At 43.7% G+C, this 275,259-nt stretch overlaps 1 protein-coding gene across 1 annotated transcript; it reads left to right on the forward strand.

Moving 5' to 3' along the window:
* The first annotated feature begins 81,259 nt into the window (after positions 1-81,259).
* On the forward strand, positions 81,260-243,454 carry OTUD7A (OTU deubiquitinase 7A). The gene is made up of 12 exons (XM_052659938.1): positions 81,260-81,354; positions 83,253-83,407; positions 164,312-164,494; positions 172,633-172,851; positions 193,632-193,733; positions 197,310-197,437; positions 198,154-198,266; positions 219,961-220,088; positions 222,108-222,257; positions 240,523-240,637; positions 240,828-240,912; positions 242,009-243,454. The coding sequence occupies exons 2-12, from the start codon at positions 83,257-83,259 to the stop codon at positions 243,452-243,454; spliced, it is 2,820 nt and encodes a 939-aa protein (XP_052515898.1). The 5' UTR covers positions 81,260-81,354; positions 83,253-83,256.
* Positions 243,455-275,259: the final 31,805 nt, after the last annotated feature.

Raw genomic sequence — 275,259 nt, forward strand, 5'->3', positions numbered from 1 at the left:
TTTTCCGCCCCCAGGCTGTCCGAGCACAAAGGCTAAAGGATGCAGGCCTGACACCCACACATCACGCCTGTGCCTCTCAGGGCCTCGGTCCAGCTGTGGGGATCACATGCCATAGGCAGGCAGCAGTCAGCCTCTGCGTCCTGTCTCAGGAAGCACCATCTTGCTGGGGTTATGCTTTCTGTTGGGCTGGGTTTCAAAACTCACAGTGAGCAGCACATGCCAAAGATATGCCACTGACAGTGCTCGTGCACGCCACCGTCAAGGACCTCAGCAGTGGCCGGACTCTGGCCCTCTCCTCTAGGGAAGCGGCTGCTGTCCTCCTGGAGAGCAGATAATCCGCCCGAGTTGCCCAGGAAATAGGGCTCCCTGTGTTGCTCTATCAGGATGACTCTAGGACCCTCTGAAGTTGTGGTGGACTGTTGGGGTGGTCCAGGGACCTAGAGCAACCCTGGCAAACCTTCCCCTCCTCTCTGGTTAGGTCTGTATTCAACCACATTCCTCACTTCTCCACTTTACAGTAAGGATGCTGGTTATGGAGCTGGAAGAGAATGGCTGGAGCAGTGGCCTCTCATACCATGCAATCCTCATCATTTGCCCCAAAGCTGCCCCTCCCCCTCCTGCACCTGTTCTGTAGTACAGGGGCTTGCCCACCTTCTCCCGAGGCTCAGCCTTTATTGGCTCTTCCTTAACCAATTATCAGCTCCTTGAAATTCTCCTTTCTTGTAGCTTCTTGGGCAAATCATCACTTTCTGCAGAGATGCTCTCATTTATTTTTTATCACAAAAATAATAGGAATTTTCTAGCCAGTGAAGCAATGAAAAGAATTTTTAAAATGTTATTGATGCCCCCCAATTTATACTTCCCTTCACTAATAAATATTGTGTATAAATTACTAGCTACACCTGTGCACCTATTTATAGATATAGAAGAGCCTTTTGCACTTGTTTCTACAACCAGATGTCAATGGTTCCATGCAATCCATATTACTGTGACGCTTCCTTTCTTCAGCAAACTGTGTGTTATGGGTGTCCTTCCAGATCAACAAATCAAGTCTGATTTATCTTTTCTAAATACATGAATCCATCCAGCTTATCCAGCTATTCTCTGTTGAGAAGCTTTCTGATTTTCTCATTTTCTGCCACTTCAGAAGTCTTTATTAAGTGTCATTGAACACTTTCTAATATACTACTAGTTTTTATTTCTTTAAGATACATTTCCCAAAATGGGATCACTGAGTCAACAAGCTCTTTATTTTGAACTTGAATTGCTATTTTCAAATGACTTTCCCAAAAGGGCTTAGAAATTTACATTCCTACGAAAAATGCAAAAGCATAGAGAGTTCCCTCAATCCCTTTGTGTCTGGATGTCATCACCAGCTTCTTCGCCAGTCTGTCTGAAAATGATATGGTTTTGGAAATTTGCATTGTTTGTTCATGATTACTGCTCAGAGTGAGCATCTTTTTTATGCATTCTTGGCTTTCTGGATTTTTTTTCCTATAAATTGCCTCTTCATGTCTTTTGCCTGAGTTTCTGTTGAGTCATTTGCCTTTATCTTAAGACTTTATTTAAAGGGAGGTTAGCACTTTACTGAAATATGTGTTACAGCTCTTTTTGTGTTGTTTGTTTTGTCATATTTTGAAATATTATCCTGTTAAGTATTTTTTATTATTTTCTTTATAATTACTGAGTATCTTGCATTGTTTAAAAAGGTCTTCCTCATGTCAGAGTCATACAGCTGTTTAATATTTGAATACATTTTCTTGTGGTATGTTTACAGTTACATGTCTTACATTTATATCTTTAATTTACCAGGAATTTACTTCTGTGTATGGGTGGGGTAGGGTGAAAGTTTGTTTTCTGTCCGATTCATTTACTAAGTAAACTGTTCTTTTCCCTGAGAGCTAAGGGCCAGTTGGGTGTACATTGGTATCATAATGTATTGATTAGCACACCTTTATGGTAAAGCAAACCCTCCCTATTATTCTGTTCTTTGGTTTTCTTGTCTGCTTTTAAAAATGGATGTAAAGCGCTTAGGAAAGTGCCTCATTTTTTTGTGGAAAATATTAAACCTCTATAAGTGTATACAGAACAGTAGTGTAATGAATGCCCATAGATTCAGCACCTGGTGTCTGTAATTATCAAGTTGTGTCCAGTTCTTGGTATTCTTCTATACCCTCACCCACTGCCACTTCAGCCATAAGTATAAAAAACGTTCACTGTGTTTATTCATGTTACTACTATTCTTATCTGTTCATACTTTATATTTCAAAATAATTGCATTCAGTTCCCCAAAATACGACATTGGAATTCTGGTTGACATTGTATTTCAGTTTTGCATTTGTTTTGAAGCAGCATTTTTATGATGTCATCGTCCCCTGGGAGGCATGGTCAGTGTTTGTGTGCTGTCCTGTCCCCGTATCCCTGGCTTCCTATCCTCCTCTGGATGGCTGGGTCTGGAGGGGCCGTGCGTGTCTCTTCTTGAGTCCTCCTTCTTTTAGATGCTGAGCTTTGAGTTCTGAGTTCTTTTTCTGAGAGAACCCAGACAGCATCCATCTACAGTTGACTCCCAAGGTGACAGTTCCAGTTATGACTCTTAAATCATTCAGCAGACAGTGGTTGACCATTCAGCATGCCCTGGACAGACAGCAGTGAATCAAACAGATGTGACCTCTGGTCCCTGATGAGCCAAGGTCACACTCAGAACAGTGAGCAAGAGGCTGCCCTGATGTGGTCAGTGCAGCCCAGGAAGGCTTCCTGGAAGAAGCAGTATTTAAGATGAATTCTGAAGGACCAATAGGAATGAGCCAGGTAGTGGAGCAGAACATGAAAGCTGTGCAAGAGGAGGCAGAAGTTGGGAGGAACTTCGAGAAAAAGCAGATCCTGTTTTTTGGGACTCAGAGAATGAGTAGCCCATGTTGATTGAGTCTGGGGATGTGGGTGGGGGTCACAAAGAGCTGGAATGTGCTGGGTTCAGGGGAGGGAGTACCAGCAGATGTTGTCATCACCATCATCAAGACCCATCCACTCTGCCCTGGACTCTGTGCTGAACCCTTTGGATGTATCCTATTTCATCCTCAGCAGTCAAATGAGATGAGATATAAAGAAGGCGTGAATGCTCTGTCACTTCAGTCGTGTCCGACTGTTTGCCACCCTATGGACTGTGGCTTGCCGGGCTTCTCAGTCCATGGGATTCTCCAGGCAAGTATATTGGAGTGGGTTGCCATGTCTTCCTCCAGAGGATCTTCCCGACCCAAGGACTGAACCCTCAAGAAGAAGGCAGGGCTCCGATAAATCACCCACTTGGCCACGTTTACTCAGCCATCAGGATCCTGAGTCAGGATTGAAACTCGGATGCCAGAGCCCACCAAGGCGTGCTGAGACACCAAGCAAGTGACACTTCTTGGTTTTGGCTGCTGAATGCAGAGGAGTTAGTGATCCTGCTCATGGTCAAGGGGAGGATTCTGGGCTGCCATTTGGGTGGGATTTTTACAAGCACAGCAGAACACAAAAACTGATACCCAAAGGAAAATACAGCCAAGAAAATGGGATGCGACCCCAGAAACAAGTATTCTATGGGAAAAGGCACTGGAAGAAATGCTTAGAAGTGGTGGAAGGGAAGGCAGAAAAAGGCAGAAAACAGCCATTGGACCACACCTAGCTTTATTAGTACAGCATTTCCCCATAATGTGTTATGTGGTTACATGAGGCAGTAAGGAGGTCATCTTTATAAAGTCAGCATGTCAACAGCATGCCTGTTGGATGTGCCACAGAACTTCCCAGAGTGAGTTTCCAGGTAGTGGGTGCACACTGCAAGACTCACTTTTTGGCTCTTTTAGCCATATGTCATGAACAGCTTTCTACCCTGAACTGTGTGTTTTGGTTAGTTTACTAAGCTGAAGTTTCACCACTGAATTGATCCTCCCTTTGATGTAAGGGTGAAACCCAGCATAAGGCAAAGCAAGTTAAACTCGGACACAGGACAAGTTATCTTGCAACCCCTTGGGCCAGACTGGACCTCTCTCTCTCAGCCTCATTTCCTCACAGTTATCTCTGCTGCTACTGCTTCTGCTAAGTCACTTCAGTCATGTCCGACTCTGTGCGACCCCATAGATGGCAGCCCACCAGCCTCCCCCATCCCTGGGATTCTCCAGGCAAGAACACTGGAGTGGGTTGCGATTTCCTTCTCCAATGCATGAAAGTGAAAAGTGAAAGTCAAGTCGCTCAGTCCTGTCCGACTCTTAGCAACCCCATGGACTACAGCCTACCAGGCTCCTCCATCGATGGGATTTTCCAGGCAAGAGTACTGGAGTGGGGTGCCATTGCCTTCTCCCACAGTTATCTCTAGCCCAGAGTAAATATCAAGTCCACAGGCCCAGAGCCATCAGGAGCTTTTTGTGGCATTTCTGCTGTTTAAAATATTCCATTGAATCCAGGTATTCAGTGTGTCTGAGTGGTTGAGAAAAGAAAGAAGAAAAAGAAAGATAGCACTAAGTCGTGTCCGACTCTTATGATCCCATGAAATGTAGCCTGCCAGGCTCCTCTGTCCATAGGATTCTCCAGGCAAGGGTACTGGAGTGGGTTGCCATTCCCTTCTCCAGGGGAACTTCCCGACCCAGGAATTGAACCCAGGTCTCCCACATTGCAGGCAGATTCTTTACCAACTGAGCTATGTGGGAAACAAATGAATGTAAAAACATAGGGGCATGGAGTGAGGAAGGGGCTGAGGTGATGCTAAGTCTGTTTTGTTTTTTTTGTCTTTTGGGTTTTTTTTTTAATGTAATTTTTAATGTCGGAGAAGAAATTCCAGAAAGTTAGGAGAAGAGAACTTGGCCTGCCCTGGGCTCTCCTCCTTCTGCTCCCAAAAGGACTAGAGCATGTTTGAGAAGGGTTACTCTATGTGATGATGTAGTGATAGGTACTTTTTTATTGGGAATAATTTCCTATCTTTATCTTTTTAAATAGACTTTATTTTTAGGGCAGTCACAGCAAATTGAAGATATTTTCTATATACCCCCATGCCCCACACATGCATAGGGGCCCTGTTACCAACATCCCCCCCTAGAGCAGTGTATTTGTTACAATTAATGAACCTACACTGACACCTGATCACCCCCAGTACATACGTAGTTCGCATGAGGGTTCATTCTTTGTGGCGTCCATCTGGTGGTTTTGGAGAAATGTAAGATGACATGTATAGCCCCTGACCTATACATGTACATGTATAGAGTATCATACAGAATCATTTCATTGCCCTAAAATCCTCTGTGCTCCACCTCTCTGTCCCTCCTTGCCTCCTAACCCCTGGAAACCACTGATCTTTTCATTGTCTGGGTAGTTTGTCTCTTCTAGAAATTCACACAGTTGAAATTATACAAGATGTAGACTTTCCCGATTGGCTTCTTTCACATAGTAAGATACATTTAAGGTTCCTTCCTGTGTTTTTGTACCTTTATACCTCATTTCTTTTTTGCACTTAATAATTTTCCCTTGTCTGGATGCACCATTGTTTATCCAGTCACCTCTGTAGAACATAGACATCTTGGTTGCTTCTAAGTTTTGGCAGTTATGAATAAGCTGCTATAAATATCTGTGTGCTTATCTTCTTTAAAATACAAAATCAAAATACATCTCCCAACTTCTGATTATGGAAAGCCTCTAGGAATGTAAAGGGGGAAATTTTCCTTAGGGAAGAATAAAAACAGACATGAGCCAACTGCATTTGGCTACCACATCAAATAGTAACAGTATTTAAATTGATAAATCAATTTCTGGAGCTTGAATTCCACAGCTCAGTCAAATTATGCCACAGACGTTTGATCCCAGTAGTCCTGAGCCACCCCGTCACTGAAACCCTTAAAGAGATAACCTTGCCAGTTAGGAAGAAAAGGGGATCTTGGAGCCAGTCCTCATTATGTTTTATATTTATATATTTAAAAATTTTTACCTTTGACATCACCATGACTTGACCTAGGAACTGCTGTATTCTGCTCCAGTGCAGAAGGCATCAACTTGCACTGAGCTTGAACTGTCCATGGACCTTTCTGCCCTTTCTTTCATCATTATCCTCCACACAGACCCTTCGAATCTCACTCTGTGTGATGACAGCAAGCCCTTGAGTGCAATCCCATGTGGGAGATGAGGATACCAAGTTTTAGAAAGCCTATGTGTGCTGCCCAGAGTCATGTAGAGCAATCCCACGTGGGAGATGAGGATACCAAGTTTTAGAAAGCCTACATGTCCTGCCCAGAGTCATGTAGAGCAATCCCACGTGGGAGATGAGGATACCAAGCTTTAGAAAGCCTATGTGTCCTGCCCAGAGTCATGTAGAGCAATCCCATGTGGGAGATGAGGATACCAAGTTTTAGAAAGCCTATGTGTGCTGCCCAGAGTCATGTAGAGCAATCCCACGTGGGAGATGAGGATACCAAGTTTTAGAAAGCCTATGTGTCCTGCCCAGAGTCATGTAGATCAGAAATGACAGTGTTGGGATTTAACTCAGGTCACCTCCTCCAAGCCCACTGTGCTGCCCCTTTGCAGGAAACACACTTGACCCCATGTCATCTCATGTGATTACTGCATTGTGAGCTTCAGGAAATAAAATCCCCCAGCACACACTGAAGAATGGACTGAGTTAGCATTGGTAGGCTTGCTGGAATGTAGACATTTCATAATCAGATACATAGAGGCTATTTGGAGCCTGGGAAGTGGACAGATGGACTCTCACAAGCAAAGCATTGACAGAAGTCCACAGCAGGATAATGAGAGAAGACAGAGAACCAGCACGAAAAGTGGAAGATGGGGACCTGGAGGAGAAAAGAATACAATACCGCGACAGAGACAAGGATTTGAAGTACAAGATAATCTGTCAGTTAGGCTGCTACAACAAAACACCACAAACAGGGGGACTTAAACAGTAGAAATGTGTTTCATACAGTCTGGAGACTGGAAGTCCGAGATTAGGGACCAGCATGGCTGGGTTCCAGTGAGGGCTGTCTTCCTGACTTGCTGACGGTCACCTTCTTGCTGTGTCCTCATGAGGCAGAAAGAGATCATCTCCCTCATGTCTCTTCTTATAAGGGCATTCACAGGTCATGAAGGTCATAATTGCCTTCTAAAGGCCCCACCTCCTACTGTCATCACGATGCACTTTAGGACATCAACATGTGAACTTAGGGAGATACAAACATTCACTCCCTGATAGGGATCATCAGTATCATGGGAGAGTGAAGGGAAAATATGAGACTCAATGGGAGGAATGAGGGTAGAAAGCAAAGGGTGGAGGGCCTCGTGCGCACGAAGAGGAAAGTGGTGGGGCAGGTGTAGGCAACAAGGTCGAGAGATCAGGTGATGGATGGAAGGCTGGAACGGGACAGAGCTTTAGAGGAGGCCTTGTGGTCCAGGGAGGCAGTGAACTGTGCTGACAGCAGGGTGCTGTGATCCTAGGGGAGGCATGGGAGCTGGTTCCTGACAGGAATGCGAATGAGACGGGATTAAGGGTCCAGGAAGCAGGGGATTAAAGTCTGAAAGTAAAGAATGAAAATAAGACCCCATTTTAGCTATATTATTTTTTTCTCCAGGCACCATATGGAATGCCCTTGAAGGTATACCAGGTGTCAGATCTGCTATGTTGTTTTAACTTTAAAAGAAAAAGCATGGAAAGGCCACACTCTGCAAGCCTTGTCTTCAGCTCTTTGCTCTGAGCACTTGACGCCTTCCCTGCTAGTCTAAATTCAAGCTTCTACAGTAACGAGACCAATGGTGACTGTAGCCAGTTGCCAGCATGTCCTGGGCATTGAACTTCCTTGCTGTTACCTCTTCCTTCTCACGACACTCAGTGTCTATGTTAGGACACAAGCCAGGCCCGAGAGTCCATGCTGTTTTGCTAACCTATGGGCATCACAGTTATGAATTTCAATTACCTATTTACCCAATAAACTAAATATTCGTCCTTATTCGACACTCTCTAGGTGTCTGTGTGCCAGACTCTGGTTTCCAGTGAAGGTTAACAAACAGACATGGCCCAGCCTGCCCTGGAGCCTCCAGTACAATGAAGGATAAAGATACTAACATGTGCACATGTATCCACTGCAATTAATGTGAAGCACAGTAAAGGAGAAAAGTGAGTTCTAAGAGAAAATGCAGATGGGACTTAATAGGTACATTAACCAGCAGAAGCATCTAGGCAAGCAACATAGGACTTGAGAATGTGTGTGAATCAGTGCAGGAAAAGTTGCAAAGGAGGAAGAATGTGTAGAGGATCTGAGGGGAGACACTAAGGGGGACAGGAGTGAAATGATGGAAGGAAAAAGTGTAAGGGAAAACTTGGAGGGGTAAGGTGGGGGCCAGAAGTCTTCTGCCCCTGGGACATGGAAAGGAGCTTCTATTTTGATTCCGTAGGTAGGAAGAGGCCACCTTAGAATTTGAGGTGAGGGCAAAACATGCTCTGGTTTCAAACATCAGTAAAGTTCCTCTGTGGGGAATGGAATGGGGCTGGGAATAGAAGGGAGAAGTGGGGATCATCTCAGCTGCTCTGTGCCAGACACTGGGACATGGGGGTGAGGCAGAGGGATGAACCACCCTCTGCCAGGTGGGCTTCCAAGTGGGAAGTCTAGGAGGGCCAGGGTATTGTTCTGGTGATGAGAGGGTGATGGATTTGGGACCTGATGGGGAAGAGAATCTCTTCCAGGTGAGTGAGCCCTGGCACCCACCCAGTACCCTTGCAGGCTGTTCTGGGTGGCCTGTCCTACACGCTCCTCTCTCTACCTCCATTGGCCTCACCATTCTGATCACAGGCTTGATGCATGACTGTAAAGTGATGACTTTTGTTTCTTGATACAACACGATGAGGTAGGCTGAATGTATTTTTCTATTATTGTTGCCATTTTCCACCTTAGATTCAGGTAGCTCTTCCCAGAACCTGGTTCCCATCATGCAATGAGAACCATCCTCCTTTTGCAAACTGTTGACCCAGGGAGTCCTGCCAGTGCTGCCCCACCTCCAGCGTTCAAATTGACTCTGCAATGTGCTCATGGCTGGCGGGGGCAGTAACTTAATGCAGCGATTGGGACCGCCATTGCAGTGTCCTGCTGACTGTGGTCCTGCAAGAGCTGTGTCCTTGAGGGTACGTTCATGGGGAATGTGTGTTTTAGAAAGAGAGCTGGGTTCAGTTCTTGCCTCTTTTTTTGGAAGCAGAAATCATGGTTTAAGAGTTAAAGAACATGTAAGTAAGGGAATTATATGTAATAGTTTGGGGTAGAAAGGGAGTCTCAAAACCACTACAATTTTAAACCAAGTTTTCATGATTATAAATCTATGCAGTTAAAAAAAATCATATCCAAATGAAAAAGTTTCAAGTCTGCACATAGAAGAGCTGTTATCAGCTAATTAAAATCTGTATTTATTTGCTTTAGATTTCTAAAGCCTTTAACTGCTTTTATTTTTTAATGTTTTATCTTTAAATTTTTGTTAGAGTACAATTGATTTACAGTGTTGTGTAAGTTTCAGGTGCATAGCACAGTGATTCATAAATATATAATATGATATATAACTATATATCATTGTATATACATATTATAAAATATAATAATACATATTATTTTCCCTTATAGGTTATTACAAAATACTGATTATAGTTCTTTGTCCCATGTTTTGGTTTTTTTCTGGTGCTTCTCAAATATGATTGTTGATGAAGGTTCCTGTTGACATGGGGCAACATTCTATTTTCAGTTTTTGCGTTTTCCATTTAATGTAACAAAGCTGCATCTACCTTTCCCTTCCTTTTTCCTTACTTTTTTCCCGAGTTAAACTGTTAAAGATTTTTTAAAATATAAATGTATTTATTTTAATGAGAGGTTAATTACTTTACAGTGTTGTATTGGTTTTGCCATACATCAACATGAATCCGCCAAACTGTTAAAGATTAAAAAAAATATATATTACATTTTCTCCTACCTCTTTATCAAATTGTGTGTTGACTTTTTCAAGGATCTCTTTTATATTAGGCACTATTGTTCAATTCAAGAGTGTAATTCAGGAGGCAGGGACAATATTTCTATTGAGTTTTGAGAGTCCAGAGTAATGCAGGCATCATCCAGGAATAAAGTGGACAGGTGTTAGCCAGGCTTTGGAAAACACCATTGCAGAAACAGTATTTCCCAAGCCTGATGGAGGATCGATTACTGAGGGGGAGGGTGTAGACAGAGAACAGCAAGGAGCCCATGACAGAGCCCTGGGCAATGAAGAGTTTATAAGCTGAGAGAGGTAGAGCCAAAAAAAAACAAAACCAGCCCGGTTCCTAGCTCGGGTTAGGTGTGTGCCAGGATGGCAAGGCATAGTCGCCAGTAGAGAGAGGATGTTTGAAGCCACGGGGTGAATGGAAAGACTTAGCACAACAATTAGTTAGACAGTGACCAGTAGCCCCCAGGTCTCAGGAGTCATCTGCAAGGTTTGTTTCCTGGGTCTGCCTGGAGCCTGCTCCGTGTTTATTCTCACTGAGGCTAATAGAGCTACAGCTATCTGGAAGGTCACCAGCGGTGATGGTGGGAGGAAAAGAAGGACCGACAGTGAGATGCATCCACTGAGAATGACACCCGTCACTTCTCACATGTCACTGACCAAAGCAGCTTGTAAGTTCACACGTTGCTTCCGGGGACCAGGGATATGCCTCTGCTCAGGGTCTGGGAGCAAGGGAAGTGCAGAGATTAGTGAGAGGGTCACTGCCCACTGCAGGGCAGTTCGGCTCACCAAAGATCTGGCTCAGTTTTCTTCCCATGCAAAAATAATGCTCCCCATGAGAAACAAAGTCACCTAAGCCTAAAGGTCAAGGATTTTGTGTGATTCCAGTCATTGCCTTGTAAGAACCAGAGGCAGCTTCTCTGTGTCTGCAGACCCGTGAACTAAAGAGACAAGTTAGCTGACACCATACAGCTACATATGCACTGCACACACATACGCACACGATCAACCACACAGACACACACAGTCACATGACCACACACACAACACACTGCCTGCACTTATAGAACCACACACACTCGTAAGTACTAACACAATCATACACCCTCTCTCACACACACACAACATATCCACATACACTTGACCACAGAAAACATAAGAAACTACACACACAACTACTAACACAGTCAAACACCCCGCACACACACAACATATCCACACATACAACCATACAGCTACACCCACAACTGTGCATACATTCAACCACATAATATGTATACAAAATCACACACACAGCCCCCCCACACAAGCATGCACACACGTAGAACCAGACATACACAACTACTAACACAAGCATACACTTGTCTTATATACACACAACATATCCACACATACTCAACCACACACAATCACACAGTGACACGCACCACACACACACCACATACATAGCCCCCCACTGTCCCACACATACATAACCCCGCACACAAACATGCACATCTATAGAACCACACACACAAGCACATACGCACAGACAAAACCACACACACACAGCTGTTAACATAGTATTATACCTCATGCACACAACATATACACATGTGCAACCACACAGCTGCACACACAACTACATGTACACGCTAAACCATGTACCCACACACAGTCACACAACCATGCACTCCTCCACACACAGCCCCCTGACAGTCCCACACATTCACAACCCCCATACACACAAACATGTACACACATAGATCCACAAACACAACCACATATACAGACACACATACATAACCACACAATTGCACACAGAACACACACATTCAACTTACTCTCAGTTCTTTGAAGCCCTCTCCTGCCCCCCACGGCTCCCACCACCCACTCCTTGTGTCCTTAGGGCTGCATCAAAGGCATCTTTAGTGTGTGATATTGAGGGAAGCATAATCTGAGTAAGTCACAAAGCTCACAAGCCATATAAGAGAAATAGATTTTATTTCATTGATTTTTCAACTTCTTTGGGTGAAAGTCATCATTAAAAATAAAAAGACAAGCAACCAATCTTGGGAAATTTATTAAAAATTGAATATCCTTGATACACAGAGTGCCTCAAATCAGTAAGAAAAATAAACAAGTTAATCAGAGAATATATAGAAGAGATTCACAGAAGAAATCCGGATAGTCCATATACAAACGAAAAGCTCATCAATCCCATGAGTAATCAGGGAAATGCAAATTAAGGGAGTAAAAGACAAAACAAAGTCTGAGGTACCACATTTTGTTCACCAGGTTGGCAGATATTTAAAAGACTATATATATATATATATATATATATATATATATATCAAGACACTCAGTCTTGGCATGGGTACAGGGGCCAGACCCTCACATGGTTAGTGAATGATGATACATAACTGAGTTGTGATTTGTAATGGGTGCTTTATCTATCTAAATGTGACATCTAGTTGCATTTTGACCCAGCAATCCCACTTCAAGGAACATTTCCATCAGCCGTTTCTGCCTTTGCAGGCAAATATAGCCAGAGGAAGGCCCACATTTCATGACAAAGCCCGTGACAGGTTCAGTGACTCCCAGTACATTCTCACAATAGAAATCTGCTCAGACAGTGGGGGGTGAATTATGTGTGGGCATGGGACATGGAATATGCCATGGCATATGAGAAACAAGCCACCCAAGAACACGTAATAGGATATTAATTGCACCACTGAAAAGACTGAGGGAGTGTATGTATGCAAAGGAAAGGTCTAGAAGGATATAAGACTGGCATTTCTTTCTGCAAAGCTGATCACTTAGCCAGTCCCTACCCCACGATGTCATACCAGTGAGGGATGGAGTGTGGATCAGGTGATGGTCAGTGTGTCCTGAGTTACACCAGTGCCACCATCATAGATAGGTTGTGCTGTGTGGGCCAAGCTGAGCGGGTAGACAGCCGGCCTGGCCTCCTGGCCCTCCCCAGGTAGCCCCTTCACTTCTGGCCCTGCTGCCTGGCCGCACCCAGCTGCTGTGTCAGGCTCCTTTGGCAGCGGCTCCCTCCTGCCTATCTGGGCCCCTTATCTTGCCTCTTTTCCCACCCATTCTTGCTCTCCTGCATCCTTTGTCTTCCATTTCCCCATCACCCTCCCAACCTCTCCCCACAGACCTGCCTCCCTTGTGGGCTTCACTGTCCCGGTAAATGCCGAGGTACTTCTAGGGGGACCACTGACCAGCAACATCTTCCCTGCCCCTTCCCAACTGTGTCCCAAGGGGCCCTGGGATTGGAGTCACAGTTGCCAGGACAGTCAGATGAGGTATCCCAAACTTTCCTTTTTGACAACCAGTTGAGAGCCTTAGGTTCTGTAAGATAAGGGGTGGACAGGGTCATGCTGGGGTCCTTTTACCCGAGCATCCTGCAGCCGCAGCACGGCCCCCAGCAGCCCAGCATCAGCAGTGCTGTCAGCTCCTGACACCCTCTTAACTGATTCCCTCTGCAGTCAGGACTGGACCTCAGCACAGAAGGAGTTTTGCTTTTTGCCCCACATAATTGGTGATTTTATTTTTATATAATCACATGGCAATTTAACTGATTAAAAGATAATAATAACCACAAGGAATGACACAGAACAAGTTCTGAGAAGACGGTAATTCTCTGTAACAAAGTTTAGCTCTGGTGTCCTTGTGCTCCCTGGCTGGTGGCAGCTGGACCAGCTCTGGTCACTCTTCCCAGGCCACAGCTTCCTCCTTGCAGGCCGCCTTCAAGCCACACCTTGTCCTTTTGTTGCCTTCGGGGCCTCCACTCTATGCAGACTGTCACCCCATGCCATGTGGCTAGCATTTTCTAAGTTGAAAGTGCATGCAGAAGCAGGTGTGCACACCTGTAGTGTCCAGCCAGGGAGCGCTTTGGGGGACAGCTTGGGGACACCTAGGAGGAGCTACCCACTTTCCGAGAAAATCCTCCAAGAAGCCTTGGGGTAACAGCCACAGAGTACATACTTTTATGGAGTCCAAGACTGTCCAGTTTTCTCAAGGTGGGGGTTATGTCGGCCTCAGAAACATCAAAGCTGTTTCAGGATCACTGAAATAGAAGGAACTCGGGCTGTTTTTGGTGCCACCTTCTCCCTGCCCATCAGACTGTACCTCCACACCCTACTCCAGTTCCTTTTGGGGGTTCTGGGTGAACCACTTTCTCCCCTTACTGTTGATCTCAGAACCTTTTGCAGCTCATATCATGTCTGGGCTTAATGCCCAGATCCATACAAGGGACCAGGAGGTTTTGCAACAGGTGAAGACCAGTCTCTGTGTTGGTGGAACTTTCCTTCCTCTACCATTTACACACCAGATCCCACTCTTCTTAGTTATCTATATTCACTCAGTCAGCTGGGCAACAGATATTTTTCTAAGCAGACTAGAAGTGAGGAATCAGATGACAAAGATGCAGGTCCTGACCTCAGGGAAGCTCAGGGTCAACAAGGAGGCTGATGGCCAGAATATTTGCCTTCAACTCCACACATCACAACATGGGCAAGCTGTGTACAGCAGCTGTCACTGGGCTTTGTGGGTGGCTCTCTCATGATTTCTCAATGGCCTCCATTAATTTAAGAGACAATTTTAATTATATGGGCAGAAAACGGAAACCGAGTAATGGTCACATGGATAGAAAAATCATTAGATTGTTTTGTGTTGGATGGAGTAATTAATGTCTTTCACAAATGAAGCTGGAGGAAATGAGTAAGGTTCTTTTAATCGATTTTCAACTTTTGTTCTTGAAAAAAGCTGTGAAAAGCTAATTAATGGTGGCAGAAGATTGTGAGGGAGGAGAGTATGAAAGGAATGCTGATGGAGCCCAGCCGGGAACCCCAGCATGGAAGAAGCAGTAGCCTGAGGCTGCTTACTTTACATAGGACGGAGTCAAAGCCCAAAGCCTCCAGGTTCTTACAAAACATGCATGTGAAGCAATATCGCTTTTGGCTTTGCCAGAACTCAATGACATTGTTCTAGCACTTTGTCCCCCTGTTGTAAGGCCATCATTTTGTACTGTCATATTGTTCCCTGATTATCTCAAGAGAATACACAGGCACACATACATACATGTGAGCACACATACAGCACACACACTGGGTATATAAAAACAAACAGCAACTATATTGGATATAATGTTGATGGAACTAACTTACACAGCCTGATCTTCCTATCTGTAAGTGTCTTGTCCATAACTTTAAACACTTCCAAAATTCCTTGTCTGTTTTAGAATGTTTAATTAATTTTCCATTAATATTATTACCATTTACATTTTCATTAAGCCTTTACAAGGAGGAGATACATTTCTTAGTCTCTGGGTACAAAATGTTTTGGCTTTTAAGCTTAAAAGCAAAAGGAACAAATGAGTCTGATTATTTCTCATCTAACACTGTTGGATTTCCTTTGCTTAGAGATGAACAATCCGTTGATAGTTTTTCAAACTGATTTAAGAGTAAATAACGGCCCAAGGCCACCAGTTTTTCTTTCTATATAGAAAATATGCCATAGATTTTCCATGATAGGGTACACTAGACATCCTGAAAGCTGTTCTTCTAGATTGAAAAGCTGAATTAGATGTAAGAAACTGCCTTTGAAATAGAGAACTCATTTCATTTCAATTTGATTTTTAAACTATTCAGTCACTGTGTTTTAATGAATAGGCAAACAAACTTCATGTCCCCATGGAAATTACATTTCAGGGAGACCAGTAGACAGTAAATATAATATATATGTGTGCAGTCAAGGCTACAGAGAACAAATAAAGCAGAGAAAGAGAATTTGAAGTAGTTAGGACCCCACAGAAGAAGTTGAACATTTAGGCAGGTGGGTCTCGGAAGGCTTCACCAAGAGCTGATCGTGGAGATCTGGAGGAGAAGAAGGAAGAGCTGGGAGGCCTGGGCTCAGGATGTCTAGGAAGAGGGGTGATGGACAAGGCCTGTAGCTGGTGAGTGCTGGCATTTTCAGGCCAAAGGGGATGGGGTGGGGGTGAGAGATGGGGAGAAGTAGAGGGGATCAGAGGAGAGTGCCATGCCATCCAAAACATTGTGAGGTATGGTAGGACTTTGGCTTTCCCTTTGAGTAAGATGGGGCGTGGTTGGAAGGTCCTGAGCAGGGGGACATGATCCAGCTTAGGTTTAACAGGATCCCCGTGGCTTCTGTGTTAAAACTACATATGTGTAGTTTGGGGCCTGGAGATTGGGAAGGTATTTGGGTCCCATCAGAACAAGTGTTCCTTCTCTACAGCACTTTCTCTTGGTTCTAACACTGTATATCGCAAGCTTATTGACCCTCGCTCCTTCCACACATGTTCATTTCCGTGGAAGTCCTGCCTACTCTTACATCCTGTATCACTGCTGATGCATCTCAACAACATGATCCCTTTTTAGATCACAGAATAAAGGTGCTAATACAGACTGCATTATTGAAATAAGTAAGCAGTTTTTAAAATTGATAAGTCAGAGTAGTTATCAGTAAACCTTTCTAAGCCTTTCTCTCTGGTTGTTTCTTTGAGTTTCTGGGGCAAAAATGATTGATTCCATTTTCACATTTTTTTTTTTTTACAATTATATAATTTCCTTATAAGCCAGCATGAACCACAACAATGTGTTTGAGTGTCACTCCACCACTTAAACATGGGCAGTGTCTGTGTCTTAATCTACCCTCTGTGTACAGTGTGCTGCTAAGTTAGGAGGGAATAAATACAATTTTATTCAGTGAAAACAGTTATGTATTCTTCACGAAAAAGTAAGTTTGGATTTTAGCAGAAGGGGGAAAGGCTCAGATATAAAGCAGAGCAATGTGTTGACTGGTTAGTTTCCTTTTTAATTTCCATTTATTTCTTCAGCATGCTTTTACTGAGTAGCTATTACATACCCTAAACTTTCCCAGGTCCTGGATATTCAAATCAAGCAAGTTCCCAGGATTTAAACTCTGCAGAGAGAGCATGCACAGGAGGGATGGACAGGAGGATGGATGGATGGATGTGTAGCGTTATTACAGATTCTGATAGTGCTTCAGAAGAAGTAATTGGTCTAGCAGTAAAATGAGAGGCAGGGTAGTTTAGACAGGTGAGCCATAGTGGGCTTCTTAGCAGGGGTGAAATTGAAGCAGACACTTGCAATAAAAGGAGGAGAGGAAACACTGAAAGCTCTTCTGACAAAATCAATCACAAGTGCAGAAAGGAGTGAAGAAATCAGCTTGCTTGTACGGGGATGGGTGAAAGGTTCAGCCTGAAGTGCTGACCTAGGACAGTCTGCTGCCAGGCGCACCCGGAGAGGTGGCTGTGGCGTCAAGGCGCAGGACCAAAAGAGACGATGAAGGCTGAGAATTTCGGGTTATATTTCAGTGCAGTGGGAAGCTATTGATGGGTTTCAAGCAGAAAAGGCCATGATATAATTTACATCTTTTCACATTCTTTTTGGCTCTGTGGAGAAAGGATTGGAGGAAGGGGCCAATTGATTTGCTGATGTGAGTAAAGCATTCAGACTGAGCGAAACAATCAATAGCCTACTAGCAAATGTCTAGCTACATGCCCTGCCCGTAAAGCTGTTTTTCAAAATATGTGCAGACAGAAGTTGGATTGGAGAAGTCCTTCATGAGCCTATTTATTAACTTTATGTAGGTTTTTTTTATGGTCCATAGATCCTTATTGCTTATCCTTTTATTGAAGTGTAATACACCTCCAGAAAAATACACATCAAAATGAGTTATAAAAATGCAAACATCCCTTTGTAATCACCTCTCAGACCAAAAAATAGAGCATTAACTGCAGCCATTCTGCCCCCTTGTGTTTTCTGCTCACCCTGCTTCCTTTTCCCTCTACTGGCTCTCTCTGTTGTCATGACCTCTATCTTGTAGATTATTTTTACTTATTTTAAGATTTCATGTGATGAGGCAAATAGTACATCTGTTGTATGTACCACTGGGCCATTGGTTCATACTGTGCTACTAATAAGCTATTTGGCCATGTGTGAATATACACCAATATAGACACTCTATCTTTGGTTATCATTGGAGTGCCGCCTTGTTCTGAGCTCTGTGAGCAATGCTGCTGTGGAATACTTACCCTATATTTTGGTATTCATGTATGCATTTTAGTTGGATATATGCCAAGTTCTGAAATTACAGATCATGTTGTATATGTATGATCAGCTTTGGTAGATCCTGATGTTGCAAGAGGGGCCTCCCTGGTGGCTCAGATGGCAAAGCGTCTGCCTGCAATGCGGGAGACCCAGGTTCGCTCCCTGGGTCGGGAAGATCCCCTGAAGAAGGAAATGGCAACCCACTCCAGTACTCTTGCCTGGAAAATTCCATGGACAGAGGAACCTTGTAAAAGGGAGATGCCATGGTCATGTCCTGGGGCCAGCAGGGGTCCTTATGGCAGACCACCAAGAGAGTGTTCTTGGCTTCTTGCATGAAAGAATCTAAGAGTAAAGGGAAAGCAAGTTTATTTAGAGAAATAAACTCTGCACAGGCAGAAAGTAGGCTGTCTCAGAAGGTGAGAGCAGCCCCAAGGCATGGGGGCTGTAGTATTTTTTATGGGTTAAGTAGTTTCATAAGCTAACAAGTAGGAGGAATATTCTTGCTATTTTGGGGTAGAGTGAGGATTTTCCAGAAATTGAGCCACTGCCCACTTTTTGTCCTTTCATAGTCCTCCTCAGAGCTATTATGGTGTAAGGGGGAGTGATTTTTAGTATTATAATGAAGGTATAATGAGCTAAAGATCAATGTCTGGACTCTTTTCAAAGCCACCTTGGTTTCAACTGGTTCCAGCCAGTCTTTGTCACATCCCAACAGCTATGCCTATCTTAATTATTTAGCATTTTTATCCTGCCTCTTTTCTTCCTATCTCACTGCCAAATAATTTTCCAAGGTTGTTGAACCAATTACACTCTCATCAGCCCCGTAGGAGACCAGTTGCTTCATGTCTTCATCAACACTTGGTATTTTCTGTTTTACTCATTTTAGCCATCCACTGGATATCTAATTGCGATTTTCTAGAGATTTGTATTTTTTAATTTAATTTTATGTATTTATTTTTGGCTATTCCGGGTCTTCATTGCTACACAGGCTTCTCTGTAGTTGCAGTGAGCAGTGGATACTGTCTGGTTGCAGTGTGTGAGCTTCTCATTCTGGTGGCTTCTTTGTTTTGGAACACAGGCTCTAGGGCATGTGGGCTTAGTAACTGTGGCACACAGGCTCAGTAGTTGCAGTTCCCAGTCTCTAAGGCCCAGGATTAATAGTTGTGACATACGGGCTTAGTTGCTCTGTGGCATGTGAGATCTTCGCAGACCAGGGGTCAAACCCGTGTCTCCTGCACTGGCAGGTGGATTCTTTACCACTAAGCCACCAGGGAAGCTCTCTAATTGTGATTTTAATTTATCTGATAACTAATGAGGTCGAGCAACTTTTTATTGATTCTTGGCCATTTGTGTATTCTATTGTAAAGCATTTGTCCAGATATCTTTCTATTTTTCTATTACATTTAACTATTTCTTTTTCTGTACACTTTCTGAGTATCATCCTTTTTTATTTTATGGATTTCAATGATCTCTTCCCTCTGTGTAGTTTGCCTTTTTACCCTCTAAATAGTGTTTTCTAGTGAAAAGAAATTCTTAATGTATCTGCTTAAAATAGTTAGTAGTTTGGCATCCTGTTTCAGAAACCTTAGCCTATCCCAGGTTTAAGAAGGTGTTCCATCGTACCATTTTCTGGAAGACTTATTGTTTTACCCTTCACATACAGAAATACCACCAACGTGAACTGGGTTTTTGTGTATGCTGTGAGGTAAGGATCAAGATACATGTGCTCAAATGGCCATCCCATTGACTTAGCACTTTTCCTGTAGAAATAGACTTCTCAAATACTATATTATGTAATTTCAGTCAAGGATGACCTCCTTTGTAAAGCTGCCTATAACAGGATGTCAGTATTTAAATTTAGACACAAGTGTGGAAATGTAGCTGATACTGCATCCCAAAGTGAGGTGGTGGGCCAAAGTCCACAAGTCAGGAAGGAAATGAGCTGGAATCACTCCCCTGGTTTTTGGACTTCTCAGGCTGATTAGGGATCTAAAGGAACAAATCAGATATGGAAGAAGGGACTCTGTGATGAGAAATGTTTGCAAAGGCCATTAGAAGTCAGCTCCTCTGATGAATAAGGGAGAGGGGTGATTCCCTCCCGCTTACCTGGGGCCATTAGGCTGAGGATTGGTGGGAACATTGGAAAACAAGGTGCCATCTTTTGGTTTGGAGCAGAGTAAACCAGGGTCTGGGCCTCACCTGGGCATCTGTGGGGTGATAAAAGAGTTCAGCCCACCTTCCTAGAGGCTGTGTTAGTCCTATTGGGCCCTTACATTGGGGTTACTTGTGGGAGCAGAAAGACACCAACAACAAGAAGCCAGAGATGTACATCAGTTCCTAAGAATGCTGAAGTTGCCATAGGCCACCATTATTAAGAGCAGGCATGTGGCCACTTAGGTCAAGGAACCTACAAGTAAGTGACCCCATCTGCCTGCCAATGCAGGAGATGCAGGAGACACAGGCTTGATCTCTGGGTTAGGAAGATGCCTTGGAGTAGGAAATGGCAATCCACTTCAGTATTCTTGCTTGGAAAATTCCATGAACAGAGGACCCTGGTGGGTTACAGTCCATGGGTTGCAGAGTCAGAAATGACTCTGAGAAGCACATGAACAAGGAACCAATAAAAATGCCTGAAGGGCAAGGGAGCCTTCAACATCTGCTGGGTCTGGAGTGTAGGATAACATGTGGAGTATCCTCCTGCTTCCAATCAGCAAAAGATGCCAGGCCTGGTCCCTTCATAGCAGGTAGGAGACACCACCACACCAGGAGGACAGAGGATGGTTTATTTGTGATGCAGGTTATATTTGTAAATCAGGGGGCAGGCCAGATTCTCACCCAGTGGAAGGAACACCCCTTCTGAGTTCCCCCAAATATATACATTTAAAGAGGTTACATGGAGGCAAGATTGAAGTTGTATTTTTATTATATCCCCCAAGTCATGTTCATTCAGTTCCTGGAGCATTTACCTGGGCAGGTAGCTGTCTCGCAGCTCAGGACTGCCTGAGGCTGAGGTGCCTTACTGCAGGGACTGTCACAGTTCTGTGGGAGAGTCACCTGCAAACCCACAGGGGCCTTCAGTGCAGGAACCTATCCTGTGCCCTGGGGTAGAGGTGTGTTTCTTTGCTGCACAGTTCAGTTCATTTCAGTTGCTAAATCATGTCCAACCCTTTGCAACCCCATGGACTGTAACACGCAAGGATTCCCTGTGCATCACCAATTCCCAGAGCTTGCTCAAACTCATGTCCATCAAGTCAAAGATGCCATCAAACCATCTCATCCTCTGTCATTCCCTTCTCCTCCTGTGTTCAATCTTTCCCAGCATCAGAATCTTTTCCAGTGAGTCATTTCTTCACATCAGGTGGCCAAAGAATTGGAGTTTCAGCTTCAGCATCAGTCCTTCCAATTAATATTCAGGACTGATTTTCTTTAGCATTGATTGGTTTGATTTCCTTGCAGTCCAAGGGACTCTGAAGGGTCTTCTCCAATACCACAGTTCAAAAGCATCAATTCTTTGGGGCTCAGGTTTCCTCATAGTCCAACTCTCACATCCATACATGACTCCTGGAAAAACCATAGCTTTGACTAGATGGACCTTTGTCAGCGAAGAAATGTCTCTGCTTTTTAATATACTGTCTAGGTTGGTCATAGCTTTTCTTCCTAGGAGCAAGCATATTTTAATTTCATGGCTGCAGTCACAATCTGCAGTGATTTTGGAGCCCAAGAAAACAAAGTTTGTCACTGTTTCCATTGTTTCTTCATCTATTTACTGTGAAGTGATGGGACTGGATGCCATGATCTTAGTTTTTTTGAATGTTGAGTTTTAAGCCAGCTTTTTCACTCTCCTCTTTGACTTTCATCAAGAGACTCTTAGTTCTTCTTTGCTTTCTGCCATAAGGGTGGTGTCATCAGCATACTGAGGTTATCCTCCCAGCAATCTTGATTCCAGCTTGTGCTTCATCCAGCCCAGTATTTTGTATGATGTACTCTGCATATAAATTAAATAAGCAGGGTGACAATATAGCCTTGACATACTCCTTCCCAATTTGGAACCAGTCCATTGTTCCATGTCTGGTTAAAACTGTTGCTTCTTTACCTGCATACAGATATCTCAGGAGGCAGGTCAGGTAGTCTGGTATTCCCATCTCTTTAAGAATTTTCCACCATTTGTTGTGATCCACACAGTCAATGGCTTCAGCATAATCAATAAAGCAGTAGATTTTTTCTGGAACTTCTTGCTTTTTCTATGATCCAATGGATGTTGGCAATTTGACCTCTGGTTCCTCTGCCTTTTCTAAATTCAGCTTGAACATCTGGAATTTCTCAGTTCATGTACTGTTAAAGCCTGGCTTGGAGAATTTTGAGCATTACCTTGCTAGCGTATGAGATGAGCGCAATTGTGCAGTAGTTTGAACATTCTTTGGCTTTGCCATTCTTTGGGATTGGAATGAAAACTGACCTTTTCTAGTCCTGTGGCCACTGCTGAGTTTTCCAAATTTGCTAGCATATTGAGTGCAGCACTTTAACAGCATCACCCTTTAGGATTTGAAATAGCTCAACTGAAATTCCATCACCTCTGGTAGCTTTGTTCTCAGTGATTTTTCCTAAGACCCACTTGACTTCTCATTCTAGCATGTCTGGCTCTTTGCTGCACAGTTGCTTGCATTTGTAGGTGCTCAAGCAATCTTTGCCAAAGTGGAGAGAAAAACACAGTAACCAGGTGCTGAAGGGGAGAGGAAACAAATCTACTTTCCGGCCACTGTCCTGATATGCAGCTTCCCAGCCACTCACAGGAGAAGGAAATGGCAACTCACTCCAGTATTCTTGCCTGGAGAATTCCGTGGACAGAGGAGCCTGGTGGGCTGCTGTCCATGGGGTCTCACAGAGTCGGACACAACTGAAGCAACTTAGCATGCATGCATGCATTGGACAAGGAAATGGCAACCCACTCCAGTATTCTTGCCCGGAGAATCCCAGGGACAGAGGAGCCTGGTGGGCTACCGTCTATGGGGTCGCACAGAGTCGGACATGACTGAAGTGACAGCAGCGGCAGCCACTCACAACTTAACCATAGGGAAAGCGTTAAAGAAGGCAAGTGGTGCATCTTAATTGGAGATGGCACGAACAAAATGCATTATGTATCCTTTATTTATACTTATCTCAGTTTTGCATTATGTTCTTGAAACCTCAGTGCAAACCATGGGATAGGCTCTTAAAGCTAGGGGCATTCTGCATGGTTGCTAGAAAGCAAAATATCTTACTCTAGGAGGCATTAAGGGGTAAAGCCTTTCTCATTCTTGAGTTTATTTTTTCCCATTTTTCAAAACTCTTTAGGTTTTACAGATACCATTGTGCAATTTAGAATTTATTCCCCCTGGAGAGTAAGGTGACTTTAAGATGGTTTATAGCAAATAAGGTTTACAGAATTATGGAGAATGGTGATAAGAATTCAGGTGAGAGGAACAGTATGGAAATTCCTTAAAAAACTAAAAGTAGAGCTACCATGTAATCCCACAGTCCCAATTCTGGGCATGTATCCAGAAAAAACTCTAATTCAAAAAGAATACATGCACCCTAGTGTTCATTACAGCACTGTTTACAGTAACCAAGACGTGGAAGCAACCTAAATGTCCATTGACAGATGAATGGATAAAAAAGACGTGGGGTGTGTGTGTGTGTGTGTGTGTGTGTGTGTGTGTGTGTGTATATATATATATATATAGAGAGAGAGAGAGAGAGAGAGAGTGAATAATGGAATATTACTCAGCCATAAAAAAGAATGGGACTTCTCTGGTGGTCCAGTGGTTGAGAACCTACCTGCCAGTGCAGGGGACACAGGTTTGATCCCTGTCTGGGAAGATCCCACATGCCAGGGAGCAGCTAAGCCCGTGTACCACAACTACTGAGCCCATGTACCTAGAGACCACACTCCACAGCAAGAAAAACCACCACAATGAGAAGCTCATGCACCGCAGATAGACAGTAGCCCCTGCTTACCACAACTAGAAAAAGCCTGTGTGTAGCAATGAAGACCCAGTGCAGCCAAAAATAAATAAATAAATAAATAAAAATAATAAGCTGGTTTGGAAAATCAAGCTTTCATCAGCTCACAAACCAGCCAGTTAGCAAAAGATTGGTTCTGTCTCTTTATCAATATTCTAAAGGGTTCCCTTTAACTCAAAATTTTATGAAGCAACCCAGAAGTCTTGTTGTGAAGAATGGAGCCACATTATGTAGAAAAGGAGATTAAGTCTGTGGGGTTTAACAGTTATAATCTCAAGAATAAATTACTTTAAAATATAGTGAATTAATAAATAATTTGAAATCATATGATCATATCAATAGATGCAGAAAAAGCCTTTGACAAAATTCAGCACCTATTTATGATTAAAACTCTTCAAAAAATGGGCATAGAAGGAATCGACCTCAACATTGTAAAGGCCATATATGATAAGCCTACAGCAAACATTATTCTCAATGGTGGAAAACTGAAAGCATTCCCCCTAAGATCCGGAACAAGACAAGGATGTCCATTTTCACCACTATTATGCAACACAGTTCTGGAAGTCCTAGCTACAGCAATCAGAGAAGAAAAGGAAATAAAAGGAATCCAGATCAGAAAAGAAGAAGTAAAGCTGTCACTGTTTGCAGATGACATGATACTGTATATATAAAACCCTAAAGATAGTATCAGAAAATTACTAGAGCTAATCAGTGAATTTAGCAAAGTTGCAGGATACAAAATCAATACACAGAAGTCACTTGCATTTCTATATACTAACAATGAAAAATCAGAAAGAGCAATTAAGGAAACAATCCCATTCACCATTGCAACAAAAAGAATTAAATATCTAGGAATCAACTTACCTAAGGAGACAAAAGAACCATACACAGAAAATTATAAGACACTAACAAAAGAAATCAAAGATGACATAAACAGATGGAGAGATGTTCCATGTTCCTGGGTAGGAAGAATCAATATTGTGAAATGACTGTACTACCAAATGCAATCTACAGATTTAATGCAATCCCTATAAAATTACCAGTGGCATTTTTCACAGAACTAGAACAAAAAATTTCACAATTCATATGGAAACACAAAAGGCCCCGAATAGCCAAAGTAGTCTTGAGAAAGAAGAATGGAGCTGGAGGAATCAACCTTCCTGACTTTAGGTTATGCTAAAAAGCTACAGTCATCAATACAGTATGTTACTAGCACAAAAACAGAAATATAGACCAATGGAACAAGATAGAAAGCCCAGAAATAAACCCATGCACCTATGGGTACCTTATTTTTGACAAAGGAGAGAAGAATCTACAATGGGGCAAAGACAGCCTCTTCAATAAATGTGCTGGGAAAACTGGACAGCTATCTGTAAAAGAATGAAATTAGAACACTTCCTAACATCATATGCAAAGATAAACTCAAAATGGATTAAGGACCTAAATGTAAGACCAGAAACTATATAAGTCTTAGAGGAAAACACAGGTAGAACACTTGACGTAAAGCAAGATCCTCTATGACCCACTTCCTAGAGTAACGGAAATAAAAACAAAAGTAAACAAGTGGAACGTGATTAAGCTTAAAAGCTTTTGCACAGCAAAGGAAACTATAAGCAACATGAAAAGACAACTCTCAGAGTGGGAAAGAATAATAGCAAAGGAAACAACTGACAGGATTAATTTCCAAAATATACAAGCAGCTCATGCAACTCAATACCAGGAAAACAAACAACCCAACCAAAAAGTGGGAAAAAGACCTAAACAGACATTTCTCTAAAGAAGACATACAGATGGCTAACAAACACATGAAAAGATGCTCAACATTGCTCATTATTAGAGAAATGCAAATCAAAACTACTGTGATTCACATTGGTCAGAATGGCCCTCATCAAAAAGTCTACAAACAATAAATGCTGGAGAGGGTGTGGAGAAAAGGGAACACTCTTGCACTGTTGCTGCTGCTGCTGCTAAGTCACTTCAGTCATGTCCGACTCTGTGCGACCCCATAGACAGCAGCCCACCAGGCTCCTCTGTCCCTGGGATTCTCCAGGCAAGAACACTGGAGTGAGTTGCCATTTCCTTCTCCATTGCACTGTTGGTGGAATGTAAATTGATACAGCCACTATGGAAGACAGTATAGAGATTCCTTAAAAAATGAGGAATAAAACCACTATATGACCCAGCAATCCCACTCCTAGCCATATACCCTGAGGAAACAAAAATTGAAAGAGATACATGTACCCCATTGTTCATTGCAGCACTATTTACAATAGCTAGAACATGGAAGCAACCTAGATGTCCATCAACAGATAAAGAAATTGTGGTAGATATACTCAATGGAATATTAACTCAGCCATAAATAGGAATGCATTTGAGTCAGTTCTAATGAGGTGGATGAACCTAGAACCCATTATACAGGGCGAAGTGAGTCAGAAAGAGAAAGATAAATACTGTATTCTAACACATATATACGGAATCTGGAGAAATGGTACTAAAGAATTTATTTACAGGGTAACAGTGGGAAAACAGACATAGAGAATAGATTTATGGACATGAAGAGAGGAGAGGAGAGGGTGAGATATATGGAAAGAGTAACATGGAAACTTATATTACCATATGTGAAATAGATAGCCAAGGGGAATCTGCTGTATGGCTGAAGAAACTCAAACAGGCGATCTGTGTCAACCTAGGGCGGTGGGATGGGGAGAGAGATGGGAGGAAATTTCAGAAGGGAGGGATTATATGTATACCTATGGCTGACTCATGTTGAGGTTTGACAGAAAACAGGAAAATTCTGTAAAGCAATTATCCTTCAATAAAAAATACATTAAAAAAATAAAAATAAACAATTTGAGGCATAGTAAAGCAACGTATCAGGAGATGACTGCCGTTGGAAAGATAGTTTGTGACTCAGAGTTCCCTGGAGGAAGAGGCACACCACACCACAGGGGGCCACCAGGGGAGGCACCAGGACAGAGGGAGTGACAGGAAAATATGACTAAGAGCTTTTACTGTGGTTTCTATGGGCAGGACCTGGCCAAGTAGGGTCTTAGGATTGGCTGGTTTGAATAGTTTCAGCAGGTTTAGGGTCCTAAGTGGTGTCCCTTCCTTGTTGTTAGGTTCCTGGCCTTGGGGTGATTAGGGCAGCAGGGACAGTGGCCTGGAGTCTGAGACCCCAGCAGAGGCTGTGGTTGGGCATGCAGGCTCTGGATTGATTGGTTTCTATATGTATGTACACTTGAGAACAGGTTCTTTACTGTCTCTGGGAATTGCGCCTCTGTTGTTTAGTCACCAAATCATGTCCTACTCTTTTGCAACCCCATACACTGTAGCTCCACCAGGCTTCTCTGTCCATGAGATTTCCCAGGCAAGAATACTGGAGTGGGTTGCCATTTCCTTCTCCAGGGGATCTTCCTGACCCAGAAATCAAACCTGCATCTCCTGCATTGGCAGGCAGATTCTTTACCAATGAGCCACCTGGGAAGCCCGAGGAATTGGCCTTGGGACAAGTCATTTCTCCAAGGTAAGCAGGCCTCAAGTTGTGAGAGCATCATATGTAGAAATTAAGAGATTATTAGTTCACAAGTGCAACTCCTGTGCAGTGCCAGCTCATTTGGGAATGGCGAGTGTGAAGCTGAATCCAGCCCCTGTAACTAACACTGAGTTAAATCTTGGAGACGAGAGTTTCGGGTGAAGTAGAAAAGAATAGCTTTATTGTTTTGCCAGGCAAAGTGGGCCATGGTGGGATAATGTCCTAAAAACTGAGTGTCCCGTCCTAGAGAGGGTAATGAGTAATGGTTCAAAGAGGATGTGATCAGTTCATGGGTAGTCTTCTGATTGATTGGTGAGGAGATCAGTCTTCTAGTTCCAACCAGTCTGGAGTCTGCATTCTTTTTTTTTTTTTTTACCAATCTCAACACTTTATTTGCATTTATTTTATTTTTAATATAAATTTATTTATTTTAATTGGAGGCTAATTACTTTACAATATTGTATTGGTTTTGTATTCTTGTGGGCAGCATTCGGTTAACTTCTCTCAACTGATAGGAGTTTTCAGTTCAGTTCAGTTCAATCACTCAGTCATGTCCGACTCTTTGTGACCCCATGAATCGCAGCACGCCATGCCTCCTTGTCCATCACCAGCTCCCGGAGTCTACTCAAACTCATGTCCATAGAGTTGGTGATGCCATCCAGCCATCTCATCCTCTGCCGTCCCCTTCTCCTCCTGCCCCCAATCCCTCCCAGCACCAGGGTCTTTTCCAATGAGTCAACTCTTTGCATGAGGTCGCCAAAGTATTGGAGTTTCAGCTTTAGCATCAGTCTTTCCAATGAACACCCAGGACTGATCTCCTTGCAGTCCAAGGGACTCTCAAGAGTCTTCTCCAACACCACAGTTCAAAAGCATCAATTCTGCGCTCAGCTTTCTTCACAGTCCAACTCTCACATCCATACATGACCACTGGAAAAACCATAGCCTCGACTAGACAGACCTTTGTTGCCAAAATAATGTCTCTGCTCTTGAATATGCTATCTAGGTTGGTCATAACTTTCCTTCTAAGGAGTAAGCCTCTTTTAATTTCATGGCTGCAATCACCATCTGCTGTGATTTTGGAGCCCAGAAAAATAAAGTCAGCCACTGTTACCCCATCTATATGCTATGAAGTGATGGGACCAGATGCCGTGATCTTAGTTTTCTGGATGTTGAGCTTTAAGAACTCAATATTATCCATTCTAAGGTTGTTCAGCATTTGAAGTAAATTGGAAAGATGAAGAAGCTCGATAAATGGGTACCTTGTGAGCTTTAAGCCAACTTTTTCACTCTCCTCTTTCAGTTTCATCAAGAGGCTCTTTAGTTCCTCTTCACTTTCTGCCATAAGGGTGGTGTCATCTGCATATCTGTTACTGATATTTCTCCAGTTTTATGTTAATGCTGTTAGTTGTATCTTATAAATCTTGGAATGTTGTTAATTCCAGGCATGGTTGACCAGACCTCCTCCAGGGGCTCAACTATCTCAAGATCCATCCCCTATCTTATCTATGGTGTCAAGTGGCTTGAAGTCACAGCAGGTACATAGTCAGGGCAGTGTCCAGGCAGGTCAGAAGCAAGGTCAGAAGCTTGCTCTGCTTTTTGTCTCTGAAGCCTGAACAAGACCACTTCCATTTCATTTCCCTAACATGTGACCATGGAATTTTCCAAGCAGGAATACTGGAATGGGTTGTCATTTCCTGCTCCAGGGAACTCTTCCTGACCCAGGGATTGACCCTGTGTCTCTTGCGTCTCCTGCATTGGCAGGCGCATCCTTTACTACTGCACATGTTAGATGTTCCAGACTTCTCATGGTTATACCCACAAACCTCTCCAGACACAGGGCCTGGGTGTTACAGTTTAATCATTTTGAGTCTCATACTGGTGGCAGTAGCAGTGATAGTTCTAAACAGAAAAGCGTTTTTCTGTTTTGTTTTGTTAATTAGCTTTAATTGTTGACTTTTTTAAATTTAATTTTTAGTTGGTATTAGAGTGTAGTTGATTTACAATGTTGTCTTAGTTTCAGGTATATAGCAAAGTGATTCAGTTATACATATGCATCTATCCATTCTTTTGCAGATGCTTTTCCCATAAGAGTTATTACTTAATATTGAGTCAAAATTCCTTGTGCTATATGGTAGGTCCTTGTTGGTTATTTTTTATATGGTAGTATGTGTATGTTAATCCCAAACTCATAATTCATCCCTCCCCTGCCTTTTCCCCTTCAGTAACCATGTTAGTTTTCTGTGAGTCCATTTCTGTTTTGTAAATAAGTTTATTTGTATCATATTTTAGATTCCACACATAAGTGATATCGTATGATATCTGTGTTTGTCTGACTTACTTCAACTAGTATGATAATCTCTAGGTCCACCTGTGTGGCTGAAGATGGCATTCGTTCATTCTTTTTAATGTCTGGGTAATATTTCATTGTATTTGCCTACCACCTTCTCTTTATCCATTCATGTGTCAGTGGACATATAGGTTGTTTCCACATTTTGGCTGTTTTAAATAGTGCTTCAGTGAACTTTGTGGTGCTTATAGCTTTTCAAATTAATGATTTTCTTTGGATATGTGCCAGGAGCGGAATTGCTGGGTCATATGGTAGCTTTATTTTTAGGGTTTTAAAGAACTTCTATACTATTCTCCCTAGTGGCTATATACATTCCCACCAACAATGTAGGATGGTTCTCTTTTCTCCACACCCTCTCCAGTATTGTTTATAGACTTTTTGATGATGGCCATTCAGACCAGTGTTAGGTGATGCTTCATTGTATTATGTTGGTGTAAACATAAGTGTGGTTTCAGACTATGAATTTTAAATCATTGTAACTAGACCCAAAATCATCTTTATTAATCAGAATAGGAACCATTACAATCAACACGTTTTTGCCAGTGAGAAATAAGTTTGTTTATTCCTGTAGCATTAAAATCCATGCCTCGGGATTCAGTGAACTCTTAGAAGGCATTTTCTGCCTCCTGCTGGTTGTAGAAGCATTGTCACAGCAAAAAGTTATTGAGATGCTTGAAGAAGGGGTAGTTGGTTGGTGAGAGGTCAGGTGAATATGGCAAATGAGGCAAAACTTCACAGCCCAATTCATTTAGCTTTTTAAGTGTTCGTTGTGCAATATGTGGGCAAGCATTGGTTGTGGAGGAGAGTTGGGCCGTTTCTGTTGACCAACACTGGCTGCAGGCATTGCGGTTTTCAGTGCATCTCATTGATTTGCTGAGCATACTTCTCAGATGTAATGGTTCCACAGGATTCAGAAAGCTATAGTGGATCAGACTGGCAGCAGACCACTAAACTGTGACCATGACCTTTTTTGGTGCGGGTGGTAAGCATCTGCCTGCAGTGCAGGAGACCCGGGTTTGATCCCTGGGTCAGGAAGATCCCCTGGAGAAGGAAATGGCAACCTACTCCAGTACTCTTGCCTGGAAAATTCCATGGATGGAGGAGCCTAGTGGGCTACAGTCCATGGGGTCACAAAGAGTCGGACACGACTGAGTGACTTCACTTTTTTTTTTCACTTTTTTTGGCTTTGGGAAGTGCTCTGGAGCTTCTTCTCAGTCCACCTATTGAGCTGGTCATTGCTGGTTGTCATATAAAGTTGACTTTACATTGCATGTCGTAATCTGATCAAGAAGTGGATCACTGTTGTTGTGTAGAATAAAAGAAGACAGCACTTCAAAACAATTTTTTTTTTATTTGGGGGCAGCTCACAAGGTACCCATTTATCGAGCTTTTCCATCTTTCCAATTTACTTCAAATGCTGAACAACCTTAGAATGGATAATATTGAGTTCTTTGGAAACTTCTCATGTAGTTATAAGAGGATCAGCTTCAGTGATGCTCTCAGTTGGTCTCTGTCAACTTCCAATGGCCATCCACTGCACTCCTTATCTTCAAGGCTCTTGTTTCCTTTGCAAAAACTTGAACCACCACTGCATGGTATGTTCATCAGTAGTCCTGGGCCAAATGTGTTGTTGATGTTGTGGGTTGTCTCTGCTGCTTTATTACCCATTTTGAACTCGAATAAGAAAATTGGTGGAATTTGCTTTTTGTCTAACATAATTTCCATAGTCTAAAATAAATACATGGACTGCCCTGGTAGCTCAGCTGGTAAAGAATCTGCCTGTAGTTCAGGAGACCCCAGTTTGACTCCTGAGTCGGGAAGATCCGCTGTAGAAGGGATAGGCTACCCACTCCAGTATTCTTGAGCTTCCCTGGTGGCTCAGCCGGTGAAGAATTTGCCGGTAGTGCAGGAGACCTGGGTTCAGTCCCTGGATTGGGAAGATACCGTGAAGAAGGAAATGGCTACCCACTCCAGTATCTGGCCTAGAGAACTCCATGGACTGTATAGTCCATGGGGTCGCAAACAGTCAGACATAACTGAGTGACTTTCACTTCAGTTCTTCAAAATAAATATATACAGCAAGTAATGTCATTAGCAAAAAATAAAAAAATAAAAATAAAGCAAGAAATGCTCACTAAAATGATGTATAACATAACCACATTTGTTTAAGAATGTACTCAAATATCAAACAGTAAAGTTCAACAAGACAAAACCACAGTTGCTATTACACTAACCTAATAGATTTGATTTGCTTTTCTCTAATAGTGAGCAATATTGAGCATCTTTTCCTATGCTTTTTGGCCATCTGTGTGTCTTTGGAGCCTTTATATATAGCTTTTCTGGTCTTTTGCTGTTGCTCCAATTGGAATGTTTTTCTCAATACTGCTGAATTATGCATGCATACATGCTCGCAGTTGCTTGGTTGTGTCCTACTCTTTGCAACTCTATGGACTGTAGCTCATCAGGCTCCTCTGTCCATGAAATTTTCCAGTCAAGAATACTGGAATGGGTTGCCATTTCCTTCTCCAGGGCATCTTCCAGACCCAGAAATCGAACCTGCATCTCTTGCGTTTGGAGATGATTCTTTACCACTAGCACCGACACTGGTGGGATGGACTGAGAGTTTGGGATTGGTAGATGCAAGCTGTTACATTTAGAATGGATAAACAACAAAATCCTAATGTATAGCAATGGAAACTATGTGCAATATCCTTTGATAAACCATAATGGAAAAGAATATTAGAAAAAAAATAATGTAAAAAAGTTCGGTTGGCCAGCACTCACTTTGGCAGCACATTTACAAAAATCAGAGTGATTCAGAGAAAATTATCATGGGCCCTATGCAAAGATGAGTCCTGGGTGTTCATTGGAAGGACTGATGCTAAAGCTGAAACTCCAATACTTTGGCCACCTCATGCAAAGAGTTGACTCATTGGAAAAGACCCTGATGCTGGGAGGGATTGTGGGCAGGAGGAAAAGGGGATGACAGAGGATGAGGTGGTTGGATGACATCACCTATGGACATGAGTTTGAGTGAACTCCAGGAGTTGGTGATGGACAGGGAGGTCTGGCATGCTGCGATTCATGGGGTTGCAAAGAGTGAGACACAACTGATGGACTGAACTGAACTGAACTGAAGCAAAGATGATGTACAAATTTGTCAAGCATTTTCTATTTTTTGTTGTTACTGAATTGTAAACTTAAAAAATGGTTAATGGCAAATTTGATTATCATTATTATTATTATTTATTTAATTTTTTAGTTATTTTACTTTATTTTTTATTTGACTTATGGGATAAATTAGGAGTTTCAGATTACTATATATACACTACTATATATAAAATAGATAGCTACCAAAGTATAGCACAGGGAACCACACTCAATATTTTGTAATAACCCATAAGGGAAAAGAATCTGAAAAAGAATATAGATATATAGATAGATCTGAATGTTTTTGTTTTTATTGTTCAGTTGTTGTGTTCGACTCTTTGTATCCCCAAGGACTACAGCATACCAGGCTTCCCTGTCTTTCACTGTCTCCCAGAGTTTGCTCAAATTAATGTCCACTTAAGTCAGTGATGCTATCTAACCATCTCATCCTCTGCTACCCTCTTCTCCTTCTGCCTTCAATCTTTCCCAGCATCAGGGTCTTTTCCAATGAGTTCTGCCTTTGCATCACATGGCCAAAGTACCAGAGCTTCCGCTTTAGCATCAGTCCTTCCAGTGAATATTCAGGGTTGATTTCCTTTAGGATTGATTCATTTGATCTCCTTGCAGTCCAAAGGACTCTCAAGAGCCTTCTCCAGAGTAACATGGAAACATACACTACCGTTTGTAAAATAGATAGCCAATGAGAATTTGCTGTATGAACCGGGGAACTCAAACCAGGGCTCTATAACAACCTAGAGGGGTGGAATGGGGAGGGAGGTGGGAGGGATGTTCAAGTGGGAGGAGACATGGGTAAACCTATGGCTGATTCATGTTGATGTTTGGTAGAAACCAACACAACACTCTAAAGCAATTATCCTTCAATTAAAAATAAATAAATTTTAAAAAAATCTTCTCCAGTACCACAATTTGAAAGCATCATTTCTCTGGTGCTTAGCCTTCTTTATGGTCCAACTCTCACGTCTGTACGTGACTACTGGAAAAACCATAGCTTTGAGTATATCTATTTTTGTTGTTGTTCTACTCTATTTTGTTCTGGAACTGGAGATTCACCTTGTTAAACTGTTTTACCCCATTCTTAGAGGCTGAGTGTGCCTGAGGGGAGTTATATTGTTTCAGCCTGTACTTCCTGTTGCTCTGAGACAGGACTTCACTCACTGACGAATGCGTCGCAGCAAATACGGGGGTCACATGTCTTCATCTGAAGTCCTGTTTCATTTTCAGGCTTTCTCATGTTAAGTCCTATTTCCCCATGTTAATTAGATCAAAGAAGTAAACAAAGGATTTTAGAGGGATAACTATATAGCCTTCATTTTTGATATTCATACTTTTGCTATCACAAATATTGCTGAGGTTAGGCTGTTGTATATGGTTTTTCTGTACTAGAAATCTACGTATGTAAGATAAAATCTTAAAGTTGCCGTTCAAGGGATGTGTACATTTTAACGTTTCACCTATGCTGGCACATCTTTTTATAATTCACACCCCTACCAGGAATGTATGAGATGCACATCTTCCCCATCAGTGGATGTTAGAGTTTGTTGTTGTTGTTTTGCAAATCTCATCAAATTAATTTAAAAAGTTGTGTGTTTTACTTTGTATTTTCTTAATTGCTTATGAGGTGTGGTAGGTGGTGAATTCTTTCATACTCTCATTCAGTCAGTTCAGTTCAGTTCAGTCGCTCAGTCATGTCCGACTCTTTGCGACCCCATGAATCGCAGCATGCCAGGCCTCCCTGGCCATCACCAACTCCCGGAGTTCACCCAGACTCACATCCATCGAGTTGGTGATGCCATCCAGCCATCTCATCCTCGGTCATCCCCTTCTCCTCCTGCCCCCAATCCCTCCCAGCATCAGAGTCTTTAACAATGAGTCAACTCTTCGCATGAGGTCGCCAAAGTACTGGAGTATCAGCTTCAGCATCATTCCTTCCAAAGAAATCCCAGGGCTGATCTCCTTCAGAATGGACTGGTTGGATCTCCTTGCAGTCCAAGGGACTTTCAAGAGTCTTCTCCAACACCACAGCTCAAAAGCATCAATTCTTCGGCGCTCAGCTTTCTTCACAGTCCAACTCTCACATCCACACATGACCACAGGAAAAACCATAGCCTTCACTAGACGGACCTTTGTTGGCCAAGTAATGCATACTCTCATTAGCTGTCCACAATCCCTCTTTTACAAGAATAGCTTTTGCCCGTTGTCCTCAATGACTGTTGTTCTTTTTTCCCTTCAGTTTTATTGAGATGTAATTGACATACAGCACTGTGTAAGTTTAAGGTGTGCAGCATAATGATTTGAGTTACATATACTGTGAAATGATTACCACAGTAAACTGAGTTAACATTCATCACCTCATACAGATAAAAAATCATCTTCATGATGGGAACTCTTAGGATCTACTCTCAACAATGTTGAAATGTATCATACATTATATCCTTAGTAATTATTTATCCTATAACCAGAAGTTTGTACCTTCTATCTACCTTTCTGCAGTTTCCCCACCCATCACCCCCAACTCTAGTAACCACAAATCTGATCTCTTTTTCTATGAATTTGGTTGCATTTTTTGTTTGTTTGTTTCTTAGACTCTACATATAAGTGAGATCATACAGTATTTGTCTTTCTCGGTCTGGGTTACTTCACTTAGCATAATTCTCTCAAGGTCCTAAGGTCTTTCTGTGTTGTCTCAATTGGCAGAATTTCCTTATGTTTTTATGGCTTAATAAAATCCCATGTATACATTGTGGTGATGTATGTATGCACACACTTGTGCATGTATACACAACTCACAGCTTCTTTGGGCACTGAGTTATTTCCATGTCTCACATTTTCTTTGAACACCAGTTGCTATGAATATGGTGGTGCATTTATCTCTTCAGCATAGTGTTTTCATTTCTTTGGGATATATTCCCAGAAATGGGCTTTCTGGGTCATATAATAGTTCTGGGTTTTTTTTTTTTTTTTTTTTTTTTTTAGAAACATCTATATTGCTTGCCATAGTGACTGCACCAATTTACAATCATGATCATTTTTATTTATCAACTTATAAGCTGTTTGTACATTAGGAAGTCTAACTTTGGACTGAGTGCTGGAAATAATCTCTCCCACTCTTTTTACTTTGTGTGTATTGTGTTTGTATTTTGCTGTAGGAATGCATACCAAAGGCAAGAAGTATGAGAAGTATAAATTTTTAATAAAGAACTTAAAATCTAACTGATGAGATATATACTATGTGCATAGATGGGGAAACTATATTGGAAAACATCAGTCCTTTTGATGTTAACATATAAGTGTAATATACAGTTTTAATCAGTACCTGAAGTTTTTTGTTTTAGCTGAGCCCAAACCCATAAATATTGGCAAGAGATGATGCTTGGAAAAGAATATTATAAGGAGACTAGTTTCATATACTAAAAGTACTATATAACTATACTAGGTAAACAGTATAGCTTTGGCACAGAGTGGAAAAAAATCACTGAAAAAGGCAATTTTATAAACAGATTGAAGCATAGATGTATTTTCACTCAGTGGGAAAAGATGACATATTTAATTAATATTTTGCCCTAATCAGTTATGTTGGAGAAAAATAGAACTGGATGGCAACAATATGCTTTATGAAAGATTAAATTTCAGATGAGTTTTACATTGGAGTGCTGAGTAAAAAGTCAGATCACACAAGTTTAAGTAGACCATCCAGGGAGGTCTTCTTAAGTCAGACAGAAATCTCAGAATGATAAAGAAAGGGATTGGCAGATTTGACTACATGATAAGACTTTAGCATATTTTCTTTTGGTCTTTTATGTCTACACTGTTACATTCTTGGTCCTGCTAAGTTGCTTCAGTCATGTCCAACTCTTTGCGACCCCATGGACTGTAACCCGCCAGGCTCCTGTGTCCATGGGATTCTTTAGGCAACAATACTGGAATGGGTTGCCATTTCCTCCTCCAGGGGATCTTCCTGACCCAGAGATTGAACCCGTGTCTCCTGCATTGCAGGCGGATTCTTTACCACTGAGCCATCAGGGAGGTGATGCAATATATGAATTTCTCATATTATTTTTTACTTCTTTAGTGTTTTCCCATGGCATATAAAACTTCGAAAATGCAATTTTAGTGTCTCTATATTCTACTTTATGCATGTGCTCTCATTTAATTTAGAACGTTAACCGTTTTTGAACAAAAGTCACAATTCCTTGAAGGTATGTTTCTTTTTTTTAATTTAAATTTATTTATTTTAATTGGAGGCTAATTACTTTACAATATTGTATTGGTTTTGCCATACATCAACATGAATCCGCCACGGGTGTACACATGTTCCCCATCCTGAACCCCCCTCCCACCTCCCTCCCCGTACCATCCCTCTGGGTCATCCCAGTGCACCAGCCCCAAGCATCCTGTATCCTGCATCGTTTCAAGAGTAGAAAACACATTCCATAATCTCTTGAATAGAAATTTGACACACAAGACACATGCTGGCCGGTGGCGCCAACTCTCAGGATGAGGCACTTAGGTGCCCTATGCCAGACTAAACCTTGTGCTCTCACACTCCAGTGGGGAAACAATGCTTAATGAGTTTTTAGTATCATTTGGTATAAATTAGGAAGGAAATTAGTAATCCTTCTACCTACACCATACCTATGGATAAATAGAAACTGAAGTACACTCTCACAAGGACCTCTGATTACAGATATGCAGAAATTAATGTGTGAAATCAGCAATGTATCCAGGAGATTTTCCTCTTATAGTACCCAAAGGATTTTTAGGAGTTTTAAGAGAAAGAATAAAAATTTGATTCTGTAAAATTATGACAGTGATGTCCAAGTAACGTCATGTTCTGGGACAGATGACCAGAGGAAGGAGGGCAACTTGAATTGATGTTGCTGAAAGCAAGTGGAAGTTCTTACTTCATTTTCTCTCTGCGTAGAGTTTTGTGGAAATGGTAAAATATCAGTTAAATAAAAACACACAAAAACAACAAACAGTAAACTGCACTTGAATCAGGAGATTTGGGTTCAGATCCCTAAACTGTCAAGCACTTCTTGTTAATCAGGAATGAGCCAGTTTACCTCTGGGGTCAAGCTTTTCATCTGTAAAATGAAGGTGTTGGGTTTTAGGTTATTTCTAAAGTCACTTCAAGCTATAATTCTCTGCTTTTGTAAATGTTTCATGGCCGTCCTGTGATAATGATGGAAAAATGTAACCTTGATTCATCGTTGTCAACTACCATGACCAGTGAAGTGAAGTTGAACTGAAGTCGCTCAGTCGTGTCCGACTCTTTGTGACCCCGTGGACTGTAGCCTACCGGGCTCCTCTGTCCATGGAATTTTCCAGGCAAGAGTACTGGAGTGGGTTACCATTTCCTTCTCCAGGGAATCTTCCCAACCCAGGGATTGAACCCGGGTCTTCCACATTGCAGGCCAGACACTTTACCAACTGAGCCACCTGTCTGTTAGTCATTTATCTAATCCTAGAAATGGTCCTTTAATAGTTTGCTGTGAGGCCATGTTTTCCTTCTCGTCTAGTTGTTTCACAAATACTGTGGGACGGGTAGGCAAACATGCTAGTTAGGCTGGCAAGTAAAACCAAAAGTAGTCCAGATGACTTCTGATGGGCAGGAGTTGTGGTGTGCTAAATATAGTCCAGTGAAATTCAGTACTGATGACAATGAAATAGTAAATTTAGGTTGAAAGATAAAATCAAAGAAGCAAAGAACAGCTGTTTAACCAAGTAGCAAAAGGAGAACCCTTTCACTGTTGGTAGGAATATGAATTAGTGTAGCCACTATGGAAAACAGTATGGAGGTTCCTCAAAAAGCTGAAAATAGAATTACCATATGATGCAGTATTGTGCTCCTGGGTATATATCCAAAGAAAAAGAAAGCTGTAATTTGAGAACATATGTGCACCCCAGCTTTCTTAGCAGCATTTACAATAGCCAAAATATGGAAGCAACCTAAATGTCCGTCAACAGATGAATGGATAAAGATGTGGAGGGTGTACACACACACACACACAATGAAATATTACTCAACCATAAAAAAGAATGAAATTTTGTCATTTGCAACAATGTGGATGGACCTAAAGGGTGTCATAGTGAAGTGAGTCAGACAGAGAAAGACAAATATTCTTGTTCTCACTGAAATACGAAATATAAAAATGAAGCAAAAAGTGAACATAACAAAACAGAAACAAATGTAGAGAACAAACTAGTGTTTAGCAGTAGCGAGCGGGGAAGAGAGGAGCAAGATAAGGGTAGGGGATTGAAATATACAAACTAATATGTATAAAATAAATAAGCAACAAGGATATATTGTATTGCAAAGGGAAATACAGCCATTACCTTATAAAACTTTAAATGGGATATAATCTATAAAAATATTGAATCACTATGTTGTACCCCTAAAACTAATATAATATTGTAAATCAACTGTTCAATAAAAATAAGATAAGTTTTTAAAATTTTAATTAAAAATTTTAAATAAATAATTTTAAAATTTAAATTTATTTATTTTAATTGGAGGCTAATTACTTTACAATATTGTATTGGTTTTGCCACTGAGCCATCTCTTAACCAATAACTTTATGCCTATTTCTGAAGCTATAGTAAATAGAATGGGAGAAATGGGTCCCAACTAATCATAGCAGTGAGCTTTTCTACCCTGTGGGCCAGATCATGCCTGAAGAGTTCTTGGCTTGTCATCTTGAATAAGAGATATAATTGTCATGGAATAATTTCTACCATTTTGAAATAAAAAACATACCTGGTGGAGAATGAAAAGGTTAAGAAAGAAAAGGCTTGGCTGCTGTTGTTGAGAGACAAGCAAAGACCTCTCTGGAGGAGCAGTAATAGGCCTGTGGGCTTGGTTATCACAGAAGGACTTTCAGGCAGGCAAAATGCCTCTGGGGCTCCAGTAAACATGGGGATGACCAGTAAACATGGGGATGAGCTTACTGTGGCCTTCAAAAAGCAGAGTAAAGTATCATCAGCATCTGAGAGCAACTGAAGAGGTGGCACAGTGTCAAAGCTTTGACCTTGCATTCTGATTCTAAGTGACTTACTGCTGGGTGACCCTGGGCAGGTTACTTAACTCTTCTGGGTTCAGAAGAAGTGGTCATGAAGGGGGCCATATTATCTCTAGAAGCACATGATTATTGTGAAATCTAAGGATGGAGCATGTGGTCTGTGGTAGCACAGCCTGGTCCAGCAGGCCCTTCCCCAAGAGGGCTGGCCTGGCCAGGAAGGCTCCAAGCCCCAGAACCACTTTGAGTTGGAGCAGCAAGAAGTCAAGGCTGCGGTCAGGCTCTGTCCCTGAGTCGGGATCCCTGCTTGGCCCCCCAGTCACCTGTTCCTGCTCCCTAGGGCTGCCTGCCTCACTGCCATGGCTGACGTGGATGGCAGGCAATGCTTTGATGTTGCCCTGCCCAGCTTGAGTTGGCATCCTGCCCGTGAGTGGACCTTCTCTTCCAGGGGCAGGGATCAACCCTGTCCACTCAGACCTGGGCCATCTGCCTCCCCCAGCTCCCAGGTTCACCTGACCCCGTCCCGACCTGACCTAGTCCACTGCCCAGTTAGTGCCACTTGGACCGCAGTCAAACTTCACACCCCTGGTCAGCGATACTCCCATAGCCTGAGCTCAGCACAGCCGGTGGGGTTGTGCTGTGTTACGAACATTGCCTGTGTTTTCACAAGTACATTTATCACTGACCCACAGTCTGATGAGGGGTGTCAGACCCAGCGGCTTCTATGGATGCAGGAGGTGATTTTGAACTCTCTGAAGAGAAGGGGCTTGCATGCTGAGAATCTCCTACAACCAGGGTCCTCAACTCTTGATTTGCATAGAGCCTAGTTAGTACACTGCTCATATACCCTCCATCTGAGCAGAGGTTGGAGTGGAGAGAAGATGGGAAAGGGACCCCTCCTCCTGGCCCAGATGCCTGGTCCTGCTCCCGGACCCAGGAAGAGGAAACGTTCAGGGGCTGGAGGGCATAGAGGGTAGGGAGGGCTGGGAAACCTCATTACAATCTTAGAAATCACAGCTGTCCAGAAGAGGAGTGAACAGTCCCCCCAGATCCCCATGCCCTGTGATGGAATCCCAGCCCCTCCCCTGCCCCTCTCACCAGCACCTAGACAGACTGCCTCTTCCCCGCTCATTTCCCTCCTCCTCTCTCTGCTGCCTTCACTGTCAGGATTGCAGCCTGGCCCCAGGCTTTCTGAGTTGGCCCAGTCACCAGGACATCCAGCCTTCCAGGCCGCAGAGGCTGCTGCCCCCAACTCTCCATCATCCTCTCGTATCCTGTGTAATCCAGGTGGTGGACACTCCTTGGGCCAGCAGCTCTGTTGGAACCATCCTGCTGAGCCGCTTGGCTATCTCCTTCTTGAGTTCTCTGCCTCTTATGGAGCTGCCTGGCCAGCTCTCCCAGCAGGCATGTGGCTCCCACACCCAGATGGTACCAAGGACATGTGACCTGTGAGTGGGTGAGCCAGCAGCCGTGGTGCAGGCACACAGCCTCACTTACTGAGGTTTGGATTCTGCCTTAGAGAAGGGCATGGAGATTTCAGACCCTGGGAAGCAGACCAGGGCTCCCTTCCCTCCCTGGTGATGCCACCAGTGGCAAACTGTGCATGTGACTTGCCAGGATTGTGCCACTACTCATGGGCTGCCTGCATTCTCAACATCCTGTGTGGTCTCAGAGCACCCAGCACTGTCCCCATTACAGAGAAGCCCCCATCCTACCTCCCCACCCCCGACACACTGCACACTAAAGATGCACCATATCCTTCTGCAGTCTCCACGTGCAGGGCATCATCTTTGCAGCTGCAGTCTGCAAAGAATTCCTTGCCCTGCTGAGAATTCACTGGAATTCTGGCACTGGAAGGACAGGTCTGTGTCCTCCCACTACCCCAGCACGCTCCTCAGCTGCAGTCATGAGAATTCCCTGAGGAAGCCACAAACACCTGGTCCAGGTACACAGAGCAGTCACTCAACAAATGCCACTTCCCTGCCTGGGAATTGCTCAGGGTGAATTTCCAAGCCCAGCATTTCCTCGCTCTTCTCCGGCCTCTGAGGCTCAGCAGGGAGCAAACTGCCCTGCTGGCCCTGCACTCCTAGCCCTTCTCCTGTTTCAAGACTGCAGGTCTTCAGGGCAAACACCAATTGCTTTACTTGTACCCCACCTCCTGCAACTCCTGACAAAGGAGGTGCTCAGTGATAGTTTGCTGGTTGAGAGATCTGCGAAGATTTCTTTCAGGATAAGGAACTTGAAGGACATTGGGATAAGCAGAAGGGAAGCCAATGGAAAAAAACAGCGAAACCTAAGTAGGGTGGGAGGCAGCAGGATCTGGGTGGTCTGAGGGAAGAAGCCATGCCAGGGAAGGCCAGAGAGAGCCCCTATGAGTGGTGACCTGCCTGTGACCACCTGGAGTCTGTCAGGCAGCCTCTGGGCACCTGCCAGGCTGGCTGCCCTACTGGGTGACCACAACTCATTTTTACCTGCTTTTTGCCAGCAGTCAGGCCTGGGAGCATGCCTGGTCTTCTTTCATCTTTAGCCCCTCTCTATGCATATATATTTTACTTTAGAATAATGTCACTTTACAGCCATGCATTCCCTTCTGTCCCCAGAGTATTTTCAGAGGCCCCTCCCCATCAGTCTCTACCAGGGACCCTTGGACCAGCCAACCATGGTAATAGATGAAATGGAGTGGAAATGGCTTTCCAGGGTGTCACCATCACCATGTCCAAGCCAGCCACATCCTGCCTTTCAAGACAGCGGTATGGCTCTAAAATGGCTATTTGATTTCAGAAACATGTCTTCCAGAACTAAAGTGCACGCAAAGCTTCAGCATCCTTCCTTTTGGTTGATAACCTTTCTCTCCCCTCACTGTACTGTTGATCTAAACTTGTTTTTAAATCACTGCAATTTTCTTGCACTTCTCTCTAGAGGAACTTGGATTTTGAAAGCACTTCAGCCTCCCAAAACTTTACATAATTTATTGCAAACATATTCTGTGCTTGCAATATCTTCCGGTACAAAAAGAGAATCTCACTTTTATTTCCAGAAGTTGTTACAGACTTATCCTGAATTTAAATGTCTTGAAAGTTCAGCCAGGACATGCTGCAAGTGTTGATTCCCTTTGATAACTGGAAATCAAACTGCATCCCAGGAGGATCAAGGTCTCCACACTTTGCCTTCCTGAGTGACAAAAGATCTGAGTGGTTGGTGTGTGAATTAAAGCCCATTTCATAGAAATTCACTTTCCTTTTAAAACTCTTAAAAGACTAAGAAATAAAGCCAGTGGGTGAAGGTTATGTGTGGAGGGGAACCCTGTATTTTTACAACTGAGCTAGGCATCCCAGGAGCACAGGCTGGGAGCCCTGCACAGGAGATGTTGGGAGGCTCAGAGAAGTTTGAGAACAGACATTTGAGCCAGGACGGGAGACCTCCCTTTCAGTGTTCTTGTGGGATTAAAGGAAATCCTGTAACACATTCAGCCTGTTACATTGTGTGTAGTACGTGCTCAGTAAATAGGAGTTGCAGTGAAAAATCATGATCATTATCAGCTTTGCTAGAGTTTCTGTGGCATCCACTAGCATGAAGTGGGCGATGAATCTGGGAGAGAAAGATCCCCTGATTCTGAAAGTATTTAATTTCTTTTATTGAAGTGGAGTTGATTTACAAGGTTGTATTACATTGCAGTGGAGTGATTCAGTTATACATATATATATATATATTATATATATATATGTATATTTCTTTTCCATTACAGTTTATCACAGGATATTGAATATAGTTCCCTGTGCTATAAGTAGGACCTTGTTGTTTATCCATTCCATATATAATAGTTTGAATCCCTGATTCTGCAATATTACTGTGGGAGACTTTTTACCTCCCCTAACACCACAGGCAAAGCCTCCTCTCTATGGTTTCCCTGACTTGAGAGCAGAATTCATCAGCCCCATGTAGTCCCACCTCTGTGGGTCCCTGCCCTCCTGCCTCCACGCCTGGCTCGGGCTCCTGTGGGCCCAGGACCCAGTGCTGGGTCTCCCAGAGCTGTGCCCAGACTGTCCACTAGCGGCTCTACGTCTGTAACTCAGTTTAGTACCTGGTTATTCCCCTTCGGTCTTGGGGCCAAATGTCTTGAGAAACAAATTGGTTGTTTGTCCAGACCAGTGGTGTTTTACACTAAAAGGTTCACATCCCAAAGCAAGTCAGTAAAATTTAAATTTGGTACAACTAGCCTTCTTTCACCTGGCCTTGACATTCCTTCTGTAGAAATCTTAGAAATGGCTTTTTAAGATTGCTGGAAATTTGTTGAGATTTTACTGGTTTCAATAGATTAATTACAGGTGAATTAATATTACAATATTGTCTGCTTGTCCAGGAAATATTCTCCCTTTATTCAGTGTTCAAGTCCTGTTTTATAGTGGAGTTTTATAGGTTTCCTGGATGATTTCTGTACCTTTGTAATTAGACTTTTTCATAAGGACTTTTTAGGATATTTTACTCTGCATATTTCTCTTTTTTTTCTTTTTTTTTAAAGCAATAACATGTGGACAAAAAAAAAAATGCTTTGAAAACTGTGTGAATGGTTTAAAGGATAAACTACACAGCCACGCACCTGTCACACAGGAGGGACATGATTGTACCCAGAATTCATGGATGTGCCCACTCCCCCACCCACAGAGGTCACCACTGTCCTAAATCATCCATGTTTACGCAGGTCTCCCTCAGCATCCTGATAAAGCCATTGTAAATGGAAAATATCCCAAGTCAAAATGCACTTAATACATAAAACCTACCAAACATCATAGTTTAGCCCAGCTTCCTTCAAACCCACTCAAAACACCTGTATTAGCCTATAGTGAAGTCACTCAGTCGTGCCCGACTCTTTGCAACCCCATGGACTGCAGCCTACCAGGCGTCTCCGTCCATGGGATTTTCCAGGCAAGAATACTGGAGTGGGTTACCATTTCCTTCTCCAGGGGATCTTCCCGACCCAGGGATCAAACCCAGGTCTCCCGCATTGGAGGCAGGCACTTTAACCTCTGAGCCACCAGGGAAGTAGTTGGGCGAAATCATCTAGCACAAAGACTGTTTTATAATGAAATGTTGAATATCTCATGTAATCTGTTGAATACCGTACTTAAAGGGTCCAGGCTGGTTGTAAGTGTGTTGATTGTTTACCCTCATGGTGGGGTGGCTCACTGCCACTGCCCAGCATCTCCAGAACAGGTTATATGGTTTATCACTCGCCCAGGAAAAGATCCAAATTCAAGAGCTACTATATCATCCTTCAGTCCTACTTCTGTGCATGTATCTGGATAAAAACATGGTTCGAAAGGATCCGTATTCCCCAGTGTTCATTGCAGTGTGGTTTACAATAGCCGAAACATGGAAACTACGTAAGTGTCTGTGGACAGAAGACTGGATAAAGAAGGTGTGACACATATATACAATTGAATATTACTTAGTCATAAAAAAGAACAAAATAATGCCATTTGCAGCAACATGGATAGACCTGGAGATTTATACTACTAGGTGGAGTAAGTCAGACAGAGAAATACAGATAAGATATTGCTTATATGAGGAATCTTGAAAAAGATAAAAATTTATTTACAAAGCAGAAACAGACTCGCAGACTTAGAGAACAAACTTACTAAATTTACGATTACTGGGGGCTGGGGTGGGGGGATAACAGGGGGTGGGGAGAGACCGATTGGGAGTTTGAGATTGATATGTGCACCCTGGTATATTTAAAATAGATTACCAATAAGGACCTCCTGTATAGCACAGGGAACTCTGCTCAACACTCTATATAATAAGCTAAATGGGAAAGCAATTTAGAAAAGAATAGATACATATATATGCATGACTGAATCATTCTGCTGTACACCTGAAACTAACATAGCATTGTTAATCAACTATACTTCAATATAAATTAAAAATTTTAAAGATTTTTAAAGTACAGTTTCTACTTTAATGCACATAAATGTCACACCACCCTAAAGTTGAAAAATATGTGTATTGTAGAACCATCCTAAGTGCAGGACCGTTTAGATTCCCAAGCTAAACTGCCTGGATCAGCCTGCTATTTGCACTTTATATAAGTGGATTTTGTGCATTCTTCTGTGGCTTGATTCTTTCCCTTAGTATAGTTTATCTATCCAGCCGTGTTGATGTCTGTAGCCATCATGCACTCATTTTGCCTGAAATTTGGATTCCATTCTGCAGTTGATGAGCAGCTGGTGGTTTCTGTGCTCCTAGGAGCTTGAGTGTGCTCTCAGGTGCACACGTGTGTGAGGCCCAAAGGATGTGGGAGAGTTCCCGGGAGGCCGGTGCCTTTCATCTAGGTCAGGACATGCAGTGTTCCCAAACAGCTGCGCTGCTTTTGCCATTGACCAGCATCCAAAGAAGGGTCCATAGGATTTTCTCTGTATCCTTGTCCATATATGGCTTTGTTTCTTTAAATTGTTTTGCCAGTCTGGCAGGTATAAAATATTATCTCTTTGAGATCTTATTTTCCATTTATTTTCATAAAAATTAGATGGTCAGAATTTCTTTCTGACATGAATTTTTTCTATGTCTCTTACTTTTTTGTTCTTGCATTTCTTCACAATTTCTACAAAATTTCTGCTTATTTCAATGGCCCATTTGTTTGTTTGGGTTTTCTTCTTCCTTTTTTTTTTAAGTAAATCTTAGGAGTACTTTAAATTGTCTGAGTAGCATTTCTTAATCAGTGATATGTTTGGTAAGTATCTCCTCACATCATGTGGTCTGTCCACTCACTTTCTTAACAGTTTTAATACTTTTATGCAAAGCAGTTTATAATTTATTTTAGCCATATTTATGCTCTTATTTTGTCTTACTTAAATTCTTCCTTACTTCAGAGTCATAAGAAATTTCCCATATTCTCTTCTAGAATTTGTATAGTTTAGCCTTAATTTAGAAATTTATTCTTGGTATGGTGGGGTCCAATTTCATTATTTCAATTTGCATGATCACTTGTGTTAGCATTGTATGGAGCAAAGTCTGTTCTTTTCCAACTGCTCTCGAAAATCATCTGTCATGTATCAAATGTCCATATATATATATATATATGTGATCCTTTTTTAGGTTTTCTATTCTGGGCCACTTCCCTACGTGTCTATCCCTATACTGTAATGACAGAATGTCTTCATTTCTGTCATTTTGTGATGAGTCTGGTTACCTCACAGGGCCTTTCTCCATCTCATCCTTTATCTTCAATGTGCATTGAACTTTGGGCTTCTAAATATACTTTGGAATTAATTTGCCAGTTGTACTCATGTACACATCACACCCATCCACCCGACACACACATGTCCTTTAAGATATTAATGCAGTTATCTTAAAGGACATGTGTGTGAACCTTTAGGAGTGTAATGTCTCCTCATCTATATCTCCACTTATTCAGACCTATTTTATCTCCATGAGGTTTCTGTACACTTTTTGTTAGATTCATTCCTGTATATTTCATATTGATGCTATTGTATATGGCATTTTTTACTTGGTTTTCTAAATCTTTCTGGTTCATACACACAGAATTGATTTTATATATTCATTTTGTATCTGAAAGCTTTTATTCTAATAATTTATCAGCAAGATTATGTTCTATGTATTAAGCCATATTTTCCACAAATAAGGCAGGTTTCGCCTTTCTTTTAAACGTGTCATACTTTTCACTTTAATTAACTTATTTATGCATCCTTAGTGCTCTGGCTAAGACTTCCAGGAGATTGGTGACCTACAGTGGTGACAGTGTGCTTCCCTGTTAGCTCAGCTGGTAAAGAATCCACCTGTAATGCAGGAGATCCCAATTGGATTCCTGGGTCAGAAAGATACCCTAGAGAAGGGACAGGCTACCCACTCTAGTATTGGGCTTCGCTAGTGACTCAGATGGTGAAGAATCCGCCTGCAGTGTGGGAGACCTGGGCTCAATCCCTGGGTTGGGAAGATTCCCTGGAAGACAGCACGGCAACCCACTCCAGTATCCCTGCCTGGAGAATCCCCATGGACAGAGGAGCCTGGCGGGCTGCAGTCCATGGGGTCGCAAGGGATCGGACACGACTGAGCAACTAAGCACAGCAGAGCACAGTGGTGATTGTGTGACCATATCTTACTCATGATCTTCAAGGAGGGGCATTCAACATCATACAGCATCTCACCGTGAAGTGTAGTATTTCCTGTCATCTTTGAGAAGATATCCTATATCAGGTTAAAGAGTGTCTATTTCTGCGTTGCTACAGATTCTTTTATTGTGAATGGATGTTGAATTATATCAGTGTATGTCTTTTGAATTGGTCATCTGATTTTCCTCTTTAAGTTAGAATGTGGTGAATTTATAAGGTTTACACGTTGAACTTATTTTGTTGTCAGTTAATATTAATTTAGAATTTCCTTTTTTAATTTTGGACTAAGATAACTCATTTGTCCCTTTTATTTTTAACCTTTAGTTTTAGTAGCAATCAGTTGATTAATAATCCAAAAAATACTATATTATCATTTCTTTTAACTAATAATTATTTCTTGTGTCTTACCTTTTCCCATTGGATTTATTTTTCTTCTATTTGAGTATTTTCTCTGTAAATATTTTCAAGAGTCTGTGGGCAGTGAACCTTCTGAGCCTCTGTATGTCTCTAAACATACATCATCTTTTTCTTGAAAGATAATTTGTCTATCCATATAGTCCTAGGTTCCAAATTCTACTCCCTTCACCTCCTGTCTTAACATATATTTCTCTTTGAATGCTGTGTGCCCAATGGAAAAATCTTTAATTTGATTCTCATTCTTTTGGGTGTTTGTTTATTTTGAAAATATTTTATTGTGGGAAAATATACATAACATGGGGCTTTCCCTGGTAGCTCAGGTGGTAAAGAATCTGTCTGCCATATGGGAGACCCAGGTTTGATTGCTGAGTCAGGAAGATTCTCTGGAGAAGGGAATGGTTACCCACTCCAGTGTTCTTACCTGGACAATTCCACAAACGGAGGTTACAGTCTGTGGGGTCACAAAGAGTCAGAAACGACTGAGTGACTAACACTTTCGTGCATAAGATAAATGTACCGTAAGTGTCCATTCAGTACTATTAGGTACATTTACATGGTTACTCAACCATCACCACCATCCCTTCCTAAAGGACTTTTTCCCTCATTGTAATAACTCTTTATTCATTAAATCCTAACTCACAATTCGTCATCTCCCAGCCCCTAACAACTTCCATTCTACTTTCTGCCCCTAAGAATTTAGCTATTCTGGATACTTCATAGAAGTGGAATCATATAGTGCCTGTCCTTTAATTACTAGCTTATTTCATTTATAATGTCCTCAAGGTTCCTACATGTCATAGTGAGTGTAAGAATTTCCTTCCTTTAAAGAAGCTTGATTGGAACGTAGCTGATGCACAGTGCTGTGTCGGTGTAAGAATTTCCTTCCTTTAAAGAAGCCTGATTGGAACGTAGCTGATGCACAGTGCTGTGTCGGTGTAAGAATTTCCTTCCTTTAAAGAAGCCTGATTGGAACGTAGCTGATGCACAGTGCTGTGTCGGTGTAAGAATTTCCTTCCTTTAAAGAAGCCTGATTGGAACGTAGCTGATGCACAGTGCTGTGTCGGTGTAAGAATTTCCTCCCTTTAAAGAAGCCTGATTGGAACGTAGCTGATGCACAGTGCTGTGTCGGTGTAAGAATTTCCTTCCTTTAAAGAAGCCTGATTGGAACGTAGCTGATGCACAGTGCTGTGTCGGTGTAAGAATTTCCTCCCTTTAAAGAAGCCTGATTGGAACGTAGCTGATGCACAGTGCTGTGTCGGTGTAAGAATTTCCTCCCTTTAAAGAAGCCTGATTGGAACGTAGCTGATGCACAGTGCTGTGTCGGTGTAAGAATTTCCTTCCTTTAAAGAAGCCTGATTGGAACGTAGCTGATGCACAGTGCTGTGTCGGTGTAAGAATTTCCTCCCTTTAAAGAAGCCTGATTGGAACGTAGCTGATGCACAGTGCTGTGTCGGTTTCAGGTGCACAGCAAAGTGAATCAGTGACGCGCACACATAGATCCACTCCTCTAGGCCCTTTTCGCGTATAGGCCAGTTCAGAGCACTGCGTGGAGTTCCCTGTGCTGTGCAGTAGGTCCTTATTAGTTTCTACTTTATTTATAGTACCGTGTATACGTGCATTCTGAAGGAGATCAGCCCTGGGTGTTCTTTGGAAGGAATGATGCTGAAGCTGAAACTCCAGTCCTTTGGCCACCTCCTGCGAAGAGTTGACTCAGTGGAAAAGACTCTGGTGCTAGGAGGGATTGGGGGCAGGAGGAGAAGGGGACGACCGAGGATGAGATGGCTGGATGGCATCACGGACTCGATGGACGTGGGTTTGCGTGAACTCCGGGAGTTGGTGATGGACAGGGAGGCCTGGGATGCTGCAATTCATGGGGTCGCAAAGAGTCAGACACGGCCGAGTGACTGAACTGAACTGAACTGAACTGTATACATTCAATTCCAACCTTCCAATTTATCCCTCCTTCCTTCCCCCCTAGTTTGTTTTCTGCATCTTGGATGATGTAGACATTTCTCCAGAGAAGACATACAAATGACTAACAAGCACATGAAAAGACCCTCAATTTATTAGAGAAATTCAAATCAAAACTACAATGAGGTATTATCTCACACCGATCAGAATGGCCATCAACAAATCTATAAACAATATAAATGCTGGAGAGGGTGTGGAGGAAAGGGAACCCTCTTGCACTGTTGATGGTAATGTAAATTGGTACAGCCATTATGGAGAATAGTATAAAGGTTCCTTAAAAAACTACAAATAAAACTCCCATGCATGAGTGCATGCTAAGATGTTTCAGTCATGTCCGACTCCTTGTGACGCTATGGACTGTAGCCCACCAGGCTCCTCAGTCCATAGGATTCTCCAGGCAAGAATACTGGAGTGGGTTGCCATGCCCTCCTCCAGGGCATCTTCCAACCCAGAGATCAAACTCACATCTCTTATGTCTCCTGCATTGGCAGGCAGGTTGTTTACCACTAGTGCTACCTGGAAAGCCCCACAAAACTACCACATGATCCAGAAATCCCACTACTGGGCATATATCCAGAGGAAACCATAATTTAAAAAGACACATGTACCCCAGTGTTCATTGCAGCACTGTTTACAAAAGCCAGGACATAAAAGGAACGTAGATGTCTATTGACAGATGAATGGATAAAGAAGTTTTGGTACATATGCATGATAGAATATTACTCAGCTATAAAAAGGAAACATATTTGAGTCAATTCTATGGGGTGGATGAGGTGAATGAACCTAGAGCCTATTATACAGAGTGATATAAGTCAGAAAGAGAAAGACAAATATTGTATTAATATATTAACGTATATATATGAAATCTAGAAAGATGGCACTGATAATCCTATTTGCAGGACAGCAAAAGAGATGGAGACATAAAGGACAGACTTTTGGACACAGTGTGGGAAGGAGAGAGTGGGATGATTTGAGAGAGTAGCATTGAAACATATATATTACTATATGTAAAATAGATGGCCAGTGGGAATTTGCTGTATGATTCAGGGAACCCAAAGCCTCTGTGACAACCTACAGGGGTGGGATGGGGAAGGAGGTTTGAGAGGAAGGGGACATATGTGTATCTATGGCTGATTCATGGTGACGTAGGCAGAAACCATCACAATATTATAAGCAATTATCATCCAATTAAAAATAAAATTAAAAAAAACTAAAAATAGAGCTACCATATGATCCAGCAAACCCCAGTCGTGGGCATATATTCAGAGAAAAACACGATTCAAAAAGATACACACACCCCAGTGTTCACTGCAGCACTGTTTACAATAGCCAGGACGTGGAAGCAAACTAAATGCCTATCAGCAGAGGAATGGATAAAGGAAATGTGGTTCATGTATACAGTGGAGGATTACTCACCCATACAAGAAATGAAATAATGCCATTTGCAGCAACATGAATGGACCTAGGGATTGTCCAACAGAGAAATGTAAATATCATATGATATCGCTTAAATTAACTTCCTTCCTTTTTTAAGACTGAATCATACTTCATTGTATGGCTAGACCTTATTTTTTTAATCTGTTCATTCATTGATGGGGACTTGAGTTACTTCCACCTTTTGGCTATTGTGAATAATTCTGATCAACAAGACTGTACAAATGTCTGGTCAAATCTCAGCTCTACCCAGAAGTAGAATTGCTGTATCATATGGTAATTCTTTGTTAAATTTTTTGTGGTTCCTCATCTTGATTACAGAGTTTTCTATAGAAGTTTTCTATAGAAGCTGTACCATTTTACGTTCCCACCAGCAATGCAAAGGGTTCCAATTTTCTTGTTTGTTTGTTTGTTTTTCCCTCCTAATGGCTATAAAATGGTATCTCACTGTGGTTTTGGTTTGCATTTTTCTACTGATTACTGATGTCAAGTACCTTTTCATGTGATTATTGGCCGTTTGTATATCTTATTTGAACAAATGGGTATTAAAGTTCTTTATTTTTAAACTGAGTTGTTTAGGTTTTCTCTTGAGTTGTAGGCGTTCTTTATATATTCTGGATATTAATCGATCACTTATCAGCTATATGGTTAGCAAATATTTTCTCCCATCCCATAGGTTGCCTTTTCATTCTGTGTTATTTGATGTGCAGAAGTTTTCAATGAAGTTTAAATTTTTTGTTGCTTGTGCTTATTTGTAACATATCCAAGTTATCATTGCCAAATCCAAGATCATGAAGATTTTCCTCTAAAAGTATACTTTTAGCCCTTAAATACAGGTTTTTGATCCATTTTGAAGTAACTTTGAAGTATTTGGAGAAGGGCATGGCAACCCACTCCAGTATTCTTGCCGGGAGAATTCCATGGACAGGGGAGCCTGGTGGGCTACAGTCTGTGGGGTTGCCAAGAGTCAGACACGACTGAGCGACTAATGCTTTAAGGTATGGTGTAAGGTAAGGGCCCAGCTTCATGTTTTTGTATGTGGATATCCAAGTTTTCCCAATAGCGTGAGAACTTTGTTCTTATCAAAATTGGTTTTGGCTATGGATTCTCATTCTTTTGAATTTAGTGTCTTCCAATGTCTATTTAAAAATTCAGTTAGGTTTATGAGGATATGTGATTTACCCATGTGGGTGTAGAGGTCAAAGGGGAAACCAGCCTGGGTTCTGGAGCCTCAGGGTACTCAGGATCTACAGAGACTGGACTGGCCATACCCAGGCTGTGGGTGCACCCCCTGAGAGGCAGTCTCTGGATGCAGGAGAGATCCTCAGACTTCACCCAGAACCTGTGTGTTAACATGGAAGAGAGCAGGGTCCTGGTACTGCGTGTAAGGTGTGACCCAGCTCCTTCCCCTCACCTGTGCAGTCATGGCCCTCCTAGCTTATGAGCGTCCTGGGGGTCTGATGCCTGCAAGAAAAGCCCATATCACAGATAAGCAAGTAGATCTCAGGAGTCAACCTGCCACTCATGTTATTTGCCCCCAACACTGCTGGGGAGCACCCTGCACTCACCTGGACTGAGGTGTGGTCCACAGGAACCCTCCTGACTCAAGATGCTGTTGGTGACACTCTGACCCCCTGCCCTGGTGCACTCCACCAGGAACAAGGAGTGGTCATCAGCCTGACCTCTTGAATTTCCTGAGGACCACCCCATACCCTGGCAAGGATGATGATGAACAGCTTTCCAACTTTGTGATTCCCTGTGGTCTGTGCCACCTGAGGTTCTCATGGGATGTCAGAAGTCGAGCTTCTGTCTGTGAGCCTCTCTGTGCACCTATCCTGGAGCATCAGCATAGCCCGTGGACTTCTCATGACTCTGACCTCACAGTCACTTCCTTGAGTTGACACTCACTTAGGAGACTTTTCCTTTTATCCCGAACTAACTCTGAATGCCTTCATTTATTTAAAAATTAAAGGGTGGGATGGTGTGTGAGGGAGGGAGATGCAGGTTCATGGGGTTCACTGTCAAGACCATTTCAAGGTCAAACTCTGTATCTTGATTACAGTGGTGGTTACACAGGTGTATACATTTTGTCAAAATCTATGTACTTAAGGGGCTTCCCTGATAGCTCAGTTGGTCCACCTGTAATGCAGGAGACCCTCTTGTGGCTCAGCTGGTAAAGAATCCACCTGCAATGCAGGAGACCTAGGTTCGATCCCTGGGTTGGAAAGATCCCCTGGAGAAGGGAACGGCTACCCACTCCAGTATTCTGGCCTGGAGAATTCCATGGACTTACAGTCACAAAGAGTCAGACATGACTGAGTGACTTTCATGTTCATACTTTCATATACTTAAAATACATGTATTTTATTATATGTAACCTATTTGTCAATAAAGCTTATTTAAACAATTTTTAAAGACCATTTCAAGTTCATATCATACCAAATAGTTTAAATCATTTTAAAATTTGAAATATAAAAAAGTTTTAAGTTCTTACTTCTGATGAAATGTAAATGTTTTCTTTCATTATTATCTTTTTCAGAGTTCTCAGGGGCTGTGGTCTTACGCCATCCACTGGGGCAACAATGGGCCATTTCCAGCAGAGACAGTGCCACGTTGCCCCAGGTGCCTGACTGCCACCCACCTCCAGTGAATTGCAGTGTCTGAAAAGTGAGTTCCATGTTCATGGGGTCTGTCGTGACTATGCTGGGGTGGGGCAAGTGCAATCAACATCTCCAACAAGAGAGCTTGTTGTGGTCCTGGGAACAGAGGACCTGAAAATCAGGTTTAAAGCCAGGGAGCAAGAGTGCATTAATTTACCTGCTGAAGTCCATTGAGAGGAAATTATGAAATGGATTTCATGTTGCATTAAGATTTGTGTTTAGAATAGTAAACATCACCCTTCTAAAGAACATGGCTGTAGTGAATAACCAGGAGGTAATTTGATTTATACTAGTGCAGAATTTATTAAGCAACTCTGTTGCCATCTGTAGGTATCATGATTGATTTTTAAAATATTAGAAGGGTAACTTAGGCAAAAGACTAAAGTCTCATATTACCATATTAATTGCTTTTATTTTTAATGTTCTTCTTAGTGCTTGTCCAGAAATAGAATTTTTATCTAGTTGATATCAGAGAGTAGCAATTCTTTTACCTTATGACTCTTCAAACAAATTTCTTCATTTACTCTTTTGCCTACTTTTCCTTTTGATAAACTCCAGACTCTTAGGAAAATGGAAAAAGAGGGCAGTGAACACCTGTGTTCTTCACTCAGATTTACTAGATGTTTACCCAAGTACACACTCAGATACATACACACACGGAGGGATTGTAAATATGGATGTGTGTGTGTTATGGATGCATGTTCAGTTTTTTCTCTGAATCATTTGTACATAAGCTGCAGACATCATGACATACTTTGCATATATCTCTTAAATTCATAGACTATCTTCTTCAAAACTGTCCTATAATACCATTATCACTGTGGAAGTCAACACTGATAAAGCAGTGTTTTCCAATATATAGTTCCAATTCAAATACCCCTGCTGCTGCTGCTACTGCTAAGTCACTTCAGTCGTGTCCGACTCTGTGCAACCCCATAGATGGCAGCCCACCAGACTCCCAGGTCCCTGGGATTCTCCAAGCAAGAACACTGGAGTGGGCTGCCATTTCCTTCTCAAATGCCCCAGGTTGCCCCCAGATATCCGTTATAACTGTCTTCCCTTATTTAGTATTCGATTCAATGTCATTCACTGAGTCCAGTTATATCTCTTTGTTGTTAGTAAGCTGTGCCCAACTCTTTGCGACCCCATGGACTGCAACACGCCAGGCTTCCCTGTCCTTCACCATCTCTTGATGTTTGCTCAAACTCATACCTATTGTCGGTGATGCCATCCAACCGTCTCATCCTCTGTCGCCCCCTTCTCCTGCCTTCAATCTTTCCAAACATCTTGAGTCTTTTCCATTGAGTCGGCTCTTCACATCAGGTAGCCAAAGTATTGGAACTTTAGCTTCAGCATCAGTCCCCGCAGTGAATATTCATGGTTGATTTCCTTTAGGATTGACTGGTTTAATCTTGCTGTCCTAGGGACAACCCTGTTTTTGTTTTTGGCTTTTGCAGTGTTCACATATTTGTAAAGAATCTAAGCCTTTTGTTTTGTAGAGTATCTCACGGGAGTTGTCTGACTGTTTCTTTCGTCCTTAGCTGCAGGTAGACATCTCGTGTATTTGCCTCGCATTTACATCATCATGACCTAGTATTGGCAGTGACGAGTTCAGCTGGCCAAGGTGGTTTCTGCCAGAACTCTCCTTTATGATGTTACCTTATTTGTTTCTTCTATTTAATAAGTAATCTGTGGGGTGAGGTTTGAGATCATAGGAATATTCTCTTTCCCAGATAATTTTCACCAATGATTTTAGCACCCATTGCTGGTCATATTATGATTTTTCACTAATCATTCAATCTGCGCGTCAGACTTCCTTCCCTGTAACGTAGTCCTCCCTTTTTTACTTCTTCCACATCTGTGAGATCACACAAGAGAGTATCTGGGTAGTCAAGAGAAACTCTGAAATGAGACTGTATAGGTGTGCCCCTTGTCTCTGTCACATGCTGACCAGACGACCTGGGCAAATGCTTCACTTCACAACCCTCAGTGCCCTCGTGTTTAACGCTGGCGACAGGAGTAAGTCCTGCGAGCAGTGTCCAGTGGGGCTGGAGCCACGGTTGGCGCTCACTGGGAATGATTATAGAGGCAGGAAGGATGGTTGATGCCCAGTGAGTGCTGCTCCAACCCTGAGTTCATCTGTGACCCGTGAAAGCTGATTCGGACCTTTGGCCAACAGGCTGATGAACATTAATGACAGGGCAGAGCCCTAGTCTGAGTGCTCATAATCTAGGTCCCTACACTTAGAAGGTTGTGCAGAGAAGCAAACTCATGGCAGGAAGCATCCACCAGCGAACAGTGTTCCCACGAGGTGACTTCACCCCCTGTTCTGGTTACTCCTCACACTCTCAGTCACACTCCCTTCCTCCCTGCTGCAGGCCTGGACCTCCCTGGCCTGCTGTCTGTTTGCCTTTCAGTTACAGATAACTAATTGGACTTCTTGTCTGAAGGTTATTAGATTTCTTTCTGTTTCGATTTAGTCACTCTGGTTTTATTCAGTCCCTATGGTTTTATTTTCTGGCCATGGAATCTTCCTTAAGAATGTTTTAGAAATTTTACCAGGGAAATAGCTTGTGAATATACATGTGATTTCCAAGCTACATGTGGACATGGATTAGATTGCTTCTGGAGAGTACTTCTAGCTACTAGATTATCTTCAAAACACTTGCTCTGTACGTTTTACTTGTCTCATTTTCTTCCCCACAGTGCTTTCTTTTTTTCTATTGTAGTTGATTTACAATGTTGTGTTAATTACTGCTGTACAGCAAAGTGATTCAGTTATACATGTATATGCATTCTTTTTTATACTCTATTCCATTACAGTGTATCACAAGATATTGAATATATTTTTCCGTGCTATAAAGTAGGACCTTGTTGTTTATAAAACCTTGCGTGTGCTAACCCCAGCCTCCCCCTTGGCAAACTTCCCTGCGATTCTTAAAAGCAGATGAGGGCTGGTGTGCTTGTGGCTGCAGCCAGTGTGCTTCCTGCTTGTCAGACAGAGCTTGCAGGATGGCTCTGTGGTGTCCCCTGTTCTCCTGCTTTCCGGAGTGATAGCCAGCCCAGCTGGCATCCCCAACCCAAAGCTCCCCTGAAGTTTCCCACCTCCTTCTTCCGGTTTCCTCCTCCTTAGCAGTTTATGAGCTGGGGCCCCTCTGCCTGTCTCTGTGTCTCTTTGGGATGAATTCCTTGGGGAAAGAACTAGGTTGTAGGTCTGACATCAACTTGATGGGATGGGTGGAGCAAAGTTGAAAATCAGATCTCTGCTTCTGCAGAGACACAGAAGAGAGCACTTGGGTTTGTTGTTGTTTTTTTGATTGAAATATAGTTGATTTATTTACAATATTGTGTTAGTTTCAGGTATACAACACAATGATATATTTATACACATATGTATATTTTTTTACCTTCCCTTTCATTATAGGTTATTACAAGATATTGAATATAGTTCCCTGCGCAGTCATGGAAATCTTTGTTGATTACTTGAGTTTCATTTGAACACGTGGGTAGAAATATCAGGGTGGCCCTTTTTTTTTTTTTTCATTTCCTAGTATGCACCATGAGGAATTTCTGCCCCCTGGAAAACCTGAGTTACTTAGTTTTGAGAGGCGTGCTCCAAACCAGCATGCTTAAGCATGGCCTTGAGGCAACTTGAAGGCTCAGAGAAGCCCCTCTTGGAGAAGCCCCCTCCCTGAGGTTGGCAGGCCCTGGGCCTCGTGGGGGTCCTCCCCGGCAACCCTGGGCCAGGACCCTGAGTCCCTCTCTTCCGCTCCCTTTTCCTGCTTCCTTGTGCCTGACAGGAAGGGCCTCAGTCTTCTCCTGTAGCTGCTTCCCTGGATCCCAGGAGCTCATGTTCTTCTGGGGCAGGTGTGATCAGGGCGCTGTGTTTGTCTGTGTCACACACACCCACACTTCCCCAGGAAGGATGGGCCCATGCTGCCCCAGGTCGTGAGGAAGGTAGCAGAGCCAGGGGCCTGAGGTCCCCCCAGGGGACCTGGCTCTGCCCGTTGGTGCCAAACTCTGGGGCAGTGGGGTGGGGATGCTGGGCAGACAGGCTGTGCTTCCATCCATGGGAAACAGCAGCTCTTGGGCTCTGAGGTTCTGGGGCCTTGGGGTCAAGTGCTCATTCCCACTTTCTAGCTGGGTGGCTCTGACTCCCCAGCTGCCCAGGGAGTCAGTGGTTCCCCAGGGGGTTGGCCTCTGAGCAAAAAAAAATGTTGAAATCAACTACCTCAAACTTGCTGCTCTCCAAAGCTGCAAAGCTTCTTATTTGATCTTGAGCCAGCACTTAAGTGTTTGAGTGATATTGGCTTCATCGTTCTTTCCTCAGGGGAGTTGTACATGTATATTCTGCTTAAAAGTGTCATTTCTTTCTTAACTCAGACAGCTGATCCCATAAACTTTAACTTTGTGTGCATCACCTTTTGTGAACCAGCCTTTTAAAATTTATTAATATTTTTTATTTACAAAACAGGAATAGAACCACAGACATAGAAACAAACGTACGTTACCAAAGGGGAAAGGGGGTGGGGGATAAGTTAGGAGTTTGGAATTAACATATACACACAGTTATCAACATATATATAAAATAGAGGGCTTCCCAGATGTTTCAGCAGTAAAGAATCTGCCTGCAACGCAGGAGACCTGGGTTCGGTCCCTGGGTGGGGAAAATCCCCTGGAGGAGGAAACAGCAACCCACTCCAGTATTCTTGCCTGGAGAATTCCATGGACAGAGGAGCTTGGCAGGCTACAGTCCATGGAGTTGCAAAGAGTCAGACACGACTGAGTGACTCACACACACACACACACACACACACACACACACACAACACATATAAAATAGATAAACAACAAGGACTGCTATACAGCACAGGGAGCAATACTCAGTATCTTATAACAACCTATAAGGGAGAAGAATCTGAAAAATATATGTATTGTTGTTGTTGTTTAGTTAATAAGTCTTCACTGACTCTTTTGCGACCCAGTGGACTGTAGCCCGCTAGGCTCCTTCTGTCCATGGGATCTCTCAGGGAAGAATACTAGAGTGGGTTGCCACTTTTCATTCTCTGTGGGCTCTTCCCAGCCCAGGGTTTGAACCCATGTCTCCTACATTGGCAGGCGGGTTCTCTACTGCCAGCAGAGAAGGCCTGTATAAGATAAGTTCTTTTGATATGACATAAAAGCAAATCTTCTGAAAGAATGGTACTCCAGAGGGTTTTATTAGGTGTCTAAAGTTATTAGTTTAAGAATATATTTGCAACTAAATGAATAGATAATTACAACAGTAATAATCGTATATAACCTATTTTTGGTACCCACTGTGGGCGAGGCACTGTGTTGTGTAATCACCCCTAGAACCATGTAAAACAGGAGCTACTATCCTCATTTCAAAGGGAGGCAGTGAGAGCCAGGGACGAAACTGATTGTCCCAGTTTATTTGCAGGCCTGTGTGCGTTTGTATTTCAATATAAGTGTTCCTAGTGATTAAAGCTTGAAACTCAGATATCCAAAGAATACAATTAGTAGATTAACACATTCAGGTCATAAAGTTGTCAGGTAAGTATAGGAAACTGATTGGGTTCTTAATAATCTACCTATCTCAATGTCAGCTATTATAAAATATTACAGAGCCATCCAGGGCGATGCAGTCTGTAGATGTCTTTTTCCTTTTTATTTGTTTGTTCCTTCATTTAGGTAAACTGGCTTCTTCTGTTTGGAGAGATAGATACTTAGATAAAACTGAATTTTATAATAGCCTGTTCTAGTGTAAAAGCTGAAATTCTCCTTTGCTTGTGAAATTTAATTATTTTTTAATGGAAAAGAGCTATCACATCTACTCCCTTTGTTTCACTTCTTGTAAGTATGCTGGAAACTTCAAGTGTAAATATCTAGCTCACTGGAACTTCTGTCTAAATATCCCCTAGATAGCTTTCCCGACCTCTTTAACATGCACACACACACACACAAACACACAGACACACAGTTATGCAAGGATGCATACATGCTTATGCATACACGCATATATATGCATCCGCATCCAACAGAAACACAGGTACACGTACTCATGCACTGAACACAGAAGCTCACACACATATACTCCTACACTTCACAAAGTCACACGTGAACACCTCAGTACACATGCACACATGGTCTGTAATCCAAGTGGAGTTCATTTTTATATGTGGTGTGAGGTCTAGATTGAGGTGTTTTTGTGTCTTTGCTTCTGCGTATGACTGTCAGTTGGTTCTAGGATCACTGTCTGAAAAGTCTATCCTTTTCCCATCAATTGCCTGGTACCTTTGCCAAAATCTCAGCTGTCTGTTTCCTCTTCCATTGATCTGTGTATCTATCCTCTCCCAAATACCACACTGTCTTGCCCACAGTAGGTTTATAATGCATTTTTAAGCAGCATGAACCCTCCAACTTTTTTTCTTTTTTCAAAATTGTTTCAAAAATCTGGTTCCTTCATCTTTCCATGTAAGTTTTAGAATCCGCTTGTCCATGTCTACAAAGAATCCTGCTTAGATGTTGAATGGGATTGTATTTAATTTGTAGATGATTTGAGGGTAACTGACTTCTTAACTGCACTGTATGTTGCAATCCATGCTAGTAGTACGTCTCTTCGTTTATTTAGGTCATGGTTGGTCTCTTTTGTCTGATTTTTGTGAGCTCCCTACGGTTTTGTTTCAGGAATATGTCCTTGCTTTGTTGATCTTCAGGTCTATACACATCCTGCTCCACCTGTTTGGCTCTGTCCTTACTTCCCACCCACCCCCCATATTCACGTGAAGATCAGCTCTCTGCCTCTTCACTTGCAAAATTCTTAGTTCTTCTGCAGGTGAGAGATCACTTCCTCAGCCCTGTTAATTCTCTTCTCCATGCCTATGTAGGACAGGCTTATCTCTCTGTAGCACTAAGCACCACATAATGTCACTGCTTCTTTAGTTTGTTCTTTTTGCCCACCAGCCTGAATACTCTTTGAAGGAAGAGCCTGAGCCTGATTTTGGATTGCACATAACACAGAGAAAGGGCTTAGTGAACAATAGTTGTTTATGGAAATGGAGAAATAAAGAAGTGCAGGGAAATGAAAAGAGGAAGATAAACTAACAGTTAATGAGGCTCTAGTCTGTGTCAATCACTGTGTCAGGGCGGAGACAGATAAATTGATTGATTGATAGAGAAAAATTAAATTGACAGAAAGATAGTCACTAGGCAGTAAAACAGATAGATATAAAGATGTAGAGGGAGGGAGGAAGATAAAAGTAGGTGGATAGACAGATAAAGGCAGACAATCAGATGAATACACTAACAGACTATATATAGATAGAGAAATGGATTGAAACACAGACAGACATAGAGACTAGAAGATGGACAGACAATTACTAGATTAGATAAATAGTGGTAAGATAGACAAAAAATCAGGGAAAAGGGAGGTAGGCTGACAGTAAGATAGATACTTATATGAATATATAGTGAGATAGCTAAGCATATAATCAGATAGACACAAAGCCAAACAGAAAAGGAAAGAGACTGAAAAGTAGAGAGATCGGTAAGTAGTCAGGTTGGCAGGTAGGCAGAAATAGAGAAGGGAGCGAGGGATATAGTTTAACTTAAGTTTAGTTAATCTTAACAAAATTCTAAGAAAGATATGGTATATTCCCCCCTTGTATAGATGAGGAAAAGATTGAAGGGACTTTAGTGACCATCCAGAGGTCATTCTTACAGAGGATGGCATTGCCCAGGTCTCATCAATCTGGCCTTTCTCCTTTGCTTCTCTGACTTCCATCACTGCCTTACCAACTGAGCCTTTCCTTTCTCTTGTTCCCTGCAGTTTACAGGCTTGAGCCCACCTGTCATTTCTTATCTAATTGAATAGCTTCTGCAGAAAATAATACTTCAAATAGATTGTATCATGTGAGCACAAAGCAGAGCTCCGAAAGCCAGAAGTAAAATTAAAAGGAGGGCTGTGACTTTTTACACATTGTCCTACACATGAGATTCTTTTCCCTTTCAATAGTTTTAATTATTCTATAATACATGGATATTCTCATGTGCCTTAGAGAAACGTTCATATTGACACCTCAGGGACAGGTCATGTCCTGGTGCTATAGGTAATGCAAACATTCCTCTTTGACAAACAGTCCTTTTGAATATTTCCAACTGTGCTGCAAAGAACATCCTTATACGCACATCCTTGTGCACTTGAGCATGCCTGACTCTATGAAAGATACCAAGAGGCAGAATTACATTTAAACAACTTAGATACTGAACAAAAGGCTCTCCACTGACCTCACCACAAACCCTATATACTCCCCCCAGTGGTGGAAAAAATAACCCATTTCAACTCATCAGGGCTGATTTTCCCAAACTTAATTTTTAAATTTAATTTATTTATTTTTAATTGGAGGATAATTGATTTACAATGTTGTTTTAGTTTCTGCCATACATCAACATGAATCACCTGTGGAGGTAATGGTTTAGTTGCTAAGTTGTGTCTGACTTTTTTAAAAAAATTATCTATTTTTTAACTGAAGGATAATTGCTTTACAGAATTTTGTTGTTTTCTGTCAAACATCAACAATAATCAGCCATAGGTTCACCCATAGGTGTCCCCTCCCTCCTGAACCTCCCTCCCATCTTCCTCCCCATCCCACCCCTCTAGATTGTTACAGAGCCCCTGTTTGAGTTCCCTGAGTCATACAGTAAATTTCCGTTGACTATCTATTTTACATATGGTATTGTAAGTTTCCATGTTACTCTCTCCATACATCTCACTCTCTCCCTCCTCCCCTCGCCCTGTGTCCATAAGTCTGTTCTCTATGTCTGTTTCTCCATTGCTGCCCTGAAAATTTATTTATCAGTGCCATCTTCCTAGATTCCATATATATATACGTTCAGTTCAGTTCAGTCACTCAGTCGTGTCCGACTCTTTGTAACCCCATGAATCGCAGCACGCCAGGCCTCCCTGTCCATCACCAACTCCTGGAGTTCACTCAGACTCATGTGCATCGAGTCAGTGATGCCATCCAGCCATCTCATCCTCTGTTGTCCCCTTCTCCTCCTGCCTCCAATCCCTCCCAGCATCAGTATATGATATTTATATTTCTCTTTCTGACTAACTTCACTCTGTATAATAGGCTCTAGGTGTGTCCACCTCATTAGAACTGACTCAAATGTGTTCCTTTTTGTGGCTGAGTAATATTCCATTGTATATATGTACCACAGATTCTTTATCCATTCATCTGTCAATGGACGTCTAGGTTGCTTCCATGTCCTAGCTATTATAAATAGTGCTGCCTTGAAAATTGAGGTACATATGTCTTTTTCAATTCTGGTTTCGTTAGAGTATATACCCAGTAGTAGAATTGCTGGGCCATGTGGTAGTTTTATTCCTAGTTTTTTAAGGAATCTCCTTACTCTTCTCCATAGTGGCTGTATCAGTTTGCATTCCCACTAACAGTGTAAGAGAGATTCCTTTTCCAAAATTTATTGTTTCTAGACTTTTTGATGATGGCCATTCTGACCTGTGTGAGATGACACCTCATTGTTATTTTGATGTTATTTCTCTACAGAAGACATACAGAATGCTAATAAACACATGAAAAGATGCTCTGCCCATCTTTTGATTGGGTTCTTTGTTTTTCTGATATTGAGCTTCATGAGCTACTTGTATATTTTAAAGATTAATCTTTTGGCAGTTGCTTCATTTAAAGTTATTCTCTCCCATTCTGAGGGTTGTCTTTTCATCTTGTTTATGGCTTCCTTTGCTGTGCAAAAGCTTTTAAGTTTAATTAGTTCCCACCTTTATTTTTGTTTTTATTCCATTACTGTAGAAGATGGGTCATGGAGAATCTTGCTATGATTTATGTCCAGGAGTGTTCTGTGTATGTTTTCCTCTAAGAGTTTTATAGTTTCTGGTCTTACATTTAGGTCTTTAATTCATTTTGAGTTTCTCTTTATGTATGGTGTTAAGAAATGTTCAGACTTCATTATTTTACGCATGCTGCTACTGCAAAGTCACTAGCTGTCCAGTTTTCCCAGCACCACTTACTAAAGAGACAGTTTTCCTCCATTGAATATTCCGCCCTCTTCTGTCAAAGATGAGGTGCTCATAGGTGCGTGGGCCTATCTCTGAGCTTGCTGTCTTGTTCCATTGGTCCATGCCTCTGTTTTTGCGCCAGCCGTACTATCTTGATGACTGCAGCTTTGTCGTATAGTCTGAAGTCAAGAAGGTTGATTCCTTTGGCTCTCCATTTCTCTTTCTCAAGTTTGCTTTGGCTGTCTGAGGTCTTTTGTATTTTCATACAAATTGTTAAATTTTTTGCTCTAGTTCTCTGAAAAATGCCACTGATAGGGATTGCATTGAATCTGTTGAAGAAGGCATTGGTGACCCACTCCAGCACTCTTGCCTGGAAAATCCCATGGATGGAGGAGCCTGGTAGGCTGCAGTCCATGGAGTTGCCGAGTCAGACACGACTGAGCGACTTTGCTTTCACTTTTCACTTTCATGCATTGGAGAAGGAAATGGCAACCCATTCCAGTGTTCTTGCCTGGAGAATCCCAGGGTCGGAGGAGCCTGGTGGGCTGCCATCTATGGGGTTGCACAGAGTTGAACACAACTGATGTGACTTAGCAGCAGCAGCAGCATTGAATCTGTAGATTGTTTTGGGTAGTATAGTCATTTTCACAATATTGATTCTTTAAATCCAAGAACCCGGTATTATCTCTTCATCTCTTTATGTTGTCTTTGATTTCTTTCATCAGTATGTTGTAAGTTTCTGTGTACAGTTCTTTTGTCTCCTTAAGTAGGTTCATTCCTAGGTGTTTTATTCTTTTTGTTGCAGTGGTGAATGGGATTGATTGCTTAATTTCTCTTTCTGATTTTTCATCATTAGTGTATAGGAATGCAAGGGATTTTTGTGTTTTGAGTTTGTATCCTACAACTTTACTAAATTCACTTATTAGTTCTAGTAATTTTCTGATAGGATCTTTAGGGTTTTCTGTGTATAGTCATGCTATCTGCAAACAGTAAGAGTTTCTTTTCCAATATGGATTCCTTTCTTTTTTTTTCCAATCTGGATTCCTTTTATTTCTATTGTCTGATTGCCATGGCTAGGACTTTCAGAACTGTTGAATAATAGTGGTGAGAGTGGGCTCTCTTGTCTTGTTCCTGATGTTACAGGATATGCTTTCAGTTTTTCACCATTGAGAATAATGTTTAATATATATGGCCTTCATTTTGTTGAGATAGGTTCCTTTTGTGCCTATTTTCTGAAGAGTTTTATCATAAATGGGTACTGAATTTTATGAAAAGCTTTTTCTACATCTATTGAGATTATCATATGATTTTTATCTTTTGATTTGTTAACACATGTATCATATTGATTGATTTGCATATACTGAAGAATCCTTAAATCTCTTGAATAAACCTGACTTGATCATGGCATATGCTCCTTTCAATAAGTTGTTGGATTCTGTTTGCTAAAATTTTGTTGAGGATTATTGTATCTATGTTCATAAGTGATATTGGCTTATAATTTTCTTTTTTGTGATGTCTTTGTCTGGTTTTGGTATCACGGTGATGGTGGCCTCATAAAATGAGTTTGGAAATGTTCCTTCCTCTGAAATTGTTTGGATGAGTTTGAGAAGGACAGGCATTAGCTCTTCTCTAAACGTTTGATAGAATTCGCCTGTGAAACCATCTGTCCGTAGGCTTTTGTTTCTTGGGAGATTTTTGGTCACAGTTTTTATTTCAGTGCCTGTGATTGACTTGTTCATAATTTCTGTTTCTTCTTGTTTCAGTCTTGAAGGTTGAACTTTTCTAAGAATTTGTCCATTTCTTCCAGGTTGTCCATTTCATTGGCTTATAGTTGCTCATAATAGTCACGTATGGTCTTTGTATTTCTGCATTGTCTGTTGTAACCCCCTCCTTTTTTCTCATTCCAATTTTGTTGATTTGAGTCTTTTCCTTTTTTCTCTTGATGAGTCTGGCCAGTGTTTTGTCAATTTTGTTTATCTTCTCAAAGAACCACTTTTAATTTTATGATCTTTACTATTGTTTCCTTCGCTTTTTTATTTATTTGTGCTTGGATCTTTGCACACAGATTCTTTTACCATCTGAGGCACCAGGGGAGCCCCAAGTTTAGGTTGTCTATTTGATGTTTTTCTTATTTCTTGGGGTAGAATTGCATTGCTATAAATGGCACCCCACTCCAGTACTCTTGCCTGGAAAATCCATGGACGGAGGAACCTGGTAGGCTACAGTCCATGGGGTCGCTAAGAGTTGGACACGACTGAGCAACTTCACTTTCACTCTTCACTTTCATGCATTGGAGAAGGAAATGGCAACCCACTCCAGTGTTCTTTCCTGGAGAATCCCAGGGACAGGGGAGCCTGATGGGCTGCCGTCTATGGGGTCGCACAGTCGGACACAACTGAAGCGACGCAGCAGCAGCAGCAGCAAACTTCCCTCTTAGAACTGCTTTTGCTGCATCCCATAGGTTTTGAGTTGTATTTTCATTGTCATTTGTTTCTAGGTATTTTTTAATTTCCCCTTTGATGTCCTCAGTAACCTGTTGGTTATCTAGAATCATAATGTTTAATCTCCATGTGTTTGTGTTTTTTACAGTTTTTTTTGTCACTTATATTTAGTCTCATAGTGTTGTGGTCAGAAAAGATACTTGATAGGATTTCAGTTTTTTTTAAATTTACCAACGTTTGATTTGTGACCCAAGATGTGATCTATCCTGGAGAATGTTCTGTGTATACTTGAGAAGTATATTCTTTGGTATTTGGATGAAATGTCTTAAAGACATCATTTGGGTTCATCTGGTCTAATGTGTCATTTAAGGCTGTGTTTGCTTATAAATTTTCTGTTTTGATGATCTGTGCATTGGTGTAAGTAGAATGTTAAAGTCCCCTACTATTATTGTGTTACTGTCTATTTCCCCTTTTATGTCTGTTAGTGTTTGCCTTATGTATTGAGGTACTCCTATGTTGGGTGCATAAATATTTACAATTTTCATGTCTTCTTGAATTTGATCCCTTGATCATTATATAGTGTCCTTCTTTTATCTCATGTAATATTCTTTAAGGTATATTTTGTCTAATATGAGAATTGCTGCTCTGGCTTCCTTTTGATTTCCATTTGCATGGAGTATCTTTTCCCATCCTCTTACTTTCAGTCTGTATGTGTCCCTAGATCTGAAGTGGGGCTCTTGTAGACAGCATATGTATAGGCTTGTTTTTGTATCCATTCAGCAACTCTGTGTCTTTCCGTTGAAGTGTTTAATCCATTTACATTTAAAGTAATTATTATATGTGCATTCCTATTGACATTTTATTAATTGTTCTGCATTTGCTTTTGTAGGTCTTTTCCTTCTCTTGTGTTTCCTGCCTACATAAATCTCTTTAGCATTTGTTGTAAAGCTGCTTTGGTGGTGCTAAATACTCTTAACTTTTGCTTGTCTGTAAAACTTTTGATTTCTCTATCAATTTTGAATGAGCTCCTTGCTAGGTAATCTTGGTTGTAGATTTTCCCTTTTCATTACTTCAAATATATCCTGCCATTCCTTTCTGGCCTGCAGAGTTTCTGCTGAAAGATCAACTGTTAACTGTATGGGGTTTCCTTTGTATGTTACATGTTGCTTTTCCCTTGCCTCTTTTAATATTTTTTCTTTGTGTTTAATTTTTGTTGGTTGATTAATGTGTCTTGGGGTGTTTCTCCTTGGATGTTTCTCCTATTTCTTTTCCCATGTTACGGAAAATTTCAACTATAACTTCTTCAAAAATTTTCTCAGACCCTTTCTTTTTCTCTTCTTCTTCTGGGACCCATATCATTTGAATGTTGGTACATTTAATATTGTCCCAGAGGTCTCTGAGACTATCATCAATTCTTTTCATTCTTTTTTTCTTTATTCTGCTCTTCAACAGTAATTTCTACCATATGATCTTCCAGCTCACTTATCTGTTTTGCCTCAGGTATCCTGCCATTGATTTCTTCTAGAGTATTTTTAATTTTAGCAATTGTATTTTTGTCACTGTTTATTTATTCTTTATCTCTTCTAGATCTTTTTTAATGTGTTAAATGATTCTTGCATTTTCTCCATTCTATTTTTGAGATTTTGGATCATCTTTACTATCATTATTCTGAATTTTTTCAGGTAGTTTGCCTATTACCTCTTCATTTGTTTAGTCTTAGGGGTTTTTACCTTGCTTCTTCATTTGTACAATAGTTCTCTGTCTTTTCACTTTATCTAATTTACTGTGTTTGAGGTTTCCTTTCCCCAGGCTATAGGATCACAGTTCCTTTTGCTTTTGGTCTCTGACCTCTTCAGGTAAGGTTTCTTCAGTGTCCTGTGTAGGCTTTGTGTTGGGAGGGATTTGTGCCTGTGTTCTGGTGGGAGGAGGTGAGTTTTTCCCTCTGATGGGCAGAGCTGTGTGAGGTGGTATGATTTGAGGTGTCTGTGGGATGCCTATCTGCTGATGATTAGGTTTGTGATCTTACCTCGCTTGTTGTTGGCTGAGGCTTCCAGTGCTGGGTGGTGTCAGCAGTTAGGTGCTGCCAAGTCTTGGATACAGGTGGAGGCCTTCATGCGAGTTCTCACTAATTAATACTCCCTGGAGTCAGGAGTTCTCTGGCAGTCTAGTGTCCTGTACTCAGCATTCCCACCCCAGAGACTCAGGCCCAATATCTGGTCAAGAAACCCCTAAAAAGCTGATTGTTATGGCAATAAAGGGGATTTAAACAAACAAAACAAAACAGAAAAAAAGAAGAAAAAAAACAAAAAATGGACCCCAGATAAATAGTAAATGCAAAATCAGAAATATAGAATAATAGAAACAGGAAGATACACACACAAACAACCAAAACCAAAACAGTCTGAAGTGAATGACATACCAAGAGAGTGACCCAGTGAGCAAAGGAAACCAAAATTGTTATCAATCAATTAAAAACAAAACTAAAACACAAAACAGAAACCAAGACCAAAGCAGAGTGTCAATGCAAAGAAAACAAATCAAACTAACAAACATAGTGAAAGAAAGAAAAGAATAGAAAAGTTAAATAATGTATATCAATATATATATATATATAAAATAATAACTACAACAAGAAAAGAGCAAAACAAAAACAAACAAACAAAATCACAGAACTGCAGAAAGCTGAAGTAGAAGTAAAGGAAATTAAAAGTGTGATTTTTTAAAAAAGTTCTCAAAAGCCTAAATAGAGATAATAATGATAAAAATAACAAACCACAGCTACAGAGAAAAAAAGAAAAAGTCCTGAACCAACTACAGAAAAATCAAAATATAAGAATATAAGTGTTTTCCTTGAGTCTCAGCTGTCAGTATCTTTTCCCCCTCTGTGAGCCATAGCCCACCTCTGCTTCCCTAGGAGACCCTCCAGTACTGGGTGGGGGTGGGGGGCTGGTCTCTCTGGACCTACTGTGATGAAGCTGAGCCTGTTCTGGCCCTACTTCCATGTGTTCTGGCCTCCAGTGTCCACAGCTGCCAGAGCTAGGGCATTTTCTTTTGTGGGAACACTCATTGTCCTTTTATATATTCCTTAGAGTCAGAGTCTACCTGGTTGATCATGTGGATTTAATCTACAGCTTTTACAGCTGGTGGAAAGGTTTTGGTCCTCTTCCTTAGCAGCTCCACCCCTGGGGCCCAGTTGTGTTTTTATCCCCACTTCTGCATGTGGGTCATCCCTGGGAGTCTGCTCTTGAGGCTGTCTTTGAGGATTTGAGACTGCCCCAATGAGCAACGGGCATGGAGGTGGTGTGGCTGCTTGAATCACAGAGCCCCTGTTAGTGCCAGATTTGCAGGGAAGCTGATAACCATGGGTGTGGGAGATATCGCACTATTAGGGCTTTTCCCCAGCCTCTGAAACTCTGCCCCAGTGAGGGCCGAGCATAGAGGTGACATGGCTGCTTTGATCACAGAGACCCCAGGGCACCAGGTGCACCATGAAGCCAGCAGCCGCAGGTGTAGAAGATATGGCACTTTTAGAAAACTAGTCTCTGGTAGCTGGCATTCAAAGGGCCTCCCTGGCTGGTCCTTCTCTGTAGCTTGGTACAGCAGGCACTCAAAGGGCCACCCTCTCTGTTGGTCTTTCTCTGTTGGTCAGCTGTTGGCGCCAGTAAGTGGGAAGAGAAAGCCTGCAGTGATGGCTCTATGCCCTGCACGTGACTCAGCAGTCACACCCTCCCTGTATAGCTGCCAGGCTTCCCTCCAAAGACATTCCCCGCCACAATTCCCTCTCTCCCATCACCTCAGCCCACCTCCCCATAGTCAACAGCAGTCCTCGCCCTGGAATTGCGCTCCATTCCCTACACTCCTGCTGCCAGCAGTGAGTTGTGTCACTGTCCAAGGTACGTAGGGCCACGGCATGGACTGTCTGTGTGGTTCTCACTCCATTCAGAGTATCACAGATCAGCTGTTTCACTCTCCGACAGCCTCAAGTGCTTCCCCTCTGTCCCAACTGATTGCCCTGACGTGGAGATTTCAGCGCCCTCAGTCCCCAGGTGCAGATCCAGCCCCGCTCACTCTCCTCCTCTTTTTCTCTTCCTTCCTTCATCCTACTGAGTTTTGCATGGCTTTATATATTCTTTTCCAGTGGTCAGGGACGCCTGCCAACTCTTAGCTGGTGCTCTGTGAGATCTTCTACATCTGAAGACATATTCCTGATGCATCCATGGAGAGAGATGCACTCCACTTCCCATGCCATCTTCAGGACCCTCCAAACTTAATTTTTTGAGGAGCCTATCTGTGGAGTAGGGGTTGGGTGGGCATGGTTAATGGTTATCTTACGGTTAAATTTGTATCCCCTTCATTGTTACTAAGGTTGATTATCTTTCCATATACTGATTTGTCATGTGGGCTTCCTATAAACTTCACATTCATATGATTTGCCAATTTTTTTTCTTGTTCTGTGAATCTTTAATTATTTGGATATGTTCATTTTCTATTCTGAATGTCAGTTCCTTGTTCATTATATATTTTCCAAAATTTTCTCCTGTTCTGTCTAACTTTGAAGTTTTTGCAGGATTTGTTTTTTCATTCAAAAGTTTAGTTATTGATTTGGCACTTTTGCTGTTATTCATTTCATCAGATTTTTCTATGATGGCTTTTGCTTTTTGTATTTTAAGAAGGCTTTCTGTATGAGTCAGGACAGGCTAAATGCTACAGCAATCGTCCCCCAAACTCTGGTGCTTTAACACAGTACAGTTTTACTTTTTGCCATCTGTCAGTCAGTGCAGTGTGGGTAGCATGGAGAGCTCTCTCTCCCTTCCTCCCCCCCATCTCACCTCTCCCCCTCCTCCTTCCCTCTCCTCCTCCTTTCCCCTCTCTCTCCCTTCTTCCTCTGCTTCCTGTTCTTCTTCCTCTCTTCCTCCCCCTCCCCATCTCTCCCCTCCCACCCCTTCCTCTTTCTTATTCACCTCTCTCTTTCCCTCTCAATCTCTTTTATACACACATAAACACACACATTTTCCATCCTCTCACTGGTCTCTCTGTCTGCCCCTTTCCACACTACTTTAATCACAGTTCTTTTATGTTTGATGTGTGGTAGAACAGACTTCTGAATCCACTTTGATCTTTATCAAAAGTGCTTTGGAATTTCTTGCTTCTTTATTCTTCTGTGTTTTAGAAACTGTCATATTCCGTAACAGGTCTGTTCTGGTGGTATGGAAGTTATGGTATGAATTAGAATCGTAAAAATAGTCTTCCCATCCTTTTAGTTTTCTTTCTCGCCTTAAATATTGTTTTCTGTCCAAACATAAAATTTATTTCATGTTTGATGTGTGAACCCTAGTTAATTATAGAAACTTTTAATGAAGCAGATCTTTTGTTTTTTATAAAAATGATTAATTGGCTAATGTTGGTATGTAAAAAAAGTATTGATTTTTTTTAATGTTGGTCTTGTTCCAGCCATTTAAAATGTTCTTCTTTGTTCTAAGACTTGGTCGTGGGCTTGTTCTAAATTTGGATGGCACTGCTTCTAAAGTTTGTATTATTAGATAGGATAATTGTTATAAGTTTGGAATACCCTTTAATAAGTAAAGGAAGTTTTCTTCTATTCCTGGTTTATTTTGAGTTGTATAATGAATGATGTGAGCTTTTTGGCATCTTTTGAGATGATCATATGTTTTTTTCTTCTGGAGAGTGTTAATATAGCATACTCGCATTAGGATCATGTTTGGTTGTTAGTAACAGAGAGAAGAAATAATAGGGAATTTAGTAGGAGGGAAATTTTGCTCCTCTCTCATGAGTCTGGGGTAAGCATTTCAGTGATGGCAACTCCGTGAATCCCCAGGACTGCCTTCCTGCCTCCTGAACCTCCCTGTACCCTTATCTCCATTATCCTACTGGGGCTAGGGCTCCAGAGTCGTTTGTCTTTCTCTGTCTTTTTCTACAGTTGGATTCACTGTTTAAGGTTTTCATCCATGTTTATAAATTACATTAGCCCATGACTTTTTCTCTTTTCTTTTCTTTCTTTTCTAATTTTGACATCTGAATTATTCTCCCTTCATGTAGCAACTAGGAATCTAAGTTCAGCTATAAATCACCAAGCATTTGACTTACTTGGCTAGAACTGAGAGGTATTTATATGAGACGAACGATGGGAAGTCCAGAGAGGTGACGTCTAGGGCCTGGGCAAAGTTCAGTGATACCATCAGGATTGGACTTGTTACTCCACCAACCTGCATGTTGGGTCATCCTCTGGCTTTCTCAAAGACCGAAGATGGCAGATATACTTGGAGATGGTATTTCCTTGCCTAAGGCAGAAAGGAGGAAGAAAGGCAGTGGGAAAGGACTGTGTCAGTTAAGCCTGACCGCTTCTGCCAGGGAAGCAACGGCTTTCCCATAAACTCAACACGGTCGACTCCTGTCTCGTATCACATAGACCCGGATCATTCAGTGCAGCTGCATCCAGATTGGTGAGTCTGAGTTCAAGGAGGGGAGATTTCAGTGACCAACTCTGAACCACTTGGATTCATTACCCAGTACTAGGAATATTGTCGGTCTCCAAATATCAAGGGTTCTGCACTGCAACCTGATAAACCAAGAGTTTACCAGTGGTAGGTGAGTAGGTATGGAGTAGGCAACAAGAAAATGAATGAGCACTTTCCTATTTCTTTCTACATTCTTGATCCATCTTTCACTGTTACCAAATCTTTGTGTCTTTATTTTCCTAGCACAGTACATGTCCATTCTCTACTAAGAAATTCCCAGTGGTTTCCCGCTGGCCTCATATTAGAACCTAGCTTCTTACCTTGACAGCCCACAGGTCTGACTCTGACCTTTACGTGTAGTCACCATGCCCACAGCTCTCCTGCTTCTGGTATCCCTGGACCCAGAAACATAAAAATGTGTTTTGCCTTTTGACCTGTGCTTATAGTGTCCATCCAGCTTGGAATGTCTTCTATTCAGCCTTCCTAAATCCTCAAAAACTCATCCTACATTTGGCCTTTTTCATTCTGCCAGGCAGAAGGAACTTACCCTTTCTAGTATCCTAATTTTTTTTTAATAAATCATATTATAGCATTTATACCAGTCTAAGTTGAATAATGGTTATTTTCATGTATACCCATCAGATGGAGTAGGAACTTGGATTTAGTATTTCTATTTTATTTGTTCACTCAACAGATTTATTTGACATCTGGTATATTCCAACTTTGGTGATGTTAGTGCAAAAAAATAGGAACCCTGACCTTCAGGACAGCCCTCACAGAGAGAGACGAGGAGGCACGTAGGTCAGCAGTGGCAGCCCAGGACCTACACACATACTTGAAGTGTTCCTTTCATGTCAGTGAGACCATGGAAAGAGCCTGACCCTTTAGGCTTTTATTTTTAAGACTCTCTTAACTTGTTAGCAGGTACACCTTTTCCCAGAAGACCTGGATAAAATGATTGAAATCAACAGGGGAAGTATAAACCTGATTAATGAGTTGTTTAGATCTTTTGAAAACCTTGTTGATGGCACATTGGTTTGGTTCAGACATACGTTTTATGCCTGTGTAACAGCTAGATTGGTGAGCCTGGACAGTAAAAGCATAAATCCTTTAAAGCAAGAGAATCTTGCAAGCATTCCAGTGCTGAAGGCTTGAATTGTGCAGGGAAGCTCTGCTGGAGATTTTCAAGGATAATGCTCTGACATCCGCGTGCCCTTAGAAGGTGATCATTCTTTCCACAGTTCCACGGATATTACTGTCCTCTACAAGTGAGAATAAATAATGCCACGTCTTGTGGCCTTAAAACTTTACTTCCACGTTTAAGTATTATCTTCAAAATGAGTGATTATTATTCCTTGTGTATTCTCTAATTGTCTTCTCTTAATGTGAGTTCAAGGTAGGAAGCAGCATGGAAAGAACAGTCTGTAACTCTTTGGGGTTCATGAGCCTTGAGTGTGATGATAGCTATACATATGTTCCCATACTAAGAACTGTTGAAGATTTTTAGAGATTTAACCTATTAATGTATCATTTTCATGCGCACAATAGAAAACATCAATAGATCCTACACTCAGTACTATTAGCAGAAATATAAGTTTTAGGAGAGACTTTTTTCCATCTTTCCATCCTAGGAGAAAAATCATTAAAATGTATGACTGAGTGTCTACTAAGGAAATATTTCACTTCTGATCCTACATTGATGCATGTGCTGTGTTTTAAAGGTGCTGGATATTTGGACCTCGGAATGTCTGAAGACCCCATAGCATTATAAAGGGTTGGTGAATAGCGATCTTAGGTCTAAGTGGGTCTTTGTGGGAGTCATTACTCTGCTACTGAGCTCTCTGATCTTCAGTAAAATGGAACAGAGCCACTTGCCTCGTGGAGTTGTTGTCTGAATGAGAGTTAACCCACCTGTAAAGTCCTTAGTATACTCACTGTCATCCTGGGCCCTTGACAAATCGTAGTTATTTTCCTCGTTTAGCTATAGAGAGAATATACACCCATGGGAAGAATGTTTTTCATTGTCCAGCTCCTTTCAAATAAATTGGAAAGCCAAGACGAAAGGGGTAAATCTGTAGTAAAATACAGTCTAACACAGTTGAATCCTACAGAAAGTCTAAACAGTAATTTCCGCAGGAAAAAATAAAGAGGGGAAGTTGTAAAGGGTTTCCTTGAAAAGAAGCATCAGGAATCGGTTGATTCACAGGGAATATCTATCTAACATTTAAATGTCAGGTGACTCCACCGCTACTTAGGCTACTGCAAGAGAATCGAGAAAGAAGACAAGCTTATGGTTTTGCTCTGTGTGTAGGATGTTAACCATAAAACTGTCAAATTTACACAAAAGATTGCACATAAAAATAAAAGCTGTATATCAAGTTAATGCATTCATATGAAAATAGTTTTAAATAAAAACTAGCAAACTGAAGAAAAAAGCACATAGGAAGAGAAATACCAACAAATGATTAAAGATTTATTTATTCTAGAAGTATGAGTAAAGTTTAATATTAGAAGTTAATTAATAGAATTCATTATATTAATAGATATTAAGAAAAAATTATGTGAAAGTCAACATCCATCCATAATAAAGCTACTTAATAAGGCATATGGGTACTTTCTAAACGCATGTACAAATATGTGTTTAGCCCAAAAGTCAATAGCCAGCATCTTACTCAGTGTGGCAATTCTACTAAAGTTAGGAGAAAAGCAAAAATGCCCATTACCTCTATGAATAGTTAATAGTACATTGAATTAGTTCAGTCAGGCAAGAGAAGAAAGAGGCTTAAAACCTGAAAATTCGGAGTAAGACAATCTCTGTTTGCATAGGATGTGATTGTATATCTAGCAAAATGAAAAATAAGGGGCAAAAGACCCAATGGATAAATTTCTATAAACACTAATTAAGAACTTAGTAAAAGAGCAGGATATAAATTTAACAGCCAGAAGTCAATAGTTTTGTTTAGAAATATGATAACCAGTTTACACACATATTGGAAAAAAAGATACCCTTTATGGATACCTAGGCATAAATATGGGGTTCCCTGGTGGCTGAGTGGTAAAGAACCCACCTACCTATGCAGGAGATACGGGTTAGATCCCTGGGTTGACAGTATCCCCGGAGAAGGTAATAGCAACCCACTCCAGTAACTTGCCTGGGAAATCCAGAAACAGAGGTGACTGGTGGGCTATAGTCATTGGGATCACAGAAGAGTTGGACATGACATGATGACTAAACAATAGCCAAGGCATAATTTAAACAGAAAAATACAGAAATAGACCCAATTGCATATGCAAACATACCATATAGCAGTGAAAGCATCTGAGATTAGAAGGGCTTCCCCACTGATGGGTTTTGCTCTTAAGTTGTGTTGAAACAGTTGGATAGACAGGAAAAATGCTAAAATTGAATCTATTCCTCACTTGATACGCCAAGATCAAATCCATCTGCGTCAGTGCTTTCAATGTGAAAAATAAAACCCTTTAATAGATAGTTTTTAGAGCAGTTTTAAGTATACAGCAAAGCTGAGCAGAAGGTGTGGACTGTTACCATGTAACTCCTGTCCCCACACACATGGCCTCCACCACTGTCAGCATCCCACACCAAGGCAATACATGTGTTACAATCGATGAACTGACACTAGCCCATCCTTATCACCCAAAGTCCATAATGTCCATTAGGGTTCACTCTTGGTGTTGTGCATTTGTTGGTTCGAAACCTTGGGTGTTCTCAGGGTGAAATCCAAAACTGGCCCACATTCTCGTATGTAATGAAGCTAACTTACCCAAGCAAAGAGACAAATGCTTGGAGTGCTTTCTAGGAAGCTGGGCCGTCCTTTGTTTTAATTGGTTGTATAAACCTTAGGAGCTTATCATTTAAACTTGACATCAACTTGCTGATTTAATAAGAAACAAAAGCCTAATATGTAAAAAAATGGGAGTAGAGTGCAGTTTTAGCCATATTTCCCAAAGCGTGAAATGAGCCAGGCCCCCAGCCTCCACATGTGACACCCACAGTCCTGTGTGTGTGTGTGTGTGTGTGTGTGTGTGTGTGTGCGCGCGCACACAAGGGGGAGCCTGAGAAATCAGTGTGTCAAGAGGACCTCTTCTGTGGCAGTTGCTTCTGTCTTCTCTGGTTGGGGTCCCGGCGAAGGTAGCATGACAGTTTACGCTGTCACAGGGGTTCAGGCAGCACTGCTGGGACCGAGCATGGCTAGGGTTGATCAGGGGTCAGCAGGACACTGAGCCACACAGGAGACACCCCATATGTGACAGGCAGTCCAGAGTGCCTGTGAGCGCGCAGAACACCCTCTCGGGACTGTGACCTTGCGGAGTCAGGGGCCTGGGAGGGAGGGAAGGAGGGAGCCAGGGGTGTGAGGGGCTAGGCCAGGCTGCAGGGGCCCAGAGAGAAGGGCATGGGAAGCACCTCTGGGCTCTGGGCTTCCAAGTGAGCCTTGAGAGGCTCCCAGCAGGAGAACTGTCGGTCCAGTCTGTCTGCCTGTGGAGGAGAAGGTCAAGGGCGGGGGACAGCTCTCAGCCCAAGGGAAAGACCAGGGTACATCTCAACAGCACTGCCTGGCTCTCCCTTCTCAAACCTCCATCACCTCACGCACAGAGAGGAATCATGCAAATACCTACTCAGTAGATAACAAGGGCCTACTGTGTAGCACAGGGAACTGTACTCAATATCTTGTAATAACCTATAAAGGAAAAAGAATCTGAAAGAGTATATGTATATATATCTGAATCACTTCACTGTACACCTGAAACTAACACAATATTGTAAATCAAATATATATGTCATTAAAAATAAATAAATCCTATGTTAAAATGTATAACATTTTTAAAATTAGCATACAAATTATTTTTTTTAATACCTATCAAGGATAAAGAGCATGTCCCCCAACATGGTTTTAGGAAAACGCCTAGCTAGGGGCCTGGTCCTTGGAACATGGGCAGTGATTGGCCAGAATATTCTGTTTCTGGCCAGAAACAGAATATTCTGGCCAAAGCCCTATATTTTGCAGGGAGTGGACAGAGCCCAGGAATGGGCTTGGATGGTCACCTTGAACCCCCTCCCGGGTTCTCCCCAGGGTCCTACTGTGCATTTTCAGGCCTTTGTATCCGTCTGGACTCAGGGACTGAGGTCCAGCTAGGAAAGAGGGTGTTGGTCATCCTGCCTGTGTCTGAGAGTGATAGGGGGCGGGATGGGGGGCACTTGGTGCCTCTGTTGCTCCTGGGAGCAGGCACCTACCTGTCTGGGTGCATGCCTACAGGTAATCAGTTAGCAAGCTTTCTGGTTTGTCCAGGAGGACTGGCTGAGGGCAGCACGCACCCCTTCTGCCATCTAGGCTAGCTCTTCAGTGCTTCCAGAGGCAGCAGTTCTGCTCCTTGGTGGAGGCCTGGGCAGGCGAGGGTGGTCCTCATCATCACAGGTTGGATAATAGCTCACACTTACTGAGCATGCCCTGTGGGCCAGTGTGTTTCATGCACTAACTCCTTCAGACTTTAGACCAGCTAAGAGGTACTGTTATGATTCTGATCCACCAATGAGGAAACTGAAATGGTATACCTGAGGCCTCACAGGAGTGGTGATGGAGCTATTTTGGCACCAAGAGAGGCTGATTCCAGGGTCAAGCCCCGTCCCTGGACTGCACTGCCTCTCCCAAGACAAAGCCACAGTGGAAAGAGCTTGACATGCCCCTGTCCCCAGGACAGTAGGCAAGACCCTCAGAGAAGTTGTATCCAGGGGCCAAGATGCAGAGCCTGGACATGGCCTCCCTGGTCCTCACAGGGTTAGGACAGGCCAGGGGTGCCTTGGCCATGAAGGGTGGGTCGTGGGGCCCAACAGTGCTCTCTGGAGGATTGGCATTAGGGGGCAGGGGTGTTGATGGCCAAGATGGCTGGGAGCCCATGTCCCCATTGGCCTGGCTCCTCCTGTGTCATCACAGTGCTTGAATGTGGGGCCTCAGTGTGGTGGGGGCATTAGATTTAAGAAATAAGTCTTGGATTTCCCTAGTGGTCCAGTGGTTAAGAATCTACCTGCCAGTGCAGGGGACGTGGGTTCAGTCCTGGCCCAGGAAGATTCTAAGGCCATGCTGCAACTACTGGAGCCTACTTGCCCTAGAGCCCACGCTCTGCAACAAGAGAAGACACCACCAGGAGAAACCTGTGCACCGCGCCTAGGGAGTAGCCCCCACTCGCCGCAACTAGAGAAAGCCCACATCTGATAGCAAAGACCCAGCACAGCCGAAAATAAATAAATGATAGTTTTTTAATGAAAGAAAGAAGTTTTCCAGGGGACATGCACATTAACCTCTTGCTGCACCCATGTTTATACTTGAATATGGTGAAAAGTTCTTTTGAAGTCCACCCTTTAATTTCTGTCTGTGCAGAGGACAAGGCACAGAGGAGGAGGTGTGGCATGAGTCTTCATCACAGCACTGGTCTCAGCACAGGGGCTTGGTGTCAGTGTAGAAATGGTGCAAGCTGAGTTACACGCAGTGGCCCAAAGATGGAAACAACCAAGTGTGCAGCTACGGATGAATGGCTACACAAGGTCTGGTCTATCCATACAGTGGAATGTTACTCAGCCTTTTTGTGGCCGCATGGTATATCCTCCCAAAATTCATGTGCTGAAACCCTAACCCCCCAATGTGATGGTATTAGGAGGTCTAACCAGCGGGAGGTAATTGGGTTTAGATGAGATTGTGAGGATGGAGCCCCCATGCTGCTATTTGTGTCCTTGCCACATGAGGACCCAGGGAGAAGGTGGCATCTGCAGCCAGAATATGGGCTCTCACCAGATGCCAAATCTCACAAGATACTAGCACTTTGATCTCAGACTTGCCAGCCTCCAGAACTCTGAGAAATCCATGTCCCTTGTTTGAGCCATCCAATCTGTGGCATTTTCTGACAGCATCCCCAGCTAAGATGAGCCTTAAAATGGAAAGAAATCCCAACACTTGCTACAGCACACATGCGCCTTGGAAGACCCCATGCTGAGCAAAATAGACCAGTCAACAGGGGACAAATATGTGATTTGTTAAGAGGATCCTGGTACTGTCAAATTTAGAAACAAAGTAGAGCGATGGTTTCCAGGGGCTGGGGGAGGGAGTTCATGTTTAATGGGGCAGAGTTTCCACTGGACAACATGAAAAAGTTCCAGAGATGATGGTGGTGATGATGGGTGCATAATAATGTAGAACATATTTAATGTCACTTAAATGCACTCTTAAATAGTTAAAATGGTGATTTCATGTTATATATGTTATAATAATTAAAAATATGCAAGATTCAATGTATTGATGAGGTGCTTACTATTAAGATTGAAAACAGGTCTGTGATGGGAAAAGGATACTCTCTGAAATATAAGTACTGGTTACAAAGAGGAAATTTGAGATACTACCCCCCTTGCAGAAGCCCCCATGTTTGGGAGGTGATGGCCACCTGATAGGCAGGTGCCCAAGGAGAAAACGGGCCTGATTCAGACAGTCGGCTGAGCCCCGGGTGTGCCTCCTATGACACGAAGCAAAGCCTCAGCCTCTGTCCGTCAGGAGAGTAACACACTCTTATCTTCTGCTTTGTCCTCCAGGTGGAAGTGACCAAAGAAGTGGCTCTCCTGGCCGAGGCCCCGGTACATGGATAGAAGGAAGACAGCAATCTCCTAACTGGAACCATATACGTTAGGTCAAATCATTTTCTTATTGTCAAGCCACACCAACCCAAAAATCACACCCCAGTTAGAGCCACGTGCAAGCTGGTGTAGGGACACTGAGTGTCTGACGTCACAGACACCACTGTCTTATTCCTCCATCCTCATGGCCTGGCACCTTCGATGAGCTTACTTCCCCAAGTCTTACAGATGCTCAGGTGGACTCAGAGAGGTAACACAGCATGTTACCTCTTACCACAGGGGCCGAGCTGGGGTGGGGATTAGGCCAGCAGTTCTGGCTCTAAAGCAGCAGCAGTCGGCACAGACCTCATGCTCGAGCAGAGCCCATCCAAGTGAAAAAGGAACAGGGGATTCTCATCAGTGGCATGGGATTTAAACTCACCCCCATGGCTTGCAAAATTAATTAGATGCTCACCAGGATAATATTTTCCATCATTTATACCTAGCAAACTTTCTGTGAAGGTCCAAATAGTAAATATGTTTGGTTCCATGGATCTTAACAGTTTCTGTTTTAATTGCTTGACTCAGCCACATGCAAAAATGACCACGGATAGTATGACAGGGAGTGGGCAGGGCTGGTTCCAATAAAACGTTATTCACAAAGTAGTGGACTGTAACTTGCCGACCCCTTCTTGATGGAGACAGAGGGTGCATTTGTGCTTTATCAGGCATGACCATGTTACCAGTTTACTGGTGGAAGTCACCCTCATATGCCATGTACTGTCTGTTTCTCCCGAGCAGCTGCCTGGTGCAGTTAGCCTGTGATCAAGCTACAGGGTGACATTTTATTCCTCTAATGGATTATTCTGCTAGGAAATTTGAGATCTTTATGAATTTTATTGATTGTTCTTGTGAGTATGACAACTCTTGGAAAAATGGCAAATGATTTATCCTCTTCAGCAAGCATAGTATTTCTGCCGACTCTGGGTTGATGTGGAATATTTCCTAAGAGCCAAGTAAGGACTGAAGTGGGCATGGGGATGGGTCACTGTTTAAGATGTAGGTAGAATATAGCAGCAACACAATTACATTTGTGGAAGTGTTCAGTTCAGTTCAGTCGCTCAGTCGTGTCCGACTCTTTGCGACCCCATGAATCGCAGCACGCCAGGCCTCCCTGTCTATCACCAACTCCCAGAGTTCACTCAGACTCACGTCCATCAAGTCAGTGATGCCACCCAGCCATCTCATCCTCTGTCGTCCCCTTCTCCTCCGGCCCCCAATCCCTCCCAGCATCAGAGTCTTTTCCAATGAGTCAACTCTTCACATGAGCTGGCCAAAGTACTGGAGTTTCAGCTTTAGCATCATTCCTTCCAAAGAAATCCCAGGGCTGATCTCCTTCAGAATGGACTGGTTGGATCTGCTTGCAGTCCAAGTGGAAGTGTTAGCAGCTCTCAATTAATCTCTCTAAGATTCATTAAGTGTTTGATTATTTTAGAACAACCAAGTCTATCTTCTTTTCAGTTGGTTATCACTGGAATTGACATAATCTGAGATGGGAAGTGGGCTTCCCCAATAGCTCAGAGGTAAAGAATCTGCCTGCCAGTGCAGGAGATGTGGGTTTGACCCCTGAGTTGAGAAGATTCCCCTGGAGTAGGAAATGGCAACCCAATCTAGTATTCTTGCCTGGAAAATCCCATGGACAGAGGAGCCTGGTGGGCCACAGTCCGTGGGGTCTCAAAGAGTTGGACATGACTGAGCAGCTAAACATGCGCTCAGGGTAGGAAGACTGAACTGGGAATGCCTTCTCTCTCCTGTGGCACCTACAAAGGGAATGGCATTTGAGTCTGACTTTTATTATTTACTGTTGCACGCAAATAATCAGGCATTGTCCCACCCTGGCTCAGATATGTGTCACGCCAAGCGGAACTGGTTTCTTCTTTCCATCACGTTTGCCTCTCTGTTCTCTCCGCAGATGGATGGTTTCTAGCCTGCTTCCAAACCCCACCTCGGCTGAGTGTTGGGCGGCCCTCCTACACGATCCTATGACTCTTGATATGGACGCAGTCCTGTCAGACTTTGTTCGGTCTACGGGGGCAGAACCTGGTCTGGCCAGAGACCTGCTGGAAGGTAGGTCTCTTCCAGGTCCCCCAAACCACCCCTCTTGGTCATAACTGCCCCCAACTCAGTGACAAAAGATGAGTTTTCTCTTACCTGACAAAGGTGGTACTTGGACTCCTTAAAAAGTCAAAGAGGGTGTGAATGATGGAATTCCTTTTGTTACTCTTGACTTTTTTTTGGGAATTGAATAGATCACCCAACTCTCTATAGTGAAAGAACAGAAGGCATTCACTTGGTTTTGCTTTGCATTAAAGCTTCTAGATATTGAGTCAAAATCTATCAATGGCTGTTTTTTAAAGAAAATATATTCAGTAAAACAGAAATTAGAAACCATTTAAGAGAAACACTTTTATTGAAGACCTGAGCTTCTTATCTGTGTCTTAGCTGAGACAAAAATATTTCAGGCCAAGGTTTTTGTTGAAAAAAACACCTAATAGCCAACAAAATAGTTGACAATAATTCACAAGCAAGAAGGCAAATTCATCCTCAAGCTTTTAGAGTGGATATCATTCACTACATGAAAAATGTGCTTGGTCTATATTTAGAATGTTTTGAGATAGGTATTCAGCTATAATGAAATAAAAGTAATGTTTAGTTTCAGTCTCTAAAATTGACTTATTTTGCATATTTTTACAATTTCTTTTCTCTTTTTTTGTGGTGGAGTAAGAAGAAGTGGGAAGAACCGATTACAGCTTCTCAGGGGAGTCATGTGTGTGAAAGAGGCGTTATAAACAATTACTCTTTGCTCCAAATATATAAATTCCTCCTTGTGAAATTAGCAAATACTTGGTCAAATAGTGTAAGTCACAATGATTCCTTCATTCCCTTAAGGAAAAATATGGCTCACTGTACATTTGCATGGTTGGAGGTAATATTCTGTCCTGTTGAAAATTAAGACCTCCCCATTGGAGGATTCTTTTTTTTTTTTTAAGGTCTTTTACTTTATGTTTATTGTTCCTATGTCAAGAATACCTATTGTGACAGTTTTATTCCAATAGGAGGTTTACTTCCCTTCTCTGAGCTCCATGTGAAAGGAGTTCCCATGGCTAGGAAGAAACAATACACAATGCCAGTACTTCCGTGAAGGATAGACCCATGGAAACTTAAGTACATTTTGTATATAGTGTGTTTATTTAACTTACCCTGATTACCATATCAAATCTAGCACCCCTAATCCTTGTCTATTCTCTTGCCCTGCTTTATATTCTTCGTAACATGAGTCATGTTGTTACTGTTATGTTATCCATGTTATATTACCTTACTTATGGTAGTATCAGTCTCCCACACTAGCGCAGAAGTCCCACGGTCTTATACTCCGCTGAATCCTCAGAGCTATTGGAGGATTCTGATAGAATGGGAGTCATTTCTAAATTTCCCTGAACCTCCCAGAATTTCAAACATTCTTGGAGTTTAGAATGAAATATGTTTAGAGAATATATGTGATGTATGTGAATCAAAGGGCTATTCTAATGTTTCCCTGATAGCTTTTCACTGCTTTTCTTAGTTTTAGTGAGCAGTCATGTAGGGAAGTAGGTTTACAATGAGGTTGGCAACAAGGACTGGGATAAGTCCAGACTGGACAATTTACTGGCTAAAAGATGTAGGGAAGATTGTTTTATTTCCCTTAAGCCTTAGTGTTTGTCTATACATTGAACCTAACCCACCTTCTAGGGTGATCGTGAACATTAGAAGTTGTGATGTAAATGCTTGGTGGGTGGCGTGACCAGCTTTTAGAGATGCTCAAACAGTAGCAGATGAAGGTCTTGTCTGCTGTTGCCTTCTTTGCAGGTAGTGCTGACCTTGCCATTGATATGTGGTTAGTCTTCAACTGGAAGCAACAGCTTTCAGCTTTTTTTCTTTAATTTTATTTTTTAAGGGAAAAGGCAAGAAAATAACTTTTTGTGTAGCGTTCTAAGAATTTGAACACGTGTGTAGATTGTGCCATTACTACCTCTCTCCGAGCACAGAACCGTCTTATCAGCCCCAAGAACTCCTCCTGCTCTCTTACAGCCGTGCCTTCCCCAGCCCTGGCCACTGGCAACCCCCATTCCATTTTTTATCACTTTGGTTTTGTCTCTTTTGAGAACATCATATGCATGGAGTCACAAAGAACCTAACCTTTTCAAATGGGCTTCTTTTCACTCAGCATAGTTGCTTTGAGATTCATCTGAGCTGATGTGCTTGTCTATAGTTTGTTCCTTTGTTCTGCTGAGTGATATACCTATTGTAGAGACAGACCATGGACTGTTTAGCCACTCAACAGTGGGAGGCATTCAGTCGTCTCCAGTTTTTTGCAGTTATAACTAGAACTACGATACATCTGAGGACAGGGCTTTTGTGAACACAATTTTAATTTTTCTAGGGTAAACACAGCAGAGGGATTGCTATTTCAAATGGTCTAAAAGAAATTGCCAAACTGTTTTCCAGAGTGCAGTACCATTTAGTATTTCTACCAGAAACATGTGGGAGTTCTAGCTACTCCACATCCTCACCACAATTGGCTTTTTTTAAAAAATTTAGCCATTGTAGGTTTAGAATGTCATTTCCTCATCATTTTAGTTACAGTTTCCCCAGTGACTAATGATGCTCAATTGTTTTCAGGTTATTTTCCATTGGTGTATTCTCCCTGGTGAAATGTCTGTTCAAGCCTTTTCCCAATTTCTCAGCAAAATTAGGTTGCTGTTTTTTACAGTTGAGTTTTGAAAGTTCATTATATATTCTGAGTATAAATCCTTTGTCAGATACGTGATTTGTAAATATTTTCTCCCGGTCTGTACTTGACTTTTCACTCTCTTAGCAGTGCTCTTGGCAGAGCAGAAGTTTTTAATTTTGCTGGAATCCAGTTTATCATTTTTTCCTTTTATGGATTATGCATTGGGTGATGCATCTAAGAACCTTTGCATAACCAGGTCATGAAGATTTTCTCCTGTGTGAACTCAAAAGTTGTGATGTCTGACTCATTTGGGGCTGATTTTAATATAACATGTGAGATTTAGAGCAAGCTTCATTTTTATGCATATAGATGACCAGTTGTTAAAACCATTTTTTGAAGATTATCCTTCCTCTTTTGAATTGTATTTACATAGTTATCACAAACTAAGTGTGTATATAGGAAACGATTGATGTCAATTCAGTTTTATTGATTGGTATATCCATTCTTTTGCCAATGCTGTACTGTCTTGATTACTATAGCTTTGTAGCAAATCTTAAAATCACCATGATTCTTTCAGCTTTCTTTTTCAAAAGTGTTTCAAGTAGCCTGTACTTTTGCCTTTCCCTATAAACTTGAGGATTAGGGTACCTCTACCTATAAAATTTCCTGCTGAAATTTTTATTGGAATTATGGTAAATCTATAAATTATTGCCAACTATGTTATGTCTTTGAATCCATGATGACATTGTAGCCATATTTTCCATTTATTTAGGGCTTGTTTGAGTTATTCATTAACAGTTTATAGTTTTTAGCATATTAGATCCTATACATATTTTGTAAGATACATCTTTGTGGAGAAATTGAACTTCTATATATGGTTTAAGTTCATTTTCTAATTGTTCATTGCTGGTATGTAAGAATATAATTGATTTTTGCATGCTGTTCTTACATCCTACAATTATACTACACTCAGTTATTTGTTCAAGTGTGTGTGTATGTCTGTTCCTTAAAAATTTCTATTTCTGCAATTATGTTGTTTCCTTCCTAATATATGCCTTTTATTTATTTTTCTTGACTTATTCTTCACTTATTCCTATTTATTGCACTAGCTAAAACCTCCAGTAAAATGTTGAATAAGAGTGATGAAAGGGAACATCCTTGCCTTGTTCTTGGTCTTTGGGCGAAAGCTTTCCATCTTTTACCATTATGCAGAGTGGGTTTGGTTGATGTTCTTTGTCAGGTGAAGAAAATACCTTTCTGTTCCTAGTTTGCTGAGAGTTTTATTATGAACAGTTTTTTTTTTTTCCAAATGCATCTTCTACATCAATTGATATGATTGAGTTGTTTCTCTTCTTTAAACTGCTAATATAATGTATTGCATTGATTGCCTTCTAATAGTAAACGAGCCTTTCAGCTATTATTTCTTCTAAGATTTTCTACTGGACATTTTTTTCATCTCCTAACGGGACTTCGATGATATAAATGTTAAAACTTTTGTTACTGTCCTACATATCCCTACAGTTATAATCATTTCCTTTTTTGATATTTTCTGTCAATTATTCACTTCTGTTGATCTACTTATAAAATTACTGAATCCTCTGTCATCTCCATTCTGTTACCGAGCCCATCCAATGATTTCTTATTTTAGTTGTTGAAGTTTTTCATTTCTAACATTTCCACTTGATTCTTCTTTATGCCTCTGTTTGTTTGCTGAGGCTTTCTGTATTTTTCAAGAGTGTTTCTTCTGTCTTAGTTGTTGGAAAATATAATAACTGCTTTAAAGTCTTGGTCAAATAATTCCAATATCTGTGGGATCCCAGCATTGCTGTTGATATTTCCTTGGTTTTTTGTTATGGTGAGCAAATTTGGATTGTATCCTAGACATTTGAATATTATGTTTTAAGACTTAGGTTGTTTATTGAATCTTATAACAGATATTGTGTGAATCTTACAGCAGATTTTGTTTTAGGAGGTAATTAACCCCTTCGGGTTCAAATCACAAGTCCTCACTTCCCCAAGACTTCTGTGGATTGCGGTTTCAATACTGAGTCTTTGAGAAGTGCTGTTGGGTCTGTCTGGTGTACACCTACTGGCAAATCTGGGACTTAGGCAATCGTTTGCCCCATATTTTACTGCTCCAGGTCCCTGGAATCTACTTAGGGTCAGATCCATACACATGCAGCTCAAGAATTCATAAACAACTTTAAGGGGTTGCTTTCCTAAGCCCCTGCCATATCCTAATTGCCTTGATAGTTCTGGGTCCCTGGGACTCAGCTCTCCAGCCCAACAGCTGGCACCCTGAAGCTCTGTTTGCCCAACACTCTTGCACATTTGATTTGACTGTACCCATCTCAGAGCTGAGCAGAAGCCAGAGGGAGAGCAATAGCAGCGGGGCTCACCACGCCCACTGGGATTCACAGCTCTTCTGATTGGAGAGGAAGATTCTCTGCCTTCCTATTCTGATTTCTTGCCATCTCTCATTCCTCCACAGGATTGCTTGAGGTCTAAGACACAAGAGAAATGAGAAAAAAAAATTGTTAAGGAAAAAAAAAAGATAAATAAGAGATTTCTACACTCTTTCTGAACATTGGATACCCCTTCTTACTTCTTGAGCCAGAGCAGAGGTCTTCCCTTGTAACTAATGCCCACTTCTGGGTTCTGGGCTACATGAGTTCACATCAGGGAGACTAGAAATAAAAAGTGATAAACTCGCCACCAGTTCTGTGGTTTTCTTCCTCAATCTGCCTGCTTACATTTACTTCTTTGGATCCTCACTAGCTGCTCCAGGCATGCTGTCCAGGCAAAAAGGTGATTTCAGTAGGAGAGACACATGGAGTGTCCTTTCATCATATACCCTGCAAACTGTCTTCTGTTTCCACAAGTGGAAGGCTCCCTGCGCATGGAGGGTTCTTTAAGTTCTCAGTTATTTGGGTCAAGAATTTTCCAAAAGTAAGTGTTTCAAAAGACAAACTATTTTCATTGTGAGGTCTCAGACCTTTCTAAGGGTAAAAAATTTTCAGTGATGGCAGAAGCTAGGTAAAAGGTACATGGGCCCTCTCTGTAGTACTTTTTAAACTATTTGTATGTTTTTATGGAAGCGACTTTAAGCAACTTGGGCTTCCCTGATAGCTCAGCTGGTAAAGAATCTGCCTGCAATGCAGGAGACCCTGGTTTGATTCCTGGGTTGGGAAGACCCCCTGGAGAAGGGAAAGGGTACCCACTCCAGTATTCCTGGGCTTCCCTGATGGCTCAGACAGTAAAGAATCTGCCTGCAATGCAAGAGACCTGGTTCAATCCGTGGGTTGGAAAGATCCCCTAGAGGAGGGCATGTCAACACACTCCAGTATTCTTGCCTAGAGAATCCCCATGGACAGAGGAACCTGGTGGGCTACAGTCCATGGGAACACAAAGAGTTGGACACGACTGAGTGACTAAGTACACACAGCACATGGAAACGACTTAAATGCCCATCAACAGATGAATGAATAAAGAAGGCATGGTATATGTATACAATAGACTATTACTCAAATTTTCATGTAAGAAAAATGAAATAATGTCATTTGCAACAACATAAATGGACCTAAAGATTATCATACTGAGTGAAATAAGCCAGACAGAGAAAGACAAATATCATATGATATCACTTTTATGTGGAATTTTAAAAAGTGCTACAAATTAACTTATTTAGAAAACAGAAACAGACCCACAGACAGAAAACAAACCTATGATTACCAAAGGGGAAAGTCAGAGAAGGATCATTAAGAAGTTTTGCATTAACAGATACATACTACTATGTATTAATATAAAATAGATAACCAATAAGGACCTACTGTGTTGCAGAGGGAACTATACTCAGTATTTTATAATAACCTATAAGGGGAAAGAATTTGAAAAAGAATGTATATATAGATACATATTATGTATGTATGTATAGCTCAATCACTTTGCTGTACACCTGAAACTCAAACAACATTGTAAATCAACTATAGTTCAATTTTTAAAAAAGAGTAAGTGAAAGAAAACCAACTATTTGTGTGTTTTTAATTAATTAATTTCAAAATAAAAAGTTCATGGAATATTACTCGGATATAAAAGAGAACATGTTTGTACACAGTTCTAATGAGATGGGTAAACCAAGAGCCTGTTATACAGAGTGAAGTAAGTCAGAAAGAAAAGACAAATATTGTGTATTAATGCATATAATCACAATGGTGTGATCACTCATCTAGAGCCAGACATCCTGGAATCTGAAGTCAAGTGGGCCTTAGAAAGCATCACTACAAACAAAGCTAGTGGAGGTGATGGCATTCCAGTTGAGCTATTTCAAATCCTGAAAGATGATGCTGTCAAAGTGCTGCACTCAATATGCCAGCACATTTGGAAAACTCAGCAGTGGCCACAGGACTGGAAAAGGTCAGTTTTCATTCCAATCCCAAAGAAAGGCAATGCCAAAGAATGCTCAAACTACTGCATAATTGCACTCATCTCACACACTAGTAAAGTAATGCTCAAAATTCTCCAAGCCAGGCTTCAGCAATACGTGAACCGTGAACTCCCTGATGTTCAAGCTGGTTTTAGAAAAGGCAGAGGAACCAGAGATCAAATTGCCAACATCCGCTGGATCGTGGAAAAAGCAAGAGAGTTCCAGAAAAACATCTATTTCTGCTTTATTGACAATGCCAAAGCCTTTGACTGTGTGGATCACAATAAACTAGAAAATTCTGAAAGAGATGGGAATACCAGACCACCTGACCTGCCTCCTGAGAAATTTGTATGCAGGTCAGGAAGCAACAGTTAGAACTGGACATGGAACAACAGACTGGTTCCAAATAGGAAAAGGAGTACATCAAGGCTGTATATTGTCACCCTGCTTATTTAACTTATATGCAGAGTATATCATGCGAAATGCTGGGCTGGAAGAAGCACAAGCTGGAATCAAGATTGCTGGGAGAAATATCAATAACCTCAGATATGCAGATGACACCACCCTTATGGAGAAAGTGAAGAGGAACTAAAAAGCCTTTTGATGAAAGTGAAAGAGGAGAGTGAAAAAGTTGGCTTAAAGCTCAATATTCAGAAAATGAAGATCATGGCATCTGGTCCCATCACTTCATGGGAAATAGATGGGGAAACAGTGGAAACAATGTCAGATTTTATTTTTTGGGCTCCAAAATCACTGCAGATGGTGATTGCAGCCATGAAATTAAAAGACGCTTAACTACTTGGAAGAAAAGTTATGATCAGCCTAGATAGCATATTCAAAAGCAGAGACATTACTTTGCCGACTAAGGTCCATCTAGTCAAGGTTATGGTTTTTCCAGTAGTCATGTATGGATGTGAGAGTTGGACTGTGAAGAAGGCTGAGTACCGAAGAATTGATGCTTTTGAACTGTGGTGTTGGAGAAGACTCTTGAGAGTCCCTTGGACTGCAGGGAGGTCCAACCAGTCCATTCTGAAGGAGATCAGCCCTGGGATTTCTTTGGAAGGAATGATGCTAAAGCTGAAACTCCAGTACTTTGGCCACCTCATGCAAAGAGTTGACTCATTGGAAAAGACTCTGATGCTGGGAGGGATGGGGGGCAGGAGGAGAAGGGGACGACCGAGGATGAGATGGCTGGATGGCATCACTGACTCGATGGACGTGAATCTGAGTGAACTCTGGGAGTTGGTGCTAGACAGGGAGGCCTGGTGTGCTGCGATTCATGGGGTCGCAAAGAGTTGGACATGACTGAGCAACTAAACTGAACTGAACTGATGGAATCTAGAAAGATGGTACTGATGATCCTATTTGCAGGGCAACAAAGAAGACACAGACATAAAGAACAGACTTTTGGTCACCATGGGGGAGGGAGAGGGTAGGAAGATGGGAGAGGGTAGGAAGAGTCGAGAGAGTAGCATCGAGACATATACATTACCATATGTAAAATAGATAGCTATGGATATTTGCTGTTTGATGTAGGGAATCCAAAGCTGATGTTCTGTGACAACCTAAATGGGTGGGATGGGGAGGGAGGTAAGAGGGAGGTTTAAGAGGAGAGGACATGTGTATGTTTGTGGCTGATTCATGTTGCTATATGACAGAAATCATCACGATATTGTAATTATCCTCCAATTAAAAATAAAATACGATTTTTAAAGAAAAGTTAAAAACATACAAGAATGGGAATCACAGAATAACAGAGGGAAACAGTAGCAGTTCAGTTCATTTCACTCAGTCGCGTTCAACTCTTTGCAACCCCACAGACTGTAGCACGCCAGGCTTCCCGGTCCATTTTCAACTCCCTGAGTTTGCTCAAACTCATGTCCATCAAGTCAGTGATGCCATCCCACCATCTCATCCTCTGTTGTTCCCTTCTGCTCCTGCCTTTGATCTTTCTAGGCATCAGGATCTTTTCCATTGAGTCAGTTCTTTGCATCAGGTGGCCAAAGTATTGGAGCTTCAGCTTCAGCATCAGTCCTTCCAATGAATATTCAGGGCTGATTTCCTTTAGGATGGATTGGTTTGATCTCTGTGCAGTTCAAGGGACTCTCAAAAGTCTTCTCCAATGTCACAGCTCTAAAGCATCAATTCTTCCATGCTCAGCTTTCTTTATGGTCCATCTCTTACATCCATAAATGACTACTGGGAAAACCATAGCTATGACTATATGGAACTTTGTCAGCAAAGTAATGTCTCTGCTTTTTAATGCTGTCTAGGTTGGTCATAGCTTTTCTTCCAAGGAGCAAGCATCTTTTAATTACATGGCTTCAGTCACCATCTGTAGTGATTTTGAAGCCCAAAAATATAGTCTGTCACTGTCTGTATGTTTTTCCCATCTATTTGCCATGAAGTGATGGAACTGGATGCCATTATCTTTATTTTTTCGAATGTTGAGTTTTAAGACAGTTTTTTCATGCTCCTCTCACTTTTATTAAGAGGCTCCTTAGTTCCTCTTCACTTTCTGCCGTAAGGGTGGTGTCATGTACATATCTGAGATTATTGATATTTCTCCTGGCAATTTTGATTTCAGCTTGTGCTTCATCCAGCCCAGCATTTCACATGATGTATTCTGTGTATAAATTAAATAAGCAGAGTGACAATATACAGCCTTGATATACTCCTTTCCCAATTTGGAACCAGTCTGTTGTTCCATGTCCAGTTAAAACTGTTGCTTCTTGACTCGCATACATATTTCTCTGGATTTTTTACAGGAAGCAGGTAAGGTGATCTGGTATTCCCATCTCTTTAAGAATTTTCCACAATTTGTTGTGATCCACATAGTCAAAGGTTTTAGTGTAGTCAATGAAGCAGAAGTAGATATTTTTCTGGAATTCTCTTGCTTTTTCTGTGACCCAGAGGATGTTGGCAATTTGATCTCTGGTTCCTCTGCCTTTTCTAAATCCAGCTTGAACATGTGGAAGTTCTTGGTTCATGTATTGTTGAAGCCTGGCTTGGAGAATTTTGAGCATTACTTTGCTAGCATGTGAGACGAGTGCAGTTGTGCAGTAGTTTGAGCATTCTTTGGCATTGCCTTTCTTTGAGATTGGAATGAAAACTGACCTTTTCCAGTCCTGTGGCCACTGCTGAGTTTTACAGATTTGCTGGCATATTGAGCACAGCACTTTCACAGCATCATCTTTTAAGATTTGAAAAAGCTCAGCTGGGATTCTATCACCTCCACTAGCTTTATTCGTAGTGATGCTTCCTCAGGCCCACTTGACCTCGCACTCCAGGATGTCTGGCTCTAGGTGAGTGATCACACCATCATGGTTATCTGGGTCATGAATATCTTTTTTGTGTAGTTCTTCTGTGTATTCTTCGGAGAAGGCAATGGCACCCCACTCCACCTCTCCTTAATATCTTGTGTTTCTGTTAGGTCCGTACTGTTTCTGTCTTTTTTTGTGCCCATCTTCGCATGAAATGTTCCCTTGGTATCTCTGATTTTCTTGAAGGGCTCTCTAGTCTTTCCCATATTGTTTTCCTCTATCTCTTTGCATTGATCACTTAGGAAGGCTTTCTTACCTCTCCTTGCTCTTCTTGGGACTCTGCATTCAGATGGGAATCACAGCACAACAGAAGGAAAGAGCAGCAGAGGCTGATAGAAATCTGGCAGAGACAAAGGAGAGGAAGTTGACACCAGTCAGCCTCCAGGTCCAAGGGTGTGTCCTTACCTGGCTGCTAGCTTCCCTCAGGTCTGCCCTTTGTTGGTCAGGCGATCCCTCTGAAACAAAGGTCAGGGAGGATGACTTTGTTCACCAGATTCCTCTGATATCTCTTCTGCCTGCACAATAAGCTTCTCCACAGGGCACTGAAGTCTCTTCAGCATCCGGTCCCACTCCGTCCCTTCTACCTCATCTCCCACTACAGCCCTTCACCATCCTTCTCCCCAGACACCGTCCACATCTGTGCTTCTGTCTAAACTCATGTCTCATGCTGCGCACTACCCGCCACATGCTCATCTCATTCTTGATTCTACTTCTCTTCCAAGTTAGACCACAAGCTCTATGATAGGAGGGACCACTCCAAGTTTTGCCCACTGTGTTCCCCCACCACCAGGCACATGCTGGTCCCTTGATAGTGTCATCTGGCTGCTGCGGATCCAGGAACCAACAACCAGATGGAAATCCTCAGGCACATGGAAACAGACAATGAACAGCATAAATGAGTTAGATGGCATTTTAGACATTAGTGCTACTGAGAAACCTGTATTAAAGGGAGTAGTAGGGGATGCAGGTATGGGTACGATTTTAAGTTAGTGTTGTCAGAGAAGGCCCAACTTTAAAAAAAATGAAATTTGAGCAAAGATTTGAGGTATGAGAGAGTGGATACCTGGGAAAGAAGTTTCTAGGAAGTTGGGATGAATTGGCTATTCCTTGCCATTCCTCAGAACTTTGTAGACTTCTATTATAACAAATATTTGATTGTGTCTTCTTTGACAATTGATTACATACTTTTTTTCCTCATTAAATTAGAAGTTCTCTGGAAAAGAATCTGAAAAAGAAAATTATATACAATACATATATGTGTGTGTATGTGTGTATAACTGAATCACTTTGCTATACACTTAAAATTAACACAACATTTTAAGTTACATTTCAATTTTTTTAAGGTAATAAATAATAGAATCATTCTAAAGGGAGTTTTCCTGATTAAATTAAAACAGATATATAATTTTTTTTTTAAAAAAAAGAGTTCTTAAAACAGGGGCAGTAGCATAGACAGCAATGGTTAACTTTTTTTGGTGCATTGTTTTATGTCAGACACTAGGTGCTTTAACTGTGATGTCTCATTAATCTATTCAACACGTTAACAAAGTCTTAGCTTTCCCATTGTATATGGAAGAAAACTGAGGTAAGGAAAGTTCCTTGAAGTTGCATAGACAGGACATAGCAGAACCACATGTGAATCCACTGTGACACTAGGTACCAGATTTTTTTCTGCAAAACTGGATCATCCACCATTTATTCCTGTGTCCTTGTAGAGAGTAGTAGCATTTTTTATGCTGTGTCTACTCAGTAGAGTTTAAACTAGTCACTGGAGGAATGTTTGAGAAACCTATTTTATGATGTAACTAATTAGCATTTCAAATAAAATACCACTTAAAGAGACCACAAAAACTATTCAAAAAATAGAACTAATAGCTAACATTCATGTGCCAGACACTGTCTGGTCACTTGACATATATTAAAAGTTGGTTTAAAAATTTTTCGAGTGGGAGGCCAAACACATGAGTTGTTTTTAAAGTGTCAATTTCCTGCTTAAAGAGAAAGCAACTCACATTCTCACAATAGCTGTGAGTTTCAGGCCTTGCAGCTTTACCAAGATGTTCCTTCAGTGTTCCCATCCCTCACTTACGTTGCTGTCCATGGTGAAAGTATCCTTGAATAAAGAAGCCAGATTACATTTAGAACAAACATTAACTGGAAATTAACATCTCACATGTCCCTAGTCTGGAATTTGCAAAATTAAGGAAAATGGTAACAAGTGATTTGAATCGTATTCTCAAAATTACATATACACATAGGGAAGCTGTGCACATATTTTTAAGATGCATGTATGTTTACCAGTTGACTTGGTAATTTGATTAGCAAAGTTTCTGGAGTCGTTTATGAGAAAATATACCCTCTTCTAATCCTGAGTCCCTTGGGTTTGAAGTATATTTTGTTTGGAAATTTGCAGATGGTGGTCCAGCTACTATGAAGAGGCTTCTCCCAATCACTTGCCAGTCATATTGACAGATAATTTCATTAACCTGTACATTTGGCCTTTGAAAATATTCCTGCTATTTGGGGACAGCAGCTGCTTACTTGGATAAATGCAGTAATGCTCAAAAAATATACACCCAAGAAATGGAGGAGGACATGAAAGCAAGTCAGGGGAGCATGTGTTTAGTAGAAGTCTCTCCTTAGCCTAACAGCTGGTCATGGGATCTACCCACAGCGAACCCATTGCAGGTGGAGTATTTCAAAGTGGGAGGAGCCCAAAAGCCCTCTGCCTGGAGCCCCATCAGTTGCTGTAGCCAGCCCAGGATACTGTGGCTCCAAGAACCACCCTAACTTAGCAAACACCCAGGAAACTGAAGTAGGCTCCAGAATGGTCACTCTCTTAATTACAGTGAGAAATAAAAGAAATAAAAGCCTGGACTCACCACACATATGTACCCAGAACATCTTTTCAGTCAAGTTAGATCTGAAGCCCAATCTTAAATACACATCACCTAATTTACCAGAAAAATTAACTGCTCTAATTTTTTTCAAATTTGTGTGATTAGAGAGCTAATGTGAGCAAGTCTCACATCCCTGAGAGGGGAGCAAAAAAACAGCCTGGTGACTGTGAATCTGAGTGGGAATTAGAAGAGAAGGCCTGATGGCCTCTGACCAGAGCCAGGATTACCTGTGAGTGTAAAAATACTGAAATGAAACCACAGTTTCCTCCGACTACTGTCCTGTCCCCAGAAGGGTGCAGCTCTGCCATTAGATTAGACATATTTGAAATAAAATAACCAAAGAATTCTGTCCAGGATCAGACTTGCAAGACACATCCTCTGGCCTGGTCCCATTTGAGAGGAAACATTTTCTCTTTAGATGGGTGAGTATATTTAAATACATGTGAAAATAAACAAGCCAGTAGGACCGTCTATAGTGAGTTCTCTTTTGGCACGCTAATCAGTTAAGTAGATTTGTCATTTCCTTTCCCTTAAGGAAGATTGTAACCCCAGGTACCATCACTGGCTGCTTGAAATTAAATGCTTCCTCTCTGGAAAGCCAGCCATATCCATTACAGTCTTTCTGGAGGATATCTCCACCTGGGCTACCCCACCTTTTTGTGTTCTACCTTGCTCCCCTGATAGGCACATTACTCCAGGGCTTCCAGCCCCATGTATTCATTAACACGGACTAAATAGAATTGCTTTGAAGAGGCATCCCCCACAGCTTGTGGGTGGACTTCTTAAGGGAGTATGTGATGTAGTTAGTAATGCAATGGTAAGATTAGATATGAAGCAAGATTAGCTCAGTTGATTATTTATTAAAACTGGGTGATGCAGTGTTCATTGCAGCACTGTTTACAATAGCTTGGACATGGAGATAACTTAGATGTCCATTGGCCAATGAATGGATGAAGAAGTTGTGGTACATAGACACAATGGAATATTACTCCACTATAAAAAGGAACACATTTGACTCAGTTCTAATGAGGTGGATGAATCTGGAGCCTATTATACAGAGTGAAGTAAGTCAGAAAGAGAAAGACAAATATTGTATATTAATGCATATATATGGAATCTAGAAAGATGGTACTGACAGTCCTACAGGCAGGGCAACAAAGGAGACCCAGACATAAAGAACAGACTTTTGGACTCAGTAGAAGGAAAGGGTGGGATGATTTGAGAAAAAAGCACTGACACATATATTACCATATGTAAAATAGATAGCCAGTGGAAGTTTGATGTATGATGCAGGGAACCCAAAGCCAGTGCTCTGTGATGACCTGGAGGGGCAGGTAGGGGAGGGAGGTGGGGGCAGTTTGGGAGAAAGAGGATACAGGTATGTCTATGGCTGATTCGTGTTGATGTATGGCTAAAACCCTCACAATATTGTAAAGTAATTATCTTCCAATTAAAATAATTTTTTTAAAAAACTGGGTGATAGATGCAAATAGATTCATTATAATCTTCTGTGTATTTCTAGATGCTTATACAGCTTTCCATAACAATCATTTAAAAGCAGCATTGATAAACTTCTGCTTCCAGCCAAGATGGGTTAGGAAATGGGTTTACCCTCATGCTTGAGAAAAAGGGAGAGATCAGTGTGTAAGAAATAAGGCCCTAAACTGTAGACATGAAGGTCAGTGATCCCTGAAAGATGGGAAACATACAAGGTACTACTACCTGTGATAGCTCATCTATCAACCTTGAGAGTTTACAGGATGTGGTGTGAAGAGAAGGATCCAAGATGGAGGCCAGCCAACTCCCTATCATGAGGAGTCAGAGCTGGGAGTCGGGGAATTGAGTTCAGTTCGGTTCAGTTGCTCAGTCATGTCCGACTCTTTGCGATCCCATGAATCGCAGCATGCCAGGCCTCCCTGTCCATCATCAACTCCCAGAGTTCACTCAGAGTCATGTCCATTGAGTCAGTGATGCCATCCAGCCATCTCATCCTCTGTCGTCCCCTTCCCCTCCTGCCCCCAGTCCCTCCCAGCATCAAAGTCTTCTCCAATGAGTCAACTCTTCACATGAGCTGGCCAAAGTACTGGAGCTTCAGCTTTAGTATCATTCCTTCCAAAGAAATCCCAGGGCTGATCTCCTTTAGAATGGACTGGTTGGACCTCCTTGCAGTCCAAGGGACTCTCAAGAGTCTTCTCCAACACCACAGTTCAAAAGCATCAATTCTTCGGCACTCAGCCTTCTTCACAGTCCAACTCTCACATCCATACATGACTACTGGAAAAACCATAGCCTTAACTAGACGGACCTTAGTCAGCAAAGTAATGTCTCTGCTTTTGAATATGCTATCCAGGTTGCTCATAACTTTTCTTCCAAGTAGTAAGCATCTTTTAATTTCATAGCTGAAATCACCATCTGCAGTGATTTTGGAGCCCCCAAAAATAAAGTCTGACACTGTTTCCACTGTTTCCCCATCTATTTCCCATGGAGTGATGGGACCGGATGCCATGATCTTCATTTTCTGAATGTTGAGCTTTAAGCCAACTGTTTCACTCTCTTCTTTTACTTTTATCAAGAGGCTTTTTAGTTCCTCTTCACTTTCTGCCATAAGGGTGGTGTCATCTGCATATCTGAGGTTATTGATATTTCTCCCGGCAATCTTGATTCCAGCTTGTGCTTCTTCCAGCCCAGCATTTCGCATGATATACTCTGCATATAAGTTAAATAAGCAGGGTGACAATATACAGCCTTGATGTACTCCTTTTCCTATTTGGAACCAGTCTGTTGTTCCATGTCCACTTATAACTGTTGCTTCCTGGCCTGCATACAAATTTCTCAGGAGGCAGGTCAGGTGGTCTGGTATTCCCATCTCTTTCAGAATTTTCCACAGTTTATTGTGATCCACACAGTCAAAGGCTTTTGCATAGTCAATAAAGCAGAAATAGATGTTTTTCTGGAACTCTCTTGCTTTTTCCATGATCCAGTGGATGTTGGCAATTTGATCTCTGGTTCCTCTGCCTTTTCTAAAACCAGCTTGAACATCTGGAAGTTCACGGTTCACGTATTGCTGAAGCCTGGCTTGGAGAATTTTGAGCATTACTTTACTAGCATGTGAGATGAGTGCAATTGTGCAGTAGTTTGAGCATTCTTTGGCATTGCCTTTCTTTGGGATTGGAATGAAAACTGACCTTTTCCAGTCCTGTGGCCACTGCTGAGTTTTCCAAATGTGCTGGTATATTGAGTGCAGCACTTTGACAGCATCATCTTTCAGGATTTGAAATAGCTCAACTGGAATGCCATCACCTCCACTAGCTTTGTTTGTAGTGATGCTTTCTAAGGCCCACTTGACTTCAGATTCCAGGATGTCTGCCTCTAGATGAGTGATCACACCATCATGATTAGGAGATCAGAATACAGAGAGGAGATGAACAAGAAGAAGACAGCAATGAACCAAGGGTTTGCCTCTGCTACTCAGCATGTGTGTGAGGAAGTTACATGCAGCTGGGGAAAGAGCCAACTAAGGTTAGAGGGAAGAGTGCCCACCACCAACACAGAGCCACAAACAGTGTCTGTACCAACAGATCAAACAGGAAAAGTACTGAGTGTGATTTCTAGAAGGATCTTCCCTCAGTAATGGTAAATAATTAACTGTGGAGTAAAAACTTCCCTGGTCACACCTAACCAGAGAAAAAAGTGAAAATTTTAGTCACTCAGTCATGTCTGAATCTTTGTGACACCATGGACTGTAGCTGTCCATGGAATTCTCCAGGCAAGAATACTGGAGTGGGTAGCCATTCTCTTCTCTAGGGGATCTTCCTGAACCAGGAATTCTCCTGCATTGCAGGCATTTTTTTTTTTTTTTTTACCATCTGAGCCACCAGGGAAGCCCCAACAGACCATGTAAGTGAGACCCAAAAGGATCAAATTATTTCCAAGAAATGTAACTACATTCCAGAACAAAGCTGAGTTATAGTTATTGGAATATAAACTCATTCAGCACCAAACTAAAATTCACATTGTCTATCATCCAGTCAAAAGTTAACAGAGGGGACTTCCTGGTGTCCCAGCAGTTGAGAATTTGCCTTCTCAATGCAGGGGTTACCATTGGATGTGGGCTTGATCCCTGTTCAGGAAACTAGATCCCACATGCCACAGAGCAACTAAGCTTATGCGCCACAACTCAAGAGCCTACAAACCACAATGAAGAGCCAGCATAGCCAAAAAAAGAAAAGAGCAGAAATGCAAAGATGTGGGAAAGCACAACCCATAATGAGAAATTATTCAATCAAAACCAACCCAGAGCTAACATAGAAGTTAGGACAATCAGACAGGATGTTAAGAGTTATTAAAAGTTGTAAAAACAGCAGAGGTGGATAAATTATATTCTGTAAGTTCAAAAATTTAAGTAAAGGTGTAGAAATATTTTTAAAGACCTAAGTCAAACTTTCAATATGAAAACTACATGAGATTAGAAATTAACTCAATGGGATTAACAGCAGATTGAATATTATGGAAAAACAAAGATTAATAAGCATAGAGACACAACAGTAGAAACTATACGAAATGAAGCAGAAAAAAGTAGAATCAAAGAGATTTAAAATGTGTCAGTGAGCTGTGGAAGAAATGTAGTCAGCCTAAATAAAATGTGTGTAATTGGAAGAGGAGCGTGAGGGATGAAAAGATAAATGAAGAAACTAGCAGTACTTAGGGGAACTTCATCACGAATCTTGTTAGAAAAGAAGCACAGTCTCAAATCAGTGACCTCAGTTTCCACCTTAAAAACTAGCAAAAGAAGAGCAAATTAAACCCAAAGCAAGCCGAAGAAATGAAACAATAAAGATCAGAGCAGAAATAATGAATAAAAACAATAGAGAACTCAATGAACTCAAGAGTAAATTCATTGAGATCAATAAAACTGGTAAACCTCCAGCCAGATATCAGGGAAAGTGAAGATAAATTCACAACATAAAGAATGAGATTGCCTCAGAACAGATTGTATAGACACTAACACTTTTCTAAGGGAATATTATGGACAAGTTTAAACCAATAATTACAGCTTATGTGAAATTGACAAATTCCATAAAAGGTACAAACTACCAGAGCTGATGCAAGAAAAAGTAAGTAATTTGGATATATCTGTATCTCTTAAAGTGATTTAATTTGGAGTTAAAAGCCTTCACACAAAGAGAACAGCAGGCACAGATACTTTCCTGATAAATTCTACCACACATAGAAGAAATGATAGCAGTTTTATACAAACTCTTCCAGAAAATCAAAGAAGAGCTATACTTAGCATTTCATTCTGTGAGGCCAACATTACCCTGATACAAAACCAAACAGCTCAGAGCAGATCATCTTCATAAAGATCAATGTGAAAACCCTAAACAAAATTTTGGCATATTGAATTCAGTAATATATAAAAAGTATAATACATCATGACCAAGTGGATTTTATTCCAAGAATGCAAAACTAATTTAACATTCAAAATAAATTTGATTTACCATATTGTCAAACCAAAACATAGAAAACTATATGATCATCTCAATAGGTATGTAGAGTCTTTGACAGAATCCAACATTCATTCCTGACTTAAAAAAAAAAAAATTCTCAGAAAACTAGGTATAGAGGATACTTTCTCAATGTAATGTAGAGTATGTACAAAACAAACAAGGAAACAAAAAGCCCTACAGCTACCAAGATATTTGTGAAAGAAAGAATGCTTTCCACCTAAGACCAGGAACAAGACAAGAACGCCAACTCTCACCACTATATTCAGTATTTCCCTGGAGATTCTAGCCAGTGTAGTCCAGCAAAATATAATTTAAAAACCCATCCAGATTGAAAAGGAAGAGTAAGCTACCTCTAGTCACAGAATGCATTGTGACCTATGTATAAGATCCAGTGGAATTACAAAAATTATTGCAACTATTAAGTGAGTTCAGCAGTGTTGCAGGATATAAGATTAATATACAGATATAAATTCCATTTCTGTATATTTGCAATGAATAATTGGAAACTGATATTTTGAAAAATAACTTTTTCAATAGCATCAAAAGATATAAAATACTAAGGATAAACCTGACAACAGTGTGTAATACTTACACACTGAAACTATAACACATTGCTTAGAGAAATTAAAGACCTAAATGGAGAGACGTTGTACATCCATGGCATCTCAATATTGTTAATTCTCCCCTAATTGATCTTAAACTCAGTACAATCACACAAAATCTCAGCAGAAAACTTAACACAGCTATGGGCACTTTATCTTTGACAAAAGATAAGGAATCTACAATGGACAAAAGACAGCCGCTTCAGTAAGTGGTGCTGGGAAAACTGGACAGCTACATGCAAACGAATGAAACTAGAACACTTGCTAACACCATACACAAAAATAAACTCAAAATGGATTAAAGATTTAAATGTAAGGTCAGAAGCTACAAAGCTCTTAGAGGAAAATATAGGCAGTATACTCCTTGACATAAATCACAGCAAGATCCTCTGTGATCTACCTCCTAAAGTAATGGAAATAAAAACAAATGGGACCTAATTAAACTGAAAAGCTTTTGCATAGAAAAGAAACCAATAAGCAAGATTAAAAGACATCCCTCAGAATGGGAGAAAATAGTTGCGAATGAAACAACTGACAAAAGATTAATATATAGAAAAATATAAGTAGCTTATACAGCTCAATATTAGGAAAACAAACAGCCCAATCAAAAAATATTGAAGGCCTAAATGGGCATTTCTCCAAAGAAGACATACAGATGGCCAATAGACACATGAAAAGGTGGTCAACATCACTGATTGCAAATCAAAACTACAATGAGGTGTCACCTTACACCAATCAGAATGGCCATCATCAAAAAATCTACAAAACAGTAAGTGCTGAAGAGGATGTGGAGAAAAGAGAACCCTCCTACGCTGTTGGTTTCAAAGTAAACTGATACAGCCATTACAGAAAACAGTATGGAAACTCCTTAAAAACTAGAAATAAATCTATCATGTGACCCAGCAACCCCACTACCTAAGAAAACCATAATTGAAAAAGACACTTGTATTCCAGTGTTCATAGCAGCACTGTTTACAATAGCCAGGACATGGATGCAACCTAGTCATCCATCCACAGATGAATGGATAAAGAAGCTGTGGTACATATGTACAATGGAATATTATTCAGCCATAGGAAAGAATGAGTTTAAGTCAGTTCTAGTGAGGTGCATGAACCTAGAGCCTGTTATACAGAGTGAAGTAAGTCAGAAAGAGAAAAACAAATATAGTATATTAACACATGTATATGGACTCTAGAAAAATGATATTGATGAACCTATTTGCAGGGAAGGAATGGAGATGCAAATGTGCAGAATGGACTTGTAGATGCAGTGGGGGAGGGAGAGAGTGGGACAAATGGAGAAAGTAGCATCAGCATATGTGTGCACTATCAGGTGTAAGATGGATAGCTGGTGAGAAGGTGCTGTGTGGCACAGGGAGCCCAGTCTGGTGCTCTGTGATGACCTGGAGGGATGGGATGGGGGAGGAGAGGGAGGCTAGGGAGGAAGGGGGTATATGTATAATTATGGTTGATTTGTGGTGGTGTATGGCAGAAACCAATGCAGCTTTATAAAATTTTTTCTTTTAATATTTAAATTAAAAAACAGTAGAATGGAAAAAAATCTCAGCAGGAATTTTCTTGAAAAACTTGGCAGGCTACTTTAATATTCAAAGAGAAATGCAGGAACCTAGAATTTTTAAAAAAGAACTTTGAAAATTTAGAACAAAGTTCTAGGCTAACCATATTTGTTGTTAAAACTCATTATGACAGTTTGTAATCAAATGAAGGTGGAACTGGCATAAATATAGAGAAATACATCAATGAAACATTGGTGAGTCAAGAAATATCAATAGCTCACATATACTGACTCCTGAAATCCAATAAAGAAACAGACAATTTAGTGCAGAAAAATTAATCTTTTCAACAAATGATGGTGAAATAATTGCATACTCATGTAAAAAAAAAAACCACTTTGACGTATACCGCACACGTATATAAAAATTACTTCAAAATGGGTGATAGATCTAAAGGTAACACCTAAACCTGAAAAAAAAAATTAGGAAAAATGAATAGGAGAAAATTTTAATGGCCTTAGGTTAGACAAAGTTCTTTTTCCAGTTTTGTTGAGATCTAACTGACAAAATCGGAGAAGGCAATAGCACCCCACTCCAGTACTCTTGCCTGGAAAATCCCAAGGACGGAGGAGCCTGGTGGGCTGCGGTCCATGGGGTCGCTAAGAGTCGGACACGACTGAGCGACTTCACTTTCACTTTCACTTTCATGCACTGGAGAAGGAAATGGCAACCCACTCCAGTGTTCTTGCCTGGAGAATCCCAGGGTCACAGGAGCCTGGTGGGCTGCCGTCTATGGGGTCGCACAGAGTCGAACACGACTGAAGCGACGACTGAAGCGACTTAGCAGCAGCAGCAGCAGCAACTGACAAAATAACAAGATATTTAAAGTGCATACTTGGTAAATTGATACATGTATATACTGTGAAAATATTTCCTTACCAAGTTAATTAACACATCCTTCAACTGCCTTTTTCCTTTTTTCATGAGAACATCTATGTTCTACCTTCTTAGCAAATTTCAATTATACAATACAGTGTTATCAGCTGTAGCAACCACATTATACTTTAGCTCCTAGACCTTTTTCATCTTATAGTGGAAAGTTTGTACCCTTTTACCAACCTCTCCCTATTTCCCCCACCCACCAGCCCCAGGAACCACTTCTCTGCTTTCCATTCCTATAAGTTCAACATTTTTTTTAAAGATTCCGTATATAAGTGAGATCATACATTATTTGCCTTTGTCTGGCTTAGATCACTTAGCATAATGCCCTCTCAGTCAGTTCAGTTCAGTCGCTCAGTCATGTCCGACTCTTTGTGACCCCATGAATCGCTGCATGCCAGGCCTCCCTGTCCATCACCAACTCCCAGAGTTCACCCAAACTCATGTGCATCGAGTCGGTAATGCCATCCAGCCATCTCATAACACCTAATTTTATCTGTATTGTTGCAAATGACATGATTTCCTCCATTTTTAGCTCTGGATAATATTATATTATATATATATATATATATATATATATATATATATATATATATATATCTCCTTTATCCATTCATTCATCAGTGGACATTTGTGTTATTTCCATCCCTTGGCTATTATGAATAAATGCTGCAGTGAACACAGGAGTACAGATATCTCTTGGAGATAATGATTTTGTCTCCATAGGATAAATACTCAGAAGTGGGATTGCTGGATCATATGGTAGTTCAATTTTTAATTTTTTGAGAAACCTCCATACTGTTTTCCATAGTGACGGTAGCAATTTACATTCCCACCACCAACGGATAAGTGTTATCTTTTTTCATATCCTTGCCAGCATTTGTTGGTATGAAGTTATATCTCATGATTTTGATCCACATTTCTGATGGTTAGTAAAGTCAAGCACATTTTGATATATTTATTGGCCATTTTTATGTCTTCTTTGGAAAAAATGTCTATTCGGCCCTTTGCACATCTTAAAAATTGGATTATTTGGAGTTTTTTGCTCCTGACTTGAATATTAACTCCTATGGTTTACAAACATTTTCTCCCATTCCATAGGTTGCTTTTTTATTTTGCTGATGGTTCCTTTGCTGTGTAGTTTTGTAGTTCAATGTAATCCCACTTGTTTATTTTTACTTTTCATGTCAAACCTAAAAATTATTGCTATCACAGATGTCAAGGAGATAACTCTCTACTTTTCTTCTGAGAGTTTTACAGCTTCAGGTCTTTGCATTTCCATCTTTAATTCAAATTCATTCTAGCTGATTTTTGTGTTTGGTGTAAGGTGATGGTCCAGTTTCATCCTTTTGCATGTCCAGTTTTCCCAGTACCTTTTATTGAAGAAGCTGTCCTTTCCCCAATGTGTATACTTGGTACCCCTGTTGTAATTAGTTGACCTGTATCTGTAGGTTTAGTTCTGGGACTCTCTATTCTATTCCACTGACCTATATGTATGTATTTATGCCAGTATCATGCTGTTCTTAATACTATAGTTTTGTAATATAGATTGAAATTAGAAAGTAGGATGCCTCTAGCTTTGTTCTTACTCAGGATTACTGTGTCTATTCAGGGTCTTTTGTGATTTCATACAAACTTTAGGGTTTTTTTCCCTATTTCTGGGTAAAATACCTTTGTAAATTTGATAGGCATTGCAGTGAATCTATAAATGGCTTTGGGAAGTATAGACATTTTAACAGTATTAATTCTCCCAACTTAATGGAATATCTTTCCATTTATTTGTGTCTTCTTCGGTTTCTTTCATCAAAGTCTTATAGTTTTACATGTACAGACCTTTCACCTGTGTGGTTAAATTTATTCCTAAATATTTTTTTGTTTTTTTGATGCTATTATAGCTTTCCTTTCTGATAATTTGTTGTTGGTGTATATAAATACAACTGATTTTTTGTATTATTAATTTTGCATCCTGGAAATTTATTGACTTTGTTTATTAGGTCCAACAGCATTTTGGTGCAGTCTTTATAAAATAATATTTTTTATAAAGATCACATCATCCACAAATAGAGATAATTTTGCTTCTTCTTTCTGATTTGTATGCCTTTTATTTCTCTTTCTTGTCTAATTACCCCTGCTAGGACATCCAGTACTATGCAGAATAAAAGTGGTGGAAGTGGGCTTCCTTGTCTTGTTCCTGATCTTAGAGGAAAATCTTTCAGCTTTTCACCATTGAGTATGATGTTAGCTGTGGGCTTGCCCCTATATGGCCTTTATTATGTTGAGGTATGTTTCGTTTATACTCATTTTGTTGAGAGTCTTTATCACAAAAGGAAGCTGATTTTTGTCAAATGCTTTTTCTACATCTATTGAGATGATCCATTGGTGATATAGATATCCATGATATGTTATTTATTCTCTGTTTCATCAATGTGATATATCACATTGATTGACTTGTGGACATTGAAACATCTTGCATCCCTAGAATAAATCCCATGTGATCATGGTGTATAATCCTTTTAATGTATTATTAAATTCAGTTTTGTAATATTTTGTTGAGGAATTTTACATTTATGTTTATCAGGGATGTTGGTCAAAAACATTCTTTTCTTGTAGTGTCTTTGTCTAGTTTGGGTATCAGGGTAATGATAGTCTGATCAAATGATTTTGAAAGTATTCCTTCTTCCTCTGTGTTTTTGGAAGAGATGGAGAAGGATTAATTCTACATTAAATGTTTGCTAGGATTTGTGAGTGAGACCATCTAGTCTTGGACTTTTCTGTGTTGGGAGGCTTTTGATTAATTCAGTCTCTCCTTGCTAGCAGTTAGTCTATTCAGATTTTCTATTTCTTCATGATTGAGTCTCAATAAGTTTTATGTTTCTAGGAATTTTTCCATTTCCTTTAGGTTGTCCAATTTGTTGGCATATATTGCTCATAGCAGCCTCTTATGATCCTTTGTATTTCTGAGGTCTCGATTGTAATGTGTCCTCTTTAACTTATAATTTTATTTATTTAAGTTTTCTGTTTTTTTCAGTTCAGCTCATTTCAGTCACTCAGTCATGTTTGACTCTTTGCGACCCCATGGACAGGCTTTCCACTTCCCTGTCCATCACCAACTCCCAGAGTTTACTCAAACTCATGTTCATTGAGCCGGTGATGCCATCCAACCATGTCATCCACTACCATCCCCTTCTCCTCCTGCCTTCAATCTTTCCCAACATTAGGGTCTTTTCAAATGAGTCAGTTGTTCGTATCAGGTGGCCAAAGTATTGGAGTTTTCAGCTTCAGCTTCAGCATCAGCCCTTCCAATGAATATTCAGGACTGATTTCCTTTAGGATGGACTGTTTGGATCTCCTTGCTGTCCAAGGGACTCTCAAAAGTCTTCTCCAGCATCACAGTTCAAAAGCATCAATTCTTCGGCACTAAGCTTTTCTTTATAGTCGATGTCTCACATCCATACATGACTCCTGGAAAAACCATAGCTTTGACTACAGATGGACCTTTGTTGGCAAAGTAATGTCTCTGCTTTTTAATATGCTGTCTAGGTTGATCATAACTTTTCTTCCAAGGAGCAAGTGTGTTTTAATTTCATGGCTACAGTCACATCCACAGTGATTTTGGAGCCCCCCCAAAATAATGTCTGTCACTGTTTCCACTGTTTCCCCCATCTATTTGCCATGAAGTGATGGGACCAGATGCCATGATCTTCGTTTTCTGAATGTTGAGCTTTAAGCCAACTTTTTCGCTCTCCTCTTTCACTTTCATCAAGAGTCTCTTCAGTTCCTCTTCACTTTCTGCCACAAGGGTGGTGTTATCTGCATATCTGAGGTTACTGATATTTCTCCTGGCAATCTTGATTCCAGCTTGTGCTTCATCCAGCCCAGCATTTCTCATGATGTACTCTGCATATAAGTTAAATAGTCTAACTAAAGACTCATCTGTTTTGTTTATCTTTTCAAAAAAAAATCTCTAAGTTACATTTATTTTTCTGTTGTTTTTCTGCTTTATATTTTATTTATTTCTACTATGATATTTGCTTTCTTTCCTTTTACTATGGATTTAGTTTTATTCCTTTTCTAGTTCCTTGAGGTATAAAATTAGATAATTTCATTGAGATCTTTCTTTTTTCTTAATTTAAGCACTTATCATTAAAAAGATCCCTCATAGAACTGCTTTTATAGCAAATCATAAGTTTTGTTCTGTGTTGTGTTTCCATTTTCATTTGTTTCAAGATTTTTTTTTCTCTTTTGGTTTCTTCTTTTACTCATTGATTGTTCAGGAATATGTATTTTAATCTCCACATATTTGTGAATTTTCCAGTTTTCTTCTTGTATTTGATTTCTGTTTTTATACCAATGTGGTCAGAAAAGATACATGGCATGATTTCAGTATTTTTAATTTTTTAAGACTTATTTTGTGGCCTAATATATCTCTGTCCTGGAAAATCTTCCATGTACTCTTGAGAAGAATATATAATCTGTTGCTGTTGAATGGGATATTCTGTGTATGTCTATGAGGACTCCATGTTCTGAAGTATGTTTAAGTCCAAATGTTCCTTTATTGATTTTATCTAGATGATTTATCAATTGTTGAAAGTGTGATACTGAGGTGCCCTGCCATTAATGTATTGCTGTGTATTTCCCTCCCTTCAGGTTTGTTAATATTTGCTTTATATATTCAGGTCCTCCTACGTTGGGTACATAGTTATTTGAAAATTTTATGTAATCTTGATGAATTTACCTCTTTATCATCATATAATAACCTTCTTTATCTTTTGTTACCATTTTTGGCCTAAAGTGTTTATATATATATAACATTGCTATTGCAGCTTTCTTTTGGTTTCCACTGGAATGGAATATCTTTGTCCCTTCATTTTCAATCTCTGTGTGTTCTTAAAGCCAAAGTGAACCTCTTATAGGCAACATATAGTTGGGTATTATTTCATTCAGCCACTCTTTGGATTCAAAAATTTAGTCCTTTTACACTCAAAGTAATTATTGACAGATAGAGACTCACTACTGCTGTTTTGTTTGTTGTTCTCTGATGTCTTTTTAAAAATTCCTTTGTTCCTTTCCCCTCTTCTGCTGTCTTCCATTGTGATTTGGTGATTTTCTATAATGGTATTCTTTTATTTTTACTTTATCTTTCACATATCTACATATAGGCTTTTGCTTTGTGGTTATCATGAGGCTTACATAAAACATCATATTTGTGATAGTCTATTTTAAGCTCATACAACTCAACTTTGAACACATGCAAAAGCTCTACATTTTTACACTCCTCGATATGTCATATTTTTATGTCAGGTTTTCTTTGTACATTCTATTTTTGTTAACAAATTTATTGTGATTATTTTTAATATTTTTGTCTGAATCTTGATGATAGGATTATATGTGATTCACCTACCACCATGACAACATTAGAGTATTCAAAATTTAGCTATATATTTACCTTTATTAGTGAGTTTAATACTTCATATGTTTTATGTTACCAATTAACATTCGTTTGTTTCAGCTTGAAGAACTCCCTTTAACATTCCTTTTAAAGCTGGTCTAATGGTAACAAAAGCATTCAGCTTTTGTCTGGAAAACTCTTTATCTCTCCATTAATTCCAAAGGACAACTTTGCTGGGTAGAGTATTTTTGGTCGGCAGTTTTTGCCTCTCAGCACTTTGAATACCATCCCACCATTTTCTAGCTTGCAAAGTTTTGCTGAAAAATTTGCTGATAGTCTTACAGAAGTTCCCTGGTATATAACACGTTACTTTTCTCTTGCTGCTTTAAAGATTCTCTTGTGTCTCAGTGTGGCTCTATTTGGATTGAGCTTGTTTGGAATTTTCTGGGCTTCCTGGATCTGGATGTTCTTCTCCCTACATTAGGGAAGTTTTCAGGCATTATATCTTTGAATAGACTTTCTGCCCCCCTTTTCTCTCTTATTTTCAAACCCCTGTAATGTGTAATTGATCATCTTGATTGTGTCTCCTAAAAACTCTCTTCTCTTTTTTTCATTCTTTTTTCTTTTTGCTCCCCTGATTGGATGAATACCATGCTCTGTCTTCTGGTTCATTGGTCCTTTCTTCTATTTGATCTGGTCTAATGTTGAACCTCTCTATTGAATTTTTCAGTTCAGTTATTGTATTCTTTAGCTCTGTGATTTCTCCTTAGTACTTTGTTATATTTTCTCTTTACTGAAATTCTAACTTTCTTCAAGTGATACTGCCTTGACCTCAGTGAGCAACTTTATGGCCATTATTTGGAATTGTCTATCATGTAAATCACTTATATCCATTTCACTAAGATCTGTTTTTGGAGGTTTATCTTGTTCTTCTGTTTGAAGAACATTATTCTATTTCTTCATCTTCCTCGACTCTGTATGTATTAGATAAAACAGCCACCTTCTTCTCCAAAGTCTTGACAGGGTGATCTTGTGTAGTTAAATTAGTCTTATCATTTAGCCCAGCCCAAGCTTTTAATTGTCTCTAGAAACTTTGTGATTTTCCAAGCTACTTTTTTTGCACTTAGTGGCTCCCAGTAGTTGAGAATGTGCCAAGACTGTCAGTGTTCCAAGGGAAGGATCATAGTTAGCACCTAGATGCAGGCCAATTGGAAAATGAACCCATAGGCACCACCTGAGAAAGTATATAGTTAAGGCCCTTCCATGGACAAACTTAGAGATGGGCAATTTTTTTTCCTGCTCCCTCTGTGCCAAGCCTAGGTGTATAGCTATGGGGTGTATATGTTGTGGCAGAGGATAGGGAATTAATTCTCCTATACCCACTAAGAACTGATTCTTCATTTCCTTCAGTCCCATGGGACTTACAAATGCCAATCCTATTGGCTGTCAGAGTGAAGAGGTCCTAGGTTCCATTCTTCAATCAGCAGTCTCAAAATATAGGGTTCTAGACATGTGTTCCTTCCAGGGAGATACTGATTTCTTATTGTTGGATCAGGCTGGAGGAAGAAGATGAAGAAGGTGTCCATCAGTATCACCAGGCTCTGGGGAAGATTATTTCTATTCCCTAGATGCCTTCTCAATTAAAAGCCTCTCCCTCAGGCATCAGGTTTTAAAATATGCAGGTAGACCCCTTTCAGGGAAAGACAGAGAGAGGAACATTTTAGCTTGAGCAGAACATTATATACTTTTCAACTGGCTGCTAAGAATAGATGCAAAGAATATCTCAATGTTGTAAAATTTCCACCAGACCCTTTCTCAAGGCATACATCTTAAGATAACTTCAGTACAAGATTAGCGAGAAGGAATGAGTTCCTGTTGAGGAGGAAACCATGCCTTTAAACAAGATATATTGTTGCTATATAATCATTAGCACAGTGCCTGTGTGACTGCTCAGACATAGAATGTGTACCTCCTCCCTAAGGGGCCTTGGACTATTTATCAACCTGCCTGAAGTTAACTATATCAATCTCACTGAGCATGATTTTGAGATTCATGTGTGCGTGTGTCAGTAGCTTATTTCATTGCTGAGTGGTATTCCAATTATATGTATATACCACAGTTAATTTACTTGTTCACTGTTAGATGGGCATCTGAGTGGTTTCCAGATCTGGCTGTTATGAATAAGACTGCTACAGGCATTCTTATGTGTCTTTTTTTAAAAAAAATCAATTTATTTATTTTACTTGAAGGCTAATTAAATTACAATATTGTGGTGGTTTTTGCCATACACTGACATGAATCAGCTGCAGGTGTACATGTGTCCCCCATCCCAAACCTCTCTCCCCAACTTTCCTCCCCATCCCATCCCTCTGGGTTGTCCCAGTGTGCTGGCTTTGAGTGCCCTGTTTTATGCATTGAACTTGCACTGGGCATCTATTTCCCATATGGTATTATACATGTTTCAGTGCTGTTCTCTCAGATTATCCCACCCTCGCCTTTTCCCACAGAGTCCAAAAGTCTGTTCTTTACATTTGTGTATCTTTCGCTATCTTGCATATAGGGTCATCATTACAAGCTTTCTAAATTCCATCAGTTCAGTTCAGTTCAGTCGCTCAGTTGTGTCTGACTCTTTGCAACCCCATTAATCGCAGCACGCCAGGCCTCCCTGTCCATCACCAACTCCTAGAGTTCACTCAGACTCACATCCATCGAGTCAGTGATGCCATCCAGCCATCTCATCCTCTGTCATCCCCTTCTCCTCCTGCCCCCAATCCCTCCCAGCATCAAAGTCTTTTCCAATGAGTCAACTCTTCGCATGAGGTGGCCAAAGTACTGAAGTTTCAGCTTTAGCATCATTCCCTCCAAAGAAATCCCAGGGCTGATCTCCTTCAGAATGGACTGGTTGGATCTCCTTGCAGTCCAAGGGACTCTCAAGAGTCTTCTCCAACACCACAGCTCCAAAGCATCAATTCTTCGGCACTCAGCCTTCCTCACAGTCCAACTCTCATATCCACATATATGCCTTAATGTACTGTATTGGTGTTTTCTTTCTGACTTACTTCACTCTGTATAATAGGCTCCTGTTTCATCCACCTCATTAGAACTGATTCAAATGTGTTCTTTTTAATAACTGAGTAATATTCCATTGTGTATATGTACCATGGCTTTCTTATCCATTCGTCTGCCAGTGGACATATAGGTTGCTTCCATGTCCTGGCTATTATAAACAGTGCTGCAATGAACATTGGAGTACATGAGTCTTTTTCAGTTCTGGTTTCCTCAATGTGTATGCCCAGCAGTAGAATTGCTAGGTTGTACGGGAATCCCAGACCACCTGACCTGCCTCTTGAGAAACCTATATGCAGGTCAGGAAGCAACAGTTAGAACTGGACATGGAACAACAGACTGGTTCCAAATAGGAAAAGGAGTACATCAAGGCTGTATATTGTCACCCTGCTTATTTAACTTATATGCAGAGTATATCATGCGAAATGCTGGGCTGGAAGAAGCACAAGCTGGAATCAAGATTGCCGGGAGAAATATCAATAACCTCAGATATGCAGATGACACCACCCTTATAGAGAAAGTGAAGAGGAACTAAAAAGCCTTTGATGAAAATGAAAGAGGAGAGTGAAAAAGTTGGCTTAAAGCTCAACATTCAGAGAACAAAGATCATGGCATCCGGTCCCATCACTTCATGGGAAATAGATGGGGAAACAGTGGAAACAGTGTCAGACTTTATTTTTGGGGGCTCCAAAATCACTGCAGATGGTGATTTCAGCTATGAAATTAAAAGACGCTTACTACTTGGAAGAAAAGTTATGAGCAACCTGGATAGCATATTCAAAAGCAGAGATGTTACTTTGCCAACTAAGGTCCATCTAGTCAAGGTTATGGTTTTTCCAGTAGTCAGGTATGGATGTGAGAGTTGGACTGTGAAGAAGGCTGAGTGCTGAAGAATTGATGCTTTTGAACTGTGGTGTTGGAGAAGACTCTTGAGAGTCCCTTGGACTGCAAGGAGATCCAACCAGTCCATTCTAAAGGACATCAGCTCTGGGTGTTCTTTGGAAGGAATGATGCTAAAGCTGAAACTCCAGTACTTTTGCTACCTCATGCGAAGAGTTGGCTCATTGGAAAGGACTCTGATGCTGGGAGGGATTGGGGGCAGGAGGAGAAGGGGACGGCAGAGGATGAGATGGCTGGATGGCATCACTGACTCAATGGACGTGAGCCTGAGTGAACTCTGGGAGTTGGTGATGGACAGGGAGGCCTGGTGTGCTGCGATTCATGGGGTTGCAAAGAGTTGGACACATCTCAGCGACTGAACTGAACTGATGGCAGTTCTATTTCCAGGTGTTTAAGAAATCTCCACACTGTTCTCCATAGTGGCTGTACTAGTTTGCATTCCCACCAACAGTGTAAGAGGGTTCCTTTTTCTCCACACTCTCTCCAGGATTTGTTTGTAGACTTTTTGATAGCAGCCATTCTGACTGGTGTGAGATGGTACCTCATTGTGCTTTTGATTTGCATTTCTCTGATAATGAGTGATGTTGTGCATCTTTTCATGTTTGTTAGCCACCTGTATGTCTTCTTTGGAGAAATGTCTGTTTAACATCTTTGGCTCATTTTTTTTATTGGCTCTTTTGTTTTTCTGGTATTGAGGTGCATGAGCTGCTTATATATTTTTGAGATTAATTATTTGTCAGTTCCTTTATTTGCTATTATTTTCTCCCATTCTGAAGGCTATCTTTCCACCTTGCTTATAGTTTCCTTCATTATGCAAAGCTTTTAAGCTTACTTAGGTCCCATTTGTTTATTTTTGCTTTTATTTCCATTACTCTGGGAGGTGGGTCATAGAGGATCCTGCTGTGATTTATGTCAGAGAGTGTTTTGCCTTTCTTTTCCTCTAGGAGTTTTATAATTTCTGGTCTTACCTTTAGATCTTTAATCCATTTTGAATTTATTTTTGTGTATGGTGTTAGATAGTGTCCTAGTTTCATTCTTTTACAGTTTAGTTGACCAGTTTTCCCAGCACCACTTGTTAAAGAGATTGTCATTTCTCCACTGTATATTTTTGCCTCCTTTGTCAAAGATAAGGTGTCCGTAGGACTGTGGATTTATCTCTGGGCTTTCTGTTCTGTCCCATTGGTCTATATTTCTGTCTTTGTGCCGGTACGGTACTGTCTTGATGACTGTAGTTTTGTAGTATAGTCTGAAGTCAGGCAGGTTGATTCCTCCAGTTCCACTCTTCTTTCTCAAGATTGCTTTGGCTATTTGAGGTTTTTTGTATTTCCATACAAATTATGAAGTTATTTGTTCTAGTTCTCTGAAAAATACTGTTGGTGGCTTGATAGGGATTACGTTGACTCTATAGATTGCTTTGGGTAGTATACTCATTTTCACTGTATTGATTCTTCTGATCCATGAACATGGTATGTTTCTCCATCTGTTTGTGTCATCTTTGATTTCTTTCATCAGTGTTTTATAGTTTTCTATATATAGATCTTTTGTTTCTTTTTTTTAATTTTTATTTTTACTTTATTTTACTTTACAATACTGTATTGGTTTTGCCATACATTGACATGAATCCACCACGGGTGTACATGAGTTCCCACACATGAACCCCCCTCCCACCTCCCACCCCATATCATCTGGCGCTTGGCAGGGGACCTCAGTGTCTCACTATGTGCCTGAATATCCTCATAAGATATGAGTTGATTGAGAGACAGAGGGAAAGGGAGGGAGAGAAAGAGGGAATCGAGACAAAACCCACATTATTTCACAGTGTAATCTTGGATGGGACATCCTATCACTTCTACCATATCTGGGCACACACAAACCAACTCTGGTAGAATGTGGAGGGGACAAAACAAAGGTGTAAATAACAGTAGCTGGGATCTCTGGGGGCTGTTTTGGAGTCTGGCTACCACACATTGAAGGGGATAGAAGCAGCTACTGACAAGGGAGAGAAATTGTTGTCTGGGCTGATTGGAGAATCAATCAGCTGTAGTGTTTCTGTGAAGCTGGCCATCCTGTGTCCAAGTTCTAGTCTACCACTTCCTGGCCTGCTGGAACCATTGGACCAAGGGGTTTAAATATGAGCCTCAGTTTCTGCAGATATAAAATGGTGGTGTGATTAAATGAAATCATACGTGTACAGCACCAAGTATGTAAGGGCCCAGGTAGAGGGTGGTTATCAATGCTTCATACAAATTGAAGTTTCATGCCCTTCACCACTAGATGTGCCAAAGTCCATCTGGGATGATCCTGATGGACTACTGATAAATCCTTGGAAGAGACCAGTTTCAGATTCACTTTCTGTTTGTTTCCTGATATTTAGGAAGTTTTATTCTATCACCTGTGTGTCATTTGCCTTATTAGTCATGGCTCTTCCTCTAACGGTTTGTTTTGAAGTGTTAATGCCTATTCCATGATCTAGGAACTGTTAGCATACTTCCCTCTTCTGGCCTGAATTATTTTGGTGATAATAATCAGGCTCATAAGAATAAGAACCACTGCTTTTAATTTGGTATTAACTTTGGACTAACAGTGAATCATAATAGACTAATTTAAAAGTGATGAGTATATAAAACTATGTACTTATTTATATTTTTATATCTATATTTATAAATATTCTATTTACATTTTGCTATATATTAATAACTTTTTCCTACTTTTTAATAGTTCATTTACTTTTAATAAAACATGCACACATTACAACCCTAGGAGGGACAAAATGGTATTCAGTGAAAAGCCTTTCTATCTCCTCTTCATCTAGTTTCTATCCCTGGATGCTTTTAAAACCAGATGTATTCTGAGTAACAACCTAACATATGACATTGCACAAAACCTTGTACAAAGTCAGTTGCAAAGTATTTGCAATTTAAAACAAAAAAAATGTTTTAAATTTTCTTATTGAAGTATTGTATGCACATATAAATTACAAAAAGTATAAGTTTAGAGCCTAATGAATTCTCATAATTCATCACTGATAATCATCACTGACAGAAATAAAAAACTATGATATTACCAGATGCCCATAAGTCCCTTTCCTCCCCGCTCCTTTCACTAACCTTCCTTCTCTCCAAAGGCAACCACAACTGTGGTTTGTCTTAGATTTGTTTTTTTCCCATTCTTGAACTTTGTATACATGTAATCATACAGTATATATTCTTGTATGTCTGACTTCTTTTGCATATAGATAGAGATGGAGAGAGAGACCGAAAAAGAAATAGAGACTGAGACAGAGACAGATATAGAGATAGATATGGAGATAGAGATAGATCCAGCTTTCCAGGGTTATTGATTAAGTCTTTCCAAAAAACAACCTTTTGGCTCTATTAATTCTTTCTGTTGTTATTTGTCTATTTAATGAAGCTCTGATCTTACCTTTATAAATGCTTACTATATTTGGTTATAGATCTATCATCTCACTGATTTTTCTTTAACTGTTCTTTGTCCCTTTTTTTCCCCTTCTTATCTATTGGTTAAAATTGCTATTCTGTTTAACCAGTTAATATGTATACTTGAGTCGGGGTGGGCAAACTTTTCTGCAAAAGGACAGACAGTAAACACACTAAGCTTTGCAAGCTGTGTACAGTTTCTGTTACATATTCTTTTTTAACTATTTAAAAATGTAAAAGGTGTTCTTATCCTGTGCACTGCACAAAAATGGGCAGGCTGGAATTGGCCTGCAGGCTATAATTTGCCAACACCCAACTTAGATTATTGATGTTCAGTTCAGCCTTTTCAAATATTTATATTGAAGGCTAGACATTTCTGCTAAATTGACAAGCTTTTGAGGATTTTTCTGTTTATCTTTTTGTCACTAATTTCTAACACACACAAAAAACAAGGCAAGGGCAAGCACTAATTCAGCTGGTAAAGATACACAAACCACCTTTGGATTCAGTTTTTTTAGCTATATAGACAGTGAAAAGAAGAGTAGCCAGAGGTGCCAGGCCCTAGGTCCTCATCCCTCACTCCAAAAAGGTGGACACTGAAACACTGGAGCCACATGTCTGCAGTATGAGCCATGGGATCCCCATGGCTGAGGAGTCAGCTCTAGGGTGCACTTAAATCTATACTATTTTCATCTGCTTGTTCTATCAGTTACTGAAAGCACCTGTTCAAACCTCCAACTGTGGTTGTGGATGTGTATGTTTCTCCTTTATTTTCTTTTGGCTTTTGCTTTATATACTTTGAGGTTAAGCACATTTAATCTTGTTACATCTTCCTGTTGGACAGTGACTCCATTGTCATAATCAACACTTTTTCTTCTTACTTTATTAAAATTTTATTTTCTTTAAAGTCTGCTTTCCCAAAATGAGTATTTCTGTATTCATTTGGTTAGTGTTTGCACTATGTGTTTTTCTTTTTACTTTTAACCATCCTGACACCTTGTATTTAAGATGTAGCTCTTCTAAGCAATATATAATTAGTTTTTTTTTTATTCAGGCTGATAATCTATCTATAACATGGCATATTTAGTTTACCCACATTGAATGTGATAACAGATATATTTGGTTATAGATCTAATATTGCACTTTTTAAATTTTTATTGTTATTGGAGGATAATTGCTTTAAAGGGTTGTGTTGGTCCATCACACTGTTTTTCCTATCTGTTCTTTGTTCCATTTTTTCATCCTTCTTGACTTATTTTGTGTAAATCAAGATGTTTATTATTTATTTTTCACTTTCTGACTTCTTAGCCATGAGTCCCTCAGTATTTTTTAGCAGTTACTGTAGAGATTATAACATGCACACTTGAAAACAGAGTTCCCCCTTAAATTAGTGCCTCTGCCACACTGCAGATAGTTCATGGAACTTAGAATTTAATTCCATTTACCCCCTCCTGACTTTTGTGCTAATTCTGTCCCATAATTTGATTCCATTTTAAACCCCATAAAGCAAGCATCATTCTCTGTGGAATCAGTACTTACTTAGACATTTTAGAAACTTTCCACTGCTTTTTATTCTTTCCTGGACCTCTGGGCTCCCATCTGGGATTATTTCCTTCTGTCTAAAGAACCCCCTTAAGTATTTTCCTTAGTATGGTACACTGGCAATAAATGCTGTCAGACTTTACCTGGATTTTTAAAAATTTTGCTTTTACCTTGGAGGAGAATTTTTACAAAATACAGGGATCTAGACTGTCATTTGTTTACTTTAAGCCCATTGAATATGTCATTCCATCTTCTTTTGGCATTCATTATTCCATTAAGGAGTCAATTGTGTATCTCCTTATTGCTCATTTGAAGGTAATATTTCTCTTTTTTTCTCTTCCTGGCTCTAAAATTCTGTTCTTCCTTATAGATTTCCAGCATTTCTTTGGGGTTCACATGTGTGTTAGTCACTTAGTTGTGCGACTCTGTGAGCTCATGGACTGTAGCCCACCAGCCTCCTCTGTCCATGGAATTTGCCAGGCAAGAATACTGGAGTGGGCAGCCATTCCCTTTTCCAGGGGATCTTCCCAACCCAGGGATTGAACCTGGGTCTCCCACATTGTAGACAGATGTCATTTCTGAATCTGTGGCTTGATCTCTTTCATGAATTTTAGAAAATTCTCTCAATATCTTTTTTAAAATATTTTTTCTTTCTGGGACTCCGTTATACATATTTTGGATACGATGCTCCTTGCCTGTGCTTATGCTTATAGATTTACACTTATTTTCTTAATCACCACCCTCCTGTCCCTGCTCTGTGTGTGTGTGTGTGTGTGTGTGTGTGTGCACATGCGCACACATGAGCTTCAGACTGGAGTTTTCCTTCTGACCTATCTTCCAGTTTATCAGTTTTCTTTATGTGAGTATGAAGTCAACTCTCAAACCTACCCATTGAGTTTTTAGTTATTCTGTTTTTCAGTTCTAGAGTTTCCAGTTGGCTTATTTTACATTTCCCAGTTCTCTACCAAAATTCTTTAACTTCAACATATTTGTTATAATTAAAGTATATGTTTGTTGAGATCTCCTGTTTTTCTGTTCCTGCTGTTTGGTTTTCTGTTATTTCTCTGTCTGTCTTAATTTCTCATCTTCCTGATCATTTTAACAAATGCTGGATATAGGATTATATATTAAAATTTTAAGGTACAGATTTAAGCTCTGGATGAGTTTATCATTTTCCAGAGAGGATTCAATTTGCTTATTTCAGGCAGTTTGGATGGGGGTATTAACAATGCAAGACTACTTTAATAAAATAATCAGAGATTTACGTGAAGTTGGACTTATTTCCATAGTATGACTGCTCTACTTCTAATTCACTCTGACTCTTGAAGTGTCATCCTTTCAGGTCCCAACTAAGAGGTCAGGTTGTTGACCAAGGTCTGTTCTTCTCCATGAACCTTGAATTCAGTTTTTGTCTTCCAAGATCAAGATTTGTTGAAAGATCTGCCCATCTTTTCAGCCTCTCAGCCACTGCTCTCATCATTGGTGATACTCCCAGTAGGGAAAGTGACTCTCAGTGCAAGTCTCACCTCCCCTGTCGTCGATCTCCTCCCAGATCTTAGCCTTCAAATTCCGCCCTGCCCTTGTATTCTCAGATGTTATCAAAGAGGCTCTTTCTTATACCTTGCCGTGTTTTCTAGTTATTGCAATGTGTGTTGGTCTGAAACAACCTAGTCCTCCATTGCCAGAAACAAACCTCCCAAGTATGATTTGAATTTGTTTACTGTGATATCAGTGATCAATGCTTCAGTATTAAAATAAGCATACAGTAGTTTTATGTATGATATTTTTAATTAAAAAATCCCAAATTGGCTGATGTCAGTATTTAGCTTCTCTTAAAATAGTATTACTTAACTCACATGTGGGAAAAATGTGGTTGTAAAATTGCCTATTTAATCCCCAGGTCGACTACTTCCTTCAAAAACAGAAGTTGTACATTAGACAGTTAATGTGACAGATATCAACATCAGCTGTGTAGCTTTGCAGTGTTGTTGTTTATACAGATGAATTGTGTACAGGATTTATAGTTCCATTGCTATTAGATGTCATACATTTTGGCAGCAAAGGGAGCTTTTCAAAACTATGAACACTGATTGTCTGCCATGGTTTACATTTTACAAGTCATGTTAGAAAATTCAGTTAATTTTGTTAACCATCTAAATCCTGACCGATTTATTTTAAACAGCTCCATGTGACAGCAGTATTAAGAATGACTTTCCATGTTGAGAGGCATGTGACATGTTTCCAGCTCTCTACTTTTTTGTGTGTTTTTTTGCAATGTTAAAAGCATTTATTGAACAAGTGCTATGGTAAATAAAGTGGAAGTGAAGTCATTCGGTCGTGTCCAACTCTTTGCGATGCCACGGACTGTAGCCTATCAGGCTCTTCCGTCCATGGGATTTTCCAGGCAAGAGTACTGGAGTGGGTTGCCATTTCCTTCAAAAATGAATATAAATCAACTCCTTCCCTAAGAGGAATTACAGTCTGGTAGGCATCACAAAATGAACATTACTCACCTCCCTCTTTTGTCCTCTTGCTGCTTACAATCCTCCTTTGCTGTCTCTTGTAACAGAATATCTTTGTCTTCTATTCCGTCTGCTCTCTTGGTCCAGCTCTTTGTGGTTTTTTTGTGTGTGTGTGCGTTTATAACTGGAGGCCTTGAAAAGCCTGCCCCAGGTCTGCAGCCCCTTATATCTCCCTGAGGCTAAAATCAACTTGCCAGGGCTTTGCAAGTGAAGATTGTAAAACAGTAGAGCAAAGTTTCAGAATAATCCTGTCAATCTAGCTAGAGATGCTGATACGAAATCTAGGTTATTCTATCTTTGCTCGCCAAACATTGCCAGCCAAAAGCATTGATGAGTGGAATATTAGGAGGTATGTGGATCACTGGATTCAAACTGGTGATTTTGGTGAAGGGTCATCTAGATGTTTAACTTAGGCTGAGATAAATGAAGAACTGTGCTGATAATAATGTTCTCCTGTAATGGAGACTGAACTCCACAAGTATGCAGAAAGGCCCATTGATGTCAATACCAGCACTGCTTCCACAGTGTGACATTCGTGGATTCTCCACGTCCTTCACAGAGATAGCTCAGTGCTCGGGGTGTGAACCTCATCCTTCATCACTTCCTGCCCGTGTGCAGCCAGCACAGTCTTGCTTGTGATTAGAGAAAGTCAAAGGGGTGGGAGGAGGGCCCTGCTCCAGAGCCACAGCCTCAGACCCTTCATGCAGTGCTGCGGCAGCCAATTGGGAATGTAGAGATCGGAGTTCCTACTTAATTAATAGATGTTTGGCCTCAGGCATAGATTAAACCATTTCAGAAAATGAATCTGAAAAACTCGTTGATTGTTCTGCACTTTCAACAGTTGGTTCCATAATTTCAGGCTTCAGTTCCCAGTGGTGATGGTGGTGAGGGGGTGGTGAGCATGAAGGTGCCTCAGTGGCTTTCTCCCCAGGAAGCTCCTGGCCATGCCATACATGCAGATTCTACATTGCTCGTGCACCTGCACATTGGGAACTGCCCGCGGCCCTGCCCTGTCAGGATATAGGCCCAAGGGGCAGCTGTCGTCTGCTCACCTGAGCCTTGGTTGGTGCTCAGAAGAGGGCAGCTTGGGTTTCAGATGCAAGCAACCCTGCAAAACTGAATGCATGCATGGCCGCAGCCCCCAGTGCACCCCTGTGTGTCCACTGTATCCCCCACATCCTTCACGATGCAGGCACCCTTCTGCGTCTGTGCCTGCCCTGGAGGGAGACAGAGTAATAGCTGCCCTCGGGAGCCTAAGTGTGCACATACAACAATGCACACACACACTCACACACCACACAGTTGCCATCCATACCCACCACACACACCACATAGCATATTCACCCTGCATACCCACCATTCATCCCCTGCCAGACAGCACACACACTCATCATATAATATACATCACACACACACAAACATAACATGCACACATCTCACATGCACACCCACTTTACATGCATTCACATGCTCCCCTGTGCACAAACCTCATATCTCACCACATACAATGTGCACATAGGACATACAACATATGTGTCACACACCAATCACATACACCACACATGCCATGCAACCTAGCACATAATACACCCCACACACCATACAAGGCACATATACTACACATGCAAAAGACCCCCTAACCCCCACAACAAATGCATGGAGAGTCTGCACACCAGCCCGACATATGTCACACAAGGCACCAGAAATACTCAATACACATGCACATACCATAGACAGAACCCTATACCCACTCCACCCCCTTCCCATATATAAGGCACACATGCACATTTTAGCCCATGCACATAGCACACACACAACACACGAGCTCACTCCACACCACAGGTCTGTCAGCACCTGCCCCTGCCTCTGCCTTTGATGCTGTATCCTGGCTCTTCCCTGGCCCCTCTGGCCACTTCCTGGGTGCCCTTGTGAATGAGGGCAGGGTAAGGGCCTCATCTGGACAGAAAGAGGAAAGGAATAGGAATGAGGAAAGGAATGCAAATGTTTCAGTTAGAATTGAAAATGTGTATGTATCTTATATATATGTATGTACATATAAATATTTAAAAATGCTACACACAGATAACTTTTATGTTTAGGTATAATTTGCTGTTTCTGAAACAAAAAATTCAGTTTGTGTCTCCAGCATCAATTCAGTTCAGTCGCTCAGTTGTGTCTGACTCTTTGCAACCCCATGGACTGCGGCACGCCAGGCTTCCCTGTCCATCACCAACTCCCAGAGCTTGCTCAAACTCATGACCATTGAGTAGGTGATGCCATCCAACCATCTCATCCTCTGTCCTCCACTTCTTCTGCCTTCAAACTTTCCCAGCATCAGGGTCTTTTCCAATAAGTCAGTTCTTTGCATCAGGTGGCCAAAGTATTGAAGTTTCAGCGTCAGCATCAGTCCTTCCAATGAATATTCAGGACTGACTTCTTTTAGGATGGACTGGTTGGATCTTCTTGCTGTCCAAGGGACTCCCAAGAGTCTTCTCCAACACCACAGTTCAAAAGCATCAATTCTTCGGTTCTCAGCTTTCTTTATGGTCCAACTCTCACATCTATACGTGACTACTGGAAAAATCATAGCTTTGACTATACAAACTTTTGTCAGTAATGTCTCTGCTTTTTAATATGCTGTCTAGGTTTGTCATAGCTTTTCTTCCAAGAGTCTTTTAATTTCATGGCTGCAGTCACAGTCCATAGTGATTTTGGAGCCCAAGAAAATAAAGTCTGTCACTGTTTCCCCATCTATTTCCCATGAAGTTATGGGACCAGATGCCATGATCTTAGTTTTCTGAATGTTCAGTTTTAAGCCAGCTTTTTCACTCTCCTCTTTCACTTTCATCAAGAAGCTCTTTAGTTCCTCTTTGCTTTCTGTCATAAGGGTGGTATCATCTGAATATCTGAGGTTATTCATATTTCTCCCAGCAATCTTGATTGCAACTTATGCTTCAACCAGTCCAGCATTTCGCATGATGTACTCTGCATGTAAGTTAAATAAGCAGGGTGACAATATACAGCCTTAACATATTCCTTTCCCAATTTGGAACCAGTGTGTTGTTCCATGTCCAGTTCTAACTGTCGCTTCTTGACCTGCATACAGATTTCTCAGAAGGCAGGTAAAATGGTCTGGTATTCCCATTTCTTTAAGAATTTTCCACAGTTTCTTGTGATCCACATGGTCAAAGGATTTAGCGTAGTCAATGAAGCAGACATTTTTCTGAAACTCTCTTGCTTTTTCTATGATCTAACAGATGTTGGCAATTTGATCTCTGGTTCGTCTACCTTTTCTAAACCCCAACTTGAACATCTGGAAGTTCACAGTTCACGTACTGTTGATGCCTGGCTTGGAGAATTTTGAATATTCCTTTGCTAGTGTTGTGAGATGAGTGCAGTTGTGTGGTAATTTGAGCATTCTTTGGCATTCCTTTTCTTTGGGATTGGAATGAAAACTGACATTTTCCAGTCCTGTGGCCACTGCTGAGTTTTCCGAATTTGCTGGCATATTGAGTGCAGCACTTTCACAGCATCATCTTTCAGGATTTGAAATAGCTCAACTGAAATTCCATCACCTCCACTAGCTTTGTTCATATTGATGCTTCCTAAGGCCCACTTGACTTTGCACTCCAGGATGTCTGGCTCTAGGTGAGTGATCACATCATCATGATTATCTAGGTCATGAAGATCTTTTTGTGTATTTCTTCTGTGTATTCTTGCCACCTCTTCTTAATATGTTCTGCTTCTGTTGGATCCATAATGTTTCTGTCCTTTAGTGTGCCCATGAAATGTTCCCTCAGTATCACTAATTTTCTTGGAGAGATCTCTAGTCTTTCCCATTCCACTATTTTTCTCTATTTTGTTGCATTGATCACTTAGGAAGGCTTGCTTATCTCTCCTTGCTGTTCTCTGGAACTCTGCATTCAGATGGATATATCTTTCCTTTTTCCTTTACCTTTCACTTCTCTTCTTTTCTCAGCTATTTGTAAGCCCTCCTCAGACAACCATTTTGCCTTTTTGCATTTCTTTTTCTTGGGGATGGTTTTGATCACTGCCTCCTGTACAATGTTATGAACCCCATCCATAGTTCTTTGGGCACTCCATCTATCAAATCTAATCCCTTGAATCTTTTTGTCACTTCTACTGTATACCTGAATGGTCTAGTGGTTTTCCTACTTTATTCAACTTAAGTCTGAATTTTGCAATAAGGAGTTCATGATCTGGGCCACAGTCAGCTCCTGGTCTTGTTTTTCCTGATGATATAGGGCTTCTTCATCTTCAGCTGCAAAGAAAATAATCAGTCTGATTTCAGTATTAACCATCTTGTGTTGTCCATGTGTAGAGATGGCTCTACACATGGAAGAAGGTATTCGCTATGACACTTGGCAAAACTCTGTTAGGCTTTGCCCTGCTTTATTTTATACTCCAAGGCCAAACTTACCTGTTACTCCAGGTATCTCTTGACTTCCTATCTTTGCTTTCCAGTCCCCTATAATGAAAATGACATCTTTTTTGGTGTTAGTTCTAGGAAATCTTATAGGTCTTCATAGAATCATTCAACTTCAGCTTCTTCAGCATTAGTGATTGGGCCATAGACTTGGATTACTGTGATGTTGAATGGTTTGCCTTGGAAACAAACAGAGATCATGCTGTCATTTTTGAGATTGCACCCAAGTACTGCATTTCAGACTCTTCTGTTGACTATGAAGGCTGCTCCATTTCTTCTAAAGGGATTCTTGCCCACAGTAGTAGATATAATGGTCATCTGAATTAAATTTGCCCATTCTGATCCATTTTAGTTCACTAATTCGTAAAACGTTGATGTTCACTCTTGCCATCTCCTGTTTGATCACTTTCAATTTAGCTTGATTCATTCCAGGTTCCTGTGCAATATTGTTCTTTACATCATCAGACTGTACTTTCATCACCAGTCACATCCACATCTGAGCATTGTTTTCGCTTTGACTCAGCCTCCTCATTCCTTCTGGAGCTATTTCTTTGCTCTTCTCCAGTAGCATATTGGGTGCCTGCTGACCCAGGGAGTTCATCCTCCAGTGTCATATCTTTTTGCATTCTCAGGGCAAGAACACTGAGGTAGTTTGCTGTTCTCTTCTCCAGTGGACCATGTTTTGTCAGAACTCTCCACCATGACCCATCCTTCTTGTGTGGCCCTACATGGCATGGCTCATAGTTTTATTGAGTTAGACAAGGCTGTAATCCATGTGATCAGTTTGGTTAGTTTTCTGTAATTGTGGTTTCCATTCTGTCTGCCCTCTGATGGATAAGGATAAGAGGCTTCCTGATGGGAGGGACTGGCTATGGAGGAATCTGGGTCTTGCTCTGATGGGTGGAGCCATGTTCAATAAATCTTCAATGCAATTTTCTGTAGATGAATGGGGCTGTGTCCCTCCCTGTAGTTTGGCCTCAGGTAGGGGTACTATGGTAGGGGTAATGGCATTAATGGCAACCTCCTTCAAAAGGACTTATGCCAGCACACTGCAGCTCCCAGGACTGTTGAATTCAGTGCCCCAACCTCACAGAAGGCCACTGTCGACCCACACCTTTGCCAGAGACTCCTGAACACTCGCTGGCAAATCTGGGTTAGTCTCTTGTGGGATCACTCCCCTTTCTCCTGGGTCCTGGTGCACAAGGTTTTGTTTGTGTGCTCCAAGAGTCTGTTTCCCCAGTCCTGTGGAAGTTCTATAATGAAATCCCACTGGCCTTCAAAGTCAAATGCCCTGGGGGTTCTCAGTCCCTTTGCCATATCTCCTGGTTGGGAAATCTGTTGTGGGCCCTAGAACTTAAGCAACAGTGTGAGAACTTCTTTGGTATAATTTCTCTCCAGTTTGTGGCTCTACTACTTGGTGGCTCTGTGGTGGTGCTGATGGCGACTCCTCCAAGATGACTTAGGCCACATGCTGCTCCTCCCAGGTCTGCTGCAGCCAGAGCCCCTGTCCCCATGGCAGGCCACTGCTGACCCATGGCTCTGCAGGAGATACTCACACACGCAGAGGCAGGTCTGGCTCAGTCTCTTGTAGGGTCTCTGGGTCCTGGTGCACACAAAGTTTTGTTTGAGCCCTGCAAGCATCTCTGGTGGGCATGGGGTTTGAGTCTAAACACGATTTTGCCCCTCCATGAAGAGTTGACTCATTGGAAAAGACTCTGACGCTGGGAGGGATTGGGGACAGGAGGAGAAGGGGATGACCCAGGATGAGATGGCTGGATGGCATCACCGACTCGATGGATGTGAGTTTGAGTGAACTCTGGGAGTTGGTGATGGACAGGGAGGCCTGGCATGCTGCGATTCATGGGGTTGCAAAGAGTCGGACACGACTGAACAACTGAACTGAACTGAACTGACCAACTGGTTGGGGCTTCTCCTTTGCCCTTGGATGTGGAGTATCTTTTTTTGGTGGGAGCCAACATTCTCCTGTCAATGATTGTTCAGCGGTTTTTGCAATTTTGGAGTTCTAGAAGGAGATGAGTACATGTCCTTCTATTCCACTATCTTGTGACTTGTGGAACACTATTGTTTATCTATTTTATACATAGTAGTTTGTATCTACTAATCCCCAACTCCTAATTTATCCCTCCCTAACCACCTTCCCCCTTGGGTAACCATAAGTTTGTTTGTTGTGTCTGTCAATCTATTTTTGTTTTGATATAAATTCATTTGTATCATTTTTGATTCCACATGTAAGTGATATCATATTATATCTGTCTTTGTCTGACTTCACTTCGTATGACAATCTCTAAATCCATCCATGTTGCTGCAAATGGCATTATTTCATTCTTTTTATGGCTGAGTATTGTATATATACACCACATAGTTAGTATCTGTTCATCTGTTGATGGACATTTAGGTTGCTTCCGTGCCTTGGCTATTGTAAATAGTACTGCAGTGAACATTGGGGTGTGTTTATCTTTTCAAAGTAGTTTGTCTGGATATATGCCCAGGAGTAGGATTGCTGAATCACATGGTAACTCTACTTATAGTTTTTTTAAGGAACCTCCATACATACTGTTCCATGCTGTACCAATATATATTCCCACCAACTGTGTAGAAGGTTCCCTTTTCTCCACACCCTCTCCAGTGTTTATTATTTGTAGAGCTTTTGAAGTGGCCTTTCTGACTGGTGGAAGGTGATATCTCATTGTAGTTTTGGTTTGCATTTCTCTAATAATTAGCAATATGGAGCATCTTTTCATTTGCCTGTTGGCCATCTGTATGTTTTCTTTGGAGAAATGTCTATTTAGGTCTTCTGCCCATTTTTTGGATTGAGTTGCTTGAGTTTTTGTTATTGAGTTGGATGAGCTGTTTGTATATTTTGGAAATTAAGCCCTTGTTGGTCATGTCATTGCAAGCTTTTTTCTGAATGTAACTTTGGAAAAAAATCTTAGGGAATGCCCACGGGTCAAATGAGTGGGGCTGCTCTGACTGCCACTATGGCCAAGAGCCTGAGCCTCCCTTAGGAATAACATCACTGCTGTAGAACCACAAGGCTCACTGGGTCCCCTGACAACCACATCCCAGACAAGCCCAGCCCAGCTCCCTGGAAACCTCCAGGGTTCACCCAAACCATATGATGCCAGGCCATGGCTGGGCAGGAAAGTGCCCTACTTTTCTGAAAGCCTCAGAGCCTTTTCATGATCCTCCACCATCCATCTATCCATTAGGAAATACTGCTGACTTTCCTTAAGAAGCCCCAGCCCTTCTACTAGGACTACAGTCCAAGTACTGTGAGCCTCTATGTCCTCTGCTGTACTCTTCAAGGTAAAATGTAAAACATGAATTATTTCTATAAAAATTTTAGATTCAGCTTTTCAGGTTCTCAAATAGAAAAAAAAAATGGCTGGAATTGCAGTGAGTCTGTGAAGATGTGGGGTAGGACAGTCCTGCAGCAGAGAAAAGAGCTGGAGGACTTTGAGTACCTGCCTTTCGGCTGCAAGGATGAACCTGTGAGGAGAGACGAGCGTGTATCACAGGACAGGATGGAGTCTGGAAATGGACCCATGACATGTCAACTGATGCATTTTTAGCAAAGTCACCATGGGGAAGGAAAATCTTTTCAACCATAAATGGTGCAGGAACACCTGTAAAATACTATGTTTAAAAGTAAAGAAAAAAAGAACCTTTACCATCAGCCTCATCCCATATACATACATTACTTCAAAGTAGGCTGGAGACTAAACGTGAAGCAAAAACTGTGAAGCTTCTAGACAAAGGTGTGGGGGAAGTCTTTTTGACCCTGGAGTTAGCAAACATGTTTCAGAGAGGCCAAAAAAGGGACTAATTGTAAAGGAGAAAACAAATGATAAATTGAATTTCATCAAAATAAAAATCTGTTCATCAGAAGTCATTGTTAAATGGTAACTCACAAAGTGAGAAATTATATTCATAAAACACTTATCTGATAAAGTACTTATATATATATGAACTTCAATTAATAATAATGTATAAATATATTAAATATAATTTTGAATAATATTTAAATAACTGAAGATTAATTATAAAAATAGCCCAAGAAAAAGTGAGCAAAAGACTTAAAAAGGAAGATACGTGTATGAGCAGTAAACACATGACATTTTTCAAATAAGTCATCAGGGAAATAGAAATCAAAACCATAATGAGATATTACTACACACCCACCAAAATGGCTAAAATTAAGAAGACTGAGAATATCAAGTGGTACGAGGATATGGAATAAAAGAACTGTCCTATGTTGCTGATGGGAACGCAAAGTAATAAACCACTTTGGGAAACAAGTTTGGTGATTTCTTATAAAATTAAGAGTACACTTTCCTCTTGATCCAGCAGTCCTACTCTTGGGTATTTACTGTAGAAAAAAATAATAATAAAATTATTATTTTTATTATAAAAATAATAGATTCCACTTGAATCTGCACTTGAGTGTTCATAGCAGCCTGCACTTGATTGTTCATAGCAGCTTTATTCATAATCACCTAAATCTAGAAACCACTAAATGCTCCTTCAGAAGTGAGTGGATAGAGGAAGTGTTGTATATCTGTACAAAGAAATACTGCTCAGAAATTAATAGAGAAAACTGTTAGTACTACAAAGTGAATGAATTCCAGAGACCTTAATCTGAGCGATGAGTCTAGACACGTAAGAGTACAGACTGCAGGATTCCATTTAGATGAAGTTCAAAGCAGCAGCTATGTGATAGACAAAGTCCTAAAGGTGCCCCCCTGATTCCCGTTCCCTGCTCTGCAGTCAGACCCTGATCCAGGTGCTACTGGGAATAGACTTCACAAGTCAAATTCAGCCTGCTCATCAGCTGCCTTTAACATAAAGAGGATTTCCTGGATTTTCTGGGCAGGCACAGGGTTATCTCTAGGCCACTTGAGAGTAGAATTGGGAGGCAGGGGAGTTTGATGAGGGAGGAACGGTCAGAGAGATCTGAGCTGTGAAAAGGACTCTACCCACCATTACTGGCTTGAAGGAGGAAGAGCCTAGAGCCAGGGAACAGGGGAGCCTCTGGGAACTGACAGTGACCTGTCAAGACTCCATGCAGCTTCCGAGCAGAACTGAATCCCGCCACAACCCAGAGGGGTCTGGAAGCAGATAGAGCCCGGCTCACACGTTGACTGTGAGACCATCAGCAGATGATGTACAAGCTGTGTGATCATTTGTTACAGAGCAATAGGAAGCTACCATAGAGGGACTGAGAAAGGACGTGACTCCTTCCTGGAGTGATGAACATGGTCTAGGCCTGACTGTGGCATGGTTTCACACGTGGGCACTTAGCAAAACGATGGAACTCAACATGAATCTGGCCTTCATTCCACAGTGTGTACATGATGGCACAGAAAGAACATTTTTTCTGTAGCTGCCAATCAGCTGATGGTCGTGTTGCTCCCAGAACAAAATCCCATGAGTCTGCAGCACCAACTCTATGCACAGGCTGCCTTGCTCCTCTGTAGACGTGGTGGACACACAGGCCCACAACAGGGGCTGACCTCGCTGTTCTAATGCCCAGCAATGCTGTCCTCCAAAGGGCCTCAGGACTCCTTCCTTATTTCTTTGGATCTCTCACTTTACTAGGGAACTGTTTGGTACCAGAATGCTAAAGCAGCACAGAGTAGGCACCTCTTGAATCCTGTGGAGTGAACACACAGGCCTCCTGGGTGGGTGCAGTATCCTAGCCTTCAGACCTTACACAGACTGTGGGTCTCCAGCCTGCATCCAATTCTGCCATCACCCTCACCTACTTCTTTCTACTGGACACCTTGCCTTCTCTACCAGGGAGCCTGGGAAGGGTGCAGGCACTGCTCTCAGCTGTTTAAATGTGTTTTAGGCTCAATGGCTCACTCTGCAAAGCCAGTCCTCCTCTAGGGCCCTTGCTCCCCAGGAAAGAACCTGGCTGCAGTGTGATGCCTGGACCCCAGTGACTGAGACAGACCCCATTCCCAGCCTTGGAGTATGCATATGCTGTGGGAGGGAGCTGGTGGACTTCCTGATAGGATTGGATGGAAAGAACTAGAAGGCTTTCTCAGAAGCCACAAATTAAGACTTCTCCCTGAGGCTAGGTTGGCAAACATCCAAGAGGCATAAAGTGATTTATTTCTTAGCTCTGCAAGATTCAGTTTGATTTTAGTTTTTAAAAGCTACCTTGGGAATTTTTAACAGAAACAATTAAACAGAAAGGAGTAAATTTCTTTTTTAACGACTGTGCAGCTCCAGGGCACAGAACGCAGAGCCAGGGCCACTCAGGGTGGACAGTCACCGACATTAGAAAGTCAGCAAAGCAGACTTGAATTTTCAAGACTGAATCTTTCCTTTGAACAGTTGACTGTCTTTGATTTTATGAAAAGCAGTATCAAGATTCTTTTTTAAAATATGATTTCAAGCTCAAAGGCCAGAAACAACAAGGTCCTACTGTATAATGCAAGGAACTATATTCAGTATCCTGTAATAACCTGCAATGGAAAAGAATTTGAAAAAGGATACATGTACTTGTATAACTGAATCATTTTGTTGTACAGAAGAAATTAACACAATGTTGTATATCAAGTATACTTTAATAAAATAAACTTTAAAAAAATGATCAAAGGCCAGGAGATCTTACTTCAGTTGATGAAGCTGCTGAGACTGATGATGATTTCAGTAAGAAGCATGAGGCTGACTGCAGACAGGATGAGAAGATTGAGTCTCAAGGATGCTGTCTGCAGTGTAAAGTTTTACCTGAACAGGTCTTCATCTTTGGTGAAGCAATAGTAGGGACAGTATGGCTTAGACACCAGGCAGAGTGGCAGGCAGAATGTGTGACTGGGTACAAGATGACCACTAAATTTGTCTGTCTTTCAAATCAAGTGATCTTTAAAAAAAAAAAAAGTCCATCTGAGACTGAAATCAAATTATGCATTTTTTCAATCCTACCTGAGTTTTTGGTCCTCTCTGGTCATAACCTGCAGCCCAGCCCCCCTGACTCCTGTTGTATTAGTGAGCTGAGGACGTCCTCTGTAGAGGCTCTGGGGTTGGTTGGTTCTTTACTGCAGGCAAAGACCTGGGAGCCTCAAAGTCTGCCCACGAAGACTCACATTTTTACACATCCAGTTGTTTTAAAGATACCCTGAGTGAGCAAGCCATTAGCCGTTGAGAGCCTGCCTGCTTTGCATTCCTTGCAGAAGATCCCCCAGCATCTGCTGGCTGTTGATAAAGATGGAGCCTATGGCTGTAAGACCCCAAGCTGCTGCTGCCCTTCAGGCCTCCCTGACTCCAGGACTGTCCAGGCTGCTGAGCAACGTCACCTAACACCGAAGCCTCCACTCTATCCCCGTCTCCCCCTCCCCAGTAGTCCCCTCATCTTCTGAGCTAAGACACCCAAGTAGCCTCTGGACAGCTTCTTGCCAGGAGATGCATTGCCCCGTGAAGCTGGTCTGTGCCCCTGCACCTCCTGCTTATATCTTTTTCCTTCAGTCAGCCCCACATCTCTGAGGACCCCACACCTTTCCACAATTCTGTGTAGTGGGTGATTCTACAAGACTCTGAGCTTTCTCATATGCTGTTCTTCTTCTAGCCTGCACTCCCTGCTCTTGATTAATGGGGGTGTCAGCCCCTGTGCAGAACCCCGCCCCCAGCTCTCTGTCCACACGTTTCAGCCATCCCAGTCCAGAGCATCAGCTCAAATGGCTGTCTTACCTCTGCACTGTCGGCCTCTTAAAAGCGCACATAGGTCCTTACATTTCTATCATCAGTGCCTGGGATGTGTTGGGAACTGGGGGTCTGCTGATGACTCCCCGTAGTGCAGTGTCAGGGCAGGCCCTGTCCTGAACTTCTGGCTGCTCAGTTTAGAGGTCGCTTCAGCTGCTCTGAGGGCATTTCATCATGCACTCGCATCCTTGTTTAGATTAGTTGTGTTCTGAGCATAGAGAGCCCAAGCACCTGGACTAGAAAGTTACACTTTGTTTATAAGCTCTGGAGTGTGTGAGACCCCAAAATAGAACTTCTCAGGCTCTAAGTTCTTAGTCGTTTATATATTCATACAACACTGTAATAATTCATAATAGTAATTCAACAAATGAAATTAAAAGACACTTAACTCCTTGGAAGGAAAGTTATGACTAACCTAGACAGCATGTTTAAATGCAGAGACATTACTTTGCCAACAAAGGTCCATCTAGTCAAGGGTATGGTTTTTCCAGTAGTCATGTATGGATGTGAGAGTTGGACTATAAAGAAAGCTGAGCGCTGAAGAATTGATGCTTCTGAACTGTGGTGTTGGAGAAGACTCTTGAGAGTCCCTTGGACTGCAAGGAGATCCAACCAGTCCATCCTAAAGGAGATCAGTCCTGGGTGTTTATTGGAAGGACTGATGCTGAAGCTGAAACTCCAATACTTTGGCCACCTCATGTGAAGAGCTGACTCATTTGAAAAGATCCTGATGCTGGGAAAGATTGAGGGCAGGAGGAGAAGGGGACGACAGAGGATGAGATGGTTGGATGGCATCACTGACTCAATGGACATTGGTTTGGGTAGACTCCAAGGGTTGGTGATGGACAGGGAAGGCTGGTGTGCTGTGGTTCATGGGGTTGCAGAGAGTCAGACACAACTGAGTGACTGAACTGAACTGAATTCAACAAATGAATTATTATCTGCTCTATATATAGAAATCATTTTCTTTCATTCAGTCCCTGTATATACATGACCAAATTGAAACTTGTCTTTTCAGCATTATTTTATTATTATATTTAAAAATATAAATATATATATGTATATAAAATAAAAATATATTAACTAGGTGATATTTCACATCATTACAACACTGGGAGTTTCAATATTTACTTCACAGGCTAACACAAAAAACTATCACTCAATGCTAAAATTAAATGTTTCACTTGCTTTTCTATATTATTTAACCAATTGTCCAAAGTGGTTCAGTTCAAAATTCATTTTAGTTTCTGAATATGTGCATATTTGTTCAAAGCCAAACCAAAGGGAGCTAATTAGTTACCTAGACAAACAAGTCATGTTTACCCCGCTTTCAGGTAAACCGAGACCTGCATTTTAATTCTAGTTAAATTAATTCAGACGTTCGTATGAATTCATCAAAGAAAATTAAGAGAATACAACAAAATGAGGAAATAAAAGCCACTTATGATCCTACCCTTTAAAGCAGCATTCCTTGACCTTTTTGGCACCAGGAACCAATTTCATGGAAGACAGTTTTTCCACAGGAGGGATGTGTGTGGAGGGATGGTTTCAGAATGATGCAAGTGCACTACATGTATTGTGTAATTTTTGCTTCTGTTGTTATTACATTGTGATACATAGTGAAATAATTATATAATTCATCATAATGCAGAATCGGTGGGAGCCCTAGAGCTTGTTTTCCTGCAACTAGATGGTCCCATCTGGGGGTGATGGGAGACGGTGACACCCAAAGTGTGTGGCTTATTTCCAGTCTACTCCGTAACCTTGTTTTGGTGGCTGTCATTGCAGAAAACCCTGCTTCACAAAGTAGGGTGTGGAAATGGAAGCAGGCTTTCCAGTGACTTTGTGGCAATCTCAGGATATTCCTCTTTGACTTTAATGAAGAACATATGGAGATTTGAAGTTGTCTCAAACATACTTTTATGGCTGCGGTCATTTGCGATCTCAAGCAGTTGATCCTCTTCTAACGCGGACACAGTCAGTTCACCTGACTTACTCACTAATGGGTCAGAGGTCTATTCCTTCCCACTCTTTTGTGATTGGGAGGTAATGCTCAAACTTTTCTGAAAGCTGAGATAGGTGATCACGCACCAGCTGGGAGAAGGAAAGTCCTGGCTCAGTCTCTTTCAAAATCTCTGCTAAGGTTTGAAACATGTCAAAATCCCTGTGGTCATTCATTGCCCCTATAATTCTGGTTTGGCTCTGAATGCAGCCACTTTATCTGCTGACCTGAATTGAACACAGTTGTCATTCTCCCTGTAGTGACAGATTAAGTTTGTTGAGCAGGCTGAATATGTCATACAAGTAAGCAAGTTTTGTGACCAATTCTGTGTCACTGAAATGTTTTACCAGTGCTGACTGTTTTTCAAAAAGAAATCTCTGGAGCAGCTCTCATAACTCAAAAGCCCTAGCCAGTAACCTACTTTTAGAAAGCCATCTCACTTCTGTGTATAAGAGAAGACATGTGTGCTTTGTGTCCATATCTTCGCAGAGCTGCGTGAACAGACGTGAGTTAAGGGCATGTACTTTAATGTGGTTGATAATTTTAATCACATCCTGAAAAATGCTGTTAGGTTCAGGTGACATTTTTTGGGTAGTCATCATTTCTCTATGGATGAAACAGTGCATAGACTCACATTCAGAAGCAACCTCTTTGACCTGATTAGTGAAACCAGAAGGCTGTCAAGTCTTGGCAGCCACTCCATCCGTGCATATACCAGCGCAAAATGATCAATTCCATTTTCCTGATGTGATCATTCAAAGACTTGAATAGTTGTGCAGCCATGACGTTGGCTGGCAACAAAAGTGCACATAACATATCCCCGTGCACATCCCCCAGAAAAATATAAGCACAAAAATAAGCATTGTTGCCTTATTGTCAACATTGGTAGACTGGTCAACCTGAATTATGTATGACAGTGACTCATTAATCCCCTCTAACAACTGCGCCTCATATCGTTTGTTAGTTCCTCAACTTGTCTGTTTCATCAGTGGTGCTGAAAGAGGAACACATGCCACTTTTTGAAATGAAGACACTCGTAAAAGTTCACAAAAAATGTCCTTAGCAGTAGGCACATCAACTCTTTGCCAGTTGTAAAGGACTTCTTAGAATGATATTCTTAGTGCAACACATTTGATGAAGTGGTGGCCATCAGTAGTTTCTTCTATTCTTCATGTTTTTGTTTTTTGTTTTTTTTCACTTTTGAAAAACTCTAAAGGATTGTCTTTTAATCCAGGGTGCTTGGTTGCCACGTGGCAAAGCGGTTTTGAAGGTTTCATGGCCTCGTTTGATAGCCAGTGGCCACATATTACACAAAGTGGACTTGGAGAATGTGAATCAACTGTTATAATAAACCCATAATTTAAGTAGGCATATGTACATGCTAAGTCTCTTCAGTCGTGTCCCACTCTTTGCAACCCTACGGACCATAGCCCGCGAGGCTCCTCTGTCCATGGATTGTCCAGGCAAGAATACTGGAATGGTTACCATGGCCTCCTCAAGGGGATCTTCCCAACTCAGGGATTGAGTCTGTGGCTCTTAAGTCTCCTGCGTTGGCACCAGGTTCTTCCACTAGCACCACGTGGGAAGCCCAGCTTAAGCAGGACTCGGTATTTTCTTTTAAATGCAGCTTTCTTTTTGTCGGCAGCCTTAGAGTTTCCTACTGTCTCATCACTGGGTCTTTCCTCATTTTCAAAAAAGCTCTCCAGCAATATTTGTTTTATTGCTTTGTTTTAATTTTGTTTTTTACTTTTACTATGTTTTTTATTTTGGCTGGGGATAGCTTGTGGGCTTACCAAAAACGTAACTGAGACAAGTACGCAGTTCGGAAAAGAGGCACAGGCAGAAGTGATAAATAAAACAATGGGCAGGCCAGTTACAGACTAACGTAAGTGTCGGATTCTGACTTCAAGCCTGCCATCAGAAGCAGCTTAATCGTCATTTGCCACTCACTGAAGGGTTTGGACAAGAGTCTGCAAGTAGTTGATTTATCATGGCCTCTGTGCAGTCAGACCTCTCTGTTACTGATAATCTGTATTTGCAGCCACTCCCCAGCACTAGCTGCCCTGCCTCAGTCCCACCTCAGATCACCAGGCATTAGGTTCTCAGAAGGAGTCCACAGCCTAGATCCCTGGCATGCGCAGTTCGCGGTAGGAACTGTGAGAACCTAATGCTGCCACTGATCTGGCCGGAGGCAGAGCTCAGGCGGTAATGTGAGCGACAGATGGGGAATGGCTGTAAATGCAGAGGAAGCTTTGCTTGCTTGCCTGCTGCTCACCTCCGACTGTCAGGCCCGCCCAGTTCTTATCAGTCCGTGGCAGGTGGGGTGGGGGGGTAGTTCAGGACCCCTGCTTTAGAGAAGATCCCAATAATGTTTTGCATTGCCTCTTTTAGTTCTTCTTATACATATGTACACATACATGTATATGCAGATGTAATGTGTGTATACATGTGTATGCACACATATGCATGCCCAGGATTTATGTATATAGATATATTTTTTCCCCAAGTAGGACAGTAGGGACATCTAGCAGTTTACCAGATCCATCCTCTTCTCCCTGAGAGAGACTTCACCGCCCAGGCCCCCTGCACTTGGAGTGGCCGCGTGACTGGCTCCCACCATGGAAGGGTTACGACAGTGACGGTCACAGCCAGCACAGCCTGTCTGAGGGTGTGAGGCCTGAGGCGTGGCCTGGCTGAGGGCCCCGGGTCCCCACGGTAGCCTTGGGGGACATATGTTACCGGCGGCCCCTGGGTATCCAGGGGACCGTATGGAGTCTGGGTGTGAAGGGAACACACCTCTCTCTGTGAGCTACTGAACTGAGCAGGAGCCAGGGATGGGGTCCTGCCAATTACCGCAGCTTAACCTACACTAATTACTGTATTATTTTTATTAAATACTGAGACAATACAAAATCATGGTTGTCAGAGTCAATTATAAAAATAATGCACTTCTGAAGCACCCAGCTTTAAAACAGGGGAGTGGAATTTGTCTTGAACTTGGAAGCCCCCGTTGGGGTTCTCCCTAACCTCGTCTCATTGTCCCTCCCCCGGGGTCCCCACCACCCAGGATGTGGGTTCTTTTGCATCCCTTGTGCACCTTCAGGGTTTTACCTCCTGCGTCTGTATCTCCAGTCGATAGGCTGCTTCACGTTGCATGTTTTGAACTTGACATAAATAGACTGAGATGATACAAATCTTTAGAGACTTGCTTATATCCTGCAATAGTATGCCCTGAGATCCCTGTGGGCTCTTGTCCGAAGTTTAATTGATTTTTCGTCACTGCATGGCACTCCATAGTTTGAAGAGACCAAAATGTGTTGGTTCAGTCTTCTTTCAGTAGGCATTTAGGCTGTTTCTTGTTCCTACTGTTATGATCCAGGCTGCCATGTGTGCTTTTCACCAGCTCCTTGGGTATGTGGTGGGTGAAGAGGCATCTCTCTAGGGTATATTCCTCAATATAGGAATTCCTAGATATGGGATTTCTGGGACCGAGGGTCCATGGCATTTTAGACAGAATGGCCAAGAACAGCCTCTCTGATGCAGGGCACACTGGAGCAGCGGGAGCCGAGACCCCCTTGCAATCATCCAGGCAAGAGGTGTGGCCGACCTAGGGTGGGAAGGGCGGAGGTTTTGAGGGAGGATTAGATGGAGAGACTCTATTTTCAAGTAAAGCCTAAAGGATTGGCTGATGTGGGGGTGTGAGAATGAGAATGGACTAGAAGCTGACACGTGGATTTTCATGTCCAAGTCGAGCTCTGCGAGGCCAGAGAGCAGAGGAAGCTCAAGCCCTGGACTTGGGCCACGTGAGGCCTGGGATGCCCTTGGACGCCTGGATTCATTTGTCTCAGCTGCTGTCACCGAGGACGAGAGACTGGATGGCTTAAACAGCAGACATTTCTTCCCATAGTTCTGAAGGCCAGGAGGTGCCAGGCCAGGGCGCAGGCTGATGTGGCTGCTGGTGAAGGCTCTCATCCCAGCTGGCAGACTCCAGCTTTTTATCCTCACATGGCCTTTCCTCTGTGCCCTCATGGGGTGAAGAGGGCGAGATCCCTGAGGCCACTTTCTCTTCTTATAAGGACACCAGCCCTATTAGATCAGGATCCCAATCTTTATGATCTAATATAACTTCCATTTCCTTCCTGTCTCCAAATGCAGTCACCCTGGGGATTAGGGCTTCGATATATGAATTTTGGAGGGACACAGTTTGGTGCACAGCAGTCCCCAAGGTGAGATGCTGAATCAGGAGCTGACCCAGGGACGGGAATCCAGGGGAGGTCAGTACTCAGAGGGGTTTTACTGGGGGGAGCCAGTGTGACACCCAGAGAGTGGGCATGGATGGGGAAGCGAAGCAGCCCCAGGGCTGGAGGCGTGTCAGCAAGCAGAGGCCAGGAGGCCGAGAAGGATCCAGAGAGGGAGACCCAGAAGGGCCATGAGTGGGAAGGAGGCCAACCAGAGCCAGAGCGTGATGTCCTGTCACCGTGCCCCACACAGGATGTGGTCAAAGAAGAGCCTGGTTGCCTCTGAGCTTCTGTGGGAGCCATGGGTGCAAGTGGCAAAAGTAGCACGGGTGAGAGGTGGGAGCGCCGTGGAGCATGGTGGCTGCTCCTCTTGCAGCCTCGCAGACCTTGCATGAGTGCTTCTCATTTAGGAACCTGGAGCCTGTCAGGAAAGCAGTCTTGAAGTGCCGTTGCATGCTTCTTCCCCATTTCTGGAGGAGAATGAAGAGAAGGGTGCAGGGGAGGCAGCCACTGCTCTCCGGCAATCTCTGCTGCTTTGTCCGGTCCCCATCCACACGCATCCTTTGATGCATATCAAAATGAGCAGGCAACACATTAATGTCATGTCCTGCCAACTCCACACCATCCATTGTGTGGCTGAAGATGGTTCACTTCTCACAAACTGCAGAGACACGAACTCCATGAGGCGCAAGACCCACCTGGAACTTTGCTCATCCCTCACCTGGTTGGCTTGTGACCGTCTTTGATGAACTGTAACTTGTGGACTGAATTAAGAGCTGATTCACGCTTAGCCTTCTGTATGTTCTATGACAAGGAAGGGAGAAGAGTACTCTTTGGTTCATCTTACCATAGATAAATAACAAAGCAAAGGAGAAAATCTGCAAATCACTGTGGCCTTGAACCTGGCCCCTGGCAGACACCCTGGTTTGAGTGTAACACCTGCCTTGCTCCACTTCCCACTCACCCAGCACCCAGACCTTCACATTCAGAGTCTGTGCCATTAACTCAGTATCCTTTTCTGCCGTTCACATGCTGGGCAATTGCTGGTTTAACAGTTGTGAACTTTACTCTGCACTTCCTTCAAATTTCTGCTGGCAAAAATCTTGTAGTTCTTTGGATGTGTGTGGGACCTCTTCCCAGGCCATCTTTCTAGTAACAAATCTGAAAACAAAAGAGCTGGGCACACCTCCACAGACAAGGTCACTGCTGGGTCTTCAGAAAACTGGGTACTAGCCTAAGTCACAGAGAAGGCAGTGGCAACCAACTCCAGTACTCTTGCCTGGAAAATCCCATGGACAGAGGAGCCTGGTGGGCTGCAGTCCATGGGGTCATGAAGAGTCGGACATGACTGAGCGACTTCCCTTTCACTTTTCACTTTCATGCATTGGAGAAGGAAATGGCAACCCACTCTAGTGTTCTTGCCTGGAGAATCCCAGGGACAGGGGAGCCTGGTGGGCTGCTGTCTATGGGGTTGCACAGAGTCAGATATGGCAGGGTGTGCGACGACATCAGGCAAAAAGGCATGTGGATGCTGGGTGTGGACCCGGCACGGCTGTCCTTCTGTTGCCAATGGTGATTGTACTGAAGGGACTTAGCAGCAGCAGCAGCAGCCTCAGTCAAGGGAGGAGCAGCCACTTCTGCTGGCTCAGCAGACTCAAGGCCCCCACCTTCATCAGAACCTACCTCAGTGTTCTCAGGATCTCATGCAGCTGTCAAGCCCTCATTCTTTCTGCTCACTGTCTGACCCCATTCATGGGAATCCTGGCAAAACTTAATGCTTGCACAAATCAGCCACTCGCAGCATCAAAAAGGTCTGAATTTGGAATCAACAGCATAGCTATATGAACTCAGAGGTTCCTAAAGGGTGCTCCGACTCCACAGCTGTAGCTGGAGCTGAGCCCCTCACCCCTTTTTATCCAGTGTGCATGGTGCAGCAGGAAGGAGAGCCTCTCGCAGTCCTGTTGGTTCTCCCACGGTGGCCAAGAACCAGTTTCATCTCTCTGCTTCTGCATTCCTGGCACCACGCCCAGTACCACCTGTACCCATTAGCACTGGGTGAAGAAGACAGAAGTCACTCCAGTATTCCCAGAAGGGATGGGAGCTAGAGGTTTGGAAAGTTGCGGAAGTGGTGCCCTGGCAGGAGCTGTGCTCGGTGGGGAGAGGAGTCACCAGCATCACTGGGTGTCCTCCTTGCAGTCTCAGGAGTCTAGGATCACCTCCACCACCAACTACCCAATGGCCAGATCACCCCAGCAGGCATGTCTCAGGGGGCTGCCCCAAACCTCCAGCCAGCCTCACGCCTGCAGGCTGCCCAGGCATCTGCTCACAGTGCTCCATAGAAAACTGGCCTGAGCTGCTCCTCCAAATCTTACATGAACGTCTCTTACTGGAGACCATCCCAGATCAGTGACCAGGACAGGGCTTCCAGGAGCGGTTCCGTGGGTTCCTCTCCTGTGTTACAGGCAGGGTGTGCGACGACATCAGGCAAAAAGGCATGTGGATGCTGGGTGTGGACCAGGCAGGGCTGGTCCTTCTGTTGCCAGTGGTGATTGTACCGAACACACCTTTCACTGCAGTGCTTTTCTCAGTCAACAGTCCTTCGGTGAAACCCCCTCACATCAGTTGTGTGTGCACATCCATTCTCTTTAGTGGCTGAGTCATTTCCAGACATGGATTGCCGTAACTCACCCAGCCATTTGATGAGTCGGCTTGGTCCTGAATGCCTCCCTCCCTGAAGATCGAACACTGGGAGCACTCCCAGCTCTCCATTCCCTGTCACTCATGGGGGAGGGCATCTCATCTCTCACCGGTACTGCTACAGTCACCCCCTAAGGTTCCTTCTGCCTTCAACTTGGCCCAGTTCTAATGGTCTCTACTATTTCACCAGAGTAATTGTTCTTAAATGCAAACACTTAATTTTTCTGCAATAGAAATCCCACCCTTTTAGATTGTCACAGAGCCCCTGTTTGAGTTTCCTGAGACATACAGCAAATAACCATTGACCATCTATTTCACATATGGTAATGTAAGCTTCCATGTTACTCTTTCCATGCATCTCACCCTCTCCTCCCCTCTCCCCATGTCCATATGTTCTCTGTCTGTTTCTCCATTGCTGCCTGCAAATAAATTCTTTGGTACCATCTTTCTAGATTCCATATATATGTGTTAGTATACACTATTTATCTTGCTCTTTCTGACTGACTTCACTCCATGTAGTAGGCTCTAGGTTCATCCACCTCATTAGAACTGACTCAAACACATTCCTTTTTATGGCTGAGTATGTGCCATTGTGTATATGTACCACAACATCTTTATCCATTCATCTGTTGATGGACATCTAGGTTGCTTCCATGTTCTAGCTATTGTAAATAGTGCTGCAGTGAACAATGGGGTACATGTGTCTTTTTTCAATTTTGGTTTCCTCGGGGTATATGCCTAGAAGTGGGATTGCTGTGTCATATGGTGGTTTTATTCCTAGTGTTTCGAGGAATCTCCATACTATCTTCCATAGTGGCATAGATATTTTTCTACAATAAAAATCTGATCCAGCCCCACTCCTATTGAAAATGCTTCAGTGACTGGTCTTTGCCCCTGGGATAAAGTCCAGACTTCATGGCACACTTCACAAGACCCTTCAAGGGATGCTCTCTCTCAACATTTTTCTCTCCCTGAATCCTTCAGCTTCCCTAACACGGCCTCTCCTGACACCTCCCCTCTGGGCTTTACTCACATATAACTGCCGTCAGTGCTCAAATGTGCCGGATAATGATACTTCCAGGTTTATTCAAGTGCTGTCCTCTCCCTGCTCACCTCCTCCTGACTCTGCCAAAATTGCTTTACTCTGCTCTGAGGTCTCAGCCTAAGTGAGACATCCTCCAGAAGGCACCTCGGATCATCTCCCAGCCCGAGTTAGAGCCTCGCCTTGGTCCCTCGTCAGACCCTGGTTCATGCACAACGCTTAGGTCTCATTGTCGTCCTCTGACCTCCTGTCTCTCGTCTCCGCATTAGTTAGCTGGTTGCTGGCGGTAATCTATCCAGACACTCAGGCTCTTTATTTTCCCCTCACTCCCCTTGGCCTTTTCATGTCCATGCTTGTTCCCTCATGTTTGCAGCCCCAGGTATCACGTCTGCGTTGCAGTCAGTAAGAGTGAGGAGCAACGGCACAAGGCAGCTCACCTCTTAGGTCTGTATAAAAATCCTTTCAGACACCTCCCAGTAGAGTTGGGCCCAGATCCGAGCACTGAGGAATGACACCTAGAGACTTCGCGGAGGAGGAAGCGGTGCTATTGAGAGGAGAGGAGTAGAGCAGCATCGGAGTGAGAGAATGCACTGCCTCTGAAGAAGTGAGAGTGGCGGACACCCTGCGGGGCGTTAGCGACCGCTTCTCCCACCACCCCCAGGAAGAAGAGGGATTCAGGAAGGATGGAGAGGTCAGCTCTACGAACGGGTACAGAGCAGTGACCTTGGATTTATCTGCATGAAGGTCGTTGGTCATCTTGAAAACAGCTGCTTTGTAGAGCAGTGCTCACAAAAGCCATCTTGCGGCGAGTCAGAGTGAAGGTTCACAAATGTAACATCTCTTGTCCTCCAACCTTTGTTTAAATTGTCTGCACATACTGTAGTTGGTAACAGAATACAAAATAGTGCTACTAAGTTTTTTTATTAATACATCCAAAATATCAGTCATATAAAATTTTTATATTATGATTTGTTATATTTGGACAAACTTCTGGTGACCTATAACCTCTTGGAAGATTAGTTGAGGCAGCCTTTGGACTAATTTCCTTCTACATATTTCTATAAAAATAAACTAACTAAAACTAACTGTATAATTACCAATTAGCTTAGAGGACCGGGTATTTCCACTGGTTCTTTCTATTTCTGTCTGCATTTAATAGCCAGGAAATTCAACAAGGTCGCCTGCAAAATGTAAATGAGATCTTCAGCTTAGGGCAATATGGCAGACAAAACCTTATAGGTAAGTTCTCACTCTAAAACACTTAAAGTATGGGTAATTTATGTTAAATCCTTTTGAAATTTTATTTACTGTTTGTTTTAGATAACTAATGTATTCAAACAGTTCAAAACTTAAAAGAAAACAACACTTAAAGCATCGAACCCCCTTCTGAGCCTTCTACCCAATTCCTCCCTGACCCGTTAGTTTCTTATTTACCCTTCCAACCTTTGACCTTTGTGTAAACAGATGAAAGTAAACATTTATATATATATATTTTTTCTCTCCTTACTGAAAATGTGGCATTATGAATATTTCATACCTGGCTTATCTCACTCCTAGGGTATGCTGGAGACCTTCCTATGGCCCCTTCATTATTCCTTCATGCACATCAGAACATTATGTCAGGGGCGAGTGGACTGTAGTTTATTTAAATATTCTCTTATAGGTGGGCATTTAGCTCATTTCATTATTTTGCTGTTATAAACAGTGCTGCAATGACCATCTTATACCTACCGCATATTTATCATTAAGTTGTGTCCAACTTTTTGTGACCCCATGGACTGCAGCATGTCATGCTTCCCTGTCTTTCACCGTCTCCTGGAGCTTGTTGAGACTCATGTCCATTAAGTTGGTGATGCCATCCAACCATCTCATCCTCTGTAGCCACTTCTCCAGTCTTTCCCAGCATCAGGGCCTTTTGCAATGAATAGCTCTTCACATCAGGTGGCCAAAGTATTGAGGCTTCAGCTTCAGCATCAGTCCTTCCAATGAATATTCAGGACTGATTTCCTTTAGGAGGGACTGGTTGGATCTCCTTGCAGTCTAAGGGATTCTCAAGACTCTTCTCCAATACCACAGTTCAAAAGCATCAATTCTTTGGTGCTCAGACTTCTTTATGGTCCAGCTCTCACATCCATATATGACTACTGGAAAAACCATAGCTTTGACTATAAAGACCTTTGTTGGCAAAGTAATGTCTCTGCTTTTTAATACACTGTCTAGGTTTGTCATGTTTATAGGTATTTCTGTAAGATAAATTCCCAGAAGTGGGGTGGCTGAGTCCCAGGATGAGGGTGTTGGAATTTTGGTGAATCCTGGTAAATTGCTTTGCTTGCTTGCTTAGGGAATATATCATTCCATACTTTCACCAGCCAGCAGCTAAGCAAGACTGTTTACCCACCAACTTGGTAACAAGGTGGTTGCCAACTTCTGTATTTTGACCCTCTGATATGTGTAAAATGGTTTTGCAGATTTTTTTCTAATATATTTGTAAATTGCATTTCTTTTGTGAATAAAATCAAGCACCTTTTCATATATTTCTTATGTTTCATGGACATTTATTATTCTTTTTTTGTGAGCTCTCTGTTCTTATCCTTTGCCTATGTGGCTTTTGAAGAGTTAGTCTTTTTTTCCTTATTGGTTCCGGGCAAAAAAACATACACACTGCACACGCACACACATTCACCACGCAGGAGAAAACAGACATGCCACCTCTCGTATCTGCTCTGTGTGCCCAGAGGGGAGCCACGGCTGCTTGTGGGTCACAGCTAAGGCCTCCACAGGTGTCATCCTAAGAGGATGTCACCTCACCCAAGATGCTACCCTCCTGGGGTCACCCCCATCCAGGGAGTGTAACAGCTCAAGCCCTTACTGATACCCACCAGGGTTCTTAGCCTTCCACAGTCAAAAGAAGTTGCCTAGAGACCAGACAAGAAATGCAGGCAAGGTTTTATTGGAATCCCTGCTGCTGTAGGTGGGAGCAATAAACAACAGGTTCCCGTGCTCACTCGCTTGCTAAGTGAGGGGTAAGCGTGTTCCTTATATGAGGTGAGGGTAAGAGTATGTGTGTGTGCAGGGGGCATGTGCAGTACCCTGCTTTTGCTCTCTTTAGAAGTAGCAGTTTGTTTTTTCTGTTTATTGTGTCTTTTGTCCAGAATTTGCCCTAACTACACCTGCATGGAGCTGTTTTCAGTCCCATGCAGTTTCTTTGTGTATTATTGCTTGAGGAGAGGTGTCCAGGTACAAGTGTTGCAGCACTGCAGCAAAGGGTCCCAGATCCCAGCCTACCCTTTACCACCTGGTGGACATCTCTGAAGGGCCACCCCCGCTCCCTTGCCACCTGGCAATTCAGCCGAGGCCCTCTTGCACCTTCATCCCCCACAGCGTGCCTCCCCTCATATTTTCTCATGAACAGACCTACCTCAGAGATGATGCCTCATATGTGATAGAAATTGCAAACATTTTCCCAGTTGACATTTGCCTTTTGATATTTTGTATAAATAGAAGTCTCCCTGGGATTTCCCCTACATTGCATGGCTTTGTCTGATTGTTCGTGTACCAGTTATTGAGGCGGTGGGGTGGGATGGAAGCCTGGAAGTGCCCCTCTCCCTCGCTGCTGTTATCTTTCAGAGCCTCCCTGGTTATTCTTATTTAGTTTACCAAATGAATGTTAAACTCTACATGTCTGACTCCAAGAAGGAAAAAAAAAATGCTTATATTTATGAGGTCAGATTAAATTTACAAATTAGCTATGAAGAAACGGTGATGTTGAGTCTTCCAAACTAAGAACATAGAGTATGCAGTTCTACTTTTGTGCCTTTTGGGGATATCATTATTCCACATATTGTTTTACACATCTCTTTTAGGTTCATTTCTCAGTATTTTTCTTTTAGTTGCCATTATAAATGGAATATTATCTTCCATTATGTCATCTAACTTATTTTTGTTTATATTTGAAGGTTATTTTTCACGTATGTCAATTCTGTATCCTTTGTATTGGTGCTATTCACAGACTATGTCCAGCTCTCTGCCTCCCTCTAGTGGGAACATGGATGCATTACCCCTCCTGGCCCCTGTGGCTGGATGGGCCGTTTGACTAGTTTTTGCCATGGGGTTGTGAACCCAAGTGAGGTGAACTTCTGAGTCAGAGTGTTTGATCCTTCGTTGGAGATGCTCCAGGACTTTCTGTCCCTCTGACACATTGAAGGGCAGTTTTTAAGAGTAGCTGCAGAGCTGGAGCTGACCCACAGCAGATTTTTGGGCTGAGCAGAAAAAACAAACCTTTGTTGTGGTGGTCTCCCAGGTTTGGAGGCTGTTGCCATAAAATCGCAGGCATTCTTCTGCGAAGAGCCCATGTCCGTGTGCTTGTCTTCGTGTCTCAGAGTAATTTCTGGGTTAGAGTTTTTACTTTTTATCTAATATGCGTATATTCATATTTCTTATGTCTTGTTGTAATATGTGCCTGGGATTTGTTTTAACCGGGTCTAATAAGACACACACACACACACACAAATAACTGTCATGAAGCAAGAAAGCTTTCCTCCCAGTTCTGCAGAGGCAGGAGTCCTGGCACACAGTGCCACTCGGGGAAGCATCAGGGTCAGAAAGCAGAGAAAGAAAGGGGAGCACACGGACGCGGACACCGGATACGCTCTTGTTACTGCAAGAAGGAGCGGGCAAGGCAGGGTCGTTGGTCTAGGAGTGACTGATTGAGTCGCTTCAGCAGGCTGCAGCATGGAGGGGCTGCCCCTAAGCCATCTCTGGCCCTGCATGATTGCCCAGAGCAGGAGGGCCTCACAGAGGAGGTGGCTGGGGCTGTGGGCTCTGGATTGGCTTGCTTTCCTTATTGAAAGGCATACTTGCTGGGGAGTCACTTGTCGTTACTAAAAACCGAGAGTTCTGGAAAGAGTGAGCTGTCACAGGTCAGCAAGACCTCAAAAATACAGAAAATAAACAGTATGATTAATCCATCTCCACTATGAACGGAACTCCTTAGCATTATAAACTGGCCTTCCTCATCTTCCTTAATGCCTTTTGGCCTAAATTCTGCTTTATTTGATGTAAGATTATGACCGCCTGTATTGTCTTTTGTTGTTATTATTATTGTTATTGTTTTATCTCTGCCTGATAAACCTGGTAAACCATGGTTCCTCCCCTTTAGTTATAATCTTTCTGAATCACTTCACTCTGAATATAGCTCCCATATACAGCACAAGTTGGTCCTTGCTTTTTAAAATAATATGAAAAATCCTTTTCTTTAACTAGCTGCATTAAGCCTATTTAAATTTATCGCTATGACAGATATGCTTGGTCTTAATTCTGTCATATTACATTTTCTATTTATATATAAATATTTAAATGACTTTCACTATATTTTATTAGCTTTTTATTTTTAAATGTTTTTTTTGCTGTTTAGAACACTTACATTTTTTAATCTAGTGTTTACTTTTAAAAATTCTACTTTTATGTACTGCTATCCTCTCTCCCTTTTTCCTTTGTTTAATGTAATTATTTTTTATTGAAGTATAATTAATTTATAATATTGTGTTAGTTTCAAGTGTACAGCAAAGGGATTCAGTTATGCATTTATATATGTATTATTTTTGAGATTCTTTTCCATCATACATTAGAAGATATTGAGTATAATTCCCTGTGCTATACAGTAGGTCTTTGTTGTTTACCTATTTTATATGTCAGTTCAGTTCAGTTCAGTCGCTCAGTCGTGTCCGACTCTGCGACCCCATGAATCGCAGCACACCAGACCTCCCTGTCCATCAACAACTCCCGGAGTTCACTCAGACTTATGTCCATCGAGTCAGTGATGCCATCCAGCCATCTCATCCTCTGTCGTCCCCTTCTCCTCCTGCCCCCAATCCCTCCCAGCATCAGAGTCTTTTCCAATGAGTCAACTCTTTGCATGAGGTGGCCAAAGTACTGGAGTTTCAGCTTCAGCATCATTCCCTCCAAAGAAATCTGAGGGCTGATCTCCTTTAGAATGGACCAGTTGGATCTCCTTGCAGTCCAAAGGACTCTCAAGAGTGTTCTCCAACACCACAGTTCAAAAGCATCAATTCTTCGGCACTCAACTTTCTTCACAGTCCACCTCTCACATCCATACATGACCACTAGAAAAACCATACATAGCCTTGACTAGACGGGCCTTAGTCGGCAAAGTAATGTCTCTGCTTTTAAATATGCTGTCTAGGTTGGTCGTAATATATAGGAATGTGTATATATTAATTCCAAACTTGCAGCTTACCTTTCCCCCCATCCCATTGTCTCCTTTGGTAACCATAAGTTTGTTTTCTGTGTCTGTGAGTCTGTTTCTGTTTTGTAAATAAGTTCATTTGTATCTTTTTTTTTTAGAGTCCAGGTATAAGTCTTATAATGTGGTATTTGTCTTTCTGTGACTGAGTCTGAGGATCTCTAGCTCCATCCATGTTGCTGCAAAAGGCATTATTTCATTCTTTTTATGGCTGAGTAAGATTCCATTGTGGGGCTTCCCCGGTGGCTCAGTGGTAAAGAATCGCCTGCCACTGCAGGAGACTCAGGTTCAACCCCTGGGTTGAGACGATCCTCTGGAGAAGGAAATGGCACCCCACTCCAGTATTCTTGCCTGGGAAATCTTACAGACAGAGGAGCCTGGCAGGCTACAGTCAGTGAAGCTGCCAAGAGTCAGATATGACTGAGCAACTAAACAACAAAATATTCATACACACACACACACACACCACATCTTCTCTACCCATGTCAGTGGACATTTAGGTTGCTTCTCTGTCTTGGTTATTGAAAAGAGTGGGGCTATAAACATCGGGGTGCAAGGAGCTTTTCAAATTAGAGTTTTCTTCAGATATGCCCAGCGTGGGATTGCAGGAACATATGGTAAGTCTATTTTTAGTTTTTTTAAGGAACCTCCATACTGTTATCCACAGTGGCTGTACCAATTTATATTCCCACCAACAGTGTAGGAGGGTTCTCTTTTCTTCACACCCTCTCCATCATTTATTGTTTGTAGATTTTTTGATGATGGCCATTCTGATCAGTATAAATTGATACCTCATTGTAGTTTTGATTTGATTTGCATTTATCTAATAATTAGTGATGTTGAGTATTTTTCCGTGTGTTGGTTGGCCGTCCATATATCTTCTTTGGAGAAATATCTATGTAGATCTTCCACCCATTTTTTTTATTGGATTGCTTGTTTTTTTAATATTGAGCTGCATAACCTGCTTGTATATTTTGATATTAATCCTTTGTCAGTTTTTTCATTTGTAAATATTTTCTCCCATTCTGTCTTGTTTATGGTTTCCTTTGCTGTGCAAAGGCTTTTAAGTTTAATTAGGTCCCCCTTGTTAATTTTTGTTTTTATTTCCATTACTCTAGGGAATGGATCAAAGAAAATATTACAGTGATTTATGTCAAAGAGTGTTCTGCCTATATTTACCTCTAGGAGTTTTATAGAATCTGGTCTTATAGTTAGATCTTTAATCTATTTTGAGTTTACTTTGTTGATGCTGTTAGAGAATGTTCTAATTTCATTATTTTACATGTAGCTGTCCAGTTTTTCAAGCATTGCTTATTGAAGAAACTGTCTTTTCTTCCTTGTATATTCTTGCCTCCTTTGTTGTAGATAAATTGACCATATGAGCGTGGGTATATTTCTGGGCTTTGGAATTCCTAGCCACAGCAATCAGAAAAGGAAAAGAAATAAAAGGAGTCCAAACTGGAAAAGAAGTTAAGCTGTTTGCAGATGATGATGCTGTACATAGAAAAAGATGCTACCAGAAAGCTACTAGAGCTCATCGATGATTTCATTAAAGTCGCTGGGCACAAAATTAATACACAGAAATTTGTTGCATATCTATACACTAACAACAAAAGATCAAAAAGGGAAATTAATACCACATGATAAATATGATTAATACTGCTATATGTTATATATGAAAGTTGTTAAGAGAATAAATCCTAAGAGTCCTCATTAAAAGGAAGAATATTTTTTCTATTTCTTTAATGTTATATTTATATGACATAATAAATTTTTGCTAAACTTACTGTGATGGGCATTTCACAATGTATGTAAATCATTATGCTGAACACCTTCAACTTATGTATTACTGCTGCTGCTGCTAAATCACTTCAGTCGTGTCCGACTTTGTGCGAGCCATAGACGACAGCCCACCAGGCTCCCCCGTCCCTGAGATTCTCCAGGCAAGAACACTGGAGTGGGTTGCCTTTTCCTTTTCCAGTGCGTGAAAGTGAAAAGTGAAAGGGAAGTCGCTCGGTCGTGTCCAGCTCTTAGCGACCCCCATAGACTGCAGCGGCTCCTCCATCCCTGGGATTTTCCAGGCAAGTATGTAGCACTGTATGTCACTTACATCTCAACAAAACTGGAAGAGAAACAAAAAGTAAAAAAATAATAATAATAATAATTTAAGAAATTACCATAGCATCAAAAAGAATAAAATGCCTAGGAATGAACCTACCTAAGGAGACATAGGAATGGTGCTCAAGCTGAAACTCCAGTACTTTGGCCACCTCATGTGAAGAGTTGACTCACTGGAAGAGACTCTGATGCTGGGAGGGATTGGGGGCAGGAGGAGAAGGGGACAACCGAGGATGAGATGGCTGGATGGCATCACGGACTCAATGGACGTGAGTCTGAGTGAACTCTGGGAGTTGGTGATGGACAGGGAGGCCTGGCGTACTGCAATTCATGGGGTCACAAAGAGTCAGACACGACTGAGCGACTGAACTGAACTGAAGGAGACATAAGGAGGAGACCTGTATTATGAAAAATATAAGTCCTTGATGAAAAAAATAAAAGCTGACACAAACAGATGGAAATACATACCTTGTTCTTAGAGAGGAAGAATCAATATTGTTTAAATGACCATATAACCCAAGGCAGCCTACAGATGCAGTGCAATTTCCTGTCAAATTAAAATGGCACTTTTGGCAGAACTAAAAAAAAAAAAAAATTAATTTGTATGGAAACACAGAAGACCCCAAATATCCAAAACAGTCTTAAGAAAAAAGAACATAGTTGGAGATATCATGCTCCCTGACTTCAGACCATATTACAAAGCTGCAATCATCAAAATAGCATGGGACTGGCACAAGAACAGACATATAGATCAATGGAACTGGTTAGTTTTGTAATTTAAAATATCTTTCTGATATTTAGAAGTTATATTTTTATCTGGTGATTATTTTAAAATTTCTACCTTGATGTATTATCCTTTCCCTTTTTCTTATAGTTGGTGTCAGTGATCTGCCTCAGTAAAACTAGTTTATATCTTCTTCCTCTTCCCACTCTCCCTTCTACCATCCAGTTTAGTTAGTAGTATATCATTCACATGTTTCTAGTGTTTTCCTTAGTCCTGTTACATATGTTTGCCCTCCACTCTGCGACAGATCAGCCCCAGGGTAGCCAGTGGCAGCAGTGAGGCCGGGGAGCCCTCTGCCACTGGGTGTCCTCCAACATCAGTTCCAGTCTTCCCCAGACCCCCTTCCCAGCCACTCCAGTGGGACCTCTGCCTCAACCCCCGGGCAGCACTTTGACCAACGTCCAGCAGCCAGTGAAGGTTTACACACTAAACAAGGACCAGCGGTGGGACAACCAGGGCACTGGCTGTGTCACCCAGCTCCGTGGAGCAGCTCAAGGGCATGTCCCTTCTAGTTGGAGCCTGAAAAACATGGCCCACTGGAGAAGAATGCAAACCACTTCATGATTTGCCTTGAGAACCCCACGAACAGCATGAAAGGAACAAGATGTGACACTGAAAGAGGAACTCCCCGGGGTGGTAGGTGTCCAGTATACTACTGTGGAAAGGCAGGGAAGTAGCTCCAGAAAGAGTGAAGAGGCTGAGCCAAAGTGGAAGCAGCACCCAGTTGTGGGTGTGTCTGGTGGTGAAAGTAAAGTCCGATGCTGTAAAGAACAGGGTTGCCTAGGAACCTGGAATGTTAAGTCCATGAATCAAGGTAAATTGGATGTGGTTAAACAGGAGATGGCAAGAATGAACACCAACATTCTAGGATATAGTGAACTAAAATGGATGGAAATGGGTGAATTTAATTCAGATGACCATTGTGTCTACTACTGTAGGCAAGAATCCCTTAGAAGAAATGGAGTAGCTCTCAAGGTCAACAAAAGAGTCTGAAATGCAGTACTTCGCTACAGTCTCAAAAACGACAGAATGATCTCCATTCACTTCCAAGGCAAACCATTCAACATCACAGTAATCCAAGTCATGCCCCAACCATTAATGCTGAAGAAGCTGAAGTTGAACGATTCTCTGCAGACCTATAAGACCTCCTAGAACTAACACCAAAAAAAAGATGTCCTTTTTATTTTAGCAGACTGGAATGCAAAAGTAGGAAATCAAGAGATACCTGGAGTAACAGGCAAGTTTGACCTTGGAGTACAAAATGAAACAAGGCAAAGCCTAACAGAGTTTTGCCAAGAGAACACACTGGTCGCAGCAAACACCCTCCTCCAACAACACAAGAGATGACTCTACACATGGACAGCAGCAGGTTGTCAATACCAAAATCAGATTGATTATATTCTTTGCATCTGAAGATGGAGAAGCTCTATACCATCAGCAAAAAACAAGACCTGAAGCTGGCTGTGGCTCAGATCATAAACTCCTTATTGCAAAATTCAGGCTCAAACTGAAGACAGTAGGGAAAACCACTAGTCCGTTCAGGTATGACCTAAATTAAATCCCTATGATTATACAGTGGAGGTGATGAATACATTCAAAAGATTAGATCTGGTAGGCAGAGTGCCTGAAGAACTATGGATGGTGGTTCGTACTCTTATACAGGAAGTGGTGACTAGGACCATCCCCAAGAAAAAGAAATGCAAGAAGACAAAGTGATTATCTGAAGAGGCCTTACAAATAGCTGAGAAAAGAAGAGAAGTGAAAGGCAAAGGAGAAAAGGAAAGATATATTCAACTGAATGCAGAGATCCAGAAACAGCAAGGAGAGATAAAAACATCTTTTTAGGTGAACACTGCAAAGAAATAGAGAAAACAACAGAATAAAAAAGACTAGAGATCTCTTCAAGAAAATTAGAGATACCAAGGTAACATTTCATGCAAAGAAGGATACAATAAAGGACCTAACATGAGCAGAGGAAATTAAGAAGAAGTGGCAAGAATACACAGAAGAACTATACAGAAAAGGTCTTAATAAACTGGATAACCACGATGGTATGGTTACTCACCTAGAGCCAGACATCCAGAATGTGAAGTCACATGGGCCTTAGGAAGCATCACTACAAACAAAGCTAGTGGAAGTGATGGAATTCCAGTTGAGCTATTTCAAATCCTGAAAGATGATGCTGTGAAAGTGCTGCACTCAATATGCCAGCAAATTTGGAAAACTCAGCAGTGGCCACAGCACTGGGAAAGGTTGGTTTTCATTCCAGTCCCAAAGAAGGGTAATGCCAGAGAATGTTCAGTTGCACTCATTTCACATGCTAGCAAGGTATTGCTCAAAATCCCTCAAGCTAGGCTTCAGCAATACATGAACTGAGAATTTCCAGATGTACAAGCTGGATTTAGAAAAGGGAGAGGAACCAGAGATCAAATTGCCAACATCTGCTGGATCATAGAAAAAGCAAGGGAATTTAAAAAAAATCTGCTTGTTTGACTGCACTAAAGCCTCTGACTATGTGGATCACAACAAATTGTGGAAAATTCTGAAAGAGATGGGAATACCAGGCCACCTTACCCGACTCCCAAGAAACCTGTTTGCAGGTCAAGAAGCAATGGTTAGAACTGGACATGGAACAGTGGACTGGTTCAAAATTGGGAAAGTATATCAGGGTTGTACATTGTGACCCTGCTTATTTAACTTATATGCAGAGTACATCGTGTAAAATGCACAGCTGAATGAAGCACAGGCTAGAATCAAGACTGCCAGGAGAAATGTCAGTTACCTCAGAAATGCAGATGATACCACATTAATGGCAGAAAATGAAGAAAAACTAAAGAACCTCCTGATGAAGGTGAAAGAGGAGAGTGTAAAGCTGGCTTACAATTCAGCATTCAAAAAATGAAGATCATGGCATCTAGTCCCATCATTTCATGGCAAATAGATGGGGAAACAGTGGAAACAGTGACAGACTTTATTTTCTTGGGCTCCAAAATCACTGCAGACAGTGACTCCAGCCAGAAAATTAAAAGATGTTTGCCTCTTGGAAGAAAAGCTGTAACAAACCTCTACAGCATATTTAAAAGCAGAGACATCGCTTTGCTGACAAAGGACTGTCTACTGAAAGCTATGGTTTTTCCAGTGGTCACGTATAGATGTGAGAGTTGGCCCATAAAGAAAGCTGAGCACTGAAGAATTGGTGCTTTTGAACTGTGGTGTTGGAGAAGACTCTTGAGAGTCCAGTGGACAGAAAGGAGATCAAACCAATGAATCCTAAAGGAAATCAACTCTGAATATTCATTGGAAGGACTGGTGCTGAAGCTGAAGCTCCAATACTTTGGCCACCTGATGCTAAGAGTGGACTCATTGGAAAAGAGCCTGATGCTGGGAAAGATTGAGGGCAAGAGGAGAAGGGGGCGACAGGGGATGAGACAGTTGGATGGCATCACCAACTCAATGGACATGAATTTGAGCAAACTTCAGGAGATAGTGAAGGACAGAGAAACCTGGCGTGCTGCAGTTCATGGGGTCCCAAAGAGTTGGCCACAACTTAGCAACTGAACAACAACAAATTATATACGTTCAGATGTGCATATTTGACCTGCCAACTTTGACTGCTGTCTTGTACTCCCATGTAGTACAGCTGAAGCAACTGTGGTGACCTCTGCTTTCTACCATTTTTGTTTTGGCGGAATATTCTCCTCTGTCATTTGTACCTTTGCTTTTACTCGGCTGCACATGCGTTGGAGAAGGACATGGCAACCCACTCCAGTGTTCTTGCCTGGAGAATCCCAGGGACTGCAGAGCCTGGTGGGCTGCCGTCTACGGGATTGCACAGAGTCGGGCACAAATGAAGCGACTTAGCAGCAGCAGCAGCAACTGCTCCCTCAATTTCCTTTTGCCAAACCTCCATTCATTCTTGACTGGCTGGTACTCAGCTTCTCATAATTTTCTCAAGAACAATCCATGTGACTATTATTTCCTGAACTCATACCTGTTTTAAATGGTTTGTCTGTAGCCTTTATCCATGAAAGAACAGCCTAGATGGGTATAAACATTTCTTAGCTCATACTTCTTTATTTCTTTCAGTATCTTCAGGCATTGAATTTGGCTGCCAAGAACTATGTTACCAGCCTGATTGTTTTTCCTTTTTGCTGAAATATTCAAATAATTCTCTTTATCTTTAAAACATAATAATATTATAAGGCTATATCATGAACACTGTCCTTATATTTCTTTATTATTCTAGGGCAATCTTCTTGTGGCCTTTCAATGTGTAAGATCAAGTTTTTATGTTAGAAATTCTCTGTTTTGAAAGGCTAAATCTGTGATTGCTTAGATTTCTCTCCTGAAACTTGACATCTCCTCTGCTCCTGATTTTCCTCCCCTTTTCCCTGATTGGATACCCAGGATCACTAGATGATGGCTATCCCATTTTTGTTTTTTCTTAATTAATGAAAGGATATTGTGGGGCTTGTGCATTTTTAATTGTTTAATATTTACATTTGTGTGAATTCAGTTTCCACAGTAGTTAAGAATATGCCTGCCAATGCAGGAAACACAGGAGACAGGGGTTTGATCTCTGGGTCAGGAAGATTCCCCTTGAGGAAGAAATGGCAACCCACTCCAGTGTTCTTGCCTGGAGAATCCCATGGACAGAGGGGCCTGGTGGGCTACACTCCATGGGGTCACAAAGAATTGGACATGGCTGAGCATGCGCACACACACACAGTTTTTCTGAAATAATGAGATAAAGCATAATATATGGGCATGGTACTATGTATTTTTTTTTAATTTCTTTTTTTGAGAATCAGCCAAAAAGGGAATCACAAGCACCCAGATTTGGACCACAGCGCCTGTTCAATGCAGTGTGATTTCACATGACAAATGCTTTCCTTATCTTAAAGTTTCATGAGGTTTTATTACCATCACATTTTAGCATACCATTCTGTTGAGTTTGCCTGATGATAAGGGAATAATAAATTACTTCCATATGATAAGAAAAATGCTTTCCCTTTTAATCATAGTTTTCTTATTTTGAGCTCCAATGATGTATATGTGGCATTTCTTTCACCTGTAGTCTCTGTTTACCATTTCCCCTGTAACCTTTTGTTTCTTTATTTCTGTCTCACTTTGTTCACTTTACTAATTTTCACTTTTATGTTTTTTACTGTGGCATCTGTACCTGTTTTCTCTCTTGCTTTCTTATCATGGAACTTCATCTCTGAGATTATTTTAACTCTTTTTTTCCCCTGAGTTCAGTAGTCAGTTCCTGTTTCACAGCCTCCCGTGGGCTCATACATTTCTGCTTCATTGTTTTCCTTAATGGATGTGATACTTTAGTGCTAAATTAAAGCATACATACCCCTTCAAGAGACAAAACAAAATACAGTGTTTAACTTGAGATCAAACCCTACTTGATGTTCCTGTTAAGACAAAATTAAAATGAATTAAAAGTGTAAAACACAAGCACATCACCAGTAGACTATGCTGGAAGGTAAAACCTGTACCTGCTGGTACCCCAGTCACCTGCATGTGACAAACGCAATCCAAGGCCACGCCCAGAAGGAAACATTTATCAGGCAACTGCCTCCACCTCTCGAGGCTTCAGGCTGAGAAATTGCAGACAGTGATACTGTCCTACCAGAAATACTGTCCTTGGAGCAATACAGCTGGAACATCATTGGAAACTCTGGTCGGCTACAGGAGAAAAATGAGTATTTCTAGCTGTGCAAATTGCTCTTGCAAATCAAATCAGGATTCTGCACATAAAGAATCAGAGGGGAATATTGATTAGATAGTTGACTAGCATCAGCCGTTGTTGAATGTTTGGCCTGGAAACTTAGGATACAGACTGTAACTGGACCTATGGTTATTCCCATAGAGGTAGACTTAATCTTCAAAATGGGATATAAATTAAGAGAAAAAAAAGAACAAGAAGGAAAATAGGGGGTGGGGGGAATCAGTGTGCTTTAAGGGCAGGGAAAGGCGAAGGAGCCAGCAATGGGGACAGAGTGATCCGAGTCATAGGACAAAGGGGCTGTTAGGATGTCATGTTGGACAGAGGCCTTCTGGTGTCTGCCTAGTGGCCTGGTGGCCTGCTAGTGTTCAGGGGATGGCCTGAGTGACACATGAATAAGAATTTCATGTAGTACAGGTGAGTCTATGGGGAGCAGAGTAAAGGCCCAGCAGGTGAAAACACTGGCAAGGTGGGGGTGGAGGGATCCGGAAGGAGGGAAAGTCCTGTTACTGAGTCATGATGGCACAGGAGAAGGCACAGGAGAGGGAGATTTCAAGGGTGGTCAGCGGCCAGGTGGCCTGACACCCGCAACAAGGTCAGGTTCAAGGGAACTGTAGCCCCCAGAAGCTTAGGCTTTGATCAAGACAGACCTGGATTTAAATCTCAGTTCCGTCACTTGCAAGCTGGATTTCAACCATAAGTGACAGAGGTTAGACTATTCATAATAAATGAAAACTTGTTATGAATAGTCTTAACACTAAGAGCTATCCATGTGCTCAGAACTGTACAAATGTAGTCTCCTCGCACTTACCCCTCCTTGGAACTTTCATTCAGTGCATTTTATTATCCCGGTTGCACAGAAACGTAACCTGAGGTTTCCCGTGGTGGTATGCTGTATTCGCTGCACAGAAGTAGCCAGGGAGTGGGGCCGGACCCAAAGCCCGGGCTCCTTACTGCTCTGCTGAACCCTCCTCTAATAAGTGAGCTGGCTTCAGGGCTCGTAGCCTGTGGCTGCCCCAGTCACCCAGCTGTACATTCCGCCCGGCCTCAGCCCACTCCATCACTGTGGTGGTGCCACCATGGTGGGCCTCTGTGCCCTTTCACCTCATCTTCCCTCCGTGTGACATCCATTGGGACTCTCCCAGACTTAAGAGTGGACAAGATGAAAGGGGATCTTGAAACTCATGCTCCCTGAGCACCAAACCCTACTCCTAGGCCGCCAGGAGCCTGTCCCTCTCCGCTGTATTTTTTTTTTAATTTTACTTTATTTTACTTTACAATCTGTATTGGTTTTGCCATACATCAACATGAATCCGCCACAGGTGTACATGAGTTCCCACTCCTGAACCCCTCTCCCACCTCCCTCCCCATACCATCTCTCTGGGTCATCCCCGTGCACCAGCCCCAAGCATCCTGTATCCTGCATCAAACCTAGACTGGCGATTCGTTTCTTACATGATATTATACATGTTTTAATGCCATTCTCCCAAATCATCCCACCCTCTCCCACAAAGTCCAAAAGTCTGTTGGATACATCTGTGTCTCTTTTGCTGTCTCACATATAGGGTGATCGTTACCATCTTTCTAAATTCCATATATATGTGTTAGTATACTGTATTGGTGTTTTTCTTTCTGGCTTACTTCACTGTCTATAATCGGCTCCAGTTTCATCCATCTCATTAGAACTGATTCAAATGTATTCTTTTTAATGGCTGAGTAATACTCCATTGTGTATATGTACCACAGCTTTCTTATCCATTCATCTGCTGATGGACATCTAGGTTCCTTCTATGTCCTAGCTGTTATAAACAGTGCTGCAATGAACATTGGGGTACACGTGTCTCTTTCAATTTTGGTTTCCTCACTGTGTATGCCCAGCAGTGGGATTGCTGGGTCATAGGGCAGTTCTATTTCCAGTTTTTAAGGAATCTCCACACTGTTCTCCATAGTGGCTGTACTAGTTTGCATTCCCACTAACAGTGTAAGAGGGTTCCCTTTTCTCCACACCCTCTCCAGAATTTATTGCTTGTAGACTTTGGGATCGCAGCCATTCTAACTGGTGTGAAGTGGTACCTCATTGTGGTTTTGATTTGCATTTCTCTGATAATGAGTGATGTTGAGCATCTTTTCATGTGTTTGTTAGCCATCCATATGTCTTCTTTGGAGAAATGTCTATTTAGTTCTTTGGCCCATTTTTTGATTGGGTCATTTATTTTTCTGGAATTGTCTTTAGATACAGTCTGTATGACCCGCCAGTGGCAAGCTCCTCCCTGGGGCATCCATCTCTGCCCACGTGTCTGTAAGTTGCCGCTTGCGTTCCTGGTTGTCCTGAGCGGTGGTCTTTGGAACTGTGCAGAGCTGGGAGCAGATCTCAGACCCCCTTAACTTCTGACGACTCTGTCTGCTGTCCATCGTGCTTGCTTCCCCTTCGGTGGCCTCATGGACCCTTTCCACATGCATAGACACTGGGGTCCTGGATCCCTCAGGAATTCTGAATTCTTTAAAATCTTAAAGTCACACGCTTGGGGCTCATTTGGGAGCTGCGATTTGTGGACAGTGCTGCTTCCTCCGTCTCTGCTCTCACCTCATACTTACTGGATCTCCATTTGCTAAGAGGTGTGGCCCAGGTTAGAACCAGGATGCTCGCTGGTTAAGGATATGGGCAGATGTTCAGCAAACTGAGCTGGAGTCCAGGGCAGTGATGGGAGAATACAGTGGAGGCAAGAGCAAGTGGGGAAAGTCAGCCAGGGAGAGGTCTCTGGGTGGGAGATCAGAGCAGACTGGCCTTTGCTGATGGCTGGACACGTGCGTCCCAGCATAACCCCAGCTGATCCTCTAGGCATGCAGAAGGAACATACCCTCACCCTGGAGCGCTGGTCCACAGAGGCTATGCATGATCACTGGGGTGCTGCCTTCACACTCCAGCCTGCTCACCAGTGATGGGAACATAGATCAGGGGCTCTGGAAGGATCTCCTGTCAGGAATGGTTAGTAAAAGCAGGCCACACTCTTTCCAGAGAGTGGGAGAAGCACAGTTGGCTGGCTCCTGGGAGCAGGAGCTGGGGTGGGGCAGGGCTCTGCTATGACCAGGTCTTGTGTACAGGACAGCCCTGCAGAAAGATGCAGTCAGTGGAAAGATGAGATTGGAGGGCTCACATGCAAGCACTGTGGTGCAGCAACCTTCTAAGCCTCACTTTCTGTTTGTGAGGAGCCAGGACAATGCCTGCTCCGCGTGGCGCTGCGGGACGATGAAATTCCCGGCTAACTCAGTGCTCCTCGTGGGCTGTTTGCCTCACAGCCAGTATTTGTGGGGCTGGTGTCATTGCTAATACGTGCACCCATATTAACGTGTCTGCATTCCATGATAAGGTTGCATCCTCAGCGCCTCTCCTCCACCTCCCCTCTCCCTGCCCTTTCTCACCGACAGTTTCAGCCCTCCTGGGACATTTGCTACCCTTGACCCTGCTTTAGAGTGAGGTGCCCACCCAGGTCATCGCCCCTGCTAAGGAATATCCCTAAAGGCAGAGCCTGTCTTGCCCTCGGTAGACCACACGCTGGAGCATGGATGCCCATTTGATAGACACAGGCACTTAGACTTGAAAGTACGTTTGCCATCACGCAGGCAGTGTGTGTACACTGTGATTGTTAGTTGTATGTAAGAGTGAAAGAGAGTGCTTTTATTTCTGCTTCAGCTGGTTTCCATGACACAACTACCAAACAGTAATGGGGCTGCCTTCCACAAAGGACCCCACCTGTCACCACTTACAAAAACACCACCAGACTTTGCTGAGGTTCAGTTGAATAACCTGAATGATTTCGTTTGCTTTTCTTCCCCACTGATATGCAAAGATGTTTCTGTTGTGTCTTTGTTACCTGACTGTGAAAGAAAAAAGTATGATTAAATTGTAAATGATTGTATGATAGAATATAAACATTTTCTGATTGATAGTATCAAGTCTGTGGCAGAAAAAAAATTTAAAAGACCAGAGGAAGATGTTCAGGTATTATTTTAGACATTCAAAGCCTTGTTCTGTTGTCTGTACCACATAATTAGTCAATATAGTAAATACCTGCATTTTGAAGTTAGTTGGGAGAGGGTAAGACTTTATTTGCTTTTTAAAACTAGAGCTAAGCTTTTAACTCTTTGCCTTTAGAAAGTGCATGGTTGCCCAGTGGAGTCAGATGCAGTGTGCGCTGCCTCCTTCCTTCCGTTGGAAGGCCACCAAGCCTCAGAGTCAGGGATCAGAACTCCCACTCTGAGTCCAGACCCCATCAGCTTCCCCTCGTGCTGTGAACCCCCAGCATCCATCCCCACCAAGTGTGCCCAGGGCGGGCACAGCTGTCTTGCCTGGTGTCTCACCCAGTTCATCACCTGAGGTCTGAGGTGGCCTCCCACCAAAGCTCCCACTCAGCGAGCAACCCCCACCCCGAGCCTCTGCCCTCTCCAAACTAAGCTTCAAGGAAGCACTAAAATACTGAGCAAGAGCCCAAAGAAAACGTGGAAATTCTTTTGGTTTACTTCTTTCTCTGAGCTTTGCTTCCCTCGCAAAATAAGCTGTGAAACTAAGTTTTCAGAGGCATGGAAGGTTCTGCAGGGTCTATGAATCTAAGGCCAGGATAGTAGGTACGTCATGTACCTCAGAGGGACCTCAGGCACGGGTGAGAAATTCTGTTTTTAGAGAGTTCACATCAGACCATTTCACTCCTTTGAAAAATGGGAACAAAACTACAAGGGCCTACTGTATAGCACAGGCAACTATATTCAATAGCTAGCAATACCCTACAATGGAAAGGAGTCTGAAAAAAAGTAGACCTATATATGTGTAGGTGTCAAAACCTCTTTGCTGAACACCTGAAACATTGTAAATCGACTACACTTCAGGGATTTTTTTTTTTTTAAAGTAATGAAAATGTTCTGGGACTGTATAGTGTGGATACTTGCACAACTCTGTGACTATACTAAAAACCATTGAATGAAAAACCAAAAAAGGAAAAGAACTTAAAAAAAAAAACAGGAACTACTGGGTGGGGAGTCTGAGTGAACAGGTGCTAACAGAGACCCTTCTTTGCACGGTTCTTTCCTAACATGTGACCATTATTCATGCATCAGTATTGTAATCTCTTGTCATTTCTCATCTCCAGGCAAAAACTGGGACCTCACAGCCGCTCTGAGTGACTATGAGCAGCTCCGACAGGTGCACACAGCCAACCTGCCACCTGTGTTCAACGAGGGCAGGTGCCCCAAACAGCCTGAGCGAGAGCCACCCCCTCCCGGGCACACAGCCGAGCGGCCCTGCCTGCCCAGGCAGGACGACATCGCCCAAGGTACCTGCTGCGGGGCCCGCCAGGCGCCAGCTTCCTGGTCCAGCATGGTTTGCAAGGGGGCTGGGACAGGGGTGCACAGAAGGGTGAGGTCATCGCCTTTCCCAGCTGCAGGCGGATGAGGCTCTTCAGGCACCACACCTCACCCTGTCATTTACAGCTTCCACTCCTGCCTCAGGGACGAGGAGAGTGAGTCCACTTCTCTTGGACCCCACGTTCCTCCTGGAGTCCTGGTTTTCCCAGACCCGACGTCTCTTACCCTTGCAAAACTATTTCCCAAGCGGCATAGCCTCCAAACCTGTTTGACACTGATATTCATCCACGTGTTTCATGGGATGAACTTTTTTTTCCGAATTGGGAAAATTTCATTGTGACAAAGATATATAAAAGAAACGTGAGAGTTTTCTCTCCACATCTCCCAAACCTCCCAGAGGCTAACCAGTGGCCCCATCCTATTCTGTCTCCTGTTCCTTCTTACTTTGCTTGTTCAGAATGCAAACACACCCGAGTCAGATGCACACGCTGCACTTGGCAGAGTGCTGGTTTCCTTGGGCAATAAACCGCGATCATATTCTCTTCATATTTGACACCATAGTATACGATTTTTTTAAACCATGTCTCTTCATGGTGATTTTGTTTCTTCTTAGATTTTGTTGTTAGTGGTGGATTTTTGACATGACAGGCACTGCTATAATAAACTTTATACCACAATTGGTACATACTAGTGCTTTTATTTCTATAGGTTGGCATTTCCAAGGTGGATTTGCTGTACCAACACATGGGTTTTTTTGTTTTATAGCTTCAGGACTTGGTTCTCAAACACATTTCTGTTCACCTTGTATGAAACTGGGTGTTTCCCTTTGTTCTTGCCAGGACTGGGTGTTCTCATGATGCTTTTACTGCTTTGTTTTTCTACTTCGAAGGGTAAAAAATACTTTCATCTTGTCATTTGCTTGTTAACCAGTTGGATTTCCTCTTCTGTGATATACTTATTCACGTACTTTGCCCATTTTTCTATTATTTCATTTGCATTTTTCTTATTAATTTGTAGCATTCTTTATAATGAAGACTAAACTACAAATATATTTTGCATGTATATGTTATACATATATATATACACACATCCCACAGTATTCTTTGCTTTATCACTATTCACAGAAAATTCTGCCTTACAAAATGCTTATATTACTATACATTCATGACTAATTGGTGACCTCTCCCTTTCTTTAGAAATTCTCCTGAAATTCAAAGTTACATGTTTTCTTGTATTTGTTTTTTAAATTTTGTTCTAAGGTCTTTTAAGCAGTTTGAAATTTTTATAAATAATAGCTAAGAATCTAGTTTTGCTTCTCTGGATTGAGAATGAGATAGTCTAGCGTATTTATTAAATAAAGCATCCCTTTCCCACTGAACTAACATGCCAACTTTGCTGTACATTAACTTAGCAAAAATGTATTTAGCTCTCTTTCTGGACTCTGTGTGACCACCCAACCTGCTGTACTTGACTCTCAAAGCTTCGTATAGTGTTACTCTGCAAAGGCTAGTTCCTTTATTACCGTTCTTTTTCAAAACTTTTTCACTATTTTTGGATATTTATTCTACCATATTAATCTTAAAATTGGAATTCTGATTGGAAGTGGATTGGGTTTTTATTTTATTTCAGGGATAATTAGCATATTATAATACTGTTTTTCCACTCAAGAATATTGCATATACCACTCCATTTATTCACATTCTGTTAAGAGTTTAGGCACAGAGAAAAGCAATTCATTTTTTATCCAGTCATGTCATAAATTCTCTTATTAATGCTAGTTGTTCTCAGAGAGTCTCTTGGATTTTCTACATATACAGTCATAAGATCTGAAATGATTTAATACTCCTCTTAATATTTACACAGTGGATTCCAATTCTCCTATGGCCTTAGGTCAGCCTTCCCATGCTGTGAGTCATTGTTGTCTGTTTCTGTTAGCCCAACCTGATTATTCAGGCTATATTGGAAACTCTATCTTGGATTATTGTCCTATGCTTACTTACTCTGTTGTCCAGAAAAGGCAAATTTGAGTTAGAAAGTTCAGTGCTCATTATGTTTCTTCTCTAAGCTTTTCTTCTCTTTCCACTACATTTTGGGCTGTATTCGTGGGTGCGTATGCATTCATAATTGTGAGGTCATCTGGCTCTAATGTGCTTTTTTTTTTCCTGTAAATAGTCCTGTTTATTTATTTTTTTAAATTGTATTGGTTTTGCCATACATCAACATGAATCCGCCACGGGTGTACACGTGTTCCCCATCCTGAACCCCTCTCCCACCTCCCTCCCCATACCATCCCTCCGGGTCATCCCAGTGCACCAGCCCCAAGCATCCTGTATTTTGCATCGAACCTAGACTGGCGATTTGTTTCTTATATGATAGTATACATGTTTCAATGCCATTCTCCCAAATCGTCCCACCCTCTCCCTCTCTCACAGAGTCCAAAAGACTGTTCTATACATCTGTCTCTCTTTTGCTCTAATGTGCTTTTTAACAATATATAGAGTGTCTCTATGTCCCATATAATTGTTATTATCTTTTAATCTGTTTTAGTTGATATTAAACCTCTTCCCTGCCTTTCTCTTGGTTCATATTTGCCTGGAATAACATTTTTTCAACCTTTCTTTATCCTTGTATATCAAATATAATTCTTATAAGTGATTTATCATCAAGTATCACTCTATTATTCAATCCAAGAGTCTGTCTTTTAAGCAGTGAATTTAATCTACTTATTTTATTTCTATTATTGTCCTATCTGTGCTTCTTTATGTTGCGTGTTTTATTTGCCATGCTTTTTTTGTATGTGATTTTCTCCTTTTCTGTCTTTTCTGGCTAAGTAAAATTTTCAACTAGTTTGAAAGTTATATATTCTCCTTAGTGTTATAGTTACCTCTGTCCTACTAACACCTATATTTAGGTTTTTCTCTCTATTAATTTTTGGAACTCATCAGCAGCTGTATTTCACCCTGTTTTTATCATTTCCCTTCCTACCTCCATGTACCCTCAATTATATTTGCCCACTTTACTGACCTTTGAGGACTTCCCTGGTGGCTCAGACGGTAATGCCAATGCAAGAGACCCGGGTTCGATCCCTGGGTCAGGAAGATGCTCTGGAGAAGGAAATGGCAACCCATTCCAGTACTGTATTTAGGTTCTTTTTATTGCTTGTTTAGACAACAGTCTCCTAAGGCCATCAGAAGCTAAAGATGTTTACATGATATGCTTAAATTTTTGTTTGGTAGAATAACAATCTGGATCCAAATTCTTTTCCTTTAAAACCATTCCACTCCTCCATTGTCTTTCTGCATCTCATTTTCATGTCTTCTAAGAGATTCCCTTGACTTGCTCTTCTAACTTCTTCATGTGAACCGTTCTGTCAATCAGCATTTCTCATTCCAAATTTGCACTTTCCCATTATTTTTATTATTTCACAACAATGTAATATTCTATCTCTTTGAACATATCTACTAAGTTTATTTTAAAACCTTGTCCTCCTGATGCATTCCAGCCCAAGTGCTTTGTGAACTTTCTATAACCATGTTCTCACTGCTGAGCTGTTTCCTAAATTTTGCCTGTGAGCACACAGTACCTTGCAGTTATGAGCCATCTTAGCTCATGGTATCGGGGGAAAAGGACAAAAGCCTGGGCTCTGTTTTGTGTTCCTCTGAATGAGAGCATGGAGGGAAGTGCACTCAAAGTGGCTAGCTCTGAATGCTTTAATATGAGCTCAAAATGTTCTCCACTGGCTCTCCTTGCCACAGTTGGCTTTATGCTCAGGGAACCTCTCAGCTCCTCTGTTCTAGAAATTACTCATTTGCAGGAGCTTCCACTTTCTGTCGTAACTGTCAGCTCACAGGGAGTGCGGGAGAAAAGAAAGAAGGCTTGGGGCCAGCCCACCTGTTCCTGTTGTGGTTGGTGCCCGGTTCCACGGGATTTGCCCTGATGCTCCTCCAGGGGCTTCGGCCATGGCAGTGGCTGGCCTGCATTGTGGTGGTGATGGCTCAGGCAGTTATCCCCACAGGGCTAGCTTGGGGGAGGAAAAGCCAGAACACCTGCCCTCAGCCCTCACCCATGGAACCCAGCCCATTCCCACCCATCTACTCCTGTGGGCCTCCTGGATGGGTTAGGAAGAGGGTGTTGAGGTGTGGCCACTGACTTGGCCATCTTGTTATCCCATTCTTAAATTCTCCTTCATTCTGCCCTCCGATCTGACCTCTTCTAATCATTTAGCTTGGTCTTTCTGTGACTGTGTGCTCCTTCAGCACCACATCGGACAGCCTCCCAGCATCTCTCACGCAGTCGAAATCCAGAGAGCTGACAGCTTGGCAGTTCCTGCTCTTTCTGAGCAGCAAACAATCTAACCCATTATTTTATCCTCCCAGGGAAGGGGCTAGAAAGACCCTTCTCTCTGTTTTCAGACAGATTAGCAGAATCAGGGCCTTATACGGATACTCGCTACTTCTTATTTTTATCAGAGAAAAAAAAAAACAGAAGTCTATCATAACATAATGTCATTAACTGAGCCTTATGAACAAACATATGTATTTTTATTTATTTGTTTAATTTGGGTGTGCTGGGTCTTCATTGCTGAGTGGGCTTTCTCTAGTTGTGCCAAGCAGGCTTCTCATTGTGGTGGCTGCTCTTGTTGCAGAGCATAGGCCCTAGGGCACGTGGGCTTCAGTAGCTGTGGGCTCACTGGTTACGGCACACAGCTCAGTTGGCCTGAAGCATGTGGAATCTTTCCAAACCAGGGGTCGAACCAGCATCTCCTGCATTGCACGGTGGCTTGTTAACCACTAGACCACCAAGGATGCCCTGTATTTTTAACAAGTAGAAATTGTAGTTTCTGAATTAGATCTTTATATATCCTTTAATTGAATTCTTCCTGAAATCACAATCTCCTAAAATGGAAGATAAAGCCCTCCATATTCTAAATCAACAACAATAACTTACGAACCACATCTGGCCGCTGCCTGTTTTCTCAGTAAAGTTTTATTGGAACCCATTGTTTATTCACTGCCTATGGCTGCTTTCATGCTGCAAAGACAGAGTTGAGTAGTTGTGACTGAGAATTGTATGGCCCACAAAGCCTAAAATATGTATATCCGTCCCTTTTAGAAAAGTTGGCTTCCCTGGTGGCTCAGACGGTAGAGTCCGCCTGCAGTGCAGGAGACCCGAGGGCGATCCCTGGGTCAGGAAGATTTTTGTCTACCTGCTTTAAAATGGCCCAGGACTTGTTTTAATCAGATATGATGAGACACACAGACAGGGACACGACTGTCCTAGAAGACAGTCTTACACTCACAGCTCCCTGGAAACAGGAGGCTTGACACACCCTGTAGAGTCACACGGTGAAGCACCAGGGTTGGTCAGAAGGCAGAAGGGACAGAGGAAAACAAGGGCAGCAGCCTGTGTTGTGTTTCAGTGGGAAAGACAAGACAGGGTAAACAGACTTAGGATTGGCTGGCGTGAGTAATTTCAGCAGCTCTTGGCGGGCGTAAGGGCCATCTCTTGTTGTCTGGCACCTGGCCCAGGGCTAATTAGGGCAGTGAAATGGCCTGCTGGTGTGAGCCAGATAGAGGAGGTGATCCAGAGTATGGGCTCTGAATTGGTTTGTCCTGGGTGAGTCCTGAGAATCTAAGTATCTAAGAATTGGATAATTCCGTAGAGAAATTCTCTCCCCATTCAGAGAGGCCCCAGATGCCAGAGCCTCCAGAATACAGAAAATAAGAAAACAGACTTAATACACATCCCCTGACCTAAATCATAGATAGCTTTTTGTTAGTGTGGGTTTTTTAATTTCATTATTTATTTTTATTGAAATACAGCTGATTCATAATGTGTTAATTTCTGCTATACAGCAAAGTGATTCAGTTATACGTATGTATACATTCTTTTTACGTTCGTTTCCTTTGTGGTTCATCACAGGATATTGAATATAGTTCCTTCTGCTATACTAAATCATAAGTGCTTGAGCTGGCTTTGACAAGGGTCAGAAAATTCTGTATATTCCCTCAGTATTTTTTTTAAATCTCTCTGTATTTCTCTGGGGCATAACTTTGAACATGGTAATTCCTGTTGTATTTTATTTATAATTCCAAAAGAAGAATTGCTGAATTAATGTTTAAAGAATCCGTTTGTGAGTGTATGTGCATGTGAGTGTGTGTCTGTGTGATTATGTATGTGCATTCATGGACGTGGCGGTTGGAAGGAGTTAGAATTCAGAGCATCTGTTTCTTGTTTTGTGATCTTTAACATAATTCACTTTTAGTTCAAAAGGACTTTTCCCCTCAGATTCCAAATATTAATATTTAGAGTGGCTTAATAGCATCAATTTATACTATGAGTCACAGCGTTTGCAAGGTCCTCATCAGTTGGCAATAGATGCTGATTGATAAGCCATGAGACATATGGATGACCTTGCCCAGCACCTTGCCTCTGCTGAGAGCAATGTGGGTTCATGTTACCTTGGGTGTTCAAGCAAACTGTTGGGTCTTGAAGGATGGGGTAGTTCCTCTTTTCCAAGATTCCAGAAAGGTAGCTGGTGGCAAGAAATGTGACCTCAGCAAGGTCTGTGAGGGGCAGAGGGGCATGGGGTCTCCTCTTACCCTGCCCTGGGGGACAGGACAACCAACTGGCCCGTGTGCTCCCTGGCTCCTCTTCCTCATGGCCTATGTGGTCTGATCTCTCTTCTTGTCCTTCTTCAAAATACAACATACTTTAATCATCTTGAATTCATCTCAGAATGAAATTGAAGGTGAATCAGAACTATCCGTTTTGAAATACTCTGTCTTGAGACTTACCATGCAAATATATGAGGCCTCGGAGAATTAAATTTGAGCTTAAAGTTAACTTATACCAGGGTCAGAGGCCTCTTGTTTTTCATCTGCTTTAGCAAAGTTACTTTATGGCAGTGCTGTCAACTACTCTTGCATGTGGGGGACTAGAGCTTCCCCTCTTGATGAAGGCGTGGGCATGGGCTTCCTGCCAGCACAGCAGGGGCAGAAGCACGGCTCAGAGAGGCATCAGCAGAGCACAGAACCTGACCCATGAGCAGGCTGATGTGAGTGGGAATCCATTCAACTTAAGTGACCACATGTACTAATGAGTCTACCACAGGTAGAAAAGATTAGAAAATATTCATTGAAATGCCAGTCTGAATTTTGTTTTCTGGGCACAATTAAAAGAGGACTAGTGCCTTGCTAAAAGAATTCTTCATCGTTACAAATATTGATTGTAAAACTAAAAACTTATTCCTAATATCACACATTTAAGAATTCTTTAGCTATTAAGCACAGGGCTTTAAAAAATAAGTATGTTTTTTAAAATATTACTTCTTGATGGTAGCATTTAAATCAGATGGTCGACTTCCTAATAAAGTAATGGTTGTATTTTAGAGAAGTTCCACAGTGCATTTCTAATCCCTTGTTGGAAAGCCTAGGCAAAATAAAAATTTTTAAGATTGCCATGACAACAGAAAATCCAGACAGAATAGAGGCATGCAGTGGGTTAATAATTGTGTCCTGGGAATCTTCCTGCAGGGTGTGTTTGTAAGAGTAACTTTAGTAGAGGTGACCTATCTTAAAATCCAAGCCACTGTGGAGAAAGCCCAGTGGATTGCTTCTCACTTTAAAAATGCAAAAGCATAAAAGCAAAGGAAGTCCCCTGTGTAGAATTTCATGCCTCGAGAGCTCTGCTGAACTGAGATCCATGTAACTTAAGACCCAGGAAGCAAGGCTGCTGATCTTTACAGCTGCTGAGGAATATTTGTGTGGTAGACTTGCCCTTTGCCTCCTTCTGAATGGTTTCCTGACTAAGTGCCGTGTGCCAGGTGATGGTGATGTTAACCCAGCATGAAGGAGGCCTGCTGAGAACACTGGGAGCTGGCAAGGCTGGGGAGGGAGAGGTAATGGGTGTGCAGGTGTCCATGGGTGTGCCTCTGCATGTGTGGCGAGTGTGTACATGTGTGTATGTGTCCATGTGTGCTGCATGAGTGTGCCATGTATGTTTACATGTGCATATGCATCCTGCGTGCTCGTGTGCGCACATGTGGGCTAGTGTGCACAACCACAGAGCCCCCCTCACTCAGCCCCCTTCACATTCCCCCACACAGAGAAGCGGCTCTCGCGGGGGATCTCCCACGCCAGCTCGGCCATCGTGTCCTTGGCACGGTCCCACGTGGCGAGCGAGTGCAGCAGCGAGCAGTTCCCGCTGGAGATGCCCATCTACACGTTCCAGCTTCCGGACCTGAGTGTGTACAGCGAGGACTTCCGGAGCTTCGTGGAACGGGACTTGATCGAACAGGCAACCATGGTGGCCCTGGAGCAGGCGGGTGAGTCCCCCACCATTCAGGCCCCCTGGTCGGGAGGAGGGGGTGGAGGCAAGAGGGATGTGCGGTCCAGCTCCACGCTCTGTCGACTTGGGTGCCTGCAGGCCCTGCCCGGCCCTCGCCTGGTGCCAGTGGTGTGGGGTGAGGAGCACGTGGTGCTCAGATCTCCTGAGAGTTCTCTTTGTTCCTAATCAAACCTGGCCAGGTCAGGTCCCCCCAGAGAACCCCAAGCTGCTTTGCCTTAACTTCTCTCCTTTCCTATCCAACCACAATGGCCCAAGTGGGTCCTGGACAAAAGACCCTACGCTTGGAGAGAAATAGGAGACCCTGGCACTTTCTGTGGACACAGGCAAGTTCATGGCCTCTCTCAGCCTCAGTTTTCCCCTCTGCAAAGACCTGAAAAGGATGGATGCCGGCCTGGTGAGGCTGAGCATTAGACAGCACCATGCCCTGTGGAACTGTTCCTGCCCTCCCCCACCCATGCCTGCACCCCCAGCTCCAGGTTAAGGAAGCATACAACCTGACTTTGGTTTCCTGATCTCCTTAATGTTTCTCTGACATCCCGATGAGGACAAGACTCAGGGAGTAAACCAAACTTGTCTTCTTTGGAGTTCCTAAGAATAAACTAACTCGTTCCAAACAAATTCTGAAACAGACCTTGGTTCTTTCTGAGACAGGCAGCCTCTGTCTCCCTCATGATCATTTGCAGTGTAAATCTTTGCGTAGTCACATGTTTGGGGCTTCTCAGACATGCGTGTAGAGGATCCTGTGCCTTCTTCTCAGGCCCCTGTGCATCCTCCGTGGGGCCACTAAATCCCCAAAGATGAAGAGGGGCTGGTGGTGAGTGGGGCCTTACTTGTGCTGGGCAGGCTGGCAGCCAGGTCTCAGCCCAGGACTTGGAAGCCTCACCCTCGGGGTATTTGGCTTAATAACAGGATCCACATTCCCGACACCTGTGTTGGATCTGATGTGACTGTTTTCTCCACTGCTGCACAGCTGCCAAAAGCAGCTCAGAGAGCAACCGCCACACCTGGTCCTGTCTTACCTCCAGGCCTTCTCTCTGGATTAGCCACGGTAGCTCAGATGGTAAAGAATATGCCCACAGTGCCAGAGACCTGACTTCAGTGGGGAAGGTCCTCTGCAAGAGGAAATGGCAACCCACTCCAGTATTCTTGCCTGGAGAATTCCATGAACAGAGGAGCCTAGAAGGCTACAGTCCACGTAAGGCTATAGTCCATGGGGTCACAAAGAGTTGGACACAACTGAACAACTAACACTAAAGCCCTCTCTCTAGAGGCTGGCTATTTTAAAGATGCCTCTATGAGATAGTTTAAACCTAATATTCACTAGTCTCAGAGAAGGGAAACTTGGGGTAAGTTACAAAGGAAAATAATTCATGAACTAATTTCTCTTGAAGGCCATGGTAGCCAAGTGCTTGACAGAGTTCAGCCTCGAGCATGATCGGTAGCAGTGATAATTGCTGCCTCACTTGAGGCCCCAGTCCTGGTAAAGGGCATGGAGTCCACCATACCAGCCTTCTCCTCCAGCCTTATCATGCTCAGCAAGAGCTTCTGCTCTTTTGGAAGGTCTTTTCTGTTATTTTTTTCCGATGGATCACATATTAATTTTTACTTACCTTTTACCTCCCAAACCAGCATTTTAAAGGGGCACTGCTTGACTCTTTGCAGATGTTCACTCTCCGATGACGAGTCAGCTGGCTTGCTTTGCATTTTGGGTTTTCCTCTGACCTGGGTGCACTTTCCTGCCTCCTTTCACTACCTTTCTCTTCAGCCTCTCCTGCCTGTGAAACCTTGAGCCTCTGCTCCTTCAAATGGCTCTTGGGGAGTTGTTTGTTCTCTCATTAATCTGTCAGTGTCAACCTGCCAACAGCCTTGTGGTGTCACGGAAGCAGCCGGCAAAGCGCATGGCGTGTGTGTCCTGTGACTCCAAAATTTTCAGGGGCTGCGGACAGCACCCCATCAGTGCTGAAGGAGGCCTTTGGAGGCTGGCCAGTGCCCCAGCCTTCAGGACCACGATCCCGGGCAGGGAGAGCCTGAAAATCAGGGTTCTGCCGAGAACAGGCAGGAGAAGACTGGAAAATAGTGGAGGGTGGAACAAATGTGCATTCCTCTCTGCCCCGCTGCCTACCATCCATCGACTTCTCTGTACCTCTCTTTAAGCCGTAGACCGATCATCCTTCAGGCCGTTTCTGTGCCTGGGTGCTGGTGGGAATCTGGCTGAGGCCCAGGCAGCCCCCCACCTCGGCTGGGTGAAGAGCCGGGGAGCTGGGAGGCAGCCTCGGCTTGGTCCCTCGGGCCCTGCTGTCACTCTGCATGGGGCAGGCAGAGCTCCGCGGAGGAACAGCAGGGAGAGAGCTGCTCGACATGGCCGCATGCAGCGCGTCAGCTCCCTTGTCCAGTAGTTAGGTGTTCAGATCACTGTGAATCAACTGCTGATAAGCAGTACTATTTACTGGGTTTATGGGAGACGGAAATACGGATCTCAAAAAAATCTAGTGAAAAAAATCTGCTTGTTCAAGACATAATGCAAGTTGTGTTTGGAAGGAAATATAAACTCTGTCTCAGGGCCTCAGGGTGGGGCACTTTTCTCCCTCTCCGGGGGCTCATGTGATCCAGGCCCATACTCCAGCTCCATTCCCTCCGAGCCCAGCACAGAGCAGGCGTCCAGAGTGGCTCCCCAGCTCCACAAGGCACACACGCAGCCCTACCTGTTTGAGGAGCCTCTGTATCGAGTGGTGAAGCTTCACCTCCCACAAAACCCACAGGAGAGGGCGTGCCATTCTCTGCAGGCCTTAAAACCCCAGAAGACATGACCCACTCCGGCCCCATGATAGGAGGGGACGACAGGAGGGCCAGGTCTTCAGGACATAAAGCCACTGACCCCCTGAGAGAGAAAAGAAGTGCCTCACATTCTTCATTTAGTCTGAGAATTCAAGAAAGTATTCGTCTCTCAACCTGCTGAGTTCACACTTAAGAAGACTCAGAGATCATGAGTCTCTCGGTTTGGAAAGCAACGTCTGGCGCTCCTGCCCCTTTCAGGCACCCCTGCCCCTTTTGGACACCCCTGAATGGGATGAGATGGCATGATGCTTCAGCAAGTATGTGGGTCCAAAGGCAGAGGCATGTCTGTGTCACTGCACACAGTGCAGTCACCGTGTGCAGAAAAAGTGGGGACGCCTCGGAGTTTGCTGTTGAGTCTGTCTCCACAGGAGGAGAGTTGGATTGGAGTGAGTCTGACAGAGAAGTTCTAACATGTGCAGGTTTTTGAAGGCCTCGTCAGTCAGCCCAGCCCTGCAGGTCAGCTGGAGCCTCACTTCCTTCCATCTTAATGTAGGAGATAAGACAGCTGCCAAAACTGCACCCACAGCAAGCCTGAATTGCAGTCCCACAGACACCCCATCCAGGTGCTGGAAATCTCATCATTATGAACCACGCAGGTGAAGTTGTTGCCCTCATGGAGATGAGGTTCTAGTGGGGAAGAAAGATGATAAGGCAGACCATCCATACGGCACAAGACCATGCGGTAGGTGCTCCGAGGAGAAGGGAGGGAGCCCAAGGCAGGGTTCTTGAGGGCAAGGAGGAATGAGCCATGGGACACACTCAAAGCCTTGGCTCATTTAAGGAAGGCAGAATATGGGAGCAGATGGGATGAAGGCTGGCGGGGTTGGAAAGGAAGGTGATAGAATGGCAGCCAGGGGACAGGGAGCACTCCTGAGCCTCAGGGTTAACAGTAGGGAGGTTGTGCAGCCCCAAGAGGGCTTTAAGAAGGGGTGGTGACATGTTTGTATTCACACTGACGTGTCCTGGCTGTTCTTTTGAGAGTGGACTCTGCAGAGGAAAACGGAGCAGGAAGAGCAGCAGATAGCCCAGAGCCTTGGGGGTAGCAGTGGAGGTGGCAGGAAATAGCTAGATGTGAACCAGGATCTGTTTTGAGGAAGGTCCTACAGATTTCACTGATGGATTGGATGGGGCAATAGCAGAAAGAGAAGAGTCAAGCATGACCCTGCTTGATGGTGGGTAGATGGTGGTGCCATGTGGAGACACAGACCCCTGGAAGAGGGGTTGGCGGTGACATAGAAGCAAAGTCTCAAATCCTATTGAGACTTGGAAAGTTGGCATCCAGTTGAACATGTGGGTCTGGAGTTCAGGAGCAGTCTGAGATAAAGAAGCAGATATGGGAGTTAGTGTGGGATGAAGTCCAAGGGAGGGGATTTACTCATCGTAGGGACCTCCCACGGCACTTCTAACAGCCCTGTGCACTGTTGGGTACCAGCTGGATGAGGAAGTCTGGAGCATGGGTGAAACATAACGGAGACAGAACAGGAGCAAATCCTCACAGTCCCCTTGGAGGAAATCTCAGAAGCATTTGCAGAGCACAGTGATACCCAGAGAAGGTGATTCAGTGGCCCTAGGTGAATGTGGTGGCTGCAGAAGGGCCGCAATATTAAAGAGAATCACAGGGCAAGAATGAACTCGCCTTTCTCATAGAAATTGTCTCGTTATGTTTTCTTTCATTCAAGAGTTTTCATGGGTGACAAGCAAAATGACATCTTATTTTAAATTGTGGTAAGCATCTGTTCATCAGGCACTCTATCAGATCTAGTCCCTTAAATCTATTTCTCACTTCCACTGTAACTTATATGCAGAGTACATCTTGAGAAACGCTGGGCTGGGGGAAGCACAAGCTGGAATCAAGATTGCCAGGAGAAATATCAATAACATCATATATGCAGATGACACCACCCTTCTGGCAGAAAGTAAAGACGAACTAACGAGCCTCTTGATAAAAGTGAAAGAGGAGAGTGAAAAAGTTGGCTTAAAGCTCAAGAGTCAAAAAACTAAGATTATGGCATCCGGTCCCATCACTTCACGGCAAATAAATGGGGAAACAGTGGCTGAGTTTATTTTGGGGGGCTCCAAAATCACTGCAGATGGTGACTGTAGCCATAAAATTAAAAGATGCTTACTCCTTGGAAGGAAAGTTATGACCAACCTAGACAGCATACTAAAAAGCAGAGACATTACTTTGCCAACAAAAGTCCATCTCATCAAGGCTATGGTTTTTCCAGTAGTCATGTATGGATGTGAGAGTTGGACTATAAAGAAGTCTGAGAGCTGAAAAATTGATGCTTCTGAACTGTGGTGTTGGAGAAGACTCTTGAGAGTCCCTTGGACTGCAAGGAGTTCCAGCCAATCCATCCTAAAGGAGATCAGTCCTGGGTGTTCATTGGAAGGAATGATGTGGAAGCTGAAACTCCGATACTTTGGCCACCTGATGCAAAGAGCTGACTCATCTGAAAAGACCCTAATGCTGGGAAAGATTGAAGGCAGGAGGAGAAGGGGATAACAGAGGATGAGATGGTTGGATGGCATCACCGACTCAATGGAGATGAGTTTGACTAGACTCTGGGAGTTGGTGATGGACAGGGAGGCCTGGCGTGTTGTGGTCCATGGGGTTGTGAAGAATCGAACGCGACTGAGCGACTGAACTGAACTGAACCATCTGTCCTGGGCTTCCCCAGTGGCTCAGTGGTAAAGAATCTACGTGCAATGCAGCAGACTCGGGTTTGATCCCTGGGTCAGGAAGATCCCTGGAGAAAGAAATAGCAACCCACTCCAGTGTTCTTGCCTGGGAAATCCCATGGACAGAGAAGCCTGGTGGCCTATAATCCATGGGGTAGCAAAAGCATCAAACACAGCTTAAAGACTAAACAACAACAACCATCTGTTACAAAGCCCAAAAAAATTACTTAGAAAAGGCAGAGTAAGTGACTAATAGCCCCTCACCTGTATGTAATACCACAGCCTCATATTGGTGATGTTCATCTGATTTTCTTCTTTGTAGGAGCTCAAGATTTCATTTTTGTTTCTTAACATTCACAGTGCTAGTTCCCATGGTTTTCTGGCCTGCTCTTAAATGAAGTCATTGTGTGGGGAGACGTGAATGATCACGCTGTCAGAGCTTGGAGTAGAAACTGTGAGCCATATTCTCAGTCCTGTTGCTCCTGCGAAGAGTCCTTAATCTTGGGCATCCCATTCTGGATACAGCTGGAGACATTAGAATAGCACTGGGCCATTTTTGGTTCTCCAGAGGCTGTAAGGTGCTGGCATTTACCGTAGCTGGGTGATCCTCCAGGGTGGTCACTGCTGACTCACAGCCTCAGGAATGCTTTCAACTGGATGAGAGTCTTTACCTCTGGGAGCCAACTTAAATCAGAAGTTAAGTTGAACTTAAATCTTAAGTTGACTTATATCTGTTTGTTGTCTTCATGTGGTCTTTCCTGTAAAAGGCCTTCAGGGGAGAGAAGGAGGCAGAATGAGCTCTGTGGTGTCTCTTGCAAGGACATTGTTCCTATCAGATTAGGGCCCCACCCTACTGACCACATTTAACTTTAATTACTTCCTTAGAAGTCCCATCTCCAAACATAGCCATGCCAGGGTTAGAGCTTCAGCATATGAAGGGGGAACACAAACATTCAATCCATAACAGTCAGGTTATTTCAGACTTTTGGGTATGTAAAGTATGCACTATGAGCTGTGGCTGCTTGGCACTGGAGCGGTGACTTTGCAGCCCTGGAGCAACTTTGAGGAGACACCCCATGTCCAAGGGCAAAGGATAAGCCCCAGCAAGATGGTAGGAGTGGTGAAATTGAGTTTAGAATCAAATCCCATATCCGCCAGAGACACTCAGAGGGCTCAAACAAACCTTGTGTGCACCAGGACCCAGAGACCCCACAGAGACTGAGACAGTACTGTGTTTGAGTGTCTCCTGTGGAGGTGTGCCTGCCACAAGGGGTGGGGGCTCTGGGTGCAGCAGACCTGGGTATGGCATAAGCCCTCTTGGAGGAGGTCACCATTAACCCCACCATAGAGCCACCAGAACTTACACAGGACTGGGGACAGACTCTGGGAGGGCACAAACAGAACCTTGTGTGCACCAGGACCCAGGAGAAAGGAGCAGCGACCCCACAAGAGACTGACCCAGGCTTGCTCATGAGTGTCCAGGAGGGTGGAGGCATGGGTCAGCAGTGACCTGCTGCAGGGTTGGGGGCACTGAGTGTAGCAGTGTGTGCATGGGACCTTTTGGAGGAAGTCCCCATTATCTTCATTACCTCCACCATAGTTTGGTCTCAGGTCAAATAACAAGGAGGGAACACAGCCCCACCCTTCAACAGAAAATTGGATTAAAGATTTACTGAGCATGGCCCCACCCATCAAAACAAGACCCAGTTTCCCCGTCAGTCTCTCCCATCAGGAAGCTTCCATAAGCCTCTTCTCCTTCTCCATCAGGGGGCAGAGAGACTGAAAGCCACAATCACAGACAGCTAACCAATCTGATCAAATGGACCACAGCCTTGTCTAACTCAGTGAAACTATCAGACATGCAGTATAGGGCCACCCAAGACGGATGGGTCGTGGTGGAGAGTTCTGACAAAACGTGGTCCACTGGAGAAGGGAATGGCAAACTACTTCAGTATTCTTGCCTTGAGAACCCCATGAACGATATAAAAAGGCAAAAAGATAGGTCACTGAAAGATGAACTCCCCAGGTCAGTAGGTGCCCAGTATGCTTCTAGAGCTCAGTGGAGAAATAACTCCAGAAAGAATGAAGAGATGGAGCCAAAGCAAAAACAACCCCCACTTGTGGATGCGACTGGTGATGGAAGTAAAGTCCGATGCTGTAAAGAGCAATATTGCATAGGAACCTGGAGTGAGTATTAGGTCCGTGAAACAAGGCAAATTGGAAGTGGTCAAACAAGAGATGGCAAGAGTGAACATTGACATTTTAGGAATCAGTGAACTGAAATGGACTGGAATGGGTGAATTTAACTCAGATGACCATTATATCTACTACTGTGGGCAAGAATCCCTTAGGAAAAATGGAGTAGCCATCATAGTCAACAAAAGAGTCCAAAATGCAGTACTTGGATGCATTCTCAAAAACGACAGAATGATCTCTTTGTTTCCAAGGCAAACCATTCAATATCACAGTAATCCAAGTCTATGCCCTGACTAGTAATGCTGAAGAAGCTGAAGTTGAATGGTTCTATGAAGACCTACAAGACCTTCTAGAACTAACACTCAAAAAAGATGTCCTTTTCATTATAGGGCCTGGAATGCAAAAGTAGGAAGTCAAGAAATACCTGGAGTAATGGGCAAATTTGGCCTTGGAGTACAGAATGAAGCAGGGCAAAGGCTAATAGAGTTTTGCCAAGAGAATGCACTGGTCGTAGCAAACACCCTCTTCCAACAACACAAGAGAACACTCTGCACGTGGACATCACCATATGGTCAACACCATAGTCAGATTGATTATATTCTTTGCAGCCAAAGATGGAGAAGCTCTATACAGTCAGCAAAACCAAGACCTGGAGCTGACTGCGGCTCAGATCATGAACTCCTTATTGCCAAATTCAGACTGAAACTGAAGAAACTGTGAAAACCACTAGACCATTCAGGTGTGACCTAAATCAAATCCCTTATGTTTATACAGTGGAAGTGACAAATAGATTCAAAGGATTAGATCTGATAGACAGAGTGCCTGAAGAACTATGAACAGAAATTCGTGACATTGTACAGGAGGCAGTGATCAAGACCATCCCCAAGAAAAACAAATGCAAAGAGGCAAAATGTTTGTCTGATGAGGCCTTACAAATAGCTATAAAAAGAAGAGAAGCGAAAGGCAAAGGAGAAAAGGAAAGAAATACCCATTTGAATGCAGAGTTCCAAAGAAGAGCAAGGAGAGATAAGAAAGCCTTCCCCAGTGATCAATGCCAAGAAATAGAGGAAAACAATAGAATGGGAAAGACTAGAGATCTCTTCAAGAAAATTAGAGATACCAAGGGACTTTTCATGCAAAGATGGGCACAATAAAGGACAGAAATGGTATGGACTTAACAGAAGCAGAAGACAATAAGAAGAGGTGGCAAGAATACACAGAAGAACTATACAGAAAAGATCTTCTCGACCCAGATAATCACGATGGTGTGATCACTCACATAAAGCCAGACATCCTGGAATGCAAAGTCAAGTGGGCCTTAGGAAATATCACTATGAACAAAGCTAGTGGAGGTGATGGAATTCGAGTTGAGCTATTTCAAATCCTAAAAGATAATGCTGTGAAAGTGCTGCACTCAATATGCCAGCAAATCTGAAAAACTCAACAGTGGCCACAGGACTGTAAAAGGTCAGTTTTCATTCCAATCCCAAGGAAAGGCAATGCCAAACAATGTTCAAACTACCGCACAATTGCACTCATCTCACACGCTAGCAAAATAATGCTCAAAATTCTCCAAGCCACGGTTCAACAGTACATGAACCATGAACTTCCAGATGTTGAAGCTGGATTTAGAGAAGTCTGAGGAACCAGAGATAAAATTGCCAACATCTGCTGGATCATCGAAAAAGCAAGAGAGTTCCATAAAAACATCTACTTCTGCTTTATTGACCATGCAAAAGCCTTTGACTATGTGGATCACAAAAAACTGTGGAAAATTCTGAAAGAGATGGGACTACCAGACCACCTGACCTGTCTCCTGAGAAATCTGTATGCAGGTCAAGAAGCAACAGTTAGAACTGGACATGGAACAACAGACTGGTCCCAGATTGGGAAAGGAGTATGTCAAGGCTGTATATATTGTCACCCTGCTGATTTAACTTATATGCAGAGTACATCATGGGAAATGCTGGACTGGATAAAGCACAAACTGGAATTAAGATTTCCAGGAGAAATATCAATAACTTCAGATATGCAAATGACACCACCCTTATGGCAGAAGCAAGGAAGAACTAAACAGCCTCTTGATGAAAGTGAAAGAGGAGAGTGAAAAAGTTGGCTTAAAGCTCAACATGCAGAAAATGAAGATTATGGCATCTGGTCCCATCACTTCATGGCAAATAGATGGGGAAACAATGGAAACAGTGACAGACTTTATTTTGGGGGGCCCCCAAATCACTGCAGATGGTGACTACGGCCATGAAATGTAAAGATGTTTGCTCCTTGGAAGAAAAGTTATGACCAATGTAGACAGCATATTAAAAAGCAGAGACATTACTTTGCCCACAAAGGCTCACCTAGTCAAAGCTATGGTTTTTCCAGTAGTCATGTATGGATGTGAGAGTTGGACTATAAAGAAAATTGAATGCTGAAGAATTGATGCTTTTGAACTGTGGTGTTGGAGAAAACTCCTAAGAGTCCCTTGGATAGCAAGGAGATCCAACCAGTCCATCCTAAAGGAGATCAGTCCTGGGTGTTCTTTGAAAGGACTGATGCTGAAGCTGAAACTCCAATGCTTTGACCACCTGATGCAAAGAACTGACTCATTTGAAAAGACCCTGATGCTGGGAAAGATTGAAGGCGGAAGGAGAAGGGGACGACAGAGGACGAGATTGCTGGATGTCATCACCAACTCAGTGGACATGAGTTTGAGTAAACTCCAGGAGCTGGTGATGGACAGGGAAGTCTGTTGTGATGCAGTCCATGGGGTCTCAAAGAGTCAGACACGACTGAGCAACTGAACTGAACTGATGCACTATGAACATTCTTGTACATGTTTTCAATAAACACAGGAATATATTTTTGAGGATACATACCTAGGAGTGGTATTGTTAATGGAATCCAAGCTCGTTCTGCTCACAGTACAACAGACTAATAAACTGAGAGTTGAGTTGTTTTGCCAGGAATAAGGACTTACTTTGGAAAGCCAGCAAACTGACAAGGTGGTGAACTTGTGTCCCAAAGAACCATCTTGCCTGAGTTAGAATTCAAGTTCCTTTTACACTAAAAAGGAGAGAGAGTAAAGTCAAACACTTCCTGGTTCCCATCAGCTTCTGGAGGGGATATGTTAATTTCTTCCTCTCTGCAGTCATTCACAGGTGGGCCAGGTCTAAATATTTCCTGTTAGCTAAATAAAGGTATTTTAGCTTAATGCTCATTACCTGGGAGGCCGGGTTTCTGGAGATGGGCCATTATGTGTAATTTAAGTTTATAGGTAACATCCCTTTAGTGATTGACTTAAAATGCAGAGGCTCTTCCCTATTACAGTGTTGCTGGGTTATAGGATTTACATATGTTCTGCTTTATAATAGTCTTCCAAATACTTTTCCAAAATGGATATACCAATTCACTCTTCCAGTGTTGAGAGTTCTGGATGTTCTGTATTTTTTGTCTTTCCATTTTACTCACTGTGTTGGATGTATGTCCCATAGTGGCTTTAATTTTTATTTTCTGATGGTTAATGAAGTTGAATATCTTTTCGTGTTACTGTCCATTGATTATCCTCTTTCATTGGATGCCTTTTCAGGTTTTTTGCCCTTTTTTAACCTTCATCTTCTTGTTTGATTTGTGGGAATTCTTTATACATTATGAATATAAAAGTCCTTGATCAGATGTGTGTCACAAATACCTTCACCCACTCTATGGGCTGTCCTTTTACTGACTGATACACTTCAATGAACAGATGATCTAATGCTAAAGTAGTTCAATGTACCTTTTTTTCCTCTTTTCTCAGAACTTCTGTTTTGGTTTAAGAAATCGTTGCCTACCCCAGGTTTCTGAAGATAAAAACTCTTTCTTTCACAAATCGACAACCCACCTAAAAAATGACTTTTACGTGTGGTGTGACATGTAGTGAAAGTCCATTTTCCCATATGGTTACGTACCTACCTTGGCACCATCACTGAAGCCATTTTTCTCTGCTGTACCGCAAGGTAACATTTGAGGTGAAGCAGGTGATTGTATGTGTGAGAGTCTGGCTTGGACTCTGTTTTGTTCCTTAGGTGCATCCGTCCTTAACACAAGATGACCATAGTTTTATACGTCATATCATGCAGTATAAGTCCTCCAACTTCGTTTTCCTTCTTATCATTTGTCTTTGCTATTCTCAGCCTTTACATTTCTACATAAATTGATGTGTATATATGCTATATAGAATAATTATATATTTAATATGGAATCTATATGTTAATATATAGATCAAGTGAGAGAAAATGTGTATCTTCACAATATTAAGTTGCCTAATCAATGAACATGATATGTTCCTTAACTCTTTCATAAATATTTTTTAATTTTCAAAGTAAGGGTCTTGAACATTATTCATTAGATTATGCGTTTTATGTATTTTGTTATATTGTAAAGAAATGCTCTTAAAATGCCAGCATCAGCTGAGATATAGAAATACAGTTTATTGTTATTTATTAATCTTGTATTCTAGAACCTTTCTAAATTTATTTATAAACTCTAGTAGCTTGTAGAATTTTTTTGGACTTTCTAGGTCCATGATCTATAAAAAACAAAGAATGATAGTTTTATTTTTTCCTTTCCAATTGAGTGGGGGTAGGTTCTTTTTGTCTTGCTACATTGTGTAGGTCTTCCAGGAAATTTTTGAATTGGAGAGTTAATAGCAGATACCCTCGGCTAATTTCCAGTCTCAGAGGGAAAGTACTATTTCACCAGTAAATAAGATATTAGCTGTAGCATTTTTATAGATACTATAATACATATGAGATTAAGGTAGTTACCTTCCATTCCCAGTTTGCTAAGTTTTTATCTTTCATAAATGATGTTGAAAGTTATCAAATGCTTTTTCTCTATCCTTTAAAGTGATCGTGTGATTTTCCTCTTTTTTTTCTGTACGTTGGTGGGTTATATTGATTGATTTTCAAATGGTTACTCACTCGTACATTCCTGGAGTAAACCTCAAACCTCATTTAGTTATGGTATCATTGCTTTTGTGTATCACTAACTTTGATTTGCTAGTGTTTTGATTAGGATTTTGACATCTATGTTCATGAGAAATAGTAATCTTTTGTTTCCCGTAATGTTCACATTAGCGTTTAATATGAAGATTAGTTTAGCCTCAAAAAAAGAGTTGTAAAGTGTGTCCTCTGTTTCTATTCTGTGGAGGAATGTCTACAAGATTGATGTTATAACTTTTTTAAATGATTGGAAAAATTCACTCTGAAACCACATGATCATGTGGCTGTGTTTTGTGTGTGTTTTATAATTACAGACTCGATTTCTTTTAAGAGATTTTGAGCTATTTAGAATCTCTGTTTCTTCTTATGTCATTTTGAAATGGTTTTGAAGAATTTGTCTATTTTATCTAAATTCTCAGATGTTTATGTTAGCTCATATTATTTTTTTAATGTCAGTAGGATCTGTGATGATGGCCCGTTTTTTTCTTATTTAGAAAATATTTGTTTGTTTATTTGACTGCACCGTTTCTCAGTGTGGTGCCCAGCACCTTCAATCTGCATTGCAGCATGCGAGATCTTTTAGTTGTGGCTTGTGAACTCTTAGCCATGGCATGTGGGATCTAGTTCCCGGACCAGGGCTGAACCCAGCCCCCCTACACTGGGAGCACAAGTCTTAGCCACTGGGCCATCAGGGAAGTCCTAATGGTCCCTTTTTCCTTTCTAGTGTTGTTACTTTGAAATTTCCTTTGGTTTTCATTAACAATGTTGCTAGGGACATGTGAATCTTATTAATCTATTCCAGGAACCTATCTTGGTCTCCACTGGCTTTTCCTTGGTACATTTATTTCCTGTTTCATTAACCTCTGCTCTTTCTTTTTATTCCTTCTGTCCTTTTCATTTGGGTTACATGTGTTCTTTCTTCTGGCTTCATGAAATGGAAGTTTATATCACTATGTCTTCTTTGGCAGTAGGCTATAATGTTGTAAATGCTATAAAGCCATAAATGTCTTTCTGCACAGTGTTTTGGGCTTCCCTGATAGCTCAGTTGGTAAAAAATCCACCTGCAATGCAGGAGACCTTGGTTCGATTTCTGGGTCAGGAAGATCGACTGGAGAAGGGATAGGCTACCCACTTCAGTATTCTTGGGCTTCCCTTTTGGCTCAGCTGATAAAGAATCCACCTGCAATGTGGGAGACCTGGGTTCACTCCCTTGGTTGGGAAGATTCCCTGGAGAAAGGAAAGGCAGTATTCTGGCCTGGAGAATTCCATGCACTGTGTAGTCCATGGGGTTGCAAAGAGTTGGACATGACTGAGCAACTTTCACTGATGAGTGATCCTCATTGGGCCGTTCTCACCTTATTTTGTGCTGAGGCTGAGGTGACCACCCCAAAAAAGGAATATCAGGCCAGGATTGCCAGGCCTCCATGGGGGGTGGGGGTATCCAGTTTTGACTGGAGTCCAGTAGTGGGTTAATTGAAACTTTTCCAATGGGGTGAAAATGGAAGTCATGTCATGGGGGTGACAAGTCTGAAAGGGATACCTGTTGGGTGGATGCCACCTCCCCCTGCCAGAGGTTCCAGTCAGCAAAAGCATTGATCACAGACTCTTGGAACTCAAAGGGACACTGGGATTATAGGGCCCCAAAGTAGCAAATGTACTAGCGTTTGCTGGACCACTTCCAGCTTAGCCTGATGGGCTGGCTCCATGTATGGGAAACTGGTTTGCAAGTTGGAGGTCATAAAGGACCAACTAGAATGCCCAGGTGAGGCATATCGCATCTCCAACTCAGAACCTAAAAGAGGAGCCCTCAGGTGAGGCATATTGCATCTCCAACTGAGAACCCAAGTAGGAGCCCTCTTTCAGCAGTGGATTGTGATAGCTGGAGAGACTGCAGTTTTCCTTGACCACCAGAGAGATTGATCATTGCAAATCCCCAACAGCATCCCAAGAAACTTGACTTCACAAGGATGCTCTTAAATTTTGTTGGGAGTTTTCAGCCACCCAGTTGGCTGAGGTATGATATCACAGAGTCCAGGCCCCAAGGCTGAGCTTCTGATGTGCAAGTCAGCAGTCATTGTCTACAAGGGGAAAGGTTGGACCCCTTGAGCAGAGGCCTCCTGCGCAACCCTGACTCACTCACCAGGAGTAAATGACAGGAGCATTTTCCCCACTCGCCCTTCTCAACCTGCAGCTCTTCTGATCAGAATAATCCCCTTTGGCATTTATGGGATGGGACATCCGTGCATGTGAACTTAATTCCTATTGTACGTTCAAGTTCAGAAGCAGCAACAAGTCTGCACTGGATTGGACCCAGGGGCACTGCACACAGAATTCCACGAGCTTCCATTCCCCACTGTGAGCATACCCAAGTCCTATCAGTTGAGCTCAGAGGCCACGTCCACTGTGTCTAGGTAGGACGGTAACTTTGGCACCTTTCTCCAACAGAACCATAAAAGTGTGAGCACCTCTCCTCCATAAGGTGCCCCAGCTCACTTGGACAAGTGCATGTGACCTGTGGTCCCCCCTCTGGGGCAGAGAGACCAGGCCTCATCCCTGTTACCTTTCATGAAAGCAGCTGATGTTGGGGAAGAAAGGCAGGGAGGGGCCAGCAGGTGCAGAGGGAGAGAGCCAGGTGCGGTTGCTTTCATATCTGAGTTCTTTTGCAGTGAAGTCAAATGAATTTCCCATGATCTGGTCCACCAGAAACCCTGTATCAATTCTGGGGGCTCCTTGGAATCAGACAGGAGGGGAGTGAGCATCAGCCCCATTCAGCCCTACTCTTACTGCTTCACCTCTAAACAACTGTTAATAGATAAGATAGTTGGGCCCTTACTCACTGGCCCTTTGCCCATCACCTAGGTAACACAGTTGCCCACAGAATCCTGGGACATCTTTTTCTACCTCCTGACTTAGCCTCCTGACCCCATGTCCTGTCTTCTTGAGAAAGCCCAGTCTCTGTTGGAATCCTGTTTCCACCTTTAAAAACTGTTCAGAACTGTGAAGATCCTACTCTGCAAGCTGGTTAGTCAGCCCAACATAGGTTCATGAATGCTGGCAGAAGATACGAGATTTCTGGGTCAGAGACGGAAGACAGTGCATCAGGCAGCATGAACTCCATGTTTATGTCAATTTCCCTTGCCCTCCAACCCCCATAAGTGATGCAGAAGCAGGGATGGAAGATACTGTGCACATAGTGGATTTGTGTCGCTGTTCAGAACCCCAGCCCCCAACATGGTCAAGTCAATTGAAAATATGACTACTAAATATGTTATGGGCTTCCCTGGTGGCTCAGATGGTAAAGAATCTGCCTGCAGTGCGGGAGACCAGGGTTGGATGCCTGGGTCAGGAGGATTCCCCTGGAGAAGGGAATGGCTACCCACTCTTGTATTCTTGCCTGAATAACTTCATGGACAGAGGAGCCTAGGGGGTTAAAGTTCATGTAGTTGCAAAGAGTCAGACACAGTTGATAAACTAACACGCACACACAAATGTGTTATACACCTAAGATTTATCCTAAAATACATGTAAAGCAAAAATTGACAGACTCGAAAGAGAAACATCTAAAATCAAAATTGGAAATTTTACTAGAATTCTCTTGATAAATGATAGAATAAATATTCAAAAAAAAAGTAGGGATTAGATGAAGATAAATAAAGAACTTAACCCAGTTTACATACATACCACATGGTTCCTACCAATTGCAGAATAAATACATATTCTTTTCAAGTAAGAAATTTTCCAAATTGACCACATGGTGGGCCATAAAGATTGTATCAATAAATTTCAAAGAATTTGAAATCATTCAGACATAATAAATATCTGACCTTACCACACAATGAAATATCCCTCTTTATCTTATGCCTTAATAATGTTTACTTCATCCAGTATCAAAGTTTACCAGCTTTACTTTTGCTTGTTTTTTGAATGATATATCTTTTTCAGCCTACTTACTGTCAAATTTCTGTATCATCATATTTATAGTTTCTTTTATAAACATCCTTTAGTTGGTTTTGAAAGCAGGCTGATAGTGTATTTTCTTATAGTGTCTTTTAATTGAAATCGGGCTTCCCTGGTGGCCCAGTGATAAAGAACCCACCTGCCAATGCAGGAGACACAGGTTCGATCCCTGGGTCGGGAAGGTCCCCTGGAGAAGGAAATGGCAACCCAGTCCCGTATTCTTGCCTGGGAAATCCCTTGGAGAGAGGAGCTACAGTCCATAGAGTCTCAAAAAGTCAGACATAACTTAGGGACTAAACAGCAGCAACAACAACAAATTAAATTGGAATACTTAGTCCAATCACTTTTAATATAAATGCTCTTCTGGTTTAAATCTGTCATCTTGGTGTTTGTTTTTTATTGTCATATTTCTTTCTTTTCTCTCGTACTATTTTGAATTATTTAAGGATATTTACATTTTGTTTTCCCCTCTAATATCTTGTTAGTTATACGTTTCTTATCATTCTTTTTGTGGTTACCCTGTAGTTCAGAACATGCATTTTTGAGCTATTTGAATTTATCTTAAGTTAGCACTTCTACCTCTTTCTGCTGTCATGTGTTTTTAGTTCTACATATAATTTAACCCAAAAAAAAACCATTACTAGTATTGCTTTGAACAGCCAATATTTACCAATATATGCAGTGCCCCCTTTTATTTTTATGGATACCCTCCTTCCATCAAAGTCATTTTCCTTCTCTCTGGAGATCTGTCTTTAGTATTCCTTACTGTAGATCTGATGGTGATAAATTGTTTCTTTCTGTTTATCTGAGGTATAGAATTCTAAGTTGTTAAAAACTGCCTTTCTTCAAAACACCTTGCATAGATTATGAAATGGCATTTAATCTATGCATCAATTTAGAGAGAATTCACATCTTTACTGTGTTGCGAGTCTTCCAATTTGTGAATATAGTATGTATCTCCAATTGTTTGGGCTTCCCTGGTGGCTCAGAGGTTAAAGCGTCTGCCTGCAATGCGGGATACCTGGGTTTGATCCCTGGGTCGGGAAGATCCCCTGGAGAAGGAAATGACAACCCACTCCAGTATTCTTGGCTGGAGAATCCCATGGATGGAGGAGCCTGGTGGGCTATAGTCCACGGGATCACAAAGAATCAGACACGACTGAGCGACTTCACTTTCACTTTTCTTTCCAATTATTTAGATCTTTCTTGATTTCTTTTATCAGCATTTTCTAGTTTTTAGCATACAACTACTGAGGATATATGTTTCCTCGCTTCTTGAATTCATACATTTATAGATTTTGTTTGTTTTTTGCTTGTCTTACAAAATTGGGGGAGTTTTCAGTAATTATTTCTTTGGATACTTTTTTCAGCTTTACCCTATTTCTTCTTTCCTATGGGACTCTGATCACATGATCTTTTTTAGTTTATTTTCTATTATTCAGATTCTTTAATTTCTGTGTTATACCTGGTCATTCACAGATTCTTTCTTCTCTTGATTCTGCTGTTAAACACATCCATTGAGGTTTTTTCATCAGCTGTTGCGTTACTTTAGTTCAAAAACCCTCATTTGGTTTTTCTTTGTATCTTCTTTTTTATTGTTGTTGAACCTTTTTTTTTTTTAACTGACATTTTTCTATTTTTTTCCATTTGTTTCGAGCCTGTTTATAATTGTTTGTTGAAGCATTTTCATGATGCCTGCTTTAAAATCTTTCAGATAATTCTAACATCTGTATCATCTGTGTTGGTGTTGGTTAGTTGTCTTTCCCCTTTCCATTTGAGGTCTTCCTGATTCTTGGTGCAAATAGCTTTCAATTAAAAATATTGTATTTGGGATATTAAGTTATAAGACTCTGAATCTTATTTAAATCTTATGTTTTAGCAGACTTTCTCTGATACCATTCCATTAGGTGCAATGCACCACTGATTGATAATCACCAGATAGTGGACATACAGGTTTTTTATTTAATTGGGGTATGATTGCTTTACAATCTTGTGTTGGTTTCTGCTATACAGCAATACAAATCAGCCATATATATATATATATATGTCCCTTCCCTCTGAAGCTTAGCACCCACACCCTCATCTTACGCCTCTACGTTGTCACAGAACATCAGGCTGGGCTCCCTATGTTATGTAGCAGCCTCCCACTAGCTATCTATTTTACACATGGTAGCGTTCATCAGTCCCATTTTTCTAGAGTTCATATATGTGCATTAATATGCGATATTTGTGTTGCATGTACAGGTTTTCCAAGCTGCCTCTGCTGACACCGAATGTGGGGTGAACTTCTTGGTACTGCTGGATGGTGGTGGGGGACCTTATCACCATCTGATGGGGGTGAAAGTCCAGGCTCCCCATGTGTTCTCAATTGGGGTGGGGGTGGTGGGGGTGGACTCCTCATTAGCATCCAGCAGGGTTGAAGTCCTGACTCCACACCACCTGGCAGTGGGGGAGGGGTGGAGAGTGACTCATTGCAGCCTGGCAAGGATGAAGTCTCTGCTCCCCACTCTGCTAGTTGAGTGGTAGGAGGGCTACAGTTCGTTCTGCAGATACAGCCAGAATAGAGTGGCTTTTTCTAAGCTGTGGTTGTCTGGCTCAACTGACCCTCTCCTGCTATTCTGTCTAGAGAAAGCATGATTTTTTTTTGTCTGGCTCAACTGACGCTCTCCTGGTATTCTGTCTAGAGAAAGCATGATTTGATTTCCATTATTTCCAGACTGTCACCTTCTCTAGCATCTAATCTGGGGTTTGTGAGCCAAAGAGGAAGCCAGGGCACTTACCACCAGGTTGAGCTCAGGTCTCGAGTTTCTTAACCAGCCTGCCTTCTCTCCACCTTTCAGTCTGCCCATGCTGCTTTATACATACTGTCCAGGGGTTGTAGTTGCACTTAGAACAGTAGGGGGAGAAGATGTCTACTCTGTTTTCCTGGAAGCAAAAGTCTCCATATGTGTTAATGAAATGTAACATGACTCTACCAAAATACCTACAATGGTTTTTATGTATAAAATTAAACGTAATCAGAGAGAAAAAGACAAATATCACATGATATCACTGATATGTGGAATCAAAAAAAATCATTGTGAGTGAGTGAAGTCGCTCAGTCGTATCTGACTCTGCAACCCCATGGACTGTAGCCTACCAGGCTCCTCCATCCATGGGATTTTCCAGGCAAGAACACTGGAGTGGGTTGCCATTTCCTTCTCAAAAAAAAAAAAAAATACAAAGAACTTATTTACAAAACAGAAATAGGCCTACAGACACAGAAAAAACAAGTTTATAGTTACCAAAGGGGAAAGGTGAGGATAAATTAGGAGTTTGGGAATAACAAATACACATTACTATGTGTAAAATAGATAAACAATAAAGACCCACTGTATAACACAGGAAAATATATTCAATATCTTGTAGTAACCTATAATGGAAAATAATCTGAAAAACAATAGGTATATGTATGTATGTATAACTGAACCACCTTGCTGTATACTGGGAGCATTGTGCATCAACTGTGCATCAATTTAAAAAATTAAATTTAAACCATACTCTCAGAGATACGTATGCATCAACAAAGAATGACTTTTTAAAAAACTTTTGGGAAGAGAAATTGTGTTCAAGGAAATTACACAGAAATTTTATATTTTGTGTAAAATATGTTCCCAGATTCAAGGAGAGAAGGCTTTAATCCTGAGTTTCTTGCTAACTGATGGAAGGACTTGGCTATTTTTTATCTTAAAAGAAAAAATACCTATATTTTGTCTGAGCATAAGTAGCCATCACGCTGGTGGCTCAGTGGTAAAGAATCCACCTGCCTGTGCAGGAGCTGCAGTAGACTCAGGTTCGATCCCTGAGTCAGGAAGGTCATCTGAAGGAGGAAATGGCAACCCACTCCAGTATTCTTCCCTGGAAAATCCCATGGACAGAGAAGCCAACAGGCTACAGTCTATGGGGCTGCAAAATTGAACACGACTGAGCACCTGAGCACACACAGCCATAGCCCTGCGCCTTACCACTGAAGTTCTCTAGAGCCCTCTAGAAAATCACCCACTGATATTAAAGCTTACTTAGCAAACATCCGTGTTTGTCCTGGGATTCTAAACATGAGCTTCTGTTCCAGGTCGCCTGAACTGGTGGTCCACCGTGTGCACGAGCTGTAAACGGCTTCTTCCTTTGGCCACGACAGGGGATGGGAACTGCCTTTTACATGCTGCCTCACTGGGTAAGCCCTGCAGTGTAGACAGAGGGTGGCAGTGCCCAGCCCTTCTCTGTTCATCATTAGAGAACAATCTTACACTAAGTAGAGCCTCGTGCATCACTGTCAACTGAAAAGATCCCCAAGGGATGGAGCCAACAACCCCCACCCTTCTTGTCAAGCAGCTGGCAGGCTTGGTGTAGGCATAGAGTGCACTAGAGAAAAGATCTGTCCTGATAGAGGAGGCCTGAGCAGACCTGCATGGATGGGCAGTAGACATCGGGGTCTAGAGCAATCAAAGAGGACTTCCTGGAGGAGCTGAGATCTTCCTGAGGCTTGAAGAACTTGAAAGGATATAAATAGGACCTTCCAGGCAGGGAGAACACACGGATAAAGTGGCAAGTTGGGAATTAACAGCGTGTTTGGGATCAGGGCTGAGCCCTGTTGAGCTTGGGCAGAAAGTCTGGGGGGCAGTGAGTGAGGCTGGGTAGATCTGGAGCCACCACACTGACTGCAGCTGATGGACTTAGACTGACAAAAAGACAGACAAGGGTGAGTAACCCAGGGATCGGCACAGTCAGAATATGCTGCAGAGAGGCCAGCAAACTCTTCCAACAGACATGCGAGCTTCCTGGTTGCAAAAAACGACACCAGCAAATGCACGGGTGTGGGTGGCAATGTTTGGGTGGCAGAAGGTCACAGCACACTTTCTGGAAGGTCATGTAGCCCCTCTGGACTACATGCGGGACTGGATTTGTGCCAAGGACCCCAGCATCAGAGCTGGTGGTGCCTTATTACTCCTGCAGTCTGAGGACCCTCTCCAGGGATGGGCCCCTCCAACAAGAATATGGTCCTTGTTGGTCAGACTCACCTCCCCAGGTAAACATGACCTTAACTCAATGCTGTGACCCAGAGCAAGGATGCCCCAGACCTCACTTCAGTCCTGTAGTAAGAGGTCTATTCTGTAAGAAGTGGGCTGAGCTGAGCCCAAAAAGTTCAGAGAAATGCAGGGCGTCTGGGACGGGCCCCAAGATACCCAGAGGAGGATGGAGCCCAAGTGCAAAGGAAACATTCCATGTTCCTTAGGCTTGACAAAGGGTGATAGGGAAAACAAGAACACCCACCCACCTGCCCCATTTCTGTCTCAGTATTAACTCATTCCTGTCTGTTGACTCCCATTCAGCATAGTAAAATAACAGTCAGCAATTCCACTGCCCAGCGATGTCTGCTTTTAATATTCTGGTATATTGTCTTCCACACTTTTGTTTATACTTCCAGTGAAATTAGGATCTCACGGTGTTCACAGTTTGGAATCCAATATTTTCCCCTTAAAATTGTAAATTGAATTTTTCATGTTATTCTTCAAAAACATGTTTCCAAGTTGTGTCTTATTCCATCACAAAATATTCAGTATCCCTCTCTTATAGAACTTATTTCACCTTATTCTGTATCACACCTAGAGAAAAATTACAAAAGAAGACATCTCTCCTCTTTGCAAAGTCTCAGGCACAGGAATGCCTTTGTCCTTCTAACACTCAGTGTACACAGGCACTGCCCCCGCCATGACCACAGGTGGACAAGGCCACAAGCCAGATGGTCACACGCTGCCGTGGTCCTGACTGATGGCAGGTATTTCTCACAGTTCTGCCTGGAAGGAGAAAGCCTCCTGCAGGTGGCCCTTGCTCTAGCTGTGAGAGAGGCTGGGCCGAGACTGAACCTGGGACTCATGGCCAGTTGATTCTTTTCTCCCAGTACTTTGTTTCCCCTTGGTACTCAAATTGCTAAACTATGTACAAGCAAGTCTGCTCAAAGTGGCCATTCTGCACTCAGCAGCAGTGCTTACTGGCCCTGCTGACCAGCCCTGGCGTTGGCCTAGGGTGTGGGGCACACATAGAAATGACAGTAATCTGGGGTCAGGCTTATGGGCAAACATGTGTGGGACAAGGAGATTCTTCACAAGAGACCCAGACAAGGAGCTGTGACAAGTAGATGGGACCCAGGACTTGCCCTGCCTGGGAGGAGGCTGCAGGCAGGTTGGAGGGATGAGAAAGCTCAGCTTGGCCTGTTCATAAAAGGAGCATTGATGGCCATCTTCCTCCGTCTGTAGAAAAAGACTGTAGAAAAAAGACGACCGGAAAGCCCACAGCAGCCCCCTGTTATCACGTCTTTGCGCAAAAAGATGCACGGCCAGACTGAGCCTTTGACCATCAGTCAGTGTGGGTCACTGCTCTCTGAAAGCTCTCCAGAGGGTCCCAGCTCACTTCAAAGCCCACCTTTCCACTCTGCACCTCGCCCCTTCCATCCCAACTGCAGGCACCTTCCTCTCCCTAGTACACCACGTGGGCCCCCACAGGGTTGGCCCTGGCCTTTTCCTCCACCTGGGATGGTAACTCAACCCTGTCCCTAACCACTCATGTCTTTGCCCCAATGTCTCCACTCACACTGTGACCAAACCACCCAGCATTCTGTCCTGTTAGCCTGCTTCATCTCCCCTTACATTGCCACTGCCTGCAACATAGTGTGTTACATGTTTATTCGATGGCTGCCTCCCCTCCCTTCCCCTCAGTGTGGACTCCATGAGATTTTAGGAATTTATTCTGTCCTAGTTGCTGCTGTGGGTATTCCCATCACTGAGAATGGTGCCTCACCCTTACTGTGAAATAAGTATGGAATTAAGTGGAATTAATAGTATTCAGTTAAACAGATGAACAAATGAATGAATAAATTTCCCTAGTCTCTCCCTGTAGCCAGAGCTGCATCTCTCATGGCACTTCTTCCACTGATTGGGTTTCTTGACCACTTCTGAGCTTCCCCAAGGATGTACTCAGAGATGCTGGGTTGTTCTTATGACCCCTGGCCCAGGTGGGGCACTTCCCTCAGAAGCAGGTGCTCTCCCGGGGCCCAGATGTGTGCAGAGATGCCTCGGGGCTACAGATATTAGATGCAGTAGACCCTTGATGAAACTGGGGTCTGACTGCCATCCTGGCTTGGGGCCCTGCGTGAGGACACATCACCCACTGTCCCCACAGGCTCTCTCCCACTCCAACACAAGGTCAGACCACAAACATGACATCCCTCAGAGCCAACCTTGAGAGGCTGAGGGCAGCCTGCGAAGGGCCCCCGAGACTCAGTGAAATGGCTGTTGCTTTAAGAAGGGGCTGTGCTCCTTCATTCCGTGCCCGCACCTGCAGGAAACATCAGGAGGGAGGGCAGAGGGGAGCTGCTTGCTGATCGTGAGAACTGAGTATCTCACTACTGCATTGTCTGTTCACACAGCTGTGGGGCCCGGGGCTGGTAGGCGGTGGTGGTCTCAGCTCCTCCTGTTTTGCCCCTTCCTCACATATTTTCTTGTGGCTCAGATGATAAAGAACCTACCTGCAGTGCAGGGGATCTGAGTTCGATCCTGAGGTCAGGAAGATCCCCTGGAGAAGGGAATGTCTGTGCACTCCAGTTTTCTTACCTGGAGAATTCCATGAACAGAGGAGCCTGGGGGGTTACAGTCCATGGGGTCGCAAAGAGTCAGACACAGCTGAGCAGCCAGCACGTCCACTTTGCTCTCACATCGTTCCTCTTCTCTGCTCCTCACGGGCCTCCTGGCTGCAGGAATGTGGGGGTTTCACGACCGGGACCTGGTTTTGCGGAAAGCTCTCTACACCATGATGAGGACAGGGGCCGAGAGGGAGGCCCTGAAGCGAAGGTGGAGGTGGCAGCAGACACAGCAGAACAAGGAGGTGGGTACCTGTCAGCATGGCAGAGCCGGGACCATGCCAGGGCACAGCCCAGGCCAAGATGGGGTCCTATTTGGGGCCCCAGTATCAAGTCTGTCTTATGAGATGAGGCAGCAATGGCTCCATCCCCTACTCAAACGCACTAAAGAGGAACCCGTTCCGGCAGTCAGCCCCTGCCCACAGTGACCAGACATCCACTTGCCTCACCTGTCCTAGTGTGATTATGAAAAGCACCTACCCTCACTCACAAGGCTGTCCCAACGTGAATGGTGAGTTAGTCACCTGTGAGGTCACTGCTGGTGCAGCCTCTGATTGGCCCTGCCATGGCCCCAGGGTGTGTGCTCAGTCCAAAGAGAATGTTTATCCCAGAACCTTAGTGAGCACTGGCCCTTTGCTGGCATGGAAGCCCTTAAAGATGGGTCTGCCCGGGTCCCTGCACACAGGTCAGTGGTCAGCACCCAGCCCAGTATGTGTGCAGGTTGCGTTTGGTCACTCTAGCCCCTGAGAATGACCACTGTTGCTGAGTGCACTTCTGACAGCATAGAGGTTGGAGATTGGGGGTTCTGAACAAATTCTGTCCAGAGCAAATGCTGATAGTCCTTGGCCAGTAACAGGCCCAGGCTGACCAAGCCGGGAAGTCGGGCTCTCAGCCAGACTGATGTGGGTGCAGGGGTGAAGAGGTGGACGCCACCTCCTAACCCCACCCCGCTTTGTGCCAGTCAGGGCTGGTGTACACGGAGGAGGAGTGGGAGCGGGAATGGACGGAGCTGCTGAAGCTGGCCTCCAGCGAGCCACGCACACACTTCAGCAAGAATGGCGGCTCGGGCGGGGGGTAAGTGCTGCCCCAGCCCTCCCCCTGATGGCATGGGAAGTGATGGGGGTGATGTGGGACCCCCAAGCTGGGGACGACACAAGGAGGACTCCTGCTTTCAGATCTTAGATTCTACCAAGGATGCAGGGCAGGTGGGGCGGGGGGCGGGGGATGACAGGACCCTGCTGGATGTTTGGAAGAAAGTGTACACAGTCACCGTGTACATCTCATGAGCTCAAGCATGCCCCCTGCATTGCAGAGAGGGACTCACTGTCCAGCCAGCCTGGGGAGGGCCCAAGCTGCCCATGCACTCACCAGGCTCTGAAGCTTCAGGCTGCTGCTGGAATCCTAACCCCTGGGCCACCAGGCAACGGTGGTGGTCTTTTTAAGTAACCGCCATGAAACTTGGGCCAGCAGGGTTCCGGAGCAGGTAAGCCTCATGCTGGAGCTTGGCCCCTGGTGAGTGACACGTCCAGCACCACTCCTGCCCAGACCCTGGCCCTCCGGCCCCAGGACGGATGGGAACAGACCCTGCACTGCTGCTCCCAGCATGGACACTGGCCCGGCAGTTTTTCCCAGAAAGAACCAGGTTAAACATCTGAAGAGGTCGGAAGGGAGCGAGGGTCAGACTCAAGGGTGCACTTGACCAACCTCCTGCCTTCTTCCCGCAAGACTCGCAGTCGCCAATCCCAAGGCTCACTGGCGGAGCCCCAGCAGGAGACCCTGGAGGCAGGGACGCGTGTCCACGACTCGCTCAGAGAGAAGGGTGGAGACCAGGTTGGGGTCCAGTCAGGGCGAACCACCAGCCAGAGAGCCATCATGGATAGGCTGTTTAGAACTGGTGACCACAGGGAGGACGCTCTTCGAGACCCCAGGAAGGCAAGACCAGCGTGAGCTCTCCGCCGAGCTCAGATGCGTGAGAAAGCCTGAATGGCAACTGTACCAGTAGTTGCAGATGCGGTGAGAACTGTGAGAGCCGAGGCCAGGCAGAGGCGGGGGGCTTCCGCGCAGGCGCCCTCAGAGCTACAGGACCCATTCTTTCCCATGCTCCTACTCGCAAATCACAACATGCCTGTTTCTTGTGGCTAAAGCAGGAGAAATCAGACATTCTGTGCTACTTACTGCACCTCCAGAGACTTGTGAAGTGCTACCTCCAAAAGGGCTGCTACTGGAGTTTGCAATCCCCTCCAGCAAAGGTAAACTCAGCTTGCCTATCACCAGAGCTGCTAGTGGGGACATGGGTAAGAGGGCTGGTGCCCAGAAGGAAAAGGAAGACATGGAAGAGAGAGGAAAATAACTCCACCCCAAGTCATGCGGGTCTGAATGGAAACGAGTGTCCGAGTGAAGTTGCCCATCACCACCTGACAGGTGCAGCCCCAAACCCCGCTACGGACACTCTGGGGGAAGAGGGTGTGTGTGCAATGGGAGGAATCCATTACTTGAAAAACAACTGGTAAAAGCTATAAAAGCAGTTAGTGACGACCTCTGGATGCTTCATCTGGTTCAATGGCAACTGAGAACTAAGAAAGGGGTCTTCCTGGTGGATCCCAACCAGACGCCCAGACTCAGATGTCATGCATTAAGAGTCCCAGACTGGGGTGCATGATCTTGGGCATGTCTCCCAAGCTCCTGGAGCATCTTTGTTGTTCAGGTGTAAAATGCATTTGGTAGTAAGGCCCCTGCTGGGCTGGATCGGTTTTCCGTGGTGGTGGAGTAAACCACACCAAAACTGGGTGGCTTAACACAGAGATACTGGATTTGTTCCTGTTCTGCAGTCAGCGTTCTGCTCTGGAATTTTCTGGAGCCTCTCCTGGGGCTGCAGCATCTGGCAGTTAGTCTGGGTGGTACAGGACCATCCAGGATGGCCTGATTCACAACTCTGGCTCTTGCTGAGCCTCCATCTAGATTTCATGTTTGAGAAGACTCAGGACCCTTACAGTATGGATGAGGGCAATAAGAGGGGGCAGCCTACATAGTGGAGGTTCAGCTCAAGCCTCTACTTGCATCACATTTACTAATGTCCCATGGAAACTTTGGCCAAAGCAAGTCCCATGGCTGAGCCAGCCTCTGGGCAGATAGACTCCATCCTTAATAAAAGGAGGGGCAAAGTCCCATTCAGTTCAGTCGCTCAGTTGTGTCTGCCTCTTTGTGACCCCATGAACTGCAGCACGCCAGGCCTCCCTGTCCATCACCAACTCCCAGAGTCCACCCAGACCCATGTCCATTGTGTTGGTGATGCCATCCAACCATCTCATCCTCTGCCATCCCCTTCTCCTCTTGCCCTCAATCTTTCCCAGCATCAGGGTCTTTTCAAATGAGTCAGCTCTTCGCATCAGGTGACCTAAGTATTGGAGTTTCAGTTTCAACATCAGTCCTTCCAGAGAGCATCCAGGACTGATCTTTAGGATGGACTGGTTGGATCTCCTTGCAGTCTAAGGGACTCTCAAGAGTCTTCTCCAACACCACAGTTCAAAAGTATCAATTCTTTGGCGCTCAGCTTTCTTTATAGTCCAACTCTCACATTGCAAAGGGACAAATACACAGTAAGAAGGCTATGTGGCCATCAAAGCAGTTGGCCACATTCTCTGATTCTTTTGGCACTGGGCAGTGAAATCATGGGTTTGAAAGTGGAAAGAAGCTGTTACAGCTATAAACATAATGTTTATTAAGACATTGGCACATTCAGCCTGTGAGTTGGCATGCCTGCTGCCTATATGGTATGTTGTAAAGGCCTATCCCAAATACCTGAAATGTATAGTTTCCCTGACTTTCCATGGTTCATCTCCCTGTCCATAGTTTAGTGGTTATGACACTCACGCTGGCTCATCTGAGTGTCTGATATTCCACCTTTAGAAATTCATTCCTGTGAGTCTTGAAAACGCTGGAGCCCTAGGGGCTTTCAGGAGTCTCTGACTGTAGAGCAAATCCCTTCCATGAGTTTATATGTCCCATGAGTTTATATATACTCTGCACCTTGACCTCCAGAGCCTAGACCTGTAGGAATGGAACAGAAAAATAGCTTATGGTGCTGGGCAATGAGGATTGGAGAAAGAAAGCCATGAACCTCTGCTGGGCACCTACCTGCCTTACATACTACCTAAGTGCCACTGCCTTACACACTTTATCTGCACTTTATAAATTAGGCATCACCCTCTTTTATATGTTGGAAAACTAATGTTCTGAGAGATTAATTGACTTACCTCTGGTTTGTAACTGGTGGAGCTAGGATGCAGACCAAGACCTGTCTGAGTCCAGCACCCTGCAGTTTACCAGAAAATACACTATGACAAGTTTTATAGCTTCTTAAGAAAGAGTACACTGCAGATAGATTTTTTTGAGTCCTTGCATATCTGAATTTCTCTTTATTCTGTCTCACCCTTGATGGATAGTTTGAGTATAAATTCTCTTTAAATTCATGATATGAATGATGTGAAAGGTGTTAAATCAGAAAGCTATCAACTTCCTGGCACTCAGTCAAAGTTTGCTAATTTGAAGTGAAACAATTATATGAAATCCAAAGACTAAATATGTTCAACCAACTTCTTACTCCACCTTTACAGACTGAAAAAGATCTATTCATTAACTCAACATGTATTAATTGCCTGAGGCATGCTATGCATTTTCAAACACACTATCTCATTCTGTCATCACCGTAACCCTGTGAGATAAAGGTTATAATTCTTATTTAAAGTATGAGGAAATTTGGAGTCAGGATAAAAATTATTTGCCCAGGGTAATCTGCTGAGTGGAAGAGCTATAGTTCAAATTCAGGTGTCCTGCCTCCCAGGTCTCCTGGTCCCTGATTTTCCTCCTACCCCTTAGCTCAGAAGCCTCTTTCTGCTCTTATAGAGAATTGGGTTCTTGCTCTTTTCTGTGGGTGATAAAATGAGGCCTCTTTGTTTTCTAGTCTAGTGCCAGGATGTGTTTCAAGGGAGTGTCATTTCAGATCTCAGCGTTCGTTAACAACAGACTAATAAACGTTTGCCATCAGGTATCTTTCTGTGTGAATGTACAGAAAGGTATTTTCCAACTCAGTCTCCCTGGGTCTCCCTTTTCCTCCTCTGCCAAATACTGAAAACCTTTGTAAGCATTAGTTCTATGATAAATTAATGAGAGGAATTACTTTAAATTTTTAAGCAATTTTCAACAACCACTATACTCTTTGGAGGCAGGGAATAAACCAGGACCCTCTCAGTTTGAAGAATACCATGTAAACCCCATTAGGGAAATGAAAATTAAAACCACTACACACCTATAAGAAAGTCAGAAAAAATTATACTGGCAATACCAGGTGCTGGTGAGAGTGCAAAGCAAATTTTACATCACATTGTTGGTGATATAAAAATGACACAACCACTCTGGAATACAGCTTGTCAAGATTCTTCTTGTAAATTTAAAAACGCTTGCCATATGACCCAGCAGTCCTACTCCTAAGTATTTACCCTAGAGCACTGGTTCTCAACCAGGATTGATTTTGCCCCCAGGGGACATTTGGCTAGATTTAGGGATATTTTGATTGTCACAACTGGAATGTAGTCTGAATACTGCTAGAATCTACTGGGTAGAAGCCATGGGTGCTGCTAAGCCTTCTAAAGCGCACAGCACAGGCCCCCAAACAAAGAAACAGCTAGTCCGAAATTTCAGTAGTGTCAAGATTGAGAAAATTTGCCCCCCAAAAATGAAAATCTGTGTTCACACAAAGTTCTATGTAAAATGTTTATAGAAGTTGCATTCATAATTGCCCCAAACTGGAAACAACTCAAATGTCCTTTGATTAAAAAAAATAGTATATTATGAAATACAATTCAGGAATTAAAAACAAACTACTGATATATGTAACAACTTGCATGAAAGGATCAGGTCTCAAAAAGTTATGTAGTGTATGTATGGTTTCATTTATATGACATTATCCAAAAGGCAAAACTATAATGATGGAGAACAGATCAGGGTTTCATTTATTTAGAATGAATGTCTGACTTTCCAATATCATTTCTTGAAAAGACTGTTCTTTCATCATTGAATTGCTTTTACGTTTTTCAAATACCTATAGGCAATATTTGTGTGGGTTTGGGAGATTTTTGTTGGTGGGAGATTCTGTATTATGTTCCATTGAAATATGCACCTGTCCTTTTGACAGTGTCACTTGTATAATAAGTCTTAAAATTAGGTAGCATCACTCCAACTTTATTCTCCTTTTTCAATATTTCTGGTCTTTTTTTTTTTTTGCTTTCCCATACAGATTTATAGAATCAGCTTGTCTATATCTGAAAAATATTCTGCCAGGATTTTTATTGGTATTACATGAAGTCTATACATGAACTTTACAATGTTGAGTGTACTTACACATCTTTTTCCATGTATTAGGTAGACACAGTATGCGTCTTCATATATTTATATCTTCTTTGATTGTTTTATTAGCATTTTATAATTCTCTGCATAAACGTTGTATACATGTTTCAGTTCAGTTCAGTCGCTCAGTCGTGTCCGACTCTTTGCGACCCCATGAATCGCAGCACGCCAGGCCTCCCTGTCCATCACCATCTCCCGGAGTTCACTCAGACTCACGTCCATTGAGTCCATGATGCCATCCAGCCATCTTATCCTCTGTCGTCCCCTTCTCCTCCTGCCATCATCCCCTTCTCCTCCTGCCTCCAGTGAGTCAACTCTTCGCACCAGGTGGCTAAAGTATTGGAGTTTCAGCTTTATCATCAGTCCTTCCGATGAACACCCAGGACTGATCTCCTTTAGGATGGACTGGTTGGATCTCCTTGCAGTCCAAGAGACTCTCAAGAGTTTTCTCCAACACCATAGTTCAAAAGCATCAATTCTTTGGCACTCAGCTTTCTTCACAGTCCAACTCTCACATCCATACATGACCACTGGAAAAACCATAGCCTTGACTAGACGGATCTTTGTTGGCAAAGTAATGTCTGTGCTTTTGAATATGCTGTCTAGGTTGCTCATAACTTTCCTTCCAAGGAGTAAACGTCTTTTAATTTCATGGCTGCAATCGCCATCTGATATATACCTGAATATTTCATTTGAAGCTATTGTAAATGATTGTGTGTGTGTGTGTACGCACACACACATGTGCACATGTGTATGTGTTTTCATTTGGGTCTGCAATTATTCATTGCTAGTTATTGCTAGTTACTGATATTTGTGACTTTGTATTCTGTGATGTTACTAAACTCATATATCAGTGCTAAGAGGTTTTTAGATTCCTTGGGATTTTCTACACAGATAGTCATATAATCAGTGAGTTGGGGTAGGTTTATTTCTTCCTTTCTAATCTCTATGCCTTTTATTTCTTATTGCACTAACTAGAATTTCTAGTATGATGTTGAGCATACATGATGAGAGAGGAAACGCTTCCCTGGTTATCACTCTTAGTCAGAAATCTTTCACCAGTAAGATATTTGTTATAGATTTTTAGTAGGTATTTTTATCAGATTGAGGAAGCTTCCTTGTATTTTTTGTTGTTGAGAATTTCTGTCATTAATGAATGTTGAATTTTATCAAATACATTTCTACATCAGTTAATATGATCATGTGGATTTTTTTCTTCTTTAGACATTAATATGGTAGGTTATGTTGGATGATATTTTAATGTTGAACCAGGGATATCATTGCAGGGAATCATTGCATCCCAGGGTTTAATTCCACTTTCTCTTGGTGTATTAAAAGGTTTTCTTTTGCTATTTCAATTTGGCAATATTATGTTGAGAATTTATGTATCCATTGCCGTGGAGGTCATTGAATATAGTTTTCTGTTTCTGTGCTGCTGTCTTTGTCTAGTTCGGGTCCCAGTGTAATGCTAGTCTCATAAACAAGTTGGAGACAATTATGTCTCCTTTAGGGCTTCCCAGTGGCTCTAGCGGTAAAAGAATCTACCTGCCAGTTGAGGAGGCCTAAGAGACGCAGCTTCAGTGCCTGGGTTGGAAAGATCCCAGGAGAAAGGAGTGGCACCCCATTCCAATATTCTTGTCTGGAAAGTTCTATGGGCAGAGGAGCCTGGTGGGCTATAGTCCATGGGATTGCAAGGAGTCGGACATGACTGAGCATGCCTATGTGCATGTACACAAACACACACACACACATACAGCCCTCTATTTTTTCCAGTAAATTGTATATAATTGGTGATATTTTTTCTTTAAATGTTTGGTAGATTCACAAAATCTGTAAATTCATCTGCAATCAGATACTGCCTTTACAGAAGTGTATTAACTATAAGTTTAGCCTCTTTAACAGTTATAGAAAATAGAAATAAGTAGTTTTGGGTAGCTTGTTATTTTGAGAAATTGTTCCATTTCATCAAAGTTGTTGAATTTATGTGCATAGTATTGTTTATAATTTTCCCTTTTGTAACTTAATACCTCAGGGCGACTTTAGTGATATGCCCTTTCTTTTCAGATTCAGCAGTTAGTGTCTTTTCTTCTTTCTGTCTCTCTCTCTCTTTTTTTTTTTGATCTGCATTGTTAAAGTTCTGTCAATTTTATTGATCATTTAAAAGAACCAGTTTTGGCTTAATTGCTAGTCCCTGTTGGTTTTTAGATTTAAATTTCATTGGTCTCTGTTCTTACCTTTAGAGTTTCGGCTCATTCTGTTTGCTTTAGGTATATTGCACTGATTTTTCTACTTTATTCAGGTGAAAGCTTAGATTATTGATATGAGATTTTTTTCGTAATATATGTATTTGGGGACTATAAATTTCCCTCTTAAGAGCTGCTTAGCTGTGTATAACAAATGTTGATAGGTTGCATTTTTATTTTCATTGTTTAAAATATTTTCTAATTTCCCTTGAGATTTTCTCTTTGACTACTGAATTATCTAGAAGTCTGTTGTGTAACGTGGCTTTGCTGTCTTTCTTTACTGATTCTAGTTTAATTGCATTATGATCTGAGAACGTAATTAGTATGATTTAAATTATTTTAAATGCCTTCAGTTTTGTGAAGGAGTGAGCATATTGTCTGTCTTTGTGAATATTCCCTGTGCATTTTAAAAAGATGTGTATTCTGTACTTGTTGGATAAAGTGTTCTGCTGATGTCCGTTAGATCCAGTCGATTGATGGTTTTGTTCAGATTTTCTATACCCTTGCTGATTTTCTGTCTACTTGTTCTTTCAGCTGCTGCGAGAGAAGTTTAGAGCCCTGCAATTATACTTATGGCTGTTTCTATTTCTTCTAAGTATTTTGAAGTCTTATTGTTAAATCCACATTCATTTAGGACTATTCCACCTTCTTTCTGAATTTATCCTTTGATCATTGTATAATATCTCTTTTTATCTGAGGCAGTTTTCTTTGGTCTGAAGTCTACTTTGCCTGATATTGATAAAGCTTCTTGAAATTGATCTTGATTAAATTTTTTATGATCTGTAATTTTCCATCCTTTTATCTTTAACCTACCTGTATCATTATATTTACAGTGAGTTTCTTTAACACAGCAAATAGGTATTATTGACTGTAACAATTTCTATTAACTGCTACATTTATATAATCTGTATTTAATGTAATTATTGATCTGTTTGAGTTTTGGTCTCCTGTTTTATTATTTGTTTGCTTTTTCCCATTGTGTTTTTTGTTCCTCTGTTCCCCTTTCCTTGTTTCAGTTATTTGAATTTTTAAGATTCTATTTTAATTTAATTTTTATGATTTTAACATCTTTTCATAGAGTTTTTAAGTGGTGGCTCAAGTAATTACAATATACATATTTTAAGCAATCCCTTTTGGAATTCAAGTGCAATTCAAAATCCTTGCTACCAAATAGCTCCCTTATTCTCTCCTTTATGGTATAGTTTTCTTATGTATTTCATCTACATACTTTAAATACCCCATCAGCCAATATAATATTTTTAATGTGGATCTTCAAATCTATATTAAAGAACTCAAGAGGAAAAGGATACTCTATTATATGTATACAAATCATGACTATTTCTGTTGTGCTTCCTTCATTTCTGATGTTCCAACATTTTTCTGGTATCATTTTCTTTCAATCCAAATATTTTCTTTTAATTTTTAGGGAGACTTTCTGGTTGTGAATTCCATTACTTATTCTTCATCTGAGAATATGTTTATTTCACCTTTATACCTCAAGGATATTTTTAATGGATATAGAATTCTATCAGTTGTTTATCATCCTTTTCTTGCAGCACTTTAAAAATCTTGTTTCCCCTTCTTCTCCTGATGAGAAATCCATAGTCACTTGACTTACTATTCCCCTGTTCAGCATATCACTTTTCATCTGGCTGCTTTCAGCAGTTTTCCTCTGTCCTTAGGTTTCAACAATTTGATTTTGTTGTGTCTGGCCAGGGGTTTCTTTAGGTTTATCCTCATTAGTCTGAGCTTCTTAAATCTATAGGTCTGAAGTTTTGCCCAGTTTAGGAAGCTTTCAGTCATTATTTCTTCAAGTATTTGTTGTTGTTGTTGTTTTTCTTTTTCAGGGCTCTGTACTCTTTCTCCTTCTGGAACTCTGATGACATGAGTATTACACTTTTGATACTGTCTGAAGTCACTGAAATTCTCCTTTTGTCAATCTTTTCTTCTCCTTCTTCTTCAGATTGGGCCATCTGTTGATCTGTCTTCAAATTTTACTGACTCTTATTCTCTCTCATCCCCAATCCACTATTGAGTCCACTCAGTGAATTTTTTCTTCCAATTACTGTATATTTAATTTCTAACATTTCCATCACTGATTGGAGCATTTTCACAATAACTTCTTTAAAATGTTTGTCAGATAATTCTGACATCTACCAACTCAGAGTTGGTAGTCTTTTGACCGTTCTCTTCCTGGGAAAATGGGGAATTTTTGTGGTTCTTCACGTGTCAAGGACATTTGGATTGCATCCTGGACGTTTTGGATATTACAAGACTCTGAGTCTTGTTAATAATCTATGAAAAATCTTGACTTTTCATGTTAAGCAGGTAGGTTCACACTGTAAATTTCAACCTGCCTTCTCTGGGCTGTGGTTTTCAAAGCCTTTGCTGTCCTATTTGCCTAAGCCACACGTTACACAGTCTGTAACCTGAGCAGGAGTCTATTCAGTAATTCCTCAGGACCTTTGGTGTACTGATTAGGGCAGATCAGATTGATACTCGCCCAGCCCAGAGTTGAAGAAAGAGAAGTCCAGGAGTTCATAAACAACCTTATGGGATTGTTTTCTGAAGTCCTTCCTGTTTTATAATCTTCCAGGCACTTTCTTGTTTCCTGGGACTCCCTTTTCTGTCTTCCAGCCATAATGTGCTGCTATACACCTAGCCCTGTCCTGCGCCCCTGCTCACGAAGGGTTCATGTATGTTTTATATTGTCTCTCCTTCACATTGCAACATCCTGTTGGTGTAGCCAACCCAATCCTCCTTTTTGATTCTCTTCCAAACCGTAGCTCAGTGCTGGCCAGATGGAGCTGCATGTACCAACAGAGCCAATCCAGGACCAGCAGGTGTGGTGCTGAGCACATGTGCCTCCACACACACCCCAGGGGAGACATTCCTGCCTGGGGCCCATGACACCAGTGCCCAGACTTGACCTGGTAGGAGCCAGGGAGCAAAGGTCAGCCCTCTTGGGATGAGTGCTCACACCATTCTCCCACACAGCCTTTGACTGGGATCTGGAGCAGGGAAGGCTGGCCTTCTTAGGGGATCAAGATTCGCTGGAGATGGGGAAGGACAGCAGCATCTGACAGGAGTTAGAGCTATGTCATCTACTGAGCACACACGTGTTACAATATGATCTGTATTGAGCAGGGCTATGAAGCTATCATTATCATCACCAATGGCAGAAAACTGAGATTCAGGAAATTAAATCAGCTCTCAGCATCCCTCAGCCTGGAAGGGACAGAGCCAGGATCTGAACTTGAACCTGACTGCCAGCATAAACCCACACTCTTATCAAATCAGAACACCATGATGCACAGTCATGCAGATGACGCAAATCAGGCATGAAGAGCAAGAATCAACAGCTTATCCTGAAATTTGTGATGAAAATAATCAGTTTTGTTCTTTAACCTTTTATAAAGCAATAGCTTACTTTTTCTCCATTGGATGAGACAGGTTATGGAGCCTGAGAGGCTGTTGGAACAAAGAGGAAATGAGACAGAGAGGGGGGCTTTTTTGAGGACTCTTGGGCAGCCCCCACTGAGTGACTGACGTCCCAGGCCTGCACTGTCCCAGTGCACTGCTCATTGTGCAACTGCTGCTGCTGCTGAGTCGCGGCAGTCGTGTCCGACTCTGTGACCCCATAGATGGCAGCCCACCAGGCTCCCCCGTCCCTGGGATTCTCCAGGCAAGAACACTGGAGTGGGTTGCCATTTCCTTCTCCAAAGCATGAAAGTGAAAAGTGAAAGGGAAGTCGCTCAGTTGTGTCCATCTCTTAGCAACCCCATGGACTGCAGCCCACCAGGCTCCTCTGTCCATGGGATTTTCCAGGCAAGAGTACTGGAGTGGGGTGCCTTTGCCTTCTCCTGACGTTCCACAATTTCATTTCTGTGCTACATAATTTCATAGTATGTTTGCTACTTTTCTTTTTTATTGGGCTTTTTCAGAAATAGCTAGACTCTTAAATGGTTTCCTAATGTACAGTCTCAGAGATATGAACTTGTCAGTCTTTTTTACATTTATTTTTATTTGGCTGCACCAGGTCTTAGGTGTGGCATGCAGGATCTTTCGTTGTGGCTTATGGGATCTAGTTCCCTGATCAGGGATCAAACCCAGGCTTCCTGCATTGCGAGCACGGAGTCCTAGCCACTGGACCACCAGGGAAGTCCCTTAATTCAGTCTTTTAAGGAAACCTGAGTGGCTTGCTGCTGCTGGGAGGTATTCGCCCCTCAGACTGGCTCTCCGGGGTCAGGGCTTGGCCTGTTGTGGGAAAGGAGGCATTCTTGCAAATATTCCTCAAGGTTCTTTGACTTCTGTCAGTGAACCAAGCAGGAAGACTGTTCGCCTAACAATTTCTCACATTTGCAAATCCGGAATCCATTCAAATTTCTTAAAGACATTGCTTATTGAAAATATGAGTGAAGCTGTCACTTCATCTGTCAGGAGCCTTCTCTGACCTTCCCGTTTAAAGAAGCCCCCATTTACCACCATGCTTATTAACATCTGATAATTTTTCTTGTTTCATCATCTGTTAATTGTCTGTCTCTGCCACTGAGACCTGCATACATGTGTACACATGAACACCCACATAGACACACACCCAGCAACAGTGCTGTCTATCCCTACAGCAGGCACTCAGTAAGTATTTGCCACACAAGTGACCCCAGCTTCTTCATTTTAGGCAGTGAGACGAGTCCTCACCTCCAGGCCACCTTGACCACTATTGAAAAACTTGTCAGAGCCCGAGACCCTCTTGGTCCCCTCAGAGTGCCACCATCCTTCCGTCCTGGGTCCCCAGACCGTAACTGTTCGCAAGGTCCTGGCTGCCTACACTGTGGTGCCTTAGGAAATCTTTTTGAAAAGCTGCCCATCTGGGCAGGCACAGTCCCTGACCAGATACAGAGGCCCACCACAGGGCACTGGCTGGCCTCAGCCTCTGTGAACCCCTCAGCTCCCCCATTCAGCTCCCTCTCCAACTACGTGTCCTCATGGCTCCAGACCTGCCCAGGAGAAGGGGTCAAGCCCCACCACTGGCAGAAATGCTGCCAGTGACACATATGTGTCAACTGAAAAAAGTGCACAGCGCAAATGTTGAAAATTATGTTTTATTTAGCAAGCAAAACTGAGGGCCTAAGCCCAGGAGGTAGCCTCTCAGATAGCTCAAAGGACAGCTCCAAAGAGGTAAGGGAAGAGCCATGTGGGAGTTTTCACAACACAGACCAAGTAGTCAGAGCATCAGAAGATTACAGTTAATTAAGGAAAAGCAGCATTTGAAGTTAGGAAGTGCGGTGCTTTTCCGTGTATTGGGAAAGTGCAAGAGTCTGGGCTCCCTGAAGTTATTCCTTTGATATGCACCTCAGCTACCCGGGGCCAGTATCCTGGGCTTTCTCATCCTTAGTGTCCTCCGGGTGCACCATTGGGGGTGTGTGCAGCATCTGTTGGTTTGATGGTGGGCATCCTGTCCATCCTGAGTTCCCTCCGAATTCGCCATCCAGGCAGCTGTAAGGTGATGGCTTGGTGGCTGTGGCGTCCTCTGTTTACGGACGTGGCAGGCAACAGTGTGTTCATTGACGCATAACGAGTGCTGTGCAGCTATGGGAGGGGAGGAGACCTGCATACTATGGCACAGGCCTCTCTGGGATGACCCTTAGGAGAAGGAAGGGTCGGCAAAGTCCATGGAGTACCCTGCCTTTCACCTAGAGGTGGTGAGGAGGGTTTTATGTAGAAGCTAGATATGGACATACATTCATAGTCCTGTATATGTGTGTATGCACACACAAACACATATGTGCTTGTATTTTATAAGTTTTTTATTGAAATATAGTTGATTTACAATATTGTATTGGTTTCAGGTGTACAGCAAAGTGATTCGGTTGCACATATATACATATTCTTTTTCAGATTCTTTTCCATTACAAGATTATAAGATGCTAAGTATAGTTTCCTGTGCTATATCATAGGACTTTGTTGTTTATATTTCTATATATAGTAGTGTGTATCTGCTAGTCCCAGACTCCAAATTTATCCCTTCCAATACCTTTCCCCTTTGGCAACCATAAGTTGGTTTCCTATGTCTGTGGGTCTGTTTCTCTTTTGTAACAAGTTCATTTGTCTCAGTTTCTTAGATTCCACAGATAAGTGATATCATATGGTGTTTGTCTTTGTCTCTCTGACTTGCCTTAGTATCATCATCTCCAGGCCCATCCACGTATGCTTTTATTTTCGGGTGAGAGGGTGCACAGGATGCACATAACTGTGTCACGAAGAGGATCACCATGGGTGTGGGCAACTATGCAACTTATCTGAATTGGTACATTGCGGAGAGTGAGTGGCCACCGGCCATTCAGTTCCGTTCAGTTCAGTCGCTCAGTCATGTCCGACTCTTTGCGACCCCATGAATCGCAGCACGCCGGGCCTCCCTGTCCATCACCATCTCCCAGAGTTCACTCAGACTTGCGTCCATCGAGTCAATAATGCTATCCAGCCATCTCATCCTCGGTCGTCCCCTTCTCCTCCTGCCCCCAATCGCTCCCAGCATCAGAGTCTTTTCCAATGAGTCAACTCTTCACATGAGGTGGCCAAAGTACTGGAGTTTCAGCTTCAGCATCATTCCTCCCAAAGAAATCCCAGGGCTGATCTCCTTCAGAATGGACTGGTTGGATCTCCTTGCAGTCCAAGGGACTCTCAAGAGTCTTCTCCAACACCACAGTTCAAAAGCATCAATTCTTCAGCGCTCAGCCTTCTTCACAGTCCAACTCTCACATCCATACATGACCACAGGAAAAACCATAGCCTTGACTAGATGGACCTTAGTCGGCAAAGTAATATCTCTGCTTTTGAATATACTATCTAGGTTGCTCATAACTTTTCTTCCAAGGAGTAAGTGTCTTTTAATTTCATGGCTGCAGTCACCATCTGCAGTGATTTTGGAGCCCAAAAAAATAACCTCTGACACTGTTTCCACTGTTTGCCCATCTATTTCCCATGAAGTGATGGGACCAGATGCCATGATCTTCATTTTCTGAATGTTGAGCTTTAAGCCAACTTTTTCGCTCTCCTCTTTCACTTTCCTCAAGAGGCTTTTTAGCTCCTCTTCACTTTCTGCCATACGGGTGGTGTCATCTGCATATCTGAGGTTATTGATATTTCTCCCGGCAATCTTGATTCCAGCTTGTGTTTCTTCCAGTCCAGCGTTTCTCATGATGTACTCTGCATATAAGTTAAATAAGCAGGGTGACTATATACAGCCTTGATGTACTCCTTTTCCTATCTGGAACCAGTCTGTTGTTCCATGTCCAGTTCTAACTGTTGCTTCCTGACCTGCATACAGATTTCTCAGGAGGCAGGTCAGGTGGTCTGGTATTCCTATCTCTTTCAGAATTTTCCAGTTTATTGTGATCCACACAGTCAAAGGCTTTGGCATTGTCAATAAAGCAGAAATAGAGGTTTTTCTGGAACTCTCTTGCTTTTTCCATGATCCAGCAGATGTTGGCAATTTGATCTCTCGTTCCTCTGCCTTTTCTAAAACCAGCTTGAACATCAGGAAGTTCACGGTTCACGTATTGTTGAAACCTGGCTTGGAGAATTTTGAGCATTACTTTACTAGTGTGTGAGATGAGTGCAATTGTGAGGTAGTTTGAGCATTCTTTGGCATTGCCTTTCTTTGGGATTGGAATGAAAACTGACCTTTTCCAGTCCTGTGGCCACTGCTGAGTTTTCCAAATTTTTTGGCATATTGAGTGCAGCACTTTGACAGCATCATCTTTCAGGATTTGAAATAGCTCTACTGGAATTCCATCACCTCCACTAGCTTTGTTCATAGTGATGCTTTCTAAGGCCCACTTGACTTCACATTCCAGGATGTCTGGCTCTAGATGAGTGATCACACCATCATGATTATCCGGGTAATGAAGATCTTTTTTGTGCAGTTCTTCTGTGTATTCTTTCCATCTCTTCCTAATATCTTCAGCTTCTGTTAGGTCCAGACCATTTCTGTCCTGTATTGTGCCCATCCTTGCATGAAATGTTCCCTCAGTATCTCTAATTTTCTTGAAGAGATCTCTCGTCTTTCCCATTCTGTTGTTTTCCTCTATTTCTTTGCATTGATCGCTGAAGAAGGCTTTCTTATCTCTTCTTGCTATTCTTTGGAACTCTGCATTCAGATGCTTATATCTTCTTTTTCTCCTTGGCTTTTTGCTTCTCTTCTTTTCACAGCTATTTGTAAGGCCTCCCCAGACAGCCATTTTGCTTTTTTGCATTTCTTTTCCATGGGGATGGTCTTGATCCCTGTCTCCTGTACAATGTCATGAACCTCTGTCCATAGTTCATCAGGCACTCTATCTATCAGATCTAGGCCCTTAAATCTATTTCTCACTTCCACTGTATAATCATAAGGGATTTGATTTAGGTCATACCTGAGTGGTCTAGCGGTTTTCCCTGCTTTCTTCAATTTCAGTCTGAATTTGGTAATAAGGAGTTCATGATCTGAGCCACAGTCAGCTCCTGGTCTTGTTTTTGTTGACTGTATAGAGTTTCTCCATCTTTTGCTGCAGAGAATATAATCAATCTGATTTCGGTGTTGACCATCTGGTGATGTCCATGTGTAGAGTCTTCTCTTGTGTTGTTGGAAGAGGGTGTTTGCTATGACCAGTGCATTTTCTTGGCAAAACTCTATTAGTCTTTGCCCTGCCTCATTCCACATTCCAAGGCCAAATTTGCCTGTTACTCCAGGTGTTTCTTGACTTCCTACTTTTGCATTCCAGTCCCCTAGAATGAAAAGGACATCTTTTTTGGGTTAGTTCTAAAAGGTCTTGTAAGTCTTCATAGAACTGTTCACCTTCAGCTGCTTCAGCGTTACTGGTTGGGGCATAGACTTGGATTACTGTGATATTGAATGGTTTGCCTTGGAAACGAACAGAGATCATTCTGTCATTTTTGAGATTGCATCCAAGTACTACATTTCGGACTCTTTTGTTGACCATGATGGTTACTCCATTTCTTCTGAGGACTTCCCTGAGCAAAATAGGAGGTGTGGACACCCCACCTTGGGGAGGGCAATAGGGAACTTGTCCTGGGGGGGCCTGCACCCAAGCTGCCCCTCTGTGTGGCCGGGTGACTTCCCTTGGGCAAGACCCCACTGACTGCCCAGACTAGATTCCTTGTCGATGACATGGGCTCTTGCTGGGATGCCCTCTAAGGTTGTTACTGCCATTTAAGCCAGGACATCCCCGAATCTGCACTGTGCCTTTTCATTCCTGCCACCAGCTTCAGCGCCATCTGGACTCGCTCCACCATCCTTGTGTCTTGGTCCCACCGCCTCTGCTGAGGGAACCCATCTTTCTCAGGGGGTTTTCACTGGTGGGTGGGTGTCCCTGTGCTCCTGATCCCCCCTCCCCAGGTACACACTGAAGTAAAGGGAACACACTTGTTGTGGCCTAGGGCCTGTGAGGAAGCTCTCAGACACACCCAAGTGTGAGCACAAAGCAGTTACATTGCATGTTAGTCTTCTTAACCAATAACTAAATGTTTTAGGGATGTTAGGTGTCTTTTCCCAGAGGCAAGATTCTGTTTACAATCCCGCATCTAGCATTGCTCAGTCAACTCACAGGAAGTTGATGCGAAGTCTTGGGATGAGACGTGGACTTGAGTATTCAGGACTGGCTTTGCTGGAGCTGATTTCTACCAGCAGGCTCAGTCATAGTAACTCACACACACAGGTCACTGTTTCAAAATCTTCTCCCATTTGCCCATTTGCACCTCAGAGGAGCCTGAGGAGTCGTCAAGCCAAATTCCCAGCCTGCATTCAATGAGCAGGAATATTTGCTGAGGCTCCAGAAGCAGAAGGTCGTGGCGGTGGTGCTGAGGGGAGAGCACAGAGTGAGGACCCACCCCCAGCTCAAACCTGCTCCCTGTGCCCTGGGAGCAAGGAGCCGGAGCAAGTAGGGAAGGACTTAGAGATTCTCCAGCTGCCCCCAGGGTGGAGCTGGGACACTTTCTTCCACCTTCTGGGCCACTGAGCAGAATCACAGTTGACCTTTGGCTCTCATGTTCAACACCAAGACAGGATTTGCTCTGCTTTAGGCTCATCTCCATAACCCTCTTCCAGTTGGGCTTGCACCCCCATCACTGCTGCCTGTGTCCAGCTATGAGGCTTGCGGATGTAGGTGGTGCAACCACATTCCCCGACCCTAGCACAGATCTGGGACAGATGGACAGACAGGTGGGTGGGTGGATGGACAAATGGATGAACAGAGGGATGAATGCATATGTTCATGGATGGGTGAGAATATGCATGCATGGATGGATGGACTGAAGCATGCATGCATGCATGGATATGCGTGTGACATTGTGTTAGACTCGGCGTGTGTATGTTTTAACATGCTTCTCTTTTGTGTCCCTTCCTTCCCTGAAAAATTCAGTCCTAAATCCGTAAGGTTCATCAAAGCAATATGAGCATCTGCAGTGGGCAGGGTGTGGGATGGCAGGACACAGAGGACCAAGGCCAGAGTGTCAGAGCCAGATGGAGTGAAGAGGGCAACTCAGGGGAAGGGCAACATCACTGGTGGAGATTTGGAGAAAGGAGTTAGAAGTAGAATGAACTCTGGGGTGTTAGACTGGAATGAGCAGTATCAGGGGACTGAAAGTTTCAGATAGATGGGTAATGGATGGATAGATAGATGATAGATAGGTAAATAGATAGATAATGGATAGATAGATAGATAATACATAGATAGATAGATGAAAATGTTTGTGTATTCATGTGAGAGTACAAACATACACACGTCTCCCAGCTCTATTTACCGAGTCTAGGGGAAGTGACATTAGCAATAATCATATTTTGCTTCTAAACACCATTATCCACCATTTGAAAAAAACCAGAAATGGCTAAATCCAGGGCTGAGGCAGAGGAGATATAAGATGAATCTTCTTGACTGAAAAATATATACAACCTAACAGTTGAGAGAGATGGTTTATTCAGTGGACAAAACTGAGGACTTAAGCCTGGGACACAGCCCCTCAGAGAGCTCGAAGAGATTGCTCTAAGAGGGAAGTAGGTGAACCAGGATATAGGCGTTTTTTGTAACAAAGACCAAGTAGTCAGAACATCAAAAGATTACCAAACCTCTAAGGAAGGTAGTGCTTTTGTGGGGGGGAGATGCGAGAGTCTGGCTCACGGATTGCTTTGATGTGCACCTCAGCTCTCTAGGGCCAGTATCCTGTGTTTGCTCATCCTAAGTCCACTTGGGGTGTATCACCAGGAAGAGGGGGGTGGCTGCAGCAGCTGACTGCTAGATGGTGTTGGGGGGCATCCTGCTTTCATCCTGAGTTTCCTCAGGGCTCACCGTGGGGGCAGCTATAATGACTGATGGCTGCAACACCCTTTGTTTACTGATATGGCAGGCAACATTTTTAGTTCACAACCTGGACCACCTCCTCCTGCTGAAAAGCAAGGATGTGCCCTAAATAGTGACAGGGGCTGTCACATAGCCATAGATCCCACTTGAAAGAGCTCCAGTGACCGGGTGGGTATCTGAGCATTAGAATTAATCACACTGATGGGTTATAGCCCACTGAATCAAATAAAAGCCCAGAATCTAGACTGATATCAATAAATGGTATCAAGGCTTGGTGAGGAGTAGAATATGTCTATAGGTTCCAAGTTCCTTCCCATAAAATGCTTATTAATTATGGATGGGAAGTGAGCAGCTCTGCAAGGGGAGCCTGGCTGATGGCCCCGAGAGGGATCCAGTTGACACCAGGCCACCTGACTGGATGCCACTAAAAGGATGCATCATAAGCCAATCTGCTCTGATTGTGAGAAAATACAAACCCAGACCACGGACATCAAGATTACCGGGAGAAATATCACCAACCTCAGATATGCAGATGGTACCACTCTAATGGCAGAAAGTGAAGGAGAACTAAAGTGCTCCTTGATGAGGGTGAAAGAGGAGAGTGAGAAAACTAGCTTAAAGCTCAATAGTCAAAAACAAAGATCACGGCATCCAGTCCCATCACTTCATGGCAAATGGAGGAAAAAGTGGAGATAGAGGCAGATTTATTTTCTTGGGCTCCAAGATCACTGCAGATGGTGACTACAGTTATGAAATTAAAACACACTTGCTCCTTGGAAGAGAAGTTATGACCAACCTAGACAGCATATTAAAAAGCAGAGACATTAATTTGCCAACAAAGGTCCATCTTGTCAAAGCTGTGATTTTTCCATTAGTCATGTACGGATATGAGAGTTGGACCGTAAAAAAGGCTGAGCACAAAAGAGTTGGTGCTTTCAAACTGTGGTGCTAGAGAAGACTCTTGAGAGTCCCTTGGACAGCAGGGAGATCAAAGCAGTGAATCCTAAAGGAAATCAACTCTGAATATTCATTGGAAGGACTGATGCTGAAGCTGAAGCTCTAATACATTGGCCACTTGATGTGAAGAGCCAACTCACTAGAAAAGACCCTGGGAAAGATTGAGGGCAGGAGCAGAAGTGGGTGACAGAGGATGAGATGGTTGAATGGCATCACTGACTCAAAGGACATGAGTTTGAGCGAACTCCAGGAGATAGCAAAGGACAGGGAAGCCTTGCATGCTGCAGTCCATGGGATCACAAAGAGTCAGACACGACCTAGTGACTAAACAACAATAAATGAACATTCTACACAATACCAGGTCTGTGGTCTTCAAAACAGCCCAGGTCCTAAAAGTCAAGTACCCTGAGGAATGTTCCAAACTGAAGACAGAGCTTCAGAGACAAGCTAAAGAGACACTACAGACGAATACAGCACACCGTCCAGAGCTGGAGCTTTTATTTCAAAGGCCTCGCTGGGGCAGCTGGCACATGGTTAACTAGGGTCTTTAACCGGGATCACATGCATCAGTGCATTCGTGATTAGATGAATTCTAGAGTCTGATGGTTACACAGGAGAGTGTATCATAGAAACGTAACCTTGTTCACAGGAAATGCACACAAATTTCTACCAGGGTGATGAGATTTCAGGCTGATAATCTACTTTCAAATGGTCCAAAAGGAAAAAAAAATTATCCAACTTTTTTGTGAGCTTTTGGGTATTGCCATTTTTTTAAGCATTAAAATAAAGTATATTTAATCACCAAAAAAAAAGAACAGGAAAAACCGCAGGTGCAGTAACAACAAAACTCCAAGGTGATTGTGAGGCATCCCTGGGGATGCAGAGCCTTTGTTCTAGAAGCCACTCAAGCAGTTGACCACAGGCTGTGCACAGAGCCCTTCCCCCAGGCAGCCCCACCCTGGAATCCTCAAGTGGGTCACACTTGGTAACTCTCACCCCCACCTACTCCAGTCATCAGAGATCACCCTCAGTTAATTCAGAGCACCCTCTACCTTCAAGTGCCCCAGAGGCCCCATCAAGCTGGGGGCACTGGCTCTCCCCTGTCCATGCTTCTTCCCTTTGGGGCAGCCTGGTTGTTGAGGATATCAAGGCTACAGTCCTCCGCCCATGTCCTAGAGTCCTGAGTGATGCAGATTTTGGAGCCTGCTCTCTCCCTGAGCCTCAGACAAGAGCCAGGGGACAGGCTGGGGAGAGTCCAAGTGGCTTGGTTGGGCAATCTGTCACTCCCTCCGCTTCACTCAGGGAAGCCTTCTCACCTCTCTCTTCAGTCGGTATTCCCTAGAAAGGCCCACAGATCTTGGTAGCAGTGGTCCCACCAGCCCATCAAATGTACCCAGGCATACCTGCGGCCCTGAGGGTAAAGCTTCAGCCTAAGCTGCTGGATGTGGTCATGAGCCCAAGGGGGAGCCTCCATTCCTCCTCAACCCCCTAGAGAACCAGCCCCCATGTGGCCACCCACTCTGAGCAGGATGCCTCTGCACCAGGGAGACTGCATCTTAAAGGGGGCTCACCTCCCACGTTGCCAGGTTCTCTGCCTCAGCTTCTCTCCTGAGACCACCCAGCCAGGGTAGGGGTGGAGAGCTGGGTCCAGTGTGCTTGCTGCCATCAAGTGGTGTGGAGGGAGGTGGCCCAAGATGACTTCAGATGGCCGAGACGGCCAGGGTCTGTGCAAGGAAGGGCCACGGGGAGGTGTTCTATCCTCCACTGTCCCCCCTGACTTGGTCCAGTGACAGGCTTGCTTCACTGTGTCCCCAGCATGGACAATGCCGAAGACCCAGTGTACGAGAGTCTGGAGGAGTTCCACGTTTTCGTCCTCGCCCACATATTAAGGAGGCCCATCGTCGTCGTAGCAGATACGATGCTGAGGGACTCAGGTGGGGAAGGTAAGTTTACCCATAATGAAACAGATGTATTTTATTCATCACCCAGAAATTGTAGCATCCCAAGGAAGGGACAGTTGAACATAACGGCTGAGCCTCCAGAAAGACACAGAACCTTACTTTGCCTGAACAAAGACTTTATTATTTCTCCTCAACTCCATGCTTCTTTTTCCTCCCCATGCAGGGGGGTGGTTACTCTTCTTTTATCTTTTTTTGGCCACACCACTCAACTTGTGGCATCTTAGTTCCCTGACCAGGGATTGAAACTGGGACCTTGCCAGTAAGAGCCCAGAGTCCTAACCATTGAACTTTCAGGGAGTTCCCAGGAGGATTACTCTTGGCTGTCCATCCACCCTGTGTTTTGATGGCAGGAGAAATCTGGCTGAGTAGGGGTCAGGATGAACCCTAAGGGGCTCCTGGCCCCACCAGTTGCCCATGCCCTCCAGTAGTGCCAGCCTTGTCCCAGGGCCACTCAGCCACTCCAGTCCCCTCCTGCCCCCATTACATGTTTTAAGAAGAAACAAGAAAGGTGCGAAGTGCCAAGTCACCCAAAAGGCTGTGATGGGACCAGAGCTGGGGAGAAGGAGGAAGGAATGGAAGGCTTTCCAGGGCTGGTACCTGCTTCACGGCCCATCACACACCCTCTCCCTCGGCCAGGCCAGTACTTCCCAGGGTGGACACTGCCTCCCACTTTTTAGATGAAAACCCCGAAGCCCAGAGAGGCCACACAATGTGCCCCCACCCCTGGCTGAAGCTTTGGAGGAAGCAGGATTGACCCAGGGAGAGGGCTCCAGGCGTGTTCTCCCTCCAGCCTTTCTGCTAGAGCCCACAGGATACCACCTGTGGGCTCTCTGGAGAAGAGGGACCAGAAGGGTCATTCCAGTGCAAGTGCCCTGCCTCTCGTGGCTGGTATAACCACAGAGGGCAGGGGCCTGGGGTATGTTGGTCACTTCCAGTGACACAGGCCTGCCGAGGTCCACAGCTCTTTGGGTGCAGAGCCAGGCCTCCCATCAGGGTCCCTGTACTCATCAGATCCCACAGGGCTGGGTCCACACTCCTTCCCTTGTCCTGTAGTCCTCTCAAAGGTTGGACCTACCTTGCCTCTCAAGAGAGAGAGGCCAGAAGCAGTCACTGATACAGACAGAGGAAGGGTGAGGAGGAATCCTGAGCTCATCAAAGTTATCCACGAGGTCAGTTGTCCTTTACTTCCACTCAGAGAAGGGCAGTGAGTCACTGACTCCAAGGCCAAGAGACAAGGTCCTTTGTGATTAAAAAGCAGAGGCCGTATCAGGGCATGTATTTCTAGTATTTACTGTATCTCAGTAAGAATTTAGGCCTTTTCCCCCTTTTGGTAAGGAAATGAACAAGATTGTCCCAGTTGCTAAAGGAACCAATCCCCATCTCTCATTTCCCATCTTACTTAGGACTTGGGCCTGGAGTGCTCTCACTGAGTTTCTCAAAACATAGAACAGACAAGCTCTGGAGCAGCCCAGATATTGTTCTGTGTGCAGGTGCTTTTGTGAACACAGGAAAACACAGGTTTCCAGGTAGCCATTAGTGCACATCCTGGCTGACCACCTAGGGCAGGTGTTTTGATCACCTGAGCACGCCTCAGGGCAGCAGGCAGGCTCAGCAGGTCACAGCAGAGTCCCCTCAGCCCTGGTCCTCTTGTGGTAGCCTGACAAGGCACCGGGACAAACAGGCCAGGAGGACGCTGCCCAGGGAGGCAGGTTGGGGAGGGTGCCCTGTCAGGCACAGGACTCGGGGTCTAATAAGCCTGGCCTCTGTGAGCTGGGCTTCTAATCCATCGTGGGCTGAGCAACACCCGGCTTCCAGGGAGCTCCTGCTGGGAGGAGGCCCCTCTACTGTGGCGTGGATCATGAATGATGATAGCACGCCGGGCTGCAGCCTGAGCCCACCCTCCGATCCCTCTGTCCTGTCACCTCCCCCGGGTTGGTGAGGGCTGCTGTCCGTGCCCCCTCCAGCTCCACGTGCCCTCCTCACCTTTGTTTGTGTCTGCAGCATTCGCTCCAATCCCCTTCGGAGGGATTTACCTGCCTTTGGAGGTACCTCCCAACAGATGCCACTGCTCACCTCTGGTTCTTGCCTATGACCAAGCGCATTTCTCTGCCCTTGTGTCCATGGAGCAGAGAGACCAGCAGAGAGAACAAGGTATGCCTGCTGCCCCTTGACAGTGGTGGGGACAGAGGGGCCAGGAGGGCAGGAGGTGGAGTGTGGAGCCCTTCCTTGAGAAGTGCACTCAGCAGTGATGGGTTTCGCCTAAAACTACCATATGCATGCAAAAAGTATTGAAAATACTGCCATTTGCAGCGACGTGGATGGAATGGATTTAGAGCGTCATTATCATAGATGATCATACTAAAAAGCTTAGATTATCATACCAAGTGAAGTAAGTCAGAGAAAGACAGATCATATGATATCACTTACACAAGGAATCTAAAAAATGATGCAAATGAACTTCTTTACAAAACAGAAACAGACTTACATAGAAAACAAACTTATGGTCACCAAAGGAAGAAGTGGGGAAGGATAAATTAGGATACACACACTACTATATATAAGACAAACAACAAGGGCCTATGGTATAGACCTGTACTCAGCATTTTCTAATAGCCTCTAAGGGCAAAGAACCTGAAAAAGGATATATATAACTGAATCACTTCATGATGAAATTGGTAATTCTGTCACCCTTGTCTAGTCTTTACTGTGGTTCCCTTCACTTCTTCACATATTTTATATGGATGTAGTTAATCTCAGATGTAATTTTTAAAAGCTGTTCTAGTGCAGTCACCTAACTATAGCTCACTTTCTTTGTAAATAAAGTTTTATTGGAACATAGGCACACTCATTCAAAGGCGAATTATCTGTGGCTACTGCTTTTGTACGCTAAGAGCAGTTGAGAAGCAGTGTCAGAAACTGCGTGGCATGCAGGGATGAAACCATTTACTAATGAGCGCTTTATGAACAGTGTTCGCCAGCCTCTCTCTGCAGGAAGCTTAGAATCAAAAGATGGACATTTCCATTCAAATCATTATATGGCAGCTTCCTGTCATTTCAGTGCTGCAGAAAGTCTTACCAAGCTGGGCCCACAGGCTGTGCACTGCACAGTCCCAGCCAGTCACATAGACTTGTGTGGGGCCTGTCTTTAGTTAACACGTTATGTGTCTGTTGTAGAGATGGTGGGATTTTGTTTGAAATGTTAACTGCTGATGGATGTGTAATTAACTGAGCAACAAAGAGGGAGCTCTTCCTTTTTCACTCTGTGTCTGGTTAGACAGAGAACCCTCAGGGGATCAAAGGAAGGAAAGGCTGAGTGATTTCAGGGTCCCTGCCATTGGCTGTGGTCCCAGGAAATCTGTGCTGGCTCATCCCATGGTGATGTGAGTCCAGAAGGAAGGGAAGCAGGGCCGCAGCCAGCTGAGGGGATATCATGTCCTTTTCCTGAGCCGTTTACAGACATCTCACTTTAGCCACATTTAGGCCTTTTCCGTTGTCTGTCTGCATTTTGGCCAATGAGAGCTGGCACCTCCCTCATGGCTTCCGGCTCTTCTCAAAGCTCACTGTGGCTCTTAGAAGACAAGAGGGCCCTTTCTCAGCCTCACCCTACCGGCAAGTGATTGAAAAGACCAAAAGCCTGTCACTTAGATGTTAGCCATGAGTAGTAGGTCAGCAACTCCTAACCTGGCGACTCAGAAGTCTAGTCTTCTATTGAACTGTAAAAAAAATGAAAAAACTATAAAAGAAAGATGAAATAATAACACCGCTCTATCACGGTGAAACACTGTAGAAACAGCATGTTGCGTATAAATTTTGGAGAATTTGAATAAAATTGGCTGTGTTTTATTTCAAAATTAAAAAATGAGGGCCCTTTCTCAGGACTGGGGGCCCAGGCCACTCATCCCGTCTCGCAGACTCTCTGGTAAGGGGAAGATCGTGGTCGCAGGGCCTTCCGAGCCGAGTCCCGTCCTCACGGAAGACACTGAGCTTTCTCTCAGGCCTTCCAGGTGCTGCTTTTGGATGCTTTCCAGGCCAGTGTGAAGGTGCTTGTCAACAAAAGGACAAATGTGGAGGAGTTCCACAGCTTAGCAGGGAGTGTTACAGAGGAATGGGTGGTTTCACCTCTGTGTAAGAAACGCCGTGAGAAGAAAGAGCCACCCCTATGGACCGTTGATCAGGGCCTTTATTGGGCGGTCGCTCTCGGGCAGAACTCCCGGGGGCGGGTGAGCAAGGAAGCAAAGGGAGTCTGCGAGGTATGAGGGGTGGGGAAAGGTTTTATAGCCAGGGCCGGGCTCCCATATAAGGTAGAAAGCACGGGCTACGGCGGTGATTGGTGTCCAAGGGCTCCGTGTCGGCACCTGATTGGACTGCTTGGTTGTCGGCCCGCCTCCGGGACTTGTCTGCGGCACTTTTCCGGGGCATGCCTCAACATGCCCAACCTTGCCCGACCTTTCACTCTGAAAACTTGCTTTCCCATGAGTGGGCTCTGGTCCCAGCGTGGTGTCTGAGGGGCTGTGCCCTGGGCTCCTCCAGCTCCCCCTGCTGGCTCCCTGCTCATAGCGGTGCGGTCCCTGCCTCCGCGGTCTTCATGTGACCAGGGCTGCACATTGACCCATTCAGTTCTCACAACCACGGCACAAGCAGAAGCACGGCACGTGTGAGTGGCTCCCACTGGCTGGGTAGCCTCTGTGCTGCACGTCAGGCCCTCACACATTGGGAGAGAACACGATTGCTCCACAGACTCTGAGGCTTTAAGTATTGCTGCCAACACGTCCCCTGTGCCATCCTCGCTAGTGCGTGCTGGTGGGTGAAACCGTGCTTCTTGCGCTTCCCGTTGGCCTGAAGCCCAGTGGTCCTACATGCCCGGGGCTGAGGGTCCATTCAGTGATGCTGCCTGTTGCTTGCAGGTTTGAAGGAGCCAAAGATTAAGTGTCCTTGCCTTGGGCCCTCACCACCTTGTAGGGGAGACAGGCAACCCCACCAAGCCACACTCTGTACAAGGCAGTATATGCCCCAGACAGGCACAAGCTCCATTCAGCAGGAGAGTGATTATTCTAATTGGAAAGAATGGGCAGATGGAGCGGAGCAAAAGTGCTGTGCCAGTGCAGGCATGTGGCTGGCGTGCTGCTGGTGCGGCCCCACAGGCACCTGTCATGGAGGCAAGGTGGCACTGGGCCTGAGTGCTGCCACAGCCTCACCGTGTGCCCCGCGGTGCCTGTCCCCTTCTCTATTGTGCAGTGACACCCACCTCCCTGGTTTGCCTCCCCTAGTTCACCCTCATCACCCCCACCCCATCCTCTGCCCTTTCTCTTCCACCCATTTTCCCGTTGGTCTCTTTCTAACTGGACACGTGTAAGGACCTCATCATTTAGTTGTGAAGTGACCACCAAGGGATAGTCCCTCCACACACTGAAGTTCTCAGTCATCCCTGGGAATGGTACCCCCTGTACCAGAATCAGGCCTGTCCCCTGATCCGTACATGTTCCTTCAAAGATAAACCTAAAGGCCTCAATTGGCCCCCTTCCTGGCCACCCAGTGTCTCCCTGAAGGGATCTGCTGTGGGCAGGAGCAAGAGAGCAGACAGTGTCCGAGGAGCCATCACCAGAGGAAGTCTACCCCACAGTTCTGCGGGGTACTGTCCTACCTTCTGGCTGACATCAGAGACTGCCTGCAGCTTTCCACAAATACCAGATCCTAGCAATTCCACTACTGTTACCTGGTGGTTGGGGATGGTGGTGAGAAACTGAAAAACCATTAGGAATCTGCTTAGGGAACAGGCTTATCCTCTCTTCTCAGCCTTTATGAGGCCAAGAATGTGGAAGCAACCACATGTGTTAGCACCCAAAAGAAGATGGCTAAATAGCATCGGGCTGCAAGGGTGGTCGCTGCTCTGCTTCTGTAACAGGGAGTCCTGAGGTAGGTGGTCCAGGGCTGGTGCATCAGCCCTAGACATCCTCAGGGACTCAGGCCCCAGCCTCTCCCTGTTCCACCATCCTGATCGTGTGATTTCAGCCTCATGGTTATAGAATAGATGCCGTAGCACCAGGCATCACATCCACAACCCAGGCTGGGCAAAATGGCTCTTTTCTTGAAATTTAGTCATTTTATTTTAGAAGAACACCTTCCTCCAGTACCTGTGCTGGCATCTTATGAACAAAGGCTGAGCTCCACACTTGCAGTTGTCCAGCTGCAGAGCAACCTGAGAAGTGAGTGCATCAGAGGAAGAAGGGGATAAGGTAGTAAGTGGGGGTTCACTGACCCAGCTCTGAATCAGGGAGAGAATGTGATGTTACCAGGCAGTTGCATCTGGACTCCACTCTTTATTTCACCAGCAATGACCACTTATCTAGGGAAGGGCAAAAGTGAAAAAATAAATAAATAAAAGGGTTCTTCACCAACTCGGGCCCTCATATGGAAATAAACCACATAGGCTGTTAGGCTCTCAATCCCCGAAAAAGCAGTGGTGCATGAAGCTGTCAGTGCTGTGCTCCTTGGGAGAAAATCCAGTTTATTAAGTGCAGAAAGAAAAGCAGCCCTCCTCACAGGCCAGGCACTGCCTGTGGATGTCAGGTTTGGGGCTGACCAGTGAGGGTGGCACAAGCACCAGGCATCCACCCATGGCCGTGCCCCCATCGGAGGAGGGGCAGGGACGGGTGGGTGGTCCCACTAAGAGCCAGAGCCAGGCTTGGCTCCCAGCGACTGACTTGATGGCACATTCCTATGCCTCCGATGTCTACATGCCACCAGGGGGTTTATGCTCGGAGGTTTTCTCTCCTAGAGCCCTGGGCTTATGCCAGGACAACCTCCCCAAAGCAGTCAGAAGCCTTCTGATCCTGCTGAAGTGAGACCTCGGCCTGGTGAGGGGCTTCTCACTCCCTCCTTCCAGAAGGTCTCCAGCTCTGTACCTTTAGGCTGGGTTACACTCTGCCCCCCAGGAGCTGCCCAGGAAGCTCTTCACAGACTCTGACGTCACCACTCCTGTAGCATCCTTGCCTACGAGGACCAAGGATGCTCCGTCAGAGGAAAGGTGGTGAGGAAACCATCCTCCTCCTCCCTGCCCTTCCCTGCCGTGCCTCCCTCCATTCACAGGGCTCCCTGGTGATGGTTAGAACCCCTTCGGCTTTGGCTGCATGTCACCAAAACCCAACTCAAGGTGGCTCAGGCAGTTAGGGGGCTGGTTCTCACACACACTCGACAGTGTGGGGCAGGCAAGCGCCCTGGGGCAGGTGGGACATTCAGGAATGTCGGAGATGACCAGGTCACTCTGCCTCACCTGCAGCCTCCTCACCTTTTGTTCCAGAGAAGCACCTGCCCCCACCCCCCAGCAGCAACCGGGTGCTGTTTGACCCCAAATTCCCATGTCTAAAAGGACTACCTGATCTGGGACAGGAAGTACACACAAAGATCCTAGTGCATCTTGTCCTGGAAGAAACAAGGGGTGGTGTCGGGAGGGCTCCTGGGCCAATGGATGAGGCTCCCACAGGCGAAGTGGACAGTGAGGACCATCACTGGAAGGAGTGGTACCACGAGGAAGTTACTTCAGTCCGTGGGCTCATAATGATGCGCAGGGAAAGTTTTCCTCATCAGTTCTCCAGGAAGCTCGGGGCCACGCGTGGCCTTGGAGACTGGTAAATAGCAGGGACGCATCAGACCAGATCCTGCATTCCATCGGTGAATTAGTGGCGGGTCCTTTGTCTGAGTTAAGGCACCCTGGCTTGCCATGAAGGGAGAGGCAGTCTCGGTAAGGTCTGCGTTCATGTACTGAAGTCCTATCCCCCAGGCCTCAGATTGTGACTGTATTTGGAGATGGGGTTTTCGGAGGGGTAATTAAAGAAAAATGAGGTGGTTAAGGTAGACCCTCATCCACTGTGACTGCTGGTCTTACAAGAAGAGTAGATTAGGACAGGGACACCCACGCAGAGGAAATCGCAAGAGGACACAGAGGAGAGTCACCTGCAAGCCAAGGACGGAGGCCTCAGAAAGAAAGGACCCTGCTGACACCTTACGCTTGGACTTCCGGGCTCCAGACTGTGATTAATAAATGGCTGCTCTGTAAGCCCCTCACTCTGTCTTTCGTCGCCACCCAAGCAAACCAATACAGGCAGAAAGAATACCTGGTTACTCAAGCCCTTGGGAATGAATGAGAAACTGCCACGTTTCTCATTAGCCAGGCTCAGCTCATCATTATCACCTTCTTGACCAGCGGATGCTACGTTCAGATCCATCAGTGACCTAGTCAGTGTCTGTGAGCTCTCTGTCCTCAGCAGCTCCTGTGTGGGGATCCTGGGACCCACTGTAGCTGGTGGTAAATTTTTTTTATAAAGTAATATTCTGCAAGCTCTACAGATCCACACCCCAGCAGATGTTTGGAACATGGCTAGTCTTATAACTCTGCTCCAGCGGAAGGGGTGATCCCACCGGGGAGGTTCAGCAGAACAAAGAGCAGGACCATTGGATGTATGATCAAGGGCCTGGTGAGCCTGCCATGGGTACACGGTGCTCCGAGAGCTGGGGCTGGAATTGGGGACAGACAGCTGGCCCTAGGTCAGGGGGACAGGCTGAGGATGAGCTCCAGCTCTCCTGTGTATACCTGCGCAGCTTGAGCCACGGGGAGGCTCATTCAACAAGTGTTCACTGTGACAGCACACTCATGACAGTGACAGTCCTGGACGGCCCACACCTCACACGGTGAGAGCTTGAGGTGGAATTCCTTCCTTCCAGGGGTCAGCAAGGCTGCAGGCATGGGTCCGAGCAAGGCAGAGCCTCTCCAGGTGACCTGGGCTCCAGAGACAGAATAACCCCACACCACAGGTCACGAACTCTGTTTTCAATCTGTATTTTATACACAGCTCACAGTTAAATCCCAATCTATGTTTTATGATTTCCCAAACCAGATACAATGTGACATTTCATTTCCAATCTATTTGACAACAAACTGTGCTTTTTCTTATAGGATTGATTGATAATAAACAGCACTCATTTCCTATTAAGTAGAAATTGGTCTTAACAGGCCATGAATATTATTAAATGTTCCATTTAAATGGATTTTATAATATAATCTTGTTAATATAGCAGCCTAAAATGATAAATTAACCTTTTTCTAATCAAACTGGCCCATCTGTGAACCTGTTTAAATACAATAATACAGGAACCACATACCACCCCACCTGTTACTGGACATTATAAGAATCAGATAAGTTCACGGTAGCAAGAAGGCTTTAGAAATTCCTAGCATTCCCTTTACAGTCGGGCTTCTTCCTGTTCAGCCACTTTCTAGGTTTGTGATTTGCCACTGAAAGACACAATCAGGAAGGGTGTGGAGGCCAGCTTGCCCCTGCACATGGTCTGCAGGCAGCCTTGCTGGAACACTGGCCACATACCGCTGCTGCTCCTGCCATAGCCTCGATTGTGGCTCCCAGAGGTGGGGGGCCACCCCAGGGCCTGGGGACAAGACAAGGGGTGTCATCTTAAACATTATTGGGTTTTGATACACAAACATCTCAAACAGCCCCCACATGGCCAGGAGCAGTGGGTGGAACTTCAGGGCTTGCAGGGGGACGTGAGTTCAGAGAGCTGGGTTTTGCTGGTCAAACGCCCAAGAGTCGGTTGTCCAGCAACATCTGCACCACCCCGAGGAACATCAGCTCTGAAGGCCAAGGCTTAGTTCCAAAGGGATGCCAGCTGTGCTCAACTACATGGAAAGAACTGGCCAAGGGTCTTTCATTAGGAACCTGGGGCCTGGAGAGATGAGGGGGCAGCAGACATAGACACAGGCTGCTTCAGACCTCCCCAAGGTGTCTGAGCTGCAGAAAGAGTGTCCTCCAGCCACCACCTCCCCGACTGCTGAGTCAGCCCAGCCCCCATCTCCATATGAAGTGCTGTCTCTCCCCTCAGGCTGCCCCAGGCCACCTGTGGACCTGCAGGCTTCTGATGGGTGGTGTTGGGGCTGGACATGGCCTTCATCAGTCCTCCTGCAGAAGAAGAGGGAGACAAAGCCCCAGGTGCCTGTCCTGCCCCCTGGACATGGGGAAGGAACCTCTTAGTCAACCAGCGTGACAGTCTGTTTCTGCTCTCCAAGAAGCCTCCCTCGTCACCGTTCCCCAGGGTTGCATCTAATGCATGAGAGAATCTGTGTCCAGAAAAAAAATGGACAGCTTCCTGACAACCCAAGTCCAGTTAGAGAATTGTCTCTGGGACATTTTTCTGGGGAAAGGATCTATGGGAAAAAACGCATCCTGGCCAAAGTCCAGTGGGCTGCCTGGAGCATGAGGCCACAGGCAGCTCATCAAGCAGGAACTCGCCACATCCCTGGCATTCATGGAGGGGAAAGAGCTGCCATTGCTGTGCACCTTGAGGTGTCGTGAAGCAAATCCTCATAAAGCAAGTCTGATTTTTCCCAAAGGCACAAGGATGCCTTACCCAGCCAGGGAATTCTGCATCAGGCCCACCAGAGGTGGTTCTTGGGCACTGATGGGCCAGAGCCAAGGCCACAGTGGGTCAGGTGCAGGGAAAGGAGGAGGATGACAAGAACCACCTTTCAAAGGCTCCTGTTCTTCATTGCAGGGCTTCCCAGGAGGCACAGTGGTAAAGAATCCACTTGCCAATGCAAGGGACTCAAGAGACACAGGTTCAGTTCTTCATTGACCAGACTTCTACATGTCTTAAAGCCACATGTCCTGTCTTCCTCATCTTTGCGTCTCCAGCACCAAGACACGGTGGGAGCAATTAATAAATGTTGCATGAGTGAATAAACAAGATCAGATGCTCACAGTCTACTAATTTCAGATAATTTTTGAAAGGAGGGGGAGGCAGGGCGGCAGCAGCAGTAAAAGGAAGAGTACACATTGTGGAGTAAGGCCGACATGTGGCCTGGGCGAGTCGCACCAGGGTTCACTCCTCCTCTGTAAAACTGGAGCAAGAACCCTGGAGCTGATGTAAGACCCGTCAGCAACGAATGCAGCGCTCCTGACACACTGCCTGGTATTGTCAGAGAGTTAGACGCAGAGATCCATGGAACAGAACAGGGAACTCAGAAATAACCCCACTCAAATATACTGAGAGGATTTTTGACAGAGAAGCAAATGAATTCAATGGAGGATGGATAGTCTTTTCAGAGAAATGGTGATGAAGCTATTGGAAATCCATAAGAAAGAAAAGGAGCCTGAACTCAAACCTCATTTATACAAAAATTAACTCAAAGTTGACTGCATAATAAAAGGGAAATGTACAACTGTGGACCTAGAGTTAGGTAAAGAGTTCTTATATATTGTCCTATTTGTTCCGTGTCTCTGGAGATCCGTGACTAATAGAACCACTAATCTGTTCTCTGCCTCTAGAATTTTGTCATTTCAAGCATGCTGCAAAATGGGAATCACACAGAATGCAGTCATTTGGGATTGGCATAATCCAAAAAAGAAAAGTTGGATCTCTACTGTGCAAAGATGGTGGGAAGAGGTGCGGGGGTCAGGAAGGAAGGAGGAAGAGAGGAAGGCAGGGAAGGAGGAAAGAAGGAAAAACAAGTTACAGATTGAGAGAAAATATTTGAAAACCACGTATCAACAAAGGATTTGTATCTAAAATATACAAAGAACTCTCAAAACTCAATAGCAAAAAGAAAACCCTCCAAACCATCCAAACAAAAATTGGGAAAAGATAGAGACAGACATTTTACCAAAGAGAAGATACAGAAGACAAATAAGCCCATGAAAAGTTGGTCAATGTTAGAACCACAAGAAATCACTGAACACCTATCAGAATGACTAAAATCTTAAAAACTGACAACACCAAATGCTGGGGAGAATGTGGAATAATTGGATTGCTCCTACACTGCTGGTGGGAAGGTAAAAATGGCTCAGCCACTCTGGAAAACAGTTTGGTGGCTTCTTGTAAGACTAAACATCACTTCTCATGCTGCTGCTGCTGCTGCTGCTGAGTCACCGTAAGTTGTGCCTGATGTGTGACTCTATGGACGGCAGCCCGCCAGGCTCCTCTGTCCATGGGATTCTCCAAGCAAGAGTACTAGAATGGGTTGCCATGCCCTCCTCCAGGGGATCTTCCTGACCCAGGGGTGGAACCCGGGTCGGCAGCTTCTTTACCCCTGAGCCATCAGGGAAGCCCTCACTTACCATATGACCCAGCATTTGTAGTCCTGGGCATTTACCCTAGAAAAATGAAGTTTTGTTCACCCAAAAGCCTGTACACAAAACTGCTTTATTTGTAATAGCTAAAAAACTGGAAACAACCCAAATGTCTTTCCTGGGTGCATGATTCAACATACTGTCTATATCACAGAATCATACTCAACAATAAAAATGAATGACTGTGATTCATACAATTACTTGAGTGGACCTCAAGGGAATTATGCTGAAGGGTAAAAAAAAAAGCAATCCCCGAAGACTGTGTTCTGTATGATTCTAGTTCTATAACAGTCTTGAAATGACAAAATTATAAAGATGGAAAACATATTAGTGGTTCTGTTAGGGATTTCCAGAGAAACAGAACCTATGGGATACATATACATATATAAGAGGAGATTTATTATAGGAATTGGTTCACATAATTATGGTGCCTAGAAAGTTCTACTGTCTGCCAACTGCAAGCTGTAGGACCAGGAAAGCCTGTGGTGTAATTCAGTCTGGGTCCAAACACCCAAGAACCAGGAGCACTGATGTCTGAGGGCAGGAGAATATCAATGTCCTGCTCAAACAAAGACCGCCAATTCCTCTTTCCTTGGCTGTTTTGTGCTATTTGAGCCCTCTGTGGAATGTATGATGCCAGCCCATGTAGGTGAGGGCAGTTTTCTGTATCCAGTCTACCAATTTAAATGCTAATCTTTTCCAGGACTGCCCCCCAGACACACCCAGATGTTATGTTTACCAGCTCTCTGGCCATCCCTTGGTCCAGGCAAGTTGATACATAAAATTAACCATCATGGTGGTAGACAAGGATTAAGGACCAAGAGGGTTATTTAGAAGCATGCTGTTTAAATTCCAAATGATGTACGTTCAAGATTCTCCAAATGTCTTTCTTGGTTATGGGTTTTTATTTAGTTTTGGTCTGAGATCAAACTTTTTATGATTTCTCTTCTTTTAAACCTGTGAAGGTTGGCTAAGAATATGTTCTATTTTGGTGACTATTCCATGGGATCTTGAAAAGAATGCGTGCTCTGCTGTTGTTGAGTTCCATAAATGTCCATTAATTCAAGGGTTCTGGTGATGTAATTCAGTCTTCTATATCTTTGCTGATTTTGTCTGCTTGTTCTGTTGGTTCCTAAAAGGGGCAGTCTCCAACCATAAAAAAGGGGCCATCTCCAACCACAATTAGTGTGTCTTTCTCCTGTCATTTTTGTTAGTATTTGCCTCATGTACTCTGAAGTCTATGCACACATGTAGGATTGTGACGGCTTCATGGAGAACTGACCACTGAGTCACTATGTAATGTTCCTCTATATATAACAGAACTGGCACTGGAGTCACTCCAGTTTTCTCTTTAGTATCTTTTGGCCTATGTATGTCTTTATATTTAAAATGGATTTCTTGCAGTCAATATATACTTGAGTTTTGCTTTTTATCAATCTGACAGTATCATCTATTAATCAGCATGTTTTGACCACTCACATTTCATGCTAGCTCTCTTCTGTGTGTTCCATCTATCTTTATTCCTTTTTGTCTTTTACTGTCTTCTTTATTTTTTATTTAATTTTATTGGAGTATAGTCACTTTAGTATCTTGTGTTAGCTTCAGGTATACAGCAAAGTGAATGAGAAAAAAAAAAAAATATATATATATGTATAATATATACATAAAAATATATACATTAAAATATATATGTAAAAAATATGTATATGTATAATATATACATATATATATATTCTTTTTTAGATATTTTTTCCATATAGGCCATTCCAGATTATTGAGTAGAGTTCCCTATGCTATACAGTAGGCCCTTATTAGTTATCTATTCTATATATAGTAATGTTTATGTCAATCCCAGTCTCCCAGTTTATCACCCCAAATCCACTGGTAGCCATAGATTTGTTGTCTACAACTGTAACTCTGTTTTGTAGGTAAGTTCATTTGTACCCTTTTTAATATTCCATATATAATTAATATCATATGATACTTGTCTTTCTCTGCACTCAGTATGACAATCTCTGGGTCCATCCATATTGCTATATATATTCTTTTTATGGCTGAGTAATATTCCATTATATATATGTACCATATCTTTATCCATTCATCTGTCAGAGGACATTTAGATTGCTTCTATGTCTTAGCTATTCTAAATAATGGTGCTATGAGCATTGAGATACATGTATCTTTTCAAGTTATGGTTTCCTCCAGATACATGCCCAGGAGTGGGATTGGTGGATCATATGGCAGTTCTGTTTTTAGTTTTAAGGATCTTTTGCTATTCTGGATTAGCAAGGTGTTTTCATCCAGCACATTAAAGATGTCACTCCACTATCTTCTTACTTGTTTAACCATGAGAAGCCTGCTGTGATCCTTAGATTTGTTTCTATATATGTAATGTGTCTTCTTCCTTTGGCTGCCTTCAGTATTTTCTCTTTGTCTTCCATTTTTAGCAGTTTGGATGTATTATATATATTCAGATTTGTTGCTGTTGTTTTGCCTGCTTGCTTTTTTCTTAGCCTCTTGGATCTGGTAGGGTTTGTCATTTGCTTTGGAAATATTTAGATAAGTAATGTCAGCCATTATTTATTTAAATATCTCCTCTGTTTTGTTCTGTCTCTCCTTTCCTCTGGGATTACACTTGCACAGATCTGGGGCTATCTGATACTGCCCCACCAATCTTGGATGTGCTGTTCTGCAAACCCCCAACTCGTTTTTTCTGTTTCAATCTAGTTAACATCTATTGACCTGTCTTATTGTTCACAGACTCTTTCCTCAGGTGTACAAAGTCTTCTAATCAGCCTCTCAAAGTCATTCTTTACAATTGTGGGGTTTTTTTTATTTCTAGCATTTCAATTTGACTCTTTCTTAGAGATTTTTTTCTCTCTGATGAAGTTAACCATCAAATTCTGCAAGGTATCTCCTTTTTCTCTTTAGAGTCTTCAACTTATTAATCAGTTACTTTAAATCATGTCTTATAGTTTCAACATCTGTGTCCTGTCTGTCTTGTCCTTCACCTGGCTTCACCTGTCAGTGTGCTGGTTTTCGCCTGTCTTTCCTTATGCCAAAAATGTTTTGTTGAAAACCAGCCATCTTGAGTTAGAGCGATAAAGACTAAGGTACATCATTTTGATTCCATTTGTTTTGCTGCATGGAATTTGGATCAGACTACATCCAAACCCAGCCTTCAGATTCTTCTAGTTATATCTCGTGGGTATGGTGGGGCTGGTATTTCTCACTGTCTGCCTCATGCTTTATGCTGCACCTCATTTTGGCATGGGCCTCTCTCCATATCCTGGCCCCTTTTCTAGCAGTAGATTGCTACTCCTCACAGCTTCTTAGCCTGGATATGGTAGGGAGAGCCGAGAGAGTACTGTTTCTTTGTTCTGATTAAGCCTCTTTCTCAGGTAGGCACTGTGTCCCTGGATCTGAGGGGAGGGAGTGACCTCCCCCAGCTGTAGTTCTGGGCTCAACACATATTCCTGCCCCTCCCCCAGAGAAGAAGAGACTTAGTCCCTATGTTCCGCTCCCTCCCCAGGCTTTCCTGGAGAAAGGCCCTAAGACCAGTGGCGTGTGCTGCCCTGCTCTCTGCAGGTTCTTCCTTAGTACAGAAGTCTTTGAAGGACAGTTTGTTAGAATGCTGGCCAGTCTTTTTCTGAGTACCAGCTCAGGTCCCACAGAGGGAGGGCTGTGTGTGCTCAAGGATTTCCCTTATGTCTGTGGCCCCCAGGGTCCTGTATTCTTTCCACCAGTCTACATCCTTCCTAAAATTGTTAACAATTTTAGCTGAAATCTACTTAGTGGGGTCCAGCTGAAAGAGAAAAACTGTGAAAGTGCGGTCGCTCAGTCATGTCCAACTCTTCCCGACCCCGTAGACTGTAGCCCATCAGGCTCCTCTGTCCATGGCATTTTCCAGGCAACAGTACTAGAGTAGGTTGCCACTTCCTTCTCCAGGGGATCTTCCAGACCCAGGGATCAAACCTGGCTCTCCCGCATTGCAGGCAGACGCTTTACTGTCTGAGCCACCAGGGAAGCTGGGGTCTAGCTTAACCAATTAAACTCATGTCCATACCTCCTCAAAGACACCTGTCATTCCTTCGATCGGGGGCTGGCCAGTTGCCTGCGACTTCAGCTCTTGGACAGGTTAAAGGAAAGGTGTGAATCTGCACTTTGTCTAGCTTGTTGTTGTTACACAAGTGGGACAGCCCTTCTTACATCCCTCAAAGAAACCAGAAGTCTCCATTCTTTTTTGCAAAAATAAGTACTGAAAATTGGTTGCTGCTTTGGCTACCAACTTTGTCCAGGCTATTTTGAGATGATGTCTATATGTTTCCAGGTTACCAGGGAATTCTCCATGTAAGAACACTGGAGTACGTAGCTGTTCCCTTCTCCAGGGGATCTTCCTGATCCAGGGATCCAACCCAGGTCTCCTGAATTGCAGGCAGATTCTTTACCCTCTGAGCCACCAGGGAAGACCCCAAAGTATTAGTCACTCAATCGTGTCTGACTCTTTGCAAACCTGTGAACTGTAGCTCACCAGGTTCCTCTGTCCATGGAATTCTCCAGGCAAGAATACTGGAGTAGGTAGTCATTCCCTTCTGCAGGGGTTAAAAGATAGGAGCATGCCTTTTCAAAGGGCCTTGGGGAGGGAGGGAGTTCACAGGCTTATTTTGAAAAGCATTTGCTGTTCCTGACATTTGCCACCAGAGGGCAAGTCACCACATCAGTCTCCTCACTGGGTGAGGTCAGGCTTCCCAGGCTTCCAACAGGGAAAAGTTAGGTGTGTAAAGTGAGAGGCAGAGGCACCTAAGTGCCTGAGTCTCACAGAGGGCTTGTTTTCGAGGCCTCCCTCTAGGCTGTACAGCTGGGGCTCCTAAGCCCTGCAACCCTGACCCGAGGGCCACAGCTGTGCTCTCTGCACAGAGGATGCCTTCTGACGTCCAGGCTGAGAAGCTGCTAGGAGCCTGCTGGGTGGTCAGGCTCTAGCACCTACAGGTGATTCCAACCTTCTGCTTTTTGTGTTTGGGGGGAGGCGGACAGTCAGGGTGGGGAGCCCAGGACATCCATCCCAGCCCAGCTACTGAGTAGAGGAATTCCCAGGGGCCCGTTGGTAGGGAAGCTGAGGAGGCTGCAGAGCTATACTACTTTAGTTGGTTTATCTGACAAATAAGCTAAAGTCATAGTGGTTTCAAGTGAGAAGTTTGCTTCTCCTGCAAATAAAGCCTAAAACAGATGTTCCTGATGAGCAGGCAGGTCCCCTCCAAGTGGGGAATCAGGAACCCACCCCTGATGTAGGGCCTCCATCATCCAAAGGCTAGAGAGTGGGAAGGGTGTTGGGAGAAGGCCCACTGCCCAGGGCTTCACACAGTGCCTCTGCTCACGCCCCACAGATACAAGCAAGCCTATGTTCTTTCCTAATGCTAGGGTGGGGGCTGGGAAATGTAGCCAGGCCTGGGCAGGTGCCCCCAAGGCACCTCTCCCCTGGGAAGGTGGACAGCCAGACCCCAAATCGTCCACATTGTACCTACAGAAATTACTTCTAACAGATTATTATTCTAGAACAATGTTTGCCAGATTTGCTTAATTTTAGACCCATGGAGGGAGAAGGCAATGGCAAATGGCAACCCACTCCAGTACTCTTGCCTGGAGAATCCCAGGGATAGGGGAGCCTGGTGGGATGCCATCTATGGGGTCACACAGAGTTGGACACGACTGAAGCGACTTTGCAGCAGCAGCAGCAGCAGCAGACCCATGGAGAATGCTTATTTAAAATAGAATCCTTGGGTCTGTTTCCTGGACACTCTGGTTTGGCCATCTGCATGGGGGCGTGGAGTGGGTGCCTTTACCAAGCTCTCCCTCCAGGAAGCCATCCTGCCCTGTCTACAGAGGGAGCCTCTACCCCCTGCCCTGACCCAGGGGTGGGAAGCCAGGCCAACCTTCTCTCTGTTGTCATGGTGACTCTTGGGACTATGGGGCCAGCTCCTGGGTATGACCCAAGGGAGGCTGGTCCTGAGCCAGTCCTGCAGCCCCTGCCCCCACCATTGTGACTACTCCACAGCTCAGCCCTGGGAGGGATGGCTGTGAGTCACAGACACACCAGACAAGACCAAACAGTCTGTGGCCAAGGTAGACCAAGCTGCCCCTGACCTCCCAAACCAAAGCACAGTGCCGCCCAGCCCCATCCAGGTGAAAAAGCAAACCTGTGTTTCTCTTCAACGGGGGCTAGGGGGGTGGAGTGGAAGAAGACTATGTGTGTGTCTTTATTAACACTAGAGGGCAGCACCGAGTCAGTATTTCCTGTTTCTTACTAGAAAATCAACTATTAAACGGGTATTCAGTCTTAGATTTTATGTATTTGTTATTTATTGATTTGCCTTTGTTTTTTTGCCACGACACCTTTGTCATGAATCTTGGGGAAATGACACCAGATTTGTGGCCCGCATCGGGGGGGCAGGGGGAGGGAATGCGTGGAGGAGTAAGAAGCAGAGTAAACCCTAGGCAGGAGCAGGGCCCCTGCGCCCTAGAGTGGCGACTGGGGGCTCATTGTCCTCAAAGACGGGGCTTTCTGTGCCAAAGGAAAGCAGCGTTTGGGAGACCCCGTGTGCTCAATCAGGGTCAGGCAACATCTGGCCACCAGCACAGGAGTGGGGCAGAGGCGCTCCAAGGCCAGAGCCGACAAGGCTAACCCTGAATCAGGGAGGGCCGCACCCAGCTGTCAGCTTCTAACCCACTTCCCCATCTAGAAGGCAGTCCAGCCTCACCTGCCACCTCAGCCGGTGGGACAGCAGAGGTGAGACCTCCCTGTGGAGGCTCCAAGGCCCCAGCAGGTCTGAGTGTCACGCCTGAAGGTGCACTGGTCCCTGCACCCACATATACCACCCCCAGCGTTTGGGCAGGCCGGCAGGTCCTGCCTCCACCCTGACCCTTCTGAAGTGGGCCCAGGTCCCTGGGGGCTGAGGCATGTTTTGATGAATCAGTCCCTCTGTGCAGTGAGGGGCCTGTCTCTCCTCACTGCTTTGTTGTTCAGGCGCTCAGTTGTGTCCGACTCTGTGACCCCATGAACTGCAGCATGCCAGGCTTCCCTGTCCTTCACTATCTCCCAGAGTTTGCTCAAAGAGGCCAATCATGCCATCCAACCATCACATCCTCTGTCGCCCCCTTCTCCTCCTGCCTTCAGTCTTCCCCAGCATCAGGGTCTTTTCCAATGAATTGGCTCTTCGCATCAGGTGGCCAAAGTGTTGAAGCTTCAGCCTAGGCATCAGTTCTTCCAATGAATATTTGGGGGTGATTTTCTTCAGGATTGACTGGTTTGATTTCCTTGCTGTCCAAGAAACTCTCAAGAGTCTTCTCCAGCACCACAGTTCAGAAGCATCAATTCTTCAGCATTCATCCTTCCTTAAGGCCCAACTCTCACATCCGCACATGACTACTGGAAAAACCATAGCTTTGACTATACAGACCTTTGTCAGCAAAGTGATGTATCTGCTTTTTAATACTCTGTCTAGGTTTGTCATAGCTTTCCTTCCAAGGAGCAAGGGCCTTTTAATTTCATGGCTGCAGTCACCATCTGCAGTGAAGATTTTGGGAGCCCAAGAAAAGTCAGCCCATTTCCACGTCGCCGCTTTGTCCACCTACACGTTCCCTCCTCAGAAGGCTCAGTGGTCTGCTCCAGAACAGCTTGCCAAAGCTCCCTCAGGCTGCTGTTCACCCTCAGGGTGCTCCTACCACCTGACAACAGAAGCTGTATGTCAGCTGTTCATCCCGCCCTCAGTACAGGGTGTGAGCTCCCGTGGCCAAGGCTACTGTTTGTGTGGGTCCCACACCGACAGACCTGCCCAGTGAGCTCACGAATGAGCAGACAGCAGGCAGCCCTCACTCCCCTCCTCTGGGCGGAGCTGGGTGGGCCTGGCCTCAAGCCCTCTCCCCACTGACCTTGCTCAGTGCACTGTCTGTCCTGGGTCCGGTCCGTAGAAAGGGCAAAAGCAGTAATAGCTTCTTTTTGTCTGCTGCCCCAGGAGGGCACCTGCCTTTTGATCCATGTCTCCAAACTGCTCTTTGGCATCCACAATAAAGACATTTTCTAAACTGTTAGTGGTGGTTTTGAAACCTCCGGCCTTAAGGCTCCTGCCCACGTAGAGGTCCTGTGTACACCTCCATTTGGTTTCCTTAATCACGGCAATACTTGGGCTCAGTGGACTTTTCCTGTCCTCCCTAGGGGTCACGGGGGCTTCGAGCCTCCACTCCCACCCTGGGCCATCTGGTACAGGTCTCTCTCTTTTGTGTTCCAGCCGTGATCCCCCTGACGGATTCGGAGCACAAGTTGCTGCCTCTGCACTTTGCCGTGGACCCTGGGAAGGACTGGGAGTGGGGGAAAGATGACAATGATAACGCCCGGCTGGCCCAGTAAGACCCCACCCTGTGCCCCTCCCTCCCCACCAGTGCCACTCGAGGTGGGCTGTTGCTGGGTTTCCTGGGGAGGGCCTGGGTGAGGCACCCCTGCTCCTAGTAGCTGGCTGGCCGGCTGCCCTGCTGGTGGGAGGGGTCCATGCGAGCAGGCTGGGGCGCATCTCACTTGCTGTTCCTCTCTCGCTAGCCTGATCCTGTCACTAGAAGCCAAGCTGAACCTTCTGCACAGCTACATGAATGTGACGTGGATCCGGATCCCCTCCGAGACCAGGGTGAGCTTGGCGCGAGCCAGGACACACCAGCATGCACTCTCAGCTTGGGGTGGGCAGGCAGGGTGCACCCTCCCCCACGCGGGGCCCCCTAATGCTGGCTTTCATCCTGCCTACGGTCTTAGAAGCCCCAGCTCCAGCTGAAACACGTGTCTGTGCGCCTGTGTGCTTGCGGGTCTGGGCATAGGCACGCGCTCCGACTAAAGGAGTTTTTCTCCCCTTATTTTCTCCAGGAGAGGCATGAACACACCCTCAAAATAAACCGTAGACAAGTCACAACACAAAACTGTCTCTGCCGAGATGGGAACATGATGTGCTGCCATGGAGCAGAATGAATTATAAGCCTGTGTGTTGATCCTTGAAAAGGCAGGGAACCAAGGCGCGATTCCTCTCCACTTCCTCTTCTTCTCTCCCCCCTGGGAGGGTAGAGCTGTGAGAAAGGGGGCTGGTGCCCCACTTGCCCCCCCTGCCTCTGGTTAAGACCATGCTGGCCCTGCCTCCAGATGTTAAGAATGATTCACTTTAAGTATCTGGCTGATGTTTTTGTGCCCTCACTTTCCTGTAGTGAAATCTCAGGAAGGGGGATTTTTTTTTTTTTAAAGCTTACAAATAATTGCCCCCCCAGACATCAGTTTAATTAAGCATAAAGTGGGGCCCATAACTAACAGTTTTTAAGTTTCCATGAAGAAGGCAAGGAGGGCAGTGCCCAGCACACAGCCAGTAAGTACCCAGGACAAGTTGGCACTGCTCAGAGTGCTTTTGTACTTCAGCCTTTATTCCTATCTAATTTTCACAGGGCTCCCTGATGCAGGCCCTGATACCCATATGGCACAAGTGACAGTCAGTGGCAGTCTGGTTCCAGAGTCCAGCTGCCTGGACTACATGACGTGGCTGTGGGTGTTCTCTTCTAGGGCCCACGAGGGCTGTGAAGGCAGCAACTCCAGATCGAGGATCAGGAGACTTGGGCTGGGACACAGCTCGGGCTTGGGACAGTCAGGCTGGAGGCAACACCAAGGGGGTGGGGGTCTGCCTCCTGCGGCAGCAAGGGGAAGGCTGATCTCTAACCTCCTCCCTTTCCTGCCCTCCCTCTCCTCTGCAGGCCCCTCTGGCGCAGCCAGAGTCCCCGACGGCCTCAGCGGGGGAAGACGTGCAGTCCCTGGCCGACTCGCTGGACTCGGACCGAGACTCAGTGTGCAGCAACTCCAACAGCAATAACGGCAAGAACGGCAAGGACAAGGACAAGGAGAAGCAGCGCAAGGACAAGGACAAGACCCGCGCGGACTCTGTGGCCAACAAGCTGGGCAGCTTCAGCAAGACACTGGGTATCAAGCTGAAGAAGAACATGGGCGGCCTGGGCGGCCTGGTGCACGGCAAGATGAGCCGCGCCAACTCCGCCAACGGCAAGCACGGCGACGCGCCCGAGCGCGGCAAGGAGAAGAAGGCCAAGGCGCGCAAGGGCAGCAAGGAGGAGTCGGGCGCTTCAGCCAGTACGTCACCCTCGGAGAAGACCACGCCGTCGCCAACGGACAAGGCAGCGGGCGCGTCGCCGGCCGATAAGGGCGGCGGGCCCCGCGGCGACGCCTGGAAGTACAGCACAGACGTGAAGCTGAGCCTCAACATCCTGCGCGCCGCCATGCAGGGCGAGCGCAAGTTCATCTTCGCCGGCCTGCTGCTCACCAGCCACCGGCACCAGTTCCACGAGGAGATGATCGGTTACTACCTGACCAGCGCGCAGGAGCGCTTCAGCGCAGAGCAGGAGCAGCGGCGCCGCGACGCCGCTGCCGCGGCAGCTACCGCCGCAGCAGCAGCCTCCACGGCCAAGCGGCCGCAGCGCAGGCCGGAGGCGGAGGGCGCGCCCGGCCCCGAGCGCGCCTCACCAGGCCCGCAGGCAGGGCAGCCCACGCAGCTGGTGCTCAAGCTCAAGGAGCGCCCAAGCCCGGGGCCCGGAACCAGCTCCCGGGCAGCACGGGCGGCGGCAGGCGGTTCGGCCTCCCCAGGCCCCGGCGGCAGCTCGCGGCGCACGGGCGCCAGCGGACCGGTCCCCGGCCGCAGCCCCCCGGCGCCGGGGCGCCAGAGCATCATTCACGTGCAGGCGGCGGGCGCGCGGGACGAGCCGTGCGTCCCAGCTGTAGGCGCGCTGCGGCCGTGCGCCACGTACCCGCAGCAGAACCGCTCACTGTCATCACAGAGCTACAGTCCGGCGCGCGCCGCCGCCTTGCGCACAGTCAACACGGTAGAGTCGCTGGCGCGTGCCGTCCCAGGAGCCCTACCCGGGGCGGCGGGTGCGGCTGAGCCCAAGTCGCAGACCTACACCAACGGCTTCGGCGCGGCGCGCGACGGCCTGGAGTTCGCCGACGCCGACGCGCCGGCCGCGCGCTCGAACGGTGAGGGCAGCCGGGGCGGCCCGGGTGCGGGCCCCGCGCAGAGGCGCTGCCAGCGCGAGAACTGCGCGTTCTACGGGCGCGCCGAGACCGAGCACTACTGCTCGTACTGCTACCGCGAGGAGCTGCGGCGGCGGCGCGAGGCGCGCGCGGCCCGGCCCTGAGCGCGCGGCCCGGCCCTACCACCGGGCTGTCCTCTCCAAGTTGTCGGTGTCTCCTCTGCGCCCTGGTCCACCGGGAGGCCGGCGATCCTCTGTCCGTGCTGTGTACGTGTTTGGTCAAACGTTCCTAATGGTGCCTGAACCTACACTGACGCCACTCAGGTAGTAGACGGATAGGAAACAAGTCATACTGTTGGAAGTGGGTGTGCTAGCTAGCATCTGCCTCGTACCTGTGGAAACTAAATAGCCATTGCAAGGGTATTTTTGTTCCTCAATAAGAGAAATAAAGAAATTTGCAGCCCTTTGTTTTTAGAAGGGAGTGTTTTACATGCCTTTTTTTTTTTTTTTTTTTTGCTTTTTTTTTTCCTAACCCGGCGACTGACCTCTTTCATGTAGCGGTCACCTGCGTGCAATCATTGCCACCCAGGGTTTCGAGGCGAACGCGCGGCCCTGGGACTGCGGTGGCGGCTCTGCCTCGGGCTTCCACCTGTGCCCTTCCAGGGGCCCTGGAGGACAGGGCGCTCGGCCGCCCACTGGCGCCCTGGTGGTCTCTCTGGCCCCTTAGGAATACGCGGCTCCATCTCATAAGCAAAACCTCCTCCCACAGCCCCCGGCTCAAGCGACACTCACACTGCCATCAAAGCCATGGGCGTCTGTAGGCTGGGCACGGGACAAGCTACCTCGCGGGGCGCGGTGATGTGTAGCCGTCACTCCCGGTGCGGGGCGGCTCAGGTGACACGAGCTTTCCAAAGACACCATGGGGCCCGAGGGCGAGGTTGCGAACTCACGATTTGGAGTTGCCCATATGTGAGCAAAGATGACAGCCTGTTCACATTTCTCCCTTCCCCAGTGAACTGTCGCCGGAGGGGCCCCTCGGAAGCGACCATCGGTGCCCCAGGAGAGAGGCGAGGACTTGACTTTGCGGTCACTGTGTAACCCCCCACTAGGCCGCCCTGAAACGCGGCCCGCCCCTCTTTCCAGAGGCAGGGACTGAGGGCCGCCGGGAAGGAAGCCCACCCCCACCTCCACCCGCATCTGTCTGGGATCAGCCGGGTAGAGGCGCGCCGCTCCCGTCCGGGTCCCCTCCGCATCGTGGCTCCAGAACACGTTAGGGGCAGCCCCATCCCTGAGCGGTCCCTATATTGGTGCCTCCTTACATTTCTTGAGGAAAAAAAAAAATGTGTCCTTAGCTACCCTGTTCTGAGCAGCAATATGCAGCGTCTTCCTTCCAAGATTACCTCTGGAGAATACCGTTCTTGGCCAAGGACACTGAGGCGTTAAACCTGCCTCTCTAAGGAAATACCTTGTTCCCAAGAAATACAGAAAATGATGAGTAAAATCCTCACTAGCAAAAGAATCCTTTAAAACCTGTGAGAGCCTTAGAATAGCCTCTAATAATCCCAAGAAAGAAAGCACCCTGCTTCGCTGGGGTGTATCTAAAGAAAACACGGGAGGCAGATCATCTCTTCATTGGAGCCAGCTTCTCCTTCTCCAGAAAGGATGCTTTTCCCCAACATAAAGAGCAGAAAAAAAAAAAATTTTTTTTTACTTGTTTGAATTATAATAAACTAATTTGAATATCTCCTGTGAGTAATTCATTTTTGTTTTTAATTATCCACAGCAGGTGGAGTTTTCGGTCATTTATTCAAGTTTTACATAAGTCGTTCCTTGAAATTATTTATTAAATAGGACCTTAAATTTTTTGGAAGTTTTACTCTTCGTGCTAAACAATACTTTCAATGTGTGGTAATCACTAACATTCATGACCCTCATATTACTGGGGTTTCTTTTGTTGAAAGGAAAAAAAAGCAGTTTTTTTAAAAATCTCTCACCAAGAGGGTTTGTGGCAGCTTTTTGAACTGATTCTTCACATTATGCTAACCGACTGCTTTGCCATCCAAAGCTGTGAAGTCACAGGAAATAAAGACTGCTTCACGTGTAGACACCGGCTCCTGCCCTGCGTCTCGCAGAAGGTGGAGCAGCCAGCTTGGAAAGTGCTTCCCTGTGCATTCATAAACCAAACACACAGGCACAGCAAGGCAAGGCAGAAAGTAACCGCGTGTTGTTTAATTTTTCAACATGAAAACAGCCAAACAGAAATTTCCAAAACTGGCTATGCAAATATTTTATCTTTCTCATGCTCTCCGCCAGGTTAAAAAAAAAAAAAGGCAAACCGAGATTTAAAACAGTCTATTTGTAGTACAAGAGGAAGAACTAGGCAGTGTAATTTGTACGTATTATAAAAAACCAGTGATCTGTTCTAGCTCCTCGAATTTCAGTCACCTCTACCCCAACCCCATCTGACATATGTGCCATAAATAAGAGTCTGAGATCCAACTCCAACCCTAGACCCCAGGCTCTTCCTCTCCCCCCAGAGTAGACGACCCCCTATCTCTCCATGAGGTCACTAGCCACTCCATGTGCGGAGCACCTGTGGGTGTCGCTACCTGGTGGAAGACACGATGCCCTTGGTCAGCACTGTTTACAGTCATTTCCTCTTGTGAGAGATCTGGATCTATCCTTCCTCTAAACAGTGTTAAAAACAGAGAGCCCACTGTTTTGCTAAATGTGATGGTCCAGCCCCTCCGTGTTCACAAGAGCTTTACCCCTCATCCCTGGCCAGACATCTCTTAGACCAAATGAATTCATCAGGCTGCGCGAGAACCATTAGAAACAGCTGTGTTTTTCACATGTGGGTCAAGAGATCCCTTAATGTCCTTCTGTGACCTGGGGGCCCTTGGTGGAGTGGGGTGAAAGGAAGTGGTTTGGGGCACTAGAGAAAAGGAAAACAGCCAGTCTATATTCTAGAAAGGCCATGAGCCCCACCAAGGCACAGGTCCTGGATGCAGACAGTCCCACCTGTGAGCTGTCTTCCCCTCCAACCTGGTCTGGCCAAACTTCCCTTTCTGGGACTGTTGGGTGTCTCTGACAGTAAAATTCCAGAAGGAACCCCAGATACTTCTAAACCCCAGTGGAGGTGATTTCAGTCATTTGCTTCACACTTTCTGCATCTGCGTGACCTGGGTATATGATTTTTTAAAACTAATATATTGTGAAAGGAAGGCATTTTTAAGTGTATTCTGTTTGTAGATTTTATGCTATGTTGATATTTTACAAGCCAAGTTTAAACTGTACTATAGAAATTATTTTTATATTATTTTCAGAATATGCCACAGAGCAATATTTTGCACCCTTATATTGTCACGGGGTTGTCCCCTTGGAGGGCTAAATTTAGGTTGGGTAGGGCTCCGGTGTGGGCTCTGGAGGATGAAACACTTTCTGCTATTTGTTCACATCTGATCTGAAAGTGGAACTGTGTGAATGTCTCTTCCTTTTTCTGTGGAAAGCTTGATTCATTTCCTGTTCCTGGATTTTGGTACTGCACCTCTCCTCTTAAATGAATACTTTCTATTCACTAAGTTACCGTGGACTTTTTTCTTACCTATCACCACCCAGTGGCTCCAGTGGTGTTCCGAAAAGTTGGGATGTATTACTTTACAAACTTTGTTTTCCAAGGTGATTTGATGTGTTAATTTTGGAAGCATACCGTCAGGAATTTAGTGACTCAAGACAGAGGGGCACACCTCGGGGTGTGAAATGTTCCTGGTAGTACCCACTGTCTCTGAGGCGGGGTCGTGGCTACATGACTCTCACACCCTTGCTTAGCAACCACGAGCTTATTTAGCAGACTATTTTGCAGAAATAAACTTAACTGATCAAAATATATTTCACGTTAGTTAAGAAAAAAAGGGCTGTACCCATCAGTGGTGGGAAATTTGTGCGAGGTTAAAAAAAAAAAAAGGCTTTGCCAAACCATGTGTTTTATTCTCTGTGTCTTTCATGTTTACAAGAGATGTGGAGTAACGTGCTTTTGGGAGGGTTTCTTTCTTTAGGGTATGAGTCAGTTTTCCGCATTGTGGTGTGGACTTTACAAATTAAGTTCCTCAAGTGCTTTTTTCTTTTTCTTTCTTCCAATGCTTCTAATAAATAAAAGAGAACATGTGTCACGGCTGCCCAGGCCCTGCCTCATCAGACCTTGGCTTCTGCGGCATTGCCTCCATCCACAGTCTGATTCTGCTGTCACCTGAGTGCAGGCATGTTCAGGAAAGGGCCCTGCAGTGACTGGCACCCCTGACACCAGGGAACAGGTGCCCCCTTCAAAAAAGCCTTAAAGCGGTGGCTCTCTGGAGACCCCTGGGCCACATCTTGCACTTCAGTCCTAACTGTAAACTCTCTTTGCTGCTGGAACTGGCTGCTTTGATAGGGGGGCTCCAGGGTAATGAGGGGCACCCAGCTTCATTCTTGTTTCAGTCATGTCCCCCCAGCCCACTCTCCAGTGGGGGTCCTGGTTCCCTAGAGCGTGGTTCTAATGATGGGTTTGCTGACACGGGGATGAGTCTAGGACTCTTCATCACAAGCACCCATCAGTTGAGAACAGTTTCATGATTGTTCTGAGCAATGTGCAAAACTGTTCACAGTTATGCAGGTGGCTTTGTTCCCCCAAACCAGTGCTTTCTTTTCACTCCACGCCCCCCAGTAGAGAATAGAGAGGGGGCTGCCCTCCATGGACCCCTCGGGAATAAATGTGTGTGTAGTTTGTGCAGCGTCAAGATGCCAAGGCCCCCCCCTCCCGCCCAGGCTGACTTGGTACATACATCACCCAAGGAATAGCATAGAAACTAGAATCTCTGAACAAGGCTAGCAATATTACTGTTTCTGTTTATTTTGCGAAATAATTTGCTGAAATTTTCAGTTTTGCTACTTGATTGCAAAAACAAACTTCTACCAACCCTAATTAGTGTACACAAAGTGCCCATTGCTTATCCTTTTTCATTCTTTCAAGAAAACATCTCAAGGGTACACACAGACATAAACACACACTCAGTTCTTTAACATAGGATAGGAGTTACCACTACTTTTTTAAATATAGGTTGAATATGCTCAAGACGAAAGTAACCCATTTATTTTAAAGAGGATTAATTAGTGGAGCCAGTTCCTTGAGAACGTCTATGATAGCACAGACACTGAAAGGTGACTTTAAATGAAGGGACAACCAGGTCCTTACAAAGACCACTCCCACCCCCGGACTTCTCCAACCTCTGCCCCAGTGACCCAATCCTGCCTCAGGGCCTTAGCACATGTCCTTCTGCCTGGCATGTCCTCCACTGACACCCATTCTCAGCCACATGTCTCACCCTTCACTACCTGCCAGTCTTTGCACCAATGTCACCTCTCAAGGAGGCCTTCCCTGACTTCTTTATTTAATAAGCCAACACATCCCACCCTCCTGCTGCCCGTTTATCGCCATTTGAAGCCTGCATGTGAATTATCCATTCATTGATTCAGTGTATGCCTCCCTCCAGCTCCGCAGCATGTCAGCTCCATGTGGGCAGGAATTTTTTGTATGTTTTGCTCATTGCTGTACCCCTGGTGCCTACAACAGCACCTGATACGTATTGGATGCTGGAGAAATACTTGTTGAGAAAAGGAAATGAAATCAATCATTTGACAGATTTTAAGAAACTTACAAGTATCAGCTTCAGCCTTTATCAAATAGAGAGTCTATTCTTGCCCCTAAACGGGGAGAATTTTAGCTGATAAGGCAGCCTGTGGTTCATGAAGACCAGATGCGGCAGTGAGCACCCGACCCAATGGTGGCAAGTATGCCATGTAAAAGCGCCTGCCCCAGTGGCCCTTCCTCACAGAGAAGGGACTCTGCTGTCTACAGAGGACCCTTTGGGATAGGCTGAGGTGGGGACAGTTTCCTCTAGGGCAGCTCTCATGATCATGCCCCCTCCATGAGGTCATCGTGGGCCTGGACCATTCTGGAGAGGCCCTTATAATGGGTCCTTAGGACACCGTGCCTTCCGTGTCTCCAGGGAGACAGGCCTTCCTTCCTTCCTAGAGCAAACTTGGTGGCAGCTCAGCCAGGAAAGGGAGACAGCAGGACTCATTCTCATGTCACCAGAAGCAGACCTGCAGAAGAAAGAGACGAAGGGCACAGTACTGACAAAGTTGGGGGCCCCCGGTTGCCCCCTCGGTCATGGGTATGTCTGGGAGGCAGAGCCCAGCCATTGCAGAGCCAAGCAACACACAATCCTTGGGCCCAGCTCCCAGGTGGCCCCGCCCGCAGGTTGGGGAGGGACGCCTCCCCTTCCACACTATCTGTCCTCTCCCGGCTGATCTTCCCACACACCTGACCTTGGCGTTTACTTCTAGGTCCTTTGGCCAAATGTGTTTTCCTCAGAGTTGTTGGCAAAATACTGTTACAAGCTTCTTATAGGACCCTTGGCCTACTGGGGCCTGGATAAAAAGCCTTTGTCCTTCTCTTCTTCCTCTTCTGTGGTTTTGATGTCATTTCTCTGGGTGCCGTACTTTAGGGTCCCTCACTTTGGGGGGAAGAGCTCCCTCATTAGCACTTGCTCGGCTCTGCCCAGCAGACGGTGAGTGGGCCCACGCAAGTGTGTCCCTCTGCTTGAATTGCCAAATAAACAAGCTTCCTCTCACTGCTGCCCTGACAGATGGGCAGGATGAGGGGTTGGTCCTGCCAGTCCTCAGAGAGGGCAAGCTTTCCAGGGCTGCCCCCTTGGACCTCGCAAATTTGTCTCCAAGACAGGAGAGCCCTGCAGCCCATCCAGTTTTTCCCACCTACCTGGAATGGAATCCAAACACCTGCCTTGGAGTGATGATTTGGCAGGGGGGAGTGGGGCAGCTTGTCCCATTAACTTGTGACCAAAACTAGAGCACGGTTGGAGACGGGCCATGGCCCGGAGTCCACGAAGCAAATGCCACCTCCCAGAGCCAGTCATCATTCAACATCCTGAGCAAGCCCCGGGCCCTCCACCAGCCACGGAGCCCTGAGAACCACAAGGGTCTTCCCTGGGTCTCCACTTGGAGCCTGAACCCCGTTCACCCTCAACTTTGACCAGTGGTCTCATTTTAACTGATGGGTGTTGATGTGTAATTGCTTGGTTTCTTCCCATGTGCACTGGCAAGTGAATGTAGTTTCTCTGGCTCTTTCCCTTCCTTCTTTCTTTCACAGGTTCATTTGACTGATTTGGGGATGAGATACATTACTTTGTTTGCCCGGTTTACTTATTACCAAGGACGAAAGAAAACACTGAGGCAGAAAGGGGTCAGAAACCTTGTTACCTTGACCAAGTCATCCTGGGCCCCTTTCTACCTGCAAGTGTTCCTTCCAATTCAATGCAAACATTCTTTTCCATCTTGGTCCATCCTTGGAGAAGCAACCCATTGTAAGAGCTTGTCTTTGGTGGTTGGGTTGTTACTTTGTAAAGTATTAAAGCACTAAACCAATTTTTGCAATATGTAGTAAATCTTGCTTTCATTTTGGAAAACTTCCAGTAATGACTACTACTGCACTTTTTATAGAAGAACTGTATTTCATTTCTTTCTTTTATGAAAGATTATTTCAAGTAACAATAGCTCTGTAATCTGTGTGATACGGCTTCTCCATTACTTGACACGGAGAGAAGCTTTGATGCCTACTCAATAAAATTAACATGTTTGTAAAGCATTGGCTGGTCCAATTATTTACCCAATCCTGTGTCCCTGGTAATACATCATCTAAGAAAAGCTTTTGGCTCAGATGAAGACGATTCTAACAGGCATCCATCCTCACCCAAATTTAAGAGTTCTTCCAATCAGAAGAGTTGTAAAACCAGCAGTTTTATTATGTGAGACAAATGTTTCTCTAAATGGTCAGGACACTTTCTGTCGGAAAACAATAGAACTTCCGTAAATGTGTGTTTGCCAAACATCAGCAAGAGGGCAACTGGGAGGGCAAGAGAATGAGAGGATTTTATGGTGGGGTTTTATTTGTGCGTGTTTTGCTGTTCAGGAGAGGCACGTGTCTGTGAAAGAAAGTAAGTGGGCTTTCCAGAGGCTCAGATGAGGTCCAGGGCTGCAGGCCTGGCCCAGGCAGGTGATGGGCCCCTGGCACAATCAAAGCCATGTGCCCCTGGGTGCTGGAATGGGGGCAGTGGTGGTGGTGGTGGCCACTGTGCTCTGCATCAGGCATGCTCTAGGCTTCATCAGATTCTATCCAGGCAACAACCCTGTGACTTAGATGTCAAAATCCCCATTGTGTAGACAAGAAGTGAAATTTGGCAAGGTAAGTGGTGAAACCAAGATTCCAGCTCCAGTTTGCCTGATGGAAGAACCCGAGCTCCAAGCTGCAGGGCCTCCCAGGAGCATCTCCCAGCCTGTGCAGTGGGTCGACTTGACCTACAAGTCTTCTCACTTGGAGAGTGTGGGGGCACGGTTGGGGAAGGAGAGGAAAGATGCTTGGCTGGCCTGTAAGAGGTGCCATGGTCCTGGGGTCAGTGTCTTGCTAGGTGCCCCCTTCCATTTCTGGCTCAGACATTTTTTCTCAACTAGAAAGTGGAAGACTGCGCTTAGTTCTTGCAGGACAAGTGGCAAATCCCAGACAAAAGACACACTCGTCCACCAGCAGCTTCGAGAGGTACTTAAAAGGCTGTACAAGATGGCAGGAGCCCTGCACAGTGAGAAAGAAAGTCTGGCCCCTAAGTTTCAATGACCGTGAGAAAGGCATCTCACCTTCCCGGGTCCCAGTTTTCTATAAAATTTCAGTATATTCTGAAAATGAGGGACCTGAGGGAAGGTTCTATGTCCCCAGCAAGTCATGGAATACGCGTATCATTTAGGAAAATAGAAGTCATATCAGTTATTTTTACAGAGAGAATATGAAGACTTGGTTGAAGAGGGATCAGAAGACCAAAAAAACACAGAAGGGCCCATAGAGGTCACACGGAGAGAGTGCAGCTCATCACAGGGCTGGGGGCAAAGCCCAGGGCCCAGGTGGTTACAAGCTACAAGCATGAGAGGTGGGGGGTGCCCAGGGCAGAACATAGGCCTCTGAGAAGGGGGCGCTGGTGTCTTTGATGGGGACACAGTACGGCAGGACCTTCCATGTGGGGGATATGTAACTAGAACAAACTGCAGCTGGCAAGTGGTGAACTGTTGCCAGGACAACGCTAAGAGGTACTGGAAGCAAAAGAAAAGAGGAAGTCCTGTGTGTGTGTGCATGTGTGTGTGCAAGTGTGCGTGCACACTCATAGGCACATGTGCATGTATGCATATTTGTGTGTGTGTGCATATACACGAATTTTCTGTATACACACGTGCACAGACACCAAGAAAGGGGGAAAATGAGAAGAGACACGCCCACCAAGCCTGTGTCTGTCACTGGTTAGGGCCCATGGTTGGCATTCCTGACTTCCTTCTTCCAGGATCAGTCCTGTTTCCTTTCCCCTCAGCCAAAACCTCAGCTTGTTGGGATCTTTCATTTCTAATGAAATAACCCAAACTTTCATCCCCAAAAGGTCTGAATCATCACAGCCCCATCTCGGGTGCTGTAGTTGCCCATTAACTTTCATTGGGGGACATGGATATAATACAACACACCCCCAAGAGTCCCCTAAATATCACAGATCAACCCTTCTGTGTAGCAGCAGCTCTGCTTTTCCTTGATGATTAGAGTTCATCACCAGCGAGACAGTAGCTCCCTTCTCTGGGTTGAGGCAGTGGCCTGAGAAGCCGCTGGCCAGGTCTCAATCTCCAGTCCAGTGACACCGCCGCACGGCCCCTGGGGGAGCCCCTTCCTCCCTGGGAATGGGGACCTACAACCCCTAGGGCTCAGGATGGGGGGCGGGAAGCACAGTTTTTGGTTACAAGACAAAATGGCGACAAGAGCCACTCCCACTCCCAGATCGTATGTGCTGGCCAAGGAACAGACCCACCATATGGCCATCACCGATTCAAATCATCCAGTCCGTTGGTCTGAGCTCCTGCCTTTCGGGGAGCTGACTCCCTGCTGGCACCATCGCTCAACTTCCCGTGGGCCATTCCAGGCTCCATCAGGCCCGCTGCTGCTGGGTCAGCTAGACAGGCAATGAGTGAAGCCCCTGTGCGTGATCCCATCACCATGAAGCTGAACTTTGTCTCCAAAAGCAACACTGTGTGGAGCTCCATCAAGGTAAGTGAGACATCTTTGAACCCATGAATGGTAGTTTCTGGCAGAAGCGCTGCAGGCAGGGGAGGCACATCTGAATCCACACATGTCTATTCCAGTGAGAGAAATGGCCTTCCTTGCACAATGAGAAAGGTCCAGCGCCCTCGGCCAGCTGCGTCTGACTGGCCGCCCCAGGGAAGGAGCCACACAGAGTCTCTGCGCTGGTCCCCACCGTCAGAGGTCTCTCAAGCTTGGCCTCCAGGCTGGCCTCCAGGCCAGCCTTGAGAAGGGGGAATCATGTAGTTTCATTCACCCCCAGCTTCTTTCCCTACAGACAGGTCCCTCTGTTCTGGGGCCCGTTAAACAAACATCAGGATGCCTGGAGAGAGGGTTGAATGCTATTACAGGGCCTGCTCTCTCACTCACTCGATTCCCGAGAGCCTCCTCCACACCCGGTACTTGTAATGAGCCTAAACATGGGACACGGTATCTCCGTGGTCTAGGAGAGCTAGCTGTCCACTGACATCTTCCTTTGCACCACACTCACAACACCTCCTTGTCGCTGACCTCTGACTCCTGTCCTTTCCAAGTTCCTGACTGTCCGGTCAACTCGTCACCCCTGCCCATAAATCAAGGTGGATCAGGATTCCTTGGTGAAGTGAAGTGAAGGATTAGTCGCTCAGTAATGTTTCTGACTCTTTGTGACCCCATGGGTTGTAGTCCACCAGGTTCCTCTGATCATGGAATTCTCCAGGCAAGAATACTGGAGCGGGTTGCCATTCCCTTCTCCAGGGGATCTTCCTGACCCAGGGATCCAACCCGGGTCTCCTGCGTGGCAGGCAGATTCTTTACCATCTGAGCCACCAGAGAAGCCTTGATTACTTGAGAGTGGCGTTAATGATGTTTGATGCCAGATTGTTCTTTCTTAGTAGAGACTGGTCCTGTGTGCATTAAAAGATGTGCAGCAAGCTCCTAGCTGACCTCTACTCACTAGATGCCAGTAGCTCCCTCCACCCAAGTGTAACAACCAAAAATGTCTCTAGACCTTGCCAAATAGCCCCAAGGCGGTAGGAGGAGGGAAAGAATCACTGTGAATTCTTCTGGCTGTCTTTCAGATCAGAAAAGAGATAACCATTTGTTTTGCTCCAGCTCTGTCCACTGGCATGATTTCCCTTCCCCACCAGCTTTCAGAGACACTTGAGATGGTGGGGGTTAATACCCTCACCACCCACCCTCAGGCTGGAGCCCCCACATCACAGAGAACCATCTGAAAGCTGTTCTCTTCGGCCACCTATCTTGTCAGTGGGAACTCCCTGAGACGTGTGAGTTAAGGGAGAGGAGGTCACAGCAAGAGGACACGTTGCAGGGTCTGAGCCACCTCTCCATGCACTTCTGGGTTTTCTCGACATACCGCCTCCATGAGAAGACAGATTGCAGCTGTGCAGACCCAATTTCATGAGAGGGCGGGGCAGATCACACCCGGTCATCACGCTCAGAGGTCAGGACTGTAGTCCGCTGATGTCTCAATCGGCCGTTCAGTCCCCACCAGAAGCCAGTAGTAGCCAGGAGCTGTTTCTCAGAAAGGAGAATAGTCATATGCAGAGGAGGGCACAGCTTTGCCCAGAGCGCTGGCACTCTGCAAGGTGGTCTGCTTGCTGACAGCATTGCTGTTGGCCACACTAAGTGCCAATGAGTCTATTAGGAGATGAGGTCTGTGGGCCCCTCTCACACCTGATGGCCTTACAGGTTCCTTGGCAAAAGCTTTGGGAATAGCTGATGGGTTGCCTTCAAAATCCAAGAAGTCTCCACAAACATCATGGCTCCTTTTTTAGGTATAGCAACATTTCTCTCACTTTGTTGGGCGGCCCTGAAACGCTCCATGGTCTCCCCACAGCGTTCTTAAGTGGATGGGTCTCTGAATATTTATGGTGGCGGGCGGTGGGGGGGGGGGGGGGGGGGGGCGCGGTTCTCCCTCTTTTGTGTCTCAGGGAGGCAGGTGCCGTCTGCATGAGGATATCAATAGTGGGACCAAGCGTGGCATTTTGTGGGCCCTCTGCCAGCTGTGTAGTGGCAGAGAGCAGGAAGACGGGACAAGTCCTGGGCACCTCCAGGCACCAGCAAACAGTTTCTGGTGGTCCTTGCAGACGGACAGGGAGAACCAAAGCTACCCCCAGCCTCTGCTGTGAAACGATAAGGGGATGCATTGGGAAGCCTCTCAAGTCATTGATAGCCCCATAGATCTCTGCAGGTCCCCCAGGATGCAAGTTAATCACCTTTGATTTATTCTCATGGTAAGGATGGGAAAGGCCAGGACTTTCACTTTTGTCCCATTTCTACTGAAGTAGCATCCATTCCAAGGCAGGGGAACCCACATGGGGGCTCAGCTGGCTGCCAAGTGTAAGCCCTCCAACCACACACTGGAAGCTGGGGAAGTGACCACAGACCCACCAGTGCTGCAGACACCCACCCTTGGGGTGAAACTCTGTTTATCTCACGACCACCACAAGCCCCCACTTTGATTGTGGAACCACAATGGTATCTTTAAGTCACTAGAAATGAGTGACAACTCAGAGCCAGTGCTGAGTCCCTGAATTATCACAGTACACCCCCCACCCTACAGTGATCAGGGAAGAGACATTTGTCAGAACGCGTCTGCCTGTCACAGGCCACAGTCGCCCTAAGGCAAGGTCTCAGGCCCCATGGAGGAGGTCAGGAAGGGGTGTGCAGTATCAGCGGGTGATACAGCAAGGCTTTCTCAGAGGAGCCAAGGGGTTCCAGACCTGTGAAGTGGCTTAGACCTGCCAAGTCCACAAACCTCTGCTACTCTACGGTGTGGCTACTTAAGCAACGAATTTTGCTTTCAAATCAGAAGTAATTTTTAACAACAATAATTTTATTGAGGAGTATTTTAAGTACAGCCAAAAGCACAAATATCAAACACAGTTGGGTGTGTTTTCACCACCAGCAGGGTGGAGATCAGAATACCCCCCACAGTGCACCCCACCCCTAAAAGCAGCTCTTATCCAGATCACTCTAGATTTGCTCTGTCCTCACAGACATAAAAATGGAATCAATATATGTGCTGTTTGGTGCCAGTTCTCATTTGCTCCACAGGTTTTGAGGATTTACCCACGTTGGTGCTGTTCAGTCACTAAGTCATGACCAATTCTGTGACCCCGTGGACTACAGCACACCGGGCTTCCCTGTCCTTCTCCATCTCCTGGAGTTTTTCAAATTCATGTCCACAGAATCAGTGATGCCATCCAACCATCTCATCCTCTGTTGCCCTCTTCTCCTCCTGCCTTCAGTCTTTCCCAGCAATGGGATCTTTTCCAAAGAGTCGGCTCTTCACATCAGGTGGCCAAAGTTTTGGAGCTTCAGCTTCAGCATCAGTCCTTCCAATGAAGATTCAGGGTTGATTTCCTATAGGATGGACTGGTTTAATCTCCTTGCTGTCCAAAGGACTCTCAAGTATGTTCTCCAGCACCGCAGTTTAAAAGCATCAATTCTTCAGTGCTCAGCCTTCTTTATGGCCCAACTCTCACATCCATACATGACTACAGGCATTGTTTGTTTGTAACTCTATTGCTGGGCAGTGTGACTGTATCACAGTTTGTATATCCATTTTCATGTTAATGGACAGGTTGCTTCCAGTTTGGAGCTATTGCGAATAAAGCCACCAGAAGCCTTCATGAATCTTTGGTGTACATAAGGTTTCATTTCTTCTGGCTAAATACAAAAGAAGCAAAATTAGTAGCTCACAGAATGAGTGTGTACTTCATGCTATTAGAAATTTCCAAGCAATGTTTCAAATAGATTGCATGGCTTTCCAATTCCACCAGCAAAGGTTCTGGTTACCTGAGACTCCAACATATACAGTCCATCATTTCTGATGCCCATGCAGTAGCCCCCACGGACTTCCAGAAACTCCACTCTCTGGAGCAGGCTCCCAGCACACACAGGCTTGTGCACACCTAAGGTGGGCACATGTGCAGAAGTGCGAGACTGGGCAGGCCCGTGGTGCGTCTGTACAGACCTGCGCCATCTGTCTCTCCTGCTTTCTGCCCTCTTCCTGCCCCCTTTCTCTTGGAGGCTGAACTCCATCTGCCTTCTGCCCTCACCAAATTCAGGTGCGTGCATATCCTCGCGTGGGTGTTTAGCTCCTGGACATCAAAACTTTTGTCTGATTCGCCCCCACCCTCAGAGGCCCAACCCATGGGTGTGGCTGGCACCTTTTCTCTCCGTGCAGAAGAGGAACCTTCCCTTGTGTGCCCAGGTGAGCCCAGCAAGCAGCCGTCCAGGGAATGGGGGTGACTACCTGCTCTGCATCTCCCAGAGAGCAGCTGGGAGTGAGGCCCTGGGGCTCAGTTCAGCTCCAAGCAGGAATCGCCAGGTAAGGAGGACTTCTCAGGGAGCAAAGAGTTGCATCAGACAGAGAAGGGGATAAAGGTCTGTCCAGCAGTGAGCACTCCTTACACAAACTCTGATCAGAAGCCTGCTCTGTGCTGGGCTTGCCAAGGCTGGGGACCCAGGAATATGACAGACCAGGTTCCTCCCAGCCGAGGGTGGGGGAAAGAAAGCAGAAAGGGGTCAGCAACTGGTTAGTGTAAAGGCTATTGGGAAAAGGTTGGACAAGGACAGTGGCCCCACGGCAGTGGCCACCTCCACTCTGGGTCCAAGGCCGGGAAAGGCTTTGGGGACCCCCTGCAGGGGACTTGGGGACATCCCGGCAGTCTGGCCACTCTGACACCAACAGGGAGGATCATCACTGAAGCTTGTGGACCAAGAAATCATGGCCGAGAGAAAGTAATGGCGCCCACCCTGGGTCCCACACCCAGGAAGCAGCAGGTGGGCTACAGAAGGCTCCACTGGCCCCAGGTCCGTGTTTGTCCCACATGTGCCCACAGAGGGAGGGGAAACTAGGGGGTTCAGGAAGACCTTGTGTCCAGCACCTGGTAGCACTGGTCTGCCCTAGAGGTAGGGGACCAGGAAGAATATTCTCTCTGGCCACTTAACCTCTACCTGTCCATCTGAAGGCTTGAAATGCTGGATCTCAGTAAAAGCATCACAGCTGGGGGGATCAGCACTCACCATGGGAACTAGGTCAGGAGCGTCCAGGCCTCATGCCTTGTGCCTCTGGAAAGCCAGGCAGCCCAAGGGGGACTGGGAGGAGAGGATGGTGAGCCCCAAGGATGGGCTCCAAGGGTCTCCAGGGATGTCAAGGGTGTGAACATCGGTCAAATTGCTTCTTGCCTGTCAGTCCAAGGATAAGCTTCCATCAGAGCTCCTGTTCTTTTTGGAAAACTGCTGACCATGATCAGTGACACAAGAGGGAAAGCCACTTTATGACCATCATGGAAGGAAAAGTCCCCAGGTGAGATGGCGTGGGCTCAACCCCAACCCGGGGAGATGAATGAGGAGCTGACAGTTAAGTCCACTGACGGACCATGACACAGAGCGGGAAGAGCAGAGGGGCTGCTGCTCACTCCAGCATCTCGGAGTGAGTTCTGGACCATCCCATCCTGACGGACACATAGCAGGAACCGGCTGGTTGGCGACTTCATCTACACCACACGTTCCAGAGGTTTTTGGATGCGTGAGGAAGGAGAAATCTTGGTGCTGGACCCGAAAGGATGTGCTATGGACAAGAGAATGTGGGTGAGGAGGCTCGACCTCTGAGGAGCAGCACTCAGCTGTCACCCATGGCTGGCCCTTGAGTCCCCTATTTCTCGCTTCTCCACCTGCAATCTCCTTTCTAAGGCAGACCTCAGATACACTGTGGGATCAATTCCTGACTACTGCTATAAAATGAATATTGCAATAAAGAAAGTAGCACTATTTTTTTTGGTTTCCCAGTGCATATAAAAATTAAATTTCCATGTTGGAGGTGTAGAGAAGAGGCAACCTTCCTACACTGTTGGTGGGAATGTAAGTTTGTACAGTCACTATGGAGAACAGTATGGAAGTTCACTTAAAAACTAAATATAGAGCTACCACATGATCTAGGAATTCCAATCTTGGGCATATATCCAGAGAAAACTATCATTTGAAAATATATGTGCACCCCAATGTTCATCGTAGCACTGTTTACAATTGTCTTTAGGGAGCAACCTAAATGTCCATCGACAGATGAATGGATAATGAAGTTGTGGTACATATAATAAAATGGAATATTACTCAGCTATAAAAATGAAAAAAGTAATACCGTTTGCAGCAATATGGGTGGACCTGGATTTTATCATAATAAGTGAAGACAGAAAGACAAATGTCATATGATATCACTTATGTGTAGAAACTAAAATATGATACAAACGAACTTATTTACAAAACAGAGATGGACTCAAAAACATAGAAGACAAACTTATGGTTACCAAAGGGGAAAGGGGTGGAAAGGGATAAATTTGGAGTTTGGGATTAGCAGATTGTTGTTGTTCAGTTGCTAAGTCATGTCCAGCTCTTTGTGACCCCATGGACTGCAGCACGGCAGGCCTCCCTGTCCTTCACCAGCTACCAGAATTCACCCAAGTTCACTGAATCGGTGATGCCATCCAACCACCACATCCTCTGTCAACTGATTCTCAATCTTTCCCAGAGTCAGGGTCTTTTTCAATGAGTGAGCTCTTCTCACCAGGTGGCCAAAGTATTGGAGCTTCAGCATCAGTCCTTCCAATGAATATTCAGGATTGATTCCCCTTAGGATTGAGTGGTTTGATCTCCTTGCAGTCAAAAGGACTCAAGAGTCTTCTACAGCACCACAATTCAAAAGCATCAGTTCTTCAGCATTCAGCATTCTTTATGGTCCTACTCACATCTGACTACTGGGAAAACCATAGCTTTGACTATGTAGACCTTTATTGGAAAAGTGATGCCACTGCTTTTTAATATGCTGTCTAGGTTTCTCATAGCCTTCCTTCCCAGAAGCAAGCATCTTCTAATTTCATGACTGCAGCCACCATCTGCAGTGATTTTGGAACCCAAGAAGAGAAAATCTCTCATTGCTTCCACTTATTCTCCTTCTATTTAACAGAAAGTGATGGAATCAAATGCCATGAACTTAGTTTTATGAATGCTGAGTTTTAAGCCAGGTTTTTCACTCTCCTCCTTAACCCTCATCAAGAGGCTCTTCAATTCCTCTTCGCTTTCTACCATTAGAGTGGTATCAACTGCATATCTGAGCTTGTTGATATTTTTCTCGGCCATCTTGATTCCAACTAGTGCTTCATCCAGCCTGGCATTTCACATGATGTACTCTGCATATAAGTTAAATAAACAGGATGACAATACACAGCCTTGTCATATTCCTTTCCCAATTTTGAACCACTCACTTGTTCCGTGTCCAGTTCTAACAGTTGCTTCTTGACCCAAATACAGGTTTCTCAGGAGGCAGGTAAGGTATCTGATATTCCCATCTCTTTAAGAATTTTTCCACAGTTGTGATCCACACAGTCAAAGGCTTCACATAGTCAATGAAACAGAAGTAGGTGTTTTTTCTGGAATTCCCTTGCTTTTTGTATGATCCAAGGAATGTTGGCAATTTGATCTCTGGTCCCTCTCTCTTTTCTAAACCCAGCATGTACATTACATCTGGAAGCTCTTGATGCAAATACTGCTGAAGCCTAGCTTGAAGGATTTTGAGCATAACCTTACTAACATGGGAAGTGAATGCAATTGCCCGTAGTTTGAACATTTTTTAGCACTGCCCTTCTTTGGGATTGGAATGAAAACTGACCTTTTCCAGTCTTGTGGCCACTGTTGAGTTTTCCAAATTTGCTGGCATATTGAGTGCAGCACTTTCACATCATCATCTTTTAGGATTTGAAATAGCTCAACTGGAATTCCATCACTTCCAGTAGCTTTATTGGTAGAAATGTTACCTAAGGCCCACTTGACTTCACACTCCAAGATGTCGGGCTCTAGGTGAGTGACCACACCATCTGGTTATCTGGTTCATCAAGACCTTTTTTGTACAATTCTTCTGTGTGTTCTTGCTACCTCTTCTTAATCTCTTCTGCTTCTGTTAGGTCCATACTGTTTCTGTCCTTTATTATGCCCATCTTTGCATGAAATGTTCCTTTGATATCTCCAGTTATCTTGAAGAGGTCTCTAGTCTTTTTCCATTCTATTATTTTCCTCTATCATTGTTCATGGAAGAAGGCCTTTTTATCTCTCCTTGCTATTCTATAGAACTCTGCTTTCAGTTGAGTTTATCTTTCCCTTTCTCCTTGGCTTTTTGCTTTTCTTCTTTTCTCAGCTATTTGTAAACCATCCTCAGACAACCACTTTGCCTTCTTGCATTTCTTTTTCTTTGAGATGGCTTGTTCACTGCCTCTTATACAATGTCATGAATCTTTGTCCATAGCTCTTCAGATACTCTGTCTACCAGATCTAATCCCTTGAGTCTATTTGTCACCTCTACTGTATAATCATAAGGGATTTGAGTTAGGTCATACCTGAATGGTCTAGTGGTTTTCCCCACTTTTTTTAGTTTACGCCTGAATTTTGCTCTAAGGAGCTGATGCTCTGAGCCACAGTCAGCCCCAGGTCTTGTTTTTGCTGATAGTATAGAGCTTCTTCACCTTTGGCTGCAAAGAATATAATCAATCTGATTTCAGTATTGACCATCTGGTGATGTCCATGTGTAGAGTCATCTCTTGTGTTGTTGGAAGTGGGTGTTTGCTATGACCAGTGTGTTCTCTTGGCCCAAGTCTCTTAGTCTTTGCCCTGCTTCATTTTGTACTCCAAGGCCAAACTTGCCTCTTACTCCAGGTATCTCTTGACAACCTACTTTTGCATTCCAGTCCTCTATGATGAAAAGAACTTTTGTGTGTGTGTGTGTGTTAGTTCTAGAAGATCTTCTAGGTCTTCATAGAACTGGTCAACTTCAGCTTCTTTGGCCTCAGTGGCTGGGGCATAGACTTGGATTACTGTGATGTTGAATGGTTTGTTTTGGAAACGAACCAAGATCAATCTGTCATTTTTGAGATTGCACCCAAGTACTGCATTTCAGGTTCTTTTGTTGATTATGAGGGCTACTCCACTTGGTCTATAGGATTCTTGGCCACAGTATTAGATATGATGGTCATCTGACTTAAATTTGCCATTCCTGTCCATTTTAGTTTGCTGATGCCTAAGATGTCAATTGTTCACTCTTGCCACTTCCTGCTTGACCACATCCAATTTACCTTGATTCATGGACCTAACATTCCAGGTTCCTTTGCAGTGTTGTTCTTTAGAGCATCAGACTTTACTTTCACCACCAGACACATCCACAACTGAGTGTCATTTCTGCTTTGGCCCTGCAGCTTCATTCTTTCTGGGGCTATTAGTAATTGCCCTCTGCTCTTCCCAGTAGCATATTGGATACCCACCAACCTGGGAGGCTCAGCTTCCAGGGTTCATATCTTGCCTTTTTATACTGTTCATGGGGTTCTTGTGGCAAAAATATTGGAGTGGTTTGCCAATCCCTTCTCCAGTTTTCAGAGCTCTCCACTATGACCCATCCATCTTGAGTGGCCCTGCACGGTATGACTCATAGCTTCACTGAGTTATACAAGCCCCTTCACCATGACAAGGCAATGATCCATGAAGAGGGGATTAGCAGATACTCACTGTATAGCACAGGGAACTATACTCAATATCTTATGCTGTGCTCAGTCACTCAGTCATGTCTGACTCTTTGCAACCCCATGGATTATAGCCCGCCAGGCTCCTCTGTCCATGATTCGCCAGGCAAGAATACTGGGGTGGGTTGCCATGCCCTCCTCCAAGAAATCTGTCTTCCCAACCAAGGGATCAAACCCACGTCTCCCACACTGCAGGTGGATTCTCTACCATCTGAGTCACCAGGGAAAACAAAGAAGTTCATAGGCTTCTCCAGGTGATCTTCCCAACCAGGTGTCTTGCACTGCGGGCAGATTCTTTACCAGCTGAGCCACCAAGGAAGCCCCAATATCTTATAATAAACTATAATATAAAAGAATCAGAGCATGCATATATATATATATATATATATATATATATATAACTGAATCACTTTGCTGTACATCTGAACCTAACACAAAGTTGTAAATTAACTATACTTCAATTTTAAAAAACATTAAAAAATAAGTTACATTCCCAATATACTATAAAGTGTGCAACAGCATGTGTCTTTTGAAAAACAATATGTATACCTTATTTAAAAAGTACTTTATTCTAAAAACTGCTAATCATAATCCGAGCCCTCAGAAATAGCAACAGCAAAAACCCCTGATCATAAATCATTGTAACAATATGATCATAATGAAAAAGTCTGAAATGTTGCCAGAATCATCAAACTGTGACAGACACATGAAATAAAAAAATGCTGTTGGAAAAATGGTTCATATAGTCTTGTTCAACACAGGCTGATTCAAAATTGGGAAAGGAGTACAGCAAGGATGTATATTGTCATCCTGCTTATTTAACTTATACGCTGAGTGAAAGTGAAAATGAAGTCGTTCAGTCATGTCCGACTTTTTGCAACCCCATGGGCTGTAGACTGCCAGGCTCCTCCGTCCGTGGGATTTTCCAGGCAAGAATACTGAAGTGGTTTGCATTTTCCTCCTTCAGGGGATCCTCCCAACCCAGGGATCAAACCCAGGTCTCCTGAACTGCAGGCAGACTCTTTACCGTCTGAGCCACCAGGGAAGTTTAGATGCAGAGTCCATCACGCAAAATGCCAGGCTGGATAAAGCACAAGCTGGTGTCAAGAATGCCGGGAAAAATGTCAAAAACCTCAGATATGCAGATGACACCACCTTTATGGTGGAAAGCGAAGAGGAACTAAAGAGCCTCTTCATGAAAGTGAAAGAGGAGCGTGAAAAAGCTGGCTTAAAACTCAACATCCAAAAGTCTAAGATTATGGTATCTGGTTCCATCACTTCATGGCAAATATATGGGGAAACAATGGAAACAGTGACAGACTTTATTTTCTTGGGCTCCAAAATCCCTGCACATGGTGACTGCAGCCATGAAATTAAGAGACACTTGCTCCTTGGAAGAAAAGCTATGACCAACCTAGACAGCATATTAAAAGGCAGAGACATTACTTTGCCAACAAAAGTCTGTATAGTCAAAGCTATGGTTTTTCCAGTAGTCATGTATGGATGTGAGTGTTGGACTATGAAGAAAGCTGAGCACCAAAAAACTGATGCTTTTGGACTGTGGTGTTGGAGAAGACTCTTTAGAGTCCCTGGACTGCAAGGAGATCCAACAAGTCCATCCTGAAGGAAAGCAGTCCTGAATATTCATTGGAAAGACTGATGCTGAAGCTGAAACTCCAATACTTTGGCCACCTGATAAGAAGAACTGACCTACTGGAAAAGACCCTGATGCTGGGAAAGATTGAAGGCAGGAGGAGAAGGGGACAACAGAGGATGAGATGGTCAGATGGCATCACCAATTCGATGGACATGAGTTTGAGAAAGCTCTGGGAGTTGGTGATGGACAGGGAAGCCTGGTGTGCTGCAGTCCACAGGGTTGCAAAGAGTCAGACCTGACTGAGCAACTGAACTGACTGACTGATATATACAGACCACATGTTCTTTACCTGTTCATCTGTTTATAGACTTTTCTGTTGCTTCCAATCCTTGGATATTGTGAATAATGTTGCAGTGAACATAGGTGCGTAAGTATGTCTTTGAGCTCCTATTTTCCTTTTTTTTTTTTGCATGCATATACAGAAGTGAGATTGTTGGATTATATATATGGTGATTCTATCTTAATTTTTAAAGGAATTGTCACACTGTTTTCCATAGGTACTTCAGTCCAACAAATTAGATTGACTTATTAGAGAAAGTCATTAATTATGGAAAAACCATGACTATCTGGTTTTGGATTTCTATCAAAGGCAAACCAAGAGAACCACAATAGTTTAAGCTAGTCCAACTGCATTTGAAATTGTTCACAAAGGTGTATCTGTTGCCAGAAGAAAAATCTGCCAGTCAAATTCTGTATCAGAATTTACCATAAGCTGATACAACAAAAATAACATTGAAGGATATAAATGATCAATAGGACTTAAAACATACTTATAAACTGCACTGGTATTATACCATTAAGATAGATGTACACACAAAGTTCTTGACCATCTCCACAAGTCCAGTTTCAGTCATTTTAGAACTTTAAGAACACACATCTACTATGTATTCAAAACAAGGAAAAACTAGTGGGGATAGTTATTTAGTCACACTGATACTTTACAATCATAAGACTATTTTCACAGACAAACTATTCACTGAGAACATACATAGAAATTGCCTTTAAATATTATACTGTTTAGTATACTGCTCATTTTTTTAAACTATAACTGTCTTTTTTTAAAGTGATATGTCTTAAATATTTGTGCTAAAAAAGTTACCAGAAACAAAATACTAAAGACATTTTTAGTTCATAATGCATCATCCCATTTATCTTTGGCTAAGTGTAAAATCAGTTTTTATTACCTTAACACAACATTGATATAGACAAAAGGGAAATGGAACTCTCTGAGAGTCAAACTTTGCCAGGAAATCCAACAAATACAGGAAAAAAATTAAATTTACTCATTTCAAACGTTACTTTTAACATAACTACTCGATGCTTACTCAGTGCAACTCAACATATTATAATTGCAAATAAAATTGACTTGGCAGTATTTTCTCACAAGTCATTAATTACATAATGCTATTTTACTCTCATAAATAGCCAATCTTCTATCTTCCCCTTCAAATGCTCTTTCCAACTACTGGTCCTTTCCCAGGTCAGTAAAATGAATGGCAAGATAGCAATGCTTTATGTAACCTATGGATTCATATGAAATACGAATCTATGAAAATCTATGAAAAAGGTAACTCACTAAAGCTTTGAACCACTGAAATCTGGTATTATCCAGCCAGCAGTTTCAATTAACTTCTAAAAAGAAAACAGATTTTATACCTTTTTTTCATAAAGAAGAGGGCCTTGAAAGCACAGCACTCTCTCACCTGTAAAAGTAAAAACAAAAAAAAGTTCTGGGTTAGTTGTGACTTCTCTTCATATATAAGAATATTCACATCTGGGAGAGTCATCACACTTGTACTGTGGTAATCCTCAAAATTTAGGCAAGTGGGTAAGGCAATGTATTCATCAACACTTCAGATCAAACTTCAACACAACTAAAACACCTTAGCTTCTAATGTAAACAATAAAAAAAAAACAATTAGGATATCAATCTACTTAAATCATCTGTCACCTGCTAAGCAAAGAAAATCTACAGATCCCGGGGTTGGGAAGATCTCCTGGAGGAGGCATGGCAACCCATTCCAGTATTCTTGCCTGGAGAATCCCATGGGCAGAGGAGCCTGGCGGGCTACAGTCCATGGGGCTGCAGAGTCAGACACGACTGACCACCTAAGCACACAGCATAGTAGCAATCTACTGGCAGGGCTGGTTTATTTTTTATTGTACCTCTGGGGTTTAAAGAAATGTTAAGTCTAGGAGCTTATGCTTTATCTATTCTTCCAACCCTTTTAAATGATTAAACTATGAAAAACATTCTATTCATAAAAATGTCAATGTGCATCAAATACAGTTGTTGTGTTTTTTTTTTAAAGAAGTTCCACTATGTTCATGCCTTCAATGTGTTCAATGATGTACTGGGTGTTGGGCTGCTTCAATGAACAGCAACAAAAAAAAAAAAACACGGACAAGAATTTTAACCTTTGGAACTTATACTCTATGTTGAACCTACCATTAAAACTTGCAAGACTAAACATAATGTTAGGGATTGGAATAATATCTGGAATTTATCCCTATTCATCAGACAAATCAGACAAGCAATTCCTGGCAGTACCTAAAAATATAATTTGATCGTAGAATAGATTTTTTACATCATTTTCAGTCCACTTGGTTTCAAAAGACCCCGAAGTAACAAAAGTGCCAACACAGTCAGCTCTTTTAGCTCTATTTAAGCCATTGGACCTTTTCCTAGAATTTTTCTATAAACAAGTAGAATAGTATTACAAAGGAAACCAACTGTATTGAAATCATTATATGAGGGCTTCCCTGGTAGCTCAGCTGGTAAAGAATCTGCTTGCAATGCAGGAGACCCTGGCTCAATTTCTGGGTTGGGAAGATCAGCTGGAGAAAGGATAGGCTAGCCACTCCAGTGTTCTTGGTCTTCCCTGGTGGTTCAGACAGCACAGACTCTGCCTGCAACATGGGAGACCTGGGTTCGACCCCTGGGTTGAGAAGATCCCCAGGAGAAGGAACTGGCTACCAACTCCAGTATTCTGGCCTGGAGAATTCCATGGACAGAGGAGCCTGGCAGGCTACAGTCCATGGAGTCGTAAAGAGTCATACAGGACTGAGCAAGTTTCACTTTTACACCTTCGTGGTATTTTGTGAGCTCCTCAAGTGATGTAAATATTTAGCTGCTGATCCAATAACTACCACAATTCTGAAGTAAAGAAGAGTCTACATTACATCTATATGTATCTCCCAACTATAAAGCTGAGATGTGAACACTTGCATACAGCTAATACTATTGTGGGTTTTTTGTTTGTTTATTTAGCTTTGCTTTTTGTGGGGGGGGGATCTACATTCATAACTGAAATACTAAATTTTAGGCAATACCAAAAAAACACCTTTTTCCTCTCCGAGTTTACAGATCTTCTGAAGTATGAACACTGACCCTGAATTAAAAATCCCTACTCTAAAACATCTAGGTTTTAAGAAAAACAATCCATAGAAGGTAGTCACACACCTTCACAGGGTGAGAGAAAGCAGGTATTGAGAGTCAGAGCGGGGGCTTCTGTGGTGGCTCAGGGGTAAAGAATCTGCCTGCCAATACAAGAGACAGGGGTTCAAGCCCTAATCCGGGAAGATCCAACACGCTGCCGAGCACCTCAGCCCCTGTGCCACAACCATCAAGCCTGTGCTCTGGAGTCTGGGAGCCGCAGCTGTGCTGAGCCTGTGCGCTGCAGCTGCAGAAGTCTGCCGCTCTAGGGCCGCTGCTCCACCGCAAGAGAAGCCACCACAATGAGAAGCCCACACACCGAAACGAGAGAGGCCCCAGCTTGCCACAGCCAGAGGAAAGTCCGCAGTGCGATAAAGACCCAGCAGGGCCAAAGGTAAATTAATTTAAAAGAGAGCAGAAACACCCTTGGTAACCTCTTAAATATTCCATAAAGTTACAAATACATCGGTTTTGAGTCATACGACTCAAAGTAATTCTTAATGCACACTAAAGTTTGAAAACTCCTTACAACAACAATTTTTGCAGGTTTGTTGACATCTATGATAACTCTATCTATGATAATTCCATACATCCATAATAATGAAAGGGAATTCTAAAGTGTTCTTGCTAGCCTTATAGAATTTCACTCCACTTTAGTTTCTATTGTCTCCACTATAATATAAATTAATAGATGTGTTAACTGTGGAAATTAAAGGGCTGTTGGGACTTCCCTGGCGGTCCAGTGGTTAAGGCTCTGAACTTTCACTGCAGGGGGCAGGGGTTTGATCCCTGGTCAGGGAACTAGGATCTCCTACATGCCCCAGGCATGGCCAAAAAAATAAAGAGCTGTCTTCCACTGGAAATCGGATTCTACCGTTAGCCAAGACATGTTGATCAAAGACAATAAAAACTCAGCTTTCAAACCTTCATAGAATGAGGACCAGGCGCAGTCATTAGCACATTGTTGTTGCTGTGTGCCATTTCCCCCCTCCCCCTAACCCCGTTACCAGGCAACGATGGGGGGGGGCAACTGTTAGTGGTCCTGCTCAGCCATTGGTGGGCTCCGTAGCGGGCCCCTCCCCCAAGAGACCCAATGTCAATGAGCAACCCGTAGTGGGCCCCTTCAGCCAAAGGTTGGCGGAGGAGTGGATCTCAGGCGTGTACGAGACAGATTCTGGCCTTTTCCCCGCCTCCCCCGCCCTCCAACGTTCCTTCCAGTGCACCGGGCCTCAGGCCAGTGGGTAGGCTGGGGGCCCTAGGGAACAGGGCGGGACATTATCCTGCAGAGCGCCAGCGCCCCCACCAAGGTCACCCACTGGCCAGCTGAGGCCTTGAGGCAACGGTGAACCTCTCCTCCATCCCTGCCTCTGTGACCTAATGGCAGCGGCAGTCGCCCTGGGCCTCCGTCTGTGGGACCTGGCCCCTGCTGTTTGGATATGGTATTGTTTGGCCTCACTGTACCAGGCTTCCCAGGTGGCGCTAGGGGTAAAGAACCCGCCTGCCAATGGAAGAGAGGCGTTCAATCCCCAGGTTGGGAAGAGCCCCTTGGGAAGGAAGTGGCAACCCACTCCAGTATTCTTGCCTGGAGAATCCCATGGACAGTGGAGCCTGACGGGCTGCAGTCCCTAGGTTCGCAAAGAGTCCGACGCGACTGAAGAGGCTTAGCACAGCGCAGTGCGTGGGGCACACGGACTTGTTTCATTTTTAACAAAATCACTGTTAATCAAATATTATTGCAATTAGTCAAACAACTGCTGTTCTGAAAAGATTTCATCAAGACAATGGGACTTCTAAATGGAAACATAATACCACATTAAAGGTAGCTTTTATTTATTGCTTTACAAGGAATGGCATAGCAAGAAAGCACTCACGTTTCCAAAAGATCTACTGCACTAGGCTTTTCGGAAAACAAACGGATGCCTTCAGGCAACACAAAGCGGACCCAAAAGCTCACCCTGGTTTTCTCCTGTTCCCACCCACTTCTCGGAGATAAAGAGCCGGGAAACCGGTTCCCAAACGGTGGCGGTAGAAGAAGGGGACGCTGCCACTGCCCTAAAGCAGCGACTCCCGCGGGAAGCCGAGCACCAGGGCGCAGGCGATCCCGACAGGGCGGCCATCTCGCAATGCAGTTCTCCAACCCCCAAGCGCGAAGCCCACCCGCACAGCCACAGCGCGGCAGCTCCACCAAGCCGGACCGCAGAGGAGCTCCAGGCCGCCCCCTAGCTGCTGTCAGCCCAAGCAGGGGACCCGCACCGGCGCCGCTCCCTCCCTTCTGCACACCACATCACTTACCCCACGGCTGCCACGGCGCACCCGCGGCCTCCCCCAAATAGGGTACTTTCTCCGAGCCCTCCTCCTCAGAACAGCAACAAACACCGAACCAAGGCTATGTCATGCGGCAGCGGCACCCCTCTCCCGTTTTGGCGTTGCTAAGGCTTCCTGGTGACTCAAAGGGTAAAGCGTCTGTCCGCAGTGCGGGAGACCCGGGTTCGATCCCTGGGTCGGCAGACTACCCTGGAGAAGGAAATGGCAACCCACTCCAGTATTCTTTCCTGGAGAATCCCATGGACGGAGGAGCCTGGTAGGCTACAGTCCACGGGTCGCAGAGTCGGACACGACTGAGCGACTTTTTTTTTTTTAAACGCTTTCCCTTCACAAGGGATTTTTCTCCCAATGACCCACTGAAATAACCTGCAGGAATGCACTTTCCACCCGCGCGAAGTCCTGCCTGCCACCTCCTGGAGCACAGCCCTAGCTAACCCCAGCCCCCCAAATCTGAAACACCTGGAGCCGGCCTCCCACTCCTTTGTTACCTAGCCCAAGCTCTTTCTACTCTACTGCAGGACGGGCCAATAAATCAGGAGCCGAGTTGTTGGAAGGAAGAATAACGATTTTAATCCGAAAGCCAGTAAAAGAGAAAGGAGAACAGACTCAGACTCAAAAAGCAAAATCTCCAATTCAACAACTCCTATTATAAGAAAGAGGGGGAGAGAAGGCGGGGCCTGCAGCCCTGACCAGTGGCTGAGCAGGACCACTGCTGGTGGCTTATTAACAGTTACTCCCTTTCGGGAGGACCCACCATGGTGCCCACCAGTGGCTGATTTGTTGTTATTTAGTCACTAATAGTGTCAGACTCTGCCACCCGGGAGACTGCAGCAGTCAGACTTTCCTGTCCTTCATTATCTCCCAGAGTTTGCTCAAACTCATGTCCATTGAGTTGGTGATGCCATCCAAACATCTCATCCTGTCACCCCCTTCTCCTCCTGCCCTCAATCTTCCCTAGTATCAGAGTCTTTTCCAACAAGTCTGCTTTTCTCATCAGGTGGCCAAAGTATTGGAACTTCAACTTCAGTATCAGTCCAAGGAACACCCAGGACTGATTTTCTTTAGGATTGCCTGGTATGATCTCCTTGAAGCCCAAGGGACTCTCAGGAGTCTTCTCCAGCACAACAGTTTGAAAGCATCAGTTCTTTGGTGCTCAGCCTTTATGGTCCCACTCTCACATCCATACATGACCACCAGAAAAATCATAGTTTTGACTAGATGGACCTTTGTTGGCTAAGTGATGTCTCTGCTTTTTAATACACTGTCTACATTTGTCATAGCTTTTCTTCCAAGGAAAGCATCTTTTAATTTCATGGCTGATTTTGGAGCCCAAGAAAATACAGTCTGTCACTGTTTCCATTTTTTTCCCCATTTTTTGCCACGAAGGGATGGGACCAGATGCCCTGATCTTAGTTTTTTGAATATTGAATTTTAAGCCAGATTTTCCACTCTCCTCTCTCATCTTCATCAAAAGGCTCCTTAGTTCCTCTTTGCTTTCTGCCATTAGGGTGGAGTCAACTGCATATCTGAAGTTATTGATATTTCTCTGGGCAATCAATTTCAGCTTGTACTTCATCCAGCCTGGCATTTCACATGATGTATATTCTGCATATAAGTTAAATAAGCAGGGTGACAATATACAGCCTTGACGTGCCCCTTTCCCAATTTTGAATCAGTCCATTGTTCCACCTCCAGTTCTAACTGTTGCTTCTTGACCAGAAGACAGGTTTCTCAGGAGGCAGCTAAGGTGGTCTGGTATTCCCATCTCTTTAAGAATTTTGTACCGTTTGTTGTGACCCACACAGTCAAAGACTTTAGCATAATCAGTGATGCAGAAGTAGATGCTGTTCTGGAACTCCCTCGCTTTTTCTATGCTCCAATGGATGTTGGCAATATGACCTCTGGTTCCTCTGCCTTTTCTAAATCCAGCTTGTACATCTGGAAGTTCTCAGTTCACATAACTGTTGAAGCCTAGCTTGAAGGATTTTGAGCATAATCTCGCTAGCATGTGAAATGTGTACAATTGTGTGGTAGTTTGAAGATTCCTTGGTATTGCCCTTCTTTGGGATTGGAATGACAACTGACATTTCCCCGTCCTGAGGCCACTGCTGAGTTTTCCAAATTTGCTGGCATATTGAGTGCAGCGCTTTCACAGCATTGTCTTTTTGGATTTGAAATAGCTCAGCTGGAATTCCATCACCTCTACTAGCTTTGTTCCTAGTGATGCTTCCCAAGGCCCACTTGACTTCACAAAGGATTAGAAGTCCATTAGGTGCCTTTCTCCAGGGGCTCAGAGTCATGCTCCTGGAATTTAGGCTGCTGGTCCTGCTTCAGCACCATTTATAAGTGACTGGCCAGTGCCGCCTCCTCCCACCACTGCTGACTACCTGCCCTATGCTCTGCCCTACTTAACTCCCGCTTGGGACACCCCTCTGAGCTCGATTTGCCTAGGCCCCTCGAGCAGACAGGCCTTTCAGGGCTCCTGCCCCAGCACCACCCGCAGCGCATGCCAGGATTGGTAGCTCCAAGGAGCTTGAGCAGGGCAGGGTGGGGAAGGGGCGGTGGTCTCTTGCCATCCTCCACCCCCTAATTCTCTCCCCCACCCCCACCCCAGGGCCGCCTGAGGTTGCTGCTGCTGCTGCTGCTAAGTCGCTTCAGTAGTGTCCGACTCTGTGCGACCCCATAGACGGCAGCCCTGAGGTTATTAAAGACTAAATTTGATCTTGTGTGTGGTTGGGGCTAGGGGAAGGGAAATGATGCCCTACCCACAGTAAAAGGATGGAAGAGATCCAATTGCGGAAGCACATGTGCAGTATGGGACCACAATGATATGGACTTCGAAATGGCCAAAAAGAGAAAGCTGCGTCTGAAGCCTACTTGCAATAGCACCCAGAGTAGTTCCTACATTGTTGGCCGACTCTTTGTGACCCCATGGACTGCTGCACGCCAGGGCTTCCCTGTCCTTCACTGTCTCCCAGAGTTTGCTCAAACTCGTGTCTGTTGAGTCGTTGATGTCATCCAGTCATCTTGTTCTGTCACCTCCTTCTCCTCCTGCCCTCAACCTTTCCCAGCATCAGGGTCGTTTCTAATGAGTCAGCTCTTCACATCAGGTGGCGAAAGTATTGGTCTTCAGCTTCAGCATCAGTCCTTCCAATGAATATTCAGGATTGATTTCCTTTAGGATTGACCGGTTTGTTCTCTTTGCAGTCCAAGAGACTCGCAATTCCTGCATAGGAAAGCTTTAAGGCTAGCAATCTGACTGAAAAAGGATAGGTAATGAAGTCTGCATCTAGAAATTTCATTGTTTACCAAGCTCACTGCCAGTTTATTTAGTCCGACTGACGGCCAGTTGTCAGGTCCTCCTCCTCCTCTTCTCCAGCCTGGATCACACGGAAATGGAAACAAAGCGAGAGACACTAGGCGGGCTTGGGGTTGAGCTACGGCTTTTTGAGCTAGTGGACTTTTGCCCACCTCCAAGAGATGCTAATGTGAATACCACATTGAAACCACTCGGTGGTGTGGGTAGGGGCTCTGAGGAGCTCTAGTCCTTTTATGTCTCAGCTCAGAGAGAATTCCAGGAGGGGCAAGGTGATAGATACAGGATTTATTTGGGTGCTGATGAACCTATTTGCAGGGCAGAAATAGAGACACAGATGTATAGAATGGAGTTGTGGACACAGTGAGGGAAGGAGATGGTAGGATGAATTGAGAGTAGCATGAAATATATACATTACCATGAGTGAAATAGATAGCTAGTGGGGAGCTGCTATATAACACAGGGACCTCTGCCCAGTGCCCTGTGATGACCTAGAGGGGTGGGAAGGTGGGTGGAACAGGAGGGAGGTTCAAGAGGGGAGGATACATGTATATTTATGGCTTATTCCCATTGTTGTAGGGCAGAAACCAACACAGCATTGTAAAGCAATTATCCTCCAGTTAAAAACAAATTAAAGCAATTGAGCTTTTTTCTAAAAAAAAAAAAAAAGTGATTTATTAGAATAGGAGTTTGTGAGGCTTACAAAAGGGTGGATGAGGGGATGCCAAGCCCCAAGAACTTAGTTGGCTACAGTTTTATAAACAAAGGAAAATGGGGAGTTGGGCGGGGGGGCAGGCAAGAAAGACCACCCTCTTCCTCATTCTTGAGTAGGCATCACACTTCCATCATCAGTTCTTCTCCAGGTTGGGCAAGGGAGTTTTCTCCCTTGGTCAAGCCAGGACTGTCATCGCACATGGAAAAATTATTTCAAGTCTCAGTACAGTGAAGGTCTTTACTTTGAAGTGTCACCTTTCCATAAATTTTTGTTTTGTGTGTGTGTGTGTGTGCAGAGAGTATGTCCTAGGGATCATTAACTTGTTGAACTCACTGGGCAGAATATGGCTCTCATACCACCATTGTTTTGTTGCGTCAGGGCACGTCCCATGCTTCCAATGCATAGTCTTTGTTGCTTAGCCAGCCTGCTTGGTTTTATGGTCAAGAACTGCTTTCTTGAGTAATCATTAACTTACAGGGGTCTCCCATACTTTTTTCTTTACTTACAACCCCCTAATGGGGTTAACTATTTAATCACCTACTATTTGTTCCTCTACTGTGTCCCTATCATTGTTACACTGATGTCAGGGCTCTGCACGGCCCTATTTGTGCAATTGGCTGCAATTAGTTGCAGTTGGTCGCAAAGAGCTGGACACGGCTGAGCACGCACACACCTTCCTTTCGTGGAAAGCTTAGTGAAGTACTGAACAGTGAACTGGTGCTCAACAAATGTTACAGAGGAT

This window comes from Budorcas taxicolor, chromosome 21 (genome assembly GCF_023091745.1).
Source record: "Budorcas taxicolor isolate Tak-1 chromosome 21, Takin1.1, whole genome shotgun sequence".
Classification (NCBI taxonomy): domain Eukaryota; kingdom Metazoa; phylum Chordata; class Mammalia; order Artiodactyla; family Bovidae; genus Budorcas; species Budorcas taxicolor.

What these genes read in the sequence shown, in the direction of transcription:
- OTUD7A (XM_052659938.1), top strand. Translation starts at nt 83,257, where the DNA reads ATGGTTTCTAGCCTGCTTCCAAACCCCACCTCGGCTGAGTGTTGGGCG. An exon ending in GATAACGCCCGGCTGGCCCA is followed by an intron (nt 240,638 to 240,827) that starts GTAAGACCCCAC and finishes CTCTCTCGCTAG; the next exon opens with CCTGATCCTGTCACTAGAAG. An exon ending in GGATCCCCTCCGAGACCAGG is followed by an intron (nt 240,913 to 242,008) that starts GTGAGCTTGGCG and finishes TCTCCTCTGCAG; the next exon opens with GCCCCTCTGGCGCAGCCAGA.